The 282,364-nt window shown below is 41.9% G+C and overlaps 6 protein-coding genes and 2 non-coding genes across 21 annotated transcripts; 4 read left to right on the forward strand and 4 right to left on the reverse strand.

The window, feature by feature from the left end:
* Positions 1-434: 434 nt before the first annotated feature.
* LOC101974096 (diazepam-binding inhibitor-like 5) lies at positions 435-5,313 on the reverse strand. Its single transcript, XM_078042608.1, has one exon. The coding sequence runs from the start codon at positions 2,300-2,302 to the stop codon at positions 2,042-2,044; it is 261 nt and encodes an 86-aa protein (XP_077898734.1). The 5' UTR covers positions 2,303-5,313; the 3' UTR covers positions 435-2,041.
* On the forward strand, positions 3,172-10,024 carry Gemin4 (gem nuclear organelle associated protein 4). The gene is made up of 2 exons (XM_005327882.5): positions 3,172-3,311; positions 6,663-10,024. Exons 1-2 carry the CDS (start codon positions 3,302-3,304, stop codon positions 9,833-9,835), a joined length of 3,183 nt encoding a protein of 1,060 aa, XP_005327939.1. The 5' UTR covers positions 3,172-3,301; the 3' UTR covers positions 9,836-10,024.
* On the reverse strand, positions 5,742-37,023 carry Tlcd3a (TLC domain containing 3A). 12 transcript variants are annotated; one of them, XR_013436239.1, is made up of 7 exons: positions 19,030-19,342; positions 18,492-18,575; positions 14,344-14,539; positions 13,052-13,147; positions 11,816-12,555; positions 10,559-10,675; positions 5,742-9,893 (listed from the first exon to the last, which is right to left on the reverse strand). XR_013436239.1 is itself a non-coding variant. In XM_040269265.2 (6 exons), exons 4-6 carry the CDS (start codon positions 14,494-14,496, stop codon positions 12,289-12,291), a joined length of 516 nt encoding a protein of 171 aa, XP_040125199.1. In that variant the 5' UTR covers positions 14,497-14,539; positions 17,993-18,027; positions 18,492-18,575; positions 36,676-37,013; the 3' UTR covers positions 10,932-12,288. The 12 variants fall into 12 exon arrangements, 8 of the variants coding, with proteins under 8 accessions (XP_040125199.1, XP_040125197.1, XP_005327941.1 ...); XR_013436240.1 differs by having other exon boundaries at positions 10,554-10,675; XR_013436242.1 differs by lacking the exon at positions 10,559-10,675 and having other exon boundaries at positions 5,742-8,689.
* Position 37,024: 1 nt separating this feature from the next.
* Positions 37,025-175,184, forward strand: Vps53 (VPS53 subunit of GARP complex). 3 transcript variants are annotated; one of them, XM_005327885.4, is made up of 22 exons: positions 37,027-37,260; positions 40,374-40,454; positions 48,513-48,562; positions 50,854-50,920; positions 69,591-69,677; positions 72,965-73,080; positions 74,762-74,881; positions 88,238-88,316; positions 91,078-91,221; positions 91,914-92,056; positions 94,327-94,468; positions 108,609-108,710; positions 117,071-117,165; positions 125,632-125,874; positions 127,774-127,921; positions 134,423-134,505; positions 135,847-135,925; positions 151,763-151,911; positions 156,905-156,974; positions 171,206-171,343; positions 173,382-173,486; positions 174,168-175,184. In XM_005327885.4, the coding sequence occupies exons 1-22, from the start codon at positions 37,174-37,176 to the stop codon at positions 174,336-174,338; spliced, it is 2,499 nt and encodes an 832-aa protein (XP_005327942.1). In that variant the 5' UTR covers positions 37,027-37,173; the 3' UTR covers positions 174,339-175,184. The 3 variants fall into 3 exon arrangements, with proteins under 3 accessions (XP_021583823.1, XP_021583822.1, XP_005327942.1); XM_021728147.3 differs by lacking the exon at positions 69,591-69,677 and having other exon boundaries at positions 37,026-37,260; XM_021728148.3 differs by lacking the exons at positions 69,591-69,677; positions 171,206-171,343; positions 173,382-173,486; positions 174,168-175,184 and having other exon boundaries at positions 37,025-37,260; positions 156,905-156,983.
* LOC120884716 (U6 spliceosomal RNA) lies at positions 45,661-45,767 on the reverse strand. Its single transcript, XR_005727127.1, has one exon. It is a non-coding gene; the product is annotated as a U6 spliceosomal RNA (small nuclear RNA).
* LOC120884585 (U6 spliceosomal RNA) lies at positions 86,171-86,277 on the forward strand. Its single transcript, XR_005727014.1, has one exon. It is a non-coding gene; the product is annotated as a U6 spliceosomal RNA (small nuclear RNA).
* A 20,957-nt stretch (positions 175,185-196,141) lies between the features above and the next one.
* On the forward strand, positions 196,142-204,732 carry Rflnb (refilin B). The gene is made up of 3 exons (XM_078042609.1): positions 196,142-196,519; positions 199,129-199,238; positions 201,552-204,732. The coding sequence occupies exons 1-3, from the start codon at positions 196,304-196,306 to the stop codon at positions 201,880-201,882; spliced, it is 657 nt and encodes a 218-aa protein (XP_077898735.1). The 5' UTR covers positions 196,142-196,303; the 3' UTR covers positions 201,883-204,732.
* A 14,105-nt stretch (positions 204,733-218,837) lies between these two features.
* Liat1 (ligand of ATE1) lies at positions 218,838-222,549 on the reverse strand. Its single transcript, XM_013359773.4, has 2 exons — positions 222,208-222,549; positions 218,838-219,966 (listed from the first exon to the last, which is right to left on the reverse strand). Exons 1-2 carry the CDS (start codon positions 222,422-222,424, stop codon positions 219,473-219,475), a joined length of 711 nt encoding a protein of 236 aa, XP_013215227.1. The 5' UTR covers positions 222,425-222,549; the 3' UTR covers positions 218,838-219,472.
* Between the last annotated feature and the right edge of the window lie 59,815 nt (positions 222,550-282,364).

The following is a 282,364-nucleotide window of genomic DNA, read 5'->3' on the forward strand; positions in this document are numbered from 1 at the left end:
CTTTTTATTTTGAGACAGGGTTCTGCTAAGTTGCTTAGAGCCTAAATTGCTGAGGCTGGCTATGATCTTCCTTCCTCAGCCTCCCAAGCCTCTGGGATTACAGGCATGAGCCATCACTCTAGGCTGCCTCAGACCTCTTTATAAGGTAACAGAGTCACATGGTTCAAACATCAAAACAATATAAAAAGATCTACAACAAATCCTGGTCCTACCTCTGCCTATCAATCCCATTTCTCCTGCTTCCTATAGATAACCATTTTTTTTTTTTAGTTGTAAATGGACACAATACCTTTATTTATTTTTATGTGGTGCTGAGGATCAAACCAAGCGTCTCATATATGTTAGGCAAGTGCTCTGTCACTGAGCCACAATCCCAGCCCTATAGGTAACCATTTAAGCAAATACAAATATATTCTTATTTTCTCCCTTTCCTCCACAAAATTTAGCACACTGTATACTATGAAACATATACTGTTTCATCTTTTCTTTTTTAAACTTAATCTTCCTTACTGTTGCTTCCTGTAGTCCTAATTATGGCACCTTTTAACCTTTTCAGGTTCTATAATTACAAAATAGGATGGCATACCTGTAACTGCCAAACTACCTCATATTTTGGAGCAAGATATATTATTATTTGTCTATTGTTCATATTTAACACGAATCATGGTCCTCAAGGCATCAAAATGTGTTCATAATATCCTTGAAAGAAGAGAGAGCAGCATTCTATTCTACAGTGTGGTTCTTACCCACTTCATAGTTAAAATAGTTATTTAGTCATTGGGCTGTACTGGATATACTTTATTCTTAAGTAATGTACCTAGCAACTTGTAAATATATGAACAGAATATCTTAAAGAGAACTGGTGAGACTTGGTTTTCTTTGTCCTCTTAAGTCTTTATGGTTGTTACTTCTGTTGTTAAATGGTCCCTCATGGAGCTGACCTGATATCATTGTCTGTGAAAATGTCTTTTTGATTACTGTGGGTTTTTTGTCCCTTTCACCATGAACCCAGGGCTTTGTACTTGTGAGGCAAGTGGTCTTCCATTAAGCTACATCCCTAGCCCCCCAAAATAGTTTTTAAGGAAAAGTACTGGGAAATGCCATGCCACAGCAGACCTATTTCTCTGAAATGTCTTTAAGAATTCAGCATTTCATATCCCTAGCCACTGGAACATGTTAGCATTGATGCCTCTATGGTTTTTTATAAGGAGTAGACACTGGGGCTGGACACTTTGACACTTGCATGGGTCAAGGGGTATATTGAGTGCCTACAACAAATCCCACATATAAATACCTATATATACTGTCCTACACTGGTTCCCAAGCAGGAACCAAGGTTTGCTACTGCGTAGTCCCAAGAAAATTTTGATTGCTAACACCTTAGAAGAGTCTTTCAGAGACTGGAATTTTGAAACCATCTGTTCCATTGTTTCTGAGATGCTATGTTGTGATACATCAGTTACTTCACTGTGTCTCCAAAAGTTTGGCTTCTCTCAAAACATTGACTTCCCCTAAGGGCTTGGACTTGACTTTCGCTTTCTGGAAGACAGAGTCCCTTTCTCCTCCCTAGTGTTAGGTTATTGGTGAGTTGGCATTCCCTGAAAAGATACAGGGTGGGGCCCCAGGGTCCCCAGCCCCCTCAGAGACCAAATCAGTGGAGAATGGTCACTTACCTCCAACCTTGGACATTTTCACAACATGATTCTCCATCCTCTTCCATCCTGTCTGCTGCCAAATATCTATATGCTGTGGGAATAGGAAGACTGGGAATGGCATTCAAAACTACAGAAAAAGCCACTTTGAATTTACCTAGAGGAGGGATGTCTTTCGTACATTTGGATACCTCCCCAGGACTGTCACAGTCACTGAGTTTCTCTTTTCCTAAAGCAGTCACTCACTCTCTTGCAGTTTCAGTAATTTATTGATGTCTCAGCTAACCTAGGTACCCCCTTTCAGGACATTTCAGCCATCAGGGTCTTTTAAGAAGCCCATTCCCTACCAGAGGAGTTATGCTATTTTCCTTTTGTCTGTTCAAGTGTCCTTAACCAGCCTCATTTTTCTTCAGCTCTTCCACTTTGTCAATATAGATCCTCATGGCATCCATCTTGGACATCCCTTTGTTCCCGTTCCATGCCTCCCACTTTGCTTTAGCTTTTGCATCTGAGTCAGGAGGGGCAGCGATGTTGCAGTCACCCTGAGTGGCCTGTTTGTAGTAGCTGTATATCAGCAGTTTATCCTGATCGCTCACAGGACGTTTCAGCTGCTTGATCGCAGCACAGGCGAACTCAAACTCCACTTGCATATTAGAGTACCTGAAGCTGGGTGCTTCTGTCCTTCTAGATGATATCTGGTGCTAAAAGCTGGAGGGTGGAAAGTTGTAAACACATGAGGCTGATGATTAGATCTTGGGAAGAGGGGGGGGGGAAAGGAGACAATGTGGGAAGAACAGAGGACATTTGTGTTTTTTATGAAGTACAGACTGAAAACTAGAAGTCCACTGGATTGGATCTGCCCACAGTTCATTTTCTGGGGAGGACTACCCATCAAAGTTTCAAAGGCCTCTGTGAGCCAAATGTGGTGGCACTTGCCTGTAATCCTGAGGCCCAGGCAGGAGGATTGCATGTTCAAGGCCAGTCTGGACAAATTAGGGAGAATTACTCAAAATAAAAAGGGCTGGGGATATAGGTCAGTGGCAGAGAGCTCCTGTGTTCCATCTTTAGGACCAGAGGGCGAGGTGGGGGAATGTTCTATGATCCCGGAAAATTAAGCAGCGGTGTGCTGCTGTCCTGAGGAGCAGTATGGTATGAAGAACATTGAAGGCGATTGGGTTAGTGTCTGTGAAGCTCAGAATATGAGACCCTGGGACCCACCGCAGGGAGGAAGCCTCTGTGACCTGAGTGTGCTGGTTGGTGGGCAGCCCAGGAAGGGCATTCAGTGTGAATGAACTGTGTGTCGGAGCTACCCAGGGTTCCTGGCTTAGGGTGAATGCCGGGCCAGGAACTAACAGACCTCCTGCACACAGGAAACAGGACTGGGCCAGGGGACTGTGCAGATGGTACCGGCCTGTTGGCTGGGGAGAGGCCTGGGGCCGAGAGGGGGAGCTGTGCGCTTGACAGCCTTGGCGCCGCTAGCTGGTTGGTGAGGAGCGCGCGTGCGCGGGGAACAGCAGGCGGTCAGCGCAGGAGTAGAACTGAGGCCTTGGGCGGGGCCTGTGGCTCCGCCCATTGTGCCGTCGCGTCGGCGCGGAACTCGCTCCTTCGGAGGGGGAGGGGCGGCCCTTGCTGCCACCGGTGTCGCCGCCATGGACTTAGGTGGGTTCCCGGCTCCCCTGTCCCGGTCAGCCCCGGCGGCGCCCCGCAATGCTCCCCTAGGGAGGGGTGTCCTTGTACACTCTTCCCACGGCGCACTCCCGCGCGGCCCGGGCCCAAGAAAACCTCAGGCTGGGGAAGGGTTTGAGGGCCAGGAGGTGTCCTTGGAGACCTGGGGTCGGGAGGCCGAGCTATAGCTGGGGCTCCGCGGCCCTCTTTTCTGTTCTGGCCCTCTTATCATGGGAAAAACCCGAGCGGCTGTGAAGCTGGAGCCCCTGAAAACAGACGGGGTTAGTGCACGTGCTTTGGAAAATGCCGGTGACCTGGCCCCGGGAATCATGGATGTTCTTATAGTCTGATTTACTGAACGTGGACTAAGTTCTTAAGCAAATGTCCCCACCCCAGGTCTCCTCTTCGTTAAAGCGGGGTTGAAGACTCTGTCTTCCTAGAGTTTGGGGGGAGTTTTCATTGCAACCACGTGTATATAGTGTTGGGTACCGTGCTTTGTGCACAGCAGCGCTAACAGTTGTGAGGAGGGGTTACATCCGCTGAGGTGGCACTTTTTGAACCTGCGAGCAATTGATAGTCTTCATAGGCAAGGCCTGGAAAAAGTGGTGAGTTTACAGAGCAGATAGATATCATTTGGCTCCTTGCCAAACCTCCCCACCCCGCCGGTTATATTCTTAAGAAGATAAAGAGGGTATTCTGCGGGAGAGGGGAGGAATGTGAGGTACCCCCAATATGTGCCAATCATAGTCAGCTGTGGAGAAATGTGGACCCTGTCCTCAGCCAGCTTTTCAGTGGTGGAATGGCAGCGGGAAGAGTTTGGAGCAGTGCAACTGTGATGATTTCTGTCTCAGCCCCACTACTGTGGTTGTGACATCCTGAGCAAATTTTGCCTGAGTCTCAATGATCCCATCTCTAAAATAGGAACAGTAATTCTCAAAAGGATGTTTTGAAGATTTAAAGATCTTACACATGTACCACTAGCACAGTGCCTGCCAGAATAAACAAACACTTAGTAAACATAAGTAGTGGACATTCACAAGTACCAGTCACCTATTAGTAATAAAGTACTTGGAGTTCTCCCAGCTAATAACTGCTCCCAAGAGTTAGTGTCTGGAAGGCAGGTGTTGGGACCCAAGCATCTGCTCAACTGTAATGATAGTGCAGTAAAATTTAATTTACAGTTATGAGGGAATGTATTTTGGGGTTCTGAAGGAGCAACCTGAGCCAGAAAGAAGGACCGTAACTCTCAGACACCTTTAGAAGTCTAACTCCCCACTAGGAGCCAGAATGGATTGACTTCACAAGTGAGTTGCATAGGAGTGCTGATCCTTGGCTTTTGTGCTTCCCTAAATTGTTGGTAGGGCAAGATAGCCTTTAGTTTTCTGGAATCAGTATTTTTTAAATTGTATTTTTAGTTGTTAATGGACCTTTATTTATATGTGGTGCTGAGAATCAAACCCAGTGTCTTACACATGCTAGGCAAGTGCTCTACCACTGAGCTACCCTAGAGTCAGTATTTTTTTTTTAATATTTATTTTTTGGTTGGACACAATATCTTTATGTTGTGCTGAGAATCGAACCCAGGGCCTCGCATGTGCTAGGTGAGCGCTCCACCTCTGAGCCACAACCCCAGCCCTAGAGTCAGTATTTTTAATACTGACTCCTAGACTGTGAAAATGGGGAAGATGTGCTACCGGGAGCATGAGAGACTGAGGAAAGAATACATCTCTGGGGCCTGGGAAAGGGAAGAGGAGTTGAGAACACCAGTGAGCTGTGTTTGCACTCTGATTTGGTTTTTAGGCCAAAGAAAACACTTAATAAAGACCTATATTCTTCCATATATATATATTTTTTTTGGTACTGGGGATTAAACCAGGGTTTCTTAACCACTGAAACACACCCCATCTTTTCTATTTTGAGACAAGGTCTCACTAAGTTGCTGAGGCTGATCTTGAACTTTCAATCTTCCTGCCTCAGCCTCCAGAGTCTCTGGGATTACAGGTGTGTGCCACTGTGTCTGGTGTTCTTTCATGTTTTTGAGTTGGGGAAGGCAAAGATTCTGGTCCTACCAACAACAGAAGGGTTTTGGGGAGACCCAACATTTTTGGGGGGTATAACTCAGGGGCACTTGACACAAAGCCACATCTGGAGCCCTATTTTGTATTTTATTTAGAGAAAGAGTCTCACTGAGTTGCTTATGCCTCACTTTTGCTGAGGCTGGTTTTGAACTTGCAGTCCTCCTGCCTCAGCCTCCTGAACCACTGGGATTACTGCACCCGGCCAAGGGAGACGAACATTTATGGCATGTTATTCAGGCTCCCAATAGCCTGATTTTTACTGTATTTTATTTAACCCATACCTTCTCCCATCCTTCAGAGACGGGATCAGGAGAAAATAGCACCAACCCAATGCCCAGGACTCAACTTGTACATTTTCATTTGATCTTTAGTTATATCATGAAGACTATATTGTACAGGGGAAGATCAAAGAAGTTAACTCTTAGGCCACATCGCATTTGAATGTCCAAACTAGTATTTGACCCTTCTATCTACCCACCAGTTTCTGCCACAGAAGTTCTTAGGCCCATGAATAACTTGTCCTCTGACTGGAAAAAGCTCCCGGGTGAACTGTTTCTCTAAAAGGGAGGAGAATGTTTGAAACCTATTGGCAAGGCTGTGAGAAAAAAAAGAGGAAAGGTTGGGCTTGTCTGTTTCTGTGCCAGAAGCTTTGTGGCCTTCTTAGTCTGAATCATCACTGAGAAGTTGTCACGTCCTATAATACACATTTTGTGGCCTCTGTAGTTCACCGCTGTCTCTTATCTATACCCTTCTCCCCAAATATGTAGGCCTGCCTTTTGTGGGAGGGTCTGGCCTCAGTAGTCCAACTTTTCCTTTTCATGCTGTTCCTGAGGGATCTCATTTACTTTGGTTTTTGTTAGCCCTTCTGGGCAGATACCTTTCAGACTCACCTTGAGCTTCAACCTTGCATTGCCATTGCTGGAAGACTTCCTTTATGTTCCATGTTAGACTCCAAGTAACCAAGTCTGACCTTGTCTTCCCTCTAAACCTGTTCTCATTCTCTATTCCTTATTTGCTATAGTATCCATCATCCTTACAGTTCCCAGTGTAGGCAGCTTGGAAGTCATTTTTTTATTCCTCAACTAAGCCCTAATGACTGCAGTGGCTTTTACAACCATCCCTTTTTCCTCCTCTTCCACCAAGGTCACTGAAAGTCCTTATCCCTTCTAACCTTGATAATGACAGCCAGCCTAATAAGTGCTGCCTCTCTCGGCTCTGCTTACTATTTTGAAAACTTTACATTCTTATTTTTCGTCCTTCTGTGCAGGACCCTTGAATATCTGTGAAGAAATGACTATCCTGCATGGGGGCTTCTTGCTGGCTGAGCAGCTCTTTCGCCCCAAAGCATTGGCAGAAATGACAAAGTCTGACTGGGAACATGTTGGACAACCCATTGTGGAGGCCTTGAGGGAAATCTCTTCTGCCTCAGCACATTCTCAGCCTTTTGCCTGGAAGAAGAAAGCTCTGATCATCATCTGGGCCAAGGTCCTTCAGCCCTGTCCTGTTAGCCCTTCTGACACTGAAATTCGGTGGCAGGAAGATGTGTTCTTCTCAGTGGGCAACATGATTCCTACTATTAATCACACAGTCCTTTTTGAGCTGCTCAAGTCCTTAGAAGCTTCTGGGCTCTTCATCCAACTTCTGATGGCCCTGCCCACCACCATCTGTCGCACAGAACTAGAGCACTTTTTGGAGCACATGACTATTGATACTTCTTCCAGGGATGTGTCCTTCTTCCTCGATGTCTGGTGGGAATTGATGAAACACAAGGACAATAAGCAGGACCCCCTCCTCTCCCAATTTAGGACAATGGCCCATAAGTACTTACCTTCTTCAGATGAGTTCTCTCATCCTCCAAAGAGGTTTAAGTCGGACCCAGATGTGTGTCCGACCATGCCCCTATTGGCCATGTTACTTAATGGACTGAAGCAAATTCAAGACAGAATCCTGTCCCTTGGGATGAAGTGTTATGCATTAGCCAACTTAGCTGACATGCTGACTGTGTTTGCACTGATGGAAGATGACCCCCAGGAAGTGTCTGCAGTCATGTATCTGGACAAACTGGCCACAGTGATTTCTGTGTGGAATTCAGACACTCAGAACCCATATCACCAACAGGCTCTGGCAGAGAAAATAAGGGAGGCCGAGCGGGATGTTAGCCTGACCTCACTGGCCAAACTCCCCAGCGAAACCAGTTTTGTGGGGTTTGAGTTCATGCACAGTCTGCTGCAGGAGTGGGGAGAAGAGCTACAGGTCATGCTCAACAGCAGCCAGGGGACAAATTACGATAGCTTCCGGCTATGTGAAAGTCTGACTTCCCTCAGCCAGAATTTGAAGCTCTACCTGGATACCACTAGCTTGTCTAAGGAGGAGAGGCAGGTGGTCTCTGAGCTGGCAGAGTGCGTCAAGGATTTCCTGAGGAAAACCAGCAGGGTACTGAACAAAAAAGGGTTCAAGGACGAGGACATTACTGCCTCTATTGCCATGGCCATTATTGAGCAGAAGATGGACCGACACATGGAAATGTGCTATATTTTTGCTTCTGAGAAGAAGTGGGCCTTCTCAGATGAGTGGGTAGCCTGCCTGGTAAACAACAGGGCTCTCTTCCAAGAGCCAGACTTAGTTTTAAGGCTGTTGGAAACAGTAATGGAAGTCAGCACGACCGAGAGAGTCATCCCCCAGTCTCAGATCAAACAGGTGATCATCTTAATCCTGGAATGCTATGCAGACCTCTCTCTACCAGACAAAAATAAAGTCCTCTCAGGTGTCCTGCATTGCTGGGGGCGAAAAGGCCTCTCTGAAAGGTTGTCGGCTTATTTGGAAGGTTTTCAGGAAGACCTAAATACAACATTTAACCAGCTTACGCAGAGTGCCTCTGAACAGGGCTTGGCTAAAGCTGTTGCCTCTGTGGCCCGCCTGGTAATATTGTACCCAGAAGTCACAGTGAAAAAGATGTGCAGCATGGCTGTGATCAACCTTGGTACCCACAGGTTCCTAGCACAGATTCTCACTGCCTTCCCTGCCCTTAGGTTCACAGAAGAGCAAGGTCCTAATTCACCCACCACTTTTTTGGTATCCTGCCTCAAAGAAACTGTCTGGACAAAGTTCTCTACACCCAAGGAAGAAAAGCAATTTTTGGAGCTCCTGAGCTGCCTGATGAGTCCTGTGAAGCCCCAGGGGATTCCAGTTGCTGCTCTTCTTGAGCCAGATGAGGTGCTGAAGGCATTTGTCCTGCCTTTCCTGATGCTGGATGTTGAAGAGGTGGACCTCAGTCTGAAGATCTTCATCCAAACCCTAGAAGCAAATATGGGCTTAGAGGAATATTGGCTCCAGACCTGTTCCCCATTCCCCCTCATCTTCAGCTTGTGCCAGCTTCTAGATAGCTTCAGCAAATATTGGCAATTCCCCCAAGAGAAACGGTGCCTCTCTCTGGATGGGAAGGATCTGGTGATCCATATCCTAGACCTCCTCTGTGAAACTGTATTAGCCAATGCTGAGACCCTCTCCCCAGATACCTGGATCAAGTCCCTCTCCTGGCTCCACAGGAAAATGGAACAGCTAGACTGGACTATAAGCCTGAGACTGAAGAACTTCTTTGAGGGCCACTTCAAGTGTGAGGTGCCAGCCACACTTTTTGAGATCTGTAAGCTTTCTGAGGCTGAGTGGACCTCCCAGGCCCACCCAGGGTATGGGCCTGGCACAGGGCTTCTTGCTTGGATGGAATGCTGCTACATTTCCAGCAGTGTCTCTGAGCAGATGCTCTCTCTTCTGGTGGTGGACGTGGGCAATCCTGAGGAGGTCAGATTGTTCAGCAAGGGCTTTCTGGTGGCCTTAGTGCAGATCATGCCTTGGTGCAGCCCCAAGGATTGGCAGTACCTTTACCAGTTGACCAGGAGACTATTGGAGAAACAGCTCTTACATGTCCCTTACAGCCTGGAATATATTCAGTTTGTTCCCCTGCTCAACCTGAAGCCCTTTGCCCAAGAGCTCCAACTCTCTGTGCTCTTCCTGAGAGCTTTCCAGTTTCTCTGCAGCCAGAGCTGTCGTAACTGGCTTCCTATAGATGGCTGGAGCCATGTGGTCAAACTCCTCTGTAGCAGTCTGACCAACCTTCTGGACTCAGTTAGGTTGATACAGTCGGTTGGTCCTTGGGCTCAAGGACAAGACCAGGACCTGACCCAGGAAAGCCTGTTTGTTTATACCCAGGTGTTCTGTCATGTTCTACACATCATGGCCATGCTGCACCAAGAGGTCTGTGAACCACTCTACGTGTTAGCCTTGGAAATCCTCACCTGTTATGAAACACTGAGCAAGACCAACCCCTCTGTTAGCTCCTTGCTCCAAAAGGTAAATGAACAGCGCTTCTTATCATCCATTGCTGAGAACATTAGCCCCAAGGAGCGGCGCCAGACCCTGCTGCAGAAGATCAGCAACTTCTGACTTGTGTAGGTCAGAAAAAAAGCTGGGCCACAACATGGTAGTTCTAGAGGGCCTAGAGCTGAGAAACACAAACTATAGTTATGTGAAATTGTACACAAGATAAAAGGTATATGGCAATAACAGTGTAAAGAAAATAGTTTCTTAGGTATTTATAACATACAGACTAATAAAATTCTCTTTTGAGTTTCATCTAAGTGTGTGTATTATTATTATTATTATTATTATTTTTGATATTGAAAGTCTCCTTTTTCAAGAGCCATTTCAACATTTGATATTTTTCATGAGCTATCTTGGAAAGGGTGGCAACTTGGGAAAACTAGCCCTGCCTCTGCCTCTGATTGGCCCTGTGATGTGTGTCCTTAAGAGGCCTGCACTTTTGAAAAATGAAAGGACTGAATAAGAAAAACTTAAGTGTTAAGGGGATAAATCATTGACCATAAACTCATGGATTCTACCCAGAGATCTGTCAGAGTCCTAATTCCCATCATTTAGCATGCTCAGAAGGGACTATGCTAAGGCCAGGTCTGGTGACAGCAGAGATGTGCTTAGATGTTGGGTATAATTACTTTCTGCCTAAAGTAGTGGTATCCTGGTTTTGACGGATGAAATCAGGGAACAGTGTGTGCAGAAGCATAAAACTTAGAATGTAAGATTTATAAGTTATTATTGAAGAATGATAATAACTGGTTGGGGAGATGAGAGAGAAAAGTAGATGTACCTCACCTCCTGCATATCCATACCCTCATTCAAAAGGGGGCACTTAATCAGGTTCTTTCCCCCACCTAGAGTAAACTTTGTGACCAAAAATCAGGCTTCCACTCCGAACGCATTGAGATTCACCTATGTAGAGAAGAAAAGACCTAAAGTTAAATGTCACCACTGGGCTTGACTCAGGCACCTTCAGTGTATTCTTAGGACCAAAAACCAACATGTTAAAAATATGAGCAAAGCCCTCCTGGAGGCTAAAAGCATCAGCACACATTGCTAGTGATGTGAGCATGAATCGCAGGAACAATAGCACACAGCAATCAAGTGAGGTCACAGGACGGTTCTAACAGGAAATCAGTATTGATATATTTCACAAAGGACAATAAAGTGGGAAATTAGTGCAATTTAATCACCATATGGATGACATATTTTGATAGTAAAAAACAAAAACCCATAGCATTTTACATTTTAAATGGCACCTATTCAAGACTGAAACAGTCAAAATTGGAGACATATTCAGTCCTTTAAAGTTCATGGACAATGAATTAAAAGGCACTTTTAAAAAGTCTAGATTTTTACTACCACTTGAAAAAAGTCATGGTAGCAGAGTGAAACCCATCTCAGTTGATAAGGAATGATTAGTGTTGGCACCAGAGAATCCTATTTGCAAATGGGGGTGAAGGGGTCGATCTATAGGTCGTGCTTTGGCCAGGCTGGCTGCCCTCTTACTCGCTAGCCTCTAGAGCTAAATGGCAGTATACTCAAAATGGAAAGAGATTCTGGCTTCTTGGGAGGCTCTGGGAAAAGTACTCTATGGTCTAGGATGAGACATTCCTTGGTTTGGAGTATAGAAGTCCATTTCCACTTTATAGGAAAAGGACTGTCAGATGGAATTACCTAGTAAATAGCTACTGGGACGATCATTTCACTTTGCCCCTCTAGTTTTTATGAAAGCATCCTATACATACAGAAATAGGGAAAGCTGTGCATGAGGGGTCATGCTAAAAGGGGAACAGTACTTGTGACTTCTTGCAACAAGCTCATAAGTATGAGCCTGGTTTTTCTACCAAGTCAGCCTGTAAACGTCCTGCTGACTTCTACTGCCTCCAGACCCACTTAAGTGCTTCACATTCCCAGCCCTGCGTCCTACCCACTGCCAAGTGAAACTTGTGGTTGGAAGTCAGTAAACAAAAGAATTCCTTGTTGACACAAATGAGAGATGAGGCAAAGGACAGTAATGGGCTACGTAGTAAACAATAAAAAACTACATACCCACGATGATTTTCCCAGGCCAACACTGCAAGAATACATTATTTCAAGAACCAAGTCATCCCTTGCTTCTGCTGGCCCAGTACTGTGGATATTACCCTGAGTGGTTGGAAAGGTGGGTGCCCAGGCACTGATTAACCTGGTCCATCAATCTTCACATTCCATGAGTTGACTTCCCAGAACTCTTGAGATAAGAACCAAGGAAGAATCCTCAGGCTTGTAATTAAAGCCACCTTGCTGCCAATGAAGGTCTGACAAGATCCAATAGTTGTGTAACCAAGAAAAAAGTGCTTTTGCAAAAGGGCAGGTTAGAAGGAGGAGGTAATAGGAATATTTTTTAGAAAATCTCAAATCCGTCTGCTTATCAATCCCCAAATGCCAGAGGCCACACAGGGCACAGTTTGGTCCATGGAATACTGCATTGAGGAGGCAGCTAGTGTGATGAGGTGCCCTCATTGCCTGACTTGTGGGAGCAATTAACTATCCTTTTTGGCTCGGGCACCAAAGAGCCGGATTGCCTTCTTGCACAGCAGAGCGAACCAGTAGAGCTGGGGAGCGATGAGGAAGGCATTGGCCACGTTGCAGTAAAAAGGGATATTGAATGGCACCTCGAGTAGGCTTAGTCCCTGGTGTTCACCATAGGACCAGTACATGAACGGAAAAAGAAGGATCCGACAGCAGAAGAAGGTGGCCAACGTCAAGATTCCATTCACCTTGTACAGGAGAGTGTGCTGCTGCTTTAGCTGAAAAAGAAAGAGAAGCAGAATGAAGGGCAACCAAGAGGCGAGGTCTCAGGGAGCCACTAGCCCAAGTCTCCCAGTGGTAAATGAACCATTCAAGACCCAGACTATTAAATTCCTTGACACCCACACATGCATCTAGTTTTTTAACACAGAAAAGATTATTGAGCACTATTGTATTAATACACACATAGAGCCTTATAGTTTTCTCAATAGTGATATTAAATTTGGCCTAAGCCACCCAGCTAATGGGGTCACGGGAAAAGTGGATTAGAACAATCTGATCAAGGAAAACATATAGTGAACTGTCCCAAACTTTGGTCAAATCTACAATTTCATCTCTATAGGCCTGAATGACCAACTGACCTTTAAGTTTGTTAAAGGACATCCTATCCCACTATACTTGGCTTTAACAGATTTCTTCAAACCCAACAATCTCCAAAGGAAAAGCAAAGTCTGTTCCCACCTAAACTATTTTTGTCATTTCACTCATACATGCCTGAATCAGAATTCTGCCCAGTGACACAAAGGGAGTGCTCAGTTCTGCTGTGAAGATACAGCCAACAAAGAAGTCTCCAAGGTTTCCCCGGAGCCTCTGTGGATGAAAGGAAAAAAGGAAATAAGTAGTGGAGGTTAAGAAACCACTGGAAGGAAAATTCTAAGTAGGGCTATTTTTTCAATGAGAGACAATGAAGGGAAAAGAAATGCTAAATAGGCAAGTGTAGATCCAGTTAATATTCTGCTGCTTCCATAGCAATAGCACTTTGATGGCCCAATCTCTGGGATCCAGAGGCAAATTCAGATAGGATGCAATCTTTCTCTGAATGTCAATGACACCTGGAAGAACTCTGTAGCCTACTTTTGTGTATCTAACTTAGTTGTGCAAGGGTACTGAGCCTGTTCATCTCAACAAAGTATGTGCTACATGGTGGGGTCTCAAAGCAATTAAGAGAAGACTCCTTAAAGAAAGTAATGCTCTCAGGTGTGATGGTGCACACCTATAATCCCAGTGTCTCAGGAGGCTGAGGCAGGAAGATCACAAGCTCAAGGCCAGACCCAGCAACTCAGTGAGGCCCTACGCAACTTAATGAGACCTTATCTCAAAAAAATAAAATGGCCTGAGATGTGGCTCAGTGGTTAAGCACCTCTGAGTTCAATCCCTGGTACCAAAAAAAGAAAAGAAAAAAACTTAATGTAATTTATCTTTCTTTTTCAGAATATTCTAACAGTAAAATACCTGCTGTCATTCAGTACCACTGAATGACATAAGTAAACTCAGAGCCCTTGTTTCTTCATTTATGGTATACAGCTTATAGTTTCTAATATTTAGCAAGCTGTAAACTCTTAAATAAGTGTGTGCCACCTGGTAGGCACTTTTGGAATAAAATTTTGAATTTCTCGATGCATTCCCATTTCTGTTCCTTTTTGAATAGATTTTTAATAGAAAGATGGATCTGGATAGCCATTATGAGGTCATTTGCTTTGAATAGTCTGTTTCTGTGACATGAGAACACTGCACACAGTATGCTCTGGTACTATTATTATTAGTTTTATATTTGAATTTTAAATCATTTTTACACTGTATTTAACTAAAAACAGAACCTTTGACAAATGCCAAGGAATCCAGAAAGCTGGAAGACTCCTAAAAGACTCTGTTGGTAAGGAAGATCACAAACACTTCAGATTTAACAGGGCAATCCTCTCTTTTTTCAAAATACCCAGTAATGGTCAAGATACCCAGTTCAACAGGAGAAAATGAGCGACCACAGCTGCTGTCCTCTAAGGCCATACCTGTGCGACAGGCACAAGGACAAACAAAATGACTGCATGGTGTGTGATCATGAGGCGGTTTTGACTCAGGAAGTTTCGAATAGTGGTGGAGTGTCCAAGGTCTCTGGTTCGGTACCACTCACAGAGGTACATGGCGTAGGAGTCATAGACCATGTATGGAATCAAAAACCAGACATATTCTCGGGCAAGCCAGTGCCTGAAAGAAAACATATGGATGGTCTGTGAAATAATTATGGATGTCAATTAGGAAGGCTCTGAGCCAATTCTCTTCCCAAACATGTTCCCTTCAGCTTTGTACTTAATCAGATTATTACTCTAAACACTACAAGGAAGATGTTGAAACTGATAAATGAGAGTGGACAACTTTCTCTAAATTACAGGGCAAATTCATGAGAGTCAAAAGCAAAAAGTAGGAATTCTTTCAGCCTCGTGTGTTCAAGTAACTGCTGTCATCATTTGCTTGATTTAGTTACTCATCTATAATGGATTTCTGGCATTTTGTGATAAAAGCTGACTTTAATATACAAAAATTCACAAATGATTCAATAGCCCCACCAAGAACCCTGTTTAGAAGGTATTCGAAATCACAAATCCAATCTTTCCAGTTTAACTCCTCAGTTGCTCAACAGTTGGGAGTTTTCCAACTTAAAGCCTATGAGTTTCTCTGTCATCTGCATGCAACCCCAGTCTAGGGAGTTTCTGGGAAGAAATCCTGGCCATTTTCTTTACAATTCTATAGCTAATCCCAGTTTCACTGGCTAAGAAAGCATGCCTGGAAATGAGTTTGGAGCCCAAAGACCACATTACAGCAGAAATAAAAGGAGAGGGGCTGGGGTAAGTCAGTGTTCTCATTTGTTTGTCTAATAGGATTGAGTCAATATTTGTGAAATCAAACTGGTAGTTTTATTACTTCTAGAGTATATTAGAAGGAAAAAAATCTCAGCAGTTAATATAAACCTTCTACAGAATTTTTGTGTTTTAAAAAAATTGAAATTGAATTCATATACTATGCTGGGAAGGATTAGATTCACTCAGCAAATTTTTTATTAAACACCCATGTGTTAGGTAGAAGAAAACGAATTTCAAACTACCTGACCATCAGAATCACCTGTAGTGCTTATTAAGGGACCCACTTCCCCAGAGTTTCTAAATTATATGCCTAGGGCTTCAAATCTGTATTTTTAATCTAGTCTCAGGTGAGTTTCTAAGGAGTCAGTCCACTGAATTGCAACCCTGGGAATATACAGAGGGTGTCACATGCACTTCAAATGTTCCTGAATGACTCCACACCACAGCATAACTAATCAATAAACTATGAGTAGATGCAAATTAGTACTAATGAAAAATAAAGTTCATTTGCAGGTGAATTAATTAGCCAGGTTCCATGTGGGCAAAAGGCAAAATACTCATTCTGCCTATTTATGGTCTCAGTTGCTTTCTTGAAGCAATTAGAAGTAAAATGATGACAAGAACTACTAAAAGGTTGACTGAAATTTAACTGGCCTTTCCCCTTGAATGGAACCTGGAGTTTTAATGTTTTGCACCCAGTACCAATTCAAGAAGATCTAAAATTGTGACTCTCCAGTAGAATTCCCTGAAGACTTATTAGCAAGATAGCTAGACTATAATCTTAAATACAACTGGCCTGGGACTTTTCTTTGTAAAATGAAGACAATAATCCTCGTCTTAACTTTCCTGACAATCACTGTGAGGATTAAAAAATGAAAACTAGGGAAGTCCTTTTATTTTTTGCATATTGAGGATCAAACCCAGGGCCGCACCAGTGTGGTGGTTTACACTATAATCCCAGTGGCTTGGGAAGTTGAGGCAGGAGGATTGCACGTTCAAGGCCAGCCTCAGCAACTAAGTGAGGCCTTAACCAACTCAGTGAGACCCTGCCTCAAAAAATAAAAAGGGCTGGGGATGTGGCTCAGTGGCTAAGTGCCCTTGGGTTCAATCTCTAGAACCAAAATAAACAAAAACAAACAAACAAACAAAAAAACAGGGCCTCACACTTGCTAGGCTAGCACTCTACTACTAAGCTACACTGCCAGCCCTATAAGTATTTTTCAGTATAAAAGGTACTATTCAAATATAAGAGCTTCAATGAGGAAAACTGCCTAAAGCTATGGCAGCCCATGTAAGGATCTAGAGCCGTATAAGAAATCTGATTAAATTCTTGGCCTCATACCATACTCTGTACACAATTTTGAGAAATGGATAGATTCTCCCTCCCATCTATAGACATTCTGTATGAAGTATAGATTGGGAAAGCAAGTAATAGAAAAATATTTGGGTGTGTGATCTAAGAATCCTCAATGGTCTTTTTAAAAGATGATTTAAGCCAGATATGGTAATGCACACCTGTTTATCCTAGCAACTCAGGAGGCTGAGGCAAGCAAGAGGATCCCAAGCTCAAGGTCAGCCTTAGCAACTTAGCAAGACCCTGTCTCAAATAAGATAATGAGAGCTGGAGGTGTGGTTCAGTGGTAGAGGGTCTCTGGGTTTAATGTCCAGTACCACAAAAGGAGGGGGAAAAAGAGAGAGATAGATCTAGGTGCCCTTAGCACAAATTGTGCACCCATGCAGAGATAGAGGGAATAGAAATGTGTCACTCTACTTTGCAAACAATCTAAGGCATAAAGATACATAAAATATAGAATCTAAAATCCAAACCCATTTTTGCTACTGAATATGCCTAAGCCCCTAAATTACTCAGATTCTGACAGGGGTAGGGGGGAACCACCATGGTGTTTCAGAACTGTAAGTTAATCATGTGTGAATAGCTTTTCTTGAAACACCTAGTGTTTGCTTGCTGCGCTGCTCCTCATGTTAACTAGTTAACTCAAACTAGAGGCTACCTTTATGTTAGTTTAATCTTTGCAGAGGAGGCAGGTTTCAAGCTGATTTGATAAACTGCAGGCAGGAAGGAACTTGCTGCATGATCAGAAAATGCTAATTTAAAATAAAAACTGAACCAAGTCCAACAAATGCCGTTAGCCTTTGGCATATGCAGTGAAGGTCACTTGGCCCCATCTTCTCTTAGCATCTATAATTCAGTACCAATAATTGGTTTTGATTAAAAAGAGGCATAAGAAGAAAAACATGAAAATCTTCACAGCAGGAGCAAACACAATTAAGATTGCAGGTCATGGTGACAGAGATGCCTTACTCACCCCTTGCATTTCCTGTCTTAACAGGTGAGAAGCAGGAATTGGCATAGTCAGAGAAGAATCAGGAAAGGCTGTCAAACTTTCCCTGCATATCTGATTATCACTCTTCAATTTAACTGGCTGTGTGTGCGTGCATGTGCATGTGCATGTGTGGGCTCTGGGGATTTAACCTAGAGCCTCCCACATGCTAGGCAAGCACCTTACCACCAAGCCACATCCACATTCCCAGCCCTTTCAACTTAACTGGGAGAAAGTGACAATGATTCTAAAACACAGGTGGAAAACAATGGCCTTTTAAAAAGTGCCATCATTGCCCAGATGTAAATAATACTGAAGAAAATAGACCATTCTGGCCTTAATTTATTATTTCTCTCACTGAAGCTGCACATGGACGCACATTCCTGAACTGCCTCTAGATTGAGCTCTAACAGACATACAAGTCAGTATTCTGAAGACACCAGAAACCTCTTCATCACCTTTAGCAAATCCAAAGGAAAGTCAAGAGCAGCATCTGCAGGGAAAGGGGGAGAGGTGGATTTTTTTTTCCCCTGTCAATAGGAGGGACCTTATTAACTGCACTTGCACTTATCTCTGCTAATGCATACTCCAGAGTTAAGAACCCACTGAGATCATTTAAAAGCACTAAAAATCATACTCCTACTTCTAAATAATTTTCACACTTATAAAGAACTTGAATCATACTGTTCTCCAATGCCACCTCCAATCAGACTCAGACTCTGCTGCTCTCTAGCATTTCTTAGTTTAAACTTCAATTTCTTTTCTCCTAAACCCGGGATGCTTAAAGAACAAGGAGAGGGGGAAGGCACTAATTATGGTGCCTGAGATTTCCCACCAGTCATCCACTTAACAGCATGTTTTATAAACAACTGGTGCCTGTGAGCCACTACAATTTGAAAACTGGAAAAAAAGTTCCCCAACCCTGTTATACTTCTTTCACCGGAGAATAGATGTTACCTGTCTCTGATCACGTCGCTACAGGAGCGGATGATGATGATCCCTGACCCCGTGGCCAGCACAGCCTGCACTGAAGAAACCAACCTAAAGTGGGACAGAGAAGAAAAATGAAAGAAAGCGCGCTCCATCTAGTACTGCGGACAGCATAAAGCCAAACTCTTCAACTTTCTCCTGGGCGGAGGAAAATGGTAAGGCGGCCGCTGGGCCCTGCGACCCCCACAAAGCACTGGCAGATGTGAGCAGCAGGCTCCAAAAGATACACACACATTCCCTCCTGACACGCGTGGACAGTCCTCCGCCCTTGTCCCCTCTCTCTTCACGCAAAGGGTCTTCGGGAAACTCTGGCAGGCGCAACACGGAGGGGCAGGAGCAGGGAAGTGAGGGAGGGAGCCCCCTCGCTTCCTGTCGCCCCCCTTTTCCGCCCTCAGTCTAGCGCAGGGGCGGTCGCCGCCGGGCCCGGGAGCCTTGCAGCCGCGCGCGGCCGGGTGGGGAGGGCAGCACCCAAGCCCTGGACTAGCAGCCCGGACGCACCGCGTACCTGGTGCTGATCGTCACGTAGTCGGTGTCGGTCCATTCCAGCCGCGAGCGGCGCAGCGCCCAGGTGCAGAGCGCGAAAAGCCCAGGGAAGAAGAGGGAGCCCCAGGCCAGCGTCAGCAGCATGGGTGCTTCGGGTCCTGCCGCCTCGCTCGGCACCGTTTAGCGTGGCTCAGGTTGGCTCCGCGCGGCTCGACGACTGGAGCGGCCCGCCCGTCCCTATTTCTAACCTCCACCCTCCGCCCCCGCCTTGGCCCGCGGCGACTCCGGCAGCCGCCGGGCGCTGGTCCCCAGCCCGCAGCGCGGCTCTCCGCGTGACCAGCGCGGCGGCCGCGATAGGCGCGGGCCCGCGGGCGGGGCGGGGTCTCGCCGCCGCCGCCCCTGGGCCGGGAGGGTTCCCCGGGTTCCCCCGGCCGGCCGGCGGTGGGCGGCGGCGGCGAGCAGCTGTCCCCACCTGAGCCGCTGTGCGCGTGGCCGAACGGGTTCCAAGTACGCGGACCTGCGCTCTGGACAAGCAACGCGCGAGTGTCCGCCAAGCTGAAGAGTGGCGGGAAGCGCCGAGGCTGTTGGGCTTCTGTTCCGTCACTGCGGACGCCTCCCCCTCCCCCGCGGACCTCCTCTCTTCCCCAGACCCAGGCAAAAGCGGGTGGGTGGGTGGGTGAGGGCAGAAAAAGCCAGGCAGGAACGAGCGTCCGGGCCCGATCCCCTACCATCAAGGCGGGGCGAGCCCTCGGCAGGCGCACTGCCCGACGCCAACAGTGCGGTGGGCAACTCTCTTTGGGGCAAGAAAGGAGTGGGCGGTTGGGATCGTGGTCTGTCGCACACCTTGCCTTATCTATCAAGCAATCTTGCTTTCGAATGGGAATCTTAAAGAAGGGAGTCCTCTGCACGGCAAAGGTGTCTTTCCCACATCCCCTAACTGCTGCAGTTTTTTCCAGAGTGGAGACCTCTCTCATTAAATCTTGCCCCAGAATTCCGCAATTCCTTTCTCTGTTTTGGCTTTGGGTTCAGATACTGTCCAGTCTTGGTAACTTTTGTTGTTGACAACGTGTTCTCCAGCCAGATGCCCTAAACTTGAATGGATTAGAATCAATCTTATTTTCATTTAGCACCAATCACATGGACCAGTACAATAATTTAAGTATTCCTGGCTTCTCTCCTCTAGGGAGAGAAGTTTTAACTTTGGTCTGCATCTTCCTCACTTAACAAAAAGCTCTGGGGGTGGGGGGGCAGGCTGATACAATTAATTAATTCCTACCACAAATGAAAAGTACTGTGGGTCTCTTCAAATCGCCAGCAAGCAAAAGCTCACCGAAGTCCCATTCAAGGGTTTTGCAACAGCTGGGCTCAGCCTCTCTCTGCGCCACTATTTCCTCAGTTATGAAATGAGAAGGAGGCTGGATTACAAGCTCTTCAAGGCTCTTCCAGCTTTAAATTCTTGCGATTCTGTGACCTCTATAAAGTGTCAGACGGTTTCTGCTAGATGCCAATAAATTACTTTTAACATATCAGTTACTAGTACAGAAATATAGAGCATGAACACAGCTTTTGTTTAAATTTGTAGTTAATTATTAATCTGGGAATGTTTCATAGTTTAAAAGATAATTTCCCTTTATTAGTAGTACTATTGTTATTAATTAGGCTGTGATCTTTTGGGGCAAAGACAACTTTTAACTTTTCCAACATGTTGTTACAATGAGGAATTTAGCTGACAATACAGTAGGAGAAAATCCAAAGAAAATCTGAAATTTAATCCACTTGGGGAAACATCTGTAACTCCCACATTCACATATAATATACATGGTGAAATTTGAAAGACACTTTAATTTGGTACCAAGATGTTTGACAAATGAGTCTTCCTGGATTTTCAAATTTACACGTGGACAAAGAATAGCTATCTGAACTTTCCATTCCCTCCAGAAAAACAAATCTCCTGCATTCCACTTTCTATTCCCTACCCATATATCCTGGTCACCTCCAGCCCCAGTTTTTCAGAGTGACAAGTGTTTACAAGTCCTCCCTGCATTCTCTCAGAGGGATCAGCAACATGCCCCAAATATACTAACACTTTCAAGTGGTAGGAACCAATCTATCCTCTAGACAAGAAGCTGTTTGTACACTTTTTAAGGGGACTTTATGAAGTAAAAACAAAGGAGATGCTTCACCTATAGAAATAGCAAGTAAAATCAGTTTCCAACATTATGCCCAATGAAATCACCAGAATGTTTAGGTTTAATCACCATAAAGCCGACAAGTACAAACATGAACCTTGGATTTTCAAGTAATCACACCCTTGTGGGAAAATGATAAAGCCAAATCAAATGCACCAAGCCCTAAGTTAAAAAAAAAAAAAAAACAAGCTTAAGAGTTATAAGGTTTTTCTTTTCTTTTTTGGTGCTACAGATCCAATCCAGGACTTTGTACATACTAAGCACATCCTCTACTACTGAACTACATCCCCATCCCTCTTCAAAAGTCTTGAATCAGCTGGGTGTGGTGGTGCACACCTGTAATCCCAGTGACTCCAGAGGTTGAGGTAGGAGGATCACAAGTTTAAGGCCAGCCTTAGCAACTTTACAAGGCTTTCAGCAACAGTGAGACTCTATCTCAAGATAAAAAAATAAAAGGCTAGGGAAGTAGCTCAGTGGTAAAAACTGGGCTCAATCCCCAGTTTAAAAAATAAAAATAAAAACAGTCTAGGATCAAATATTTCATTCTCCAGATTTCTATGTCTCTTCTAAGCAAATGTATAAATTCATATTCTTATCTGTCTTTGCATTTGAGTAGCAAACATGCTGCTTATTATTTCTATGTATGTTTCCCCACCAGACTTAGCTTTTTGAAACAGAGTTTGTCTTTGCATTTTGTACTTAAAGTTAGGTCCGGCACATTTCAAGGGGTCAATGAATGATACTTTTTAAACCTAATGTTTACTGAGAATTTTTATTGCTATATGGAAGGCACTATATCAAACATTTTGCTTGCATTAGTTCATTAATTCCTCTTAACAATATGCGGCAGGGTGGAGGTGTATGTAGAGAGGACAATATAAGACCCAGTCCTCAATAATTATAAACTTGCCCAAGATCACATTGCTGGTGGCAGAGTTGGAATCTGAACTCAATACTTTCTGCCTTCAAGGTCATGTGTTTAATGACTGACTACACTGCTTTCAAATTTGATAAGCAAAGAGAAGGTAATCATTTTTTAATATTTATTTTTTAGTTTTAGGTGGATACAATATCTTTATTTTATTATTATTATTTTTTTTAAAGAAAGAGAGAGAGAGAAAGAGAGAGAATTTTAATATTTCTTTTTTAGTATTTGGTGGACATAAGATCTTTGTCTGCATGTGGTGCTGAGGATCGAACCCGGGCCACACGCATGCCAGGCGAGCGCGCTACCGCTTCAGCCACATCCCCAGCCCCTATTATTATTTTTTTATATGGTGCTGAGAATCGAACCCAGTGCCTCATGCATGCTAGGCAAGCACGCTACACTTGAGACACATCCCCAGCCCCAAGAAATTAATCATTTTTTACAATATAGTTTTGGATTAATAACCACTATTCCTAATTGCTTGCTCACAAACATAAATGTAGGGTGGCATTTATGGGCTCTGATGCTGCTATTATTAACACCATTTTATATTTATATGAGACTTTTATAATTTTTCTAGGTACTTTCATTTATATTATCTCCATTGGTTCTCAAAGTAAGCCAGTGAGGTAGGCTGAACATATTATTAGTTTCCTCTTACAGATGAAGAAACCAAGGTGTAGAACTGATTTGCCACTCTGTGAAGGGACTAGGTTCCAGAAAGACAATAGGGCTCCTGATTCCTGTTCTAGGGTGATTTTTTAAAATATTTTTTTTAATTGTAGGTGGACCCAATATCTTTATTTTATTTTTATCTGGTGCTGAGGGTTGAGCCCAGTACCTTCCACATGTGAGGCGAGCACTCTACCACTGAGCTACAGCCCCAGCCCTCTAGGGTGATTTTTAAACTATTTTATGCCATAGTATTGGGATTTAAGGAGTTTGTATCATTTTGCTACTTGAGTGGGTTTCAAGAGTGAAGTCTGGGTGACTAGATGCTAAGTGACGACTCATTTACCAACTTTGGAATCTTAATCTTTGAATAGGGAATGTACAAAGCTCCCAGTTTGGGAGGGCTCTGGAGGGATTCTTCTGCCATTTGAGGTACACGATTGTAATTTTTGATCCCTTTTTTCCTTTAGAGTAGGCCATATTCTAGATACCATTATTTAGGATAATGGGGAGAGGATACAGGGACTCTCCCCATGTCTGCTACCTGCTTTCTCCAGTCTTACATTGAAAATATCATACTTACATGTGAAATATTTGGGAAATCTCAAGTGAATATCATAAGATATGTGGGCTATTATTCTGATCAAAGATATTTTTCCCTATCCAGAAAAATGATTCTACAAGAAAAACAATTGAGATTCACACAGGAAACACCTTCATATTGAGCTTCAGAAATAAAAGAGAAACTGGTGGCACATGCCTATAATCTCAGCCAATCGAGGCTGAGGCAGGAGGAGCACAAGTTTAAACTCAGCCTTGGCAAATTAGCAAGGCCCTGTCTCAAAAAAACAAAACAAAAAAAAAAATTAAAAACGGCTGGGGATGTATCTCAGTGACAGAGTGCCCCTACGTGCCCAGTACTGCCAAAAAAGAGAGAGGAAAAAAAGAGTTTGGAGGTCTCCATCATTCATCCACTTTAAAAATCCTAATAGAGAAAACCAAAACCTATTCTAAAATAAAAGTTATTTTGTTTGGGACCACACTTCAGAGAGTGCAAAGGAAGGAGGATAAAAGAGAAATGAAGTGATAGGAAGAGACACAGAGAGAAAGTTATAGCACAGGAAGAAGATACATCAAAAGACACCAAGACAGGGGCTGAGATTGTGGCTCAGTGGTAGTACATTTGCCTAGCATATGTGAGGCACTGGGTTTGATTCTCAGCACCACATATAAACAAACAAATGAATAAACGTCCATCAATAACTAATAAAAAATTGGGGGCTGGGGATGTGGCTCAAGCGGTAGCGCGCTCGCCTGACATGCGTGCGGCCCGGGTTCGATCCTCAGCACCACATACCAACAAAGATGTTGTGTCCACTGAAAACTAAAAAATAAATATTAAAAATTCTCTCTCTCTCTCTCTCTCTCTCTCCTCTCTCTCACTCTATCTTTAAAAAAAAAATAACTAATAAAAAATTTAAAACAAAGAGAGAGACCAAGACAACTTTGGAGGCTGAGATAGGAGGATCATAAGTTGGAGAACAGCCTCAGCAAGTTAGCTCTGATTCAAAAAATAAAAAGGGCTGAGGATGTAGCTCAGTGGTAGGGTCCTTGCCTAGCATGCATGAGGCCCTGGTTAAATATCCTGAAGGGGAAAACAACAACAACAAGATAGACACAATTACAGGAAATAAAAGGGGCAAGATACACCCTAAGTCACAGGAAAACGAACACAGAGATACAAATCCAGAGACTAGTATTCACAATAATAATGGAAGAAGAGGAAATGGATAGAAGACAGAGAAAGACAAAATGAGGCATACAAAGAGAAAGAAAGCAACAGATTTTTAAGGAACATTGTTCCAACAAAAACCATATGGCATTTAAAGACACATGGCACAAATAGGGAGGTGACTTGCTCCCAGGACTGACATGTCACCAGGAAGAAGTTACATACTCTCTTCTTAATTTCTCCTTCATTTTTGTACCCAATAAATGCCTGATAATTATAGCCTTGCACTGATATGGATTTGTGTGTTTCCCCAGATGGAAGGGACTTTCTGGGAGGCAGACAGCAGTGAGGTTGGGATCTGAGAACCTGAGTTCCAGTCCTGCCTCTGCTATCCATAAATTGCCTGACATCCAGCAAACAACTAAACTTTCCATGTAAAAGAGAATTCCTCCACCTGCCTCACAGGGCTGGGAGAGTTAGGTGAGTAATGTTCTTAAAATTACATGTTAAACTATGTGCTGGGTATAGACAAGGTATTATTTTCTTTATCCTGGGTCCCAATAGCCCAACCTCCTGCTATTAAACTTCTCCCTAAGCATCTATTGGATTGAAGATCCTCTTAGCTGGCTTTAGCCACCTCCAGACTGCAGCTTCCTCAGTTTTATTCTGGATTATTTGCAAAGCAAATTGTGGGTCTAAGAGGCACAGTCACACCCCAGGCACATGGTTTCTGCAAACAGTGACCACAGCTGCACACCACAGGGAAGTCTTTGCTCTTGTACACAATGATAATGATCCCTGTCAATAAAACCCATAATTTACACAAAGAACCGATTATATAGTGCTTGCTTTTGTGTATTGCTTTTTATTTTTCAAAGTATTTTCACATATCCATTTCTTTTGTGATAAATGCAGAAATTGGCTTTTTTTACAGAGTCACACCCACCTAAAAGTAGGCATTTCTAAACTCAGGTTTAAACAAGATTCAAGGACATTGAACCATTATGGAAATTACCTTTGAAATAAAGCTAGAGAAACCAGTAAATTCCTGTGAACAAACTCAGCTGCTTTCATAAGTTTTCAGATCAATAATTTTCAATGTCTTCATGTCTCATTGGTAATTTCATAAAAGGTTTATTTTGCTAATTCAAGGCAGGTGACCTTTTTTTTTTAGTTTTTTTTTAATTATAAAAGGAGTATATTAAAAAGTAATACAGGGCTGGGGATGTGGCTCAAGCGGTAGCTCGCTCGCCTGGCATGCGTTCGGCCCGGGTTCGATCCTCAGCACCACATACCAACAAAGATGTTGTGTCTGCCGAGAACTAAAAAATAAATATTAAAAACAATTTTTCTCTCTCTCTCTCCTCTCTCTCTCCTCTCTCACTCTCTCTTTAAAAAAAAAAGTAATACATGCCCACATAATCACAAATATTGCCATCACTGAGAGTTATTATTGTTCATCTTTTGGTAGAATTCTTCCTAGTCCTCCTTATGTGCATTTCTAATATATTTGATTGAGATGTCACTTTAATTTTGAGTATCAATATTTTATTTATAAGCATTTTCAATGTTATTTAAAATAAAATTTCACAAACTTCATCTTCTTTCTTTCTTTTCTTTATTTCTACACCACCACCACCCCCCTGCCCTCAGCAGGGATTAAACCCAGGGACATTCTATCACTGAGTTACATCTCAGTCCTTTTTATTTTTTGAGACAGAGGCTCATCAAGTTGTCCAGGCTGGCCTTGAGCTTGTGATGATCCTCCTGCCTCACACTCCAAAGTGAGTAGGATTATAAATATGTACCCTCATGCCTGGCATACACTTCATTTTTAGTAAGCTAGAAGTAATTTGACATTTGAATTATTATAGTTTACCTTTCAAAGAAGGGAGAGCACGTTTCCACATTTGTTCACAGATCATACAAATGAAACCTTTTTAAAAAATATTTTATTTTTTAGTTGTAGTTGGACACAATACTTTTATTTTATTTTTATGTGGCGCTGAGGATCGAACGCAGGGCCTCGCACGTGCTAGGCGAGCGCTCTGCCTCTGAGCCACAATCCCAGTCCATGAAACCTTCTTTTTTGGTAACTTTAATCTTAAAAATATTCAGCACTTAAAGTTAGCACTCAGTTTCAGTATTGAGAATGAGTATCATAATTTCTATAGAAACCAAGCTCCTATTTAAGTATCTAGTTTTTTCTTTATATAGGCTAAAATTCCTTTTCTCCCAAGCAGAGAAAATTCCCATGTGCCAGGTAATATAACAGAGCTTCCTGGCAGAAGTCTGAGAAGGATTTTATATAATATTAGAGCAAGACAATGGACAGTGAGCACTTGCTAGCTAAGATGTTGTTGCCACCTTCCTTCTTTTATGTATTATAAGTCCGTTGTTTGATTATGCAATATCATCTGTGACATTACTGGTTTGCATTTTATGTTTTCTTTTATTTGGACTATAAGGGCCATGCTCACTCAATCTGCTGCTGTTTAATCCTCTACTATTGGGGTCATGGCCAATATAACAGTCCACTCATAAATTCTCAAGAGAGAAAAACATTGTTTCCAAAGAAACAATTAGAAGATAAAAAGCTCCCTCTTTTCAAACAATACACTAATTTATCAAGAAAAAAATTTAAAAATCAATGGAAATATAGGAGATTAAAATAATTTAAGTGGCTGGATATAAGATCAATATACAATATATAAAAAACTTTTTATAAGCAATAAACATCAATTAGAAATAAAATGGAAAAAGAGGTCCATTTACAATATATTTTTTAATATTTCCTTTTTAGTTGTACAAAATACCTTTATTTTATTTATTTTTATGTGGTGCGGAGGATCGAACCCAGGGCCTTGCACATGCTAGGTGAGCGCTGTACCGCTGAGCCACAACCCAGCCTACAATATATATATTTTTAATTATAAAATGCCTAGTTTTAGACTGAACAAAACTATGCAATATCTATAAGAAGCTACAAAACTTTACTAAAATGCATAAAAGCCTAAGTCAAATGGAGAATGTGGCCCTGCAGGGAAGAGTCAATATTGTAAACATGTTGATTTCCTCCAAATCAATCTATCAACTCAATGCAATCTCAATTTAAAAAAAAAAACAAAAAAACCAGGGCTGAAGATATGGCTCAAGTGGTAGCGTGCTCGCCTGGCATGCACATGGCCCTGGGTTCCAGCCTCAGCACCACGTACAAATAAAGATGTTGTGTCCACCAAAAACTAAAAAATAAATATTAAAATTTCTCTCTCTCTCTCTCAAAAAAAAAAAACATGTTTTTAATGGACTCAATAAGCACTTTCAAAGACTTACCTAAATTAGGGAAAAGTGCAAGAATGGTCAAGAATATTTGAATACAGAACACTGGGGGATTTACTCTATGTCAAAATATCTAATAACTTATTATAATAGTGTAAAAGAAACAAATAGATCAATGAACCCAGAGTCCTGAGCCAGACATACTAAATTTATCCATAGCAACACCCCATGTGAGAAAAGGAAGAGCTGCCTAAGAAAAACCACATTATTCTTTCATCAAGAAAAAAATAAAATAAGAAGTTGAATAGTGTCTCCTTACAATTCATCTCCACTCAGAACTTCAGAATGTGAATTTTTTGGTAATTAAGGTAAGAATTGATATGAGACCATATTGGATTAGGGTGGCACCTAAATTCATGGAGAGTGTCCTTATAAGAGACAGAAAAAGACATACAAAGACACAGAGACGGTGGCAATGTGACGACAGAGTAAGAGATTGCAATGGTAAGTCTGTAAACCAAATGATGCCAAGGATTGCTGCCAGCCACTAGACACTGAGAGAGAGGCATAAGAAGGTTTTACTAGAAACTAACCCTCCAACATGTTGAGTTCAGAATTCTGACCTCCAGACTATGAGAAAATTCCACAAGCTACCCAACCTGTAATAATTTGTTATGACAGCCTTAAGAAACTAATACAATGCTTTAATCACATTTCAAATATAAAAGAAGTTCCAAATTATCAAAGGTTAAATACTGTAAATGTATTTGAAGACAACCTTGAAAAATGTTTTTATAATTCATAGGCTAGATAACTTCCCAAACAAGGAATCAATACCAGATGTCTTTTAGAATTTGTATACATTAAAAATAAAATTTAAAATATGTGGAAGAAAAATAAAATTAAAAAGCCAAATTGTATATCAAAAGGCACTATTAGGTTAAAAGACAAGTAAGTAACTGAAGAAAATATTTGCAGTATGTAGCACATTAAGGGTTAATATCTATACTAGTCAGAGATTATAGAAATTATTAATGAATACAAATGACTCAGAAAAATTATTCAAATTATAAAAAGTGGAAACACTGAAGAAATACAAAAAGGCCAATAAAAACTTTATAATAGGAGCTGGGGTTGTGACTCAGTGGTAGAGTGCTCACCTAGCATGGGTGAGGCACTAGGTATAACCCTCAGCACCACATAAAAATAAAATAAAGATATTGTGTCCACCTCTAACAAAAAAAATCAATATTAAAAAACTTTATAATATACAAATAACTGATAATATCCAGTTTACCTAAGGAAAGAAAGATATACACACTTTTTTTACAGTGCTAGTAGAAGATAAATATGTGTTTAAAGAATATTATATTATTATAACTCTAACCTAGAGATGAAAAAAGAACATAGTATTTTTTATAATAGAAAAAATCAGAAACAGCCTAAATACCTAGCAATGAAGTAATTAAATATGTTGCAGCATGTTCAAAAGGATAATTAGGGCTTAGGATGTAGCTCAGTGGTAGAGTACCTGCCTAGCATACATAAGGCCCTGAATTCAATCCCCAGTACCACACACAAAAAAATAAAAATAAAAACTAGACCAAGATACAAGGAAGAATCTCCAGGATATATTAAGGGAAAAGAACAAATCACTAAATAATAAGTACAGTTTAATATAATTTATTTATCAACGATATATATCTAGATTTCAAACTATATACATAAACTATATAATTGATTTACAAATATTCATATACACAAATTTCAAACTATAAATATGATTGGTACATATAATGTTATCTAATCATGCAAAGAAAGAGTGGGGAAAATACAAAACTGCCAAGCTGCTGTGGAGAAAGGCAGTGTGTATGTGTGATTGGTTTTGAGTGTGTATTTGGGGTTAGGAGAATAAAGAATGACTTTCGTGTTTTCCTCCACATACTTCCAGGTTGTGTGAGCTTTTCAAATAAAAATGATGTATTATAAGTAGAAAGAAAAAAAGACATAACAAGCACATAGAAAGTAATGACACTAATTGTTAAGTGTGTGGACCATTGTTCATTACTATATGCATGTGGATATTTTGAAGGTTTTTTGTTTTTTGTTTTTTGTTTTTTTGGTACTGGGAATTGAATCCTGGGCTTTGTGTATGCTAGGCAAGTGCTCAACCACTGAACTACATTAGAAATTTGATAATGAAGCAAGAACAGTCTTGAAAAATACATGAAAGGTAATATTTTTAAAAACGACATGCACATAACATTCTTTTGGTGTCATCATTTTTTAAAGTGTCAAGGCATCACATGAGTCCTTGGGAAGTAATGCCTTTGATTTTTCAAAGTGATACTGTAATAGGATCTAACTCTGGGACGTTAAGAGTTGTAAGAACAGAGGCTGGGGTTGTGGCTCAGTGGTAGCGCGCTTGCCTAGCATGTGTGACACACTGGGTTCGATTCTCAGCACCACATACAAATTAATAAAATAAAGATCCATCAACAACTAAAAAATATTTTTAAAAAAGAGTTGTAAGAACAAAAGCAGACACTGGAACACAAGAGACATTAATGTCAGTCTCCTCACTCTACTGGCCTGCCGATGGTGAAGACTAAGGAAAAACATGGAAACATTTAGCCATGCACAAAGTACTATGCAAATCCACTGTGTTTTATTAGCCCCTAAAAGCATTCACTATCATGTACTGAGTGGATTACTGTGTTTGTCCACTAAATGCTAAATTCTAAAGATAACACATAGATAGGGCACAGGGGACGGAGGGGAAAGGAGAGAGGATAGGGGTAGGAAAGATGGTAGAATGAGATGGACATCATTACCCTAAGTACATGTATGAAGAACCGAATGGTGTGAATCTACTTTGTGTACAACCAGAGACATGAAAAATTGTGCTGTATATTTGTAATATGAATTAAAATGCATTCTGCTGTAATATATGATAAATTAGAATAAATAAATAAATTTTAAAAATATGCTTAGGTAAGACCAATGAGGGCAAAGAAAGAGAGAAACCAAGAATAAGCAGAGTAAAGATTTTCACAGCGGGCTGGGGCCGGGGCTCAGCGGTAGCACACTTGCCTGGCACATGTGAGGCACTGGATTCGATTCTCTGCACCACATATAAATAAATAAAGGTCTATCAACAACTAAAAAGATATTTAAAAAAAAAAAAGATTTTTCACAGGCAGTTTAAAATATGTAACTGACCCTAAGGAGGAAAGTCCAAATTTAGGGATATTATAGATTTGGAAACGAATGATGGTTGTGAGAGTGGTTTCTTAATGAGTTTCATTAGGGGATGAATTGGAGTGGAGGAAGCTCAGAATCTAAAAAAATAATATATTTTAAAAATAATTTCTAACTGATTTTCGGAGGCAGATATAAAAAAGTTAGGTAAGCAAAATACTCTTGGCTAGAAAGTTATTACGTATTAGTGAGATAAAGATCATTCTTATCAGAATACTGTGTGAGAAGGGTTGTTCACAAGATTTTTATGTTTAGCAGAAGGCATGGGTTAAAAAAAAAAGTTCAGAAAGATTCAATAAAATAATCCCCTCCATGAAAAGTATATGCAAAGTATTATTCAAATGTGTGTGTGTGTGTGTGTGTGTGTGTGTGTGTGTGTTTGGTACTGGGGATGAACCCAGGGGCACTTTACCACTGAGGTACATCCCCAGACCTTTTTAATTTTTTTTTTTTTTTTTGAGACAGAATTTTGCTAAATTGCCGAGGCTGGCTTCAAACTTATTGTCCTTCTGCCTTGGTCTCCCATGTCACTGGGATTACAGGAGTGTGCCACCATGCCCAGCTAAATATGCATTTTTATGAGGAAAGGATCTATATATAGTTCTTCAGCTCCTCCAAGAAGTCTAGACTCAAAAAAAGATTAAGAGCTATGGCTTAGACCAGGAGAAGTGTGGCAGCAAGATCCAGCTCAGAGCACTCATTAAAACTCAGCAGGCAGAAATAGAACCAAGAAACAGGAAAGGAGTGCCAGAAGTGGCCGTAGTATTGTAAAATACTTAAGGGTTTTAGATACAAGGAATTAATCGTAACTGTATTATAATTATTGCTGTTAATATCAGTTTTACAAAACAAGTATTTTTATATTTGTTGTCACATATAAGATTTACACAAACAGTATGCCATTTGATCCTACATAATTATCACTTGATCGACTGGAGAGATTACTGAATATGAAGCCAATGTAGCCAATGGGAAGGGTTTAATTTAAAACTATCTAGGAGCTAGCATAGATGCATGACTGCCAGCCTCAAATGTGACCGTGGGAACAGAGGAGCTGCTGAAGCTAGTTGAGATTATGATCTGCTTAGCAAGAATGGGCATGCACAGAGAACCAGAGTACCAATCAAAACAAAACTGGTGCCTAGGATACAGAAAACATTCAGAACCATCTCAAAGTCAATCAAAACAAATGCCAGTGCTCAGGAAATTCAGGAATAAAGAACAACAAAAAGAACTAGTCATTATGAAGAGTCATTTACTAAAAACAGTCCATACAGAAGCACAAAAACAAACAAACAAACAAACAAACACTGTGAGCAAGATTTTGTGTGGAATTTACACTACAGTATATTTTCCCACTATAAGACAGTCTGGGAGTTTTGTCACCTATACTAACAATAGGATCTAAATGTGATTGTGTTTGAGAGCCTTAGGGGGCATTTTGGAAATTTGTGTATTTTTGGTAATACCAGTGTTGGGAGAAGGTGCTATCTACTGGCATTTAGTGGGTATAGACCAGGTAATTCTGACAGATTGGAATATGTACATACGTATGTATTTTACAGTGTTGGCTATCAAACACAGGGCCTTACGCAGCTGAATGCAGCTACTTCAAAAACAGTAAAACAGGTCACAAATATAACAGGATATTTGAGACTCCTTATAATAGTTAGAAACACTAAATTGACAGAGGCACATGAAATTTAGAAATCTCAGTGGATTTCATTAACAAAGACTGTTTACTTTATATTTCCATCCTGTATCCTTAAAGCAATTCTTTCTTTTTAATTTTAATTTTATTTTTTTAACCACGAGAAATGAGACTTCCTCATTTGGGAATCTCTGTTATTGTCCCATGTCATTCTGATGTTTCCTCACAACTCCCTCAGAGCCTGCTGGATTCCTCCTTTTCCAATTTATCCTCTGCCATTGCCTATTAAAAGGTGTGGTCTCCAGGATTGATTTTGCTTTGTTTTAAAGTATTAGAGATGGAATTTATGCCTTATGTGGTGAGATTTCAAGGTAGAAAATGTTTTCTATAATCCTTTGTCGTCAAAGTATGACATTCCACAGCACAACAGGAAATTCCATTTTTTGGAGGGGGGGCGGGTACTGGGGACTGAACTAAGTGGTGCTTTACCACTGAGCTACATCCCCAGTCCTTTTTAATTTTAATTTTGAAATGGTCTTATTAAGTTGCTGAGGGTCTCGCTAAATTGCTGAGTTTGGCCTCAAATTTGCCTCCTGCCTCGGCCTCCCAAGTAATTGGGATTACAGGCAGCACCACACATTCAGCTAGAAAATTCTTTTTTTTTTTTTCAATTTTTTTTTTTGGTTGTAGATGGACACAATATCTTTATTTTTATTTGTTTATTTTTATGTGGTGCTGAGGATTGAACCGAGGGCCTTACAGGTGCAAGGCAAGTACTCTACCACTGAGCTACAACCCCAGCCCCAGCTAGAAAATTCTTAAAAAACAAAACCTGGCTCATTTATGAGAAGATCACATGTTCCTGATTTTCATACCTGAATTTCTCATATCCATAAACTTCCAAATTTTATTTACCTTAAAAGTATATAACAACCAGTGCATGCCTGCAATTCCAGCAACTCAGGAGCCTGAGGCAGGAGGATTGCAAGTTCGAGGCCAGCCTCAGCAACTCAGTGAGGCCCTAAGCAATTTAGTGGAGACTATGTCTCAAAATAAAAAATAAAAAGGGCTGGAGATGTAGCTTATTGGTAAAGCCCCTGGGTTCAATCCCCACTACCCTCCTCCCCCAAAGTATTTAACATGTTTTTCCAGGTTTTCTCATGTTAAAGGTATTTCCTTCTTTGGCTTATCATATTCAATCTTGTCTGTATTACTTCTCCTAATGTGATTTTTAAAAAACCTAGTGTTCACCTCCACCTCTATTCTTTTAACTATCTACACTTTTGTATTGTGTATATCTCTTAAATTTGAATTTATATTCTCATTATTAGTGTTTCTGCAAATGGAAGGAATATAATGGAATTGGGAGCTTTGGGGAGTTTGGGGTCATAGTGGGAATGCAACTGACAGCTGACAAGGGATACATAAAAGGACAGTCAGCGGAAATCAAAGCATGAATTTGTACTGGACACAGTCACCTGGTTTTAGATTCTCCAGCACAATTCAGGCAGCTCAGAAGTGGAGATACAAAAATGGAGGAACCCTGGCTGATGACAGGCATGGCAAACAGCCACAACATTCCTCTGCTTATAATCCTTCAAAAGCTTTCTGTTCTTTAACCTGACTTTCCGCTATCTGGCACTACCTGTTTCTCTGGCTTCCTTGTGTAACACCCTTTCCTTGGTTTCAAAGCCCTGTCATACTATTTGTCATCTCTTAGCCTTTTTCCTCACCCTTTGCTTCAGCTTAAAAATTCTTTCCTCAAAGAAGCCTTCTCTGACTTTCAAGTCCAACACTCCTCAATAGTCACTCACCGTATACTTTACTTGTCTTTCATTGGACCTCTCATTATTACATATTTATTTGTATGAATACCCTTTCCTGACATGGACATAGCTTGTTGAGGCAGCACTTGGTCTATTTTATTCTTTGCTGAATTCCAAGCACCCAGTCTAGTGCCTGTCACTAAGAGGAACAGGTATTCAATAAGTTTATTGAATGAATGAAAGAAAGAAGGACTTAGCTATAGGACTTTGGGCAAGTTTTTGTTTGTTGGGTTGTATGTTTTAAGCAGATCTCCATTTCCTCATCTGTTAAATCAAGATAATCATAACTACTAAATCTCAGAATTGTTGTGGGGACTAAAAAAGACAATCCAGGTAATATGCTTAGCATGGTGCTTGGTACATGGTAAGGGATAGGAAATGTTAGTTGTTATGGTAATAATTAAAAATAAGCTCTAGGAACAACTGAAACTCTTAAACATTGCTGACAGGAATGTGAAAATAATACAGCCAATTTGGAAATTAGTTTACTACTTTCTTATAGAGTGGACTACCATGCAATCTAGCAATCCCACTTCTAGGTACATACCCAAGTGAAATGAAAGCATATGTTTATACAAAAAAAATCTCGACATAAATGTTTATAGTAGCTTTATTCATAATTGCACTAAACTGGAAACAACCCAAATATTTTTAAACAGAGAGTGGATAAAAAAATTGTGATATATCCATACAATGAAATACCACTCATCAAAAAAAAAAAGAAATAAACTACTGATACATGTAAAAACATGGATGAATTCCAAATGTATTATGCTAAGCAAAAGAAGCCAAACTTAAAATGTGACATATTTTATGATTCTGTTTGTATGGAATTTATATGACATTCTGGAAAAGCCATTTCTCTAGGGACAAAAATAAGCTAATTTATTAACCAAGAATGAGGAAATTAAGGGGAATGATGGAAATGTCCTAGGACTGGATTGTAGTTGTGGTTAAATGACTACATGCATTTACTAAAACTCCTGGCATTGCAACATAAACGGATGAATTTTACTGTATGTAAATTATATCTTAATTTTATGGAAAAATATCCAGGACAAGTAGTTAAAATTGCCTTTTCCTTTTATAAAACAGTAATTATATTTTCTGATTACAAAAATACTAGAAGCTGGGCATGGTTGCGTATACCTATAATCCCAGTGCCTCAGGAGGCTGAGGCAAGAGGATCACAAGTTCAAAGCCAGCTTTAGAAACTTTGTGAGACACTGTCTCAAAATAAAAAATAAAAAGAGCTGGGGCTCAGTGGTTAAGTGTCCCTGGGTTCAATCCCTGGTACCAATAAGCAAATAAATAAGTACTATAGTTTCATTTGGAAAAATGCAAAAAAATAATATATCCTTGTTATTATAGCCACAAAATACACACACACACATACACTGGTTCCATACAGTTTTTGCTTTCTGAAATACCTATTTTGCTTAGTTTGAAAAACACTGTGCATATTTCCCCATGTCATTGATTATGAAAACCATGATTTTATGTTTTATTGCATAGTTAATTTATATCTAAGCATTCCTTTGTTGTTAAGAATTATATTGCTTATATAATTATTTGTCATATTGAAAATAAGAGGGGATAAGGAATTATATTGTTTTCATTTTTTTTTACTATAAGCAATTTTCATTAAAAAAAAAAAAATCTCAGTGGGACCAGGGACTATTCCACAATGTTCAACTGGTAAAACAACCTTTACTTTGGCTGCAATTCTTCACTGTTTAAGTGTGTGCAGAAAAAGTGGTTCCAAAGAGTGATCTGGCTTCTTTATCCTTTCTGGGGCACAGGGGCTAGACACCCTAATATTTCCTGTATTGCTAGTTTAATTTCATAGCTCTTTTAATATTTAATGTTCACCCCATTTAGTGCAAGATAAGCAGGGCAGATGGAAATTTGTTCAAGATCACATAGATATCTGAGATATTCCGTGTCCTGGAAAGTAAACATTTCTCAGGTCTTCTATCTATGTTTACCCCGACCCCAAACCCCATAAAGGAAGGGAGCTTCACTATTTCCCAGAAAACTGTCTAGTGGCCCTACACACGGGGAACTTATCTCTACTAAGTGAACGCGCTATTCCATCCTATCAATGTCTTTGGCAACATCGCCACTTACCAGCTGGGGTCATTTCATCCCCGATGGCAGGTGTCCCTACTGCCACTGACCAAGGGGGCTCATGGAGTGAAAGGGCTTCGCGGCCCGCTGGGGTTGCTGTCCGGAGGTCACAACACAGCTGCCACTCACTGAGGCGTCCGCCTCGGAGGCAAGGCTGTCCCCCACACCGGGGTCCTCAGAGCGAGGACGCGCCTTGGGTGAAGTGACGAGTGCCCCCATCTTAAGGACCCGCCGAGGGCAAGCCCGGGCTGCGCGGCTAACGAGCTGTCCTGGCTGACTCCGGAGAGGTGACAGGAAAGCCTCCAGAGGTCAGTCCTCCGCTATCCCAGAGTGCCTTGGATCCCGGAAGTGCCCGGCTTCCCGGAAGTGCCGGCTGGCTGACAGAGCAGTGGGTGGTTAGAGCGCTGCAACTGGAGGGTTACTCTTCTGGGACCTGGGCGTCCGCTAGAGGTCTGAGGGGGGTTGGGGACGGGGTTCAGAAGGGTGCTGAGAGGCGGAATGATGGAGGAAGAGGAACTGGAGTTCGTGGAGGAACTGGAAGCCGTGCTGCAGCTCACGCCTGAGGTGCAGCTAGCCATCGAGCAGGTGAGCGTCCCGCCCCCTCGCGAGCGGAGTGTGGGAGGTGCCGCAGTTTTGGAAGGTGGGAATTGAGCGGGTATGGTGGGGCGCGAGGAGGCTGGATTGAAAGGTGGGCGTGGACAGGGGAAGCAGAGGTGGCCGCGGGTTTCTGAATCAGGGGAAGGGAAGCGTCCTCTGTAGGCCTTGATTGTCTTTGGAGGCTGGGCGTCTTGGTGGGTTTGGGTAAAAGAACTGTGCCCCCTGAAGGATGTACCTAGAAAAAGGGACTCTGTGAGTGCAACCTCAGATTCTGGGGGTTATTTTGCTTCATTCATGTACCAGGGTAGTGCAGACCCTCTCACTTGTCACTAGCCTCTAGAGGAGCTCAGAATTGGGACCAAAAAACGAGTCCAAAAATGACCCTTTGCTTTCCCTAAAAGGTTGAAAATTCCTGCAGTTTGGATTACATTGGGGGATACTCCCAGGAGGCTTCTTTGCAGCAACTCTTTAGTTGACTAAATTCTCTTTTCAAGGTTATTAAAATTTTATGAGTGATGATATTAGAAGTAGTGATTTAGGCCTTTGTACAGGATTTCTCTCCTATAAAGGGAGAAAACCTCCCTTAAAGGAATTGTCATGGAGGTATTTATTATTTAAGAAGGGTTATGCCTCATTTAACAACTACTGGGAAGTTTTTCTAAGTAAAACATTACTTCTACTAATAATTAACATTGACCATTCATACCATGGATCCACCATTGTATTAAATAATGTTTTTGTATTGTTCCATTTATAGACTTTTGGGTGTGTGTTTATCTAGGAGTGCATGGATTGCTCATGCCAACCACATTTGGTACATCCTGATGATACCAGACCATTGGACAAAACTTTTTTCTGTTCAGGCCACAGTGCTCCACCATCCAGCTCTTTTTCTTAGTAGATGACATACATTTCAGTTGCTCTTGGATTTGTTGGGCTCTAATGAATGAAGCAGAATACAATCAGTTGTTGTTTGACCGGAGTTTCAGAAGATCATATTTTTGTTATTTTAAAAGAATATGTTTGAATTTTAGTTTATCTATTAAGCAGACATCTTGATGTTAAGATGAATTTAGGATTTTTTTCTTACTTTAGTGGTCTGAAGTTTTGAGTAAAATTTTGCAAACAATTATGCAATAGCATACTTTTAAAAAATATACCTTTATTTTATTTATTTATGTTTATGTGATGCTGAGGATCGAACCCAGGTTCTCACACGTGCTAGGCAAGCACTGTACCACTGAGCCACAACCCCAGCCCAACAATAGCATACTTTTAAAGTGTAGTGATACATGAGAAGTTAGGAAGGGTTGATGATGGAATCCCACTTTACCCAGGTATTAAGCTCCAAAGTCATGCATAAAGTGAAAATTCACATATCCACATGTTATCCTTGCAATTCCTTAAGTTGTCCTTGAAGTAAAATGTATAAGCATCTCTTCAATAAGTCTAGTGTTGTTAGTTTACTTCTTCAGCATTGGAGCCAATCTCTTATTTGCTGTTATCACTGGATGAAAAAGTTGACTTGGTTTAAGAGCTTTGTTATATGAAAACACATTAAAACCAAGGATAACAACCAGGAACAGTGAGAGGAATGCAGAGACTGAGGCCACTTGAGGAAATATCATTCTCATAATGGGGCATACACTCATGGCAGGCCTAGTTCCCCACACTCCCTCTGGTAAGGGTATATAATTGAGGTTGTATAAATCGTGCATACGATATATCTCTGCCATAAATGTATATTAGAGAAATGGAAATGTTAAGCATTTAAATTTTTTTTTGTACTGACAATTGAATCGAGGGGCACTTCACCACTGAGATATGCCCTTAGCCCTTTTTCTTTTTTATTTTGAGATAGGGTCTTTTAGGTTGCCTGGGTTGACCTCCAACTTGTGATCCTTCTGCCTCAGCCTCCTGAGTTGCTTGGATTACTGATGTGGGCCACTGTGCTCTACAATGTTAAAAACATTGTAGAATCAATCTCTCTCTCTCTTTTTTTTTTCCCTGTCATCTGCCTCACCTCTGCTTCTATTTTAATTTAAAATATATATATATATATATATATGGAAAGCTTCTTCTCTGAAGAAGTTGCTTCCCAGCATTAAAACTGTCTTGAACTGGTAAAAATCCAGTAAGCAGGAGATCATTTGACTCCTTTTATAATTCCCCTTGTTACATGTTACTCAATTTGTGACTTTTGAGAGGAGTTAGCTGTATTTCTCAGATGGTTTCTTGCTTTCTTTTATGAACCTGGCAGTCCTTAACACTGAAGCATAAAAATTGGACAGGGAGAGTAGCTCAGTGGTAGAGTGCTTGCCTAGCATGGGTGAGGCTCTGGGTTCATTCCCCAGCAACACACACACTCAGAGATTGCTTCAATGCATAGTGAATTCTGCTGTAGAGACATGATTGAGACATGGAACCTAAGTCTATTATTAAGGATTTCTTAATAATAACCATGTCATCAGCTGGTTTACTAATGCTTGCTGAGTTGACATTTCATTTGATATCTGTGGAACTTTTCACATTTGCATATTGTGTTCATTATTTCAAGATGTTAAACTACAGTTGTTGAAAATTAAAGGATATATATATTTTAGTTGTGGATAGACCTTTTATATGCAGTGCTGAGAATCGAACCCAGTGCCTCACACATGCCACAAATGTGCTACATTTATTTAATATACATTGTATTACATGTCATTTCCTTTTTTAAAAAAAATATTTCAGTTGGAGATGGACATAACAACTTTTTTTTTTTAATGTGGTGCTGAGAATCGAACTCAGTGCCTCACACATGCAAGGCAAGTGCTCTGCCACTAAGCCACAACCCCCAGCCCTATTTCCTTAATAGATAATTTATTGAGTATTTGTTGCATGTAAAGCATTTTAAAATGAAAAAGTTTTTTTTTCCTTTTATCTCTAGAGAATTTACCAATTAATAGGAAAGAAAGAATATATAAAACAAGGTAGAAAGATAACAGTTATTTTTAAACCCCTCTATCTTGGAATGTATTTTCTTTTTAATTGACAAATGTTGTATGTATTTATGGTGTCCAATATGATGTTTTAATATATAACCTCCTGTTTTTATATAGGTGTTTCCAAGCCAGGATCCTTTAGATCGAGCAGATTTCAATGCTGTTGAATATATCAATACCCTGTTCCCAACGGAACAAGTAAGTATAGAGTTTTAGGTTTCCTTCATTTCAATGGTTCCTGGCTCATCTGGAGGATTGTGATTGGTCTGTTATACCATGTAATCTCAGGGCCCTTAATAAACAAATGAGAGTTAAATTCAAATTGAATTCTTCTGTGACCAATTGTGTTAGAGTAGAATTCATTGTTTAGAAGCATATTATTAGAAATTGTACCCTTTGGTTGTAAGGACAACCCCCCCCCCCTTTTCCTAGTTCAATTTTGTGTTGTATTTGAATAAGTAGAAAGAATTTTTATAACATGGTAGGGAAAAGTAGCAGTGAGGCAGGCAGGATAAGCCCTGAGTCATAAAGCAGCTTTCACTCCTATTTCAAAATGTAAATTTTTACACTTTCTGTTTTATGTTGTTTTGTTGGCTGATTTGCCTAGGTGGCTGGGTTTTTCTTACAATAGACAAGAATTAGAAGCAGCAGAGTTGGTAGAAGAGCAGCTGGAGTTTTTCTTAGGTTTTCACTTATTCATTCTGCAGCTATTCAGTAGTCACCTGTCATGTGTTATTGAATAAAATACAAAGATGAATAAAACCCAGTCCCTGCCCTTGAGGTGTGCATGATTAAGTAGGGGGAGACAATGTTGAATGCTGTAAGAGGTATGGAGGGAAAGCATAATTCTTCCTAGGGAAATTAAATGATGTGATGAAAAGCAGGTGGCGCAGTGATAGAGCATGAAGGCTTGGGTAGGGGTCCTTTGGATAAAGGAAGATCAAAAGAGCTTAAAGGGAAGCTTCCCTGAGGCAGTTCCATTCAAGCAGAGACCTGATAAATATGAAGGAGCCAGGCTTGTGGCAGTCTGTCAGAACATTGTTGTGGCAGAGAGAACAGCCAAGTAAATCTTCTAGGAATACAAGGGAAAGAAGGTCATTCTAAACATTGGAGGCAGGAAGACCAATTAGGAGGCTAATGCAGTGGGTCCCTTGAGAGTGACACTGAGAGCCTGAGTGAAGGTGATCCGATGGAGAGAACAGGACTTGAGAACTACTCAGGAGACAGAAGTGACATAGTTTGTTGCCTAAAGGGATGAAAGTCAAGGCTCATATAGAATCTAAAATTCATTTTAAAAATATCTACTCTGCCTACCCTTCTAAGAAGGAAAAAATGTAGAGAGCAAGAGTGAGCAAGACAGATGTGGTCCTTACCAACATGGAATTTATAGTCTCTCCTAATAATTACACGGTTTGCAGATTATGAGTGAATTATGAAGTTGCAATGACTTGTTTGTATCATTATTATTGTTACTTGCTCTTAAAAGAGTCCTAACTTCTGCTACAACTATAATAATGGTTAACATTTATTGGGTATTTACTGTGTACCATGTGCTGTTGTAAGCACTTAACAATGATATATTCTCCACATAGTTATTGTTCTCATTATTCAGAGAGAATACCAGGGCAAGGAGTGATAAAGAGCGCTCAGTTTAAAAGTGCCACGAAGGAAGCCCACTAAATATGGTGAAAGCTGCCTGAAGAATCCAAAAAAGCTTTCCCTGAGGAAATGGCATTTTAACTGAGCATTATAGGCAACTCTAAGGATTTTGAGCTTGATTTATAGCCTAATAGACTGAGTAGGTGTTGGCACCTTTACCCAGTATTGAGAGAAAGAGAACAGGTTTCAGTTGTAAGTAGAGTCAGAAGAGAACATGTCATGAGCTCAGTTTTGAACACATTTGGGTCATCTAGGTGGAAATATGTAGTTTTATGTTTGAGTATGGAGTGCATAATCCCCATCATTGTGAATATCTTGACATACATTCTTTTGAATTTTCTCTTTTTGAATTGTTTATGTGTTTGCTGTTCTATTTTTCTTAAAATGCTCTATTTTTATTTGATACCTAGTGATTGTACATATTTATGAGGTGCAGTGTGACATTTCAATACATGTATACAATGTGTAGTGATTAGATCAGGGTGATTGTGTTTCTGTTACCTCAGACGTTTGTCATTTCTTTGTGTTGGGAACATTCAAAATCCTCTTAATACTGTTTTGAAATATGCAGTTAATTGTTAATTATCCTATTGTGCTCTGGATTATTAGAAGTTATTCTTCTAACTGCACCAAACATTCTAATGGACATAATTTTTTTTAAATAAAGTTTTAAAAATAATATATTGTGTGATTGTCTTTTTGGAGATTTCACAAATAATCTTTATAGCTCAACATTTTCTGTGAAATAGGAATTTTAGGAATTAGCTAGAGATAACCATTTGGTAACAATTGGCATCAGGATAGCAATTTTAGCCACATAAATGTTTCACTTATCCTACCTTATCAAGAAGGCTGTCTGAACAAAGTGTTAGATTTGAAAATTACATGGGTTCTTACCTCTTCCTGAAATGATTGTATGTATTTTTTTAACTGCTAAAAGTAGCACAAGACATTTGACACTTGTTGCTCCAGATCAGTTATATGTCTTGTCCCAATTAGGCCTCCATGTGCATGATAATGTATAGTGACATTTCTTAGTGTAACTCAAAGCAAATGACACAAGGTTGCCTTTATTTCCCTGGCCCCAGAATTATATTTAGTAGTTCATCTACCAACCCAGATGCCCATGGACCTTAATGAAAAAGTAACAGAAAGTAGCAGCCTAACATGTCACTTTTTTCAAACTACTGCTAAATTTGGGCAAAAGCCACTTATATACTTCATGGACCTACAGTGTGTACTTGTTAACTATGAGTTTAAATTGTTTTAAAAAATGTTAGTATGTGAACAGTAGATTTAGTGTCACTCCAAGGAAGGGGATCTGTTGAGTGGCAAGTGCTTGCCTGGAGGCTGGAGTGTGGATTGGTCCTTGGAATCTCTATTTCACTAGGTTTGGATCCAGGGGAAGTTCAACCTGTACTTAACAGAGTTTCCTACGTGATTCTGAAGAGTATCTAGGTTTGGTAACAGTGATCTGGAAAACCTTTTTAGTCTCCTAGCAGTAAACTGAAGATAATCATCTATCATGTTGTTGGTTTAATTAAGAGAAAATTAAATTAAATTTATGAAAAACTGGCATATTTTCAGCATTCATGGGAAGTTGAGTAGGAGGATTGCTTGAGTCCAGGAGTTCAAGATCCACCTGGGCAATGTAGTGAGACCCAAAAAAGAATTGAGTCTCAAAAAGAAAAGAAAGAGAAAAACTAATATAATTAGAACTTTGAAAAAACGAGTTACAGGGAGCTGTTTAAAATAACTTTTAATAACTCCCAGAGTGTTCTGAATCTAATATTTTTAAGTGAAAAAACCCAGGGTATCTAAATACTTGTCCCAAATTTTTTGTTTGTTTATTTATTTTTGTTGTCATTTTGTGATGTTGGAAATTGAACCCAGTGGCACTCTATAACTGAGCTATATTCCCAGCCATTTTAATTTTTATTTTGAAACAGGGTCTCACTAAATTGCCTAGGCTGGCCTTGAACTTGTGATTCTCTTGCCTTAGCCTTCTGAGTAGCTGGGATTACAGGCACATGCCACCACGTCTGGCTCAGTTTATTTTTTAAAAATCCATATATTTTCATAGAAGAATAAAATGTAATATACAAAAATACTAATAGTAGCTATACTCTTGGAAACACAGGGTTATATTTCTTGTTCTGCATTTTCTGTAATCAGCATGGATTGTCATTAAAATCAGTGAATGCTTTTCAATAATTCAAACATTAAAAATCTTATACAATTAAAACTGTACAACCTCATTAAGACTAAACCAGATGAGTGATTCTCAGAGAGGTTATACCACCTTCATCAAGGAAAGCCAGTCTGGATTCCTACTGGTTTTCCCCCAACTCCAGAAGGATTCCTACCATAAGGAGGTACTGAAATGATGGGAGGAAGTGTCTCATATCTGTCAGGTATTTGGGGGTGCAGAAAAAGTAGGTCAAGACCCATTGCACAAGTGGTAGCATTATAGAGTAAGAAAGAGCAGAGACCTTAGAAATCAGACAAACTTACTGAATCTCATGTCATCTCCTCCATCTTAGAGCATCTCTCCATTCAGAGCATATTTCCAAATCAATCTATCTTCCTTCTTTCCTTCCTTTCTACTTGGGAATTCAACCCAGGGATGCTTTACCATTGAGCTATATCCTAGCATTTTTTTTTTTTTAAAGACAGGATCTCATTAGGTTGAGAGGATTAAGGGAAATACTTTCTGTAGTGTCTAGAGCAGTGTTGCATAATAAACCCAAATCAAGTGGTAGCACCTTTTCCCTTTTACTTCTCTAGTAGAAAATTCTGGAAAATTTGTCTGGGTACAGCATACATGCCTGTGATCCCAGCACCTCTGGCAGCTAAAGCAGAAGGATTGCAAGTTCAAGGCCAGTTTCAGAAATTTAGTCAGATCCTCAACAACTTAATGAGACCCTGTTGTAAAAATAAAAAGACTAGGAATGTACTTAGTGGTGAAGTGCCCCTGAGTTCTACCCCAGTACAAAGAAAATGAATGAATGAATGAATCAATCAATCAATCAATCTGGAAAAATTAAATATGAAAGTGGTTATCCATGGGTCCATCTAACAGTCAATCAAGTATTCTGTAGTTTCAGGATGTTTCTTTCTAGTTTTTTTGAGGGGAAGGGTTTTGAACCTAAGGGCACTTTACCACTGAGCTACATCCCCTAGCCCCCTTTTTTATTTTGAGACAGGGTGTCACTAAGTTGCTGAGACTGGCCTTGAATTTGGAATTCTCCTCCCTCAGCCTCCCTTGTCACTGGGATTACAGATGTCTGTCACTCTGCCCAGCTTCTATTCTTTTAATGATTATATTCATGGAGTGCCTGGTATTTTAGACATGTTTACCCCTTCTTAGTACAATATCCAAAAGCAGTCTACTTTGTTTTATAATCTCCTTGACTAGTGTCTCCAGGGGTGGCATAAAAGTTAATCAGATAATTTGGCCTAATTTATTTAACTTTTCTTCTAAGAATAGGTCTTTAGGTTGTCTCCAGATCTTCACTATTGTAATGCAGTTGAACAACTGACTACATAAATATTTTTCATTATTATTCTTAGAAAAGTTGCTATGGCTTGACTAAGAGCTTCAGGTCCAAGAATTATTAATTTAGTAAATGGTTCCAGTACCACTAATAGTATTTACTGATATGGAATGACCTCCAAGTTATATTGTTAAATGAAAAAGCATGGTGCAGTACGCTTTAAGGATGTGCTTTTTTTTTTTTTTTTTTTAAATATGGAACGCTTCACGAATTTGCGTGTCATCCTTGCACAGGGGCCATGCTAATCTTATCTGTATCGTTCCAGTTTTAGTATATGTGCTGCCAAAGCGAGCACATGGATGTGCTTTTAACACAGACTAGGTCTGAGAAAGTAGAAAAGAAACTGGCTCAGAGCCACTGCCTCTGAGAAAGAGAACTGGGGGGGGGTCGTACAGCACAGGGTAAGTTTGGAAGCCTTGCATCTCATTATGAACCCTCTTTTACTATCTGAATTTTTGGTCATGTACATGTTTTAACAATTTAAAATATCTTGCAAAATGAAAAAAATATATATATTTTTAGTTGTAGATGGACACAGTACCTTTATTTATCATTATGTGTTGCTGAGGATTGAACCCAGGGCCTCACATATGCCCGGCGAACGCTCTTATCACTGAGCCACAATCCCAGCCCTAGCTTGCAAATATTTTGATGTTCATAATTTAAATTATATATGTATTCAAATTATACAATTTTGGTAGGATTTTCCATTTTCAGAAAAGGTATAAGAGTAGTATAGAGAATTCTTGACTTCCCTTCACCCAGATTTCCCAAATATTAATATTTTAAAAATATTTTTGGGGGGCTAGGACTATAGCTCAGTGGCAGAGCACTTGTCTAACATGTGTAAGGCACTGGGTTCGATCTTCAGCACCACATAAAAAAATAAATAAAATAAAGGTATGCTGTTCATCTACAATTACAAAAAAAATTTTAAAAATAGTTTTTAAAGTACCACAAAAATATTTCTTTTGAAAGAATGGGCTTTAGCAGAGATAGGCCAGGAACTGTTAGGCCCATTTTGCATATGATGAAATAGAAACTCAAGAGAGATTTCTTTTTCCCTGAAGCAAGTTAGTAGCAGTGGTGGAGGTAGGCTAAACCCCAGGTCCTGTGACAACTTGGCTGCTGTTTATATCTGTGATGGTGATGGAAATCATACCCAATCCCAGTTTTTTTTTTTAAAGAGAGAGGGAGAGAGAGAGAGAGAGAGAGAGAGAGAGAGAGAGAAAGAATTTTTAATATTTATTTTTTTAGTTATTGGCGGACACAACATCTTTGTTTGTATGTGGTGCTGAGGATCAAACCCGGGCCGCACTCATGCCAGGGGAGTGCGTTACTCTTGAGCAACATCCCCAGCCCCCAGTTTTGAATTGACAGATTTAACAGAATAGGATTGAAACCAGTTGAACTGGATTTCTCAGTTAAAGAGACTTCTTTTTTCTGAGGTTCATCCTTACCTCAGTCTGTTTTTGGAGTTCTGAAAATTCTGAGTAATGGTTGGCTCAGTCAGAGCAGTGACAAGATGTGAATAGTCCAGTCTTACATCTCAAACATTTGGGACCTGTTTCTCTTACCAGAACTGCTCCTGGAAGCCTCTAGGCCTCCTACAGCCAGAAGAGGTAGCCAGGAGCAATTTATAAGCACAATTCCTGTACTACCTCCAATTCCTTCTGAGGTAAACTATCTGTTGAGGGTTTATAAAGTTTTTAAAACTTTGGAGTTAAAATGGTACTATAAAATTGAACCTTCTTTTTTCCACTAGAGGGCATTATTTCCTCACATTGTTTTCATCTCTAAAAGTCAGAAATGATCCTTTTGTCATTATCTTAAAAGCTTTATTATAATCACAGTAGCAGTACCTGTCAATATAGAGTAATCAAAAATACTCATAAGCAAAAAGAAGAAAAACTAAATATCCCTTCTTTTTATATATTAAAACTATTAATGCAGATTTCAGAGATTACAGCTGCTGTAGTATGTTACAACAGCTAGTGTGTGCCCTTCCAGATTTTTTTCTAATGGCTCTTCATTAAGCTTAAAAAATAAATTTATTTATTTGTTGAAGTGTAACATGATATAGAGGAGGGTACAAATCTTAAGTGAATATTGATGAATTTCACAGAAGGAATATCGCCACCCAGATCAAGAAATAAAGCATTGAGGGGCTGGGGGTGTGGCTCAGTGGTAGAATGCTTACCTAGCACCTGTGAGGCACTGGGTTCGATCCCCAGCACCAGATAAACATAAATAAATAAAATAAAGGTTTATTATGTCCATGTATAACTTAAGTTTTTTTTTTAAAGAAAACATTTAATAAAATATCTTCAAAGACCTTTCTTGCTTCCTCATAGTCACTAGCCCCCTCTAAGATAATCACTATTTTGGCTTCTAACACTTTTTTTTTAAATTGAATAAATGTAATCATTCAGTACATGCTCTTGGTTTTGGCTCCTCCCCCTTCAATATTATGTTAGTTAAGATTTTGTCCATGTTATTGTGTGTTGTAATAGTTATAATTTATTTTCTTTGCTGTATTTTATTATATGAATTTGTTACAATCTTATATGCTAGGGATTATCCAACTTTCTATTAAAGGTTCAGATAGTAAATATTTTAGACTTTGTGAGCAAGGCAGTATCTGTCAGAACTTTCCAACTCCTCCATTGCAGCTCACAAGCAGCTACAGTATGTAAGTGAATGGACATGGCTATGTTCCAGTGAAACTTAATTTACAAAAAATACTTTCTGGGCTAGATTTGGCAATGATTGGCAAGTTCTGCTTTTCTTTTTTTTTCTCTTCTTTTCTTTTCTTTTTCAGTACTGGGGATTGAACCCAGGACCTTGCATATGCTAGGCAAATGTACACTGAGCTACACACCAGCCCCTTATTTTTTTAAATAAAGTAAAAATGGTATCATACTATGAGATTAAGTTTTTGAGATTTTATAAGTAGATGTTATAGCTCATCATTTCTCTGTGAAATAGGAATTCTAGGAAGTGAAATAACAGCTGGACACTCTTTTCTTCTTTATTTTAGTCTCTGGCAAATATAGATGAAGTTGTGAACAAAATTAGACTGAAAATAAGGTAAGTAATATCATACAATTGTCAATTAATGAAAAGTATGTTATTAATTTAGTTAATTACATTCCAAAAGTATACTTTTCTTTGAGAAGACTGAAATTTCAAATTAAAAAAAATAACGATTTTTGTTTTATCTGAATGTCCATGAAAACCCCATTTTTTTTTAAAGAGAGAGAGAGAGAATTTTAATATTTATTTTTTAGTTTTCGGCGGACACAACATCTTTGTTTGTATGTGGTGCTGAGGATCAAACCTGGGCCGCACACATGTCAGGCGAGCGCACTACCTCTTGAGCCACATCCCAGCTCCGAAAACCCCATTCTTGGACTGGGGATATTGCTCAGTTGATAGAGTGCTTGCCTCATCTGTACAAGGCCCTGGGTTTAATCCCCAGTACTACACACACACACACACACACACACAAATTAAAAAAAAAAAACAAAACTCATTCTTAGCCAGTCTTGAATTATTCATAAAAAATTAAGGAAGCTGTAACAGAGTTTGCTTTAAAAAAAAGCATAATAGTTAATAATAAAAGTTAATTACAAAACTTCGTATTTAAATGTTTTATTATTTATTTATTTATTTATTTGTAGTACTGGGATTTGAACCCAGGGGCACTCTAGTTCACCACTGAGCTATACCCTGGCCCTTTATAAATTTTTTTTTTTTTTTTTTTTTTAAATCTTGAGACAGGGTCTTGCTAAGTTCCCAGGCTGGCATTTAACTTGTGATCCTCCTGCCTCAGCCCCCGAGTTGCTGGAATTACAAATATGCATCACAGCTCCTGACTGTTTTTAGTGGTTTTATTTCTCTAGTAGGTTTTCCTTTTTCTGTATTCCCAAGGGTTAGATATGAACCTAGGCTTACATGTGATACACATGGTTGGTTGCCTACTAGCTAATAATGTCAGATTTGCTTGACCTGGGTGGTGGCATAGGATTAAACATTATGATTAACCCAAGATGTGATTGCTCAGAGTGGTCATTAGGTGTCCTTCCTGCTCAATAATCTTGTTCTGGCTTATCCGTGTCTGGGTTTACACATGGCAGGTACTTGATAAATGTGTGCTCATTGTATAAATAGATTGATTTCATTGCCTTAAATATAGTTTGGTTTTTGTGTCTGTTTTCAACTATTGAGGGAAAGGGTTCATCTTGAACCCAGGATATGAAATTTTTCTCTAGGACCTTTGGTATTTATGTGCAGGTCTCTGCCCCATGTGTGTGTTGTTGCATCCATATTTTAGGAATCACAAAGAGCTTCCTATTGTTTTGTTGGGCTTCAGCAGTAACATTCTAGTAGAGACCACTAAGTTGTCCAGGGTTTGCATGGAAAATGAAAATTCTCTGGTGATTCAAAGATCACTTATGGACTAGGTATTTTCTTTCTTCTTCTTCTTCTTCTTCTTCTTTTTTTTTGGTGCCCAGGATTGCACTCAACTACTGAGCCACATCCCCAGCCCTTTTTTGTATTTTATTTAGAGACAGGGTCTCACTGAATTGCTTAGTGCCTCACTAAGTTGCTGAGGCTGGCTTTGAACTTGAGATCCTTCTGCCTCAGCCTGTTGAACTGCAGAGGAAAGAGGAGCAGGAAGCCATCAATCTCTCTCATATACATTGCATGATGGGGTACATAGGGTAAGCACAGATTTCACATATCACCTTGGCTCCTTGACTCTTTGAAGGTCACCGAAGAAAGGATTTTGTGTGTGGTAATTTGTATTTTTCTGGCTTCTTCCTATACAGCTACTGCAACTTTATCATTCCTGATTTATTCCATGAAAAATAAAAAGGTTTTATTGGTTCTTTCAAGCAGCTCTGAAAAGTAAAAGTAGACATTTTTTTTTGTACCAGCGATTGAACCCAGGGGTACTTAACCACTGAGCCACATCCCAAGCCATTTTTTTTTTTTTAAGTTTTTATTTTGAGACAGGCTCTGGCTAAGTCCTCAGGGTCTTTCTACGTTACTGAGGGCTGTCCTTGAACTTGTGATTCCCCTGCCTCAGCCTCTTGAGTCACTGGCATTATAGAGACGCACCACTGTGCCTGGTCTAAAAATTGCCATGTTTTTTAAACAAAAAACTCATCGGTCTATGCTGGGGTTGGCTTTGCAGTATTGTTGCTGCCCCTTAGGTACAAGTCCTCATTTTTATTTCATTCACTCTTGTTTGATGTTCTGGATAAGTAGGTGCAATTTGTAGAAGCTGATGGATAAATTACCAAATTTTTTCTTATAGTTCACCTAAAGTAGAGATTTTTGAGTAATTTATATCCTTTAACTTTTTTTGCTAGGAGACTGGATGACAATATTCGAACAGTTGTAAGAGGTCAGACAAATGTTGGGCAGGATGGAAGGCAAGTAAGTAATTTATTCCTCCATATTAATTATACTCCCTTAGATGGGGTAGAGGGAGGGGAGGGGAGGGGAGGGGAGGGGAGGGGAGGGGAGGGGAGGGGAGGGGAGGGGAGGGGGGATAGGAAGGGCGGCAGAATACAACAGACACTAGTTTGGCAGTATGTATAAACATGGCTGTATAATCAACATGATCCTGCAATCTGTACATGTGGGAATAATAAGAATTCATACCCCATTTGAAACAAATGTATGATATATGATATGTCAAGATCAATGTATTGTTTTGAGCAACCAATAAATTTCTTATGTTTAAAAAAAAGAAAAAGGACAAAAATATATACAGCAAAGTCACAGAAAAATCACAAGTAGCTGATAAACAATTTAAAAAGATGTTCAACTTCATCCATAAAGAAAAAAAATTATACTCCCTTAATTTCTAGAAGACTCAACAATCAAGTGAACAAGATGTTAATCTGTTTGCAGAGCACTTTTTTATTGTTCTGTTCCATATACATCAGGAAATGTGCATGACTTATATGCCTGTTCCCTGCCGCATAGCAGGGGTAGGATGCCCAGATCTGCCTTGAGCTGTCACTCAGTGTCCCTTGGATCAGGATCATGTGTAGTAGCATAGCTCATTCAAGGCCAGGAACATGCAGGCTTAATGAGCAAATTGGTTTCCTTGTCTTTGACCTAGTACCAGATGTCTCTTTTATTTTGTGTTCTATGGCTAAATAAGATGACTGCTTTTGTCTATCAGGTAAGTTGTTGGGGGTTTGTTGCTTCAAAAGATGGTAACCTGACATAGCTACAGTTTCTCATGCCTATTTTTATCAGAAGCAGGTAACTATGGATTCATTTCAGAGTTTTACAGTTCTTTTGGGATCTTAATAAAGAGAGGTATTGAGAGGGGAGAAAGGGAAAAGAAGGGTGTGGGGGAGGTATTCTTCAGTGATTGAGAGGCCAGATGTTATCTATTAGCCATGTTCCTTTTTATTTGGATTCTGTTCTTCTGTATAGGTATCGTATTTCATAAATTACTGTCATAACAGAAATGCTGAGCATGCCTTTCTAGCCTTCCTCTCCACAGCGCCTGGTCCTGCCTCTTCAGTGCTTGTTTAGTTCAGTCAGGAGAGCGCTGTTATGCATAGCCTTGGTCCTTTTATCTCTTCTATTAGACATTTTTTAGTCCAATTAATTTCTGAAAATGTTCGTTATGCTTGCCCAGATTTAGGGTGGGTGAGGGGAGGGTGTAATCTTACTTAGAAATTTCCTGATCTTTGATATTTCTGTTTCCTTTGCTACTGGCTCCACAGGTGTTATGAGTCCTTTCTTCTCCATTTTCAGTTGTATTCATCTTTCTGTTTTCTCACACTTTATGGCTTCTCCCCTCCTCTTAACAATCTTCTTCTGTTGGCCTATTTGTAAGTCATCTGTCTTCCTGTTATCATAATCAGTATTTGCTTGAAGACATGCTAGGTTCTTAAAACCAATCCTATTTCCTGGGCTTTTTTTTTTTTTTTTTTTTGGCAGAGGGGTATCAGGGATTGAACTCAGGGGCACTAGATTACTGAGCCACATCCCCAGCTCTTTTTTGTATTTTATTTAGAGACAGGGTCCCATTGAGTTGTTTAGTGCCTTGCTTTTTGCTGAGGCTGGCTTTGAAATTACGATCCTCCTGCCTCAGCCTCCCAAGCTACTGGGATTACAGGTATGCACCACTGTGCTGGGCTTCCTGGACTTTTGTATGGTCTTAGCCCTTATTGCTTTGTTTCTGCTTACTGAGGTAAGAAGTGCTGCTTCTCTGGCAGAATAGGCCCATGCGCACTGGGCCCTTAGAGATAATGAAGAGGAACAGGGTAACCCACAAACACTCTACACTGATTAACTTTTCTAACGTGTCTAGTCATGTCATTTGCCTCTTCAGAAACCTCAGTGCCTCTAGCTTGCTAAATGAAGTAAATCCAAGTTTCTGTGCTTTATATTCAAGGCTTCAGTCTCCATTTCTGATTTTGTCTGTCCTTATATTCCATACATACTGAAGACTTGGTGCCCTGCAAGTATGCTCTGCGCTTTCTGGGCCTATGCTTTCTTTGAGCCTGAAATGTCTTTTCTTCTCTTTCTTTCTTCCAATAGCTACATTTCAAAATCTTACCCATCTAAAGGCTGGCTTAAATAATCTTTCCTTTATGATATGTTTACCTCATCTGGGTAACATCAAAGGAATCAGAATTTTAGAGCTCAAAGGGACTCTGAATTCATCTGGATTACTCCTCTCATTCTACAGAGGAGAAGATTGATCCCAGTATTCCTCATTCAGATGTGTGTTCTGTCTGTCCCAGAATTCCCACAGTCTTCTGCTTATGCTTTATCTTGGGTTGTGTGGTCTCCCTTGACTTACTGGTAAATATGTTTTGTCCCCTTGATTAGTTTTTAAGTTTCATGAAGGTAAGAACTACATCTTTCTCATCTTCATATTTCAGTCCCCATAGTCCACGTGCAACATTTTATTCAGCTGTAATGAATATTTGGTGTGTGTATGATTGTTGATTACAAATAAAAAAAAGTTCTTGACCATAAAAACATCATTTTAATCAGTTTTTGAGTATTCCTTTATTTTTTTAAAGAGAGAGAGACAGAGAGAGAATTTTTAATATTTATTTTTAGTTTTTGGTGGACACAACATTTTTATTTGTATGTGGTGCTGAGGATCGAACCCAGCGTCGCACGCATGCCAGGCAAACGCACTACCGCCTGAGCCACATCCCCAGCCCTATTGAGTATTCCTTTATAGTGGTTGAAAGCTTGGTTCTTGCATGAGATTTTTATTTCTTTGCCGTGTTGGGATTTGAACCCAAGGCCTTATGTTCTACTGCTGAGCTATACCCCTGCCCAGATTCACGTATGAATAGTCCCAGTATACTACTATTTGGAATAGCACTACTGTTTAGTGTGATTCAACCTTCACTTGGAATAGCTCACTATAAACTTTTAAATACTCAAGAGAGTCACGGGTATTTAAAACTCCAGGAATGTGAAAATAAAGTAGATGATTCATCATGACTTTTGGTGGGTCATGGTATGTGAATATACATCTTTTAGTTATTTACATTTTAAGCTGGGGGGTCACAAACTCACCAATTTGGGGAGTCAGGCCCAGAAGTAGGTGGGCTGCAGGAATGTTGATACTCCCCACCTTCATATGGTAATGGGTTACAAGTTACTACAGCAGAGCAGGTCATATTTCAGAGAGCAAGAGCACATTTTCAAGAATGTTTAGATAGCATTTCAATCTGTGATGGAATTTTGTATTCGTCTCCTTAGAATCCAGACAGAGAGGAAGCCCAGAAGAAATAATTGCTTTTCCTGTCATCCCCTCCATCTGTCTTTTCCAACAGTTTGTAATGCAAGCTGAAGTTGAGACTTTTTTTTCCAAGGAGCTTTTAAGTCCTGTCCTTGTCAACTCCTAGGCATGAAAGCTTTACTCTCCAGCTTTGGCTGGCAGTTGTTTTGCCGAAGGGAGTCTCTATTTGACTGGCACAGGCTTGAGAGAATTATGGATGTTCCAAAATATTGAGTTTTATAGGTCAAGAGGCCCCACGTTCCCCTCTTCCCTGGAACACAGGAAAAGTTCGCTTTCAGAACTCGTTTTCTATGCTTCTGAGGAACATTCAGGAGGAGAGCAGCAGTATGGACAACAACGAGTTTTCCTTTCATAAATTTCATCTCTATCACGTTCAAGTTGAATAGATGTGCTTTCTCAATCTGTGCAAATAAGGGAAAAGTGTTTACTTCACGTTTGTGGTGTCTTAAAATACATTTTTAACACAAGAGTTTTAAAAGAGTTCTTTGTAAAAATTCCTTGGGAGCAAGGGATGTTCTAGAAATTGAAGACACAGTGCGGCCATTTCTTTACTTCCTAACAATTTTCCGGAACCCCAACTTGCATGGTTAGCACTGTGCAAAGCATTTTGGAGAATTCTTTGCTTGTTGACCACCTCCTATGTGGGCCAATTTGAACTAGTCTTGTCTGTGACCTCTTTTAACCAGACGGTGATGCTTTTACAAAGTTAATATGGCATGGAGTCCTCCCCATTTTTATCTGTTGAAATCATCAATCCAAAGCTTTAATTAAATACCCACATGTTTGAAAGTTGGTGGATAAAATGAGTCAATTCAGCAAGTACATGATTTGATATGCTATGAAATTTATGCAGCTTCCCAGTAATTAAAATGGACAGCTTGAATGTAGATGGAAAGGGAGGTGAATAGAAGAGCAGGTTAGAGAAGGAAAAAGCTGGCATGTGAAATTGCAAGAATTGGGGCTGGGGATGTGGCTCAAGCGGTAGCGCGCTCGCCTGGCATGCGTACGGCCCGGGTTCGATCCTCAGCACCACATACCAACAAAGATGTTGTGTCCGCCGAGAACTAAAAAATAAATATTAAAAATTCTCTCTCTCTAAAAAAAAAAAAAAAAAAAGAAATTACAAGAGTAGCCAAACCTTGACCAGTTCCCAGTGTTCTCACTGAGAATCACCAAGACAGATCAGCCACTGGGTTTCTGTATCTTGAATGGAGCTTGGGTGCAATGGGGCTGTTTCTTTGGTCAGAGTAAGGTGTGGGAGGGGAAGAGAATTATTATTGCCCTCTCAAGCTCTGACAACTAAAATTTTGATTTGGAAGAAGCTTCAGATAATTGTAGTGCGAGATGCCACCCAGTTTGGGAATTCTTTATATAACATCTATGACATTGCATCCTTACAGTGATGGGAAGCTCCTGACTTCATTGACCCACACTGAATAGGACAATCTCTTCCAGTTTTGTACAGATTTAAGTATAAGAAACTTTCTTAGACTGAACTGAAATAGTAAAATAGACTTCATTGTAGCTCCTCATTGATTTAATTTTGCCAGCTGGACCAGTGTAAGCCTAATCCCTTTTCCTTATTACAGCTTCTGAAATTTAAAATGGTTATTATATTCCTTTCTTACTGTTTCTTTTCTAGCCCAGCCATTCTAAGTTTCCTGAACCTTATGATGTAATTTCCAGCTCCTTTATCATCCTGATAGCTTTGCTTTGGTTAGAAATTTGTCCACTTGCCTCTTAAAATGTGGTTCCCAGGAATAGACATACCATGGGAACATACAGAGGGACAGTTTGCCTCCTAGTTCTAGACTGGAATCATTCAGGGGCCTGTCAGTTCCCTGAAATTAATTGTAAATATTTGTATGGATAGCCATATTTCTGGAGAGAAGACTCATTGGTTTATTTTTTTTAAAGATTCTCTTAGGAGTCTATAACTGTTCAAAAGTTCAGAGCCACTAATGTATTCTTCCATTATCTTGGATTTGGTGAAGCTTTTGGCAGCTGTATCACACCATGGGCTTCTGAAGAGTTGCAGTCCCCTTAAGCCCCCCAGGTAAAGAATTGCAAATGGATGCCCTCAGAGGAAAAAAGAAAACTAAAATGGCTTAAGCCGCTGCCATACAATCCTTATACCTTCGTCCATGGTGTGAATTCTCTGTCTGAATCGGACAGCCATACGTAAATTCTAACCATTCCTTGTCATGTCTGAATGCAGACCTGGAGTTACCAATTCTATCAGTTTTTCTAGAGAAGCCAAGAAATCTGGACTTTTATGTGCCTCTCCCAATTTTTAAATGTTGGCTTCATGTTTTTCACAAACACTGCAAAAGCCAAACAAAACACATCTGTGAGCCAATGGTTTGCAATACTGCCCCAAGTTTTTTTCATATGAACTTCATTTAAACTTTCTCCTCTTCTATTTGTGCAAGAGATTTTTTTTTTTAATTAAGTGCCAGACTTTATGTGTCTCACCCTTGGTTTTACCTTGCTAATTTTGCTTGATTGCTCCAACCTGTTGAGACCTTTTGAATCTGTGATGACCTCCCCATTTTAGCAGATTTTCCAGACATGCCCTTCAATGTCTTGATTTGACTTCTAGATAAAAAGGTGAAGTGGATGGGTTCAGAGCCATGTGTCATGCTATTAGGGACTTCTTGTTCTCTTCCCCTCATTCTCACTTTAATACAAAATGCCAGGCCCCGAAAACACAGGATTTCCACCTGTCCCCAGTTATTATCCAGAATAATTTTTCTTCATCTTTTTGTCTTACTTTTCTCTAGAAAAGGCAGCTGTTAATATTTGCCTGCTTCATTCTTCATGGAGATATCATAAAGATTTATTAACTAAATCAGCAAAGCATGTTGCCTTTCAAGGAGAAAATATTCCTTGATTTTCCTCATAAAAATTAGCACATCATCTAATTCAAGCATTAGAATGAAAATAGCATTCTCCAAACTCTCAACTAGGTGGGTGATGGTACTTGACAGCATAAGCGTCATCTTCACCACGTGGGATTAGGAATTCATTGTTAATCAGCTGAGTTGCAGGATGGTTTGTATTCTTGCCCTTCATCATTTTAAATGTATCCCTTTTCTCATTCTCTCTTGGGAAGAAAGTGAAGCCCATTGACTGATGAAAATAAAGAAAACAGAGGCATTAGTCCTGAAAGCACCGTAGTTTGGGGAAAAAAAGATTGCCACTTACTTTTTACTCCTAACACATACTGTCTTGAAAATGATTTTTTAAAGCATAAGTTCACATTTTCCCATTAGTGGTTGAAAATGATCAGAGGTTTGTTTGGTTGGTTGTTTCTTTTTTTGGGGGTGCGATGGGATAGGGAATCTGGTCTCCCTGTGTTGCCCAGGCTGGCCTTGAACTCCCTGGTCTCAAGTGATCCTCTTGCCTTAGCCTCCAGAGTAGCTGGAACTATAGGTATGTGTCACCACACCCAGCTTGTTTCTTTCTTTTTTCTTTTCTTTTGTCTTTTTCTCCTTTTTCCCTCCTCCCCTCCTCGTATTATTCCTCTTACCTTCAAACAGTAGTAAACTTCAGAAACTCAGAAATTGCTTCATTCTGGGCATAACCTGGGAGTGCAGAGAGCACTGGGGTAGGTGGAGCAGCCCTTGAGTCAGCCTAGGGCTCAGCCTTCTGCAGGAGCAGTGCCCCTGGTTTTGATTGGGCCCTACTACCATTCCCTAGCCAGGATTCTGGGTGTAGAGGTCTTTATTTGACATGTTGAATTCAAGTGAATGTTCTGTTTTGCCCACTTCTAGAGTGCCACTGACTGTAGTTGAGGCAACAACTGGTAACAGTGCTAAACATTTCACCGTTTAGCACTGCCATGTGACCGGGTTCATCTGACCACCATGCTTCATCCTGCTATTGCATGTGAGCCTTGATAGCGTTTTTTTGGCAGACACACATCTGCTGTTTGTTTGAAACTCTTTACTACTTGGCGCTGCTGTTTTCTGTTTATCTTGGACAAGTGACTTAACTTCTTTGAGCCTCAGATTCTTCACCTATGCCATGGAAGTAATAAGACCTACTCCAGGATGGTGCAAATTAGAATTATTATACTTTAAACATCAGGAACAATAACAGGCTCACTCATACTTAGTAAATAGTAGTAATATTGTTGCTGCTGCTGCTGCTGCTGCTGGTTATGATATAAGCCAATTTTGTGCATCCAGGCATTTGTCATGTCCCTGTGACTTTTCCACCAGTTCCTCTCCTTTGCATCCTGACTGCCCTGCTTTCAAGCACCTCCAGGTTTGCTTGCTCCTACTAATTTGAGCCTCTTTATTGCCTCAGTATGCTGTCCTCTGAGAATGAAAACATGTTTCTGTGATTATAGTTACATCTCCCATTTACTGAATCAATTTTAGTAAGTGTAGATTCTTGAAAATAATTTCACACAGATGTTTAAGTTTAGTCATCCTTTCTAAATATCTGCTTTTATTTTCTTTGCTTCCATAATGTATTTCCTCCTCACCCCTTAGATTAAACTAGCCAGAATTTCTTTAGGCCTTTTCAAGAGACTTGTACCTAGATTTATTTATTTATCATCTCTACTCTTTTCCTCTTCCTGTTCATTATTTTATACTTTTATCCTTAATACTTCTTTCTTCCCTGTATTCTTTGAGTTTCTTTTAATACTTAATCGTACCTTTTGTGTTCCTATTTTCAAATAACATAAGGTACGCTTATCTCTGAAGACTCTGGCTATATAGTTTTTATTTCACCTAAGAACTTTTTACCCAATTTTGTTTACTAAATATGGCATATTTTTTTGCTTATTTGTTTACTAAATATGGCATTTTTTGCCTTAATGCACAAAATTGGTAACGCATTTTTAATTGCTTTATTGAAATGTAACTCACAGCTTAATCTGAATCTAAGTATACTATTCAATGTCTTGTTATACATTATTAAATTTTTAAAAATTGCATAAAATATATGTAGCATAAAATTTACCATTTCAACCATCTTTATATACAGTGGCATTAATTACATTCACAATATAGGACAATTGTCACTGCTTCTGTTTCTGAAATTTTTATCATTCCATACAGAAACTCTGTAACCATTAAGCAACAGCTCTCCCAGCTTCCTGTAACCTCTAATTTACCTTTTATCCCTATGAATTGCCCTGTTTTTCTAGACATTTTGTATAAATGGTGTCCAACAATATTTGACCTTTTGTTTCTAGCATCCTTCCCTTGTTATGTCCTCAAGGTCCATCCATGTTGTAGCGTGTTTTGGAATATTGTTCCTTTTTATGACTGCAGAATATTACGTTGTTTGGGTTTACTGCATTTCATTTTTCCATTCATCTAGGACTTGTGGGTTGTTTGCACCTTTTGGCTATTGTGAACAACATTGGTTACAATGTGATAATTTTTAGTCATTTTAATGTTTAATTTCCTGTGGCTCAGGCCTGTAATCCCTGCAGCTCAGAAGGATTGGGAGTTCAAAGCCTGCTTCAGCAACTTATCAAGGCCGTGAGCAACTTAACAAGACCCTGTCCCTAAAATAAAAATTAAAAAAAAATCAATTATTTTAATGTTAGTTTTTTTAATATTTATTTTTTAGTTGTAGTTGGATATAATATCTTTATTTTTTTATTTATTTTTAAGTGGTGCTGAGGATCGAACCCAGGGCCTCACACATGCTAGGCAAGCATTGTACTGCTGAGCCACAACCCCAGCCCAAAATAAAATATTTCTAAAAAGGGGTCTGGGGATGTGGCTCATTGGTAAAGTGCCCCTGGGTTCAATCCCTGGTACCAAACAACAACAAGAAGAAAAGAAAAATGAAAGAAACAAATTTTTTATAAAAATTTATTCTCTTTGGAAATATTGTTTCTATATTGTTTTAAACTTTAATAAGTTTATCTTTTTCAGTAAACATAGAATACCTTAACATAAGCCTGCTTCCTATTTTATCTTCATTTAATCTGTGTAGACTATGTGTTTCAGCTTCGTTTAATCTGTGCAGACTATGTGTTTCAGATAAGCTAGAGAATCTTTAACTTTAGTGTTCCATGCCTATTAACAGAGATACTCTCCCCATACCAAAATAAAGCTACTTTGAATTTTTCTTTTATTTAGTTGACAATTCCAACAGTTAGACTATTTCCTTCCTGTCCTTAGAAACGTAAGTCCCAATTGTCTGTAACAGGATTATTGAAAATAGCTTTAGGAAAACAGTGTGCCAAGAAGGAACAGTGAAGTTTATTATTCTTCTGAACCATCTCCATATAAATTGGCACTTGTTAGGAGCCAGGAAAGGAAGGTCAAGCATAATTTTTGCCATCTCCTTGTTTCCATGTTAATGGCAGTCACAAGTTTTAACTGGAGTCTCAGCATCTGAAGAGGAAAATGCCATTCATCACTACTGTAACTGCTCTGGCTATTACCCAGGTCACTCTTGCTTTTGATTGCTGGTAGTTAGAGATTTTTGTAAGGAAAATTCTATCCTCAGTTGGAGGTTGTGCATTAGAAAAATTGCAGTATTTCTGCTGACAGGGCAAAGCTTTCCTGGATTTCAAGTCCTTGACACAAGAAGTCATTCAGATATGTGAGAACAGTGGATGGGAATTTAAAACTCTGTCTTCATGTAAGAGGTTGGCCTCCCTTTTCCTCTTCCCTCTTTTAAATCCATGGAAATATAGTATTTTAAACAGCATGAATTCAGTACTGTGGTTGTTCTGTCAGCATTTCCATTAATAACTCCCTGTTTTCAGAAGTCTGTAATAAAGCTATAAAATTTCCTTTGCTCTAATTGGACTCCCAGGTCTCCTCTGGAAGGAGATTAATTTTGCAAAACCAGGGATAATGCTTTTTTAGTCTGGTTTGGTGTTTTGTAGTCATCTAGATTAAAGCTTTAAAGTGCACAAGAAACTTATCATCTTCCATAAGTATTGGATAACAGGCCAGGATTCTAATTTATATTTCCCTATTGTATTGTTGACTGTGAAAAGATGCTGAGTTCATCACTAGATATCATAATATCTAGAACATGGATGTTAGGCAAAATATATTAGTGTCACTTTCATAATAGCTCACGATTAGAAGGGAGACATTTCTTCTGCAGATGTTTCTACTGACAAATTTGATGACCCAGTATTGTCTTTTATAAAGTAGAAGAAGAGGTGAATTGAGTAGTGTTTAATCCAAATCAGACCTAATTACTCACCCTTGTCTCCTTATTATACTTGAACTTTGTTCCCAGTCACACGAAAGGATAGTTTACAATTATTCTTGTTATAACATCATTATAATTAGGCCAAATTCTGCTTCTGTTAAGAAATATATACTTTTTCTTTATTTCATTACATACTTAGAGATTAGGAGATTCTGGTAATTAAATCAGTATCTTGTGCACAGGTTCCAGTACCACTTGTTAGCCTTGGAGTTTCCCAGATCTCTAGAATTAAGAATGTATTGTTGTAAGGTTAACATGTCTCTTGTTGTAGTAGTCATCTTGCCACACTGAGGATTGAATCCAGGGATGTTCTGCCACTGAGCTACACCCCTAGCCTTTTTTTAAAAAAATATTTATTTTTTTAGGTGTGGATGGATATAACACAATGCCTTTATTTTTGTTAACATCTCTCTTGTTGTAGTAGTCATCTTGCCACACTGAGGATTGAATCCAGGGATGTTCTGCCACTGAGCTACACCTCTAGCCTTTTTTAAAAAAAATATTTATTTTTTTAGGTGTGGATGGATATAACACAATGCCTTTATTTTTATGTGGTGCTGAGGATCGAACCTGGGTCCTGCCTGTGCTAGGCGACCGCTCTACCGCTGAGCCACAATCCCAGCCCCACACCCCTAGCCTTTTAAATTTTGAGACAAGGTCTCATTAAGTTGCTGAGGCTGTTCCTCAAAGTTGTGATCCTCCTGCTTCAGCTTCCCAAGTCTCTGGGGTTACAGGCATGTGCCACTGCACATAGCTAAGGCTAATAAGGTTTTTTTGTGATTAATTCACTGTAAGCAAAGATACATTCTGAGTTGTTTTTGCAGAACATACATTTTGAGTTATTTGTCCAGGCTAAAATACTAATGTTTTATTATACTACATTTATATTAATGTATAAATGTTTACCTTACATTCTCCCTAATATTGTTACATATATCATGACTTGATCCTGTGGAGACTTGAATCAGGCCATGTAGACGGCATTCTCCCTACGTTGTAGGTGAAGGAATAGGCTCGGATAATATGTTCTGTGACTTGCCCAAAGTCACACTTAGTGAATCAATCACAATTCACAGGTTTTCTGATTCTCCCAGCATGCCACAAACTTGTCTACACCAAAATCTCTTTTCAGACAGTGACAAATGTTTATAAATAGGTTTGAGAGCCACTTTTTCTCACTGCAGAGCCTGAAAAATTAACTGATTCATAGGGGAATCCAAACAGTCGCAGTGACCCTGGCCTTGCTCACTAGCTGGTCTCTCTCAGCATAATGAAGAAACCAGACTGAGAGAAGCAGCCAAGGGTGAAAAGAGAGCTGTGTCCACTGCATACTTGTGGTGCTGCAAATCCAGGAATGATTGAGATCCTGAAGAGAATGAGTGAAATAGGAAAAGATCAGATCCTTCAGAGAAAGCTGTGAGGGGATCCCATGACCAACAGGACATTGGTACAGAAGGTATCTCTAAAAGTTAACTGAGGAACATTTAGATATCACCACAAAAGAGTGTTTTCTCCTGAATGAAGACCCGTAATATAGATTAGAGTAAGTGACTAAAATTAGAAGTAATAGTAAGATATGGGGAATTAGTATGAAGTAAGTAACCTCAAACTTGGCAGTTGGGAGGCTTAGCTATTTGTGGGAAGTAGTCCTTTGTTAAACTTGGACAAGTTGTTCCTTTAAATGTGCCCCACTTCCCCGTATTGGATTTCTGTGCCTTTTATTCAGCAAAAGCAGCTGAGCCTTTGCTTAAATATTTCCTCCTCTTTTGCCATGTGGAACTGCTGCTTTAAACGCACTCCTCCTCCAGGGTTACATTTCATTAAGGGAGCTGTGCAGGAATGCCTCCACCACTCCCAGCTATTTCAGGGTGAGCATGTTTTAGCTATGGGTGATAACAGATATAAGCAGAACTTTAAAATGTAAATGTTTAGTCTTGTTTGGGCAAGGCTGAATGTGTGTCTCTGCCTCATCTTGTGATTTAAACTTCTGGCTTGTTTCCTAAAAACAATAAAAAATGAGCTTTTTGATTCACATTTTTCAGTGGATGTGGTTTACAGAAATCATAAATAAAAGTAACTTAGGTGGAACAGAGCATTTTAACAAATAAGGTGAGAATTACTCCCTTTGCTCCTTACATTCTTTTGGTTCACAAACTTGGAAAGAAATCTGTGCTTTAAATAAAGCACCTTTATACCCAAGATTTCTGAATGGGCTATGAAAGAGTTAGTGTTAACACCAGTGATTCTCCTCTGATAGGCATCTATTTGGCATCTGACCAAGGCTGCCAGACCCAGAAGGTGTTTGGTGTGTTCTTGGATGCAGGGAAGCATGGTGTTATACATGTGCTGCCATCCATGGCTGAGACTCCTGTAGCCTCTACTACTGTTTGGCATCATTGTGGGAACGGGCTGCATTGATATTGTTGCTGCTCCAGCTACAGGTGCCCTGTTTCCATAACAGCAGCTCACAGTGGTGCCAGGGTGGCCAGCAGCATCAGAAGGGACGTAAAAGATAGGCTACTTAGCCCTAGGTGTCTACCGTTAGTAGATACCATCAGGGCCTCTGATTAGGGCTCATCAGATGTAGTAGCCCTCATCAGTGTTTCTGTTCTCTTGACGATTTTCTGGGTTTACCAAAGGATGCTGAATGATTCTTAATTCATACCTCTTTGTATCATTTTCATCTTAGTTACTTATATTTCTTACATGTTTCCTTATAAGTTCTTTAAAGACAGTTCCCCTATGTAGCAATCTTTTTCTTCAGTATCCAACACAGGTACATTTAGTAGGCATTCACTTTCTATTGTGGGAATGAGCAAAAGATTTAAACTTTCTGGAGCATCTTTGATTTTCAGTGTGGTTTGAGGATGCCATTCTTCCAAACATGGCTGCAGATAGTGAACTTTACCAGCTTATTTATGAACCTCATTTATAAAAAGTTGAGTCAACAACCTCTGAATTTTAGAGCTATGGTCTAATGTGAAATATTACATTCTGTGTGAGAGATCTGGTAATGATATTAATCATTGCCATTTAGCAGTCCCTCCTGTGAACATTGATTGTGCTTTATTTAGTCAAGATTCTCTTGGTTGCAAGGACAAAATCGCAATTTAGATGTCTTTAGCAGTTGGGTGCAGTGGCACATGCCTATAATCCCAGCAGCGTGGGAGGCTGAGATAGGAGGATCACAAGTTCAAGGATAGCCTTAGCAATTCAGTGAGGCCCTAAGCAACTTAGTGGGACCCTGTCTCCAAATAAATAAAAAACAAAAAAAGGCTGGGGATTTGGCTCAGTGGGTTAAATCTCCAGATTTTATACTGTAAATAAACAAGTATCCTAAGCAAAAAGGGATTATTTGAAAAGATATTATTGTGTCTTGATTTGAAGGAAGTTGAACAATCTAGCTGTGGGAAGAGGAATGTCTCAACTGAACTTGTTATGCAGCTGCAGCCCAGGAATGAAGCACTACTTCATATCAGCTAAGTCTGTATCTCTTTATGGGCTGCATTAGCTGGAGACCAGCTTCCTCCTGTTCCTGGGAAACCTCATTGCTATCTAACTCAGATAGATGAACCCTCTTCTACTACCAGATAGATGAACCCTCTTTCCCAATCCAGCTCTGTAAATATCACAGGAAAACTCTGATTGGCCCAGCTTGAGCCTCCTCTGCCCTTTGGACAGTGGACTCTAAAGGAAACATTGAGAAAAGATTGGCTGGGGGAGAAAGAATACTGGGCCAACAATTCCAAAGGTGTTCACTCCCTAGCCCTGTGTTCCTTCCTAAACAAAATGTTTTTGATATAGGTGATGTTATTTTCTGTTCTAGAAATTATGAAACTGTCCCTCTAGAAGGTTAGTGGTTTAACAGAGATCATACTATTTAATGGCAAGGCCAATCATCAAATCCCAGTGCTAAAAAACTCTTGCTTTAACTAATACAGTGCATTGTTTTCCATGCAATAAATAGAAAAGAACTAGCAGGTAGATGGGAAGGTGGAAAATAGAAATGATAACAGAGTGATGAAAAATTTGTAAGTTTTTTCCTAGTAACCTTGGATTTAGCATCTGTTTTTTTTTTTCAAAGAACAGTCTAAAGCCATACCAATTCTTCTGAAAATGAACAACCTTTTCTCCTTCCTGCAGTGAAAACAAATAGGACCTCAGTTTAAAATCTCTAAAAGACTGCCTGTGGACTCACAGAATAAAGGAAATATAATTATCTGATAGAGCAAACTTCAAAATTAGATGCATTTTAAGACTAGAGGCAATGTTGATTTCTTAAAGCATTTCCATTGGTTCAGAGCCCCTTTATCTACACAGGAGGCTAACAACAGGTCTTCAGAAAATAAAAATATGGAGGGGAGAAGAAAGCAGTAGAGCCTGGGCCAGATCCCATACTGCTTATCTTCTTTGAACATGATCTAGTGTGGCTTGGGAGCCTGTTCAGAGGCTCCTTCAGAAGGCAAGGAAAATTAAGAGTAAGGGATACACTTAATGATGCACAGAAAAAACAGCTATTGTTATTGGTTTTGCTGAGACTTGGAAGCTAGCTCAGTGGGTTGTTTTTCATATCCTGAATGTAGACTTTGAGTTAAAGAGGGCCACCATAGAAAGTGCTGCCTAATAACACCCTCAGATGCAGGCTGCAGCCACACATCGGTGCATGATTCAGAAAGTCCACGTAGAGGGAGAAATTCAGAGTAGATTGAAAGTAGATATTTTGGGGCAATTAGTTCTGTTTTTAGTCCACATCTAGTTTGGAATGGAAAGTAGCTACATTTTATTTTAAAGAGTGTCTAGAGACAATGCCAGAATCAATCTTTCAGCACATTTTCTGATTACCCAGGTAGTAAAAGTATTTGAGTATTTTTTAAAAATAAAATCCTTTTATAGTTCTTGTGATTCTTCCAATTACAAAATGTTCTTTTCTGTGTTATTGATTATTAGAGGTTAGATATCAAAATTAGAGTGTCTATGAGAATGGACTTTCTTGATAGAATGAATACTTCAAGGAACTTTTTGACTCTGGAAAATGAATTATATTAAATTTCACCAGGGCTGGGGATGTGGCTCAAGCGGTAGCGCGCTCGCCTGGCATGCGTGCGGCCCGGGTTCGATCCTCAGCACCACATACCAACAAAGATGTTGTGTCCGCCGAGAACTAAAAAATAAATATTAAAAATTCTCTCTCTCTCTCTCTCTCTCTCTTTAAAAAAAAAAATTTCACCAACTTTAGTACATTGTTATAAAAAGCAAAAGTATTCCAGCCTGAAAAAAAAATCTGTAATCTGGAAGACTGTTTATCTTTCATAAAGACTATGAAATGTAAGATTGTGTGAGTCTTATTTGTTTGCTGGAGGAAAAAAGTTCTACTTTCAGTGAAGACAGTTCTGGTACGATGCCAGATTGAGAATAAGAGGGGAATAGAGATAGAACTCTTTCCCTTAGGAAGGATGGTGTGTCCTTGTTTAGACTTAGAAATCTAAGTATAGACCTTAGCCCGTTCTGCCTTCCTGGCTGAATGTCATGTGTTCGGGGTGTTTGGCTATGTCAGCACGTCACTATAACATGACATGCAGTATCACAGAATTTTATGCAAGCCATGCCCAAGAAGGTCAGTCTTTTTTAGTGGTCATTTGCCTGCAAGGTCTCCAAGGTACTTTTTCATATAACCCAACAGTTTTTAGAAGTGTTCAGTGGATTTAGAATTTACTGACCCCCTTGGGGCATCTAGGGCATTAGACTCCATATTAGCCAAATAGATTATATCAGTAGCAAGTGTGATGCTGTGATTTTGAACTAATGCTTATAATTGATCCCGGAAATTAGGGGGAGTGATGGGTGTCAGCCCCCTTCATACAGAGCAATAATCTCAGCATTGCCACTTGTATGATTGGCTCATTTTTTTTTCTCTTTTCAGTTCTGAAGATTGAACCTAGGGTCTTGCTAGGCAAGCACTCTACCATTGAACTACACCACCAGTTCTTTTTAAAATGTATTCTGAAAGAAGTTCTCACTAAATTGACCAGGCTGTCCTCCAACTAGCAATCTTCCTGCCTCAGCCTCCTGAGTAGCTGGAATTACAGGCATGCAACACTGTCCCTGGTGGTATTTTAAATCAGTTGGCAAAAATTTGTGGAATTCCAGCTATGCAGTAGCTTTGGCTGATGCTGTAGGTAAGGTGACCATGTAGCTTATTAACAGCATCACTTTTGACAGTGAGAGGGAGTTGTTAGTAATTATACTGAGTCAGTAGTCATTTACTGTGACTGTCCTGGCTAAACTAGGATGGATGAGTGCTTTAATTATAGGACACATTAGAAAGCTATTCATATCCTTGGTGTATACTCAAAGGATTATATAACTCTTGTTAGACAGCTAATCCTTACACTTTAGACAGTGCAAGAACATTATTAAAAAGTCCTTCTAAAATTATTCCATTGTACCTCCTGCAATGAGTTTCTCTTGTACTGATTTATATAACAGACATTTATAGGCATCTCTTATCTTTAAAAATTACTCCCTTTAGCACTGGGATATAGCTCAGTGGTAGAATACTTGTCTTGCCTGAGTAAGTCCCTGAGTTCAGTACCCAGTTGAAAAAAAAAAAATTCCTTTACTCATCTATTACCCCATTTTCTTGTTTTCTCATAGCAAAAACTTGTTGGAAAAGTAGTTTATAGTAGGCATAATGCAAACTTTTTCTGTTAAAGACCATACAGTAAATGTTTCAGTTTTTGTGGACCGTATGGTCTCTGTGGCGACCATCCTCACTAGGGTGAAAAGTAATCATAGATAATACCTGAATAAGCCATTTCCCCCCCCCCAAAAAAAAACATTATTTACAAAAGCAGATAGCAGACTGTATTTGGCCTACAGGTCATCATTTGCTTGTCCCTGCTCTGTATCACTGTTTCTCTCCATCATGGCACTCTCCGATTCCATCCTCCTGCACTACACTGAAACTGCTCTTGTCAAGGTCATCAGCAGCAACTTCCTTGTTGAGTTCAGTTGCACTTTTCTATCTTAATCTTACATGAATTTTCTACAACATAAGATACAATCACTCCTTTCCTCCTTTAAACACTTTTGTTTGGCTTCTGTGACATCATTGTGCTTGGTTTTCTCTCATGTTGCTCATGATTTTCCTCTTGCATTTTTGTTCTTTTCTTTTGTTCTTTTCTTCTTGACTTCCCAGTGTTAATGCCTGAGGGCTCAATCCCCGGCTTTCTTGTCTTCTCTTCCCTTCCCTGGCATATGGGACATATTCAGTATATACTTGTTGAATGAGTGAAGAAGTAAATGAAATGCTGCCTAGTGTGGCTGGCACTCCAGCTGCCAAGGAACTTAGAGCAGTGTTTCAGCTGTAGGTCACCCTCAGTCAAGGAACAGTGCAGTGCATGTGTTCTACAAGTATGTAGCACTAACACCCTCCCAACTCCCTCCTGTTGCTGTCCTTACTCACAAAAGATACTTTGGGTTGTCTTAGTTTTAATGTGTAGCATCCATATTTATAGGTTTTTATTTCCATAGACACATTTGGCTCACCATTCAAGTGTACCTTTCTAATTTCATTTCATTGGTATTTCAAGTTCAACGCTATAGTTGTCTTCAAGGTTTGCTACAATACTGGAACCCCCATACACAGTGCTGATTTTTTTTTGTAAGACACAGTCTCCTGGAACTTTCCAAATCCAGAGCTCTCCCTATCCCTAACTTAGAGCCACCTCTATCTCTTTACAGGTTTTGAAGGTTATTGTGCGTGTGCGTGCACGAATACACACACACACACAACACAATGTGCATGTCCTGTTTATTTGTTGTCATCAGTAGAATGTAATCACCAAAATAGAGCAAAATGGCTTAGTTTTTAAATTAAAACTTTATGATGCAGATTGGTAAGAGTCCCAAGCATTTGCCTATATCTAAATTCTAGACTCTTATTTCACTACTATTTTGGTACAGTAAAATTGTCAGCATGTGTACAGTGAATCAAGATAGCTTTATGGTAATTTTCTTTTGAGACTGGAATTGATTATGATGCAGTGATTGGTGCTGTCTTGCATTGCTTCTTGTTTTTCATTTATTTCTCTCATCTAGGCACTTGAAGAGGCCCAGAAAGCTATTCAACAACTCTTCGGCAAAATCAAAGATATCAAAGACAAAGCAGAAAAATCAGAACAAATGGTGGGTTTAGGTTTCCTCCTAGCTTTTTGGCATCCGCAGAGGAAGTTAGTTTCTCTCTCAGTCATGGTAATTAATGGACTTTTTCCCCCACTTCCTGCCAGCCACAGTCATCCACATCTCTCAGGCAAGTCCCTGTGAGTGCATTATGGACTGACTCAAGGGGAGCTGCTAGGCAATCCCTCCTGCACTACATTTTCATTCCCATATTTAAATAGGAAAAGTTTTCTTCTTTTCCCCAAAATAGTTTCCTAGTCATTTTGGATGCTTTTTCTCTAGCATTTGTTTATATCACATATTTCTCAATCAAGATACATGATGATTTGTAACTTAGTAGCAAACTAAAACTGGTCCTGGATCTGGGAGATGGGCTGCACCCTGCTCAGTTTACATACATATAGTTTTAATTAAGTTCTTGTTCCTCAAATTTGTGGACCCTTGGGATGTACTCAGATGGCCACTCTGCTGACCAGAGGTCAGCAGTCACCACTGTTATTCCATGGAGACAATGAGATGCAATCTCCTGGATTGAAATTTTAAGTAATATGATGCATCTGGATTTCTGTTTCTTCAACCATAAAATAAGAATGACAGCATCTATGTCAACAGGGTTATTGTGAGGATTAAATATATGAAGAGAACTGAATAGAGTACTAGGGATTTGGATTTATGGTCCTTTCCAAAGAGTGAACTACACTCAGCACCTACCAGGGGCTGTTGAAGTGTGATTATTAGGTGACACGTCAAATGCAACTTTTGCTAGAGTTTATTGTACTCATTTTTTGCTCATAAGTCATCTTCTGATTCTAATTTGCTATTCTGGACTATGCTTCCTCTTCCAGTTGGGGCATGCAATGACCTGTCATTCAAGTAAGCTGCATCTGGCATTATTAGATGTCTTATTTGCTTCCCTGGACAGTGCTTTGCTAAGGGGAAGAGGAGGAAGGAATGAGGAGAGAACTGGTATTTGTTGAGTTCTTTTAATGTGCCAAGCATGGTGCCACTTCCTTTTTTTTGGCACTAGGGGTTGAACCAAGGGGCACTAGACCACTGAGCCACATCCCCTGCCCTTTTTTGTATTTTATTTAGAGACAGGGTCCCATTGAGTTGCTTAGCATCTCGCTTTTTGCTGAGGTTTTGAATTCGAGATCCTTCTGCCTCAGTCTCCTGAGCTACTGGAATTACAAGCAGGTGCCACCGTACCTAGGGTGCCACTTCGTTTTTTCCCCCCCCCCCCAAGAACAAATGAGGTTTATTCCAGAAAAGCAAGGTCAGTGTAACATTCAAAACCCAATATTAACCATGTGAACAAAACAAACAAAATCAGGCTCCACTTATGCTATCCTCCCCTATATTATATCCAAAATTTGACTCCCCATATATACAGAGCAATGAGACTCATTTCATTTACTTCCTTTCTCTCATTCACACTCCTTCATTGCCGAATCAGGGTCTAAAAACTATTGTTCAGTAGTTATCCCATTTATCTATTTTTACTTTAGTTGCCTGTACTTTTGGGTCCATATCCAAAAAATAATTGACCACACTGATATCATAGAGGATTTCTTCTTATTTTCCTCCATCTATTTTACAGTTTGGATCTTATATTGAAGTCTTGATTTCACTTTGAGTTAGTTTCTATGAATGGTGTAAGACACAAGGTCTTATTTCATTCTTCTGTGTGTGAATAACCAGTTATCCCAATGCAGAAATTGTCTTTTCCCATTGTGTCTTCCTGGAATCTTTGTCAAAAATCAATTGATTTGTAATATGTGGACTTATTTCTGGACCCAATGCCACTTCTTTTTTACATGCAATCTAACTTAGCCCTCCTGATGATCTTATGGACTAGGTTTCATTATCATTATTATTTTGATGAATATCATTTTATAGATTAGAAAACCTAGACTTGGTAAGGCTAAGAAGCTTGGCCTGTGACACAAAGTTGAAAAGTGGTAGAGCTGGAATTTAGCCCTAGATAACTCTAAAATCTAGCATATCTTGTTTGGATGCCCATGGACAACAAACAGGGTAAACTAACCATGAGTAATCAGTTCTGCAGAATTGGCTTATGTAAGTTTGACCTGAGCACCCCTTGCTCTACCAATGAGGCTTGTATGCTCAGTTTGTTTAAAGCAGCACAGGACATGTAATGGGAGTAAAGGAGATCCTGGGAATGCAGAAACTGGCCAGCTCTGGTGAGTGCAGTGAGAAAGTAAGGGATAGATTCTTGAGATTAGGCAGAGGAAGAATAGTCAGGATTTAATGGTTGATGAATAGTGCAGAGAATGAGAAGGGACACTAATGACTATGACTTTAAACATAGCAGTTAAAGTCCCTAATGATGTTAGGATTGAAGCTAAAACCATCTACAACTAAAAAAATTTTTTAAAAAGAATGTTTCTCAGTTATCATGGCCTTGGTTTAGTCAAAGAATTCATTTAGGTGTCAGTAAAATTGGAGGACTTCTCCACCTTCTCTGTTGAATCCACTTTTCCCAGTGACTAAAGTACACCTGTTTTCCTAGATAGAGTCTCTTTCTCTCAGGCCTGCTGGAGCAGCACTCTCAGAATTTTATTCCCCAGATTGCCTTCTTGCTCCCTAAAGCCCCTCTTCTCTTACAATGCTCCATGTTAAGCTCATGTTACAGAAGTTAAATTTGAGATTTGAAAGCCTTTTTTTTTTTTTTCTGCAGACCAACCAATAAACCCTAATTCCATTAGTAAAGACCATCTCAGTAAAACTAGCTGCCTCACTCTCCATTTTGTGCTGAACCCAGTAGCTACAGGCAGAAGTCACACTGTTTTGACCTTATTCAAGAGGAGATGTGATGGGCTCGAGTTGTGGCTCAGTGGTAGAATGCTTGCCTCACATGTGTGAGACCCTAGGTTCGATCCTCAGCACCACATAAAAATAAAAATAAAGTTATTGTGTCCATCTGTAACTAAAAACAAACAAAAAAAGGAGATGTGCTGAACTTGGCACCTGCACCCTATAAGCTCTTTGGGTCATTTTGTTGAGGGTGACAAATAAAATTAACTTATTTTTCACCACTGAGGGTTTTGTAACCCTGTTGTATAAAGTCTGAAGAAATGCCAAATTAAATTTAAAGGGGCAGATTAGAAATTATTTTGATTTTGAATTGTGAGGATATTTGTGATTTCTCCAGGGCTATCTGAAGGTTTTTTTCCTTGCTTCATGTGCATTATTTTCTTGTGAAGTTGCTCACAGAAGTGTTAAAAACTTTCTTAACATTCCTCTTTTCTCTTCTGTTGTTTTTCAATATTTAGGTCAAAGAAATCACCCGTGATATCAAGCAATTAGATCATGCCAAACGCCACCTGACCACCTCAATCACGACGCTAAACCACCTGCACATGTTGGCAGGTGGTGTGGATTCCCTCGAGTAAGCAATGTAGACTTCTCTTTGGGGCCCACAAGAAACCCATCACATAAAGAAAATGGCTTCATAGGTTTATTCTCTTCCCACCAAGAAAGGCTCCCTATCCTGCCCACTTTCTGTCCTATTCAGTCACAATTTTTTGCTTCTATTGTTCAAAATTTTACAAAAAAGTGAGGTGCAGTTGAATCTGAGGGGGATCCAGAAAGACGTGAGAATGATTCCAAGAATGGGATTCACACGGTGAGCTATACCATTATGGTAGATAGGGTGATTCAGGTCCAGAATCACTCCCAGTAGCCTCTGTTTTGGAAAGTTTTCCTGCTGGTATTGGACTGAGTTGCACAGTCTGTCACCTGACACCTTTGGAAACAGATCTTTGATGTATCATCAACCCACTTTTTTTTTTTTTTTCTTTTTAAGATTGGGTGTTATTGTGTTGCCCAGGTTGGTCTTAAACTCGTGATCTTCCTACTTCAGCCTCCCACTTTTTAAAAAAATTTTCCAAAGACAGAAGCTTCCTGTTTGGCTGATAGAGGGAATGAGACATGAGTACCTTAAAAATAGGTTTGAAAGTAGGAGCTGATTATTTACTGCAAAGGATCCATCCAAATCCTCCTTCTCTGGCATTTCAGTTTACCTCTATAGTCTGTGTCAGGCTGAGAATTTCCTCTGATCCAGCCTCAGTGTAATTTTTTTAAAGGATAGAAAAAGAGCCTCTTCAAAGAAATGTTGATACAGTATCCAAAATCTTGGGATGATGGGAATAAGGGAATGCATGGAAGGAAAGAAGAGAGCAGACTCCTTTGGAGTGCTCCTGGGTATAGCCTGGACATCAAGGAATCCCTAGTCTTTTCTCGTGCAAGGAGTGATCATCCAGAAAACAAGTCAGCAGGACTGGAAGAACAGTTTGCGATATTCCTTCCCTCAAGTGTCCAGTGGTAGCAGCATAACACCTTGGCTTGAACTTGAGCCTGCCTTTTCAAATGCCTCTGAAGGAAAATAATAAATTATACACTTAGTGTAAAAGAACAACCCTGATGAAAAATTTAGATCTAATAGTTGTACTTCCTTGTGTGTAACTGTTGATTTTATCTGCATCTTTTATTTAAGCTTCATTAACCTTACAGTAGGGAAAGTGGACATCTCTGACACAGAGTTGCTTATATTGGCTTAAAACCTACAGATTTAACCCGTAAATGTATATAGATGTGTATGTATCCTGAAAGATAGTGTGGTTTGTCCATATGCTACAATCCTCAGATAGTAACATCTCTGTTAAAACCCTGCTCATCCAATAATGCCCAATGCAAATCCAGAATCAAGTTGCCAAGATTCTCCTCCCACCACCCAGTGACAATCCATCTACTCACACATTTTTGTACCATTTGTAGCACATGACTTGTATTTCTATTTAATCTAGCAATTATTTTCATGTGTACTTGACTTTCTCCCTTATTGAATGGTGTCACCTTGAGGATTTGGGCCACATCTTTTTTTTTTTTTTTTTTCAAAATCACCCAGAACACAGCGCTATACACATCCAGCATTTGGTAAATATTTATTAAATTGAGTTGATGTATATTTTAGAGCTAGAGCAATTTTGTCTATATCTATATCTCGTGGGGTTTTGTTGTTGTTGTTGTTATTGTTTTTAAAGAACTTTCAACTTCTAATTTCCTTGCAGAGCCATGACCAGGCGCAGACAGTATGGAGAAGTTGCTAATCTTCTTCAGGGTGTAATGAATGTTCTGGAACACTTCCACAAGTATATGGGGATTCCACAGATCCGGCAGCTTTCTGAAAGGTAAAATGTCACTGAAGAAAAGGTCCTCATTTGAGAAAAGATGACATAGGAAGTGCTTAAGTGCTGAGCTCTACATGCTCATGGTTGAATCTTATTGTATGAAGCAACCTCAGTTGTTATCTAATCTAAATCTGTGTGATGTTGGGATCCCCCTATAATGCCACTTATAATGTCTTCTGAGCTACCTATGTCAGATAGCTACTGTAGTATATATGCAAAATTCTTAGTGTCCACATTTGTAAAGGAAACTGTCCCAGTTATTTTCTTGTCACAAATAATCACAAAATCACAAAACTTGTTCTTTTTTTTTTCTTTTTTAAAGAGAGAGAGAGAGAGAATTTTTAATATTTATTTCTTAGTTCTCGGCGGACACAACATCTTTGTTGGTATGTGGTGCTCGGGATCGAACCCGGGCCGCACGCATGCCAGACGAGCGCGCTACCGCCTGAGCCACATTCCCAGCCCAACTTGTTGTCTTGAAACAATTATTTTGGCTCAGTGAGAACTCTGTGCTCCATGCAGTGTCAGCTGAGGCAGCATGAGAGGGAATTGGAAGAACCAAGTTCATGGCTGATACATTGATGCTCATTGTCACTGGGAGCTCACTCAGGTGTGGACTGGGATCCCTGTTTTCCTCTGTGGGCTGCTTGGCCTTCCTCATGGTAAGATGGCTGGGTTCCAAGAATGAGCATCCCAAGAGAACTTGGCCTTGAAAGCCACATAGCATCACTTCTGCTATAGCCACAAGGCTTTCAAGGTTCAAGAGGAAAGAACTCTTCCCTTACCTGCTCAATTGGAGAATTGTCAAAGTCACATTGGTAAAAGAGCATGTAGACTGGGATGTATGGCTGGGCAATTTTTTTTGTGTGTGTGTGTGTGTGTGTGCTTGGGATCAAACCCAGGACCTCACTCATGCCTGGTAAATCTCTACCCCTGAGCAACATCCCCAGCCTACTGTGACAATCTTTAGAAAATATGCCACTAGAACTTCAGATATGATAAAATTATGACTTTCTCTCTAACTTTATTCTTTCCTTCCTACCACTGTTTCCTTTTAATCTCAAATGCAGATCCAATAAGAAGAAAGATAGATGCTTGTAACAAAGAAATATGAGGATTCTAAAGGAGGGTGAGGTGTGGTTAATTCATTGCCTTTTCTCTTAGAAAACACTAAGGAAGAGATAATGGTGACTGACAAATTCTAACCTTCCTTGCAGCAAAGAAGAAATGAAAGGGCAGCAACCATCATGTTCGAATCTCTTTCTTAGTAAGGCCTGACTGCAGCAGATTTTTTTCTTCTTCTTTCTTTTCCTTTTTTATTTTTGTATTGGTGATTGAGCCAGGGGTGTTCTACTGTTGAGCTACATACCCAGCTATTTTTATTTTTTATATAGTCTCTCTCAGTTACGAGGCTAGTCTTGAACTTGCGATCCTCCTACCTCAGCCACCTGAGATGCTGGGATTATAGGTGAGCATCACTGTTCCTGACCAGACTTCCCTTTTTCTAAATTTCTTATTTCTTTCTTTATTTTTTTTTAAAGAGAGAGTGAGAGAGGAGAGAGAGAGACAGAGAGAATTTTTAATATTTATTTTTTAGTTCTCAGCGGACACAACATCTTTGTTGGTATGTGGTGCTGAGGATCGAACCCGGGTCACACGCATGCCAGGCGAGCGTGCTACTGCTTGAGCCACATCCCCAGCCCTCTAAATTTCTTTATATTTAATTATATAAGTAATTCATGGGTACATTCTCCTTCATTTAAAAAAGTCAAAAACACAAATGAGATTTAAGTTTCCTTTAACCGTACTTCAAATCTCATTACTCTTCCTATAGAGAGTGACTGTTAATGCTTATCCCTCTGAAAATTTTTTTTCCTTTTTTGACAGAGTCTCATTATGTGGTCCAGGCTGGCCTCAACTTCCTGGGCTCAAATGATCTTCCTACTTCAGTATCCTAAATTGCTGGGACTATAGGCACACCCCCTCTGCCTGGCCCTCCAGATTTTTATTTGTTCATTTACATGAATCTATAGTTGCATTTTGTGGTTTTGTTTTAAGTAGATGCCTTTATACTACTTACTTTGTTCTGAAACCTGCTTTTCATTTTCAACCTAGCAACATATTTTAGGTCCCCCCCCCCCAACATTAATATGTATAGCTCTAACTCATTCTGTGCATGGAATTCCAGAGTATAACATTCCACAGATTATTTAACCATTTTCATTTCACTAGATTTTTCCTAATTTTTAAAATATACCTCCTTTCATACATATTCAAGTATTTCTTTAGAGTAGTCACAAGATTATATACATTTAAAATTGTGATAATTATTACTTATTCCCCCTGCCTCAAAAAAAAGCTTTATATTTTTATAGTATCACCTGTGAGGACATGACTGCCCGCTTCCCTGTACTTTCAACAACATTTGATACTATCAGTTTTCATTTGTATCAATCTGATTGAAGAAAAATGTATCTAGTTCTGCTGTTTTTCATTTCCTGGGTTACTGTAAGGCTAATCTTTTTTCCTTTTGATGATTGGTCATGTACATTTCCTTGGTGAGGTGTCTGTTTTAATTTTTAGGAATTCCTCTTCCTTTTTTTTTTCTTTTATGATACTGGGGATTGAGAACCCAGGGCTTCACACATACTAAGCAATCACTCCACCCACTAAACTACATCCTCAACTCTCTTTAATTACATTTTATTTTGAGACAGGGTCTTGCTAAGATCCCTAAGTTGCCCTAGGACTTGTGATCCTCTTGCCTCAGCCTCCTAAATAGCTATGATTGTAGGCTTTTACACCGCCATACTTGGTTGATTAATAGGAATTAATTATGTATTGTGGATAGTGTCCCATGATATCTAGGTAGATCATTCCTGTAAAACCATTTGAGTGTATTACATATTTTAGATGCAGATCTTTGTTCTTTTAATTTCTTCTATGATAATTAGATATTTTACTTTTTTAATTTTTAAAATTGTGGTAAATATATATGTCATAAAATTTATCATTTTAACTATTTTTGAGAGTATAATGCAGTGACATTAAATACACTTAAATTATTATCTAAGTATCATCACTATCCATTTGTAGAACTTTTTCATAATTCCAAACAGACTGTGTACCCATTAAATCTTAACTTCCATTTCTTCCTCTCTCTCCTCTGATTCTGTGAATTTGCCTGTTCTTGCTATCTTATATAAGTAGACTCAAACAAGATTTGTCCTTTTGTGTCCAGCTTATTTCATTTAACATAACATTTTCAAGGTTCATCCTAGTTCTAGGATGCATTAATTCTCTTCCTTCTTAAAGTTGATATTCCATTGTATTTGTATACCAGATTTTGTTTATCCATTCACCTGTTGATGGACATTTGGGTTGTTTATGTTTTTTAGCTATTGTATTTTTGGTATTTATCATTACCTGCTAAAATGTGAAGTCAATCTGATTCTTACGCCTTTATAAGGTGATCTGTTTTTGTTGGTTTTTCTTTTGCTTTGGTTGCGTTTCAGATTTAGGGCTAGGAGGATTGGGGAATTTTTTTAATATTTATTTTTTAGTTTTAGTTGGATACAATACCTTTATTTTATTTATTTTTATGTGGTGCTGAGGATCAAACCCAGGGCCTCCCACATGCTAGGCGAGTGCTCTATTGCTGAACTACAATTCCAGCCCAGGATTGGGGAATTTTATTAGGATACAGTCCTTTTTTATTTGTATTGCACTATACTTTTTATATCTTTAATCTAAAGACTTATGTTTCTTTTTAATTTTTTTTTTCCTACTGGGCAACCCACTGCAGTGCCAGCAGCCTAAAGGCAGATTCCAGACAGTGATTCAGGGCCACAGTTTGCTCCGACATGGGACACTATGGGAGGCCCAGGGGAACAGGAGTTTCTTAAGTTCTAAGAAATTATTCTCTTTTATTCTTTTCTTTGAGTAGTCTTTATGATTTGTTCTCTCTATTCTCTCCTTGTAGAATTCCTGTTACATGAATGTTGGAACTTCTAAATTTGCCATATTATTTTTACGTGTGTGTGTATGTGTGTGTGTGTGTGTGTAATATAGTGTATATATACTACTTTCCATCTTTTTACCCTTTGGGACTGATTTCTAAAATAATTCCTCAATTCAGTGTTCTGTTTTAATTTATTCTTCACTTTTGTCTATCCTGCTATTTGGCTCAGCTATTGACTTTTTTATTTAATAATCAAGCTTTTTAATTTCTAGGAAATCTAGCTGTTTTTCCCCCCATGGATGGTAGCCTCTTAAATCTCTCAGAGAATATAAATTACATGTATCTGAAAGGTCTGAATTGCCTGATTTGCATGGTAACTCTCTTTCTTGGTGTTAGCATTCTTCAAATATGTGGTGATTCTTAGCTGAAAGCTTATTTTTTATTTTTGACATTCTCTGTTAGTCTGATCAGGAATGTTGTTTTACTGCCACCTAATAGTGGAGGAGAGGTGGGGTGTGCTGCTCGGTTCAGTTGTACAACAGATGGCTATTGTAAGGTGAGGTGCAGGAGCTGCCAGGTGGTTGTGCCAGGGGCTGATCTTCTGCTCTTGGAGGCTCCCTGTTCTTAGATGTTATCAGCAACTCTGGCTACTGCTGAGTTTCTCAGACCCAAGGGCCCTCACCCAGTGCCTGACTATGCATTCCAGATGAGGATGCAGACGTGGACACTGGCTTAAATGTTTCTATTGCAAGGGTCCAGTGTATCCTGCTGGAGTTTGCCTCAGGATCCCCTGCTGCTTCTGGTATCCACCACCTTTCTGTCTTTCATTTTTAAGAAGCATTGTTAGGCATTAATGTTTGTCTTTAATCTTGTCCCACCAGGAATTCTTCAGAGTGTCTAGTTTACCACCTCTTCTCTTGCTTGGTTCTGGATTTTTATTCAGATATTTTCAAATTTCTAAGGATTTGAGGCAGGAAAGGGAGGTTACAACATGTGCTTATTGTGCCATCTCATAGTGGAAATGCCAAGAAGTTACTAAGGAATGTCGGAATAGAGCTTGGCAGAATACTAGGGAAATCACCACCCTTTCCTTCATCCTTCCTAACCCCTTCACACATAGAGCTGGCTGATTGCCTTATCAGACTAGAAATGTGAAGCAGCCAAGAAAGCCCATGAATAGAACTGTATGAGCTGCAAGAGAGAAGGAAGCTCTGATGGAGAAGGCAGACTTGCTTAGTAGGTGGTGAGGATCATCATCTCTCATGATGATCTACAGTTGATACTTTTTCCCCATTCATTCATTTTTTTCCTTCATCTATCTTTCAGACCTTTACTATCTACCTTGTATATTCTAGGTCCTAGGCTGAGGTAATAAAGGCACCAAGATAAAAAATACAAACTCTCTGCCCTCAAAGAGTTCATCATTTTTGTATGGAGAAGAAGAAAGACACTAATAGAAAATTCTAGTATAGCACAGATGCAACAAAACAAGTATGTGCTGTAGAAAGTATATATGATCTTGGGAGAGGAATTGATAGAGTGAAGCAGGGAGTGAGAGTGGGTTTCACAAAAGAGTTCAATTTTAATATGAATCTTAAAAGGAGGATCTTACCACCAAGATAAGAAGTGGTAGGGGAGGGGGAGGACATCATATCATGGTACTTCTGCTGCATAGGTAGATATGGTCACAGTTTATATGTCTTTCTAAAGACTATATTTTGTGGATAGTAAAAACTTTTTTAAGCAGAAAGGGACATGGTCTCATTTATGTTTTATAAAGTCTGATGGATTATATATACAAGAGGTAGAGATTAGGAGAATGGCATAGCCTGGAAAAGATAAGAACCTTGGAAGAAGGTGTGTTTAGGAGTGAGCTGGTAGTTGGTTGTATGGAAGGAATATGACAGAACCGACATGTATAGCAGCATAGATATTCAATAAGGTTGTCAAGACCATTCAATGAAGAAAAAGCAGTGTTTTCAATAGTGCAGGGGAAGCTGGATATCAACATACCAGAGATTAAAGTTGGATCATAAGCTGGCACCATATATAAAAATTCATTCAAAATATATCTATGATTTAAATGTAAGACATGAAATTATAAAATTCTCAGAACAAAATATAGAGCAAATCTTCACAATATTGGATTTGGTAATGATTTCTTAGATAATGACACAAAAGACATAGGCAGCAAAAGAAAAAGTAAATAAAATGGATTTCATGAAAAATTTTAAAATTCTGTCCATCTAAAGCACTATCAAAAGAGTGAAAAAAGCAACCCACAGAACAGGAGAAAGTATTTACCAATCCTATTATCAGACAGAGCTCTAGAATATATACAAAACTCTTAAAACTCAACAACACAAAAACAGCCTGATTAAAAAATAAGTAAAAGACTAGAATAGACATGTCTCTAAAGAAGATATACAAATGGCCAAAAGCACATGAGATAATTAGTTCAGAATCTCTAATCATTAGAGAAATCCAATCAAATCTCACAATAGTGAGATACCGCCTAATACCCATTAGAAGGCCACTATTAAAAAAAAATCCCAGGGCTGGGATTGTGGCTCAGCAGTAGAACACTTGCCTAGCACGTGCTAGGCACTGAGCACTGGTTCAATCCTCAGCACCACATGAAAATAAATAGGTAAAATAAAGGTACTGTGTCTAACCACAACTAAATAAAAAAATAATAATAAAAAAAAAAAGTTGGGTGTGGTGAAGCACACCTATAATTCCAGGAGCTTGGGAGGCTGAGGCAGGAGGACCAAAAGTTCAAAGCTAGCCTCAGCAACTTATCAAGGCACTTAGCAACTCACAAGACCCTGTCTCTAATTTTATATATATAATATATAGGCTGGGGATGTGGCTCAGTGGTTATGCACCCCTGGGTTCAATCCCCAGTATCATAAAACCCAACACAGGAAATAATGAGTGTTGGCAAGGATGTGGAGAAACTGGAAACTCTTGTGCACTGTTGGTGGGAATGTAAAATGGTATAGTAAGGCAGTTTCTTAAAAGATGCAATGATGCACATTTGTAATTCCAGCTACTCAGGAGGATGAGGCAAAAGGATCAAAAATTTAAAAGACAGCCTGGGCAATTTAATAAGACTCTTTTTCAAAATAAAATAATAAGAAGGGCTAGGGATGTAGCTCATTGTTAGAACACTTTCCTAGCAAGACCCTGAATTCAATCCCTCATACTAGAGGGAAAAAAATATATTAAAATTAGAATTACCATGCTATCCAGCAAATTCATTTGTGGGTATGTTCCTCAAAGAATTGAGAGCCTATCTAAAAATATCTAGGAGATATTAGTGTATCCATGTACTAGAATGCCCTTGGATAAAAATGGCATGTTGTTTACTCATAATTTAGCCCTACACAGATTGAGCATCCCTAACCAAAAACTTTGAAATCAGAAATGCTTTGAAATCTGAAACTTTTTGAATGCTAACATGATACTCAAAAAAAAGTCTATACAGATATTTCAAAATCTGAAAAACTCTGAAATCTGAAACACTTCTGGTCTCAGGGAAACAAATCAGAGTTATTCAAATTGTACTTTAAGCTGGGCATAGTGGAGCATGCCTGTAATCCCAGTGACTCAGGAGGCTGAGGCAGGAGGATCACAAGTTCAGCAATGGCAAGGTGCTAAGCAACTCAGTGAGACCCTGTCTCTAAATAAAATATAAAATGGGGCTGGGGATGTGGCTCAGTGGTCAAGTGCCCCTGAGTTTAATCCCTGGTACCAAAAACAAAAACAAAAAAAAAACCTTTCCTTTAAATCATCTCTAGATTTCTTATAATATGTAATACATTGTAAATTCTATGTAAATAGTTATTACACTGTATCTTTTAGGGAATAATGACTACAAAAGGTACTCATATTTAGTTTGGACACTTTTATTTTTATTTAATTTTGTGTGTGGTGCTGGAGACTTAACCCACAGCACCTGTGAATGTACACACTGTACTATCATTAGCCCCATCAAACACTTTTTTTCCTGCAATATTTTTGATCTGCAGTTGTTTGAATACACTGATGCAGAACCCACAGATACAGAAAACTGTGTTTGACTAAAGATTCCACACATAGGAGAGATCATGCAGTATTTTTCTTTCTGTGTCTGACTAATTTCACTTAACATAATGCCCTCCAGTTTTATCTATGTTGTTGAAAATGGTAGGATCTTCTTTTAAAAAGCTGAATACTATTTCATTATACAGTAGAATACACCACAGTTGTGTTGTGTTATGTTTTTTTTGGCAGTGCTGGGGCTTGAACTCGGGGCCTCACACTTACTAGGCACATATGAGCCACATCCCCAGCCCCACACCACAGTTTTTTTACCCCATTCACCTAACAGTGGACACTTAGGTTGACTTTTCACTTGACTATTGTGAATAGTACTGCTACGTACATAAGAGGATAGATAACTGTAGTATGAGGTGTTGCTTTTATTTTGGGGGGGTTATACACACAGAAGAGGATTACTGGGTCATATGGTAGTTTTATTTTTAATTTTTTGAGGAACCTCAATTTTTATTTTCCTTTGGGCTATACCAATTTGCATCTACCAAGTGTTGTCTGCCCCATATCCTGGCCTTAATGTTTTGTCCTTTTGATAATAGTCATCCCATTGCCTATGAGATGATATCTCACTGGGATTTTGATTTGTATTTCCCTGATGATTAAGTGATGTTGACCATTTTTTCACATACCTGTTGGTCTTTTGTATGTATCCTTTGGAAAAATGTCTTTTGGGGGTCCTTTTCCCAAAATTTATTTAGGTTATTTGATTTTTTGCTATTGAGTTTATAAGCTCCTTTATGTTTTGACTATTAACCCTTTATAGGATATATAGTTCATATTTCGTTTGCTGTGCAGAAGATTTTAAGTTGAATGTAGTTCCATTTGGCTTTTTTACATGTGCTGCCTAAGTTTTTGGTGTGTTCTTTGCTTTTTAACATTTTTCAAAGATATAGTTTTAAATTTAAAGGAACCATATGATCACTGTTAGAATGGGGCTAGAAACATAAAATTTTTATGTTTCTAGACATTCCTTTAAAAAAAGAAAATTCAACATTCTATCAATATCTTTTAGTCCACATTCATTATCATGTAGGATTGCTGCAACACAGGAGGGCCTATGTTTCCTTTAATTTTTTTCACATCCTCTGTTCGAAATAATTTTATGTAAATTAATAGAGTATGTGCTGTTAAGTAGCACTAAAAAGGAACACAGGATGGGCTGGGGTATTGCTCAGTGGTGAAGTGTTTGCCTAGCATGTACAAGGCCCTGAGTTCCATCCCCAGCAACACACACACACACACACACACACACACACACACGAACGGAAGATGAGAAAGCTTCTTGTTTTCAGTGCTCAACTAAAATTGGAGGAAAGTCCAGACTTCTTATTTTTAGCATTATTTCTGGTGAATTTTCCTCCCTTATGTTTACATAGTGATCATAGAACCATCTGGAAATGATAGAAATAGCTGTTTGTTCGGAGGGAGGGGTGACAGCAGGAGAGTTACGCCCTATGCATTGCTTCAGTTTCTCTAATCTAATATCTTGCTGTCTATAAATCATAGAAATCACATAAAAGAATGTGTTCTAAAGTCTTTGCCTGTAGGTTTGAAATATGAAGTTCATGGGCTTTGATTTGCTATTTGTTCCAACTACCCTTCTGGCAAATGCTTAAATATTTAATGTAGCATTGAAGGAAAGATTTTTTTGTCCTTAATATCTTTACATTTCAAATCTTCCTGGCTTAGGCATATCCATGAAAGCAAATGTTTCTAGTCAGTATTCTCCCCCACCCCCCCCAAAAAAATGGAAGATTCTTGCATTCTCTTCAAAACCTTGAAACCAAACTAAAATGTATTTTTCAGAGCTATTTCTAACCTCCTACATGTGAGAGAAGTTTGGCAGGTTGGGAGGTCACATGGTGTAGAAAAAAAAGAACTAAACCAAGGAATGAACAGGCCTGACTAACTGTTTGACAAGTTCTTTCTGGGCTGTTTCTCAGTTTCAAACCATGTGGATTGCCCTTGATGATCCCAAAAGTATCCCACTCAATCAGTCACTCTGTGACTTAGATTGAGATTCTGGTGTGTTTTTTTTCTTTTTTTTTTTTAATTAAAAAAACACATTTATTTATTTATTTATTTATTTATTTTTATGTGGTGCTGAGAATCTAACCCAGTGCCTCAGTCATGGTAGGCAAGTGCTGTACCACTGAGCTACAACCACAACCCCAGGTTGAGATTCTTTCTAGTTCTTACTGGAAAGAGCAAATAGAATTAATCTTTCTGTTCAGCACAGCTGTATTCAGGAGGTTACTCCATTATTTTGGGAACTGTTGAAGGTATTTTCTTTGGAACTGTCACTCACAAGATAACAAGAAGGTCAAGGTTACTTCATCTACAAGTGTCTAAATAATTATCATAATAATTTGTTGTCCCTCTGCCACCACTCATTATGAAAAATTAACCAGACATTTAAGAGAGGGCACATTTGAACAATACCCATATCACATGACATGTTGGATGCTGAAAGCCACTGGTTGATTTTTCTTTCCGGGTAGTTCAGTGAATCTTTCATTTTTGACAAGTAATCAACTTAGTGTTACCACAGCATAACAAGCTGAGCTTATTTGGATGACAGAAGGAATGTCTGTTTATCCTAGTCTCTATTAGTTATAAGCTAACTTTCCTAACAATGACTAGGAAATCTTGGTAGTTCAACTCAGATATTTGCTCTGCTGATGAGTCTCCATTGATCCATCTTTTTATAGTAAGAATTTGCTTTTCATTGTTAGAAGAGGAATGAATCTAAAGGAGTGAATAAAAGTAATGTGTCTGTTGACTTATTTCTAGGATCTTCCCTAGGCAATTGATTATAAAGACTACAATTCACATGTCACCATGAAAATGCTTGAGATCATTGTTTGGGTTTATAGGTACCATCAGTAATGTCTACAAGAGAATATTTGTTCTTTCATATGAGTCACTGGTAGACACTTCAAAAACTATTGAAGCTGGGCACGTGGCACATGCCTGTAATCACAGCGGCTCGGGAGGTTGAGGCAAGAGGATCCTGAGTTCAAAGCCAGCCTCAGCAAAACCGAGGAGCTAAGCATCTCAGTGAGACCCTGTCTCTAAATAAAATAAAAAACTGTGGCTCAGTGATTGAGTGCCTCTGAGTTCAGTCCCCAGTATAAAACAAAACAAAACAAAACAAAAAAAAACTATTGATGGTAACACTTCTAGGCAAAAACTTTTTCTTTTGCTCAGCATTAATTATATATCCAGTGTTCACTTCAGCAGCACTACATATACTAAAATCATGATACAGAGAAGATTAGCATGGCCCCTGCACAAGGACAACACACAAATTCCTGTAGCGTTACATACTAAAAAAAAGTTATAGGGCTGGGGATATGGCTCAGTTGGTAGAATGTTTGCCTCACATGCACAAAGCCTTGGGTTTGATCCCCAGCACCACCACCATAACAACAATAAAAAATATATACATCCAACTTGTAGCCATCTGTAAAGATGAATGCCATTGCTAGGTATAACTATCAGAGAGGTATCGTAGAATAATCAGTACTGGAGAGGACATTGAAAATCATCTCATACAGGTCTCCACCCTCTTATATCACAACTGTTCTTAATTGTGGCTTATGTAGAAGAAGTGACTTATGATTACATGTGGCTCATGTATATCCAAGTCTAACTTGTCTGAAGAGGTAACTTTGAACAAGGATTAGAGATCATTACAAATCAAAGTCTAGTGGTTCCTTCTCTTCTGTGCTCCAGCAGGGCCTAGTCCCATCATAGATTCTATCTTTTCAGCCACCTCAGGGTCAAGTTCAGCAAGAACATGGAGGTTGGGAGTGATGGGGATGATAGAGTCAGAGCTGTGTCATTCAGTATCATTGAAGAGGTCAGTAACCCTGAGAATACAGCCATGAGTACATTTGGCCAAGGTAGGACTTCCCCTATGGGAATGTCCCCATGGCTTAGGAAAGAACTGGGTGCTCTCTGTATACTTCCAAGAAGAGGGTAGGAACAGAGGGGCCTGAGCTTTTGGAAGCTCAGTCTCTTGTGACCTGGCACCATAGGAGGCCATCTGCTGGGTCATTCTGAGGCAGTCACAAGATGCTGTGTGATACAGTTTTATGAAAGCACATTCTTTTCTCTCCTATCATAGTTCACACTCAAGAGCTGTTTCCCATCATCTGTTGGGCCCCATCTAGGTGGGCAGCCCTGACTAATCTGGAGGGCTGTTCCATCTGGGTCATTTGTGGCCCACTTGAAAACTGACTTAAAAGGCTGAAAACCTGCCTATACAAGTGGTTTGAAAAGTTTTGAAGATAGGGGAAAAACCCTGGAAAGTATTTGGAATAGGTATAATTATAACTCTGCCACAGAAAAAGCAGACTGTCTTGGGTCATGCCTAGCCCCTCATTTGAAAAATAAAAAATAAATAAGTACTCCTTAGTGGCCAAAGAAGTTGTGGTTTTGAGTTGCTCACTATTTCTAGAAACTTCATAAAGTTAATCCAGAAGTAACAGGGTGGAGACCAAGAAAGGAAACATGCTATTTTATGGTGCTTTTAGCAAAGATAAAGAATTTGCCTCAGGCTAGGGGCAGTGCAATAGTGGCTTCAGAGCTTTGCTCCACTCAAGCTGTGGGGGCTGGCTGGGGCAAGCAGGCCTCACCAGCATCAGACAGCAAGAGGGCATCCTGGAGGACAGGTCAATTGCAGGCATGCTGATGCACAATTCCTGTCTCATCCTCCCTGTTCTCCTTTCTCCTCTTTATTCAAATTGACAAGTTTCTCTTGAGCTTCTGTTATACATGCAAACCACTGTCAAGTTCCAGCTGCCCCTTTCTAACTGGTTTTCCTTGCAGTTCACTGTCCCTGAATATAAATCTCCATTCATTAGTCTTAACTCTTGTTGAGTACATTTGATCACTTGGCTTTTTCTTTTTACTTTAGAGGAGTGGGAAAGCAGCTATACTAGTAGTGCAAAATGGATTTATGTTTGAATCAAGTACTATTACATTACATGTTTCTGAAGCATAAGTACCAAATGAAATGTTGCAGAGATTAACATATACTATCTCATGACAGGTGAAGAGTAACCTAGAACTTTGGGAATATAGAAAATCCATCCTGAGAATAAATCAGGTGCCTTGATCCTGGTTGTAAACCAGTTACTAATGTGTGATTTTTCTTATATAGACACATAGCCCTCTCTAGAGAATCTCTAAAGATTTCAACAGTTCAGATTCCTGAACTGGTGCATAATTACATACTGGTATTTGAAGATTATGGCATGCAATGATACGTTCTGTCTCCCTCACAGAGTGAAGGCTGCGCAAACGGAGCTAGGACAGCAAATCCTGGCAGATTTCGAAGAGGCATTTCCTTCCCAGGGTACCAAGGTATTCTTTTGCATTTTTCCCTCCAATCTTTAGATATTGTTATCACCCTCCCCTATTATACTCACTACAAATTATTTATTTATCATTCTAAAGTGTTTGTGGGCAATAGCAAATTTGTCTAATGGAAAGTTTAAGGTAATGAGACCATCATTGATTTTAAAGATCCCTAAGTGATATGTCTTTCTGTTGTCAAAAAGTGAGGATATGTTTTGGTTTAATTTAATGTGTGTCAAACCCTATCTTGTCTGCCTGTAAATTCCTTTTTCTCATGGCTGTGTTTTAAAAGAATATTTTCAAGCTACGATGTTTTTTAGAATTGTTACATAACTTATTGGTTTCAGGTTGGTAAAAAGACAACTGGGAGGAATATCCAGGGGCTTATGTAACTCTCAGAGTGACATAGTTAGAAGACTCACTTTTGATGATCATAAGCCTGTTTTTTGAAACTAATGCCCAACATTGCTCGCTGGTAGTGTAGCTGTAAGTGTTGTGTCTGTGAAGCACATGAGATTTCACTTGTGAACAATTGGTTACATTTCTCCTGTACAAGCTTTCCCTCACTTGATTGTCACTGTGCTGGAGTAACTGCTTAGTTCCATCCTTCACATTGTAGCAGATGTCATGTTAATGCTTTGCATGTGTCCGCGAGGGCAGAATCTTCAGAAGCTTTTATTCTCTATTATTTGAGCTATTCTGAGGGGAAAAAATTTGTTCAAGGCAGAAATGAACTGGGCACATGGGCCAGCAGCATTCCTTGCTGTGCTTTGTGGGTGCAGATGGGGATATACATCCACTTACTGAGCCAAGAAGTGTTTCCTGGACCAGCTCTATAATTCAATAACTGGAAATATCTTAATTATTTTTTCTTTGTGCTCCATAAAAGAAATTTAGGAAGTAGGCTGGGAGTAGCTGTCCTTGCTTTGGTAAATTGCTTTCTATAGGAAACCTGCTCCTAATTTTAATAGTTTGTGACCAACTGCTAACAATTGGATACTTATTTGTAAAGCACTTTTCTTTGAGAACCTCATCTTCCTTAGTCACTTGATGTAATTCAAGGAGGGAGTAAATGTTGGAACACCACTATTCCTATTGACCACACAAGGAAACAGAGGTCATAGAGGTAAAAAGTATTTTAAGGATAGTCGCTGATTATGAGCACTAGACTTCCTAGGCCAGTCTGCTTTCCAGCACTGTGGTGCCACATACCAATTTCAGAAGTTTCAGAAGCCCATCTGTATTAGTTAACCACAACCTACTTTATATCTTTTTCTTCCCAGATCATACCAGGCAAATGAATAAAATTATTTTCTTTAACAATTTGCCTTTTCTCTGGCTCAGTGACTTAAAAGTTTTTTGTTTGTTCGTTTGTTTTTTTTTAAAAGCTATTTTTAAAATAGGGTTTGACACAGCTTTTTTATCTTTGGTAACAGGGATTGAACCCAGGGGCACCCTCTACCACTGAGCTACATCCCCAGCCTTTTAAATTTTTTATTTTGTGATGGGGTCTTGCTAAGTTGCCAGGGCTATTCTTGAACTTGCCATCCTTCTGCCTCAAACTCCTGAGTCACTGGGATTTCAGGCCTGTGCCACCGTGCCCAGCAACTTTTCTTAAAGGCTTTGTGCTATTCTTCTCTTCTCGCAAATGGAATCAAGATGTTAAAAAAATTGTCCAAAGTAAACTAGTCAATTTTTCTGAAAAATGAAAAAAAATTAGAACCTGTGAACCTATAGGTTTTGGCCCTTTTGACTTCTCTATCTAGCTTTCATCTGGAAGCTAGAGCAGTTGGTATGTTCAACAGGCCACATAATAGACAATAATTATGGAGCAGGTCACATTTTAACAATTTAGGTCTTAGGCAGTTTATGTGATGCTTTGAAACACTTGAACTTCAGTTGAGATGGATAGAATGGACAGAATTGACAAAAATAAATGATAATGATCTGAAAGAACCTTACTGATCACCTAATTCAAGTCAATTATTTTTCAAATGAGGTTAAATAACTTCTCAGAGCTACATGGCTGTTTAACCAAGCCAAGAGTAGTTTTCATATATTCTTTGTGGTCCACAGTCAACCACATTCATTCAATGATTCACCATACAAAAAGGTGGTGAGACCAAATTGCCTTAGGTAATAACGAAGACCTTCCATTGTAATGTATCATTATTGCCTCCCGATCTTCCACTGTTGTTTTCAGGTCAAAGGACCTACATCACAGTATTTTTACCTTTGGCTGCATATATTAGACTGTCAGTGAAATAAGTCTGGAGGTTTGGAATCTGTTTTTAAGTTTTAAAGAGACCACACAGCTTGGCAAAAGTATGACACTTCAACAAGAATCCCAGAGGTTGGAAGCAGGGAAAAGTGGCACATATGGAGTGACACTGGTGTCATTATGACTTTTAGGCCTCTTCAGTAGTCTCTGACATCAGAGACTGCTGTCATTCTGACTTTTTAGGTTCTTTCAGTTTGAGTATTCAGAAACTAAAATTTTCTATGATCCTTGCTGGCCCTGTTTTCCAAAATATCTCATTGCTGATTCACAGGATAGTTTTTATGTTGGCTACTTCAAGACTAGCTTAATGATTCTTTCATCGAGGAACAAGTAACAAAAATATCTGTCTGCAGTAGAAAGAATCAGTGTCCGGGGAGTGGGAGTAATAACAATAAGAGAGAAACAAGAAGTAGCAGCTGTCAGAAACTATGAGATTTAATGATTGTTTCTAGTATTTGAATTGCTGTATGTTGTTTGTTTTGCCAGAGACCAGGAGGACCCAGTAATGTTCTGCGAGATGCATGTCTGGTTGCTAATATTTTGGACCCCAAAATCAAGCAAGAAATCATTAAGAAGTTTATTAAACAACATCTGTCAGAGTATCTAGTACTTTTTCAAGAAAATCAAGATGTAAGTATTGACCAGATGAGGTCAAAGTTAACACTTGAATTTTATTGAAAAATGAATGCAGCCAAGTGTGTTGATTGATACTTTATTAGTACTATGACCTGTTAAACCTTGAATCCTAGGGACTGACTTTATAGTTCATTGGTTCTTAACCATTTTTGAGGTCATTAACCATTTGGATAAATTAATAAAAGCTGTAGATCTTCTTCCCAGAAAAGTGCACCAGTGTATAAAACTGTATGTACACCAGGGGTGGTGGTGCATGCTTGTATTCCCAGTGGCTAGGGAGGCTGAGGTAGGAGGATCAGGAGTTCAAATCCAGCCTCAGTAAAAGCAAGGCTCTAAGCAACTCAGTGACACCCTGTCTCTAAAATACAAAATAGGGCTGGGGAATGTGGCTCGGTGGTTGAGTACCCCTGAGTTCAGTCCCTGGTACCCTCCCTGAGGCCCCAATCCTTTCCCCCCAAAAAAACTTTATGTACAGTTTCAGGAAATTTGCAAAACCATAAAGCCCAATTACAGACTCCAGGTTAAGAACCTCTGGACCAAGTAAATACGGTAGCATATATTCTTTCAAATGGTGAGGAATACAGAATGACTGTCATTCTCTTTGTTCTACGTTTTTGCTTCTTTCCCTCAAACTGTCAATACTACATCTAAGCACTGGAGTGTTTTTTGTTTCTTCCCTTCATGAGGTTGCCTGGCTAGACAAAATTGATAGACGATACGCCTGGGTAAAACGCCAGCTTGTGGACTATGAAGAGAAATATGGCCGAATGTTTCCACGGGAATGGTATATGACTGAGAGGATTGCAGTAGAATTCTGCCATGTGACAAGGTATATTCCAGCTCTTTACTGGTGCTGTTTCTAATTGAATTTTCAAAATCAGTTTCCCACTTTGGTTTCATATTGTCCTGTGGATTGGGTACCAATTCCAGACTCCACCAGATATAGCAACTCTTAGCTCCCAACTTGGCTGCAAGTTTTCCTGTTGCCTAGTGCTTGCCTCAAACAGCATACCTTCTGTCTTTTACCAACTCTGGACTCATCAACTAAGTTTACCTATACATTTCCCTCTGTTTCTGTATTATGTATAATAGCCTTCAGTGAACATGTTCATCATCATGTAGATTTTCTGACTTGTTAGATAGTTCCATAGAGACAGAAGTAGTGTCACTTTAAGTACATGACAGTCACTCAGGAAATACTTGTTGAATGAATTTCCCTAATACAATGTTTATAGTCTGTGATTGATAATATTGGCATCTGAGTGTTCTAAGCATTTTAAAGCTCTCTCTGCATTACCCATGAGTATAGCCCAGACTACGAAGACCTTTATTTTGAAGAATTAGAGCCCAGCAAGGTTAGATCAGTGTGTCCATGACAAATGTAAAACTAGAACCAAGCTTTCTTATTCTTTGTACATATACAACAACAGTGGTGGTAACTGGTTTTATTAGTTATATATTCCCATCTAACAGTACTAATTACATTGTCTATAGGTTAATAAGAGGGGAAAAAAGCCAGATCTAAACATAACTCAGTGACCTTAGTATAATTTATGGTAGTCTTTTTTCTTAAAATCAGAGAAAGTACAGTCAAAATGGATGCTTTAAACACATTATAGGGGGGAAATGTTTTAAGTCACATTGGCTTTTTTAACCATTTTGGGAGCCATTTTAGAGTCACAGCAAAATTGGGCACATAAGTACAGAGATTTCCCATATACTCCCTGCCTCTCTGCACATGTAACTTTGCCTGTTATCAACATCCCCCACCAAAGTAGTATGTTTGTTACAATGTAGGAACCTACATTGATACATCATCCTCATCCATTGGCCATAGTTTAAACAGGGTTCACTTTTAGTGTTGCTCATTCTGTCTGGCTATTGTTTTAAGAAACACATTTACTACCATAGATTCAGACCATAGTATTTAAAGAAATACAGTATTAATTCAGGGTTGATTGGGGTTGTCACCTCCTAAATCCCAATTAGCAAAGAAAGGGTGAATTCCTTGAAAAATTGTTTATTAATTCTCTTTCACCTACAGTCAGCAGACTTGCAAACTAATTCTGTAAAAGATGAATCCTTATGAGACTGGAAGTGAACTAAAGCCAACAAGTCTCTGTGGGCGTTAGTACCTGCTATTGTTGTCTCAGCTAATGGCAGGGCTTCTGCCAAGCTTTTTTTGTTAGAATTTTGGCTCGAGTCCTACAGATACATCATTCTCAAATAAACTCAGAGGCATTTAGTTGTGTGGGAAGAGGATGACAGTTTAGTACTTACTAAGAACTCTCATGTCACTGTTCCCTAATAACCTACATTCTAAAACAGAATGCCCAAGTGAGTTGCACATAAGCTTCACAGGCAGGAACCACCAAAGCATATACGTTCACCTTTCAAATGGGTGTTCCAGTATCTCATGAGTCCCTGCTGTATGTGCAGAGATGATTATTGAGCTCTCTGGAAGACAGATTTATAATTGAGTAATTCATGAGTTGTTAAATGTATATATGCATTTTAGTAAAATGCCAAATGCCAAAGTACCATGTATATTATTAGCAAGTTATTGAGAGGGTTAAAGATCTAAACATAGTAGTCACCATGTAGACAAAATAGCATCCATAACCCTGTTGTTTTCTCTTTTTTTACTGGTGCATAATTTCACCTTACAATTCTTAGGAGTCCATACACTAGTCTACCCCTAATTTTGGTTTTACTTGCCATGGAAAATTCTGGAAATAAATAATCTAGAAGTTTTAAATAACTTTTCTTACAGCATATTATTATAATTGTTCTGTTTTATTAGGAGTTGTTGTTAATCTCTTACTCTGCCTAATTTATAAATTAAATCTTACTATAGATATGAAAGTATACGAAAAAACAATACATGTAGGGTCCAGTACTATCCACAGTTTTAGGCATCCAAGAAATATATTGGAATGTGAAGGACTATTGAATATCTGTTCCCCAGTCATTAGACTAAGTTGATAATAGACCTCACAGTTTGACATGATAATATACATTTTTTCTGAATATAAGCTGTTTACCTCCTCAATCTTGAATGATCAGTTTGTTTGACATTCTTATCTCTTCATTTTGAAGGGCAGAACTTGCCAAAATCATGCGTGCCAGAGCTAAGGAAATTGAGGTGAAATTACTTCTTTTTGCTATTCAGAGAACGACTAACTTTGAAGGGTTTCTTGCAAAACGCTTCTCCGGCTGCACCCTGACAGATGGAACCCTGGTAAGACTTTCCTGAGGGAGGCTGGACTGGAACATGGGTGGCTGGGGTGGCTGGGCTTCACTTTCATCCTTTGGCTCCTGGGCCCAAGCCATCCTTCTACCTCAGTATCCCAAGAAGCTGGGACTACAGACACACCATCATGTCTGCTTTAATTTTTTTAAATGAGGAAAATGGGCCAGATCAGTGATTTTCAAACCATTCTTCCAACAATATATGATGTGGAATCCAAACACAATAATAGCTACTATTTTTTGAACATCCACTGTGCACCCCATACTGTTCTAGGGGTATTTACCTGCAGCCAATCTCTGCTCCATCTACTGTATGAGGTACATGCTATACTCATTTGTCTCTTATCCATGGTCAGTGGGCTCATATGCAAAACCATAAAAACTTAGCTGCTTTGATCAAAGGCAGAGCAAGGGTAGGGAGCTGGAGCTAGTGTCCTGTTCACTCATTCACCCCTCACCTCCATTAGCTTCTCCAACTCTCAGCCTTTTAGCCCTAAGATTCTGGGACTTCAGTGGACTCCCCTCCTTGTCCCGCAAGACCTACCTCAGAGTAGGTGAATCAGAGGCTGGTCCTCGGGGCGCCAGACTGAAGAGTGGTGGTGGCAACAGCAAGGTTTTCAGGCAAGGCCACAAGGCCCTATCTGCTTGGGCTCACTTATGACTTTGTTGAAGTAAAATACAACTGGAACTGCAAAATATTCTTTCTATACTTGATAAATAGAAGTTATATAATACTCATTTTCATACTAACTTATGTTCAAAATTGACTTATTTTTTAGTATCAAGAGAAAAAATAGTTCACAAATAGGTGAAAATGTTTTCAAAGAAAATTCAAGTCACTGAAGGAATTAGCTAACAGAAACACCCTTTAGGGAAGTGCATGCATCTCTCTTGAAAAGTATGTGGTTAGCCTTAGAACCTGCCTGATTTCCCCGTGCTAGCCACCTTCTCTGTCCTACTCAAGCCAGGCTTCTGTACTGTTTTCAAGCAGAGACTTGGGCAGCGCTGAGTTCAGCTCTACATTGAGCTGCTTGAAGACAGGGAGGTTCAAGCATTTGAGTATAAACACCGGCCACTAGAAGCCCCTGAGCTCCCATGGCCTCTGGGCAGAGTTGGTAGAGCATAAGGATAGGCTCTGTGCACCAGTAATTCAGTTAACTGGACAGGAAATAGGCTCTAACTAAGATGCTTGAATACATTGTTGTGTGCTATTCTTCTCCTCCATTGGCTGGAGGCTTCTGGTGATTTTGTTTTACATTTAGAGGGGCTCTAGGATCACCTGGGAACAATAGCCCTGCGATATTTCATGACCAGGATAGCCTATAAATTTGAGTCTCCTGGGAGATGCTATAGTTTTCACCTATCCAAGGAAATCCCCCAAAGGTCAAAAGTGGTATATAACATGTCAGGGGAGATCTCTTCTAGACAAGCCAAGGCTTGGTGAGCAGGGTAACTAGGCAGAGAAATTGAGTAGGAAAAACCGGCAGGAGCTCTGCTTCAGTTTGCAAAGACAATGCTTTTTTTGTATAACACAGGTATAGCACTGTCAAAGTAGCAGTTGGCTGATTGTCAGCCATGTTCTGTCTCAAGGGGGCAGGGTTGGAGGTGCTTGTTTCTCATACTCAGCCAGGACAAAGCTCCTGGACTAGAGCCATTTCATCTCCTGGCAACTGCTGTGCCCAGGGGCAATGGCCATGATCTACTAGGAACACTTGAACTTTTCCCCCCTAGTCCCTTCCTTTTTTGTCTTCTGTGTTTGAAACTTTCTTGAAGAACTAGTTTGTAAATTTCCCTTCCCAGTTGTTCAGGTGTTGCTTTCCTCTCCCATGAGGTTTTTAAGGGAGTTTCAGGTTATAAATCCTTGGCAAGAAAATCCTTCTCAATACCATGAGTTCTTTGTTTATTATCTACATGAACAGCTGTCTTCTTCACACATTTCTCTGAATCTTTTGACTTATAAAGAAACTCAACTTCTTCCTCTGAACCATTTTTTTTCTTGTCCCAGTTACCATGACCCAGCAACCATTCCAAGTCCTGATGTAGGTGCTCCACAGCATTCAAAGATTTTTTTTTTTTTCCCTTAAAAATGAGTTTCTAGAAAGGCAGCAGAATTTCCCTCGGCCTTTTCAACTAGGCAATCCAGTTCTCCAAGAATTGACTTAACTGTTGCTTGGCTGCTGGGAGATGTAAAAGTTCTTACTGTAAGTGATATTCACACTGAGCCTGGTCCCTGCCATTACCTTGCTCTGGGCCAACTGGGCCATACCTTCTCCATCTGTGTTCTTCAATCCTCAGTGGCAGGGGCCTGGCAAAAGTCATGACTACTGACTCTGCTCCCTACAGAAAGCTCAGGGAAGAAAGAGGACACCCTAAACTCCCAGTTTAGCTGCTTGGCACTCTGCCTAAAAAACTTGATACTCCCTGGTCCTTTGCCTCCTCCCTGTGCTGGTTGGTTGCTTCCATAGTGAACTCTTGCTGCTTTTTTTTTTTTTTTTAATATTGAGTATTGAACCCAGGGATGCGTAACCACTTAGCCACATCCCAGCCCTTTTTATATTTTATTTTGAAGGTCTCACTAAGTTGCTGAGGCTGGCTTTGAAATTATCCTCCTGCCTCAGCCTCTCCTGAATTGCTGGGATTACAGGCATGTGCCACAGTACCTGACCCATTGTAGACTCTTGAAATCCTTCTTGGCTACCAGATTTTTTTCAGGATATTGGAGTAAACTTTGAAATGAACCATGGTGGTATATCTTGATACCCCTTAATATATGCCACATTTCAACGAAAGTTAGTAAGTTCTTTGAAAAGTGTTCAAGGAGCAGGTAGTAAGTCAGCCAAGAATCTTGGCCAGAGATTCTGCCTTGCTGCTTCTTCCCTTGGCCATGCCACACCCTGCCAGTACCTCCATTACCCTCTTCTCTGTGTCATTCAGAACCTTTAAACCCTTGGTGACTTTGACAGTAAGATAATGAGAATGGGCTTGAGAGTGTGTCAGACTCAGCAGAAAGACCTGCCACAGCCCAGCTCCTCCCTACTGACCAGCAGGATGCATCTTTTTTTTTTTTTTTAAGAGAGAATGAGAGAGAGAGAGAGAATTTTAATATTTATTTTTTAGTTCTTGGCGGACACAACTTCTTTGTTTGTATGTGGTGCTGAGGATCAAACCCGGGCCGCACACATGCCAGGCGAGCGCACTACTGCTTGAGCCACATCCCCAGCCCCAGGATGCATCTTTTGCTATTTTTTTTTAGAGCTGTGACTTTGACATTTGATGACAGATGTTAAAGACTAGAAGAGCTTTGAGGACAGGGCTTACTCTGTCTTTCTTGTACTGGCCCTGTCGAGCTTGATCATATCCTATGCTGCAGCTATTATTGGAACAAGGGAGCTGCTGGTGCTTCTTCCAGTTGCCTCAACTTCTGATCCTTTAGGAGGGATTCAAGATAGTCTGTAAATCTAAATGCCTTGAAATTAAAAGCAAATGTCTGAATGTGGTATAACTATATCCATGTGCATTTTTAGTGACTCAATTAGATTGAAGGTGAACAAATTATATTCAACTTTCTGCTTAAAAGCAGAGTAGATGGGGTTAGATTTTTATAACTGTCTGACTGAATTTGGGAGGTTGCTTTTTTAATAAAATAAAAAAAATTCCCATTTTATACAGCTAGATTTCCCTTTCTCTTGGCCTGTGCATAAATTGCCTTTCCAAATAGAATTCTCCTTTAGCTTATAGGGGTCATTTCAAAATACATGTACACTTGCCCAGTTTCAAAAATTATATTACAAATATAGAAGCTGCAGTTGCAAATTTCAACCATACAGTTTAGCATAAGAGCACGTACTTAGGAAAGCTTGTGCAGAGTGCCTCCCCCAATACCTCAGCCTTCCAGCAGCCTAACCCCTGCTTTAGGAATTCTATAAGGAACTGACAGGCAGGGTTACCAGTTCTCCCCCAGTGCCATGGCACATGGAAATAGCTTTCCCTTACCTGATAAGCTCCCTTCAGTGTCAAAAACATTTTGCAAATGGTTTCTTTTTCTGGGTGGGTGGTACTGGGGATTGAACTCAGGGGCACTCTACCACTGAGCCACATCCCCAGCCCTGTTTTGTATTTTATTTAGAGACAGGGTCTCATTGAGTTGCTCAGCTCCTTGGTTTTGCTGAGGCTGGCTTTGAACTCACAATCCTCCTGCCTTAGCCACCTGAGCCACTGGGATTACAGGCATGCACCACTGTGCCTGATGCAAATGGTTTCTTGATGCTAAAGAAATATATTCTTCCATTTGAATTACATTCTTAGGGGAAGTTCATATTTGTTTGTTAATGAGAAGATGGTAATACATGGTCAAGATAGAAAATTTGGAAATTATATGCAAAACAAAAATTATAGGAGAAAATAAAAAGCCATCCATTTTCCTATCAGTCAGAGACAGGAATTTTATGTCCTTTTTTATACATTTGACCTAGTTGAAATTTATTTTTTAAGTATGTTTTTCTCTGCTGCTTTTATTTTTTAAATTAAAATGTAATTCATCTAAAATTTTTCACAAACAAACTCACCTTTTGCCAGGCATGTTGGCACACATTTGTACTCCCAGCAACTCAGGAGACAGTTTGAGAATCTGTCTCAAAATAAAAAAGCAAAAGGTTTGGGGATAAAGCTCAGTGGCAGAGTGACCTGGGTTCAATCCCATATTGGAAGAAAAACAAAAAAGAAACCCACCTTCTTAATAATTCAGATAGGGTCTCATATAGTATTGCCCAGGCTAGCCCCAAACTCCTGTGCCCAAGCGTTCCTCCCATCTTAGCTTCCTGAGTAACTGAAACTACAGATGGCTACTGCTGTACCCCAAAACTCACTATTTAAAATTGGACATTCAGTGAGTTTTAGCAGATTCATCAGGCTATGCCACTATTTCAACTGTTTAATTCCAGGACATTTTAATTACCCCCAAAGGAAATCCCTCTTAGCAGTCACAGTTCTTCTTTCCCCCAACCCTACACAACTGTTATTCTAGTTTTTGCTTTTATGGATGCCTATTCTGGATATTTCACATAAATACAATCATACAGTATGTGATCTTTGTACCTGGTTTCCTTCAGTGAGGACAGTGTTTCTAAGGCTCATGCGTGTTGTAAGGTGTATCAGAACTTCATTCCTTTTTATGCCTTATGTATTTGTCCATGCATTCCATTGCATGGATGCGCCACATATTGTTTATCTCTTCATCAGTTTATGGACATTTGGGTTATTTCCACTGTGAAGAATAATGCTGTGAATATTTGTGTACGCATTTTTGTGTGCACATGTTTTGTGAGAATACACCTAGTAGTAGAAATTGCTGGGTTGTATGGTAACCATATATTTAACTTTTTAAGGAGCTGTCAAACTGTTTTCCATAGCAGCCACACTGTTTTACATTTCCACAAGCAATGTAGAAGAGTTCCAATTTCTCCACATCCTTGCCAACACTTCCTTTTTTCTTTAATTATAGCCATCTTCATGAATGTAAAGTAGTATCTCATTATGGTTTCTATTTTCTTTTTCCCTAATGCCTAATCACATTGAGCATCTTTTCATGTACTTATAGTCTGTGTGTGTGTGTGTGTGTGTGTGTGTGTGTATCTTTTTTTCCAGTTTGGGGATTGAACCCACGGTATGGTGCATACTAGGCAAGTGCTCTACCGCTAAGCTACATCCCCAGCTTTTTTTATTTTTTTATTTTGAGACAGAGTCTCATTGAGTTGCCCAGGCTGGCTTCGAATTTGTGATCCTTGTGCCTCAGCCTCCCAAGTAACTGGGATTACAAGTATACACCAACACAATGGCTAGTATATCTTCTTTAGAGAAAAAAAATTAAGTCCTTAACCCATTTTTGAAATTCAAATTTATTTTTAACTGTCATATGAAAAATAAGAATTGTGCTTATTTATGGGGCTACCGTGTGATGCCTCAGAACATGTATATTTTGCCTAATCTTCAGATCAGGGTAAACATATCTCCTTAAACATTTATTGCCTCTTAAATATTTCTTATAGTGAAAATATTCAAATCCTTTAGTTTAGCCTTTTTGAAATGTATAGTACATTATTATTATCTATAATCACCCTACTTTTAATAGCAATCAATACTTATTATTCCTTACTATAATTTAGTACCCATTAATTTAATTGGATTGTCTTTTATTAGCTGTAGTTTTTTACATATTTTATGATATATACATGTAATTTGCAAATATTTTCTTCCATTTTATAATTTTTTGTTTGTTTGTTTGTTTTTAGTTGTGGATAGACCTTTATTTTATTTATTTATTTATATATGGTGCTGAAAATCAAACCCAGTGCCTCACACATGCCAGGCAAGTGTGCTACCGCTGAGCCCCAGCCCCAGCCCTAGTTGGTTTTTTGGGTTTTTTTTGTTTTGTTTTTTAACCTTTTGGTAGTATCTGTTGACACATAAAAGTTTTTAATTTTGGTGAAGTCAATTTATCTTAGTTTTTTGTTGTTGTTGCTTGTGTTTTGATGTCACATTCAAGAAACTGTTATCCAGAGTCAGATATTTTCTTCTTCTAAGTGTTGTATGGTCCTGGAGTTCCCAAGGGTGCTCTATCACAGAGCTAAATCCCCAGTCCATTTTATTTTTTATTTTGATACACAGTCCTCCTAAGTTTCTTAGGGCCTCCCTAAATTACTGAGGCTGGCCTTAAACTTTCAGTCCTCTTGCCTCAGCCTTCCAAGTTGTTGGGATTACAGGTGTGTGCCACCATGCCTGGTTTAACTCTTATGTTTTGATCTTTGATTCATTTTGAATTAATTTTTGCACATAAGATGCAAATACAATTTTATATTCTATTTTTATTTATATACCTGAAGTCTTTTCTCAATCACTGCATAATGTAGGTATTCCATAATTTCCATAACCATTCTTTTCTTCTTAGGCCTTAAGTGACCTATTTTACTTTTATAAATAATTCCACATGAACAATTCTGTGGACAAATTTTTTATCACAGTTGAGATTATTTTGATACTAATGGAAGTATAAGTATGAGCAAAATGTATGAGCATTTCCAAGTTTCAGGGAGCCTGTGTTAAACTGCTTTCTGAATTCTTACTTATAGGTTTTCATAAATGCAGCAGCTTGGGCTCTCTGAGCACTGACTCTTGATATTAGTAGGGATTTATTAAAATTCAGAAGTGGTCAGTCTTCATTCACTGATGTTTAATATACAGGAGTAACTGCCAAATAAAAAAGGGACAGCAGGGGCTGGAGTGTTAGCTCACTGTTGGAGCATCTGCCTAGCATGTACTAAGTCCTGGGTTTCTTTCCTCGCACCACAAAAGGAAGCAAAGAAAGGAAAAAAGGGCCAAAGGAGCCTGAAATTTCTTTTTAAATTACAAGTTTTCACTTCTAGGTTTATACCCAAGAAAACTGAAAACATTTGTTCACATAAAAACCTCATACATGAATGTTTGTGGCAGCACTAATCCCAGTAGTCAAAAGGTAAAAACAACCCAAAGTCCATTAGTGAACAAATGGATAAAGAAAATGTGGTATAATGCATACAATGGAATATTATTTAGCCATAAAACAAATGAAGTACTGACCAATTATTACAAGATTAATAAACCTTGCAACACAATGCTTAGTAAAGAAACCAGACATAAAAGGTCACATATTTATACAAAATGTCCAGATAAGGCAAACCCATAGAGACAGAACAGATTGGCAAAGGGACAGCAGGATTGCGAACTGACAGTCAATGGATATGTGTTTCTTTTGAGGATGAAAAATGTTCTGGAATTAGTAGTGATAGTTGCATAGCTTTACAAATATAAACCACTGAATTGTAAATTGTGAATTTTTTATTATATGAGTTACAGTTCAATTTTATTTTTTTTAATATTTATATTTTAATTGTAGTTGTACACATACCTTTACTTTATTTATTTATTTATTTTTATGTGGTGCCCTCACACATGCTAGGCGAGCACTCTACTTGCTAAGCCACAACCCCAGTCTCTCAATTTTAAAATACTAAGAGTTTTAGAAAAATTATGTGTTGAGTTGTAAATAATTTTTCCTCTTTAAATAGATGTCCACCAAAAAAAAAAAAAAGAAAGAAAAAAAAGCAATATCTTCTTGTTACAATCTCAGAAGACTAAAATATTTTAAAAGAAAGATCTCTTTCTTCTCTACTATTTTCCTTGGGTTATCCACTATTTAATAGTTTGGGATATACTTCCAAGTCTCCCTTACAAGCCTGCACACACAGCATACACAGGCTTTTTGTTTTTACAGAAATTAGAAAATGTTGCCCTTGTTTCTAAAGAGGATTTTGTTAAGGGCTTCTCCTCTAACCAGCATTTATCACACATGTTTTTCAAGCTCTCTTTGTGCAGGGGCTTGGAAAAAGATGAAAAATTGCAGTAGACAGGTCTAGTAGCAGAAAGAAACCTGTAATAATTGTCACAAAATAAGGTCTGAACATGTGGTAGCAAGGGTGGTCCCTGGGATAGTAAACACCAGGTGTGGGTAGCCCTATGCTTCAGATCTTGGCTATCAACTGAAGCCCTCCGGCCATCTCTTTAAGGACAAATCAGGAATTGGGCTGGAGTAAAGCATTTATGGAACGAGAAATGCAGAAATTGTAGAACTTTCATCTCATAACTGAAAGCTTTCTCCTCCAGGGAAAGGGGGGAAATATGTCTTAAATTTCAGAGTTCCTTCTTTGATAATGTGATGAGGCTAGGACCTCAAAAAGGAATTTGTGCAGACAGATCCAGAGATGGATATGCACCTAACTAAAGCCAAACTCTTCTAAACTTCTAGACAGCTTGGCTGTCTTGTGGCCCTTACTGTTTTAGAGGTGCTGGGAATCTCATGTGATTTAATCAGTGGTAATTAACTTGCTATATGAAGAGGTTTACCTTCCTGTGTGGACTTCAAATCAAATCTCATCATAGCCAAAAGAATGAATTGTTTTAAAAGTGGAAAGTCATCCATTTCTTGGCCAATTTTTTATTTCATCTAGCAGTGCTGGAGTTATTTAAAATATAAATACAAATTAGTAATTTTCTATGGGCCATGACAGCTGCAAAGCAGGAATGAGAAGTATGACCAGGTTGGCTCTGACAACAGGACTCTTGCACAGAAGGCTGTGTTGTGCCAGTGGTTTCTATCTGCAAAGACTCGGTCTCTTGCCATAGCAAATTAATCTAAGCAGTAGCATAGCCCTCCAAATAGCAGGAGGCTATACCTGCACCTCAGATGTTATACCATTTACCAGCAGGGTGATGTGTTTGCAGTTACTGAGGGCTTCTTGTAGATTAAAGAGGAAAAGAACAGTCCATTGTGCCTTTGCACTTGTGAATTCATAGGCCCGTTGCTTTCACTTCCTGGAGAGATCCCAGGGAGGGAGACAGTGGAGACAGGCTGACACTTGTGGTAGTTATAAGACTTTCAGCCTGCACTCTCACTTTTTTCCCTTCTGCAAGTTGCTGCTTTAAGAGGCTTAGCCCTTCTGCTCATGCCTATTAAATGCTAATAAAAACTTCCACATACTCAACTTCCCCCTATGATCTTTCCCCTGTGTGCCAGATGGTGTATTAAACTGCTTTTCTTATGTCTAATGTACATTATCTCATTTAGTCCTCCTGACAGCTCTGTGAGCCAGGTGTCAGTGTCCCTCTGTGTTGCAGAGAAGAGAACTGAGGCAATTTTAAAAGTACTGAAAAGTTCAGTAGTACTTCCAAGTGGTGTAGCCTGGACTTGAGCTCAGGATTGTCAGGTCCAGCATCTGTGCCCTCAGCACTACACAAGTGTTCCCCATCTTAGTTATTGGCAGCACCAGCTTTGCAGTGGCTCAGGCCAAAAAGTGCATGGTCCCTGGTTGCTGTACTCCCCTCACCCTCACTTCCACACTCTCAACAGTTTCTCTTGGCTCACTCTCTCCTGTGTTCTGAATCTGGAGACTTTTCTCTATCCACATCACCAGCTTACTGCAGTCCCTCTCAGTCCCCATGCCTAGAATACTGCAGCAGCCTTGCAAACTGGTCTTCTTGCTTCCAGTAAGGTCCATTCTTTCCATGGCTGTGGAATGATACCATGCAGCTATAGTCCCGGCAACTTGGAAGGCTGAGGAAGGAGGATCATCTGAACCCAGGAGTTCAATTTCGAATTCAAGGCCAGGCAACCTGGCAACAGAACAAGATCCAGTGTCTACTTTAAAAAAAAAAAAAAATGAGATCTTGTCATTTCACTGTGTAAAACCCCCAATGAATGCTTACTTGCAATAAGAAGAAAACCTGATGGCTGACTAAAGGCTATATGATTGGGCTCCTGCTACTTCTCTTACCTCATGCCCAGTGTCATCCTCTATCCTTCAGACTCACTAGCTCTGTCCAGCCTTTGCACCAGATCCCTCTGCTGGGAATATTCATTCTCAATTTTTGTCTGATTAGCTCCTTCTCCTTATTTACATCTCTGCACTACTATTACTTCCCGAAAGGGGCCTTATTTGATCACTCTATATAAAGAAGACTTCCCCATACTCATTCTCAGCCCATCCTAGTTCCTAAACTTTATTTGCATCACAGTGCCTCGCTTCTTTGCCTTTCTTTCTTCTGTTGCATCCCTGGTGCAAGGAAGGATGCCTGGAATAGAGTAGATGCTCAGCATATGATTTTTGAACAAATGACAAACATGCTATTTCCTCTGCCTAAAAAGCTCTTCCCTACCCCATTCTTCTAATCCACCTTACATATTTAGTTCTGGGGCATCCATCAGTTCTGGCCCAAATATCATTTCCTTTGGGAATTTCCTGTGATCTCCTCTGCTTCATACTTTAGTTACAACTTATATTTTTCTTTCAAAGGTCTTACTACATGATTGTGTGGGTATTTGATTGAAGCCTGTTTTTCCCAGCAGACTCTGAACTCCATGAGAACAGAGTAGGTCTATCTTCCTCATTGCTTTCCCCTAAGTACCCAGTACTTCATTTGTTGAGAGATGATATGAAGGAACAAAGCATTTTTCTTACACTGATTTGGTCCCCACTTGGAATGTGTGTGACCTAAATGGGCCAGGAGCACCTGGTGTCTGTGACTCCCTTATCACTCCATTCATCATTACATTAATAGAGACAGGCTGTAGAAGTAGGAAAGAAGCTTTGGAGAACCTCTGGCCCAGGAAAGATAAGTAGTCTGTGCTTATACTATCTAAGACGTTGCTCTGCTTGTTCAGTGCTGCCTTTTTATGTTGTGCCCCTTTCTGCTTTTATCCATTCACTTGACTCTTTCCACCAAAAGAGCCCAGGAACACCCCAGTTTATTTCCCTGACTTCCAATTTTGTCATGATTTTCAGTAACACATTGTGTTTTTTAACTGAGACCCACGTGGCTGGGCACAGTGGCACACACCTATAATCCCAGCAACTTGAGAGGCTGAGGCAGGAAGATTATTATTTAGAATCCAACCTGAGCAACGTAGACCCTGTCTCAAAATTTAAAAAATAAAGATGAAAATGACTGGGGATATGCCAGGCACCGTGGCATATGCCTGTAATCCCAGTGGCTCAGGAGGCTGAGACAGGAGGATTGCAAGTTCAAAGTCAGCCTCAAAAGAGAGATGCTAAGCAACTCAGTGAGATCCTGTCTCTAAATAAAATACAAAATAGGGCTCGGGATGTGGCTCAGTGGTCAAATGCCCCTGAGTTCAATCCCAGTATGCCCCCAGCCAAAAAAAAAAAGATTGAGGATGTAGCTCAGCACTCCTCAGTTCGATTCTCAGGGGAAAAAAAAAAACCTCGACCCACCTGTATATAATTGTGAGATGTTATCAGCCCTAGTGAATTAGCAATAGATGAGGAACAGTCAAGAATTCAAACTCTGTTTCTATCACTGAATGGTTGATCAAAGCTTTAATTTTAGCTAACAGTATGTCTTTCCACATCTACAGAGCATCAAAAAATTCAGAATTATAGTGCCTCAGTTCAATAGTATGATCCCCAAATTAAGCCAGGAAATCAGGAATTTAATGCTATTAACTAATTTAATTTTTTTTGATGGGTCTTACTATATTATCCAGTCATGTCTTCAATTTCTGAGCTTAAGTCAGAAGCTCTGTCCTGCCTCAGCCTCATAAGTAGCAGGGACTATATAGGTGCATGCCATCATGCCTGGCTTAATTAATTCTTTATTATTGTTGAAGCTTAGACATGGTAGATTCCCTTTATCTCTATTTCTCTCTCCTTAAAATACCAGTTCTTGAAATGACAGCTAAAGCTTATAAATATTACTTTCTAAAGTAAACTTTATTTATGCAGATCCCCCCTCTCCCATATCTCAGGTAAAGAAGCCAAAGTTCAGAGGATACAAACATGAAATACTTGCTTAGTTGGATCATACTGTGTCTCACCACGATACTGCAAAACTTATTGTCTTACTAGTGATTACCTTGAGCTAATGCAGTCATCACAAGGCTTTCTTCTTCTTATTTTAATATTTATTTTTTAGTTATTGGTGGACATAGTATCTTTATTTTTTTTTATGTGGTGCTGAGGATGGAACCCAGTGCCTCATAACATGCTGGGTGAGCACTCTACTTCTGAGCCACAACCCTAGCCCAAGGCTTTCTTCTTATGTGAGGTCTATTGTTTCTGTACATAATAGCATCTCCAAGTGTTTTTGACAACTAAGTCATTTAAATGAGTGTAAGCAGAATTATCTTAAAGCCCAAAGCAAATACTGATGCAGTTCTTTTTGTGTGTGTTTAGACTTGTTTTTGTTTTTTGTTTGTAACAAAAATTATCACCTTCAGGTGATAATTATAAGCTTGACAGTAAATCACCACATCATCCGTCTGCTGTCCCTCTTGGCATAGGAATTAGTTCAGTTTGCTCCACTGGTATACGTTAAAGTGACACAAGTACATTCAGAAACTCCCTCTCCCCTTAGCTTCTTGTCTTAAGGATGCCATCCCTTGACCCACCACCTCATCCCTGGTGCCAACCAATCCCTTTTGTCCTGATTGTCCATTTGGCTTCTTTTCTGCTAAAACTCCCCAGCACCTAAGCATAAACAACATCTGTAGGTCAAAATTGTAAAAAAAAAAAAAAAAAAAAAATCAAAAGAGCTGTCTTGATTCTATAGTTGCACTGGAATTAGCATCATCAGTGACCCTTGTATATGTCATGTGGTTTCACACACTTTGTTACATTTGATCCTTCAAACAGTCCTGTGACTATGTCCTCAATTCAGCAGAGGAAGCTCCTGTGGCTAGGTGATTTTGCCAACATAGCAAAATTGGAACAAAAACTCATGTCTCCTGCCCCCGGCTTTCCCATTAGCCCATGGTCCTGCTCAAGTGTTGTATTTTGAAATAGTGATCCTGTTCAGGAGCTGGAAAATAGTTTTTCTGAAGACGATTTCTCTCGTGGTTGTAACGGGACTTATTTGGGAAGGACTTCTTTTTGTAATATAGAACAGACAAAATTAAATTTTTTTAATATTTATTTTTTAGGTGTAGATAGACACAACACAGTGCCTTTATTTTTATGTGGTGCTGAGGATCGAACCCGGATCCCACCTGTGCTAGGCGAGTGCTCTACCGCTGAGCCACAATCCCAGCCCCAACTTCGTAGTTTGTTCTTGAATTCAAATCCATCTGGCATTTGGATTCAATTTTATTTTTTGAGCACCTTTTACATGCCAGACATCAAAGATAGGATGGGCGGGATAGACAGATACGATCTCTCCATGTTGGCATCTAGTGCCAGAAGACAAACGAGCAATTGTAGTATTTTAATAAATAACCCGGGGAGAGGATGTACAGGATGGGATGGGAACACATGCCAGGGACATCTAACCCAAACTTGACAGAAAAAGTCTCCCAGAAGAGGAGACTTCTAAGTTGAGGACTGAATGATGAATGAGAATTTTAGCTAGATTAGAATCAGAGTAGGGTGAACAGTAATGTTTCTAGAAGATGAAAAGACGTGAAGGCCTGGAAGTAAGACTGTGATCCATCCTAACATAGCTATCAGGGAGACTTGGAAAAAGCAGAAGACTGGTGGGAAGTCTGTTGGACATGTTTAGAAGATAACTGTCTCGTGTCTTGTTAATAGAAAAAGCTCGAGTCTCCACCACCATCTACCAACCCCTTCCTGGAAGATGAGTCAGCACCAGAGATGGAGGAGCTGGCAATCGAGAAGGGAGAGTTAGATCAAGTAAGTCTGCTTTGCGTTACCATGTGTAACCTACTCAGTCTTCCTGTCTGAGAATGGATTGGCTAGCTTCATGTATGATCCTTTGGCTGTTACCCACATTCAGAGATGATAGTAGTGGTGGTCTTTATAGAGGGCCTTTATCTGGAATTGTATTCAGAAAACAGAAAAAGCAGCCCTTCCCACCCTTGCTCTTTGCTCCCAAAGAACCTCACCTCCAGCATTCAGCAAGGCTCACAAGCTTAATCAGATGATGCGGCAGGGCACGATTGTACTCTGCCCCATTCATCATCTCCTGAACTTGTCAGCGTCCCTTTCTGATGCACTTTAATGTGATACTGTGATGATGTGAGAGGCTGAAAGATCCTGGGGATAGTTAGCAGCACCCTGGGCTGAGAGAGGCCTCCATGCAGCGTAAGCTGATCACTTTAGGTCTGGAAGCCATTGGGGAGGCCTGGAAATATCAAGGTGACCACTGGCATCTTTGGAGTGTTACTTTTCTAAGCACACTAGAACTTTAATTTCCTTCTGATTTTTCTGTCCAGCTCTAAATTTCCTCTCCCTTCATCCTACAGAATGGTGTTTTTGTTTCCCTGCCATTTTATGACAAGAGAAGTTAGAGCAATAAATCAGAACATTTCCTTTCTGGATAAGTGATCCTTCTTTTTAATTTTCTACACTTGGCTGCTAGAGGATTACTTTATGATATTGTTTTACTCCAGGCACCACCAAAAGGGAGACTGACCAGCTTTGGAAACCCATAGCCACATGCTTTGCTGCTGGCCCTGTGTTGCTAGCATGGAGAGGGTAGGTGTGCAGTCCTGGCAGGAGCCAAGAAAGTGGAATACATGGAGCAGTAAAATGTGTCTGGTTCACTGATTAAATAATTGTGATTACATGGACACCTCACATTTTTGTGGTGCTTTGTAATTAAAAAATCTTTTACAGGCCGTATTTCATTTTGCCTTCACAGTGCCTAGCTCTTTTTTTATAGGTGAAGAAACTGTAGCACAAAGAGCCTAGTGACTTGTCCAAGGTCACATAGTTTAGAAAAAGAAGAGCTAAGACTGGAAGTCATATCTAGAAGTCAGAAACTAGAATTTTTTTCCAAAAGGTTGTTTTTCTTTTTGTTTTGCTTTGTTTTTAAATACCTTCATATCTCATTAAAAAGAAAATAGAAAGCTCATAGATACAAGTGAATGAACAACACTGAAGAGATATCTTGAGGCTGTATCCCAAAGATAAGTGGGAATAGGCATGATTGATTTAAAACCATCATATGATTGGCTAGCGTGGGAGGAAAAAAAATTCTTCTATCTAAAGAAATGCAGTTCCCACATTGTGAGAGCCAGGACTCAGGGTGGAGGTGTCTCCTTCTTCCTCATTTGGCCACCTGTATCCTAAGAACATGCTTTGTGCACTCGTGCCATTTGCAGGGCCCTCGTGTCTCCCAGTACTAGTTGCAGCCATTATCATGTTCAGAATTGTGCAGGCGAGCACTCAGATGCTTTTCATGCTGCCGTGAGAAGATTTCCTTTTAGCTGGTGATCTCTAGATATTATTATGCTGGATTATGATTATCTTATTATTATATTTTCCATTATCTAGGAAATCAGTTTTGCCTGGTAAAATAAGATTTTTCTGTCTCTTGGAACTTTTTTGCATATTATAAAAGCTTGAAGTTTTTGTAAGACTAAGACCTGCCCATCCTAAGGTACAGAACTCTGACATCTGACAAATACATGGTGTAAGGCAGAGCCGTGTGGTAGAGGAGGTACTGGACCCTGGTCTGCCATTAACTGACCATGACCTTAGATAGTTTATTTACTGTCTCTAGACTTTCCTGCTTTCTTTATCTTTAGAGATGGCTAATAGTTTTCAAACTCTATTCCTTGATATCCTGTCACATGTAATGGTGGGGAATTGGGAGAGAGTAGAGACCTGGGTCTGTAGCCAGAGGAATTGTAGTCTTAGTCGCATTGTACTGTGGAATTCTAGGTAAAATTTCTTTTGATCCTGGGGTTTTATGTCTGTTTAAAAAAGAAAAAAGAAAAGAAAAGAAAAACTAAACTAAATGGGAAACTCCTGGTCTTGATGGTCCATCAGGAATTCCTGGACTGTTCCTCATTAGTAATAAAACGTTGACACTAGTGACTAATGCCTCCTCATATGTCATCCCCAGCCTCCCATGCCTCACCAGCACTTGTCTTTGTGTCTGGCAGGTTAGGTGGAGCCCCAGGACCTCCCTTTTCTCAAAAGCCTGTGGGCTTCTAGAGTTGGGTGCACAGAAAGAGCAGGACACCTGTGGGATGTTGGGGAGGGATTCCACAGGATGTCAGCCGAGAACCAGCCAGAGGTGGTTGTGTGGAAAACCCCTCCTGGTTGCCCTGAGTGACCCAATTTATTCCCTTGCTGCAATTAGTAGGTAGCTGGCCCTCAAGGTAAGGGTCACTCCCTGCTCAGTACTGCAGCTAAGCCTGGCTGTTGGGAAGAGAGGGTAAACTTACAAAGCAGTATTCACTTTAAAGGAGGCATGAACAATTTGTTGCCAAGATATTCCCAGTGATAAAAAATGACATATGAAAGGGAACCAAGGGTACTGAAAAAGAAGAAATCAGGAATCTCTGGTTTTAAAATGTACCCTTTTGGTGATCCGAGCAGTTAGATTTAATCTGTTTACATTGGATAGTAATGAAAGGAAATAGGACCAGCTGCAGACCTCCTTACTGTGACAACAGTAACCTTTTATTATTCCATCAAACTCCAGGAGGAAATAGCTTAAACATCTGCAGCTTTTGGACAGAATTCACACACTCAGAAATCCAGCCTGAATGCTACTGCTAAATGACTTAGTGTATTCTTTAAGCCAAGGATCAACCCTTTGGGGAGCTGCATAGTGCAAAGGAAGACACCAGTTTGAGCTGAAATTCCAGCACCTACCATATAAATAGGAGCACATTCATGAAACAGCTATAGGCAGGAGGGGGGAAAGTAAGAAAAAGAAATTTGAGCAGTTTGTGCCCCCTTTCTTCAGCTCACACTAAAAATGCTGGAAGAGGGCCTCCATGTTGTGGTGACAGGACTGAATGACCTCTCCACATTGCCGATGAGCACTGTTAGTGGGCAGAGGCAGGGCAGAGCAGTCACCTGTAGGTGGGTTGGGACACCAGCCCTGTCTGGTTTGTGACTTTTGGAGTGTTCTGGGACCTTATCAAGCGTGACCTGTGAAGACTCATCAAGATGAGTTGGTTGGAATACCAGGAAGTCATTCTATTATATCACTTGGGTCTATATTTAATACCAAATGAATCCTTAGACCTATTCAGGCATAATTTTTTTTCATGTATTGCTTTAATGCATACATTGAAAAAAGAGGAAACTACAAGCAGAATAAATAGATTAAGATATTGCTAAAATTTCTTCACATGCAGGGTCCAGCTCTTTGGAACTATTTGTTAAAAAAGCTTTATGTTGCTGGTTATGGTGTTGCACACCTATTTCTAATGGCCCAGGAGGCTAAGGCAGGAGGATCCCTTCAACCCAGGAATTCCAGGCCAGCTTGGGCAACGTAGCAAGGCTCGCATCTCAAAAAACAAGCAACCAAAACAGCTTTATATTTGCAAATAACTATAGATTCAGAAGTTGCAAACAGTACAGAGCAATGCTGTGTGCTCGTCTCTCAGCCTTCTCCAGTAGTGACAGCAAGCAGAACTAGAGTGATCATCAGAAGTAGAAAATGAGTGCAAACCTCTTTCTCAGGCCTGGATGCCTGTGTTTTTCCACACACTGTTGTTCTCTGAGTTTTGGAATGTGTTGGCAATGGGGTATTTCTTAAGAATGCCCCACTGCTGCCCCGAACAGTGGTACACACTTGTAATCCCAGAGCTTTGGAAGGCTGAGGCAGGAGAAGCAGAAGTTTAAGGCCAGCCTAGGCAATTTAGGGAAACCCTGTCTCAAAATAAAAAGGGCTGGGGGTATAGCTCAGTGGTAGAGCACTCTTGGGTTTAAGTCCCTGTACTGGGGTTGGGGGAAATGTCCTGCTGTTGTATCTGCAGTTTTTTTTTTGCCAGATCAGTGGCACCCATTCTCCAAAATTTTTTTGTTGTTATTCCTTACTTTTAAAAAGCAATTTCAAACTTAGAAAACAGGTGAAAGGGGCTAGGGTTGTGGCTCGGTGGTAGAGCGCTCACCTAGCACGTGTGAGGCCCTGGGTTCAATCCTCAACACCATATAAAAAAATAAATAAATAAAGGTATTGTGTCTAACTACACCTAAATAAATAAATAAATAAATATTTTTTTAAAAATAGGTGAGAGAATTTTATAAGGAACTCTCAAATATCTTTCATCTAGATTCAGCAATTGTTAATATTTTGCTACATTTACTTTATTTTTTCCTCCCTATTCTTTCTCCTTTCCTCATTATTGCAAAACAATTTGGAAGTGTTACAGACATATGCCCTTTACTCCTAAATATTTCAACATATATTTCCCAAAAACATTCACTTAAAATACCACACAGAAAATTGAACACCAGTAGTATATTTTTTTTTTAAAGAGAGAGAGAGAGAGAGAGAGAATTTTTTTAATATTTATTTTTTAGTTTTCGTCAGACACAACATCTTTGTTGGTATGTGGTGCTGAGGATCGAACCCGGGCCGCACGCATGCCAGGCGAGCGCGCTACCGCTTGAGCCACATCCCCAGCCCAAGTATATTTTTCTTTAAAGACTTTTTAAAATTTCATAAGGTAGCCATTTCAGAATGATGCATTAAAACCCTGTCAGCAGTGTTTAATTGGGAAATTGCACATAAATTTGTATGTCAAAAATCCAGATACAATATATACATATAAAAATGAGAATATTCTTTATTATGTAAGCTCATTTATAATTACCAGAACATATCCTGCAGAAGTGTGAATATTTTCTTCCAAGAAAAGGCAAAAAAAATTAATCAAAGGAATAATTATACTTACGATGATTATGTTTTATTCGTAAAAATATAACTGGGTATAGTGACCGTATTTTTCAAGTCTATAGTCAAGATGTAGTCTTACAAAGTCAGACAAATCACATTTTAAAATTTATTTAGTGAATTACCTTTTTTAAAAAATATTTTGTTTTCAGTTGCAATTGGACACAATACATTTATTTTTATGTGGTGCTGAAGATTGAACCCAGCGCCACGCACATGATAGGCAGGCACTCTACTGCTAAGCCACAACCCCAGCCCCTAGTGAATTACCTTATCAAAAAGAGAGGAAGAGGGAATGGGAATGTGGCTCAGTGGTAGAGCTCACGCCTAGCATGTACGAGGCCCTGGGTTCTATCCTCAGAACCATATAATATAAATAAAATAAAGATATTGTGTCCAACTACAACTAAAAAATAAATACTAAAAAAAAAAAGAAAGAAAGAAAGGAATGGAGGGAAGGAGATACTGACTTTCAAAATGTAGAACAAATGGGTGACAGCCTTCCCTCACTACCTGCATTCTTCATTGTGGGTCTTGCATTTCAAACTAATGGAAGCACAAAAAGTTTCCAGGGCATCTCTGGGTATAGCAAATTCAAACTGGATAAACTAGTCTTGTGCATTCTCTGAGGCCCTCTTGCAATCTCCACCTAAGGCCTGACTTTGGCAGTGGCTTCCAGATGATGAGAGCAAACAAGCCAGAGTGTAGTCAAGAAGGACCAGAGTTTCTAGAAATCATGCCAAAAAATTAAAGATAGGGAACTCTTGGAAGGTGAAAAAGGAAGAGAGCTGAGCACAAGATTGAATGGGTCTAAAGTTGACATTAATTTGTGGTAATTATCATCAGTTTTTACAGATGTTTTTAACCATTGCATTGCTTTATAAACAACAGGAGAAATGGCTAGAAAAGGTAACTATTATTTCTGTCTGTCTTTGGGGACTTCTAGTGGCTGTTCCAGTACTTATGAAAAGATAGGGACAGTTTAAAAGGGTAGATCTTAAGTATACTTAATAATAGGAGTGGGAAAAAACTTTGGGAGGTAATGGGTATGGCTCTGATGGTGGTGCCAGTTTCATGAGTGTATACTTAACTAATGTTAAGACGTATGCATTGGGGCTAGGGTTGTGGCTCAGTGGTAGAGCGCTTGCCTAGCACGTGTGAGGCACTGGGTTCAATCCTCAGCACCACATAAAAATAAATGAGTAAAATAAAGGTATTATGTTCATTTCCAACTAAAAAATATTTTTTTAAAAAAGATATATACATTAAGTATTTTAAAACAAATGTATACATATTCCCAAACTCATGAGGATGTATATATTAAATTTGTACAGCTTTTTATGTTATTCATATCTCACTAAAGTGGCTTAACAAAAACAATATGTGTAATTCATTCAACAAATAGGTTATGGCTGCCAACTTATAAACCAAATTTTACTCTAGTATCAACCACAGTAAGATGTCTTTGGCTCCGAGTCCTTTTGTTGGCATTTGACAATGGACAGAATTGACTTTTTTTAGGAATAGAAAGTAATATGTGAAAAGATCCTTACTATTTTTTTTTTAGATGTTTGGAAAGGATTTTTTTTTTTTTGGTAGGGGGATGGTGCTAGGAATTGAACTCAGGAACTGGTGCACGTGAGGCAAGCACTCTACCAACTGAGCTACATCCTCAGTCCTGGAAAGGAATTTTATAGCAAATACAGTTTTTACAATGCTTGCCTGCCAAATGTTTTATTTATCAGTGATTTTCAAGTATTAGTATAAGGACCAGTTACTGGTCTATTTTTCAGTGCTCTATGATAAAAAATATAGACAAGATAGTCTGCCTCCCACCCCCACCCCCTATCCCTACCCCCCAAGCCAGGTTACCAACCATCCTTTCTTGGAAAGAACTGCCTTATTTTTTATTTTTAAATATCTTTTATTTATTTATTTTTATGTGGTGCTGAGGATCGAACCCAGGGCCTCGCCTGTGCTAAGGCAAGCAAGCGCTCTACCACTGAGCCACACACAACCCCAGCCCAGAAAGGACTGCCTTTATGCTGCTATTTTAGTCTTAAAAAATTTGGGCGCCCCACTCCTTGATCTATACCCAAAGGTCTTAAAATCAGCATACTATAGTAACATAGACACATCAATGTTTATAGCAGCTCAGTTCACCATAGTAAACTATGTATCGACTTAGATGCCTTTCAGTAGATGAATGGATAAAGAAACTGTGGTATACGTACATAATGGAACATTACTCAGCATTAAAAGAGAATTTGCAGGTAAATGGATGGAATTGGAGAATATCATGCTAAGCTAAGTAAGCCAATCCCCAAAAACCAAAGGCTGAATATTCTCTCTGATAAGTGGATGCTGATCCATAATGGGGATGGAGGAGGCATGGGAAAAATGGAGGAACTTTGATTGAGCAAAGGGGAGGGAGGGGAGGGAAGGTGCAGGGGGGCAGGAAAGATGGTGGAATGAGATGGACATCATTACTCTAGGTGCATGTATGACTGCACATATGATGTGACACTATATCATGTACAACCAGAGAAATGTAAAGTTGTGCTGCAATTGTGTACAATGAATGAAAATGCATTTTGCTGTTATGTACCTAATTAGAATAAATAAATTAATTAATCTTTTAAAATTTGGGCATATAAAATGTTTTCTTTTATGAATTTGTGATAAGGATAGAAAGTAGCAAAACAAAAAGTTAACAACCCTCTGTACTAACCCTCTCTACCCTTTTATTTCTTATGTTTACTTGTCATTAAAACCCCCAAGTTTAAGAGCTATTGTAGGAAAATATTTATGTGAGAGATAAGAGTCCTAGTTTAGGATATAAAAAGCTTTGTTATGTGTTTTTGGGCAGACTATCAGGACCTCAGAGCCCCCATTTCTTGAGGTGTAGAAGAGTAGTAATGAGACCTACTTGATGGATTATTGTGAGGAATAAAGGAGACATTATTTGTTATTGAAGTACTTGGCCCATAACAATCAGTAAATGGAGGCTCTTAGAATTAGATCATGTGAAAGCACTTCAACACCGTACAAATACAAGGTGGTGCTAGGATTAGCCAGGATTTAAAATTTAAAATATCAATCAGATGATGAATAACTGCCAAAATGAAAATGCATGTGTTATCTAAGTAGCAGTAAATCTTTCATCATACACAGCAAGTAAATAATGCTAACAAAGCTGGTGTCTCATTCACAGACTGGGATGAGTCATAATGTAAGACATATTCCTACTTCATTACATTGAGTATTTGTTTACCTATAATCTAAAAGTATACTTTGAAGTGATGTTTTCTTTGAAATTGCTTGAAAATTTGCAAAGATTACTCAAATTTTGGATTTCTCTTTACTTTTTCTCTCTTTTTTCTTCCAGCCAAAGAAGCCTAAAGTCCCAGACAACCCATTTCATGGCATTGTTTCCAAGTGTTTTGAGCCTCATCTGTATGTGTATATTGAGTCCCAGGATAAGTAAGTGACAGGCACTTTGCTGATTTCAGTCAACATTTCTACACCTTCTGGTCATGTTGAGTCTTACAAGGGCACAACTCCTTTCAGAAGCAGAAGGAGAGACTTGATATACCTGTGACCCCCCCCTGGAGCTCATTAAGGACCTTAGCATGAAAGAGGCCCTGGATTCTATCTCCAATACCACAAAAAAAGAAAAAAAGATATTTTTATATCTTTTGAATATTATCAGTTATTTTGTCTATAATGTCAGAAGTCTGAGGATTTTTTTTAATTAAACCCCACTTATTTATTTATTTGATTTTTTTTTTTTTTTTAGTTGTAGATGGACACAGTATCTTCATTTAGTATTTTTAAAATATGCCTCATCTGTGCTAGGCAAGTGCTCTACCACTGATCCACAACCCAACCCCTATTTTTATTTTTTATTTTAAGATAGGATCTCACTAAGTTGTTGAGGGCCTTGCTGAGTTGCTGAGGCTAGACTTGAACTTGTGATCCTCCTGTCCTAGCCTCCTGCATCACTGTAGTCACTGGGATTATAGGTATGTGTCACTACACCTGGCCAAAAGTCTGAGTTTTGCTATAATACAGCCCTGTATAAATCTCAGAAGCCCCTTGTGGGTACTTAGCTCTCATTGAGTTCTGACATTTGGCAGCTCACAAAACTTTACAATGTCAGGCTTTGGACATTGTAAGAAAGCTTTATCTCTAAAGTATATGTTTTCAAGTATAATTTTACTTTTCATTTGAAGTAATTTTGACTATCAAAAAAATTACAAAAATAGAACAAAAAATTCTCATATACCCTTCCCCAGATAATATTAACATTGTATATAATCACAATTATCAAAATCAGAAAAGTAATATTGTCTTGCAAATGTTCTTCTTCTGGTCCAGGACCTCTAATAATTTTGTGTTTAGCCACCAGGTCTCCTCAGTCTCCCTTAATCTTGAATAGTTTTTTGTTTTTTCTTTATCTTTCATGGCCTAGACTCTTTTAGAGGGTATTGACCAGCTTTTTTTTTTTCAGGAAGGAGGACTGAGTAGGTTATGTTATGGTAACTCCAAATTAAACGGCAGAAGTTTAAGTAGAAGATAGAGTTTAAGAACTCCATTTTCTCTTCTGTCAGAGGAGTCAGATAAATTGATGCCAAAAACAGTGGTTATTAACCTTTTGTGAATTATAGATCCTTTTGAGAATCCATTGAAAACTATAGATTTTGTTGTTTAAGAAAAAAAGAGTCCAATTATACCCACATACTAATTTTGAGTATAATTTCATGGGTTTTTTAGGAAGCCTTTCTGCCACCTCAGTCAAAGAATCCTGAGGCTAGGAAAGGAACTCAGGTGGGACTAATTTCGTGTAGTTACTACTCTACTATAAAAATCAAAGGAGAAAAGTCTTAGATTGTTTACCAGCTCCCAGAGGACACAAAGCACAGTATAGTGGAAGAGTGAGGACCTGAGTGCCAGATAGACCTGGATTTGAATCAGAACTCTGAACTTACTAGTCTGGGATGTGAGCATGCTACTTAGCCTTTCCACCAATATTTTGTTCTCTATACAGTGAAGTTTATAATGCTTATGTCATTGTTTTGTGGTGAGAGTGAAATAAGGTAACAATAGTGGTCCTTGCATACAGTAAATGGTGCTTAGGAACTATTCCTGCCTTGTCCTCCCCTGATCCCTGATTGGTTTCTTTCTCTCTCTCTGTTTTTTTGTGTTTTTTTGGGGGGGGGCGGGGTGGGTTTTGGTGATGCTGGGGATCTAACCCAAGGCCTTGCTCATTGCTGGGGAAGTGTTCTACCACTGAACCACACCCTCAAACCCCTCCCCATGATCTGGTTAGGACTCCTGTGTAGGTAGGCAACATTATCAATGTTGCCAGTCTCCTTCTGGGCCTGGCATGGAGTTCATCTTCTCGCCTCCCCAGCCTCCCACCTACCCAAGGAATATTCTGGCAGCACCTGCCCCAACCAAAAGCCAAGCAATAGTAGGAGACCTGAGGAACCAGTTCTCAGGGAGGAAGCAAGAAGTAAGAGTCCCAGTGGCCACCTCTTACGCAGATTAGGCTAAGCTGTCTTCACATGCTTGAAGTGGTTTTCTCAATTTTTATTTTTGTTCAAGGAAGAAGTTAGTATCTTTACTCAGGAATATATAGTGATTTCCCTTGACTGATTCTGCAGAAGAGAGTTCTACCTAGTCACTGTCTTCACTCCATTCTGTTTTATTTATTAGTCAGAGAAGTTATTGATGATGCCATTTTTGCCCATTTTCCTGAGTTCCTGTAACAGCTTGTTAAAATAGAGCTCCCCATTCCCCTTTCTGACTTTGTCAAGCCTAGAGTTTCTCTGTAACTAATTGTTTGTTGTTTATTTTTAATTAATTCCAACTGACCAAAGAGGTACAAAAATTGTACATAGGGCTCTTTTATGTTCTTCGTGCAGACCCCATAGTTATCAGTTACCCATCCCAGCTTTCTCTCATACACACGTGTGTATATATACACATACATTTTTTTGAACCATTTGAATTCTTTAGTTGCAGTCAGTGTGTCCCATTACTCTTCATGTTTTATTTTAATATATTTTTTAGTTGTAGATGGACACAAATATCTTTATTTTTATGTGGTGCTGAGGATCAAACCCAGTGCCTCACACCTGCAAGACAAGCGCTCTACCACTGAGCTACAGCCCCAGCCCCTCCTTCATGTTTCAATGTATGTTTTCTAAACATAAGGATACAATCTGTATAACTACAGCATAAACATCAAAATCAGGAAATTAACTTGGATACAGCATTATCATGTAACCCATAGACTCCATTCCACTTTACCAGTTGTCCCAATCATGTTTATTTTTAATCCACTCAGGATCCATTCCAGGATCACAGGTTGCATTTATTTGTTCCTTCTTTCTCCTTCAGTCCAGAAATGGAAGTCAGTCCTTTACCTTCCATGACCTTGAAATTTTTGAAGTGTATAGGCCAGTAACTTTGTGGAATGTCCCTCAGTTTGGGTTTCTCTCATCTTTCCTCATGATTTATATATGCAGCAATGGTGCTGTGTTCTTAGTAATTCAGATCAGGAGGCATACATTGTCAGTTTGTTCTCAATGATCTTGAGATGTTCATTTAAAAAAAATTTTTTTTAGTTGTAGGTGGACACAATACCTTTATTTTATTTATTTATTTTTGTGTGGTGCTGAGGATCGAACCTAGTGTCTCACAGGTGCTAGGCAAGCGCTCTACTGCTGAGCTGCAACCCCAGCCCAAGATGTTCATTTTTATTAGTTGGCTTTGATGTTGTCTGCCAGGTTTCTGAATTTATTAACAAGCAATTAACAAGTGTTCAGAGAAACCTTTACTTTTTTTTTTAACCACCCATTGACGATTCTTGCCTGAGTCATTTATGACTATGATGGTTTCCAAATGTTGCTGTTTTACTTCCATCACTTCTTCTACACTCATTAGTTGGCATTCTACTTTAAGAAAAAGCGTTTACTTCTCCCTTACTTATCTATTTTGGCCTGGCTCGTGAATTCCTATTTTATTCAATACATATATTCTTTATTGTCTTTTTCCTCATTTTCTTTATATTGGAATAAATTTATACCTACAAAAAATTTTTAAATTGTATAGATTTTCCATATTTTCTTTACCCTCAACCCCCTAATGTTGACATTTTGCACAATAATAGCAGAGATTAAAACTAACAAGTTATTGTTGGTACAATAGCACTTACTAATCTCCAAACCTTATTTGAATCTTACCAAGTTTTTCATTCATGTCCCTTTTCTTTTTCAGGATCTATTATTACTTAATGATTAAATTGTCCCTAATTTGACCAGAAGGAACCTCTCCAAGCTGGCTTTTTATTTTTTTTAACATATCCCTGTCAGTTTTTTGAGTATTTTCCTTCATTCTGGCACAATTATATATACCAGGCTTATCTTATACATTCATAGCCAACTCTGGGTTATCTGTGTATCCAGTGATCTCTTGTTGTGTTGGTGGAAAGTGATATTTAGGAACCACATTCTGAGTATTCAGTATGCTCATTGCTGTGTGTGTGTGTATCATTGCTTACATGCATTTATATATACATACACATCTTTTTTTATCTACTTATCTATTAAAAATCACAAGCTTATGCTATACCTTTGATTCTAATTTAATACCACAGGAATTACTTTAATCTCCCCACCCCACAATGGTAACTATCTTCGACAACAGTGAGAAACTTTGCTCCCAACATCTTCAATTATTTACTACATTTTCCCTTATGTAAACTGTCTCCCAGCCCTACTCAAGCCAAACCTTGGTTCTCCAACCTCCCTGGCCTCCCCATATCCAAATCCCTAGCCCCCCAAAAAAGAGAAGGGGAATGGGTGTCTATTAGTGTGAGTACCCTTGAATGAACAGTTCTGTAACTTTCTGGGGATTGTAAGCTACTTGACCCTTGCTGACTTCCTGCTTCTCTTGCCACCTTTCTAACTGGCATCTTTGCCCACCTTACTTCCTAATCAGAATATCATTTTTAACAATGCTGACTGCAGATCCACCAGAAGAAATTGGCTTGGTCATTCATGGTTAAGTTCAGTTGGCAGTGAGATGATCCCCCCAGCACACTTGTTTTAATCTATCCCTGTACTGATGCCACTCTGCAATAGTCTTCACTTCTAGGACATTTCATTTGTTAGTAGAGCCCCCAATATAATCTCACATGACCTCAAATACTTACACAGTTCTTGGGCACAAACTGAAGCTGCAGGGATGAGAGTAAAAGAAACCACACATCCATGGTATGTTTCTTCAAGCTGAGGAGAAAGTAAGTAACAGCAGTAATACCATATGTCTGCTAGCACTTTATAGTTCAGAAATCATATCATCACAGAGTGGATAGAGCTTGGAGTCAGACATACCCAAGTTCAGATTCCAACTTCAATAAATTCTGTAACCTTGGACAAATTATTTTCTATTCTCAGGCTTAGTTTATACATGTATAAAATAGGGATAATAAGGCCTTTTACTCAAAGCTATTGGGAAGATTAAATAAAATTATACTTAGAAAACATTTAACACAGTGCAGACTAGGCTTGTAGCCTAGTAAAAGAGACAGACCAAAAAAAAAGATTGTGGTACACAGCAATAAGGGAAAAATGTAAAAATGTATGAGTAGGTTGCTGTGGTAATTCAGAAGAAGAGTATAAAAGTCTGACTGAAGATCAGACTTTTCTCATTTTTGTCTTTGACTTCAACCAACTATTTCTCCCCCTTCCCATCCTCTTCCTCATATACATGTGCTGTGCTCACTTCCCTCTCTGAATCTGCTACAAAACTTATTCTGTAGCCTTCTCTTATTTTCTTTGTCAAAATCAAATTGTCATACTGTCTGTACTGCAAAATTAGCATTTTGTTACTGTCTTGAAAACTAAATATTCTAAGTGCAAAGTTCTTAATTTCTCAAGTCTAATAGCAAGGACTGTCCTAACCCATAAGCACCTGGGTCAGGACTTGACACTTTGTAAACTCTTACTGGGTTGTTGTCTTAGGGTATAAAAAAGACCTCTTTGTGATTCTAGTCAGAAGGTCAGACATTGTGTCAGACATCTTTTTCTCCATGAGTCTTGCATGAAGATCTTGCCAAAACTCAGGGTACGTTTGATGCCTGGAAGAAATGATAACCTTTCTTCTTAAAGTTGAATTCATTTATATCTTCTGACAGTCCTTCAGGCATTCCTCATAGTAAGGGGTTCAATCAGTATTTGGCTGGATAGGATCATATACTCAAAACTAATGATCCTGGGATGGGGTTGTATTGTAGCTCAGGGGTAGAGCGCTTGCCTAGCTGTATGAGGCACTGGGTTCAGTCCCAAGCACCACATAAAACTAAATAAACAAAATAAAGATATTATGTCCATCTACAACTAAAAAAAAAAATACTTAAAACCCTAATGATCCTTACCCATTCACATTAGGGTAGCTTTTACTGCTTATTCTATGAAAAAAGGTCTCTTCAGTTTCTGATGTCTTGCATGGTATCAAAGCATCTAATGCAGAGAGTGAAAGAAGGCAGAGCAGGGAAGATTTCCTTGACTATTTATCATGTATACTAGAAAGCAATGTCAAAAGTTACTCAGTGGACTTTCAGCAAAACAACAATCTTTAGAGGTTTTCATGTATAAATTTTCTTTATGCTATATGATCATAATTAATTATAATCTTATTCATCAGGTTGGCTGTGAAATAGGAAGTAGGTGAGTTAAGTCTCCAGCTTTTAGAGGAACAGATGAGTGATTAAAGTAAAAACACTTAAGAGCTCTGGCCCCTGTTTTGGTTGGTACCATTGAGGGAGAGATTAGAATCTCTCCTAAGCAGACTCAAGTGGAATCTTTTGCTTTCTGTTACAGGTTCTCTTCCACTTTAGCAGCCCTATCCCATGTCCACCTTCCCACCATTTCATCCCTATCTCTTTGGAACAAAATGTGGAAGTTGAGCTACTACATATACATCCTCCCAACTAATAGGGAGCTTATGATAACCGACATGAAATGCAGGATTCTACTACTTTAAAGCAAGCAGCTTTCACTTTTTGTACCAGCTTCAGCTTATGAGAAGTGACTGGCTAAAATGGTGACTCAAGGATTCTAGAATTACACTGTTGATCAGTAAAAATACGACATTGTTAATTAGAATTGCCCACCATGGTCTCAGGGTGGGAGAAACTTGGAGTGTTTTTTGACCATTTGGCATCCTTATACTGGAAACTAAAAGTGTTAAAAAGTTAAGTGGAGGGCATGGGATATGGCTCAGTGGTAGGACATTTGACTGGCATATGTGAGGTCCAGGGTTTGATTCCCAGGATCACAAGAAAAAGAAAGGAAAAAAATCTAATGGCAAATGACAGGAATTCCAGTTCAGAGAGGATTGCTGTGACTTGGAATTGCACAGTGAGGCCTGAGCCAAGCTGAAGTGGAAGGAGTGTGCTTTGGCCAGGGAGGCAATAGGCAGAGGCCCAGTTGACAGGGAAGGAGGTGAAGCAGAGGACCTACAGGGTGACTGGCCAGAGTGGAGGTCAACCATGGAAGAGAGGTGGGAGGATAGATGGAAAAGTAGGGCAAGAAGAGGTTGTGGAGTGGGGTGGTGATTATGGAACTTTCCAAGGTCAATTAATGAGGTTCTTCTCTGCTTTCTGTTACTACAAAGACCTAGCCTAAGCTTGAGTCTCTTTGAGGGCAGAGTAGCCACATCTGGATATAGTAAACTTTGAATAACAAAATCACTTGAGTAAAATGTCAATTTTTTCCTATTCCTGCTAATTGATGCGGTGTGTGGTTCTTGTCTTTTTCTTCCTATTGTATAAATACATTTTAAAAACACAGCTGGATTCCTTTGGCTTTAGACAGCTGCCTAAAAAGGTGCCACATGTCAAAGAGTGGCAGCCTCCCATTATCCACATAGCACAACCTCATAGAGATCAGTGGTTATAGCCCTGCCGGATTCTAGCTAGTGATGACTTGGGGTGATTGGAGCAAATTCAGGGATGCTTGAATGGGAATGGGGAGACAGATTGCAACCACTATCACCACTGTGGCCTGGGGCTGGCCTGAAGCTGCTTCTACCCATTCTTCTCCCAAGAGTTTCATATATCCTTGATTCTAGAAGTTCTAAGAAGAAATTACAAACTGAATGAAGAAGGAAAGCATTAGTTTTTGTTTGTTTATTTTTAAGTTTATCTTTCTTTAGGCATCCATCCTGTGGACCATTTCAGGTTGATGGTGTCTAAATCTCTGCTGACATCATAACCTTTTTTGTGAAATAGAGTCTTGAAAAACATAAGACTTGGAGGCAGACTGCTTGCTTTTGAACTATGGCTTCCCTACTTTCTTGCAAATGACCTTGAACAAGGTGCTTAACTTCTCTTTACCTAACTTTTTTGAAAAGGAAGATAGTACTGTTACCTACTTCAGAAGATTATTATGAAGAATAAATGAAGTTCAGTGAGATGATGCTTATAAATGCTTATGCCATGACATCTGGCACATCATAAGTGTTTAGAAAGTGATCACTATCATTACTCCATGGGGTTTTAATTTGTGGAAAAGGGAATGGTGCTAAATGGTGGTAGGAGTAGTATATTTACTCAAATGGTAGATTTATGAACTCAGTTCTGCCATTGAGTTTGGGATCAAAAGCGATCATGAAATGCTTTGAGAAGTTTGAAGCAGTGCATAGATGCCAAACTCTCTTGCTGCTGTTATTTTAATGGTTATTTAATTTAATCATGATTCCTATTATAGGATGAATGATGGTGGTAAATGATGACTGATAAAAATGAACCCAATTTTAAATTTCAGAAACATCAGTAATGATTAATTAAGGTAGCAATTTATGAACATTTTGTAAACAAGCACATTTGCTATATCTTTTTGGAAGTGAAATAACATTTTAGTTTCTTCTTCCTAGAAACCTTGGAGAGCTGATTGATAGGTTTGTGGCCGATTTCAAAGCCCAGGGGCCACCTAAGCCCAACACTGATGAGGGGGGCGCTGTGCTCCCCAGCTGTGCTGACCTCTTCGTCTACTACAAGAAGTGCATGGTACAGTGCTCACAGCTCAGTACCGGGGAGCCAATGATTGCCCTGACAACCATTTTCCAGAAGTACCTCCGAGAATACGCCTGGAAAATCCTCTCTGGCAACCTGCCCAAGTGAGTCCCGCTCTGCACAGTCAGAACAATAAAGTGAGATTTGGAATATTCCTAAATATGGGAATCTTTAAGGAAATCCATTCTGTAGTTGTTTACTGAACTGCCAAGAGCAGTAAGGCGGAAAACACTCTTACTGAGTCCCCAAGGATCTGATGCTGTTTCCTTTCTGATGACATTCCACAGCTGATCAAGACCATTAGCAGAGATGCCCCCCTGGCTGCCAGTGTAGGTTACATCATACCATGGTGGACTCTAGGGAGTCAGTCCTATTATGTATAAGTATTTAACTTACATAGATTCAACAATAGCTACTCCCCCCACCAAAAAAAAAATGAGGTGATGGAAATAACTATTCAATAGCATAGGTAATTATTTTCAAGCCTCATTCAGTGTGATTATGTCCTACAGTGATAGATGGAAGCATGCATCCAGTTTTTCCCTGTCTTGATTAGGTTCCCAAAATCTCTCTTGTTTGTATATCTTGCTATGCTGGATGTCTGATGTTTAAAGATGTGGTAGGATTTGTGAGGAGGGGGATTACACAGTACAGCTCCTGATTACAGTGACCCCACTATATTCTGAGACTTTAAAAGATTGTTATATTGTTTGTTACTTAAAACATGTGGATCATTGAACTACCATTTTAGAGATGTTTTGATTATGTACTCATTTCTACTGCAACATGATCTAATATAATGCTTCTGAACTTAGTATTTATAAACTATCCCCATGGGTAAATCAACAATTTGAGAATTAGTTTCTATCATTGTTACTCAAATGTGTCACAAATGAGAGTTTTATATTATTTGGAAGAAAGAGAATAGAATCCTGTGCTACACAGGATATTTTAAGTGTTGAGTATAGTTTAGTAATGAGAAGGTTTTTTTCTTTATCTATGACAAAAATTATTTGTAAAATTTAATAACTTTTGTCCTGATTATCAAGATAATACAAGTTCATTATAGCATAGAAAGCACAGAAAAGCACAAGAAAGAAAATGAAAATCACCTATAATCTCACCACCCAAAGAAACACTGTTTGACTTTTTGTATATTTTTTCCATTCTTTATTCGTGTGTGTGTGTGTGTGTGTGTGTATATATATAAATATGTGTGAGATGTGTGCTTTGGTTTGTTAGTGTAATAGAATTGGGACTCTGTCACTGATAGTCTTATACCCTGCAGCTTTCACTTAATATCCTGTGAGCATGTTCCCATATGTCTTAGTTAGTGTCCCAGCAAGAAACAAATGGTACACTCAGCTGGAATTTTGTTAGTTTATAAAGACACACTGTTCACAGAAATGGGGCAGGGCAAAAAGAACCAGCAGAGGATTCTGAAAGATCCACATAAGAGTGGGTAATTATTGTTACCTTAGATCTTATATGGACGAGGGACTGCCCCTCAAAAACTGTAATCACAGAGGATGGGAGCTGCCTTTTGATCTCTTGAGTAAGGGCTTCAGGAAGGAACAGTGTCTTATTTACTTTTGTACTCCTCCCTCTACATAACTTTTATTAAATTCCAGTGCAGAATTTTCTTAGTTGAAACAGTTGGGTAGCAACTTTTGTGCTATCAATGATTCCAAATGAGTTCTATGAATTAGGAAATTCAAAGCTAAAGTGATAGGCAGCCCAGCAAGTGTCAGCTTGTCATAGTTAATACGACTGATTACTGACTCACTCTTGGCATTGTCTCTTCCTACTCCTAATGGTGCAGAGTGTCTAAACAGATGATAGTCAAGGTAAGGTCAGTAGGAAAAGGACTCATTAGATGTGGATTTGTTTGGGCCACAGCCAGCCTTTCTTTCCCGTTTTTTCTTTGTCTTAAAATGTGTAGTTTCCATTCAAGAAACAAATTAGAAGTTCAAGCCTGACAAGTGTCTGTTCCCTTTCTTCAGAACCACAACCAGCAGTGGAGGGTTGACCATCAGCAGTCTTCTCAAGGAAAAGGAGGGCTCAGAAGTGGCCAAATTCACTCTCGAGGAGCTCTGCCTCATCTGCAGCATACTGAGCACAGCAGAATACTGTTTGGCCACCACCCAGCAGGTGAGCCAACCATCCCTGCTGCCCATGTACCACCTCCTTTTCCTGGACTCCCTGGACTCATAGCTGAGAATGAAGAGCATGAGCCCCAAAAGGTCGCATTCAATCTTGGGTAGAGCGGTTGGCCTCCCACAGGGGAAAACTTACTATCCAGCCAGGAGACTGCTGAGAGAGCCATCTTACAGAAAGCCTTGTTAAAAGGAGACTGTGCAAGAAAGTATGACTGGTCTCCCTTAAGTAGTTGAGCCACTCAGCAAGCATGAACTCTTAAAAGTAGGTCAGTAGCACTGTCTCCCATATGAGAAAAACAGTAACAAACTTAATGGTACTGGGCCCCACATTTGGTGGCAATGAGTCACAACCAGTTATTCCATTCTCAGAAGCTTTATTAAACTAAGTGAACTCCCTTGGGCTTTTGAGAGTCTCCTGAAGTTTACATAGCATTCTGCATCTGCTAAAACAAAAAACCATTGTTTGGATGCTGACGTTCAGGAACTGTGAAGCAGGAAGGGGTGATGCCTCTACTGGAACCCCCCAAGTGGCAGAAGTTCAGCAACTGATTTTGCAGAAGACCCAGAGAAAATTTCCATTCAGTCTTAGACATGGGATGATTAGAAGTTATTTTTTTCATTTATTCTTGGAGCCACCTAAGTCTAAAAGAAAGAAAATAATATGGAAAGGTTCTGCTCTTCCATTCTTGTGTATATCATTTACTCATGTCTAGATCATGGGAAGATAGTCATAGATGATAGTTCAGACATTACAGCTAAATGTTATGTAATCCAGGGCACAGAAGGCCAAATAGGAAATGTTTCTATGAGGACTGCAGAGTTGAAGTCAGCCAGCCAGCAATAGAGGCAGAGGCAGTAACATATTCTGCTTGGAGAATGGTCACATTGAGTTGCATAGAAATGACCTGCAAAAGTTTGGTCTTGAAGCCAGAGTCAGCAATACATTTAGTGCCCAGGACCCCAGAGCAGGATGTCATTATCTACCAGGACCTCCAAGGGAGGGGTCCCAGAGTTTTGATGAAGAAACACTATTTAAGTATTTTGCATATGTGCAAAAGAGAAAGCCTACACATACAGAATGACATTATTTTTAAAATAAAATAACCAAGCTGAGTACAATGGTGCATGCCTATAATCCCAGTTCCTCTGGAGGCTGAGGCAGGAGGATCAGTGTTTGAGACTAGCCTTGGCAACTTAGTGAAATCCTGCTTCAAAATAAAAAACAAAAAGGGCTATACATCACTGGCTATTGACATCACAAAAAGACAGGGCTCAGGGTGTGCTCACTGGTAAAGCACCTTTGGGTTCAATCCTCAGTTCAAAAAAAAAAAAAGATAAAATCACCATAATAAAAAAGAAAAAACATAGTATAAAAATTATTACTTATAGTCCCATACCCTCAAATAATCATATCAGCAACTTGGGTTATTTTCTTTCAATCATTTTTATAAACAGTTTTGAATATTATAATCTTAATTCAGTTTTTACATTCTTTTATTGTTGCTGTCATAGCATTAGCATTTGTCTTGTTACTAAAATGTCTTTGTTACTAGCATCTTTTAACATTCCATTAAGGGGCTATAACATGAATTATTTAACAGTATCCTTAATAATTGTTTTTACTACATCAAATTATAAATAATCCTAAGAATATCTTTTAGAATACAGTATTTTAAATGTTTCACATTATTTTTCTAGAATAATCTTTAAAATTCTAGAAGTATTAGTAGATCAGAGACCATTTTGATGACTCATGGTATGTGTAGCTTTTTTTTTTTTTAATAATTTAGTGAAAATTGATTATACTGTTTATAAAAATAAATACATTCTTAGCCGCCTGGATCTCTAAATACCATTTTCCACTAAAAGAAATGAGAGATTTATGGATAAATGACTAATTCCATGTCTGGAGCAAGAAATGTGTAAGATGAGCAGATGAACCTGAGATAGCATGTCATTTAAAAAAAAAGCAGGAAGTTGAGTCTGGTGGTGCTTGCCTGTAATCCCAACAGTCTGGGAGTCTGAGGCAGGAGGATTGCAAGTTCAAAGCCAGCCTTGACAATTTTTTGAGGCCTTAAGCAACTCTGTCTCAAAATTAAAAAGTAAAAAAGAGCTCAGTGGTTAAGAGCCCCTGGGTTCAATCCTTGGTACAAAAAAATAAAAAAGCAGGAGAAGTATCAAGAACTAGTATTAAAAGTCCTAACCTCTCCCTTACCTAGAAATGTGGTCTTATTTGGAAATTATGGTCTTTGCAAATGTAATTAAGTACCTCAAGATGAGATCATCTTGGATTTAGGGTAGGCCTAATGTCCATAATGTGGGAAAATGGGTATGTGGTATATGGGAACTCTCTGAACTATTTTTCCAATTGCTCTATAAATCTAAAACTATCCTAAAAAGGATAATTTATTTATTTATTTATATTTTTTTAAAGAAAGAGAGAATTTTTAAATATATATATATATTTTTTTAGTTTTCAGAGGACACAACATCTTTGTTTGTATGTGGTGCTGAGGATCGAACCCGGGCCACATGCATGCCAGGCGAGTGCGCTACAGCTTGAGCCACATCCCCAGTCCAGGATAATTTATTTTTAAAAATGGTACTTACAATAGCCACTTAAAATATCAGATACCTAGGGAATATAGCTTAGCACAGTTCCCTATCAAAATCCCAGGAGGCTGGGTTGTGGTTGTGGCTCAGGGGTAGAGCCTTGCCTACCACATGCAAGGCGCTGGGTTCAATCTTAAGCACCACGTAAAAATAAATAAATAAAATAAAGGTATTGTGCCCAACTACAACTAAATATATATATATATATATATATATATATATATATATTTAAAGAATATATGTTTTTTAAAAAATTTCAGGAAGCTATTTTAAAGATATGGTCAATAAAAGTTTATAGAGAACTAGACAATATTGAAAAAGAAGAAAATAATTGGATGATATTATTATGTGATTTCAAGATTTACTATATATTGCTGTGGGTGTAGTTCAGGGGAATGGAGAATCCTTACCAAGTAAGTATGAGGCCCTTGGTTCAATCCTCAGCATCTAGCACCAAACTTACTACAAAGCTATAGTAATCAAGGCAGTGTCAGAGTGGTATAAGTATAGACAAATAAATTGGTGGAACAGAATGAGTTTAGAAATGGACCTACATGTATATGACCAAATGATTTTCTACAAAGGTGCCAAGTCAATTAAATAGAGAAAAAAAACTCTTTCTAAAAATCATGACTATTCAGGCATGCATCACCATGCCCATCTTGGTTAGCAGATTTTAAATATGTACAACAGCCTGAACTCCTTCCTCATACCATGCACAAAACTTAATTCAAGATGGATAAGAGGGGCTGGGACTGTGGCTCAATGGTAGAGTACTTGCCTAGTACATGTGAGTCACTGGGTTCGATCCTCAGCACCACATATAAATAAATAAGTTAAATAAAGATATTGTCCATCTACAACTAAAAAATATATTAAAAAGAAAAGATGGATCATAGATCAGGTCAATGGTGTGTGTCTGTAATCTCAGCAATGCAGGAGACTGAGGGAGGAGGATCACAAATTGGAAGCTAACCTGGACAACTGAGCGAGCTCCTGTCTCAAAATAAAAATAGAAAGAAAAAATTAAAAGTAAAACAAAATTAAAATAAAAAGGGCTAGGGAATGTATCAGTTGAGATTACCCTTGAGTTCAATTCCAAGAAACAAACACACACACACATCATAGACTTAAATATAAAGCTCAGAATCACAAAGCTTCTACAAGAAAAACAGGAAAAGATCTTCACAACCTTGGGTATACAAAGATTGTTTGGTCAGGATACTAACCAGAAAAAGGAATTTTTTTTATACATTGGCCTTCATCAAAATTAAAATTTTCTGCTTATCAAAGGACTCCATTAAGAAAATAGACGAGCCACAGACTTGGAAAAATATAGGATACACAAAGAGCACCTAATATCACCAATAAAAAGGCAAACAACCCATTTAAATGGGCAAAACATTTCATAAAAGAAGATATAAAAATGTAAAATAAGCAAAGAGAAAGTGTTCAGCATCATTAATTAGTAGGAAAGGGCAAAATAGCTATTAGAATGGCTAAAAGTCAAAAAGACAATGTCAAATATTGGCAACAAATGGAACAGCTGGAATTCTCATTATCAGAATATAAAATAATATGTATTGCCATTTGATTTTTTTCCTAAGGTCCCAGATTGAAAACTTACGGTCATGCACTATCACACCTTGCCTGCCATTCCTCAAACAAGTTCTTTTGGATACTAGTCAGTTGTGAACCTTTCACTCTCCAAAATACACACTGACAAAATCCCTAATCATCAGGTGCTCCACTATCCCATACACACGACTTAATGTGCTGGGGAAGAAAACATTGGCCACAGGGAGATATAGCCATTTTAGAAAACAGTTTGACAATGTCTTATAAAGCATTATGACTCAGTGTTGCCATTCCCAGGTATTTACCCAATGTAAATGAGTTGGGAAGTGAGAGTGTAGCAAAGCAATGGAGCCGGTTAGGAGACATGAACAGGAAGCACTTCTGGGAGAAGTAGAACTGTGGAGTACAAAGGTCCTGAAGGAGAATCCCCAGTGTATGGGGCTGGGGTTGTGACTCAGTGGTAGAGCGCTTGCATCGCATATGAGAGACCCTGGGTTCTATCCTCAGCACCACATAAAAATAAATAAACAAAATAAAAATAAATAAAACAATGTGTCAATGTATAACTAAAAAAATATTTTAAAAAAAGAATCCCCAGTGTGTCCTACAGACCTCAAAGGCCAGTGCTCTGGAGGCTAACAGGCAAGTCGGGGCCAGAGAGCTAGACTCGATGCAAATCATTGTTGGAAGGTTGAATTTTATTTTCAGAGTAATAGGAAGGGATATTGAAGATTTTAAGCATGATAAGCCTGTGCCCTCATTTGTTTCATCAGCCCTTTGTATATGTAAATGATTTCCACATTTGCCAACTGTAGAATGTCAGCTTTACAAGAACAGGATCTTACCTGTTTTGTTCACTGAATAACTCTCTTGCTCTGTTAGTCTGGCACAAAATAGGCTTTTGATAACTGTTGGTTGAGTTAATAAATTCTGCAAGGAGTACTTGCATATCTCTGTACATTATTTTCATTATTCCATTAAACTACATTTCTAAATGGGAAATTACCAGATTAAGGACTTCATGTATTTAAAGTTTTGCTTTTTAAATAAATGGCCTTTCAAAAAGATTATACTAGCTGGGTACAGTAGTGCACACCTGTAATCCCAGTGGCTAGGGAAGCTGAGACAGGAGGATCACAAGTTTAAAGCCAGCCTCAGCAATTAAGCAAAGCTTTGCCTAAGCAACTTAAGTGAGACCCTGTCTCAAAATTAAAAATAAAAAAAAGGGCTTGGGATGTAGCTCAATGGTTAATTACCCTTGGGTTCAAGCCCTGGTACCCACCCAACCCCCCCAAAAAAATTACACTAATTTACACATCTCCAGGAGAATTTTTTTAAATTTATCTAATATTTATTTATTTAGGTACTGGGAATTGAACCCAGGGTGTTTTACCACTGAGCTACATCCCCAGTTCTTTCAGGGCCTCCGTAACTTGCTGAGGCTGTCCTTGAACCTGTGATCCTCCTGCCTCATCCTCCTGAGCCAATGAGATTATAGGCATGTGCCATTGTGCCTGGATTATAAGAACATTTTAAAATTTAACACAAGGGCTGGGGTTGTGGCTCAGTGGTAGAGCACTTGCCTAGCGTCTGTGAGGCACCAGGTTCAATCCTCAGCACCCCATAAAAATAAATAAATTAAGGTATTTTGTCCCATCTACAACTAAAAAAAAATTTCTTTTTAATTGAACACAAAACATTCATTCTTAGACTGGTAGGACTAGGATTGCTAGATGAATCAATTCCCAGGGATATTTACAGTTCCTGGTCAATCATTTGTTTCTTTGAGGCTGCAGGAGCATGTGTTTCTGTCTTAGGCCATAGGCTAAAGTGTTTCTTTGGTTTACCACTGTGTCTCCAATATCTCAGCAAGCTGGTTGACTCATAGTAATGCTCAATAAATAATATAACTGATTAACTCATTTTACTACCACTCATCAGCAAAGGTTTCCAGTGTTGGTGGGCAAGTCTGAAGTTCTTGAGGCAGAGAATATCTTAAAAATCAGGGTCTTTTCAAGATTAACTATAAATGTTTGGTGTGTCATAAGAAAAAGTACAACACTGGTTATGAAGAAGTTCATTTTCTGGCCCTACTGCTTACTGTCTGGGATAAGCTAATCTTAATTTCTCACCTGGAAGATGAGGATAATAATAGAATCTTCCTTACAGGGTTGAGAGAATTAAATAAGGATCATTGAAAGTGTCTAGAATTGTATCTGATCCATCAAACTTAGTAAACATTATTATTATTGTACTCCTTCGATAATCATTAAACATATTTCTGTTTCTCTTTTTCTAACAGTTAGAAGAAAAACTCAAAGAAAAAGTTGATGTAAGTCTGACTGAACGAATCAATCTCACGGGAGAAATGGACACATTCAGCACGTATGTACCTCACACAAGTTTGCTTGGGGCTTGTCCTTTCTCCTTCATGGGGCAGCATGTGTCAGGATGTTGGCTATAGTCACTTCAGAACCTAAAAGGTTTCCAGGGCCTTCTGCTGGATAGGGATTATTTCCATTTTGTTCTCCATTAGCCATCAAGAAGAAGCATTAAAATTGGCAGCTGCCTCCTGTTCTGCCTCCTCAGATGCAGTTGTTCTTTTAGCTAACTGTTCTTTATCATTGCACTGTCTAGAATAACCCAAGAGAAGAAATCCTCCCTTGGCTATCCCTATAGGAAGTTCTAGTTCTAGGCTTTTCCTCTTTTCCCTCTGTCCCCACCTGCATCCTCCTGTGTTTTAGGGAGTTTTTATCTGTTTGTTTATTTTCTGGTTTTGAGACAAAGTTTTGCTCTGTTGCCCAAGCCAGGCTCAAATCATCTTCTTCCTCAGCCTCCCTAGCACTCTGGGACATAAGCATGTACCACTATGGGCATGGGCATGAGCCTCTATGCCTGACCGTCTTTTTTGCTTTCTTATTTTGCAGTGCAGGGCTTCACACATGCTGGGCAAGTGCTATACTCTGAGCTACAACCCCAGACTGTGTTTTATATTACAAAGCATAAACTGCCAGCTTTTAGCCATCGGGAGTGCCGGGGGAGAGGGGAGAGAGAGAGAGAGGGAGAGTGTGTGTGTGTGTGTGTGTGTGTGTGTGTGTGTGTGTGTGTGTGTGTGTGTGTTCGAGGGGGCCAAGGGTGGACTCTGTCCAAGAAGTTCTGCAAACCCTTCTTAGGATATTTCTCTCCTTGTTATGACTTTGCAATATTTTTGTTATTATCAGTTCCTGTTCCACTGCCTTTAACTAGAACAAGTATGGACCAAACTTTAGCTTTCACTCAACCATTTATTGAGGAAAAAAATCAAAATTCTCCTTTTTTCCCTGACCTTACAAGCTTTATAAAACAGTTACTTTTGGAAGAGAACTCAAAGAAGGTTTTGGAGATGACAGTTCAGGGGCCTACCTGTAGAAGTTTAGGTCTTGACTGGGTGGGGACCCACCCAAATAAGAGCAGTCTGAGAGTTTGCCTCTGTGTGTGTGTGTGTGTGTGTGTGTGTGTGTGTGTGTGTGTGTGTGTATGTGTATGTGTTGAAGACGGAGTTGAGGGTGGACTCCAAGAGTCCAAGCCAAGAACAGCTAACTGCTCCTTCATGGTCATTCATTAAAACTTTAGTTTGGGAAAATGAAAATAAATTTTACACAGGTGACTAAAATATTTGGAAGGGCCTGTGTCAGTCTTTCAAACAGTGGTTTTTAAAAATATTGACCACAGTGATTTGATTTGCAGTGTCATCTCCAGCAGTATTCAGTTGCTGGTTCAGGATCTAGATGCAGCCTGTGATCCTGCCTTGACTGCCATGAGCAAGGTAAGGTTTTAAGAACTGGCTTATTACTAGACTTCCAAGAGTGACCAAGGTGGTTTCTGCTGGCCTTTGCCTGCAGCTCCTTTCAGACACTTCAGTGCTTAAAGTATCAGCAGAGAGGAAAATGGAAAGACCTCTCAGGTTCCCAAAAGTGCTCACTTCATCTTGTATCTTAGGCCATTGCTTGTCCTTTGAGGATGAGACAGGGAGCTAAAGTGCTTGGTGAGACAAAAATCAGTATTGTCTTTCATTAGCATCTGACTTGTGCTGAAAACCTTAATGTGGTCTCACCAGAATGGGTATTTTTTAAGTGCTTAAAGCAGTAACTTCTGACTTATTCTTCATTCTTGCCCACTAAGAGGGACTCTTTCTGCAAGATTATTCAATCCAGTTGTGAACTCTTCATTTCCTAGTATCCTCCTGATCTATCAGTCAGCCCTTGGTCCTCCTTTGGCACTTACCACATGCTATCTCATGTTCTTATTTTTGGCTTTTCTCTGTCAAAAGGCTGTACATTCCTTAAGTGTATGGATCATGTCTTATACCATCCTTTGTCTCTCATATTGTCGAGTGTAGAAAAGTCTCATGCTTCTTGAATAAATTAAAAGTTTATTGATTTTAAGCCCAAATAATTATTCAACATTAACCTTGTAGAGCAGAGGTTGGCAAACTGTAGCCTGTAGGCCAAATCTGGTCTGCTACCTGTTTTAGTAAATGAAGTTTTATTGGAATATAGCCATACCATTCACTTATAAACTATATATGGCTGCTGTTGTACTACTACTATAGAATTGAGTAATTGCAATGGAGACCATAAAACCCACAAAGCTGAAATATTTACTATTAAGTCACTTGGTAAAAGTTTACCAATGCCTATTCTAGAATCACGGGCTCTTGTAGCATCTTTGCAAATTCTGAAGGAAGAACTTCCCTGGCTCATATTATCCTGTAGTTGTGGCAGAGAGCAATAGAAGGAACCTGACTTTGGTGTCAGACAAATCTAACTCTTCCAGTTTTTTCTTTGAGGCTCCTGAGTGAAAGACTTACCCTGTCTGGACCCGCTAACTGCTCTGTATGTGAAATGTGGCTGTCTGCCTCCTAGAGTTGTTGTAAGGAAGAAATAAGAAGAGGGTGCCAGGCCTGGTGCCTATTATATGGCAAGTGCTCAATAAGTGTTAGTTCCTTCTGTCTTGTCAGAAGTAGTGGCCATGTCACAAGGTTCTGGAAGCAGACATTTGGCCTGAATCTGGCTTTGCAGTAATTATCAATATTTAACAGCCAAAAATGTTCACTGGAGAAAAGATGGCCTATTCAACAAATGGTTCTAGCAAAACTGAAAATCTAAATGTAGCAAAATGAAATTAAACCTTTATCTCTCACCCTGCACAAAAATCAACTCTAAAGTGGATCAAAGACTTAGGCACTAGAACAGAGACCCTGCACCTAATAGAAGAAAAAATAGGCCCAAACCTTCACCGTGTCAGCCTAGGATCTGACTTCCTTAACAAGACTCCTAAGCAGAAGAAGTAAAACAAGAATTAATAAATGGGATGGATTCAAATTAAAAAGCTTTTTCTCAGCAAAGGAAACAATTAGTAGAGTGAAGAGAGAGCCTACAGATTGGGAGAAAATCTTTACCACATGCACCTCGAAAAAGCATTAATCTCTAGGATCTATAAAGGAAAAAAACTTAACACCAAAAAACAAATAACTTAATCAATAAATGGGCTAAAGAACCGGACACTTCACAGAAGAAATACAATTGATCAACAAATATATAAAAAAATGTTCAACATCTCTAGCAATTAGAAAAATGCAAATCAAAACTGCTGTAAGATTTCATATGACTACTGTTAGAATGGCAATCATCAAGAATACAGGCTACAATAAATGTTGGCGAGGATGTGGTGAAAAAGATATGCTCATACGTTGCTGGTGGGACTGCAAATTGGTGCAACCACTATGGAAATTAGTATGGAGATTCCTCAGAAAATTGGGAATGGACCCACCATTTGACCTATCCCACTTTTTGGTTTATACCCAAAGGACTTAAAATCAGCATACTATAGTAATGCAGCCACATCATTGTTTATAGCAGCTCAATTCACAATAGCTAGACTATGGAACCAACCTAGGTGTCCCTGAATAGATGAATAGATAAAGAAAATGTGGTATATATACTCAATGGAATATTACTCAGCTTTAAAGAAGAGTAAAATTATGGCATTTTTCAGTAAATGGTTGGAGTTGGAGAGTATCATGCTAAGCAAAATAAGCCAATCCCACAAAACCAAAGGCCAAATGTTTTCTCTAATATGCAGATACTAATTCACAATAAGGTGGGGGGGCACTAGGGAAGAATAGCATTACCATAGATTAGATACAGGAAAATGATGGGAGGGAAGAGGAGAGGATGTGGGAATAGGAAAGATAGTAGAATGAAACAGACATTATTACTGGATGTTTATATGTGACTACATGATCAATATGATTCTGCAACATGTGCATTCAGAAAAATGAGAAATTATATCCCATCTATGTATGATATATCAAAGTGCATAAATGCATTCTACTGTCATGTATAACTAATTAAAACAAAATTTTTTTAAAAAAAAATTTAACAATAATAGAACTAAAAGCAAAACTTGGTCTTTAGAAAAGTTTTAAAGAGTGGGGGCTTGGGTGATATCTCAGTGGTAGAGCGCTTCCCTGGCATGTGTGAGGCACTGGGTTTGATCCTCAGCATCATGAATAAATGAAAAGGTAAATTCTAGCTCTCTGTTAAAAAAAAAAAAAAAAAAGGATGAATGGGAAGTTGTGAAAAAGCTGATGTCACAGAGTTTCTGTTTGAAAAGCTGATCCTTTCACCAATCAGATGCTGATAAGTATTTTCAGTATCCTCAGTGTTTACAAGTAGAGCACTTTGAGCAGGCAGATTGAGGCTAATCCATTTCCTTACAGGAATATGGCTATGAGGATTCATTTTGTAGGCTCCAGTTATCCCCTGGCTGCTAGTATAGCTGCTGGTGAGTGTCACTACATCCTGAATGAGATCTTTTCCAGCTGCCATCACTCCTGAACTGCCACACACTTCAGCCTGGAATGCAGCTGGTGGAAGAATTTTTACATTTACCAAAGGAAGAGTGTGTGTGGGGGGGGGGTGTTGTTTGGGGTGGGTGTTGTTTGGGGTATTTTTGTAAAATAACACTTGGAGGGATTTAACACTCCAGGTGTTGCTTATATGAACTGTCAGTTCATTAGGTGGATTTCCCTCCAGCTGCCTCCTACCCCACCATCCATTTCTCCCCCAGACCCACACTGGCAAATATTAACAGAGACTATACCTCCAGAACCTTTTGTTTATATCATAGAAAACCTCAGACTTGGGAACACAGCAGCTGCAAGATCATTACCTTTTGTCTGATCTTCTGGAGTTGTAGCAAAATGAAATCCATGTGATGAAAATAAACACACAAAGTGGTCACAAATTGATTCAAAATACACACTCCATTATTTGTGCCTGCATCCTATTTCGTGTAGTTTCCTCTAAGATTTTTAAACACTTTTGTGACCATGATTATTTCTGTCTCTCCTTTCATCATTCCTCTTTCAGGTTGAACAGTTTAGCTTAGACTGTACCTAGCACAGTGCTGGGAGTTGCAAGGAAATCAGGAAAGGCATAGACATTATTTCAAGGTGTATAGGTTCTGGTACGCAAGGAGTAATGCTTGTGTTGAGAGTAATGTCCAAAAAACTGCAGTACAAGGCCTGGTGGAATCAGTACTGTAAGAAAAGTACAGAATTTCAAAAAGGGGAGAGTTTATACCCAGGTGGGTAAGCAAGAAAAGCCTTTGCAAGCAAGTGGCATTGGAATAAAAGAGGGCAAGGATTTGAATGAATTTGGTTTGGCAGGCATTCCAATAGAGTGGCCATGTGAATAATGGTTTGTGAAGTCAGGAAACTTAGTTTTATTAAAATTGCCAGTCTCATGAAACATCTTAGTAATTCCACAGAGTACTGTGTTCCTGGACCTGCATGATCAAGGTTGGAAGCAATCTGCCCTCTAGGCGTGTGTACTCTGCTGGGGAGCAAACTCACAATGATATAAATAGATGTGTTTTATAAGTGGTGAGAAAATGAGAGTGGGGCTTCAAAATGGAGTAGTTGCTAGATGATTCTGAGTTGATGAAAGAAGGCTTTCTTGACAAGATGGAATGAGTCCGGCAATGCAGTTAGGTCTTTGTCCTGAGAGGAGACCAAGGTATCCCATGGTCTCCTCCTTCACTGGTATATAGGGCTTTTTTATTTGTTCCATCTCTACCTAGTTAGCTTTGTTTTTGCCCCTCCTCTCTGTGTTCCCTGTGCTCCGGTCTTGGAGTCATTCTCCCTTTACCGAAGGTACATTGCTTTATTGCGGCATTCATCTTTTTTCTCATTCCATTCTTTCTGCCTAAAATTCTCTTCCCACTGTTATCTATCCAACAAGCATACTCTTTATGATGCAGTTTTAATATCTTTCCTCTTGTTAAATTGAAACATAATTCACGTAACACAGGACTCACTCCCTTTCAAGTATGAAATTTTAGTACATTTACAAAATCAAGCAGCCTCTACCACTAATTCCAGAACATCTTCATCTCTCCAAGATGAAACCTTGTACTCAATACCAGTCACTCCTCACTCCCCTGACAACCATTAATCGACTTTGTCTCTATAGATTTGCCTATCTGAACATTTTTATGTAAATAGGATCATACAGTATGCAGCTTTTTGTGCTTGGCTTACTTCACTTTGCATAGTGTGGTATGTGACATATCATGCATCAGTACTACATTTTTTTTTTTTTTTTAAATCCTGGTGATTAAACCCAGGGCCTTGCACATGGTAAGCACACTCTGTATCACCGTGCTACCGCAGTCCCTACTTCATTCCTTATTATGACTAAATAATATTCTACCATGTGAATATGCCACATTTTATTTGTTCATCAGTTGATGGACATTGGAATTATTTTCACTTTTTTAATGTTTACAAATAATGATATCAACTTTAGATGAACATGTTTTCAGTTTTCTTAAGTATATGCCTAGGTGTGGAACTGCTGAGTCATGCGATAACTTTATATTTAACATTTTGAGGAACTGCCAAATTGTTTTCCAAAGTGACTGGGCTATCCACCAGTAAAGTATGGGGGGATTCTGATTTTTCCACATCTTTGGCAACATTTATTTCCCCCTTTTTTTTTTTTTTTAAATTTTGGTCATTCTTTGTGAGTGTGATAGACACCTCATTTTGTTTTCAGTTGGCGGTTCCCTGGTAACTAAAACATTAAACATCTTTACATGTACTTATTGGCAATTTGCATATCCTCTTTCAATTAAATCTTTTTCTCATTGTAAAACTGAGTTTTATTTCTATTGTTGAGTTGTAAAATTTCTTTTTATAGTCTGGCTATTGGATCCTTTAGCAGATATCTGATTTGTAAATATTTCCTCCTATTCTGTGTGTTGTCTTTGTTGTTAATGTCCTTTAATGTTGCTGAATATTTTATTTATTAATTTTTTTTGAGGTGTTGGGAATTCAACCCAGGGCCTTGTGCATGCTAGGCAAGTGCTTTACCACTGTCCTATAGCATCACCCCTTTTATTTTTTTTTTTTAATTTTGAGACAGTGTTTCAATTGACTGGTCTCAAACTTGTGATCATCCTGCCTTAGCTTCCTGAGTAGCTTGTGTTGCCAGTGTGCACCACCTGGTGTTTGTGTGTGTTTGGAGGTGGGGGACTTAAACACCATTAACCTAATCCAAAATCACAAATATTTACCTGGTGTTTTCTTTTTTTTTTTTTTTTATTTTCTTTATTTCTATGGAATTTCTCTTTTTTTTTTTTTTTTTTTTTTTGAGAGAGAGAGAGTTCAGTTCTCGGCGGACACAACATCTTTGTTGGTATGTGGTGCTGAGGATCGAACCTGGGTCGCACGCATGCCAGGCGAGCGCGCTACCGCTTGAGCCACATCCCCAGCCCTTACCTGGTGTTTTCTTCTAAGAATTTTATAGTCTTAGCTCTTACATTTAGGTTTTCTATCTGTTTTGAGTTAATTTTTGTATATGGTGTGAGGTAAGGGTTCGACTTTTTTGTTTTACATGTGGATATCCAGCTTTCTCAGTACCATTTGCTCAAAAGATTATACTTCCCCCATTGGATGGACTTGACACCCTAAATCAGTTAAAAATTAGCTAACCATAGTTGTAGGGGTTTCTCTCTGGACTCTCAGTTCTATTCATTTATTGATATGTTTGTGTTTATGCCAGTACCGTATTGTTTTGATTATTATTGCCTTGTAGTAATCTTTGAAATCAAGAATAAGTCCTCCAACTTTGTTCTTTTTCAATATTGTTTTGGTAACTCTGAGTCTCTTGCAATGTCACCATTTCTTGTCCCATCAAGGTCATTCCTGTTTCACTCTCAAGATATCACAACCCTTACACTATCTCTCTGTTAATACAATTATTTTCATATCTCTGTCTTTGCTATTAAACTTTGAATAACTTGAGGATTGTGTTTTATTCCTTTTGGATGTCTGTGGCATAGCACAGTATTTGCTTTATAGCAACACTCTCTGAATGACTTCTTCCTGAAGACAGGAAGAAGAAAGAACTAAGGACCGTGGACACCCATTTGACAAAAATAGTGACAAAGTGAAACAGGTAACTACTGAGCAGATGGAGATGGATAGAGCCAGTAAAATGGACATCTGTAGGTATGGCTTTGTCATAAACTCCTTGAAATCTTTAGGCACATATCAAGTGAAGGTGGTGTGATATTCCTCAGTATACTTAAGTAGCATCTTCAGCAAGTGGCTTCCTAGAGCTGAATGAAGAAAGGTCAGAATTAGGGATGCTAATTAACTCCTATAGGTGAGGGCTGGAGCCCTGCTGCTAGACAAGGAGAGAAAATTTCAGGGTGGGCAAGTTTGGCTGAAACCACATGGAGGAGCAACCTTAAACTGGCCAAGATCAAGTGGAGGAATCAAGATACGGTAATAGTTTGGTGGTCCCTCTAAAACTAACTTTGAGGTCACAGTAGTCACTGATAAGTTATGAAAATTACCTTTCAGACAACTTGTTTTCCCCATATTATTTCCTTAGATGAGCTTTATGAGATGATAAGTTGCTATTTGTTGAGCACTTACCAGGAAGCAGACACCCAAGTGCCTATGTTATTTAATTCTATCGATAAACTTAGAAGGTAGCCGTGTTACTTCTCCCTTTCACAGAGTGCACTGAAACACAGAGGAGTTAAGTCATTTATCCAAGATTTCTTAGCTAGCAAATCCAGGATTCAATCTCATGTCTGTCCATTCAGACTCCTGTCTGTCCCATGCCTCGCATACAGAGAGAGAACAAGTCCTTCTGGCAAATGTGGCAACCTTCACAAAATCAGCTTTCATAACTTGCCTAAAGTAGAAGAATGGTAAGACAGCCTGGGCCTAGTGCTGCTAGCTTCACATGAGAATTCATGCATCCTTGATTTTGAGCTCTCTAGGTGTTCACAGTGATCATGTTAGGTATCAGTCTTCAGCTTTTCTTGATATTCCATGGATATGTATTTTTCTTGTATACATGACTTTCCTATGGGGGAGAAAATGTGTTGAGTAACCAATGCAAGTATTCCTGCCAACTTTGTGTATTGCCTCTGAAAATTAATGAACTGTCCTTCTGATACATTTGTCTGTTTCTTTCTTCTTTCTCTCTGTCTCTTTCTCATATTATGCCAAATATAGTAGTGAAGCCAGAAATAAAGCCAAGTGTCATGATTCTTGAGAAAGTGGTTGTTTGGAGTGTTGTATTGGAAATATAAAGAGTTTGGTTCCTTAGACATAAATTCTGCAAATTCTTAGGAGTTAATATATTCAGATATAGCCTTAAAAAGTAGGATTTTTTTTTTTTTAATCTATGACCTCCTTAAAAGGGACCATTGTTCCCATGGTCCTCTCCTTACTGTGTCCTTTTTACGAGGGCTTCTTACTAGGTTGAAAGAATCTAAATCTCTGTCCAAAATCAAACCCACTTAGCTTTTTCTCATTAATTATAATTTTAGAAAACAACAATAACAACAGAAAGAAACAGAATAAATTAAATTTCCTTGCAGTCTGGCATGTAATTTCTATTAGGTTTCAGGATTGTGAACATGTACTAATTTAGGGAGCTGTGTTACTATCCCCCACAGACATTTTGAAATAGCTAGAACAGTCCTCAAATCTGTTCTCATTTTCTGTCATTAAAATGCAGGTCTATTTCAGAAGGCCCACAGAACACCATGGATAAGGAGTCTTTACGTTCACTTTCCATGTAATCAGAATACATCTTTCTTATTTCATAAAAAATATTTTTACTATGATAAAAGCAAATCACCTTCATTCTAGAAAGCACAGGTATTTTGAAAAAGAAGAATATTTAAACCTCCTGTAATTCCAATTGACATATATTTTTCAGTCTTTTGTTTTATGCAGACACATTTAAAAATAAAAATAAGCTAATATGGGCTGGGGATGTGGCTCAAGCGGTAGCGCACTCGCCTAGCATGTGTGCGGCCCAGGTTCGATCCTCAGCACCACATACAAACAAAGATGTTGTGTCCGCCAAAAACTGAAAAATAAATGTTAATTCTCTCTTAAAAAAAAAAGTTCATTATTTTCATTTTTTATACCTGTTTTTCTCTGCTAATGGTTTTAATAGCTCTCTATATCATTTAATCCAGAGTTATATTTTCAGTGGTTGCATAGTATTCCATAGTACAAAATATTTACTGTGAAAATCATAACAATAGCTAACATTTATCAAGGAATTAATATGTGTGAGGCACTGTATTAAAGCATTCTATGGATTATTTTTTAATATTATCATCATTGCAATTTTATAGATGAGAAAGCTGAGACAGAGAGATTAGGTAACTTGCTCATGTCACACACTTAGAAGTGTCATACACATAGTCAAGTCTGCATTTCTTCATCCCAAATACTGCTGTTTCCCTTAAAATGTGTTTGATCTGGGGCCACTAGCATGCATGAGGCATTGAGTTCCATCCCCTGAGGCCCATTATGCAAAAAAATAAAAACAAAAATGTATTTAATCTATTTGCTCTTCATGGCTATTTATTTCCAGGTTTTCACATTTATAGTCTGATGGTGATCAGTCTTGTGCATATGTAATTTTCTTTTCTGAATATTCATAACTATTAACTTCAAATCCATTGCCCTAGAGGGAATTGCAGAAATCAAAGCTTATGTGATGAATGCTAAGATTTTTTTATAGATATTTTCAAGTTGTTTTAAGAAAGGTTGTATGAAATCACCTTCCCATTGGCCCAGCAGTGGATAGAAATGTATACAGACAAAACACATATGTATCTTCTTACACCCATGGTTACTTCAATTTCTCTTTGGGATCATCTTAATTTTTCCCCCTGGGAGTTAGGGAACATGTATCCCTGAGCAAAGAGGGGAAACAAATCATTCCTTCTTGCCGAAGTCTGGCTTGGCACAAATCAGGAGCCTCTTGTCAAAAAGAAACTAACTTTATTTTTAGAACTACAAACACCAAACAAAACAGCTCCAGGGAAAAACCCTCAGAGCCCAACTGCCCCCACCGGCTTCCACAAGCCTCTCTCCCCCACACCAGCCTCTCAACCTCCCACAATCCTCCTGCTCTTGAGGCCGATTGGCTGGGTTGCGTGGGCAGAGCCAAAGAAGTCACCCAATGAGCAGCTCCGTGGAGGAGCCAATCAGCTAGATGTTGCTGGGGCCGCTGTGAGCCAATCATCAGCTGGCAGTCTGAAGGGCAGGGAAACAGCCCAATGAACATCACCGCAGAGGAGCCAATCAGCTAGATGTTGCTGGGGCCGCTGTGAGCCAATCATCAGCTGGCAGTCTGAAGGGCAGGGAAACAGCCCAATGAACATCACCGCAGAGGAGCCAATCAGCTAGATGTTGCTGGGGCCACTGTGAGCCAATCATCAGCCGGCAACTGGAAGTTTGCTGGCAGCTGGATCATCAGCCGGCAGCTGGAAGTTTGCTGGGGCCCCTTTGGCTGTGGCTCTCAACACCTTCTTCCTCCTCTGCATGATCATCATCCCCATTATTCTCACCTGTAATCCTACACTATTGTTCCTCACCCTCATTCTGCATGCAGATTTTGCTTGTCCCAGTTCCCCCAGCTAATGTCAGGTTCATGTAGGGTGGTAGCTGTTCTTTTGAAGAGTAATAACATAAAATGGAAAGAACATGGACTTTGGGGTTCGACAAACCAGTATCCTGACCTCAGTCTTACTAACTTGCTTCATTAGACAAGTCCCCGAAGTCTGCCATTCTGTTTTACCGTCTGTACAGCAGGAGTAAAAATACCCCCTTCACTGCATCATTGTAAGTAGTAAGTTCATGTGAAAATGTCAGCCTCTGTATCTGGTACATAGTTGGTGGTCATAAATATTCCTTCTCTTCTTTGTTTCCCACACAGTGCTTGGTCCAGTGCTGTGTATGCAGAAGGTACCTATAACTATCACAAATGTTTACTGTCAGAGTAAAAGTAGTCCAAACAAGAGTTAAAAAGAGTGTGTGTGCACGTGTGCCTGAGTAAAGTCCCTGGCTTGGGACCCACAGCTCACTCAGCAGCCTAAACCACAGCACTAGACCCCAGTTGCCTGAAATGTTCCCAAGTCCAAATGTCTTGAGACTGTGCTCTGTATCTCTCTAATTCAATGATCAAAATTAATAGGTGGGAATTTAAATTTTCATTTGAAGGAAATTCATTTCTCAGGAAATCTCTTTACAAGCTTTATATAGCAATAGAAAAAAAACAAGATCCATAGTAAGCTAATTGTGTTGTCTGATCCATGGATTAATCAGAGTTCTCTGCTGCAGTGGGCTCTCTGGGGAATAGTGATTAACTCCCAGGCTTCCCTGGGAAGTGTCAGCATGGACCACACACTAAAGGCAGCAGAAGTAGATCCCTGGAGATGCTCTGGGCTCCACTTCTCTCCCTGTGGTTAAATATGAGGTTCTGAAAGCTTCCACTGATACTATCTTGGTTTCCTTGCATCTTTGGTACTACTTTTTTATAAACTGTTTCTGATTGTTTTTATAGTACCAGTTGAACACAATGTGGTATTCAACCCCATTCCTTCCCACCACCACCCTCTAAACAAAAAGCACAAATGGAAAATTTTTAAATTGTAGAGGGGTAACTTTTAAATGTCCGAAATCTTAATTATTCTTGTAGCTTTTCATGATGTTTGTTCTCCAACACAAGCTGCAAAATAAATAAATAAAATTTAAAATCATGAATCCACTTGACTTTTGCTAATAGATCTTTTGGATGAAATCTTTGCTTGATGTCTGTATATTTCTTTAGCTTCTCCTTGAGAAACAGAGCTTACCCTGAACTAAGTCCCAGTTAAATGCTTTTGTTTGTTGTTTGTTTAGTTAATAGTTTTTGACAATTGTTTAGAAAGAATCCTAACATAGTGCTTGGGCTTTAGACAGACCTGGTTGTTTCAACTCTTTTACTAGCTACATGACTTTGATGAAGTTACTTAATCTCTTTGAGTTTTTTTTTTTTATTATTTCCTCATCTATGAGATTATTGTGAGAACTGAGCGAGACCATGAGTGAATGGTAAGTGAACTGATGTATATACAGTGCCTGGCAAGACATATGCATAGTGATAGATCCTAACATGGGTTTCTTTGTCGATTTGAGTTAGAACTCAACCCTTAAGTCATCTGGGATGACTGAGGGCAAACATCAACCTTTGAAGTAATGGCTGGACAGAATCACTACTAATTGTATTTTGCACATTTCTAAAAATAAAGGTAATATCAACTTTCATTGTTTGTTAGCACATTAAATCATTTTCTTACTTCACTAACCTAGCTTAAATTTAAAATCATGAGGGGCTGGAGTTGTGGCTCAGTAGTAGAGCACTTGCCTGGCATGTATCAGGCACTGGGTTCAATCATTAGTACCACATAAAAATAAATAAATAAAACTTAAAATCATGAATCCACTTGACTTTTGCTAATACTTTTTTAAAAATATATTTATTTTTTAGTTGTAGTTGGACACAATACTTTCATTTTATTCATTCATTTTTATGTGGTTCTGAGGATCGAATTCAGGGCTGCACACGTGCAAGGCAAGTGCTGTACTGCTGAGCCACAATCCCAGCCCCTAATACTTTTTTTAACTTGACCAATGGAGCTAGATATCTTCACATATATTCCGAATGTGGCTATGTACTGTCTTCACCAGTGGTTATCAAGAGGAATTAAATGGGGTACAGGCAAACTAATCAGTGGGAACATGAAGAAATCCCACATCCCATGCTTTGTCCTGCTTCAGAGCTGCTTTGTAGCCAACAACAGAGTATGTCTCCACCTCCTTTTATGGTCTTCTTCTATGAGTGGAAAACAGTAATGTTTAGATAATTATTTATAAGCTATTTTGAGATAAAAATATGCAGTGGTGCCAACATGGAATGCAGTAGTCATTGCTGTGGAAGAGCTTCATGTTGACTGGGGACATCAAGCCCTGTTCAGTTCTGTGTTTACCCAGTACATTCTACTCCAAGTCTTGCTGCAAAGCTTGGGAAAAGAACATGAAGTATAGACTTAATAGCACCTGTCCTGGCCTCACCCTATGAGCTCATTGACAGTCACCTAGGATGCTCATTGTTTAGAAGGATCAAATCTTTAATATCAAAAGGAAAAAGAACCTCTCAGGGTAAAAGATAATGAGGAAAACATAACTAGAGCAGTCAAATATAAGGGCAGTTCATATTAGAGCTTTCTACTGCTTTTCCATTGTTTATTTCTATTTTTCCCCCCAGTAAAAATTCTTCCTTTTCCTGCAGGGTATGGTGGCAGACACTTGTATTCCCAGCTACTTAGGAGGCTGAGACAGGAAAATCACTTGTTCCAAGAAGTCCAAGGTTAGCCGAGGCAACATAACAAGACCTGACTTAAAAGAAAACAAAAAGAGAGAATTTCCTTTTCCAGTCTGGAGCTGGCTGTGAAGCCTTGCATAGGCTCTTGGTGTCTCTGGGCTTTTTTTTTTTCCTTGCCCTACTTCCACAAAGGTTTTGGGGATTGAACCCAGGGCCTCACCACTAAGCTACACCCCAGCTCCAGGTCTTGTTTTCTCGTCTGTGAAATGAAGATGGAGCTCCTTTCCTTCTTTTCTATGGTTCTGTGCTTACACATATCCAAAGGTCTTAGAATCTCAGTAACTGCTGACCTGAAGAAACATTAGGACAGAACAGAGTCCTTTGAGCTTCCCAGGGCTGGGGAATCATCCACATACAATAGGATTCTTTTAAATAAGTTCTCTCGGTATTGAATTTTTCCTTTCCCCAAGAGCTCTATAAAAATAGTGTTTTCTTGCCAGAGACATCAAGGCTCAGAACTACTGGCCTCCTCCTGTGAACAGTCTATGGTTTGTTTTTGGCTTGGGATCTTTTTTTAACAGACAGTCCAGCTCCACTGAGAGGCTGACTCAGCAGTACTTCTCCAGCACGTTCCTGCTCTTGTCAGGATCCCAGTGCCCAGTCCCTGCCAGCTGGGGCAGGCTGGGAACCAATGATACCCTATTCCCCCCCCCCCAACCCGTGTGTCCCAAGGGAAAAGAGACACTGCAGTGGTGCTTCTGTTTTCCAGACATGTCTCCTAATTCTCCTTAGGGTGTCATAACTTGAGCTCATTTTTGTTCATGGCCAAAGACTATCTCTCTCATGATACTCATCTCCCCAAAACCTATCAACCACATAGTCCCCGAGGCTCTTTCCTTCCTTGTTCCGCATATCACTGACTTATCCTCTGATCTGCCTTTAGTGTTTGCCAGAGATCCTCTTTCCCTTTATTGAAATCCCATCATAATCCCAAAGGCTTTAGGAATGTAAGATTCTGTATGCATACCTTTAAAATGTTTTTATTGTGGAAAATTTCAGATGTATTCAAAAGTAAAGAAAACAATATAGTGAACCCCGTGTACCTGTCACCCAGCTTCACTAATCATGTTTCATCTGCACCTGCAGCCCCCTCCCCTGGCCCCAGATTGCTTTGTGTGTTTTATTTTTATTTAGTTTTTAGGACATGGATATCTTTGAGGGCCATTGTTCAGCTGGCCATGGCATGTGGTGGAGGAGCCAGAGAACAGAGTCCTCAATCAAGTGGTTTTTATCTTTGTGATCTAGGACCATGTTAGTTCAACAACAACCAGAACTGAGTTTGAGTCCCCTAGGCCAGTCTTTTGACTGGGCTACACTCAAGGGTCAGGTGGGTGGGACAGCCATTGGAGGGAGAAAAAGAAGCTTTATGTCTAGAAATGTCAGGCTAAATTCCTAAATTTTATCAGGGCATGGTGACATATACCTGTAATCTCAGAAACCTGGAAGACTGAAGCAGGAGAATCATAAATTCAATCATAAATTAAAATCATAAATTTTACTAATTTGGCAACTTAGTAAGACCCTCTCTCAAAATAAAAAAGAAAAAGGGCTGAGGATGTAACTGAGTGGCAAAGTGTCCCTGATTTAAATCCGTACCACCCCAGCCCCCCCCCCATACACAGTAAAAAAATTCCTAAATTTTTAAAATAAGCTTATAGCATACACCATCCCTTTCTTCCTATTACCAAAGATATGGTTAAGAGGAAATTAACTTTTTTGGAAGGCGGTCACATTCAGTTACTAGACTTGTCTCACCCTGAGGAGGTGAGGGAGGTTGAGCTGATTTTGGAGGAGACTCCTCCAGTGCTTGACAATCGGATGACACAACCATAGTGAATGTGGAATGTCCACTGAATACCTTGACTGTTGAACCATTGTTAGGTGGCCTTTGCAACAAAAGACACACTGATGTTAGGCTGCAGAGGGTCTGGAAAGCCTAAAATGGTACAGGTGGTTCCAGAGCCAGAGGATGTGGCCTGAGTCTGAAGATTGGACTGGAATAGGGACACAATAACCTGAAGAAATATAGTCAGAGGTGAGGCACTGTCATAGTCAGCTTTTCATTGCTGTATCAGAATACCTGAGAAAATCAAGTTAAAGGAGGGAAGATTTATTTTGGCTCCTGGTTTCAGTTCATGATTGACCAGCTCCATTGTTTCTGGGCCTGTGTGAGGCACAACATCATGGTACAAGCAGCTGGTGGAGCAAAGCTGCTCACCTCATTGTGGCCAGGAAGCAAAGAGAGAGCAACCCCAGGTTATTTTGAAGTAAATATCACATGTTGTAGCAACTTTAGTGTTCTTTTTAAAGAATCCCAAACTCCTCCCAATTTACTCATGGGAAAGAAGTTAATCCTCTTTCAGATTTGACTGCATTAGCACTGCCACCTATGATACCTCATGCCACATCTACTTGGAAGTAGATGTCTCTCCCCTTTTTTCCCACAGTCCTGATTGGTGGAACAGTTGACAGAGAACAGGTTACTGTGTCCCTGTTCCAGTCCAATCGGCTCTCCTAATGAGGCTCCTCTTACAAGATAGCAGTTTAGATGGGAAAGGAAGGCTATTTGAAGCATGCTGGGGACCACTAGAAGAAAAGTGCCTGAGTCCCATTTCCCTATCAAGGATAAGGTGGACCTGCTTGTCTTTACTCATGATTAGTCTCTACGTGATAGACTGAGAAAAAAATTTCCCAAGACAAAGGGGGCCAATTCCTGTGAAAATAATGACCGAATTTCCACTCTGTCTCTTCCTTTTCCTATTAACAGGTAACACTCTTTTTTTTTTTTTTTTTTCTCTCTGAAGGTTCTAAAGCCTGGTCTTGTCCTGTCTCTATTTCAGATGCAGTGGCAGAATGTGGAACATGTTGGTGACCAGAGCCCCTATGTCACTTCTGTCATTCTTCACATTAAGCAGAATGTCCCCATCATCCGTGACAACCTGGCTTCCACACGGAAATACTTCACTCAATTCTGCATCAAATTTGCAAAGTAAGTCCTGGAGCATTCTCATCACTGAGTTGTTCTTATTGTTTTGCTTTGGTTTTTTTTTTATTTTTTAAATAAAATTTTAAAAATTTTAAATAGACTTTACATTTCAGAGCAGTTTTAGGTTCATAGCACAATTGAGCAGATTTCCCATGTACCCCTTGGCCCACACGCATACTGTCCTCCGATATCAACATCCCCTCAGAGGGATACATTTGCTGGGGCTGATGAACCTACACTGATGCATTATCACCCAAAATATATGGTTTCCTTGGGTTCATTCTTGGTGTTTGTACTGTCTATGGGTCTGGACAGATATCTGATGACGTGTACCCACTGCTATAGTATGATACTCAGTGGGGTTCTTTTAGTGCCATACAAACCACCCAACATGCTCACAATCCTAGTGTCCCTACCATCCAACTGTGATTCATTCTGGTACCTGCAGGCAAATTGATATTAATCTGTATCCACAGGGATCATAATAATAAAACCAAGTCTGCTACTTAAGTTTATATATACAGTAGCAGTAATACAGTCATCAGCCACATCAAGGCAAACAAAAATGAGTTGGGAGACCCTGTTATTTTGAACTGTGTGGACATAACCACCCCTTGTCCAAATTGAGATAATTAAACTTAGTCTCAGTGATCACATGTGCTTTTTGTCTCATATAAATTTTTTAAGGGTAGGAACTACCAGTTCTGTTTCTTTTGAGCCTTCTCTTTCTTCTCCCCCATAGTATTTATTACTGTAGCTGCTAAGACTTATCCACTTTTGGATGTCCTTGTGTCCAAGGAAGGTACTAGAAATTGGGAAGAGCAAGTCAGGGAACTCCTTAGCCAAGGTAGATGGAATGAACAGTAAGCTACATGTGTTCCTGTCACATCCCTGTGTGTGGCCATTTCTGGCTTGAGTTTTGAAGCAAGAAAATAGTTTGGTCCTTTGCCAATCAGCATCTGGCTGTAGCACTGTCTCCTGTGAGATCAGACAGTGCACAGGGCCAGTGTCTCCTCTGACCAAATATCAAACAAATATTCTGGCAAATTTCTCAGGGAAGGGCTTCAGAAAGGTCAGCCCTGTCCAAGCTACTGTATTTGGATTGTTCTCATCTAGGTCCCAACTGGTGGTTCAGGACTCCAAGTTTATGTCTTCCCCAGATCTCTCCCAGTGTGTATTCAATTAAGGCTTTCCCTCTCTGACACAAATAAATCCCTAAGGAGCAACAATAATGGAGTGGCTTGTAGAGTCAACTTTAATTTCTACCTTGTCAAGAAAGGATCGAGTGGACTCTCCAGGGACGCATTAATGTTTGCAGTATGGCAGATGGACTAGGAGTTGACGTTCCCTTCACTCTCTTGATGCTCATTAATGTGCATTAAAAGTATTGCTGATTTATCACATTGTGACACTCCCCATAAGTACTGGTAGAAGTTTCTCTGTAAAAATTTATTGCAACTAGAAATCTCCTTCATGAGGTCTGATTGAGCTTACATTAGATAAATAAGGAGTCAGTTGCTTAGCTAGCCCAAGCAGAGGCCTCACATTCTCTCAAAGCCCTCAAGAGCCCTTTAGTGTTATTACTAAGCTCATATTGAGTGAACTGGGAATAGATGCCCATCTCACACATCTGGAAAAGCTCAGCCTGTGATCTAGGCTATATTTCTGTTTTAATCCATGGTACCTTCCATTCTGGTAAACCCTAACCTTACTGTAGAAACCTCAGTTTTAGGATTGTGAAGGGACCTTTCCCCAGCCAAAGGCAATAGCCACCATCATCTGTATGGCATGGAGAAGCAATTAAACTTGGAGTCCTGAACCACCAGTTGGGACCTAGATGAGAACAATACAAATACAATTACCCATCACATTGCTGGGACCTCTTCCCCAAAGACATATGTTGAGTCCCTGTTTCCCCAGTCCAAGCCCTGTAGACTAGTGCATAGAGCCAGTTCAAGGACACAGCCACAACTTACTCTAGTGGGAAGTAACAAGTTATACACTGTATATACGGTTGTGATTAGTCATAAATTCAACCTCATGTTGCTTGTTTGGCTCTGGTTTACAGCACTTCCAATTCCTTCTAAATAGTTCTTGTTCATACCCATCCTGACCTGTTAGGCCTTTCCCCAGGTCTGACCCCTGGACTTCAAATTTCTTTCCCCTAACTCCCTTTGCTACCCACCAATGCAAAACCATCAATAGATCCTTTGTCTCCATTTGGTATCCATAGGGACAGTCATTCCTGTTTAGACATCATAGTCACTCCCTAGTTGAAACCACAGTTTGAATCACAGGTGACTTTCCTTCTCCTAAGCTGATTCTCCTCTATTCAGTATTGGAGATAAAAAGACAAATCCCTTTTTAAAAATTTTTTACTTGTTCTTTTTAGTTAAACATGACAATAGAATGTATTTTGACATATTATAAATACAGGAGTATAACTTCCCATTCTTGTGAAAACAAATCTTTTAATAGTGGTTGGGTACAGTTTTGATCAGTCATGAATTCAACCTCACATTAACTTGTTTGACTCTAGTTTATAACACTTCCAGTCCCTCCGGAATAGTCCCCAGTAAACTTCCTGGCAAAGTGCTGGTACCGAGCTGACATTCAAAAAGTGGTCGCTGCTGGGCTGGGATTGTGGCTCAGTGGTAAAGCACTTGCCTAGCGCAGCCAGGACCCGGGTTCGATCCTCAGCACCACATAAAAATAAAGGCCTTGAGTTGTGTCCATCTACACCTAAAAAAAAAAAAGTCAAGTCATTGCTACCATTATTAAAACATTTATTATTTATTCAGTGTGCATTTACTTGAGCATTTCCTTTGTCCTAGATACTGGGTTAAGTGATCTGACTTAACAGACACTACCCCTGCCTCCACTTGCCTTAACAGTCAAGGGAATAGACATATAAACAAATAAGTGTAATAAAGTAGGTGAGATATTAGAGGCCTGAGGACTCTGAGAATATGGTGGAGCTGACTGAGAAAAGGCTCCATAGAAGAGACATCTTTGAGCAAGGTCAGAGGGTTGTGTGAGTGCTGACCTCAAGGTTCACAAAGAGCATTCCAGGCAGAGGGGACAGTGTAAGCAAAGGCACAAAGGCATTAGCGGCCCCAGGAATTGTAAGATCTGCAAATAGCTCAACCAGGTTGAAGCATGAGGTGCCAGGGTTCAGCATGATGTGGCTGGGGACAGAAAATCCAGAATTAAGGTTGTGACTAGGCACTGTGGTAGTGCCTGTAGTCCTAGCTACTCAAGGCATTGAGGCAAGAGGATCAGTTAAGCCCAGGAATTGGAGTCTGGCCTAGGCAACATGGAAAGACCCTGTCTCAAAAAAAAAAAAAAAAAAAAAAACCTGAATCAAGGAATGTCTTGTTTGCAGCCATTGTAAGAGTTTTGGTAACAGGTGACTTAAAAAGATGAGGATGAAGGCAGGGAGACCAGGTGGGAAATAATTGGAAGAGCTCGGGACTCAGGAGGTTGAGGTAGGAAGGTGGCAAGTTTGAGGCCAGCCTCAGCAACTTAGTGAGACTCTATCTCAAAATAAAAAATATAATAATAATAATAATAATAATAAAGTCTGGGGACATAACTCAGAGGTAAAGTTCCCTTGGGTTCAATCCCCAGCACCAAAAAAGAAAGAGAAAGAAGGAAGGAAGGATGGAAGGAAGAGCTCCGTTGCTCAGATGACAGGACAGTTGGGAAGGAGATCAGCAGGGGTGAATCTGGGAGTTCAGGGGAAGAATCGGTAACTGATTGGATGTTGGGGTTGAGGTGGGAAATAGTTTGGGGAACTCTCAGTTCCTGACTTGGCAACCAGGTGGAGTCGCCAACTCAATGCAGTCACTGAGCCTGGAGGCCAGTGTGAGGCTAGTCTGGAGGAGGCTAGTCATCGCATTAAGATGTCCAGGAAGTCATTAGCTGTTAGACTGAGTACAGTGTAAGGAAAAGATGCAGAGAGACTGAAGACAAAGGAGGGCACAGGCCTGGGAGCAGCTTTGGAAGAATGAGGAGATAGGTACTAGCCAGCCTTTATCTTTACCTACAAATCCTGCTTCATTTCCAGCCTTCCTTTTGTGGTCCAGAGTCCTATGACACTTCCTGGTTACCTCACTTTGGATCTTGTCTTGATTATAGGCATGTATATTCTATTCTTAAATCTATTAGGTATACCTGGCCTGGGATTCTGGGAAAACTACATTGGTGGATTTTTTGTTTTTTGTTTTTGTTTGTTGTGTGTGTGTGTGTGTGTGTGTGTGTGTGTGTGTGTGTGTGTGTGTGTTTTGCTGGGGGTGGAACCCAGGTCCTTGCACATGCTGGCAAGCACTTTACAGTGAGTTACATTCTATCCCTCACATATGTTCCATTCTTAAATCTGTTAGGGTGTTTATACCTACTAGTTACAGAAGCCCTAATTCAAACTGGTTTAAATGGTAGGTGAGTTTTTTATTTCATTTAACTACAAGTCCCTGAGGTAGGACAGATCTGAGAGGTGGTTTATTCTGCTGTCTTTGGATCTGGCATCATCTTCAGAATGGTGGTAGACTGAAAGCTATAGACATCACATCCAAATGCAACAGTGCCCCTCCACCTTGCAGTAAGGTCCTTCACCCTCCCAGGACACATATCAATCACCAAGAGAATGCCATGCTCTGACTGGCTGAGGCCAATTAGAATCCTCCATAAGAGGATTTATGGGGTATAGCTTAGTAGTTTTCAGCATATACGAGGACCTGGATTTCATCCCCAGCACCACACACATACACACAAAAATCACCAATATAGTTTAAGATCAAATTTTTGTAGACCCTAAATAAAACCAGGGTCTAGGTGAGAAATAAAAGGAAGGCAGGGGATGCTGATAGGTAGCAATAGTATCTACCTTGATTCTCAGTTTTCTTATGGAAGGGTAAAGCCTTTGAAGAAAGTTTCTTGCATTTCTTTACTGGAGAGAGCATATGCCTAATTTATTACTTCTTTTTTTCTTCCACAGCTCCTTCATTCCTAAATTCATCACCCACCTCTTCAAGTGCAAGCCAATTAGCATGGTGGGAGCAGAACAGGTGAGGTGAACTTTATATTGGACTGTTGCCTTAGAGCTTTTGTCATGGATCCAGCACATATCTTAGGACAGATCTACTCTGGAGAAATAAAATGACTGAAAGTGTTTTTGGAGTGTGAAAGGGTCATGGCTCTAGATTAAATAGTCAGAGAAGGTTTCTCCAAGGACTGATGCTTGAGAAAACACTTCAAGCAGAGGGAGCAGCAAAGCCTCTGATTGGTTTGAACCCATAGTGACTGGACTAAGACCCTTATGAGAGAGAGGCTTATCTGTTTGATACTGAGCAACTCAGATCACCTCCCCTAAGAAACTTCATGATTAGCTTCCCCCTGCTTGCTTGAATTTTATACAAACTAAGGCTCCTCTTAGTTTGTCCCCTTGGCACTGATGGATTGGCTTATGTGCTACAGCACAGCTACCTCTTTTCAGCTGCTACCTAGTCAGACCATCTGAAATAGGCAATTTGAGTTCAATAAGCAGTTTAAGCTGCTTTTAAAAGAAAAACCAAAAAATCAGAAAGAGCTGGGGATGGGCTAGGGATATGGTTCAATCGTAGAGGCATATGTGTAGCCGTAGGCTCCTCCCCAGCACCACAAAGGGTGGTAAAGCATTCCTGGGTTTAATCTCCAACACTACAAAAAGAAATGAAAAGAAAAACAATAATATTCGTATTCAATCCCTACTTTGTTTTTGGGTTTTGTTTTGTTTTGTTTTGTTTTTTGGTACTGAAGATCAGACTCAGAGGTGCTTTACACCTGAGCTACATCCCTAGCTCTTTTTATTTTTATTTCAAAATGGGGTCTTGCTAAATTACTGAGGCTGACCTCGAACTTGAGATCCTCCTGCTTCAGACTCCTGAGTCAATTATGGGTGTGTTCCACTGTGCCTGGCTTCTACCCCTAATTCTTTCAAAATACTACTTAAATGCAAAGTTTGCAGGTGCTAATCAAAAATGATTCACATATTCAATAAAATAAATCCTCTCTAGACATTTTATCTGTAAACTCTTAAGAAAACATGTAAGAAGATTGTGTAATTCAAGATACTTTTGTAAACCCTGTCCTTCCACCAAATTCATCAAGAGTGGCAGAGGATCCATCTCTCACAGCTCACTGCTGTGTTGGTCCCAGTCATGCCTCTCAGTTAGAGGGCAGATTAACATGTGCCATTGGGCATCGTGTTCTCTCATGAGATTCAAAGCCAGGTGTAAGATCTATGTATGACAAGATCTCTTGAATCAGATAAGTGCGGAGTGAGCTAGCATCAGTCCAGGTTATAAAGTGGCAATATGGTATGAGCATTCACGTTGGTAGTGCTAGAATCACAAAGGTCAGAAGCTGAAACTTGTTTCTGCAACACAGCAACCATTAGTCCTTAGGCAGATATTTAACCTGGCATCACTTCACTTTCCTCAACTATAAAATAGATGTAACCAGTGCCACCTGTTATGAGGATTCACCAACACGGTGCACATGGCATGCTTGGGACCAGTTCTGGCACATGGTCAGGCCACACTAAATGCCAGCTCTTCGTGAGGTTAAGCTTCCTCAGACCAGGGACATGACCTTGTCTCTGTTTTTATTGCCCATCTTCCCTAATAACTCTTCCACATGCAGCCTATGTAGAAATATTCATTGCTTGCCACAGGCACTCTGTCTGACCAGCTTTAGCCAGAGTCAAAAGTGTTGTCTCAGAAAGCTTCCTGGGAGGTTGTGCAGATTCAGACACTGGCTGGGCCTGACTTATGCAGTTCAGCACTCTGAAATTCTTGACCCCTGCGTGTCTTAAGCACAGAGCTCATTCTCTCTGTCGGAAGCAGCAAGCAGCGGGATGATGCCCTGACATGCTGTCTACAGTTTCTTCTTCTTTTTTTTTTTTTTTAATATTTAAGTCATTTTTTAAATTTTTGTTTTAATTTCTTGATTTAAACTATATTTATTTATTTTTTTATTTGTTTTAATTAGTTACACATGACAGTACAATATTCAAATGTATGATATGTCAAGGTCATTATACTATCATGTCTGCAGTTTCATTAGCATGTGTTTACCAGCAATTCATTCTTTTCACCTTGTCATTGTATGTGATCAGAGAGGATACAGAGTGATTAAGATCTGTGTGTCTGGGAGAAGCTATAGAGTTCTGGGTGCCTGTGTTTCTGTCTACAGACTTGGTGAAGCCCCTAGACACAGAACTGATCAGAGGAAAGGTGTTCTCCTGAGTTTATAGCTTTGCTCAGGCCTTGCAGCTGGGTTAATGTCTCATAACCATGATATTTTCACATTATCACATAAATTCAATATTGTATCAATTTTTCTTAGACTTTTTCTTCTTTAAAAGAATATTAGAATAATCAGCTCAGATCCAAAGCTAGTGTCTACAGAAAAGTATCATTTTGGCCAGTGTTTACTTCTTTCTGCTCTGAGATATGGATGAGAAAACCATCTGCTGAAACTAGAGTTTTACTTCAGTAGACCCCAGGCAAATACAAAGTAGAATCTTCACAGGTCTAGCCTGAGAGACTACAAGAGCAGTGAAGCCCTTGAAGGATTCCCATGTGAAGTTCAGATTTTACTGGGTATATGCCTGCCCTGAGTATCGGGCTTTAAAGGCCAAGCTGTCATGTTGGTGGAGCCTGGTTCACTGGGGCAGCAGGATCATAGGAATCTAGAAGTGAACAAAGAGATGTTCATGGAACGAAACAGTTTCTGCCTCAAGTCGTGGAGTGGCTGAAATCCAAGCTTTAACAAAAGCTGTAAGATTCAAAGCTAAGATTTAGCCTAATCTCAGCTGTGTCTGCTTTGCCACATAGGTACTAGCTCCTAAATTTAGGTTATCCTTCATTATTAATACCAAAAATGGAGAAGGAAATGTTTTTTTGTTTTTTATTCATGTCCTGAGTACTACATAAAGTGAATTATTTATTTTTGGGCCCCAGAGTTCTCTTGAGCAAAATTGAAAGGGCACATGGAATTGAACCATACTGGTATTTATAATGCCTCTTTCTAGTTTGTAATTTTCAGAGAATCTTGTGGGATTTGCAGGGTCATTAATTAGTTTTACGACCATGGCCATCTATAACTGAACACACAGCAGAAATGGAATGCCTGAGCTAGGATAGAGAAAGCACCAAGTATGATATAGGGGGAAAAAGACAGGGAGTCCAGTCCTCTCTCTCTTGTTAAAGGTCCCTGTGGTCTCAAACAGTTGCTTTCCTGCTCTGAGCTCTGTTTCTTCCTGTTTAAATAAGAACACTGAACCAGGTGCTCTCAAAAGCCCCTTCTAGATCTATCATATTGTGTAGTCTAAAATACTCCGAGCAGTATACTTTGTGTCTATAAAATTATTTTTTCCTTTGTATTATCTTTAGATACCATATTGACTTTTTAAAATTCTTGATATGTAACATAAAATTTACCATTTGGGCCTGGGATTGTGGCTCAGTGGTAAAGTGCTCACCTAGCACATGTGAGGCCCTGGGTTCGATCCTCAGCACCACATAAAAGTAAAATAAAGATATTGTGTCCAACTTAAAAAAAAAAAAGAAGAAGAATTAAAAAATTTACCACCAAGCTATTCCCCAGCCTTTTTTTATTTTTATTTTTTATTTTTAAGACAGGGTCTCATTCAGTGGCTTAGGGCCTCTCTAAATTGATCCTCTTGCCTCAGCATCCTGAGTCACTGGGATTACAGTCATGGGCCACCTGCCCAACTCATGTTAACCATTTTTAAGTACCTGCTTAATGTCTAGAAGTTTATATATGTTGCTGTGCATCGATCTCCACCATCACCTCTGGACCTTTTTCCTCTTTCCCAGATGAATCTCTGTACCCATTCACTATCTAGTCCCCATTCTCTCCTGTCTCCAGCCCTGGAGTCACATCCTACTTTCTGTCTCTATAAATTGACTACTTTAAGTATTTCATATAGGTGGAATCATACAGTATTTGTCTTTTTCTGTCTGGCTGGTTTTAATTTCTTCCCAGTTCTTCTACATGTGTCAAAAATTTCTTCCTTAAGGCCAAGTAATATTTCATTACATGTATATGCCATATTTTGACCATATTGACTTTTTAAACTCACCTAATTCAAAGCCATCCAAACAAAAAAAAATGTGTAAAGCAAATATAAAGATTTTTTTTAAAGTACAAGCATCACAGAGAGGGAAAAAGAAAGTCAGATTTATATTTAGCATAGCATTTGGAAAAATGAGAAAGTAGGATAGTTATTCTCAGGCACACTTCTTCTAGGTAAATCCCGAAAAGGTGGCTGGGTGTTTTTAAGTAATCCTTAAAAACAAAATGGAGCTGGGTACTATGGCACATGCCTATAATCCCAGAATTTTGGGAGGCTGAGACTGGAGAATTGCAAGTTCAAGGCCAGCTTTAGCAACTCAGGAAGGCCTTAAGCAACTTAGTGAGACCCTGTCTCAAAATAAAAAAACAAAAAAAGCTGGGGGTGTACCTCAGTGGTAAAGTACCCTTGGGTTCAATCCCTAGTACCAAAAAAGACCCAACCAAAAAAAAAAAAGTGGATTGATAAAATTTAATATCTATTTAATAATAAAAATTCTACATCATAGTGAAATTGAAGGGAAATTATTGAATCTGATAATGGATATAAATAAAAATTTAGGAGTGTGTATATAGATTTTATGGGACATTTGTCAGAATTACAGAGTTAAGAATTACACATTTCACCTTGCTCAGTGGCACACACCTATGAACCCAGAGGCTCCAGAGGCTGAAACAGGAGGATTGCAGATTCAAAGCCAGCCTCAGCACAAGCAAGGTGCAAAGCAACTCAGTGAGACCCTGACTCTAAATAAAATACAAAATAGGGCTGGGGATGGGGCTCAATGTTCAAGTGCCCCAAGTTCAATCCTTGGTATGTCCCCCCACCCAAAAAAAATTATACATTTCAATGTGTATATATTTTACCTCAAAAAAAATTGAGCAAGTGGTAGAGGGTGAATATAGCAGGATTTCTCAGCCTCTGCAATGACAATTTAGATATTTTTTTTGTGGGGCATGTTAAGCAGAATCTCTTACTCTCCCCACTAGATGCCAGTGACATTCTTAGGTATGACAACCAAAAATGTCTCCAGATGTTGCCAGCTGGGGTGGGGGGTTGTGAGAAGAAGAATCAGCCCAAGTTGAATGCCACTGAATTGGCCGCTTCAATGAAATAAGAATGACAGAATAGTTTTGGTTGTTGAAGCTGTGTACTGGGTGTATAAGGCCTCAAGATACCACTCCATTTTCTTCACATATATTTGAAATTCTCCATAATAGAAAGGTTTAAAAAAAAAAACAGTGTTTCACCCCACATATTTCCACTCAAGTTATCCAAAGTAAGATTTTAGTTTAGGAATCAATACAAAATTTCTGAAATTAAACTAGCTTCCTTCCACCTCTTCTCCCTTTCTTTCCTTTCTTTTTTTTAAAAATTATTATTATTTTTTCATGTGGTGCTGGGAATCTAACGCAGGGCCTGGTGCAAGCTAGGCAAGTCTTTCACCACCAAGTTGTGGCTCCAGCCCCTTCCTTGCAGGTTTTTTGACTTTAGAACTTATGTTCAGAAAAACTGAGCTGTCTCCTTCATCTCGTGTGTGTGTGTGTGTGTGTGTGTGTGTGTGTGTGTGTGTTTGTGTGTGTGTGCGCGCTCCCCTTTTACACAGCACTTTTTCTTTCTAAAATGCCTTCTGAAGGAAGCTTTTACCTATTTCCAAAGTCCTTCATTTCCTCTGTCCCACTAAGCTTTAACCCATCTTGTTATCTCTGAGATGGTCCTTCCCACTGAGAGCTTCACTTCTCTCCTGTCATGTGGTCAAAAGGGCCCTCCCATTGTGCCACACACAGCTAGAAGGCCCAGCCACCCCAGAAGAGTTCACAACCTTGGAAGTGGAAGGACCAACCAGCACTGAAGAAGAATGTGAAATAAATGAACCAATAACTGGAAAAGGATACAATAAACATCACACTTAATGACCAGATATAGAAAGCTTTTCTCTTTCTTGAGATGGAGTGTCTGCTCCATCCCAAATTACTTCTGAAGTCCTAGCTAGGACAATAAAGTGAAAAAATAAAACAAAATGAAATGAAAAAGAAAAAAATTATCAGTATTGAGAATTGAAACCAGAAATACTCTACCACTAAACTACATCACCAGCCTTTAATTTTATTTTATCTTATTTTTAATTTTTAGACAGAGTCTGGCTAAGTTGCCCAAGCTGGCCTCCAATTTGTTATCCTCCTGCCTCAGCCTCCCAAGTATCTGGGATCATAGTAGGTGCTGCCACACCTGGCTAAAATGAATTTTTTTTTTAAAGAAACAGAAGTATACAGATTATAAAAAAGAAACAAAACTTTTCATTTTTTGCAGAGAATATGATTGTGAATGTAATATCTAAAAGAATTACAAATGAAGTATTAGAATGTAAAATTAGCAAGGTTGCTGGCCAGTATTAAAAATATACATCTGTATATCAGCCACAATTTAGAAAGTGAAATTTTTAAATGAAACCATTTGTAGCTGGATACAGCGGCATGTACCTATAACCTCAGCTCTTGGGAAGGTAAGGAAAGAGAATCAAGTTCAAGACCAATAAAAAAGAAAAACAATGACAAAAATATTTCAATAGTATCAGAAAGCATTAAATATCTTAGAATAACTCAATCACGATATTATAAAACATTAAAGAATACCCTTAAGATAAAAGAATGGAACAGCTCATGTTCATCAATTAAAAGACTTAATGTGAAAAGAAATCAGTACTTCCAAAATTAATCTACAGATACAACACAATCTTAATTAGAATCCCATCAGCATTATACATATATGTGTTTGTATTTTGGGGTGTGGTGTGTAAATTGATAAACTGATTCTAAAAGTTAAACAACCAAAAGCAAATAAAATAATCTTAACAAAAAAGAACAGATAACTTACACCTCAGGATACACAAATTTATTTTAATGCTATTGTAATTAGGGCAGTGTGGTCCTGACGCCAGGAATAATTGGGCCAACAGAACAGACTTGAGTTCAGAAATAGGCCCACACATTTATAGATACTAAATTCATGACAAAACTGGCATAATTCAGTTTAGAAGGGAAGTAATTGGATATTCATATTAGAAAAAAATTTATCTTGACCTTTCTCACGCACCATACTCAGAAATCAATTTTAGTGAGGCTTGTAAAATTAGAACTCTGTACAGCCATTTTGGGAAACAGTTTGGCAGTTTCTCAAAAAGGTGAGCATAGGGTTGGGATTGTGGCTCAGCGGTAGAGCGCTCGCCTAGCTCAGGGGGGGACCCAGGTTCAATTGTCAGCACCACATTAAAAAAAAAAATAAAGGCATTGTATTGTGTCCATCTATAAAAAAGATTCTTTCTTTCTCTTTCTGTCTCTCTCTCTCTCTCTCTCTCTCTCTCTCTCTCTCTCTCTCTCTCTTTAAAAAAAAAAAAAAAGGTGAGCATAGAGTTGCCATATGACCAGTAATTCCATTCCTAGGCATTTACACAAAAGAATTAAAAAAATATGTTCACACAGAAACTTGTGCATAAAGGTTCATAGCAGCATTACTCATGCATTATTCATAATAACCAAAAAGTAGAAACACTCAAATGTCCATCAACTGATGAATGGATAAACAAAATATGATATAATTATATGATGGAAAATTTCTCAACCATTAAAAAGAATAAAGAACTCATTTAATCTGCAACATGATGAACCTTAAAATATTACATTAATTGAAGAGAGATACAAAAGTCCATGTATACATGATTTCTTTTATCTGAAATGCCCAAAATAGGGAAATCCATAAAATGAAAAGTAGATTAATGATTGGCAAGAGCTAAGGGAGACAAAAAAATAAGGAGTGGCTCCTAATTTCTTTGTGGGGCAATGAAATGTTCTGGAACTAGGAAATGGTGATGATTGTGTTACCTTGTGAATATATTTTTAGAAACACTAACTTATAAACTTTAATGGGGTAAATCTTACGACACATTAATTATTATATCTCAATTCTTGAAAAATAAATTCCAGTTTGGTTGTGGCTCTGAAAGTAAAAGGTAAGATAACAAAGCTTCTGGAAGAAGACATAAAAGAATACCTTTATAACCTTGAGTTAGGCAAAGATTCCTTGGGCAAAAATTAAAAGAAAAAAATTGGGGCTGGGGTAAAAAATTGAGTGCTCAGCGGTAGAGCACTCGCCTAGCACATGCAAGGCCCCTGGGTTCGATCCTCATCACCACATTAAAAAAATAAATAAAATAAAGCTATTGTGTCCAACTGCAACTAAAAAATAAATATTTTTTAAAAAGATTAAAGAAAATATACTGGTTACATGAAATACTTAACTCCTTTTTTATCAAAAGGTACCATTAAGAGAGTTGAACAGTAAGTAACAGAGAAAATATTCATATTCTAAATATTTATTTTTAAAAACCTCTAGCAAATCAATTAGAAAAAGATAATCAGGGCTGATGATGTAACTCAGTGGTGAAAAACTTGCCTAGGAAGTGTGAGTTTTATCCCCAGCATTGCCAAAAAAGCGGGGCAGGGGTGATAATCTACCAGTAGAAAAGTGACAAAAGACCTTGAATTGACACTTCAAAAGAGAGAAAAAAAGATATCCAGAAAGCACCTTAATCATCAGGGAAATGCAAATTAAAATCACAATGACATCTGAATGGCTAAATTTTTAAAAAGATTGACAAAACCAAGTGTTGATTAAGATGTAAAGCAGTTGGAACTTGGATGTGTGCAGGCAGGAATGACAACTGGCATAACCACATTGGAACACTAGCTGGCAGTCTCTGCTGTAGCTAACATGCCTGCCCATGATCCAGCAATTCTCTCGAGTACTTTCCATGCTGGAGAAATGAGGGCTTGTGACCACCAAAAATACATACAAGAATGTGCATAGTAGGTTGATGGGTCATAAACTAATCTATGGTGATTGAGGGCAAAAGAGTGGTTCCCTTTGTTGGGAGCAAAGAGACCATTGACCAAAAAAAGAATGAAGGAGGCTTCAGGGAGGCCAGAAATGTCCTGTGTCTTCCAACAGGCAATAGGGTATGGTACACATGTAAAAGCTTCCTGAGCTGTATGCTTGGTATTTGTGTACTTAAAGTTTAATTAAGAAAGATGACTGGCCAGGCGCAGTGGCACATGCCTGTAATCCCAGCCACTCGAGAGGCTGAGGCAGAAGGATCACGAGTTCAAAGCCAGCCTCAGCAACAGTGAGGTGTTAAACAACTCAGTGAGACCCTGTCTCTAATAAAATACAAAATAGGGCTGGGGATGTGGCTGGTTGAGTGCCTCTGAGTTCAATCCCCAGTACCTCCCCCCCAAAAAAAAAGAATGTGGTGGGAGGGACTGGTGATGTAGCTCCTGGCCCAGGGGTTTGATCAAACCCAGCACTGCAAAAGAAAACAGGAAAAAAAAAAAAAACAGTGACAAAGATGAAAGAGCTAAGAAGCAAGATATATTGCCCCCACCTTGGTCCATTCATAATATCTTGACCTAGTCTCCCTATGCCACCTCACTGAAGAATTTTGCAGCACATATATGGTTCCTCGCCTTCTAGGAATGTGCCTTTAGCTTCTCTACTTAAGACTTTTCATCCCTACCAGTAGCTATAGTGTCCCCCAAAATTGCAGGAGGTAGTTTAAGAAGTGAGGCTCACTGGGCAAGGTGATGCACATCTGTAATCCCAGCGACTCAGGAGGCTAAGGCAAGAGGATCACAAGTGGGAGGCTAGCATCAGCAACTTAGAGAAGCCCTAAAGAACTTGGCGAGACCCTGTCTCAAAATAAAATATAAAATGACTCGGGGTGTTGCTCAATGGTTAAGTGTCCCTCGATTCGATCCCCAGTACCAAAAAACAAAACAAGAAGTAAGGCTCTTTGCAGAGCTGGGGATCAAACCCTGGGGCCCTCAGTGACTTCACTTTTGCAGACACAGCACTCTGGCCAACATTGCACCTCAGCAGCTCACCAACAGCACCCAGGAGCACCACCCCAAACACCTCTGAGGCACAAACAAATTTGGCAATGGCCTTCTTGCTCAGTGCCTCGGGCCTAAAGAGATGAACTATTGGCTGTTTTCATTTTCAAAGGTGAAACTTGGGGCAGATTTTCATGATAAATGGAACCTTTTATCTTCACTTCCCCCAGACAGCTGCTAGTTCCTTTTTTTTGTCTACATCACTTACCTAAAGCCTGAGGTCAAGGTTTTCATCTCTTCATCTGTCTGGTAAAGTCATAATTTTATTGTCACTGGCCAGGGATGTCTTATGCCAGATGTGGTGGTGGACATGTGAATCCTAGTGACTTGGAAGGCTGAGGCAGGAGGATCACAAGTTTGAGGCCAGCCTCATCAACTTAGACTCTGTCTCAAGATAAATAAATATATAAGTAAATAAATAAGGGTGGGTATATATCTCAGTGGTAAAGTGCCCCCAGGTTTAATCCCCAGTCCATCTCTCCTAACAACAGAATTATTTCTGGTTCATTCAAAACTCATCTTGTCACTTAAAACTATACAATTATTTATATATAATGTATATAAATTGGAAATTTATATATTATATATAAATATTATATATTAAATATTATATATAAATATTATATATTTTATAAAGTAAAAAAATAGAAAAGTAGGGCTGAGGTTGTGGCTTAGTGGCAGAGTGCTTGCCTAGCATGTGTGAGGCACTGGGTTTGATTCTCAGCACCATATATCAATAAATAAAATAAAGGTCCATTGAAAACTAAAAAATATTTTTAAAAAATAGAAAAGTACAAAGTATCCCCATGTTTTAAAATATAATCATTAGGTATTTTTTTTCCTGCCATCAAATAAATGCCAAGACATGACTTTGATTTTGACAAGGCTCTTAAAATTTGCTATATCGAAGACAAAGTTGCCAGGCCTCAAATGGCGTACTTTAAGAAAAAAAAGATATTTCCTGTTAATAAAAGTATAGGAAATAATGTAAAGAACATCAGCTCACCACTTAGTAAAATCTGTGACATGGTCCCACTTTTTCTGTAGGTTTTTTTTTTTAAATGTAAAGTAAATCGTTAACAGTTATTGCTGAAGCCTCCTGTGGATTCCACTCTGCCATTATCCTCTGTCCGTGCCCAGAGGTAAACACCACTCTTATTTTGATTTTTCCATTCCCCTAAGTGTTTTGGTATGTTATACGAGTATATATATTCCCAAATGATACATGATTTTGTTTTGCTTATTTCTAAGCTTTATATAAATCATACCATACGTGTCATTTCCCCTCTTGCTTATTTTCCCCAATTCAGTGTTTTTTGAGATTAATTCATGTTGATGTGTGTCATTTGTGTTCACTCATTTTAACTTCAGCATCATATTCCATTGCATAAATATGCCACCATTTGTTTATTCATTCTCTTTTTTATGGACACTTAAATTGTTTCCAATATTTTGCAAACAGTGGGTGCAGAGAACATTTTTTTACATGGTCAAGTTCTCTAAAGGATGTAAGTAAAAATGCTCTGTTAGGTTATAAGTATCTTCAAGCAAGATGATATTACTGTTTCCATGCTTGAATCAATTTATAGTCACTATAAGTTTGAATTTCAATGCCACATCCATTTCAAGTTTGTTTGTTTGTTTGTTTGTTTGTTTTAATAGTCCTGGGCATCAAACCCAACGCCTTATGCATGCTAGGCAAGCCCTCTACCAGTGAGCTACACCCCAAACCCAGTCTTTTTCTTTATCAAACTTTAAAAATTTTGACTGTCTGATAGATATGAATGACATGTATTTATAGGATTTTTTAATATTTATTTTTTAGTTTTAGGTGGACACAATATCTTTGGGTTTTTTTATTTTATTTTTTTATATGATACTGAGAATCAAACCCAGTGCCTCACTCATGCTAGGCAAGCACAGTACCACTTGAACCACATCCCCAGCCCCTGTATTTATAGTTTTAATTGGCATTTACCAATTACTAATAATGCAATGCCTTTTGGTCATTTGAGTTTCCTCTTATGTGAATTACCTATTTGTATTCTTTGTCTCATTGATTTTTTTTTTTTTTTGTGCTGGAGATTGAATTTTTAGGGTCTCATTCATGAGGAGCATGCACTCTTAACACTGAGCTACACCCCCAACCCCAGTCTTTTTCTTCTTGATCTGTAGGAATTTTTATGTTTCTGCAAATCATTCCTTGGTCAATATTATACTTAGCCTCTTCTGGTTTCTGGGATTTTTTTGGTTTTGTTTTTGTTTTTTCTTTTTTGAGTCAGTGTCACTAAATTGCCAAGACTGGTCTAGAAATTTCAGTCCTCCTGCCTCAAGCTCCCAAGTAGCTTGGATTACAGGTGTGCACCTCTGTGCCATCTAGATAAAACACTGATGTCTTCCCAGAACCTTTTTTCCATTGTCAAAATTATAATCACCATAGCCTTACATTAATAGTGTCTCTTGTTCATTAGTTTGTCTTGGCAAGTTATTAAAAACATATGGATCATTGATGTTCTCATCTATAAAATAGAAATAACTACCTTCATAAGGACAGGGCCTCATGAAAACTGAATGTGATAAGCAGCTGGGCACAGTGGTTTACACCTGTAATCACAGCTACTTGCAAGGCTAAGGCAAGAGGATCAAAAGTCCAAGACCAGCCTCTGCCACTTAGACCATGTCTCAAAATAAAATTTTAAAAATGGCTTGTGATGTAGATCAGTGGTACAGCACTGGCCTGCCATGCTGAAGACCCTGGGTTCAGTTCCCTATACCAAAACAAACAAGATGAAGACTAAATGCTAAATGTCATAAAACATTCCTAGCATCATTCCTAGCCATTGGTGGTCAGACAGAAAAGTTGATAGCCTTCCAAATAATTAGCATCCAGAACAAATAGGAAAAGTTGGATTGTTGCCAAGACTTATTTAAATTTGGTTAACTCTCCTACATTCTCACTAGCATCCAGGAAAAAAAAAAAAACACTAAAAACTGCAATAGCAAATTACCATTTTTTGCCTAATGAATAAGCAATATATTTATGAAAGTTTTCATTGCTGATGAGAGTGAGCCTGGGCTGCTAGAAAGTGTGTATGTATTCTTCATTTGTAAAGAGGTTCAGATGTGAGGCTGGGGCTAGGGCTCAGTGATAATGTGCTCACTTGGCATACATGAGGCACTGGGTTCGATCCTCAGCACCACATAAAAAAATAAAAAATAGGGATATTGTGCATATATATATTATATATATATATAAAATATCTGTCGGTATATAAAAAGAGGTTCATATGTGTCAGGAACCCTAAAAATGTACTGCTTTGGCCTCTCCCAAAGACTGCCATTCGTGCACCTAGAATATGTGTACAGGGCTGTCCCACTACCTCACCGTTTGTTTTTGTTTTTTTTAAATACATCTTCATTTTATTTATTTATGTGGTGCTGAGGATTGAACCCAGTGCCTCATACATGCAAGGCAACCACTGTACCACTGAGCCACAACCCCAGTCCATCATTTATTATTAATAATAAAAATCTAGGAACAAACTAAATAAATTGTTAATATCTTAAACACACATACACATACACATACACACACACACACACACACACACACACACACACACACGCTACAGAATATTGTATAGCCATTAAAAATCATGATTTTTTTCCAATACTGGATATTGAGCCCAGGGCCTCACACATGTTAGGCAAGCACTCTACAATTGAGCTACATCCCCAGCCCTTTTTTATTTTGAGGCAGGGTCTCACTAGGTTGCTGAGGCTGGCTTCAATCTTGAGATCCTCCTGCTTCAGCCTCCCAAGTAGCTGAGATTCCAGGCATGCACCACTAGCCCAGCTTCATGATTTTTTCCAGACTGCCAAGATGGGAAAATAGAATACAAAAACTTTATATGTTAAAGTGGAAAACCCAGGTTATAAAACTGAATACATACATATATACACATGCACAGAATATTGATTCTGATTTAGTTTTAAGTGCACAAACTGAACAGCAGGAATTATACCACATTTAACTGTAGTTTCTTATTTTCCCAGAATAAAGAAATTAAAAGTATTTTTTGTTGTTTATTTTCCAAATTTTCTGCAATGAGAGTATATTATGTATATAATTAGGAAAATGTGATTAATCTGATGGATTCATTTGGTGTCATGTCCCTGTGAAGTGGCTGGTAACACACTGCTTTCCCCACAGCTGCTACTGGACACCCACTCCCTGAAGATGGTCCTGCTCGACCTCCCTTCCATTGGCTCACAGGTGGTGAGGAAGGCACCTGCCAGTTACACTAAGATTGTCGTGAAAGGCATGACCCGGGCTGAGATGATCCTCAAGGTAATGACTGTGTCTTCCTCAAGGATCCTGTTCTAATCCCATATCCAGGGAGTTCTGATTTTGAAAGCCCAGCATAAGGCCTATCCCCACCAGTCCTAAGGATCATCTGCATCCTTTGTTTAAACTAAATGTTGGCCTCATTAGATATTATTTGAAGTCAGTGGACAATTACTTGGGGACCAGTAATTCTTTCAGACAAAGGAATTCTTTGTTGTCATGAGATTTTCTTGTAATAAGATTTGGCCAAGACTGAGAGTTAGAAGGAGTTGCCACTGTGAATCAAGTTGTATAAGTTAGGAACTTTGCCTCTCAGCAGGAACATCAGTTATCCTCCCCTTCCACATAAGCCTTTTTGGCTTTCTGTGCTTTACATCTTTAAATGAACTCAACAATGTTGTGGTAACAGAATCTAATCAGCAAATGGGTTTTTTGTTTGTTTCTTTGTTTTGATTTTAGCATCACTTAACAAGATATTGTACTTCAGCTGGTGCTGTCAGGAATGTCTTGAACACCTACCATGATTTCCAAGGATAACATGAGAAGAGGGGCAGAAGCTAGAGAACAAATAGTACTACCTGATAAGGCCTGAAAGTCCAGGGCCTGTAGGCTCTTCAGGCTCTCTTCCCAAACAATAACTCAAATGATGACAGGAGAAAAAAGTAGCTGCAGCCCACAGACACCATGGGACCAGGCAAAGGCCCCACATAAGCCTTGAGCCATGGCCTGAGAAAATTGGAAGTAGCCTGATGGATTCTTCTCCAGCTGGTGTCCTCTCTGCAGAGAGAGCATACAGTTTGGGAGTGATCTGCCAAGGACTTTTGAAGGAGATACTCCTCACTGCTCCCGTACATTCTCAGGAATTCAAAATAAAATTATTTTGCTGAGGGAAGAAAAATCAGATTCTGCCTTCCAAAACCAAATGGAAATGAATCTGAGGGTTGCAGTGCCATCTGTTTGTATATTAATTGGTAGTTTAAGTAAATGTAGTTAAATGAAGTTCCAGATTTTAGGTCTTCAAAAGAGTAAGGAAGCTTTGGGATTTTTGTTTTTGAGAAGATCCACTCACATCAATTCCTTTTGTTGCCCGATTGTCAAGAATAGACAGAAGGAGTTGGGTATGGCACACACCTGTAATCCCAGTGACTCAGGAAGCTTAGGCAGGAGAATCACAAGTTCAAGGCCAGCCTCAGAAATTTAGGCCTTAAGCCTCTTAATGAGACCCTGTCTCAAAAAATAAAAAGGGCTGGGGCTATAGCTCAATGGTAAAACTCTCCTGGGTTCACTCCCCAGTACCAAAATAACAAAACAACAACAAAATGACAGAAGGAGCAGGCACCAGGTACCCATGAAAGGTCCAACCGGAGACCTTTGACACTGTGTTTCCCAAATGGTCCCTATTTTTTAAAAACATCTCCTGCCCAGACCCACTGAATTAGAATACACAGAAAAGAGACCCAGAAATCTGCACATTAAAAAGCAATCCTCCAGAGGGTTACAATGGCACACGCCTGTAATCCCAGTGGATTGGGAGGCTGAGGCAGGAGGATCGTAAGTTCAAAGCCAGCCTCAGCAACAGCGAGGCACTAAGCAACTCAGTGAGACCCTGTCTCTAAATAAAATACAAATAGGGCTGGGGATGTGGCTCAGTGGTTGAGTGCCCCTGAGTTCAATCCTTGGTACCAAAAAAAAAAAAAAAGGGGCGGGGGCGCTGGGGCTATAGCTCAGTTGGTAGAGTGCTTGCCTCGCATGCACAAGACCCTGAATTCATTCTCCAGCACCACCAAAAAAACAAAAACAAAAAAATGGCAATCCTCCAAGTACACTGGTGCACCCTGTAATCCCAATAGCTTGGGAGCTGAGGCAGGAGAATTGTGAGTTCAAAGCAAGCCTCAGCAATGGCAAGGTGCTAAGCAACTCAGTGAGACCCTATCTCTAAATAAAATATTAAATAAGGCTTAGGGGCTGGGAGTGTGGCTCAGAGGTAGAGCGCTTGCCTAGAACGAGCCTTAAGGGCCTACTGTGTTCCTTCCCTTGGTAGGTAGTGATGGCCCCCCATGAGCCATTGGTGGTGTTTGTGGACAACTACATCAAACTCCTTACGGACTGTAACACAGAAACCTTCCAGAAGATACTGGACATGAAGGTGAGCTCAGTATCTTTTCTTGTCAACTCCTACTCATCCTTCTTATTCTAGGTGGTGGGATATGGGTTATGGAGGGGCTGCCTCAAAAATGCAGGTTGTGGACCTAGAGTGGTGGGTTGAAATCCCAGCAACTCAGGAGGCTGAGGTAGGAGGATCACAAATTTAAGGCCAGCCTCAGCAATTTAGTGAGACACTGTCTTTAAAAAATAAAAAGGGGCTGGGGATGTAGATAAGTGGTAGAGCATTTCTGGATTCCATCTCCAGTACCAAAAAAAAAAAAAAAATCCATGTTGCTAGTCCTCTCTGCAACCTGGATTCCAGGAGGGTAGTCCTGGGCATGTTAGCTTCAGGGTTCTGGACCACCCTGCATGCCTGGAAGCTACTGCTCAGGAGAGGACAGAATGGAAGGAGCAGGAAGATCATTCTTCCATCTTTACCTGTCCTCCTCTCCAACCTTTCTTTCTCTCCTACCCAATTCCTTCGTTATTTCCTTCCTCCACTTTCTCCCAGGCTACTACTGAAGGCTGATAATTTATCTGAAGAAAGCTTTTGTCCTTAGCCTGAAATAATTGTGCTGATGGTAGAGGCCATGCCAACAGCAGACCCAGAGGTGCACTCTCTCTTTGGGCTATTGCAGAGCCACCTCCTGACCACTAACTCTCCTCTCTCTTCCACCCTCAGGGGCTGAAGAGAAGTGAGCAGAGCAACATGCTGGAACTCCTGCGCCAGAGACTTCCCACCCCGCCCTCAGGGGCAGATGGCTCCAGCTCTCTGTCCCTGATGGCTCCTACACCAGAGCAGGAATCATCTCGCATCCGCAAACTTGAGAAACTAATTAAGAAGAGACTTTAGGAGCACATGAGGGACACCGAATCCAGTTCTTGGAAGCCCCAAGTACCCCTGTACCCCTCCCCTACTCAGTGACTCTTATATCCTCAGTCATGAGTTTTGGGGACATTGAGGTTGCTACTGTGTCTCTCCCATGCCCTGTCTGAACTCCTGTCCCAGTGGGAGAAGCTGAGTAACGGCTGGGTTATATAAAGGCAGTTTAGATTATCTCTCATTGCTGCCAAGGAGGCAGCATTGGGTGAAAGGCCCCTGTGGTTCAGTTGCTGTTTCCAGGCTGCCCTTGAAGGTCAAGTTGTCATTGGCTCTTGTAGCCTCACCGTGGCAGCCATACCCTCCAACACCTGGGCCCTACTCCCTGCCACATGCCTGTCCAGCAACTTGGATGAGGAAGCCTGGATCTTGCTCCTTCCCCCTTCTGCAACTATTGGAGGTCACCTCTGCAGCCAGAACGCTGAGAATGTTCCTGGAATTGGTTGAGTGAATGGACTGCCAGATCACAGGGTTTAGTACTACCCTTTATGAAGACAGTGGAAGCATGTGCACTTTTCCATGTAAATCACAGTTTCCTGGTACCTTCTAATTGACATGGCCAAGTTTCCTGTGCTCTCATTTCTTTTTACTCTCCAAAGGAGAAAGGCCCTCTGTGTCTGTCACTCTGGAGGACTGTATGAACCAAGCCTTGGAAGCAGACCAGGCTGGGGCTGCTGACCTGGCGAGGAGACAGTCCCAGATCTGACAGAGGGTTCTGGGGCTTGGGGTGTTGCTCAGTGGTAGAACGCTTGCCTGGCATGTGCAAGATCTGGGGCACCGAACCCTGTAAAAAATAACAAGTGGGTCTTGCTTGGCACAGTCACTGTGTTATGTGAGATTATTTTCTCCATTTCTTTATTCTCACTCTGTTCCTAACTTCTTGGGAAGCAGTTGACTTCTGTATAGGAAAACCAGGAAGTTCTCTTGGAAAACCTTTCCTAGTTTTTTCCTGCAGATGAACTACGGGAGGGAATAGATAGCCTGTACTATCTGATGTCCTTCCTGCTCATTCACTTTCAAATCCAGAGAACTCTCCAGAGTCACCTGAAACAACAAAGGTGATGTACAGTGCATACATCACAGTATTAATGAGAGAGAACCTGGGTCCTTGGATACCAGGAACACAAGATTGACCTTACTCGCCAAGCTCAGAACTGGCCTGGCCCAGAACACAGCCTGGGCCCAGACTGCCCTTCATGTCCACCCACTGGCTCTAAGCAGCAGAACTTTGCAGAAAATTGCTCTATAGAGCCACTTCAGTCCCCTGCATCATCCTACACACAGAGGACAGGGACCATACCAGGTAGTTTCCCTAATTCTCTTATACTATTCCACACTGTTTCCCTCCCTCCCTCCTCCCCTCTGACCCTGTCCATTAGTTCCAGGTTTGAAACCCCACCTCCGCCCTGTGCTGGAGATGGAACCCAAGGCCTCAGGCATGCTGGGTGAGGCATGTTCTATCACTAAGCCACACCCCCAGCTACAGAGCTTCATTTCTTCATTAGCTTCCAGCCTGTCCTTGCTAATTAGTAGAAGTATTGAAAACACTAAGAAGAAAATCAGTAGTGAAGAGATATGGCCTTTAGTTGAGCTCTGTTAGGAGAAGATTCAAGATTAGAGAAGGGCAGGAGGAGTGGGGAGGGGGTTGGGAGGCTCAGTCTAAGAGGGATTCCTCTGTGCTATCGTGTTGCTTTGGTAAGGTTATATGCACTAATTGAAAGAAGGGGTGGTGGGCCAGTCTCCAAACAGCACAGCCAATTCAGCCATCTGTCATTGACCTAGGGAGGCTGGGAAAGCCAGTGGACTCCTGCACCTGGTTCTTGTCACTCTTCAGTGTTTACAGATCCACACTTCTCTTTTTAGTTCATTCATGAGGAGTCATTTTTCTGGACATCTCTATAATGGCATTGAGATGTCAGACTGCTGTTTTTCCCAGTTGGTGGTCACCGCCAGGGAAGTTGCTTTCCTGATTTATTACATTGTCAGTAATCCCCAAGGAGCCAACAGATGTCAGTTGGAGTTATGTTCAGTGTCTCATTGATGGGGACTGAATACCGGGTGTGCATCCTGGAGAGACAGCATGTTTCTCACCTGGGGGTATGCATCAGAATCATCTGGGGCCCTTTTAAAAAATTGTAGATGCCTGGAGATTTTGACTCAGTAAGTCTGCAGTGGGGCCTGGCGTGTAGGCTTAAAAGCTCCATAGGTGATTACATTTGTCTGTCAGTATCCACGGAGGATTGGTTCCAGAACCCCCTCCCTGTACTCCAGTGGATATCAAAATCTGCAGATGCTTGAGTCCCCTCATATAACTGGCATAGCATTTGCCTACACTTTAAACACATCTTCCTGTATAATTTAAATCATCTCTTGGACCTCTTATAATACCTAACTTGGTAGAAATACTACACAAATAGTTGTTGTACTGTGTTATTTAAAGATCTGTACTTATTCCATGTAGGCACAGTTTAAGTGTTGTTTTTTGTTTGTTTGTTTTCCAAATACTTTTGATTGAATCCACGGTTGTGTATCCACAGATATAGATGACTGACTGTGTGAGGTTTATTCTTTGCTAAGAACCATTGCAATACAGAGAAATTTACTTTATTAGAGGGTTCCTGTAGCCCGTTTTCATAAATGTATATTTTTCTGGTTCTCTGAGTGTAACTACAGTACAGTGGTCTTTGCTTACAGCTAGCAGCTTTAGTTTCAAACTCATTTAGGACATGCCATGAGTTTCACTCTCATTCAGTACTGATGAATAATCTTCCTCTTTTGATGACCAAACGTCAAATAGAAGCTTTATTTATTATTGCCACTTCAAAATAACATACATAGCCAGGTGCAGTGGTACACACCTGTAACACCAGTGACTCAGGAGGCTTGGGCAAGAGGATCACAAGTTCAAGGCCAATCTCAAAAACTTAAGCCCTAATAAGCATCTTAGTGAGACCCTGTCTCAAAAAATAAAAAGGGCTGGGGGTATAGCTCAGTGGTAAAACTCCCCTGGGTTCAATTCCCAGTACAAAAAAAAAAAAATTAAAAATGACAGAAGGAACAGGCACTGGGTGCCCATTAAATGCTTCCAACAGGAGACCTTTGACACTGTGTTTCCTAAATGGTTCCTATTTTTTAAAAACAAATCCTGCCCAGGCCCACTGGATTAGAATATACAGAGAAAAGATCCAGAAACCTGCACATTAAAACACAATCTTCCAGCTGGGCTTAGTGTCACACCTGTGATCCCAATGGCTTGGGAGGCTGAGGCAGGAGAATCCTGAGTTCAAAGCCAGCCTCAGCAACAGTGAGGCACTAAGCAACTCAGTGAGACCCTGTCTCTATATAACATATAAATAGGGCTAGGGATGTGGCTCAGTGGCTGAGGGCTCCTGAGTTCAAACCCCGATACCTCCCAAAAATGATGGCAATGTACATAAGGAGTAGCGATTGATTAAAGCAGCATCTGATAACTAGTTCAACTAACCTTGAATATTATTTCCATTCCTCCCCTACTTTCTCTAGCCTATTTAATTTTTTTTTTTTTTTATGATGATACCCGAGATTGAACTCACAGGCGCTTAACCACTGAGCCCCATCCCTGGATGTTTTTTATTTTTTATGTTGAGATAGGGCCTCACTAAATTGCTGAGGCTGGCTTTGAACTTTTAATCCTCCTGCATCCGCCTCCCGGGTTGCTAGGATTACAGGCGTGCGCCATTGCACACAGCTCTCTAGCCTCTTTAAAAACAAAAACAACTTTGAAGTCTCCTCATGGTTAAAATAAATATTGATAAATTATAAATCGCTAAAGAATTCAGTGTTGCTCTTATTATGGAGAGGCTTCCTGGAGAGCTGGCTTAGAGGTGCCAGGGTGGAGAAGTCCTGTTTGGACTATACCCGTAGAGCGGGAGCTACAATAGACAGGGAAGTTTACATCTCCAAGTTGGGTTCTGAAACTGAAGCTAATGCTGCTCCTTCCTCTCTGGTGGTGCCTAGTGTGTGAGGCCCTGGGTTCAATCCCCAGTGCTGAAAAGCAAAAATAAAAACCTTCCTCTCTGGCAGAACAAAGAGCCAGTACCCAAGTCTCTGTCCAGCACCTACAGAAGGTGCCTATTTTCTCATGTCTAGGTAGTGCCTTGGTGTGGATCAAACAGATGTAACAGTGACAGGGCAGACAGGGTGGGAGAGCAGGCCCAAGGCTGCTGCCCGATGTGGGGGATGTTCCACGGGCTCCTCCTGAATTGCTGTTGAACAAGGAAGCTTGGTTCCCTGTTTACAGAATACTAGGGGAAATGCCAGAAGTGAACAGCTGGAAATGTAATTCCTCTCCTTAGGAAGAAAAGTCTCAAAATAACTAACTTGCTTGAAGGTGAAGGCAAGTGTTCCACACTTTTTTGTCTACTCCAAGTCAGACATTCCTAAAAATAAAATGTTTAGAACTGACTGCATTGGGCCATTTAAGCACTAGCCTTGGAAACATGGACTCATGAAAATCCATGCAGATGTAAGGAATACCATTGCATTTTATATATTAAATAAAATTTTCCAGTCCCATCCTAGCATTCATCAAAATAGCCTCTTGGACCCTCAGAGTTATACACCTTTGGGAGATCTAAATTGCTTTAAAATAAAGGAATTACTTTTTTGTGTAAATATCTTTCATTTTGCCCATCTGGAAGTGATTTCTTGGTGCATATTGGAGCACAAAATACTGCAGTTAATTAAAGCATTACTGGATGTCATTTGCTAGAATGTCTTTCCCTACTGCTGACAGAAAACAGAAGGGACTATAGGAAAGAATTAGCAAGCCCATGAACCTTAGGCTCCCCTCCCAGCGACTGCCTGCTTCCTGGTGAAGAAGCAGGTAGAGACCCTTTCCCTGGTGATCTAAGGAAGCAATGCACAAGAGGACATCGAGGCAGCTCACGAGCCAGGTGTTGGTCTGTCCATCGGTGGGGCAGCCTCTCTGAGTATGTATAAAGGGTTCTGCTTCTCGTTTGGTATCTCCTTGTATTCTGAGTTTCTACTCCATTACCTTTCCCTTCCCTACACTTCCTGTCCCAGTCACATCCTGCTTTCCCATGTGACCAACGAGCAATTCCTCTCCTGTATACAGTAAGTTAATCTTGTTTTCTTCATTACAGGGTGGGCATTTTGCAACGAAAACTTTTTTGAGAAGTCTGATATCTCTTTCAACAGTGGAAGGTCTATGGCACCACTTCCGTTAGATTGGCCTCAACATCGTTGCCCAGTTTTCATTGTTTGTCATCACCAGCTCCCCCACTTCAGTAGGGCAGCCAGGGATCAGTCCAATAGGCAAAGAAACACTTCCTCATTTCCCACCCTGGAAGGCTGTGATAGATGATTTACCTACCACTTCTCTGCCTTCTCACCTACACAGTCAGGCTTGGGAGAAGTGGCCTATAAAGAATGTGTCCATTTGAAAGCACACAGGGGGGCTGGGGATGTGGCTCAAGCGGTAGCACGCTCGCCTGGCATGCATGCGGCCCAGGTTCGATCCTCAGCACCACATACAAACAAAGATGTTGTGTCTGCTGAGGACTGAAAAATAAGTATTAGGAAAAAAAAAAAAAAGAAAAGAAAAGAAAGCACACAGGGTAGGCAAACTTCCACGGAAGTCCTGCTGTCGGGTCTGGTTCTGGCACCTTGGCATTGCGCGAGTCATTGATCCTCTTGAGTCTCAGCTTTCAGTATCTGTGAGAGGGGGTTATAATTAATAGGGCTGTGAAGGTCACATGAGACCAGTCATGTGTATGGCTCTGTAAGCCACATGGCGGTGGGGAATGTGAAGTGTTCATTATCATTTTCTGGAGCCAGAGTCTGTGGCTAGCAGGCCCGGGGGGGTTGCTGTGTCACCCGACGTGGGCTGACTAATGAAATGGCCAAGTGGCAACATATCCTGCTGTGTGTGCAAGCTGCATCCGCAGCAAGCATCAGAATATCTAGTCTTTGCCTTTTTAGGTCATGATTGTGATATCCATCTTACTCAAGAGTTTGAAAAGACTGTACTCTGTATTTTCCTTACTCTGGCAGCTGCTATTTCCGCAGCATTTAGGGATAAACCTGCAGATACAGAAGAGAGTTTCCTCCTGGTGCTGTTGGCTGGGCCACCTGTGGTGAAAAATGGGGCCCATTTCCTCTGCCAGCAAGTTAGAACGGTTGCCAAAGCTTCCTTCCAAACAGATTATTTGGGTATGGTGTCTCATGTCCGAAACTAGACTCTTGGCAGGGACAGAATTCTTGCCTGCACCCCCTCACCCACCCTTTTAACCTATAATGTCCAAAAAAACAAGCAAAATTATCTTAAGATAGCCAGTCTGTGGACTGAGGATGTAGCTCAGTAGTAGAGTGCTTGCCCAGCAGGCACTAGGCACTGAGTCTCATCCTCCTTTTGACAACTGGGCATGGGTGGCACATGCCTGTAATCCCAGCAGCTCAGAAGACTGAGGCAGGAGGATCGAGAGCTCAAAGCCAGCCTCAGTAACTTAGTGAAGCCCTAAGCAACTCAGTGAGAACCTGCCTCTAAATAAAATACAAAAAAGGGCTGGGGATGTGGCCCAGTAGTTTCAATTGCTGGTACTAACAAATAGGCATTGAGGATCACAGATGGTTTGGATTACTTTACAGCTGCCTTTCAAAGTTTAGACCTTTCCCAAGGTGAACTGAATCCCTGTATTCAGCAACAAAGTTCCTGCCTGGCTCTTTCAGTCCCCTTTGAGGACTACTGATTCAGAGAATGGGGGATGATAAGAGTGACCTTAAAATGAAAATAGTGTTGAGCTGGAGATATAGCTCAGTGGTAGAGCCCTTGCCTAGTATGCATGAGATCCTGGGTATGATCCCCAGCACCACAAAATAAATAAAAATAGTATTAAAAACTTTGTCCCCTAGGAATGTTTCTCACTTGGTCTGAGGGCTCTGGTAGCTTCTGCTCAGTAATGCAATGGAATTTGCACAGTTTCCGTGCCTCCTTCTGTTTGGGGTAATTTTCCAGCAAGTGAGAAATTAAAAACAGCTTCTTCACAAACTTCCTTCCACTTCCGGGGCCAAGAAAAGTATTTGTAAAGCATTTCACCAGTTATAGGAGTACCAGGTGAGATGGTGACAGGAAACACCAGTTTCTGGTGTCTGTCTGCTTTGTGCTGATGGAAAAGGAAGGCGCTTCTCAGGGAGGGGGAAATACCAGCTGCCAGAGAGCCTGCATTCCACAGGCTTCTTCACCAAAGAAGCTTGAGCCTGGGCCCACTGGAGCAACCACTGAAGAGCTTTCGCAGGCGAGTGGAAAAATTACCAAGGGCTGTGTGAAGAAAATGTCAGCTCACACTGAGACACCCCCACAATCTCCTACCCAGGCTTAGGGCACCCCAGGCACAGTGTTTAATTTCCCTGGTACTGGGGAGCCTACCCAGGGGTGCTCTTCCACTGATCTACAACCCCAGTCCTTTTTATTTTTTATTTTGAGAGGAGGGTCTTGCTAAATTTCCCAGGCTGGTCTCAAACTTTCCATTCTCCTGCCTCAGCTTCCTGAGGTGCTGGGCTTACAGGCGTACAATCTCTGTGCCCAGCTGTGCTTAACTCTTAAGGATCCCAAGTGTTGTCTCTGTAGGAAGTGAGCTGGATTGCAGAGGAGGGTGCCGGCCAGAGTTAAGGCCCCTATTGGTTCAGCCCTGGGCCTTGGCTGCAGGGCCCAGCTGTGTACAGCCTGCATATCCTCTTTAATCATGATTAGGTCTAGATGATTCGATGCTATCTGTATATATTTGGGGAATGAAGGTATAAGAAAGAGGGGATGGGAGATAAAAGGGTTGAATCTCATCCATAATCTCACAGGCTCAAAATCACCCATTAAAGACTGGGGTTGTGGCTCAGCAGTAGAGCGCTTGCCTAGCACATGTGAGGCACTGGGTTCGATCCTCAGCACCACATAAAGATAAATAAACAAAATAAAGATGTGTCCATCTGTAACTAAATTTTTTTTTAAATCCCCTATTAAGTAGGAGTGATTAATTCCATTTTGTGGATGAGACCTGGAGGCTCAGAGAGGGAAAGTGGCATTCCCAAGGCTGTGTGGCCAGGAAGGAACAGAGACAGGATTTATCTCCAGTGTCATTCCATCATCCTGGCACCTTGTACTAAACCCCTAGTTTTCAAGTTTATGAAACCAAATTTCCCATGGAACCCTCATTATACACAATAGATATAAAAATATTAGTATATTTATGAGCTTAAATAGTTTTTAAAGAAAATCAGTAAGAATATTGAAACTATTTCAATAAATAGAAAGCATTTAAAATCTAAGGTTATGGGGGCTGGGGTTGTGGCTCAGCGGTAAAGTGCTCGCCTCGCACGTGCAAGGCACTAGGTTCGATCCTCAGCACCACATATAAATAAATAAAATAAAGTTATTGTGTCCAACTAAAACTACAAAAAAATAAATATTTTTTTTAAAAATCTAAGCTTATGAATGACAGTTTACATGCATCAATCCCAGCATCCAATTTATTTCTGTTTGCTTTGGTTGCACAGAACAGAGAAATATTGATTTGGTCCAGTTAACAACTTAGAAATAGTATCATTTTTCTTCAGTTTTTAAACAGCCCTGCTTCCAAGGAATCAAGAGACCTCCAAAAGTCTGTGAAGACTAACAGCCCTGGCAGCAGAAGGAGGTCACACTGAGGGTCTTCAACAGCTGATCCACCCTGTGACACATTGGAGGATGCATGCTATGTTGTTAACAATTGTTAATGTCTATTTTTTAGGGCAGATTTTAAATAGTTTTTTTTTTAATATTTTTTTTAGTTGTGGACAGACACAATACCTTTATTTTATTTATTTGTTTTTATATGGTGCTGAGGATCGAACCCAGTGCCTCACACATGCATGGCAAATGCTCTACCACTGAGCTACATTCCCAACCTCTAAATAGGTTTTTTTGTTTGGTTGGTTGGTTGGGTTTTGTTTTTTGGGTGGTTTTTTTTTTTTTTTGGTGGTAGGGGAGGGTACTGAGAATTGAACCCAGAAGCACTCTACTGCTGAGCTACCTCCCCAACCTTATTTATTTACTTATTTACATTTGAGACAGGATCTTGCCAGGTTGTTCAGGCTGGCCTCAGATTTGGCGATTCTCCTGTCTGCCTTAGCCTCCTGAGTTGCTGGGATTATAGGCGTGAGCCTGAGCCCTGTATTCAGCAAAATATGCATTTGAAAAAGTGAAGCTAGAATCAAACTTTTGTAGAGGCTCTTCCCCCCCATCAAATGATCCTGAAGAATTCTAGAGTTTTCCCCTCTGTCAGTTTGAAAGCTGCTACTCTTTAAAACAATGTTACTGTTTGTTTTTCTGACCCCATAGGGGAAGAGGAGGTTTGGCATGATCCCCTCAGTACCCAAAGGAGTACCATTTCATTTGAAGTGCACCACCCATTTAACAACAGCACCTGAATTGTCACCTAAATGCTGTGTGAACAGCCCTGGAAGCCACCTCCCTTTGGGAAAGGACAAGAAGAGCTCTGAGGAGTCTAAGAACAAAATGGTGAAACCAGAATTGAAGGAAGGGGCTCAGGTGAAGGGGCTCGGGTAATCTTTGAAAGGAAGCAGACTCTTGTTCCAAAACCTCCACAGGCCCCAAATATTGTACCTAAGGCCTTGAATGTCTGCATATGCAGTGCTTCTCAGCCTTTTCAGAACTGAAACATAGACATGACAGTATATATCCTGTTGCCTAGAAGGAACTGCCTGCCCCAGGTGATGGACCTGGGAACCGAGGCTGCTTCAAAGACCCCTTCCTCTCTCTGCAGCCCCAAGGGCTTTTAGGGGCTCAGTAGCTGGGCACTTGTTACACTCCAAAGCACTGGTTCTAGCTGTCCATTTGGAAAGTTCTAAATTGGAGCATCAGGGTTGGGTGATATGTTGCTTTCTTTGTTTGGGGGTCTTTGGTCAAAGTCCCTCCTTTTGCAGATGAAATACTAAGGCCCCAAGACTTTCATTCCCTTGCCATGAAAGAAGACTTGATGGCAAAGCCTAAGTCACCTTTGTAGAGCCCACTTCTGGGTCCCAGTTCCCTTCTCCCTAGCTGGGCTGCCCTGGGGTCTCTGTTCTGCCCTCACGGTCCTTAGGCCCGCTCTCCTTTCCTCTGCTGCCTGCTGAAGTAAACAGGAGTCTCCATTCTCCCTCTGTCCTGTTTTCCTCTCAGCCACCTCTACTTTTCTGCTAGCTTTGGTTAGCATTTCAAACAAGACGTCCACAGCCTCCATCCCACCTACATTCTCCTGGGCATTCGGCTTCCATCTCAGCAAATCCTGAAGGTCATCGATGCTCTTCTTATCAGCTCGCATGCACCCCAGAATTCTCCCTTCACTCCTTTCATGCCTTCCTTTCCTGCCCCAGAACTACATGGCCTCCTTCCCCAGCCCTCCTTTCCTTCAGAGCCTTCACCATGGCCAGGCCTCTAAGTCTGCAGCCTCCAGCTGCTTCCAATCCAGCCTCCTTCAGAAAACATACTGGCTGTCCAGCAAAATATGACTTCTGAGGTCAGTCCACCTTGTAGGTCCCATCATTGGCGCACATGTGCCATCTCAACTCCCTTCCTGAGTTCCTTACTTCTAAATGTTACCCGCTTCCTTCCCTAGTTCCTCAATCTTGAAACCTTAGTCAGTTACCCTGGACCACTCTTGTCAGCCAATATGATGAGTTTATCATAAAATTGTTAATGATGGTTCATTATGGATTATATCAACACCACTCACAAAGATCAAAAGAAAACCTAAGCCAGGTATAGTGGCACAGGCCTGTAATCCCAGGGACTCAGGAGGCTGAGGCAGGAGGATGGAAGGTTCAAGGCCAGCCTCATTAACTTAGCAAGGCCCTGTTTCAAAATAAAAATTTTAAAAAGGGGTCTGGGGTTGTAGCTTAGTGGTAGAGCACTCAACTAGCACATGTAAGGTGCTGGGTTCGATTCTCAGCACCACCTAAAAATAAATAAAATAAAGGCGTTGTGTCCAACTACTGTCCAACTACAACTGAAAAAATTAAAATAAATTAATCAATTAATAAATATTAAAAAGGAATAGGGGTGTAGCTCATTTGGTAGAGTATCCCTGGGTTCCTCCGCCAGTACTGCAAATTAATTAATTAATTAAAAAAGAATAAAAGAAAAAGGGCTGGGGATGTATACTCAGTGGTAAAGTGCCCTGTTCAATCCCTAGTACTAAAAAAAAAATGCAGTAATAATGTTTGCTTGTTCTTTGAAGTACAATAAAGCTGAGTGTGGTGGCTCATACCTATAATCCCAGGAACATGGGAGGCTGAGACAAAAATAGAATGAAGTACAATATTAGTATTCAAGTTTAAAACAACATACCAAAAGTCCTACTTTTTTTTCCTTTCTGAACTTTCTGTGTCTATATTGGGGAAGGGAAAGAGGGGTTCTTTTAAAAAAATCAATATTAATATATTTTTCTACAGTTTAACAATATATCTTGAGCATATAATCCCTCAACATATATAAAACTCATATGTATGTGTGTGTGTGTGTGTGAGAGAGAGAGAGAGAGAGAGAGAGAGATACTGGAGTTTGTCCTTCTCTCTCTCCCCCCCACCCTTTTTGTACTGGGATGCTCTACCACTGAACTACATTTGCAGCTCTTTTTATTTTATTTTGTTATTATTATTTTTTTTAGTACTGAGGGTTTAACCAAGGGGTGCTTAACCACTGAGCCACATCCCCAGCCCTTGTTTTGTATTTTATTTAAAGACAGAGTCTCACTGAATTACTAAGTGCCTCGCTAAGTTGCTGAGGCTGGCTTTGAACTCACCATCCCCCTGCCTCAGCCTCCCTAGCTGCTGGTATTACAGGCGTGCACCACCACACCCAGCTTTTAATTTTTTATTTTGAGACAGGCTCTTGCTAGGTTGCTCAGGGTGGCCTCCAACTTATGATCCTCCTGCCTGAACCTCCTGTTGCTGGGTTTACAGGTGTGTGCTAACCCTCATTTTTTTTTTTTTTTTTTACTGGCTGTGTCAGTTTCATTTCTTTCTTTCTTTCTTTTTTAATTTGTTTTTTAGGTGTAGATGGACACAACACAATGCCTTTATTTTTTATGTGGTGCTGAGGCTCAAACCTGGGTCCCACCCATGCTAGGCGGGCGCTCCACCGCTGAGCCTAGCCCCAGGCTGTGTCGGTTTCATAGTTCAGATATACCACTCTTTATTTCTCCAATGCTATTGTTTGATGGTGTATATCCCTCCAAAATTCATATGTTGAAAATTAATTGTTAATGGGATAGTGTTAAGAGTGAACTTTAAGAGATGATTAAGTCATGAGGCCAGAGCACTCATGAATGGGACTAATGATTTTATAATGAAGTGCAATGGGAGTGTGAGATCTCTTCATCCCAATTTGCCCTTCTGCCTTCTGCCATGTAGCAAGTTAACAACAAGTCTCCCTCTCAGAGCAGAGAGCAACCCTCGTCAGACAGTCTACCACCAACTTGATCTTGGATTTCTCAGCCCCTAGAACTGTGAAAAATAAATTTCTATCACTTGTGAATTACCCAGTCTGTGGTATTTTGTTATAGCAGCATGAACAGACTGAGACAGCCAGTCTCCTATCAATCAATACACAATAGGCTGTTCTATTTTTTGGCTCTTAAAAATATATCATCAGTGAAAATCTTTCTGTAAATTCTATGCTTACTTTTGCTCACATTTTTACAGAATACTTACCTAAAATTGTTATGTTTCCACTTAAGAAGATGAAAGGACATGCACATTTAAAATGTTGCCAGCTCTTGCCTAAATACCCTCTGTAAAGTGGTTTTTGCACACTCTCACTGACAGTGTGTGGGTACCTACTTCTCCACATCCTCACTCACCCTAGATGTTTTTTCCTGCTTCTTGAGATGGAGGACATAATTGCAGATTTAGCTTTAGAAACTCAGTAAGCAGAAGTTCTCCTTTGGTTTTCATTGCTCAAGAACAAATGTGACCCAGCCTGTACCGTGTCTTGCAGGACAGCTTCTGCATTCAAGGTCTATTGAGAAAAAGACCCATGGCTTCCCTCCCATCAGGGCTCTCAGATGACATGCTCTCTTGTTTCACTCATGAGATCAATGGTCATTCTTTTATATGTAGTAAGATAACAATTAGATATTACAATGTGTATTTTTCTGGGGTAGAGATGTAGCTCAGTAGTAGAGCATTTGCCTAAAATGTGCAAGCTCCTGGTTTCATTCCCAGCATTGCAAAAATAAGTAAATAAATAAATGGGTATTTTCCTCATTCTTTCTTACCTCTAGTCTTTCTCCCATTACTGCAGCAGCGGGCACATGGTCTTACATCCCTGTCCCGAGGTACAGATGGTAAAGACAGAATTGTTTGAATTCTTTGCATTTGAACTCATGTATAGACTTTTAAAATTCTTTAGCAGAAATGTGAGTCTTGAAAGCCATGGCTGTTCATGCAAAAGTGTTAGAATGCTGTTTAGTTATGCTTCTTATTATAAGTGTGCCTTTATATTCTAAGTATCAAAATCCTGGAGGACTTTGCGTACAGTACCCTCCATCATCATAAAGATAGTACATCTTGATATTAACTTTTTTTTCCCATCAAAAAGAAAAAATGCCAGGTGTGGTAGTACTACATACCTATAATCCCAGCTACTTGGAAGGCTAGGGCAGGAGGATCACAAGTTCAAGGACAGCCTGGGCAACTTAGCAAGACACTGTCTCAAAATTCTAAAAAGCAATGGGAGTGGGATGGGGATGGGATGGGGGCGCTAAAGGTGTCACTTAGTGGTAGAGTGCTCTTTTGTTCAATCCTCAGTAACAAAAAACAAAAACACTGATTTGTGACTAGCTGTTAAAAAAAGAAACACCGAGAAACACCGAGAAGAAATACAGAGCCTTACCAGCCTGGGCTGATCCCCAGTGTAAGAGAAATCTCCATCAGTTTGAGAACAATCCTTATCCCTGGTTTTCAACAATTAGCCTGGAAGACCACAGCCCTGTAGAGAAGTCCTGTGTTCAACCAGGCAGGAGGAAGGGAACAAGGGTCTGAGGGAATTGTCCAGGCAAATAGACCTAAGGGAGTGTGGATTGCAGAATCCCCACTCTCCATCATGAGCAGGGTTAGTTACTGAGAGTTCCCATGCCCCCTGAACTCCCAGAAGTAGTGAAAGGACCAATACATTGGGAAAGACCTTGAATTGGGACACCTAGAGTTCAGAAGAGGTGACATACAGACATCAAAAGAGATGGCGTGCCAGCAGAACAAATTATACCTTAGTAGAGGCCAGAGAAGTAGAAAGACATCCGTGGACCTGGCACTGCCAACCACCCCTTGCTGCCAGGATGTTATTTAAGCCTTACCAGACACCACCTGAACAGAAAGAGACAGATAGGAGCAGTAATTTCCCAGAAGCCACTGGGTCATCATCCAGAAGATAAAAACCTACTCTGACCTAGCAAGACAGTTTTCTAATGTTGAAAGAACCTGGGGGCCTATGAACTAAATCGAATTTAGTTAAAAATAAATAAATGTAAGAATCATTAACCTTTTATATGCTAGAATATATAGTCACAGAACCAAACTCTTTACAGATACCAAAGGAGTCCTAATAGCTCATCACTGTGCACTTGACCTGGCATTTCCAGCCAGAAGCACAGTGGTACTGAGCAAGCCACCCTCACTCTCTTTCCCCTGGTCACCAATGCACAGCTTTTGCAGAGTGCCTCTCCAGGAGTGGAGCCAATCGGCTCCACAAGGATTAAACCTAGGGCTCTCTGCAGGTCTGCAGTGTTCCCTACCTAAGGAAGCTAAGCCAGAGGAGAAAGATGACCACCAAAACTCTGCCATGAAGCTTCATTTCAGATCTGGTCCAACAATGTATTATGGTTTGGATCTTAAATATCCCCCAAGGGCCTGTATGCTAAAGGCTTTGTCACCAGCCAGCTGGCACTATTGAGAGGTAGGACCTTTAGGAGGTGGAGACTAACGGAAGGAGGTTTGGGGTTTGTCTTTTGAACAGATATTGGGACTCTAGCCCCGTCTCCCTCTCTCTCCCTCCCTCGACTTTTTCTCTCTCTCTTCCCCTCCCTCTTTCTTGCTTCCTGGCAGCCATAAGGTAAACAGACCTCCTCCACCATGCACGCTCCCACCATGGTGTACTGTACCACCCAGGCCGAAGGCAGCAAGGCCAAGTGACCGTGGACTGAAACTTCTGCAACCACAAATTAAAATAAATCCTTCCTCCTTTTACATTATCTCAGGTATTGTCACAGTGACAGAAAGCTGACTAACAGAGTTAGATGAACTCCAGGAACTATGACTGGATTCCAACACAGCCTTTATTCCCATAGATCAAACAGCCAAAGTATTTCTGTGTGCAGCCACCAAAGAACTCCCGAGATTGGCTGTGAAGCCATGTTTGGTGCAAATGATGCCTTTGGTCCACTACTCAGTGATAAGCAAAGGGGCCCCTAGAGCTCCCAACCCTTGCTATGCTATTGTTCCTGCCTGGATTGAGTCCCCACTTCCTTCTTTGATTGTCTGTTTCTTATAGGGAAACTCAGGCTCCACGGCCTCCAAGAGTCTCCCCCAGACATCACCTCCCTCCCTTTACCAGGCTGGGTAGAGCCCTCTCTGTGCTCCCACTCTGCCTGGCACACTCCAGACACTTGATGATCAGAATTAAAAAACTGAGCCCACACCATCTACAGAAGCCAGAATATTGGTAAGTGTGTGTGTGTGTGTGTGTGTGTGTGTGTGTGTGTGTGTGTGTTGCTGGGGCTCAGACTCAGGCCCTTGCACAAGCTAAACCCATGCTCTACCATTAAGGTACACCCCAGTCCTGCAACATTCCAATAAGGACCCAGAACTCAGGTTCCCTAAAGTCAGTGTGTAATGATGGGAGGCCAGGATGGGTTCCTGTTAGACTGCTCTTTCAGTACAATGTATAAAAAGAACAGTCCTGTGTTGAGTCCTCAATGTCCCTCTGCATATCCATCCTGTTTCAAGACTGAAGTCCTATCTTGGGGTATGGATTGTTTCTGATATTCTAGAAAGTTTGATTTCTAACAGCTGCTAACAAGTATGCTCTTTCCCTTTCGCTCTTCCCAGCAGTTCTGGTCCCACAAGGCTGCCAGGCAATCAAGCTGGATGCTAAGGAAGTCAGCTGTCATCCTTGTAAATGGAAGAGGCCATCTTTCAGTCTTTAAAAAGCAAGGTGCTAGGATGGGATTTGGGTGCTATTTAATGAAGGTTGGGGGTCCCAGCTGGAGGTGAAGGTGAACACCCCATCATCCCCAGGTTCAGACAGCTTCTTCTCTCCTTCTTTCTTTCTTTTTTCTTTTTTTTTTTTTTTGAGATAGAGTCTCACTAAGTTGCTGACACCAGCCTCAAACTTGCCATCCTCCTGCCTCAGTCTCCCAAATCACTAGGATTACAGACATGAGCCACCACACCAGGCTCTCAGACAGTTTGTTTGTGTGCAGGGATCTAGAACCCTTTTAGAGAAATCTTAAGAAAAAGAGTCAAATGGATAGATCTGGCTTAGGAGATGGGAAGAGGGATTTGGAATTTAAAGAGGTATTTATTTTACTAATATTTGTCTCTTGATCTAGCCCTGCAGCGTTCAAGTTTGAATCTTAGAGCAGGAGGCAGGCATGAAGGAAGCTACCTACAAGTGCAACCAGAAGGGGTGAGGGCCACTCTGCGACAAGCAGGCCTCATAAACCTTGCACCTGGGAATCATAGTGCCCTCTGGCCTCCAGCAGCATTGGAAGCAGTACCTGGTAAATGGCAGAGGAGTGGTGCCCACAGTGTCACAAGCATAGCCTCTTCTAGGTGACCAGCAGAGCTGGTGGCTGCCTCAGCAAGGGCAGCCCACCAGAGGGTCATGGGGATGGACCCTCACGCAGCCAGAGGCCAAGACAGTAGAAGCTAGAAAAAAAGAAGAAAATTCTTAGCAGGCATCCTATAGGTGTGACCAGATTTACTCATGAATAAGAAAGGAGAGACACCTTCACAGGTTTCCAGAAATACTGGGAAATACTTGGGGGGGGTCCCACAGAAGGGTGGGATAAGAGGCAATACAATTCCAGTTGATGCCCTGGCCATGTGGACTGGGAAGAGATGGGACATGTGAGATCTTTCTTCCTTCTCACACCAAGTTCTTCCTCAACCCCAGCTAATTTTTGATAAAGACTCAAAAGTGAAAAACATTTCTTCAAAGGCATGTGAATATCTTTAAGTATCAGCAGCTCTAAGCGGTGTGTGGCTGCAAACCACACCACCTCCAGCCTGCACATATTCTGCTTTGAATTGGGGGTAGAAGAAGAATGCCCTAAGGGACTGTAGTTCCTGGGAAGGACAGAGCAAGTCAACTGTCATTATGAGTCCCCAAGAACTCCCATTCTTCATTTCTTCCCAGGAACTACAGCCCCCACAGAACCTCATTTTCAGGTAGTCTTAAAGTGAAGACCTGAATCTATGAATCTAAGGGTGGTCCTAAAGCACCTTGGAGACCTTCAAGGCTGCCTTTGACTGTGGCCACACAAATCAGCCATGTGTTACTTAGGGATAATGACAGCATACCCTTCTATCGTGCCTTTCAAGCTGAGGAGCCAAGGGTCTGAACTTCAATTGCTCAACCAAGGGCTTTTTTTTTTTTTTTCCTGGCTTGCAAGTTCTTGTCCAGTTTGAATATGCAGAACGGAGCCAAGAGTACAAGTGTATTGATGCAGTTCCAGAGAAGCCATGTGCCCCAGCTTTTTCAAAAACCCCATCTGGTTTCATTTTGCAGAGGCCAAGCAAGGCCCTTTTCGGTGTAACCAGGGAGCATTTGGGAGAATCATCTCTTAGCTCAAAATAGGAAGACTCCAGAGTAAAGCCATATCTGACTGACATTGTGAGACTCCCCACACAGGGCACACTGGCCTGACCCTACACCAGCAGCACTTGATATCTGCCAACTGAGCTTCACCTCAGACCCCATCTCTTCAACCAAACTGGTGACTTCCCAGTTGAGAGGGCAGGAAAGAAGCCAGCCTGTTTCCTCAAGCCTCCTGAATTCTGAAATTGCCATGCCAGAACTTTGGTTCCCCTTTGATTCTATGCCACCTTTGAGCGTCCCAGGGCTTCAGGGTTATTCCTGGACCTCACCAACACAAGTGCATACATACACTCTGGGAATTGTGCTAGGTTAAGGCATGTCTGTGACAGGTCCCTTTCAACATTGTTTGCAAAAAGTAACTAATTAAATTCTATTTTTTTAAAGCATTTGGTTGACACGGGTGCATATAAAGTGAAGAGGAGACTCGATTCAACAGTAAGGTAAATCCTCTACATCAAGGACAACAGAACAACCCAGATCCCAGGGGGTCTGGGAGCTGCCACGTGCCATCGGCACGGCATGGGCAAGCAAGCTGGCATGGGAGTGCTTTTAATCCTGTCTGGCTGAGTTCACAGAAGACAGGCCATTCCCCCAAAATAAGCAGCAGTCATGAAGGGTCCTGCCCTGTTCTTGTCTTGAGTTAACACCCATTTGGGTATCAGTTTAATTTAGTGCGGAAAAACCCAAAAATGTAGGATTGGCATCCATCCTTAGGTAGCTTTTGTTCCTCTGGGAGAAGGCCTCAGGCCAGAAGTCAAGTCCTTCGAGGACATGGTGTCTCTGTGATCCAGGTCTATGGATGAGGCCCTGCTCTGAAAAGACAGCTTTGAGAAGAGGCCAGTCTTATGCAGGCTCTGTGGTCTCTCTGGGCCATGCTTGTTTGGCACAACTCACCCTTGGTTTCTAGGGGCACCCCAGCTATTCCTCAAAAGAATGCCTGTCTCCAAAACCAGACCAGGACGGGGAAGACCACAACTGATTACCTCTCCCAAGCTTTGATTGGAATTTTTTAAGGTAATGTCCTTTGGGAAAATCTGGAATAAAATGTAGGATGAATCCAGGTAGCAAGGCTCTTCAAAAGGCCTTTATAGATTTGCAAGTTGAAATCACCAGAAACAAAGCCAACTTCAAGATCTGAGCTAGGAAGTTTGTATGTGGTTACAAAGGAAATCCCCCTTTTCTCCCACCCACAAGGACTGCTGGGCAGGTTGAAATTGGCTACTTCCTATTGCAAGAAAACCTCTGCTCATCCCCACCAGGAATACCATGAGTTCCAGAAGATGCCTGACTAGGCAGGATGTCTTGGATGCTTATTGCTTGAGGGGACATATGAATGACTGCAGGGAATCTGTATGGGACCTTTGTTCTTCTCCACCTCTATTTCTCCATCAGTGACAGTTCTGGGCTGGATTTTTCTGCAAGCCACTCTGATTTTTTTTTTTTTTTTGCACGCATCAGTGTTGAACATATGTCTATAAGAAAGGAGGCCATGGTGGCTGATCAACTTGTGCTTCGGAGTTCCTTGGCAGTTGTCCTGAGGCTAAAGGATGTCTCTGGGTTCAGGAAGCCCTGCCAGGTTTCCATTTAAAGGAGTTAGGGATCCGACAGAACACTTGGAGGAAGGAGGTCATCATTTGGATGCTTTCTGAGTCCAGTTTGATGGTCATTGCTCCCCAGGCCCAGAAGTCCCTGTGAAATCCTGGGCTAGCTGCTAAATGACCCTGGTGCCAGAGAGGAAGGATTATCACATGTGTCCTTTTGATCTAACTGGTCCCCAAAGTTGACAGCATTATACTTCCTTTATTATGTCAAGGGAGTTTTGATGTCTCCATGGATTTTCTGTCAAAATGTGGATAATCTAAGCTTTTCAGAAATTAATGCTGGCTCTTCCCAGGCTCAGTGTTTCAGCAGGTGCAGGTGGAGATACCTTTCAATACCTCTGCAACAACCCACACTTTGTTGTTGGGTAGAGAGTGGCTTCACTGGTCTAGCACACTGAACTTCCTCAATCTCATCCCACATCTCTTCCAGGCTGATGATCTTGCAGGCGAGCACCCCCTTGGAGAAACTGCCTCTTCCTGGACACCTTTCCCAATCTAACCAGGTTCAGAGAATAGTTTTCAGCATCTACTCAGAAACATCTGGTGGGCAAATTCCCTCCATAGAGTCAAGTTCTCCCACTTATTGACAAACCACTTAAAAAAATTATATATATATATATATATATATATATATATATATATATATATATATGTTGTAGATGGACACAATACCTTTATTTATTGTGGTGCTGGGGATCGAACCCAGTGCTTCACACATGCTAGGCAAGCACTCTACCATTGAGCCACAACCCCAGTGACAAACCACTTTTTATAACCCCATAAAGCATTTAAATTCCTCCTCTGATGCCTCGGGGTAGGGCACAGCCTGGGATATGCAGATGATGAGATCAACAGGAGTAGGGAGGTGTAGCAGCACAGACTGTCCTTGTAACTAGCCATTGTCCAGGACTGTACCACCATGGATTTTGTCATCTTCTCCCACATCCTCTGAATGAATAAATGAATGAATGATTGACCTCCCAGCACATGGGCATTCACCAAGTTTTATTCTCCATGAAGGAGATGATCTGGGTTTCCAGTTCATAGTAAGTTGCCTTGTACCAGTTGTGTGACATGGGGCAAGTCTATTCCCTTTCTGTTTCCTTACTTAAAGGTGACAGAGGAGAACTGAACTTGGCTAACAGATCTACCCACTTCAAATTTCTGCACTTAACAGGTCTGCCTCAAGCAAGACAAATACGTCTTGGTTTTGCAAGGATGTGGATAGGGCTCTCATTGTGGGACATGCACAGAGCCTATCTCTTGTCTAGCCAGGGAAATAATCCCCTGGCCCAGCGTACACCCCTCTTCAGAGCTGGCGCTGCTGTGTAGGTATGGCAAAAACTTCAATTCCAGGTCCTTAACTGAGCATCTATCAGAAGCCCCTGGGCACTTTCTCTGCTTGCTGCTGATCATGGACATCAGTGTGAGAAAAGACACTGGATTTGGGAACAGCCAAGCCCTACAACCAGCATCTATCTAAAGGAGTCCCCACTCAGGAAGATCTTCTCTGTCAAATCAAAAGGGAGAGATGTATGCAGTCTGGTTTTTAGAAGCAATCCCATCAGGAGGGGTGCAGGGCCAAACATTCCTGTGAGTGAAAAGCTGTGGCCCCCCACTGGAGGGCTACAGGCCCCTGAGAAAACCTGTGGGCGGCCTACTGGGCTGGTTCATTTTACTGGAGGTTCGAGTTTGAACCCACAGACCTTCCCAGTTTGGCGTGGTCACAGACTATGCGGCGGAGCACCCCCGGGGAGTCCCGAGGAGTAACAAGTAGGCCGGCTTTCCTCTGGGGCAGACGTGAGAGCCAGAGTCCACCCTGCTGAGCCAACAGGCGGCTGGAGCCATACGAAGCGCATTAACTATTAATAATTTCCAGTTGTTTGCTCGTTCTCCCAGGCCTCTGCAGGCTGACACTCTGCTCTGGCTCCCCTGGACCGCCAGGTCTGGAGATATTAGCGCCTCCGGGGCTCCACTGGGACAGGGCAAGGGGGGTCGACGCGACCCCAGGGCCCCAGCTCGAGCCGGATTCCCGCGCCCATCCGTGATAGAGTGAGGGGCCCGGAGGGGCCGGGGTGCCTAGTCCTCCCGCCTCAACGCTTGCTCCGCGCTCCAGGAGCGCAGCAGTCGGCGCCTGGGGCGGGCTCAGCCGCGGGGCATAAAGCAGCGCGGGCGGCGCACGGAGGGAGCGCAGCGGCCCCTGGCGCCGGGCCTCGCGGCGCGGCCAGTGCGGGCTGGGCCCGGCCGGGGCGGGGCTGAGGGCGGGGCCCGGAGCGCGGCCGCCGGCGAGACCCGGACGGCGCGCGGGCGGCCGGGCAGGGAGGGCGGCCCTGAGGGCAGCAGCCCCCGCCCGCGTGTGCGCCCCTCTAGGCCCTCTCTCATCCGCGACCCCCACGCCGGGTGTCCCCGAGCCCGCCACGCACACAGCCATGGTGGGTCGGCTGAGCCTGCAGGATGTGCCCGAGCTCGTGGACACGAAGAAGAAGGGCGACGGCGTCCTGGACAGCCCGGACTCGGGGCTGCCCCCCAGCCCCAGCCCCAGCCACTGGGGGCTGGCGGCGGCCGGGGGTGGCGCCGGCGGCGGGGAGCGCACGCCGGCCCCGGGGACGCTGGAGCCCGATGCGGTGGTGACCCCAGCAGCCCCGGTGAGTGGCCCCGCGCGGACTCCTTCCCTCCCCAGCCCACTCGCGACAGGCCCTGGGGGTTACCAGCGGTGGTGCCGCCCCGCCCGGGGCGCGCTGTCAATGCCACCACCCGCTCGTCGGGACGGCGTGGCCGTCCCTGGGAGCCCGGGGCGGGAGCGCAGCGAGAGCCTGGCCAGCTGGAGCCGGTGGCTGGAAAATTGTCATCGCCTGGGAGGCGCGGGAGCCCCGGGAGAGGCAAGCCGCCTCTCCTCCCTTCGAGGTGGCGGCTCCTGGGGCTGCCAGGCTGCGGTTTAGCCACATTCCTGCTTGGGCGGGGCGGTTGGGGCTCCTGGGATACCGACAGGGAAATCCAGCCTTTCCCCGACCGTGGGCCCAACACCCCGCGGGCTTTGCCCATCTCAGGCGGCCCCAAGACCTGCCTCCTCTTGGCAGCTCCAGGGCAGGGGTGTGCCCTGGGCTTCTCCATTCAGAGAGAAATCTGGGCCAGCCTTGGGGACCTTTTAAGAAGACTCAACTCCGTGAACCTCCAGCTTCCTTGGTGGCCCCCCGTTGTCCTGAACACCTAACCCAGCTGGTGTCTTGTACTTAGTAGATGGGGAGCCTTCAGGTGGCAGGAACTTTTACTCCTTTTAATTTAAAACTTTTAATTTTAAAAGTAACGAAACTCCACCAAGTCTATTTTGCCTTAGGAATCGCTCAGACGTGGAAGTGTGTTGCTTTTACCGTCAGCTTGGAGGCCACATCCTGTCTACAGTTGAAGCTCAAAGTGGGGCTTGGAGATAGGTGTTTTCCACCCTGTCCCCTGGGGTGAAGTAGTTAGTGGCAGCATTGTTCTTAAGGTCCCATGTTAGAGCTTTGATGGTGCTGTACTAGAACCCTCAGAGGCCTCAGTGCATTCCCTCATTTCCATTTCAAGGCAGTACTTCATTCAACTTAGCCTTGGGAGCGTTCCCTATCTGGCTGTTTCTAGCCTATCTTCCACCTGCCTGACCACAGGCTAGACACACAGTGGTGCCTCTGAGACCCTCCGCCTGGCATGCACAAGGCCTCTTACCTCTCTCAAAATTCTACTGTCACCTTTTCTGGGAAGCCTTCCTGGATGCTTCCCAGAGCCTTGCTAAAGCCTCTGGTATAGTCTTCATTCTCTAGTGGCACCAAGTACATGGGTCTGTCATAACCTCTGCCACCCTGCCCCTAACCCCGTCCTACACAGGGAGCAGGGTGGAGCCCAGGCAGTATGTGTGGTGTGGGCAGGCTTGAAAACAGAGAAGGCAGAGTCAAGAGAAGGGCATGGTCGGGTGGATGCCCTGTGAGTGCTGGAGAGCACCCAACTCCTCCTGGTGGCTTTGTCATCCCCCACTCCCCAGGACTGCCTGGGAGGTGCCCCTACTATTGGGGGCAGAGAGCTAGGGGCAGAGCAGGGCTCACTGTCACTATCTGGAGGCTGTTTTCAGAAGGTCTGCAGCAGCCAGTGTACACCTCACGCACCCCTTCCCATCCACTGACCTTGTTTCAAACTCACATCCCTCCCTCAGTCTGGGCCCCACCCATACCCAGGAGCTAGACCCTCAGGACCCAGTGCCTCTCTCTATCTTGGTCTCCTTAAGCTTTTGTATTTCCATTTGACTTGACACTTTGTCCTGGTAATATAATAAGGGTCTCAGGGCCAGCCTGAGAAATGATTACCTCCTTCTATCATGGAGGACCTGGGGGCAGGACTGCCACCTCCACACCCTGGCACAAGTGTAGATCCTTCTCTCAAATTAGGCCAAGAAAATGGCAGATCTCAAGACACCAGGGAATACAGAAGGCTGCCGAGGTCAAACTCTGCCCTGTGCTTATCTTTGCACGTAGACCACAAAAGCCCTCATTCCAGCAAATTGGGTGACTAGGGAGGAACTGTCTCCTGATGAGTCAGAGTGCCAGTGCCTTGACCAGGTGGAGATGCCTACCCTCCAGGAAGGCTGTGCTCTGGGGCGTGCAATGTTCTGGGTGGTGGAGGTGATGTGGAGAACTGTTGGTGACCCTTTAACAGATGAGGCTCCCAGTTAGCCAGAGCAGACCGTTGGGTGGTGTGAATGTGATGGCCCTGATGCAAAAGACGGGGGTGGCGGGGGGGGGGGGGGGAGTCGGAAGGAGTCTTCAGTTTTAAAAAGAATCCCTGCTTCAGTCTTTCTGGAGTGTTGCGGAGACAATGATAGAGGGGGTGCCACATAATTGAGGGTTCTGAAGAGTTAAGCTCCAGTTCATGGAGGCTTCCTCACCACACGGCTCCTGGGTCTGGCCAGCATCCTGTTGCTGAGCTTCTGTCTCTTTTCTGCCTTTCACAAAACTGCAGTGGTAGAAGGGGTGCAGATAAGGTAACGGGGTGTGTGGCATGATTCTTCTGAGGGCACAGAATACTTCCAGGATCGACCTGGGATTTGAATTTGAGCCTCCTGGCTCCAGTGCTCTTCCTAGGCTGTGGGTCAACCCTTCCCTGGTGTACCCAGGATGAGGGACACAGATCACAGTGGGGTCATCAGCTAGAGGCTCAGAGGCAAGGCCTTCCGTGGGATGCGTCCATTGGCCTGTGGTAGCTCTAACGACCTTCTTTTCTGTTCTGGAAGAACCCAGCCTCTCTCCCCAACACCCTGGCTGTCAGCTGCTCACCAAGGCTGTGCCCCCTGTCCTTTGGCGAAGGTGTGGAGTTTGACCCCCTACCACCAACGGAAGTCAGGTAAATATAGCAATCCCTGAGTTTATTTCCTTTTTTTTTTTTTCCTTTTTCCTATTACTGGGGATTGAATCCATAGATGTTTTACCACTAAGCTACATCCTCAGTCCTTTTTATTTTTTATTTTGAGACAGGGTCTTGCTAAATTACTAAGGGTCTTGCCAACTTGCTGAGTCTGGCCTTAAACGTGCAGTCCTCCTGCCTCAATCTCCTGAGTCACTGGGATTACAGGCCTGTGCCTCTGTGTCTGCTTGATCCTTTGATTTTATTTCTTAAATTTTCATTTTTTATTCAGACATAATTTCCTGTTATTTAAAAATTTATTAATTATGCAAATATGACAAATACTATTGATAGTTTGATGGGTACTCTTTTTTAAAATATTTTTTAATTGTCATTGGATCTTTTTAATTTTATTTACTTAATATGTGGTGCTGAGGATCGAACCCAGAGCCTCATACACGCTAGGCAAGCGCTCTACCACTGAGCCACAACTCCAGCCCCATTGGTGGGTACTCTTTAGGAATTTTTTTTAACGTTCTAATCAATTAAATAGATATTCTTTTTACAATAAAAATTAGATCATATGATACATAAAGTTCTGCAGCTTGCTTTATATCTCAAGGCTATTGGATGTTAAAAATTTTGCTGAGCATTAATTCAACTTTCCTGAAGCTGCCTCTCCACCTGCACCCCATGCTCTGACCCCTCTTCAAGGTGCTGTAACCTTGTCTCATGTTACAATGTCACCGGACAAATGCCAGCCTTCCTCCAGAATGATCTCATCCAGGATTATCTGGGGGCAAAGATTCATGGGGAGACTCCTTTAAAGATATATCATTTTTTAGAGAAAGGAATCTTACTTTTGGTGACTAGTGGTTTTATAGTTGGAGTTTCAGTTGCATTACACAAAGGGCCCTTTGATGTGGAACAAAGAGGGGTTCATCAGTTTTGAGGTGAGCAGTTTAGCCTTTTATTCCTGTGGAGCTTGTATTTCCAACAAAACAAGGACGTGGCTTCATGATACTAGCTTCCACCAGCATCTTAGCTACTTGCCCAAAGAACAGACCTTTACATCCAACTCACAGAAAAGAATTCTGGTTCTCAGTCACCCCATGGGCATAAAAGCTGTTTGATGCATCTGTGTTAACTTTTAAATTACCAAAGGACTTAAAAAATAATAAAGTACCTGAGGAATGTAAATGGTAACTTATTTATGGAAATTGAGATTGCAGTTGGTTTTTACTGATAAGGTCAGGTCCTTAGGTCCTCAGGTTTCTAAACCAAAGGCTAAGGTAGACCACATACTAGGTCTGGTAAAGCCAAGCTTCCAGAATCAGCATTCAGGAGTTCTGGGTTTTTTCCTTTTCTCATTAAAGAACCAGATCCCTGGAGGGGACAGAAGCTGCTTATAAATAGAAGAGTAGAATCTACTTTGTTCTATAAGATAGTCACGTACCATTAATCGACAGAAATTCATTCAGAGAAAGGTCCCATTAGGTAATTTTTTAAAATATTTTTTAAGTTGTAGATGGACACAATACCTTTATTTTTATTTATTTTTATGTGGTGCTAGGGATTGAACACGGTGCCTCACACATGCTAGGCAAGCGCTCTGCCTCTGAGCTACAACTCAGTCCTCCGTCAGGCAATTTTGTCTTTGTGTGAACATCATAGAATGTATTCCCACAAACTAAGAAGGCTATGTTGTCTCAGGCCATGCAATCTCAGGGGGTCCACTGTCATATGTGGGGCCATTGTTGACCGAAATGTCGTTAAATGGTACATGACTGTGATTACACTGACAGCACTTGCTCAGTGTTGACACCCTGCCCCTTTATTGAGGACCCTTTACGAAAAGAGGAAACCAAGGTTTGGACAGGTTAAGTATCCTGACTGAGGGTTCCAGGCCTAAGTTAATGGGAACAGAATCCAGGGGCTCTGGCCTGCAATGGGAAACATTGAGCACAGGGAATACTTTGGAACCTTGCACATCTATCTACCTTCCAGTCCCCATAATCCAGTCAATCAATCCATCAATCCCAGCTCCTCCACTCAGTGGCACCGTGACCTTCATCTCTGGAGCTCACTTTCCGATCCCAGGGTTGTAGAGATTAAATTAGATCCTATGAATTCAAGTGCTTGGAATGCTAGTACCTGGCACAGAATAAGTACTTCATAAACTGTGCTGCTTCTTATTGACGTTGGCAGGTCTCAGACTGGTATCCCACAAGAGATTCAGAGTCACAATTGGGACCCTGTCCCCCTGGCTCAGAGGAACAACCTCATGCTGCCTGATTTGTCCCCCCTCCCCAGGTACACTTCCTCAGTCAAGTATGACTCAGAGCGACACTTCATTGATGATGTGCAGCTGCCACTGGGCCTGGCAGTGGCCTCCTGCAGCCAGACAGTCACCTGCATCCCCAATTGCACATGGCGCAACTACAAGGCTGAGGTGCGCTTTGAGCCCCGCCACAAGCCCACACGCTTCCTCAGCACCACCATTGTCTACCCGAAGTACCCCAAGACCGTCTACACCACCACCCTGGATTACAACTGCCACAAGAAGCTGAGGAGATTCCTGTCCAGCGTGGAGCTGGAGGCCACAGAGTTCCTGGGCAGCGATTGCCTCTCGGATGAATGCTGACTCAGAAGGATGGCTTGGGGTTGAGCCAGCTTCTCCGCTGCCTTGGTCCCCAGACCACCCTGGGCAAGTTGGGCGATGTTGCCCTTGCATATCATTCCAGCCCCAGAGTCGGACCTGGGGATACCTCTAAGCCCAGCCTGGGGGAAAAAAAAATCACTGCATCTTGCAATTATTGAGATACTTGGTTTTGTTTTTTTTTAATTTTCAAATTATCTTTAAAAGGAATATATTTCCTGGTTTGCTGCTTTAAAAGGAGTATATTTCCAGAGTTTTCCGAAAGTCTCGATTTGATGAGGAAAAAAAAAAAAAAAACGAGAGCAAAAGAAAATGGCAAGAGTTTGAACCAGGGAGGTTGGAGGACTGCTCTTCCTCCACTGTCAGTGTGTCTGAAAAAAGAGCTTGGAAAAGTCCCTGGGATGGAAAAAGTGAGCTTTAAGACCTTCCAGCCATAGGTGTCTTCCCTGCTACTAAAGTGTAGCTGTTTCAGTAGGTCGTGGTGCCCATATGTGTTCAATCTGGGGAGAGCTGAGTTTCATTCCATTCTTTATTTCCACTTCCATTTTTATTTCCTGTTAACCCAAACTTTTGGAATTCTCTCCATCTTTTTTTTTAATGATATGGAAAAACCCCAAACCAAAATAAGAGATGCCTTAAAAATAAAACCCACTTCTCTGCCTTCTCTCCTGTTTCAGAAGGTCAGGTGGAAAGATGGCCCAGTTTGGGGGCAGTGGTTTCCGTCGGTTCCCTGCAGGTGGGTTGCGGGCACAGGCTCTGGCGACATCCTTGCACACTTGGCATCTGGTTCACATCTTGTGTAACTCTCCGGATAGGTACTGTGGGGTTTCAAAACGACTTTCCCGTTTTTTCATAAAGGAAAATATAGCAGAGGGCTCTTCTGAGAGAGATGGCATTTTAAAAGAATGCTTTGGAAAACATTTTGGGGACTCCAGGAGGGAGGTTTCCACTCAGGACTGACATGCCTAAGACCCACTGCCACCAGGAAGAGACAGATGTAGATGTTTCTGGTGATCCAGTTCATCATGACTATCTCAATGGACTCAAGCTGAGGACTTTGGTGGTGTCAAAGTCGCAGAGAAAGTGGGTCTAATGAAAAAAAAAAACAAGGAATCTTGCTTAACATCCTCTGAGGTTATGCTTTGGTGGATTTAGTGTAAGGAATCATGTCACAACTCTGACTTTACTGCCCGGCTACTGTAGCCAAAGTGGACATTTCTTTCCTGCCACTGTATAAAGGGAAGTGACTACCGTGGGGTTAAGTGTGAACTGAAGATGTTCCAAAGGCAACCTCAAGAGCTCAGCGGAGCCGCTGCAGCAGGGATGGTGCTGGGTGGGGCAGAGGTGGCACCAGGCTGCCCTTCCTCACTGGGCTCTCACCACCACCCCACCACTCCCAGCTCCAGCCCCAGCCCCAGATTCTTAGAATCTCCTGCCAGTCTCTGCAGGGCTGGATTGTAGAAAGTGGCAGATGGACTTTCTTCCCCTAATATTGGAAAAAACAAACCATACATATTTCCTTTGAATACATCCAAATTATGTCAAGTGCCCCAGGGTTACAGCGCTCTGTGGTTTCTGCCTCCTACTGTATCTCCAGGTTTTTATAAATGGCATCCTTGTGTCCTAAAAGCAAAAATTGAGAACTCTCTGGGAACCCTGGAGCCCCAGCAGGGAGTTTTGTTATGATGAAAGCAGGTGCCATGATAATTGCTCTCATTTAAAGGACAGGAGCCCTCTTGGAGCCATTGCATCTGGCGTCCTCTGCAGAGACAATGTCTGGTCTCTTATGCTCCTAACAAATGGGACACAACCCCAGATGGAACTTCAGTCAGCTTCATGGTCCCAAGTTTGCCAGGGAGCACCCCAGCTGGGATCCAGTGAGGAGTGTCACTCTGAGACCCCCATGGTCTCTTCCACTGTGTACAGAGCAACAAATTACCACCTGCCTTGGAAGAGCAAATTCCACCAATTTATTGGTAAAAATGGATTTTCTATTTGATTTCTTAGTGTTGATAAATAGTAAGTGTGATTTTTGAATTATGCTAGGAAAATTCCCAGAGCTTTGGGAGACACTTGGATGAGCTCTGAGGAACGCTGTGGGCAGGGCGACAGGGGACAGAATGTAGAAGAATGTGGCCTCTGAGGTTTTTTGAGGGGTGCCCTCCTGAGATTTTTTTTTTCATCTTAGGGGATCGTGTGGAGTTCAGGCAAGTCACTCTAGGTGTGGAAAGAACCTGAACCTTACCAGTCAAGTAAGTCGAAGTGAGCGATGGTGGACGTGTAAGGCGCGTGGGCAGGCGGGGTTTATTTTGTTAAGTTATTCACCAGGGAACCAGCTGGGGTTCTTTCTAAACCCTTTTCTCCCCCTTCCAAACCTGCTTTGCTGACTGTTGCAGAAACGGAAGCATAAGGAGACACCCTGGAACTCTCCTGTGCGGATGAAATGCCACCAGCCCGTGGTGGAGTCATATTAGTTTTCAGGGCGGAAGTGGTGATTTTTAAACTCAGTGATTAAAAGCAAACATTCCTAAGTGTGCCTGAGAGATACGGTTTGTTAATTAAAAAAGCTTTTCGCTCAGTCTCCTAAATTAGGGCTTTCATGTAATAGGATGATTTGTATTTTCAGAGGAAACTAGTTTTGCTTTCAAAGTACAGACTTTTAGAAAGACTGAACTTGAACAAGTATCTTCCCACTTGACATTTTTCCTATTTCTAACCTTAGGAAATCCAGAACAGTGTTGAACAAAACTGTGTTTTAGATTTATGTCACCTCTGTCCCGTTCCATTTTGCTTTGTGATTTCTCCATTCAACAATAAATTATCTAAAAAATAAAACCGAGGGATGCTTCTCTTTCTTTAAAAAAAAAAAAGTGGGGGCTGGAGATGTGGCTCAAGTAGTAGTGCGCTCGCCTGGCATGCATGCGGCCCGGGTTCGATTCTCAGCACCACATACAAACAAAGATGTTGTGTCTGCCGAGAACTAAAAAAGAAATAAATATTAAAATCAATCTCTCTCTCTCTCTCAAAAAAATTTTTAAAAAGTAAAATTATAATATTTGGTTCATCAGAATGAGGAAGATAGCTCCTTGTCTTGAGCAATGTTAAGATCATTGTATGTTTAACAGTATACATCTGCGGACATGAGACAATTTTCTAGGGGGGCAGCTAGATACAGATAGTTTTAAGGGAATTTGTTTCTGGATTTGATGTGTACTCTTTCCCAAAATTTCCTTTTTCTTTTCTGCAGTGCTGGGGATGGAGCCCAGGGCTTCATGCGTGCCAGGCAAGTGCTCTACCACTAAGCCCCAGCCCCAGCCCAATTCTTTCCTAAAATTGAAATTTTAGGAGATGCAGCCATGACTGGAGATGTCAGGCCATTTCTCTTTTTTCCATCTCCCCTTCCAAATTGTTCTTGTTTTCATTTTATAGAAGAAATCCATTCTTCATACTGCAGGAGTATACAGGGGACAGCAGAGAGGACCTGCTCTAGGAGCTCACAATTGGGGTTTCCTGTCTGTGTGAATCCTGAACGTAATTCCTTTAAGGATGACCAAGGATGAGGAGCCAAAAATAGCTTGAGTTGGGCTGGGGCTGGGGCTCAGTGGTAGAGCACTTGCCTGGCATGTGTGAGGCACTGGGTTGGATTCTCAGCACCACATATTAATAAATAAAATAAAGGTCTGTCAACAACTAAAAACTTACTTAAAAATAGCTTAAAAATTGGGATGTTCTCCTTTCCAGGGTCTCACAAAGCAAGACAGGGGACTGACTTTCACTGAGTGCTCACATCTCTTCAATCTCAGCCTATCATCTTCCCTGTGGGAAAGTCCTATAGGGAAGGAGAAGTAATATCTTTTCCTTACCTGTGGCAAGGTGCATGGCTGAGAACCCTCTAACAAAAGACAGACTGATTTAATGGCAGCTTCACATGACACAGGAGCCTTTGGAAAGAGACCTGTGTGTTTTCATGGAGAGTTGTGCAGAAGTTAGGTTGGAGAGAAAAGGGTCTGATCTGATGGCAATAAACCAGGGAGGGAATGTTCCTTGCCAGGCCTGTTTGTTCTGTTTCCTTTTGGCATCTCTATGTGACATTCTTTCCCTGGGTGGGGCAAAAGGCAGGACACCTGTCACAGGAGGGTCTTCAGGGCAGAGAGAGAAGGTTAGAGAGTGACTCTCTGTGGTTTTATTGCCTGCCTCTGGGGAGAAGGAGAAAGGAAAGGAATTCTAGTTTCATGGCCTGCCTCAGGGTAGGAAGTGGGGAGGGAAGATCAGAGAGACCTTTCTACTTTGTGTTTTCTTGCAGCTTAAATTATGCAGCATGCCTATAAGTTTTTTGTGTTTTTTTTGGTAGTTGGACACAATACCTTTATTTTTTTTAAATATTTATTTTTTAGTTTTAGGTGGACACAATATCATTATTTTATTTTTATGTGGTGCTGAGAATCGAACCCAGTTCCTCATGCATGCTAGGCGAGCACTCTACCACTTGAGCCACATCCCCAGCCCGCAATACCTTTATTTTATTTATTTATTTTTATGTGGTGCTGAGGATGAACCCAGTGCCTCATGCATGCTAGGCGGGTGCTCTACTGCTGAGCCACAACCTCAGCCTCAAGGTTCTGTATTTTGAGATAGAATTTTCTTCACCCCATCAGTATCTTTGGGCAAAGCAAAGAGAGGCCCCCAACTGGGAGCATGGAGCACACCTGTAATCCCAGCTGCTAGGAGACTGAGGCAGGAGGATCCCAAGTTTAAGGCCAGCCTTGGCAACTCAAAATAGAAACAAAAATATACAGGGCTGAGGATGTAGCTTAGTCATAGAGAGCTTGCCTAGCATGTGAGAAGTTTTGGATTTCAGCCCCAGTACTGGGGAGAGAAAAAGGAAGAAAGAAGAAAAATGGAGGCCCTTTATTTCATTATTTCATTTAAGCATCAAGTGAAGGCTCTAAGCTCTATTTGCTTATCTTTTGAGTTACGAATCAAAAATAAATATGCCCTAAGAATACATAGTATCATTTTTTTTTTTAAAGTCAGGGCTGGGGCATAGTTCAGGGATAGAGCTCTTACCTAGCATGCACAAGGACCCATGTTCCATCACCAGCTTGGCAAAAAAATAAATAAATAATAAAAATAAGTTTAAAAACCAGCCTCTTCCAAATAGAAATTAAGTCTTATTTGGTTGATTGGGATGACAATGAGGACTAATTTTGCCAATTAGTTTATATGGTGTAATACATGGCCAAAATGAATTGGCTCATCAAGCAGCTCCAAAATTGCACAGGAACTCCCTCCCACCCGCTGCTCCCTTGCACTGGGTGCTCTACCACAGAGCCTCAGCCCTGGCCCTGACCTTTAACTCAGTATGCATAAAAGGAGTCACAAAACAAATAAGCCTACTGTGGAAAACTGTGTTTGCTTTTTTTTTTTTTTTTTTTTGGTGGTATAGGACACACATACCACTGAGCTATATCCCAGCCCTTTTAATTTTTTTTGTTTTGAAACAGCGTCTCCCTAAGTTGCTGAAGCTGGCCTTGAACTTGTGATTCTCCTGTTTAGTATAGTGGCTGGGTTTACAGAAGCATGCACCTGGCTAAGAAAACTAACCTGCATAAGATTAAAGCTAGAAGTATGTGTGTGTGTGTGTGTGTGTGTGTGTGTGTGTGTAACCAGGAGTGGGTTGAAACTAATAATGTTTCAAATCCCCTGAACTCTTCTAAGCATATCACAAAGCTGGTGCCCCCAGGAGAAAGATATAATAGGTATAATTAACAACATTATGATAAATCTTAGATAGCCTTTGTGGTTAAACTCAGAAATTTAAGAAATGCATAACTCTGTAGATTGAGTAGCAGTTCCTAGTGCAAGGAATACCTCTTTTCAAAATGAAATTCTGATAATTTTATTTTTAAATAATCACTGTCATGTGCTTTGTTTTGTCACTATTTCCCAACGTGTTTTCTGAGGAATACAAATAAGGTTTTACAGTGAGAGAACTTTAAGGAAATGAAAAAACCAAACAAGGGGCTGGAGTTGTGGCTCATTGGTAGCACACTCGTCTGGCATGTGTAAAGTACTGGGTTCGATCCTCCGCACCACATAAAAATAGATAAAATAAAGGTATTGTTTCCATCTACAACTAAAAACAAAAATTAAAAAAAAAAAAAGAAAAAACAAACAATACTAAATACATTACATGAAGGGCTCCTTGAAACCATGTAAAAGGCCAGTATCTTCTAAATAGAAGAAATTAAATCTTATTTGGGATAATAATGAGGACTAATCTTGCCAATTGGTTTATGTGGTGAAACTGTCATGAAATGAATTGGCTAATCAGCTGTTCCGGATAGTTTTTTGTTTACTTGTTGTTTGTTTGTTTTGAGGCAGGATCTCCCTAAGTTGCTGAGGCTAGCCTAGAAATTGCAGTCCTTCTGCCTCAGCCTCCTAAGTCCCTAGGATTGCAAGTATACCCCACTGTACCCAGCAGCAGTTCCAAAATTTTAAAGGAAAACTTTTTTTTTCCTCCCCAGTACTGGGCAACCACCGACAAAGTTACAGTGGCAGAGAGCAGTGAACATCTATTTCTTGCTTAAAATATATATATAGGTCTGGAAGGGCAGTTCTGCCCCCAGGGGAGATGTTGAGTTCAGGTCTGTTCCATTTGACTTTGAGGTAAGCTAGAGAACTGGCTTAGGTCATATCCTTCTACAGGCAAAAGTCCAAAGCTCACCGAGAAGCAAGTAGAAATATCCAACCCCACTTAAGGCCTGCACCAGAAACTACACCCTGAAACCTTCACCCATATTCTATTGGCCAAAGCACGTTACATGGCCAAACAGCATCAATGAGTCAGAGAACCATACTTCTCCCATGTTTGTGGGAGAAGCAGCTTATTTCCTGTATAATAAGCTACACCCAATTGGGTGTAGTGGCACACACCTGTTACTTGGGAGGCTGAGGCAGGAGGATTGCAAGTTCAAAGCCAGCTTCAAAGCCCAATTTAGCAAGGCCCTCAGCAATTTAGGGAGACTCTGTATCTAAATAAAATATAAAAAGGGCTGGGGATGTGGCTCAGGGGTTGAGTGTCCTTGGGTTCAATCCCAGGTACCTGAAAATAATAATAAAATAAAAAGGGTGGAGGTAGCTCAGTGGCAGAATGCCCTTGGGATCAATCCCAATACCAAAAAAAATAGGGGGATGCAGTTACAAAATCCAAACCCATACCAGATATTTAATACAGAGAACTGCTTATAGAGATTGGAGAGATAAACTGGGACACTGAATCAGAGCCCAGGTTATTAGTAACCGTGAGAAACAACTCCTGTGCCCATTGCCTCTTATGGCCATTTCCACCTATTTAGAAAAACAAGAAAAAGATGAGGAAATGAAACCCACAGTAAGAGGAAGGAAGGAAATAATAAAGATAGGAGTAGAAATCCACAAAATAGAAGCAGACAAACAAGGCTGGGTGGGGGTGCAGCTCAGTGGTTCAGCACTTGCCTAGGTTCAGTCCCCAGCACTGCAAGAGAAAAAAAGAAATAGACAAATTATTATGAAAAATTCAGAAGCAGAAATTTGATTGTTTGAAAAGATTGAAAAAAACTGATAAGTTTCAGCTTGATGGATCAAGAAATAGAAAACACAAATTACCAACATGATGAAAGGCATAGAGTCTCAAGCTGGATGTGGTGTATGCCTGGAGCCCCAGCTCCTGGGAAGGCTGAGGTAGCCTCCCAGAAGTTAAGTCTGACCTTGGCAGCATAGCATGACCCTGTCACAGAGAGAGTGATCTTATGGATGTTGAAAATGTATAATTTTATAAACAACTTTATTAACTATATTTAATTTTATAAACAATTTTTTAAACATTTTTTTAGTTATATTTCGACACAATACCTTTATTTCACTTATTTATTCTTATGTGGTACCGAGAATCGAACCCAGGGTCTTGCACGTGCGAGGCGAGCATTCTACCGCTGAGCCACAACCCCAGCCCCAAATTTTATAAACAATTTTATTAGACAACTTAGATAAAATAGAAAAATTCCTTGCAAAAAAACTTCCCATCAGACTGATACAAGACAAAATTTTAAAAATCTGAAAAAAAAAAAAAAAAACAACCATGAACTCATACCACACAAACCAGGTACAAAAATATACATATCACAACTCAGGATCACAAGTTCAAGGCCAGCCTCAGCAACTTAGGCCCGAAGCCACTTTGCATGACCCTGTCTCAAAATTGAAAAAAAAAAAAAAAAAATCTAGCAAGAGACACTTTTTTGTGTCCTGTTTTCTATCTATATACACTTCATGAAGTGTCTGTTTCAAATCTTTGGCCACAGTGTTATTTGGAAATTTAATGTTGACTTCAAGGAGCTCTTTACTTATTCAGGACATAAGTCTTTTGTCATGAGTGAATGCTATTGTCCACTCCAGGCTTCCTCTTTTCTTTTTCTCTGTGGTGTCTGAGGTCCAACACGGGACATCAGTATGTGAGGCAAGCACTATCATTAGTCATTAGCTCCAGGTCCGGCACTTCTTATTTTCTTAATGAAGTCTTAATTTGATGAGCAAACTTATTATTTTTCTTTTATGATTATTCTATTATACAATTGTTATATGCTCCTAAAAATTAGAAAATACATATCAGCAAAAATAGAAATCACTCACATTCTCCCCAGAGATAAACTGTCATTAATTTTAGGGGGAGAACTGGATCTTTTGATGGTATATGGTTGCACTAGTTTATAGGAAAATATCGCTTTTAGATGGTGGCACTGTAAATATTGTTTTCAGCCTCCCAGTAGTGTAGCCATGGAATCAGCCATCTGGTTCTGAGCCGACATTGTTTTTTTCTTTAAGTGAGAGTTTTATGTTCTTTTTATTAATATTTATTTTTTAGTTTTAAGTGGACACAATATCTTTATTTTTTATTTTTCAAAAATATGTCAATATTTTATTTCTATGTAGTGCTGAGGATAGAACCCAGTGCCTCATGCATGCTAGGTGATCATTCTATCACTGAGCCACCTCCCCAGCCCTGCTGGCTTCTTTTTCAGAATAAGAATGGGGGGGGGGAGCTGGGTATGTGGCTCAAGAGGTAGCACGCTGCTCTCCTGGCATGCGTCCGGCCCGGGTTCGTCCGGCCCGGGTTCGATCCTCAGCACCACATACAAACAAAGATGTCGTGTCCGCCGAGAACTAAAAAATAAATATTAAAAAATTCTCTCTCCCTCTCTCTCTCTTTAAAAAAAAAAAAAGAATTCGGGGGTTTTGGTGTGTCCAACCAATTGCTGCTAATTACAAATTACCGTCCTCCTGTGTTTAGCTCATTAAGCTAAAGAAGTACAATTAACAGGATGTTCCCAGAGCCAGCTCAATGCCCCTCCACCCACCTACAGGAGTTCTAACAGGGGCTCCAAAACAGGTAATCTATTTTTTCTTAGGCTTTGTTTGTTTGTTTGTTTCTGTGGTGCTGGGGATCAAACCCAGGGTGCTATACCACTGAGCCACATTCCCAGCCCATTTAATTTTTTATTTTGAGGCAGGGTCTCACTAAGTTGCGCAGGCTGGCCTTGAATTTGTTATCCTCCTGCCTTAGCAGCCCGAGTCACTGAGATTACAGGAGTAAACCACCACACTGCTGCTGCTTCTTCTTCTTCTTCTTCTTCTTAATATTTTTGTTTTAGTTGTAGTTGGACACAATACCTTTTTTTTTTTAATGTGGTGCTGAGGATGGAACCCAGCACCCTGCACATGCCAGGCAAGCGCTCTACGGATGAGCCACAACTCCAGCCCTATCTGCCCTGCTTCTTGAAAAAGTAGTTTAAATGAATTTTTTTTTTTTTTTTTTTTTTTTTGTGTGTGTGTGTGTGTGTGTGGTCCTGGGGATTGAACCCAGGGCCTTGTGCAGGCAAAAGCAAGCACTCTACCAACTGTACTATATCTCCAGCTCCTGAATGAATTTTTTTCACTCATTTTTGGAGTTTACTTGCATCTACTTAGTTTCAAGATGGGGCAGGGGTGACTACAGTAAAATATACCACAGTAAAAGGACAAAGGCCAGGAGGGAAGGGGACACACTGCCAGAACCCGGGCTAAGATGAGCAGCTATTACTGAGAACAAACTTAGTCCTGAGCTTCCTTATGAGCAAGACCAAAATGACAAGCAGCCTGTGTAACAATAACTAGCATAAGGACATGAACTTCCAAAGAAAGGAGCTTACTCCTGGCACTAAGCTCCGAGAGGACTCTACCCCTGCCTGCAGCTATATTAGGGGCATGAAATTCAAGATCCACAAATTCTCCCTGTGTTGTTTCCTGTCTGGCCCTCAGGAAAGCCAGGAGGGCAGTTAGTAATCCAGTGGGATGGGAACATGCAGTATCTGAGTCCAAATGCCTGGGTTCAAATCCCAGCTTCACCATTTTTAGCTGTGTGAACTTGGGCAAGTCACCTACACTCTCTATAAAATGGGGATAATAAGAGTTTTGTCCTAGGGATGTTGTTAGGCTTAAATAAATTGATGTGTGCAAAGCTTAGAACAATACCTGGCATGAGTTAAAAGTTATACAAGTGTTTATTGTTTTAATTATCTTTTGGCTTGTAATTTCACTCCCAAGAATGTATCCAAAGCACTGGAAAATTGCACTCAGATGGGCATATAAGGCTATTCACTGCAGAATTGTTTAGAAGAGTCAAAAAAAAAAATGTAGGCTGGGCAATATGATCCCAGCAATTTGGGAGACTGAAGCAGAAGGATTGCAAGTTCAAGGCCAGACTCCGCAATTTAGCAAGGCCTTCAGCAACATAGCAATTCCCTGTCTCAAAAAATAAAAAAGGCTGGGGATGTAGCTCAATGCTAAAGTGCCCCTGGGTTTAATTGCCAGTACATTAAATGAAAAAAAAATCCAATAGGAAACCAATTAAATGTCCACAAATAGGAGATTGAATAAATAGTCCATATACAATGCAATACAGGCAAGCAGCAAGCATCTCAAAGTGTGATATGGATGTCAATTTAGTGATATGGAAAAATGTCCATGCCATATTTTTAACAGAATTGTTAAAAAATAATGTATTTATTAATGTCCCATAAATTTTGTTTTCCTATGTGTAGATGTAATAACAGAAAAGGACTGAAAGAATGGACACCAAAGCAATGAGGCTATTGGTCTCCAAATGGTGGGACTATCAGGTGTCTTAAAAACTTCTTTTCCTTACCTTTATTTTCTAATTTGCCTGAAACAGTCATGTATTTCTGATGTAGTCTGAAAAGTAAAACCTGAGTGTAGAATTTCACACAGGTTCTGGTGATCTGATTTAAGTGTAGAGAAATTAAAGTGAAGTGGTCTGTCTTTTAGACCAGGTTGGAGAACTGGAAAGTGTCTTGAGTTGAAAACCTGCCACAATTTCATGGATGATGGTAAAGACACGAGACTCTTGGGTCTGAGATAAAGGATGATTTATTAGTCACAGCAATAGCAGTAGGCAGAATACTAGCATTTGCACTGGGTTCTGCAGTTTCATTTCCCATGGGGTGAAATAGAGAGGTTCTTAGGTTATAGGAGGGGAACGCTAAGTTTAAGAACCAGAACCTTCTAGAATAGGTAGTAAGCAAATCTGGGAACACTAAGTTTAAGAACCAGAACCTTCTTGAATAGGTAGTAAGCAAATCTGCTCTTTGCTCTGGAGGAAGACACTATCTTTGTCTTCCAAAGCTGTTTATCATACAAACATCCTTCAAAAGATAGTTTGGAACAAAAGTAACCAGTTATTATCCTCACAACACTTGCAGAAACATGAGAAACATGAGAATTCCCTTTGGGGAATTGTTTCCTAACAATCAGAGCTTCTCAAATTTAATGTGCATACAAATCAGCCAGGGATCTTGTTCAATGACAGGTTCTGATTCAGTAGGTCTAGTTGGGTGGGGGACCTAAGAGTTTGCTGACAAGAGCGTTTCTACCTAGCTCCCAGGTCATGCTGGTGCTGCTGGTTCCAGAAGTATACTTTGAGCAGCAAAGACACCCATCCTCAAAGGCAAGGCATAGGCAGTAGCTGCAGGCTGAGGTTGCTGGGCAGAGCCCGGAGTGCTGGTCTGGGGTCTTGTGACTGAATGGGAATGGCTGAATGAGGTAGGATCCTTTCCAGTGGTGACCAGAGGGGACCATGTCAATGGTTTCAAAGGCTGGATTTGACCATGAACAAGTACACAGTATGGCCGGGATGGCTGAGGGAGTTTTCCTGTCACCCCAGGGTCTGTCTAGGCCAGTTGGTGGGTATTCCTACTTCCCCAGGAAGCTTCTCTGCCAGCCACAGTTCCGGGACTGACTCTGTCCTTCCGACTCACCCACCCAGCACCAGCAACCAACCCTATCGACAAGCCCTGTTCAGCTGCTTTGATCTCTTTTTTTGCCATTGTTCTGAGCTCTGGCAATATGTGGGCGCCCGCCTAGGCTGCCTGTCTTAGGCACTGGCACAGTAACGAAGAGCAGGATCTCTGCAATCAGCGGACCGGGTTGAACATCCCAGGTTCTCCTCTTAGTCCCTGTGTGACCTTGAACAAGTCCCTTTCCCACTCTGTGCTGATTTCCTTGTGTGCAACTGGGAATCTAACATCCTTGTACCTGGATGATTATTATGTGGATGAAGTGAAATCATGTATGATATTCTCTAGCTTCATTCATTTACCAGCAAATGCCATAATTTCCTTCTTCTTTAAGGTTGAATAAAATTCCATTGTGTATATATACCACAATTTCTTTATCCATCCATCTGCTGAAGGACACCTAGGTTGGTGTGAGTTGAGCTGCTATAAACATAGACCAACAGTATAGAATAGAAGAAGCCTATTCAACAAATGGTGCTAGGAAAACTGGAAGTCCACATGTAACAAGTTGAAATTAAGCCCATGTCTGTCACCCTGCACAAAACTCAGCTCAAAGTGGACCAAAGACTTAGGCACTAGAACAGAGACCCTGCACCCACTCCAGAAAAAGTAGGCCCAAATCTTCACTGTGTCAACCTAAGGATCTGAATTCCTTGTGCAAGAGGTGAAAGAACTTATAAACAATAAAATTCCATAAAAATATTACACTTACAATTGGGAGATGAGATACAAAACACACGCCAGGAAAACACAGTACAAATAGGTAGGTGTAGCTCCTGGGATGTGCACAGTGAGGAGAAGTCATGAGGCTTTTTCTCTTCCCCAGCTTTACTGGGAAGGGAATAAGGAAGCTGAAGAGGCCCATTCAGTCCAACCCAGCTCTGAACTGGCCCCACAGTGATCTCAACCCTATAGGACACAGCATCACTTCTAGAAATAAATTTTAAGGTCCTCCAAACACCAGGAGTGGGTGTCTGTGGTACTTGTTTAAAATATGGCTTTTTTTTTTTTTATTTGGTACTGGGGATTGAACCCAGGGGGACTTCATCCCCAGCACTTTTAATTTTTTAATTTTGAGACAGGATCTCAATAAATTATTGAGACTGGCTTCATACTTGTGATCCTCCTGCCTCAACCTCTCAAGTTGCTGAAATTATAGGTGTGCACCACTGTGCCTGGCAAAATGTGGCTTCCTATGACAAGCTTGGGGTCTGGATTTTCCAGCCCTCAGATGAGGGTTGAGGCAGCTTGCTGAGAGCATGGCTGGTGGTGAGGGAAGAGGCCAACTGTTTCAACTGGACATTTTAGCTGTGTAAAAAGAAAGAAAGAAAAGAAAAAAATGATCCCCAAATTTAGTGACTTAAAACCACTTTATTAAACTGGGTGTGGTGTTGCATGTTTGTAATCCCAGCTCCTCAAAGGCTGAGGCGGGAGTAAGTGCACAGTTTGCCTTGGGGTTAACTCTTGGTGTATATTCTACGGTTTTGGATAAATGCAAGATGACATGTGTCCACCGTTGTAGTAGCCTACAGAATAGTTTCACAGCTCCCTCAAACACTCATTCATTCCCTCCCCACCCCCTAAACACGGTATTTTTTTATAAACCTCTTCTTGCAAAGAGCATCCCATCATTTTTACCGTGTTTTCTTCATTAGAGTCAATAGGTTCAGCCCACATTAAAGAGAAGGGTGTGAATAGACAAGCAGAGATCATTGGGGGTCTCACCCGGCAGTCTGTCCTGCAGTGGTGCTGGCTCTTGAGGCTCACACAAGACTGCTTGTTCCCAGGTCTCCAACCCCTGCTGATGTGCATATGAAGTGCCAATGTCTACCTCTCTGCTCACGCTGAGGGTCTCATAGTGAGAGGGTGCACATCCTGGCTGTGCTGGGATGTCTTAAGGGCTCAAGCCCAGCTCCAGGCTTCACCAAATTCAGTACAAACCATCAACCCAATTATTATTACTAACCAGGGCCTTCTGCTCCCAAGCGACTCATGGACCTGAGGTTTAGACATTATTTATTTTCAGTTAGTAGATTTCCTGGCATTGGCCAAGGGTCAGTGGTTCCGGAGATAAGCATGCAGTCAATCCAGATCACTTAACTCCTGTCATACAGGCCACTCCTATGACCTTTGATCAGGCCTTTAGAAAAATGAATCAGAGGCAGGGGTTGTGGCTCAGCAGTAGAGCACTTGCCTAGCACATGAGAGGCCCTGGGTTCGATCCTCAGCACTATATAAAAATAAATAAATAAAGGTATTGTGTCCACCTACAACTAAAAAATAAATATTTTTTTTAAAAAAGAAAAATGAATCAGTTTTAGGGAAGGTGTGATGGTGCACACCTATGATTTTCAGCCATGTGGGAGGCTGAGGCAGGAGGATCACAAGCTCCAAGTCAGCCTCAGCAATTTAACGAGGCCCTAAGCAACTTAGTGAGAACTTGGTTCAAAATAAAACATTTTTTTAAAAAGGCTGGGGTATTGCTCAGTGGTAAAGTGCCTCTGGGTTCAATCCCCAGTACTGCTAAAAAAAAAAAAAAAATCATTCTTCATCTGGAGGGCAATGGACCAGTCTCTGTCTACTTTGGCCTCTACGGAGTCACACTGCATAGGTTCTACTTAGATTCAGTCTGTTCAGCTCATGCAGCCAGTGGGCGTGGACCTCGGACTTCCCCATCACACTGGAGGTCTGTCTGTCTGTCAGCCATCACAGTCTCCATTTCCCTGGCTGTTGTGATTAGCCCACTGATGAGCACGCAATCCTCACCAGGCCAGAGACCTTCTCTAGGGTTGATATGGACACTGGTTAGGAACACAGGAGTAAATCTTTTCTTTGTAGGACTATAAGGATGTGGCCACCTTTGACATTTGAAGATGAAGGAAGAGGCCGCAAGCTAAGGAATGCAAGATATGTGGCTCTACAAGCTAAAAAAATGCAAGGAAATGAAGTATCCTATGGAGTCCCCAACAGGCTGCAGCAGTGCCAAGACCTTGGCTCTGGCCCATTGAAATCTAGTGTGGGCTTCTGACCCCCAGAACTGTAGAACTGCTTCATGTTCTTTTAAGCCACTGAGTCTGTGGTCATTTGTTACAGCAACAACAGAAAATCACGATCTAACATTCTGACTCCCCCACTCAAAAAAAAAAAAAAAAAAGAGAGAGAGCTTATAACCTTAGCCACTATCCCAGAATGATGCCCTATCTCATGGCAGGAAGACCACCACAGGCCACCTCTCCCGCCCCTCACCACCCTCAGAAGATTCTGCTAAGATGCCTGGGTCCTCTTCAGGTCTGTCGGGCCCTCCAACTCCACCATGCAGCACATCCCCAGCCACCACTCGGAGGTGGATCTGGAGGGCACATGAGATGACAGCCCAGCTGCTCCCCGCTGGCCATCTTTACCCAGATACCTGGGACTTCAGCAGGGTCACGTGGCTGGGCATGTGCTCACTTCCTGTTCCCCTACTCTCCATGGACAGTGGAGAGGACAGGCCCGGTCTCAGCACAGGGAAGGCCATTCCTGTTTGCTTCAGGGTCCCTGCCAGGCCTGGCTACTCACCATTTTCCAGGGCAGGAGAGGACTCTTCTAAAAGTTCCTTCAGAATATTTTGCCAAATGACAAAAACATGGAAACTCTGTAACTGGACTTTTAAGGCAGGGTGAGAAGAGGGCTGCTGGGAGCCAAAGGCCAATGGGATCAAGACGGGAGCTTCGCTCAGCTTTCAAATAAGCGCCCTGTGGGGCTTAGCATTGGTTTCAGCCTGGCTCGTGTACACTGTATGCTCAACTATCCCAGAACATTCAAACCCTTTGGAAGGCAGAACCTTTTCTTAGACCTCCACTCTGCCCCTCGCAGGGAGCTGATGCCAACCCAGAGATCACCCCTAACCTTTGGACCCATCCATTTGCCTCTTGTGCCTGAAAGCAACTTCTCCCCATAACTTAGGCAGGCTTCCAGGCGCACACAGTGCGGCAGGCTAGAAATGCCAGGGAATTGGCACTCCTTGTCCAGGACCAGCCCTCAGCCAGTGCCTTCAGGGAGAATAATACCCGAGCTCCCACGCTCAAATGCGATACTTCTGAGATCTGGGTTTTGAATGGTTTCCCAGTGCCTCCCCATGGGACTAAGCTCCAGGTGCTGAGGGTGAAAGGTAGCTTAATGCTGATCCCTGGACTGGCTGCCTCCCTTCCCCACCATTCTTCTCTTCCACACACCAATTATTTGGGAAGTCTCCCAAATAATCTCCTTGCATTTGAATTAGGGCCTGCTTCTGGAAGGATGCACATAGCCCTCACTCAATAAATATTTGTGAAAGGGAGGAATATAAATTTAGGATAAGGATAAGCAGCATTGTGAGGGTTGGTTTTTTTTTTTTTTTTTTTTTTGGTACTGGAAATTGAACCTAAGGGTGCTCTACTACTGGGCTACATCCCCATCATTTTTATTTTTATTTTGAGAGAGGGTCTTGCTAAATTGCTGAGGCTGGCCTCCAACCTTGTGATCCTCCTGCCCTCCTGAGCTGCTGGGATTACAGATGTGCATCACCATACCTGCAGTAAGGTATATTTAATGCTCCAGAACTTTGCTTAAAATGTTATTTGGGGGGTTTAATTCCCAGGACTCCCAAAAATGTTATTTGGGGGATTAGGGAAGGACTGTATTTATAAAAGCAGCAATCGTCCTCTGGAGACCTCCCACTGTAACCTCCCAAGGACAAAGTTCTAGAATCCACTGATTCTGAAGGTCATGTAAGTTTAAGTAGTGTGTTTAATTCAAAGTCTCCAGGATATTCAGGGCATTTTCTTGGGTCGACAGATGCATGCACTATATGAGTTTTATCCATGAACTTAGTTTGAGACTGAGAATTTACATAATCCACAGTTTCTTTTCCTTTTGGGGGCAGATTATAGACAGCTAACTGTGATGAGAAATTACACAACAAAGAGAGATGCCAGTTTAAGAAAAAGGCAATTCTGGAGAGCACCGAGTCTGCTGAGTTGCCTGGGTTCTTCAGGAATGTGACTTTCCCAGGCACTTCGGAGCCTCGGGGTGAAGGAGAGGCTGGTCTTCTCCGTACTCCCTACTTTTACTGCATTCCCATACCAGTCTGATTTTCTTTTATTATGGTTCTTTTTAAAAACATAAATTTGTGGTAAGGAGACACTCCTCATTGTTGAGGGTAGACTTCACTCTGGCACAGTAGTGCCTATATCAGAGGGTAGGAGCTTCGCAGAGAGATTTCCTTCTAAGAAGTGATGAGAGCAGTCGGTTTTCGCCGCTGGTGGCCTGCTGCTGGCCCTGCAGTCCTTGTCTGAGAGGTAGGGTAAGTTCTCAGGGCTGTCCTCAGCAGAGGGATCCTCGTGGAAGCTCTTGAGAGCCAAAATCCGGTACCGCTTCCTCCGGTTCACTTTATATACGCGAATCCTTTCTTTTTCTGCCTCTGGATCAGCGAGAATTCCATCCCAACGCAGGCTCTCGTTGATTTGGTTGGAAAGGTTCTCTTCCACTTCGGCAAAGGGGGGCAGGCTCACCACAGTGCAGGAGTAGGAAGGGCTGTGCTTGTTTACCTCTTTGTCCGGTTTGGGCTCTGACTTGGCGCCATGGTCTTTGCTGGGATTTAAGATGTCATGGAAGGATGAAGAAAGTGGCTGACTCTTCAGGCCTCGACTCTGATGTTTATCTGCTGAGCAGATGAAGAGGTTAGTGTTTGCGGCCATGTCTGCCCTGAGCCTGCCTGGGAGGATGCCTGAATCACCAAAGATGGAAGGGGCGTGGGGACCACTCTTCACCCAAGGCTCAGACTGCCAAGCCCACCAGTCTCTTATGCTTTGGGTTAAATCATCTGGGGGCAAGAGGAGCCATTATTTATTTACTTACTTACTTATTTTGTGGTATTGGGGAAGGAACCAGGGCCTTGTGTGTACCAACCACACACCCTGCCAACAAGCTACACCCCAGCCCCGGGAACCATTGTTTGAGCACCTACTGGAAAGCAGGCCCTCCAGATAGAAGCTATCAGTCCTGTTCTCCAGGTCAGGAAACTGAGGACCCAAGAGTTTCATTAACTGCCAATGTCACACAGCAAATGGCAGAGTCGGATTCAAAGGTAGGAACTGGCTCTGGCTGCCCTGCTGCCCGCACTGAACCTTACCCCAGGTTTACCAAGGTACTTTCCAGTCTGTGTCTGTGATTCGACTGCCAGTCTAGACACTTGATGGTGGAAGAAATGGAGACAAGAAAAAAGCTTCCTAAATTTGACTGATGCAGTCGGCTTCATGCCAAACCCGGAAATACTTCTGCTGTGTGGCTTGTACTATTTCTTTCTTTGTTCCTTTTTTTTTTTTTTAAAGTAGCTTTTCAGAATTATATGACATTCCTATAAAGTACTAAAAGTTATGGTTCTTTTATCAGTTCATCCTTCTAGTTTTTAGGAGACAGAAATACCTCCCTCAGCCAAAAAGGAGGGGAGAGAGCAAAGAAAAGAAGGGGAAAATTCATGTCTTGATATTTCTTTATCTTCTACACCCCCAAAACTATCTGGTGTCCCCTGCTGACAGTATGAGGTACATACCACCATAATTTGAACAGTGAAAAGTTATACACCAAAAAGACAGTACACTTCCTGATTTTGCTTTGTGGATACACACAAGATCTTTGCCTTATACTCCAGAATTGTTTTTTCCCCCTCTGTCTTTTTATTACAATTCCACCTGAAGAAGCCATTATACCCTTGTCCTTGCTTCCTTCCCCAGACTACAAGGCCGAACGGGGCTGCCTGCCATTCCTCTGCCTCCTGCACACAGACAGCCAGAAACCAGAAACTTGAGCCAGGAGCCAGTCTCACTGGAGGTCAGGGCCATTTCCCTGACGGTCAAATCCACTGAGCTGGACCACACAGGTGACAATGGAATCACTGTGCTCATGGACGGATGCATTCTACATCATTGCCGCACTCTCTCCTTGAAGTGGGCATTCAGGGCCTTTGTGGAGAAGAAATCTGGGGGTCCTATGAGAAGAGCTTAGTGTGGTGTGGGGACTCTGCAGTTGTCATTGAGGCTGGGGTACCTGCGACGGTATGCTGGGAAGCACACAGGGTTGTCTATGCATGTGAATGTCTAACAGTATCTGTGTGTGTGCCGCCTGTGAATTATGTGCATGACAGGGTAGCTGTGCTTTAGTGTCATCGGATGGTGTCACTGACATGAGGATGTGTTGGGAAGGGATAAGAGGATGGGGCAGTGACAGGTATGCAGTGGGGCTGCCCCTTGGTGGATGGAGGTGGGGTCCACCCAGGGAGGATTCTTCCTAAGCATTTACCTGGGTGTTGGTGTCCACACAGCATCCAGAGGCAGGTGCCCCTTGATGCGTGAGGACGTGAGGACCACCTCTTGTGGGGAAGGCAGGAGTCTGTGTTTCTGTATATGATTGTCTATCTGTCAGTGTCTTCAGGTCAAGAGAAGTCTCTCTGTGAGTGGTCTCTGTAGAGGGCTTGAGATTTCTTCAGGGAGGTGTGGGTATTAGGGAAAGAAGTTGGGCTGAGGGACTGGGAAGTTGAGAGGGTATCTGTGGGGCTGGGGGGGGGGCTCTTGGGAATGCGGTATCTGTGGGGGTTGCCGGTGAGGAGGTGAGGAATTATTGCATATTGGGAACTCTCGGTGCAACCGTGTGGGATCTCTGCAAAGTTGGTGGAACTTCTGTGGCCTCGAAGGGGTCTCCTGGAAGGACAATCTCTGTGGACACCATGGTCTTAAGGCGTAGGGCGGGGCATCACTGGGCCAACCTAAGTAGAATGTGGAGACCAGGGGGCTCTGGATTGGAGCGTCTCTGTCTGGTTCCCAGCTCTCTCTGGGTGGAAGGGCACCTCTGGGAGGAGGTGGGTGTCCGGGGGTAGCGGAGGTGGCCACGCTAGCTCTCCTCTTACCGTCCCCCTTGCCCGACCCCTTGGTCTTCTTCTTCTTCTTCTTCTTTTTCTTCTTCACCTTCCGTTTGACCGGTTCTGAGGTGCTGCCCGCGATGGGAGGTAGCTTGGACCCCGGAGAGCCCACCGCGCCGACCTCCGGCGCCTCCTCTTCCTCATCGTCCTCCTCGCACTCCTCGCTGAACCCCGCCGCCGCCCCGACCCCACCGCGGCGGCTCATTAGCCCGCGGGTTCACCACTGGGCCCCGCGGCTGGGCTGCCGGGCGGGACGAATCGGGCGCCGACTGCCGGGCGGGGGCCACGCGTCTCCCACGGCGACCGGCCGACCTCGCGCGTGCGCATTCGGAAAGCCGCCCCCCCCCAGGACATCGTGTGCGCATGCGTGTTTCAAGATGTTGAAGATCTAGGACCGAGGAAAAAGGGTGGGAGAGGTTCTAAATCCTCGGGCTGACTTACTTCTCCACTCTGTGCCGTGTTTTCTCCCTTTGGTGCTGGGGTCTGAACCCAGGGGCACTTTACCACTGAGCCACATCCCCAGCCCCTTTTAGTTCTTATTTTGAGACAGAGTCTCTCTAAATCTGCTTAGGGCCTCGCTAAATTGTCGAGGCTGGCCTTGAACTTTCCAGCCTCTTGCCTCAGGCTCCCGGGATTACAGGCATGCGCCCCTGTACCCGGGCCCACTCCTATGCCTTCTAAAATACTATTTATTCTTACCTAAATTTTTATTGTGCGGGTTCCAGTCTTGTTTGGCCCTGATCTGTGGAAGCCAATATGTCCAAATCAAACTTCACTGTTTCCCTTCTCAGTGAAGAAAGCAGCTGGATAGGCCAGCCCTAGGCAGCTTTCCTGTCTCCCACTCCCGCGCTTTTGCCCTAACCTAGGCTAGGCTGACCGCCACGGCTGTCACTTGGAATTGGCTCTCATCTTTCAAGCCCTCCCCTCAAGATCTTTTTTTGGGGGGGTGGCATGTGCCTCTAGTCCCAGCCTCTCAGGAGGTTGAGCCCAGGAATTTGGGGCCAGCCTGGGCAGCCTATCTTTATTCTGTTTATTTATTTTCATGCGATGGTGAGGATCAAACCCAGCACCTCACATGTGCTAGGCAGCGCTGTTCCACTGAGCCCAGCCCCAGCCCCTCATCACAGTTCTTGTCAATACTGTTGGATTGCTGTGGCTCACAGGGCCGGGATGATCTGCCGCCTGCTTTTCTTTTCAGGTGAACCCACCACAGATTGAATCATCCAAGCACAGCTGCGATAATATTTCTCATTCCACAAGCTCAGCTAGACTTTGGCCGTTCCCACAAGAGGCAGAGCCTACATCTACCCTCCCACACCGCCCCTTTTTAATTTGGACAAGTTTGTTGACTAACTTGTAACCCAAAGAACACAGCGGGAGTGGCATTGTGTGGAGGACTTTTTAGGCTTGGTTGCAAAAAGATGGTACAGCATCCATCCACCTTGTTAGCCTATGACTTGAGTCTCCCAGTAAGATCCCCGAGGGCCCTGAGGCTGGCATGATTCCAGGAAGCCTCAACTATACACATGAAGAGACCTGACATTAAGTGAAGAGAGAGGTGCCCCTGTTACTCCAGCCCCTACTTTTCCACACTGAATAGCGGAACTGGGCACGCACCTGTAATACCAGCAATCTGAGACGCTAAGGCAGGTGGGTCACAAGTTCGAGGCCAGCCTGGACAACTTAGTGAAACCCTGTCTCAAAATAAAATATATAAAGAGCTGGGGATGTGGCTCAGGGGTCGACCACCTCTGGGTTTAATCCCCCTACCAAAATAAATAAATAAATAATATAAAATAAATAAAAAGAGTTGGGGGTGTAGCTCAGTGGGAGGAATCCTTGGGTTCAACCCCCCAAGGGGGATCTGTTCAGCAGGAAAGACACGCCCCCCCAGGCCAGACCCCACCCAACCATTCTTTCCTAATTCCTGACTCAAGGAAACAGTGAGACAAAGTAGTGATTGTTAATTGTTTAAGTTACTAAGTTTCGGAGTGATAGAGTTTTGCAACAATAGATAACAGGGACAATACATAATATCAATCTTAGACTTTTGCCATTCTGACATATAAGAAGTTGTGTTTCTCTGTGGGTTTTTTTTTTTTTTGGTCTTGTTTTGCTTGGTTTTTGTTTTATTTTGTGTCTTCTTGCCGAGCTAGAAATCAAATCCAGAGCCTTGATCATGCTAGGTGAATACTATGCCACTAATCTGTGTCCCTGTGCCTCCCTGTGGTTTTTAAGTTCCATTCCCTGATGACGAATGATATTGAGCAATTTTGTTTTGTTTTTGTGGTAGGGGGTGGGGGGGTGGAACCCAGAGCCTTGCACATGGGAAGCAAGCCCTCTACCGCTGGGCCACTTTACTATTGAGGTACATCCCCAGCCCTTTTGTTGTTGTTACTGGGGATTGAACCCAGCAACACTTAACCACTGAGCCACATTCCCAGCTTTTTTTTATTTTGAGGCAGGATCTTGTTAAGTTGTTTAGGGTCTCCCTAGGTTGCAGAGGCTGGCTTCAAACGTGCAATCATCTTGAGTTGCTGGGATTCTAGGCATGTGCCATCACATCCTTTTTATTTTTTATTTTGTGACTGGATCTTGCTTAAGTGTGCCATCGTACCCAGTTATTTATTTTATTTTATGTGTTTAATATTTGTTTAGCTGTAGAGGACACAATACTTTTGTTTTATTTATTTATTTTTTATACGGTGCTGAGGTTTGAACCCAGTGCCTCACACATACATGCTAGACAGCACTCTACCACTGAGCTACAACTCTAGCCCCACGTTATTTATTTTCTTAATGGTTTTAAATGATGACATTTAAAATTCTGATGAAACAATTTTATCCATATTTTCTTTTTTATATCTTGCCCAAGAAATCTTTGCTGACCCCTAAATTGCAAAGATGGTATATTTTGTTTTCTTCTAGAAGTTTTATGATTTGTGAATTTTAACGTTAGGTCTGTGACCTATCTCAAATTAATTTTGTGAATAAAGTCAAGTAGGGACCAACATTCATTTTTCCCCAAATGAATACCCAGTTGTTCCAGGAATTTCCATTGAGAAGACATCCAGCACCTCTTGACTTGATTCAGCACTCATGTAGAAAATCAGTTAACTATATATGTATGGACTTTTATATATATATATATATATATATATATATATATATATATATATATATACACACACACACACACACGCACACACACACACACACACACACACATACATACTGGGGATTGAACCCAGGTCTCCTTTTTTAAAATTATTTTTTAAATATTTATTTTTTAGTTGTAGTCGAATACAATACCTTTCTTTTTATTTATTTATTTTTATGTGGTGCTAAGGATTGAACCCAGGGCCTCGCACATGCTAGGCCAGTGCTCTACCACTGAGCCACAACCCAAGCCCACTTAAAATATTTTTTTTAAAATAACAATAAATTTGTATCAACAACTAAAAAAAATAAATTAAAATTTAAAAAAATATATTTTTATTTTTTTGAGCTTTTTTATTATTATTATTAGTTGTTCAAAACATTACAAAGCTCTTGACATATCATATTTCATACATTTGATTCAAGTGGATTATGAACTCCCATTTTTACCCCATATACAGATTGCAGAATCACATGGGTTACACATCCACGTTTTACATACTGCCTTACTAGTGTATGTTGTATTCTGCTGCCCTTCCTATCCTCTACTATTTCCCACTATCCCCCCTCCCCTCCCCCCAAAAAATATATATTTTTAATTGTGGTTATTTTATTTATTTATTTATTTTTATGTGGTACTGTGGATCGAATCCAGGACCTCACATGTGCTAGGCGAGTGCTCTACCACTGAGTCACAACCCCAGCTCCAGAATCCAGGGCTCTTTACCACTGAGCTACATCCTCAGTCTTTTTTATTTTTTATTTTTATTTTTTTTGAGCTAGGGTCTCACTGAGTTGCTTAGGGCCTCATTGAGTTGCTGAGGCTAGCTTTGAACTTGAGATCCTCCTGCCTCAGGCTCCCCAGTTGCTGGGATTACAGGATGCACCACCACGTCCTTTCCAGTTTTCTATTTGTCTGTCCTTCCACGATACCACCTTGTTTTGCTTAATTGCCTTAATAGTAAGTGTTGATGTCATAAGTCTGTTTCCCAATTGAGTTCTTTTCAAATATTATTTTGGCTGTGCCGGAAGCTTTGCTCTTCAATATACATTTTCAAATCTTCTTACCTATTTCAAAATAGCCTGTTGAGATTTTGATGAAGACTGCATTAAATCTATAAATTTTGACACTGTTAGTATTCAGTAAATGACTGTCATTAGTATTGATCCACAGACTGCCATGTGTGGCTGGTCTGTACTCCACAGGGCCTTTCTATTAGTTTATGTGTGTGTCCTCAGTCCTTCCACCCATTGTCAAGCTCCTTAATGTGTCCAACACAGTTGTGCTTTCGTAAGTGTTCACTATCTGCCTCTTGCCTGTCTGCTTTTGTCCTTAGGAGCAAAGTGAAATATAAATGACAGATCTCCTTTGTGCAATTGACTGGCTGCTAGTTGAGATGTCTGGGGCTTGCTTTTCAGATGTCCTTCTGTACTCACTCTCGCAGACAGGTGCTTGGAAGGGCTGGCTGCACTCCCGCCTGTCTTCCCTCTCAGCGGCTGGTCCTCCTTGCCTGAATGCTTGGCTGACTGGAGACAGCTTGGCCATTTCTCTTCCAATTTTCGTGAAGGTTGCGTTGAGGTTCTGTAGAGCTAGCCAGTGGGCTATGAAAGAGAAAAGTCACCTCCAGCAAATGGATATGTTTTATGATCAATCGTAAAATGCTTTGTAAGGAAGGCTGTTTTAAATGTTTTTGCATTTCAATTGTTGGTCTCTTCATCTGGTTCCCATTTGCTGTCTCCGTCTTCTCCTTGTCCTCTTCAACCCACTGCGACTAGAGATCTAGCTCCATCGATTTACCAAAACACATCCCAAGGTCACCTACTGGTATTCTTCCATGTCACTGAATCCAAGAGGCAACCTCTGTTCTTGTTGTCCTTGACTCGTCAGCAACACTGGACACTGCTGATCTTTCCTTCTTTTTTGAAATAGTATATTTGCCTGGTTTGAGGGATACCATGTGCTAGTTAGTTAGCTTCCTATTATTCTCATGATGAACTGAGATGAATTAACTTTCAAAGAGAAAAGTTTCCTTTGGGCTCATAGGTGTTTTTTGTTTGTTGTCTTTTTGTACCAGGGATTGAACCCCAGGGCACTTAACCACTGTTGGCTGATACCTTTGAAGGTTTTAGTCCTTCATTGATGGGCCCATTGCTTGGGGCCCGTGTGAGGCCCTGTTTGATGGTGGAAGTGCCTAGTTGCCGCAGTCTGGCTGGGCACAAATAACCGGGGTCATGAGCCACTTGTAGGTTCAAACAGGAACTACTTTATTGCCAGAACCCAACAGGAACTCTCCAGAACTCCACAGGAACCCCGCGAGAACCAATGGGAACTCCACGAGAACTCAAAAGTAGCGGGCACCCAAAGTAGCAGGAGCCGCCTTATTGCCGGACAGCAGAAGTTTATATACACAACTGAATACACAGGTTGTTTCAATTTAGCATCATCCAGTTACAGCAATCAGTCATTATCTTAATAATTATATATACACAGCTTAACTTAATTATCATCATCTTAATGGATCGCTGGCCTTATTTCTCAACCACTCCTTCTGGCAAAATGCCAGGCGCCATCTTGACTTGGTCGTGGCTCTCAACACCTAGTAGAGCAACACCACTGACCTCATGGCCCAAGAACAAGAGAGAGAAAGAGGAGACTGGGGCCCCACAACTGCCTTTGAGGGCTCACCTCCAACATCCCAGAAACCTCCCGATAGGCACCCCCTTTAAAGTTTTTACTACCTTCCTATAGTGACCCTTAGGGAAGCAAGTCTTTACCATGGGGACCTTAGGGAGACACATAAGACCCAAACTATAGCAGCACATGTGGGCCCCTGGGTCACTCAGTCTCTGCAGGTTAATCTTCCCTTCTCAGCCATTGAATATTGGGCTTCTTCGGATCTGGACTCAGTTCATGAAGCTCTGCCTATATATTTTCTTTTCTTTTTGTGGCGGGGGCAATTAAACCCAGGGGCACTTAACCACTGAGCCACATTCTCAGCCATTTTTTTATTTTTTGTTTTGAGATGGGGTTTCACTAAGTTGTCAGGCCCTCCTAAATTGCTGAGCCTGGCTTTGAACTTGTGATCTTCCTGCCTCAGCCTTCTGAGTCATTGGGATCATAAGCATGTGCCGTTGCGCCTGCCCTATATATTTTCTTAAGGCGGTGTGATCTACACTTCTCCCATCAACCACTTCCTACATGCTGATCAGTTTTAATTTTCTATCTTTAGCCTGGAACCACATATCCAATATCCAACATCCAATGTAACCTCCATCTTGCTCAGACATACCTGGGCAGACACCATTGACTGCAGGAATGGATGGTTCAGGTTCTCTCCAAAACAAACTCTAGGACAAGAAATGGAGTGCAATTGGGTGTGGTGCCATACACCTGTAATCCCAATGACTCAGGCAGGAGAATTGCAAGTTGGAAGCCAGCCTCAGCAACTTAGATCCTGTCTCAAAATAAAAAATAAAAAGGGCTGTGGATATATGTAGCTCAGTGATAAAGTACCCCAGGTTTTAATCCCCAGCACCCCAAAATAAAAAAAAAAACAAAGGAAGAAAGATCCCAGCTGAGAGGTGATAGAGATGGTGATTATTCACTACCACTCAAAAGAGTTTCCTTTTGGGGACATTGAGAGTCTCCAGTGCTTCTGGATGGCTCTGCATAGCCCAACATCCTCCCACAGCCAGAGAAAAGCCTTCAGGTAGAATTGAAGGTGTTGGGAGGAAAAACCCTTTGGCATATGGAGGTGAATGGCAGAGCTGGGGGTGGAGCAGATGTTCCTACAGATGCCACCAACCTTGACAACCCCCAGGCCTTGCCTGCAGAGCTGTGGTATAGTTCTGATGGCTGCACTGTGAATATACCCTGCCCCATGACTTCAGGGGAGAGTCCTGAGACCTCTAAGCCCTTGTGGTAATCCTAGCCTCACAGGTACCTGGTTGAGGGCATTTGTAAGAGGGAACCTATAACCTTATCCTGGCAACTGAGACTTGAAGGACATCTACTGGAGGCTGCTGGGAAAGTGCTCCTCTTCTGCACTGTTTGTGTATCTGATGACTGGGACTCTGACAGATATCTTGAAATAGTGATCAGAGCTAATCTGAGGACAAAGTCTATGTGCCAAGGATGGGAGAATCTCTGGGAACTCCAGACCTTGAGATGCATCCAAGCAAAATGCTTGCATGCGGTCTTCGGGAGCTGCCAAGAGGTTCATATTAGCAATGTTTAAAGCAGTAAAAAAACTTGAAGCAACTCAGTGGCATAATCACACATGGACTATCACACACCAGTGTAAGAATGAACTATACCTATACCTGCAACATGAATGAATCTTGGAAATATGTTTTTCCCCCCCCCCAGTGTTGGGGATTAACCTAGGGCTTCACTAGGCAAGCACTCTACTAGAGCCACACCCCCAGCAGAAATATAATGCTAAATGAAAAAAAAATTACAGAGTGTTGAAGCCCCAGCCAGTATTGAAGATGAGTGATCTAGGAACCAGATCCAGAGCCAAGAAGGACTGGAAGACCTTTCAGTGACCAAATGAAGTGTGGGCTAGAAAGGGTGACACTCCCTCAAAAGTGAACAAAAGGGGCTGGGGTTGTGGCTCAGTGATAGAGCACTCACCTAGCGAGTGTGAGGCCCTGGGTTCAGTCCTCAGCACCTCATAAAAATAAATAAATAAATAAACATCTACAAAAAAAGAACAAAAAATGCACATTCTTAGAGAGGTCATATGTACCACTTGAGAGAGTCACAGGCATGGTCAAGGGTAACACCTCTAATTCTGCCAGTGTTGGAAGCAATTGTTCAAGACTTAGAAATGGAAAAGCTGGGGGCAGTGGTGCACACCTGTAATCCCAGCAGCTCGGGAAGTTAAGGCAGGAGGATTGCAAGTTCAAAGCCAGCCTCAGTAACTTTGTGAGTTCCTCAGTAACTTAGTGAGACCCTTCTCTAAATAAAATATTAAAAAGACTGGGGGTGAGGTTCAGTGGTAAAGTGACCCTTGATTTAATCCCCAGTACCAAAATAAAAAAAAAGAAAAAAAGAAAGAAAGAAGAAAATGGGACGAAAGAGAATGCCAGATGTCTTCTCCATGGAATGCTGAGCATTGTCCTGCTGACTGTTAAGGATTACCTGATTCCATGCAGGTAGACCTTTGATTGTCTAATAATTAGGCTATTTTCTAATTCCTATGGGTAGCAGTTAAGCTGTAAAAACTCACAACAATGTAAATGAATTTTGTCAGGTAAAGATACAAATGAATTAACACCTTATGGAAAAGGTGATCTTAAGATCACATTACCTTTTTTAAAATATTTATTTTCTAGTTGTAGTTGGACACAAAACCTTTTTAAATTTATTTATTTTTTTATGCGCTGCTGAGGATTGAACCCAGGGCCTCATCCATGCTAGGCAAGTGCTCTACTGCTGAACCCCAGCCCCAGCCCACAAACATTACATTTTATTGCCTTGTAGGATATTAAAAAAATTTACAAGCTTTACAGTTATTATTAGCAACTTCATTTCAGCATTTTTGAAGTGTGTGTATATACTGTTCTTCAAATTCTTTGAACCAGTTTTATCTTGTTTCTTCATCAATAAAGGTTTGAGTAAAATTTTACCTCAGTCTTGATTTGATCTTTTTTTAAAAAAATATTTATAGTTGTAGATGAACACACTATCTTCATTTTTATTTATGTTTATGTGGTGCTGAGGATCAAACCCAGGGCCTCACACTTGTGAGGCAAGCACTCTACCACTGAGCTACAGCCCCAGCCCATGATTTGATCTTTTTGAAAACGATAATTTAGCACAGAAATAAGATATTTTTTTTCTTTTACTTAAAAAATAAACAAACAGGAGGCTGGGGTTGTGGCTCAGTGGTAGAGCACTTGCCTAGCATGTGTGAGGCACTGGGTTTGATTCTCAGCACTGCATATAAATAAATGAATAAAATAAAGGTCTATCTACATCTAAAAAAATTAAACAAGCAAACAACTGGGCATGCACACCTGTAATCCCAGCAAATGGGGAGGCTGAGGCAGTGGCTGGTAAATTCAAGACCAGCTTCAGCAACTTAGCAAGGCTCTAAGCAATTTAGAGAGAACCTGTCTCAAAATAAAAAGGACTGGAGATAGGCTGGGGTTGTGGCTCAGCGGTAGAAAGCTCGCCTAGAATGTGCGAGGCACTGGGTTCAATCCTCAGCACCACATAAAAATAAAGAAATAAGGGCTGGGGATGTGGCTCCAGCGGTGGCGCGCTCGCCTGGCATGCATGCAGCCTGGGTTCGGTCCTCAGCACCACATACAAACAGGGATGTTGTGTCCGCTGAAAACTAAGAAATAAATATTAAAAAATTCTCTCTCTCTCTCTCTCTCTCTCTCTCTCTCTCTCTTAAAAAAATTAAAAAAAATAAAGAAATAAAAAATAAAGAAATAAAATAAAGGTATTGTCTCTCTCCTCTCTCTCTCTCTCTCTCTCTCTCTCTATATATATATATATATATATATATGTGCCACAACTAAATGTATATATAAAAGGACTGGGTTTATAACTTAGTGGTTAAACATTAAGCACCCCTGGCTTCATTTCCCAGTATAATAAACAAACAAAAACCACTTTTACTGCTGGGTACAGTAGCACACGCCCATAGTCCCAGCTACCGAGGAGGCAGAGGTGGAAGGATAATTAGAGCCCAGGAGTTTGAGACAAGCCTGGGCAACACAGTGAGACCTCAACTCAAAACAAACAAAACACTGTATCTTAACCTCTATTTATTCATCTAGAAAATACATCTGACCCCGAAGAAGTGTAACAGGAAACTGGCTACTTTTAGAGAGCATCTATCTGTCCGTCATTCTGCCAGAGCAAGTTCTTTGAGATCAGAGTGTGGCATGTTTATCTCCGTCTTGACAGCCCCAATTCAGCTCCTGGCATGGAGCTGATGTGCTGTAAGTGAATGAATGAACAAAGCAGGGATCAGGGAACTCACTTTCACAACTCTGAGAAAGGTCACATGAGTGTATTCCTACTTGGTAGATAAGGAAACTGAGACATGGAAACATGAAGAAACTGGCTCAGCCTCTCAGGGCTCATTAGTCTCTACATGGGGCTTGGATCCCACATTCTCAGTTCTACTTTATTTGGGGGGATGCAGGGGGTACTGGGGATTGAACTCAGGGGCACTAGACCACTGAGCCACATCCCCAGCCCTATTTTGTATTTAATTTAGAGACAAGGTCTCACTGAGTTGCTTAGCACCTTGCTTTTGCTGAGGCTGGCTTTGAACTCATGATCCTCCTGCCTCAGCCTCCTAAGCCACTGGGATTACAGGTGTGTGCCACCATGCCCAGCTCAGTTCTACTTTTTTGCTCCCAATGTTGGAATCCAGCTCTTCTTGCCTGCACTGTACCACTGAGCTTCACCCCAGCCTCAATTCTGCATATCTTGCAAAAAAGCAGCAGACTTTCCAATGATGTTTACTGACCAACAGGAGAGATACAGCATTTTCATTATCCTGCTGTTACCTTGTTTATTCTTCCTCCTGTGGCTTCAGGGGCCGCAGTTGCTATGAGTAGGGGAAAGGGGAGGGTCACTGGAGCACAGTTTGATCCTGGCCAACATGGGCTTCTCATGAGGGTTGGGCTTCCCCCTTTGGCTGGAGCTGCTGTGGACACACCTTGAGTAGAGCTTGTGGCTCTGTGCCCTCCTGGGCCCATGCGGCCTGGGTTCCTCCACCTGGCTGGCCTGCTGGCTCCACCTCCAGCTTGTCCTGCCCACGCTGTCAATGGACGTCCACTCTTCAAGCAGCTCCAGCCTTAGATTTGGTCCCTGCCCTGGGGCTTGTGCCTCACAGGGTCCTGCCCCTCCTCTACTCCAGCTGTGTCTCTCCCAAGGGACAGAAATTCTATTGCATCAAGGGGTTGTGCCCACCCAGGGCCCTTCCTCTTCTCTCTCCTTCTAGCCCACAATCTGAGAGCCTGGGACCTTGAGATTTCTTGCTCAAGTGGCCCCAGCTGCTTGGAGTGCCCATGTGGGTCTACCCTCCTCGGTACCGCCCCACGGGCAGCAGGGATGGAACCTGACCAGGCAGGCTGAGGTGCCTCAAGAGACCATCTCAGGATGGAGCTGGGAGTGCAGAGCCCCACAGAGTCTGAAATCCAAAATGGAAATCAGGCCTTTCTGGTTGTAAGGAAGGCACGTTTGTCAAGGTAGGAGAGTAGTACATGTTTGGCTTAACAGTTTGTCAATTGAATTTATAACATTTAATAGTTACACATATGGTACGTGGGTCTCCACGTCTGCTTTTGCCCCAGGGCTTTGCAACTGTTAGCAACAAGGCTGTTCTTTTTTTCTTTTCTTTTTAAATATTTATTTTTTTAGTTATACATGGTCACGATATCTTTATTTTTACGTGGTGTTGAGGATGGAACTTAGTGCCTCCCGAATGCTAGGTGAGCATTCTACCACTGAGCCACAACCCCAGCCCTGTTCTTTCTTTTTCCTCCTTTTATACTCAGTCCCACTGCTTCCATATTTTCACTTCATACCTAAAGGCACCTTGAAAAAAATAAAGGAAGAAAAGATAAAGATGAACCCCACAGCCAGTCAGATACATGGCACCATTTCCAATGGTGGAGACTACCCGGCAGCTTCTAAGAGAGAACAAGGCAGCTCAATTTAGGCTGATGTGGGACAAAGGCCAAGAGAGTGTCCTGGGAAAAGGAGTGAAGTGGGGTGCACATCAGGGTTGCCAGTACCTGCTAGCTGTCACCTCGGTCCCCATCCCTTCACGGCCTCCCCAACATGCTGAGCACCGCTCCTCAGGTCCTGGCATTGCTGATCCCTCCCTGCTGGGACTTTCTTATTTTTTTGGTACCAGGGATTGAACCCAGAGGCGCTTAATCACGGAGCCACATCCCCAGCCTTTTTCATTTTTTATTTAGAGTCAGAGCCTTGCTAAGTTGCTGAGGCTGGTTTTGAACTCATGATCCTCCTGCCTTAGCCTCCCAAGCTGCTGGGATTACAGGGGAGTGCCAGTGCACTCAGCTGAAGTTTTTTGTTGGTTTGTTTTTTTCTTTTTGGGGGTGCTGGGGATGGAACTCAGTCCTCATCCATGTTAGGCAAGCGCTTTACTCCCGAGCTATATCCACAGACTTACTGGAACTTTCTTGCCCTACCTATTCTCCCTCCATTCTAAGGTCATCTTATCAGAGAGACCCATCCTGTCTCTGTCCACTCTGTGCCTCTTTGCTGTCCTTATTTTCCTCCATAGTACTTACTAATATTTTTTATTGGTGCATTATAATTCTGCATGATAGTGGGCTTCATTGTGACATATTCATACATGCGTGTAACAGAATTTGCTTAGTGTTGGTTTCCAGTCTCTTCCGTTTCCCTCCCCTTGCTTATCCTCATTTGACATCCACACTTAGTTGTTTATTTCTATGTTATCTGTCTTTACTTGAGTCTAAGTGGGAAACTTTGTTTTGTTTCCTGAGGTCAGGAAAGTAGAAGGGCAAAGACTTATGCAAAGGCAGTGGCTGCCATAGAATAAGCACTCCATAAATATTTATCCAATAAACATATGGGTAAAAAATGTATATACTGAATTTTCATATATGTATATGCCTGGAATACTGCTAAAAGGATATATGCAAAAGGGGCAAAATTATTATTTCTTTGGAAGGAGAGGAAAAGACACGTGACTTCACTCTATCTTCTTTTGTGATGTTTGACTTTGTTATTATATGCATATAAAACTTATTTTGAAATCAAAATTTTTAACATCCCATAAATTTATTAACAGAAAGAATTTTGAAAAGCTGGTTGAGCCCCCATGATGGAATATTATATGATAATGAAAAACAAACTGTAGTCAAATGTGACCACAGAGATCTATCTTTTAAATGCTGAGCAAAAAAAAAAAAAAAAGAAAAGAAATTGGAAAAAGTATAAAATGTCAAATCCGTAGAGACAGAAAGCAGATTAATGATTACCAGAGGGGTCATTGGCAATGATTCTTTAAAGGATCTGGAGCCAGGCTGGCATGCCCGGAGCGCTGGGTTCGATCCTCAGCACCACATAAAAATAAAATGAAGATGTTGTGTCCACTGAAAAACTAAAAAGATAAAATAAATAAATAAATAAAAAGGATCTGGAGCCGGTTGCTTTGGTGCTTGCTATTTGGAAGGGTGAGGCAGGAGGATCCCAAGTTCAAGGCTAGCCTGGTCGATTTCAAAATAAAAAGGGCTGGGAAGTGGCTCAGTGGTAGAGCACTCCTGGGTTCCATCTCCACTACTGCAAAATAAATCAATAGATAAAGAATATAAAGCATCATATCATCATCATTATTATTGTTATTATTTTATTGTATTAGGGATTGAACCCAGGGCACTATATCACTGAGCTATTTTTTATCCCCAGCCCTTTTTATTTTTTTATTTTGAGACAGGGTTTCGCGAAGTTGAACAGGCTGACCTAAAACTAGGAATCCTCCTGCCTTAGCCTCCAGAATCACTGGAATTATAGGCATGTGCCACCATGCCCAGCAGAAATGCTTTGTTTTTTAAGCTGGGCAGTGGGTATATTGTTATGTTTTATCTTATTCTTTGGTATGTTTAAAATGTTTTCTAGCAGCAATTTGAAGCCTCAAAACTCCAGCCTTAGGGTCCTATTATAGGTTGAGTTGTGCCCCTACTCCTTCGTATGTTGACAGCTGGGGATGTAGCTCAGTGGCAGAGTGCTTGTCTATTTGTGAAGCACAGGGTTTGAGTCTCAGCACCATATATAAATGAATAAATAAAATAAAAAGTTCATCGACAACTAAAAAATATTATTTAAAAAAATCATATGTTGATGTCTTGACCCTCAGAACCTTAGACAGTGGCCATACTTAGAGAAGGAAACTTTAAATTATAAGTTAATACGAGATCATCAGAATGGCCTGAATCCAACATGACTGATGTCCTTATAAGAAGAGAAGATTTAGCAGGGCACAATGGCGCATGCCTGTAATCCCAGCGGCTTGGAGGCTTGAGGCAGGAGAATCACAAGTTCAAAGCCAGTCTCAGCAATTTAGCAAGGCTCTAAGCAACTTTGCAAAACCCTGTCTCAAAATAAAAAGGGCTGGGGATGTGGCTCAGTGGTTAAGCACCCCTGAGTTCCATCGCTAGTACAAAAAAGAAAAAAAAAATTCATGCACAGAGATGCACAGGAGAAGACACAGTGAGAAGATGCCACCAAAAGCCAAAGAGACAAATCTCAGAAGAAACCAACATGTGGAACTGTTATAGTTAAAGCTTTGTCCCAGGGTTTCATAAACTGACTTCCAGACCACTCACGTATAATCGAATCAAGCCTTTATTGAAGCACACCGGTGGCGGCTGACCAGAACATAAAGCTGTTCCCCTGATCAGCCCCGAACATTTGCAAGGGCGCTCCTTATAAGCCTGAAAACTGCAAAAGAGATGTTCAGGGGGTCTAGCCAATGCAAGCAAGCCAGGTTACAGAAGCGGGACAGTGCAGTCAAGCGGAGGGAAGCCTAACCAATCACAGTTAGCCCAGTCACCCCAGTTACAGAAACAATACCCCATTAGGTAGTTCCATGTTCTTAAAGGTTTCTATAGCAAAAGGAAAAGAACATCTTGCCCCAGTCATGACTCTTCTACTTGGCACGGTGGTTTTACAGGATGAAGTCATGCAACAAAATGGAGTCACATTTGCTCTTACTATCACAGAACCCTTGATCTCAGACTGCCTGCCTTCACAACTGGAGTCAGTGACATTGTTGTTTAAGCCACTAGGTCTGTGGGCTGTGGTGCAGCAGCCTAGAGAATGATAGAGTTTCCTTTTGTCCTCTACCTTCTCCAGTCCCCCAACTTCAGACCCATGGCTTGACTTTTCTCACTTCCTGTTTTCGACAATGTTCTACCTGGCTTACCATGTGACTTTCTGGTGTGTTTAGTCATCGGAGCTGAGAAATACGGCATAGGAACAGGGTGGAAGGGCCCAGAGATCTGTCATTTGCTGAAGGACTCATGGTCGATGCCGCCCTCCTACTCCAGCTCCCATTTTTGGCATTTTTAAAACTCCTCTTTCAAGACCGAGGCCTGGAGGACCATGCAGGAGCTGGGGGCTTCAGAAGAAGAACTTGACAGTGAAAATGCCAGGGGCCTAGGGAATGTCTCCAATTTTCTCATCACTTAAATAGTCATGATGATAGGAGTACTTACACCCTAGGGTTGTTGAGAGGATTAAATGAGTTCTTATTTGAAAAACATTTAGCCGTTTAGCGATGTCCCTGGTGCACGTGTACAGTTGTAGTTTGCCTTGCTTCGTGTCAAGCCTCCCGACCGCATCCATTTCTTTAAGCAGAATGGCCTGCATGTGGATCAGTGAGGAGACATTCTCAACTCTTCAGTGTTCCTCAGGGATGGCAGTTGTGGCTCGAAAATGCAAATTTTAAGTACACTTTGTGCAATTTGCCCAGAGCCACTGATAGTGACAGCCCGTGTCAAGGCCAGGGCTTCAGCTCCCAGCACTGAGATGTTTTCTTCAGGACTTCACCTTGCAAATGCCTTGACCTGATGACTCTTTCAGCCCCACCCAGAGGCGGGTGCCTCCCACCCTGTATGTATGGGAAATGATACCTGTCACAGTCCAGGTAGCCCGAGCAAACAACCTATCCCCAGGACCTTGGGCTTCACCTAGCTCCCCACAGCCTGGGTGTCGGGAAAGGAGGCTTGGCCTGTGGAACCCAGGAAAGTGGCACCATGGTGAGCAGAAGGGTCTGCAATGAATGGATTCCCTGCTCCTAGACCAGCAGAGGAGGCTGGTGTCTTTTCAGGGCAGCTTGGTACCCTGGACCTACCACTTATGAGCTCTGTGACCTTGAGTAAGTCATCTTACTTGTCCCAAGTCTTGCTTCTCTTACTCTAAAGTGGGAACAATAATAATTCTGGTTCAGAAGATGACTTTGTGGAGTTGAAATGAGATAATGCACAGAAAGTGATCGCTCGGGGCCTGAGAGTATCACACAAGTGCTTCCTCATGTTGCTCCCTGGGCCATTTCTGCTCATCTGTGCCATATTGCAAGTCCCAGGAAGCATGTCTGTCTGCACAGCCTCTGCCATGCGCCATATATATTTATGAGGAAGCTGGGATTCCTCTTTGAATTTTAGTTGCCTTTAAAATGTTAATTGCTGTGTCTACCCGGCCACCCCCAGGCTGTTTCTTCAGCTATCCTGTGTTAGTTGGTGTTGATTTATGCTCCTGTCCTTATAGGAAGCCTCTCGGGAACTCTCACAGCTGAGCAGGGGAAAGCTGAGTGGTGTCAGGTGCTTTTTGTGCAACTAGATCTAGGCCTCGGAGGCTGCTGATTCTGAGGCAGAGAGGGAACCGCAAGGGTCCATCTTTCCAGCACAATCATAGAAAGTGTTAAAGCAAAGCAAATCTGGTCAGGCATGGTGGCTCTGTCCTATAATCCCAGCTATTTGGGAGATTGTGGTAAGAGGATAGTAAGTTTGAGGCCAGCTTTGGCAATTTAGAGACCCTGTGTTGAACAGAACAGAACAGGTTGGGGATGTAGCTCAGTGGTAGAGAACTTGCCTAGCATGCTGTGGAGATCTTGGGTTCGATCACCAGCACGGACAGGGGTGGGTGGAGAGGTGGACACTAATTAAAGGAGTCAAGGCAGATTTTATTAACTGCTAATGCAGCGAGGAAAGAGATTTCAGTATATAACTGAGCTCAGTTTTGATCTGTATGGAGGCGACCTGGCCTTTGAAAGGGAGACTGTCTGGGAGTGAGCAGAGTCAGGGAACCGAAAAATTACAGAGTGGGTGAGTGGTCAGTGTCCTTGTGATTAGGCCATCTATTCTGATAACTGGCACTTACTGAAGTTAGACTCCTGCCCTCCTACCCAGGTTGGGAGGCAGGGTTCTATGCTTCCTGACTGCATTTCAAAGAAATAGCTCTCAGGCCCTAGAGAAAGACAGTCCTGGCCTCTAGGGGACACAATGACATCTCAGAGGACAGAGAAAGAATTTAACATTTTTTAAAAAAAATTTAAGTTTTAAAAAAGGGAGGCCTAATATCTATTCCAGGTGTTTTTTTTGGTAGCCTTGAGCTTCTCCAGAAGGGAACTTAAGGAGACTGGGTCATCCCAGCAGCATGGCTTTAGGCTTCTGGAAACCATGACAGATTTTTTCCTTTGTATATGGAGGAGGGAAGTGGATGAAATCTTTTGTGCTGAAAGTTGCTATTCTTCCCCTAGAAACCCTCCCCACACCCAATCCTGCTACTAAGGATGGAAACCTGGGTGCTCTACAACTGAGCTACATCCCCTTTTTATTTTTTATTTTGAGATAGGGTCTTGTTAAGTTGTCCAGGCTGGCCTCAAACTGGCAATGCTCCTGCCTCAGGCTCCTGAGGAACTGTTATTACAGAGCTGCCATGGCACCCAGCAGGTTGGCAGTTCTTATAAGCCAAGGTTGAGACCTAGTCAAGAAGAGGGCTCAGGGCTCACCTAGCATGTGCGAGGCGCTGGGTTCAATCCTCAGCACCACGTAAAAATAAGTAAATAAAATAAAGGTTTTGTGTCCAACAACAACAACAACAATAATAATAATAAGAGGGCTCAGGGGCTGGAGATGTGGTACAGTGTTAGAATGCTTGCTAGCATGCACAAGGCTCTGGATTCAGTCCCCAGCACAGGAGAAAAAAAGGCAGGAGATGCTCAGGGCTCAGAAGAATCCGGCTGATGTTTGGTCCAAGACAGTGTTTGTAAAGAGGAAAGGAGAAGCCAGTGAGGTTGCCCCTACTGATATTGTTAGAGGCTCAAAAATGGGCAATATGTTTGTTCCAATGTTCTGCACAGGGCCAAAAAAGAACCAGGGAACATCGGATCCAGTTGGCACCAATAGAATCTTTTACATGGTAACTGAACTCTGGATTTCCAGCCTTTCTGCAGAGTTAACCTGACTGTACATCAGAATGCTTAGGAAAACTAATCAAAATGCAGATTGCAAACCCCACCTCCAGATCTACTACCTGGGCCTGGGAATCTGCATACCACAAGCCCTCACCAGTGATTCTGACCCCAAGTGATCCCCAGGCCACATTTGCAAAGCAGGTTTAAATGTCTCAAGTAGATACTCGTGTGTGGCCAGAAGCTGTGGTCCACTAGGCACCCATGGTAATGAACCCTTGCCTCAGGAGCTCTGAAATCCCTGTGCCTGCTGGGACCCCCTCAGGCTGCTCTTTGCTTTTCCAGGGATCACTTACCTCTAGGCTGTATCCTTGCATCCTGGCTGGCTGTTCATTATCCAGTTGACCCTGTGACATCCTCCGGAAATGCACCTCGGCCTGCAGGCTACTCTGAGGCTTCCCAGTGTCCTGGGGGATTGAGACCCCCTCCTCACTGCTCACCTCCTTTCCACAGCCTAGAGTCCAGGGCCTGTCATTGAAGCCAGGGTCCTAAGCCCTCAGGGAATAAGCAGATGGGTAGGGAGGTTTAACTTTCCTTGGCCTGCTTAGTATACTATGATAAAAAAGCAAAGGGTAGCTCAGTGGCAGATAGAGCATGTGTTTAGCATGTGTGAGGTCCTGGGTTTGAATCCCAGCACTAAAAAGAAAAAAAGAAAAGAAAAACTGGGTGTGCAGTGGTGTACATCCATAATCCCAGCAGTTCAGGAGGCTGAGGCAGGAGGATCTCAAGTTCAAAGCCAGTCTTAGCAATTTAGCAAGGTCCTAAGCAAATCCATAAGACTCTGTCTCTAAATAAAATACAAAGAAAGGGCTGGGGATGTGGCTCTGTGGTTAAGCGCCCCTGATTTCAATCTCTGGTACCAAAAAAAAAAAAAAAAAAGTCAAAAGGTCCACTAGCAAAGAGCATACCCACATTATATTATTTTCTAATAAAAGCAATCACAGCTCCTCAGAGAAAAGGATCAGGGCAGAGAAATATACAAAATGAGCCTTAACTATCTTGTAATGACAGAAAGCAAGGGAGTAACTATATCTCCTCATCCTAAAAGACCCCAAACCCCAAACCCCACATTGATAGGGACAAGTCAAAGGTGCCTGGAGCCAACTGAAAGCAGAATGATAGCAATGAATAAATAAATGAATGAAGTCGAATTGGATTATAACCCCCCCCAAATAAGTAAATATAAAATAAATATCCACGGATGAAAATTAGACATACATCAGTAATTGGATAAATTGATAAATGGGGAGGGACAGACAAATCATGCAGTAGTTAATTCTGGAAGCCCCGCCCTAGAGGAGGAAGGACACACTGCCCACTACTTCAGCGCAGTGAGGAAAGGGGGGGGAGAAAGCAACCTTGACATGGAGAAGCCTGGCAAACACCACCTCTGCCAGGTGTGTAAGGTCATATTTGACAGTGACGTCACATGGATAAAATGGACTCTTGACCTGATACGATAAAAATGGTTCTTCTATTATCCTCCTTCCCAAACCAGTCTAATCATGGGAAAAACCACACAGATTTCCCATAGAGGGGCATCCTATGCTTGACAAGGACTCCTCCAAACTGTCCAGGTCTTAGAAAACGAGGAAGTCGGAGAAACCATCACAACCAAGAAGAGACGAAGGACACACGTCAGCTAACAGTAAGGTGGTATCTTAGATGGAATCCTGGAGCAGAAAAAGGGCATAGCCACAAAGGAAGGAGCTGTAATAATGTATCAGTTCATCAATTGTAACAAGTGTCACCTTCAAATATCTGCTCTGTTTGTGTTGTGTTTTTGTCTTACTGGGGATTGAATCCGGGGATGCTGTACCACTGAGTTACATTGACATCCCTTTTATTTTTCACTTTGGAACAGGGTCTCATTAAGTTGCTAAGGCTGGCCTCCAGGTTACCATCCTCTTGCCTCAGCCTCCAGAGCCGTTGGGATTACAGGCGTGCGCCATGGTGCCTGGCTAAAGTCTATTTTTTTTTTTAAAGAAGAAAGAATGGCAAAGTGGGGGAGGAAAAAGAGCAGTGAGAAGCTCTAGCTGTGCTCCTGGGGTCTCAGGGAAGGAAGGTGAGGGTCAGTCCCCCTCCATGTAATCAACAACAGCTCCATAGGAAACTAGAGTACTTGCCAAAATGTCCCCGGCGGCCTATATCTCTGTTGCTCCAAACCAACTGGCCAAGATGCATTTTGGGAGGCCAGGAAAGAGGGTTTTTGGGTTTCCATATGATAATGTGGTGAGGGGTGCTAGCAGGTGTGGTCCTGGACTGGTGAGTACTCCCAGAGAATACTGGACCATTGGAACACACGGTCAGTTTATACCAATGTGTCTGCCCTGCTTTCCCTGCCTCTCCACTCTTCTGTAGAGGACAACCCGAGCCCAACTCCATTAGGCAATTAAAGAGCCCTCTGATTCCTCTTTGTATATCATTCCTCCAACCTGGCTTGCTCCCACAGAGTGGAAACCGAGGCCTCAAATCTGCCCCCAGGATGCTTTCACTACAAGAAGAACCTTGAATGGGTGAGTCCTGTCCACAAAGCCTGCTGCCCAATCTGCTGCAGGGTGGGGTTGCTAGGGTTGTAGCGTGAATGCAGCTCCTCTATAGCAAATTCTATATTGTTCATAAAGGCCCTTCTGCTTGTTTTATTGTTCATCTACTACGCCAGGGTCCTCAGAGACAGGTACTGTCCCTTCTTTTTTATGTTGTTAGTGGCTGGCACAGGCATGATCCATAAAAAATGCTCCAGAAACATTGCTGAATGGTCAGTTATAGGCAGGCTTCTCATCGACACAGGATAGTACCCAGAATCATCCACCTGAGACAAAACCATTCCGGCTCCAAACAGACACTTGAGGTGTGAGCCTTTGGGGTTAAAAGTATATAAATACATGGTTCTATCTGACTCCCCCGCCCCTTTTTGCAGTGCCGGGGATTGAACCCAAGGTCTTGCATGTGCCAGGTGAGCACTCTACCACTGAGCTATATCCCCAGCCCACCATCTGACTTGTATGAAAAATAGAACTCAAATTTTACTCCTTCACTGTCCCATTGTGTGTGTAAAATATATCATAGGCCAGAAGGAGCCGTGGTTTATTGGATCAAAAGCATGCGAAGTTCATTGAAGTAAAAGAGTGAGTTTGAGGCATAATCACTAATTTCTACCAGTCTATCTTTGGGCCCATAAATGAGCACATCTACAACCTAAGGCATGAATATCTATGGTGTGGATTATGTATTACATAAATCAGTGGCACTTAAAAGCACAAAAAAACTCTATAATGAAGACACATTCCACATGCATATTCATAAAGTCTTCAGTTAGTGAGAGTCCCACCTGTGGGAGTTATCTATGTAATCCAGTATCTATTTATCCTTGCTTCATAGATTCAACAGAAAAGAGACACCTACACACACACACACACACACACACACACACACACACACACACACAAATAGACTGATTGCTGATTCTCTTCTTGATGGAGTGTCAGATTTCAAGGATCTGGACTGGAAACAATTATCTCTCTAAACTCCACACGGTTGTCAGGGCCCTTGTCTGGCCTCCTCTTCTACTCTTCCCCACCCCCACCCCCATTTGCTAAAGACCAACTTTTCAGTATTCTATCGCCAGCCTTCCCTGTCTTTGGACCTGCTGTTCCTTCTTATCTACCATGTCCTTCCCCGTGTGGCCCACCTGGCAAACTCCTACTCATCCTTCAAGTCTCCCCAAAGAGGGCCTCTCTGCATCCTGACCTGTGCTTTTGTGTCCTATTCATGGCACAGGGGTAGGATAGCACAGTGGTTAAGGATGGGCTCTGGCGTCAGAGAGCCCAGGCTGAAACCCTGATTCTGCCATTCCTTGTCTCTATGACCTTGGGCAAATCATTAAGGTCATTATGTCTTCCTTTCCATAGCAGTAAAATAGGAATAAACAAGGTCCTTCCTCCTGTAGTACCTGTGTGATCAGAACACCGCAGCCATCGTCTCACAGCGAGCATGACATTGAACAGAAGTTCCTGTATGTTTCTCTTCCCTCCTGTTCACTATGAGGGTCTGGAAAAGCAGGCATTTTACCATCTTCCTGGTGTCATGGGTCTCAGTGCCTGTCTGAGCCACATGCTTGCTGCCCTCTCAGGAATGCTGTGCCTTTTTGGTGGATTTGGGAAAGAACTAAATACCCAGACATCAGCTGGGGCTTCTGCAATTCTTGAAATCAGAGCAGGATCCATCTCTAACTTGAGGCTCAGGTTCTTGCCTTGGGACCCACCCCTGCTGTCTTGCACTCTTGAAACTCGACCCTTCTTTGAGTTCTTCACCAAAATCTATCACCAAAAAAAAAAAAAAAAAAAAAAAAAAGAAGTCACAGAGAAATAGACTTTACTGAAGATTTTCTCCACTGAGATCAAAACTAGTTTTCTATTCTACCAGTTTCTCAGGCTGCCCTAACAAATTATCACAAGCTGGGTTTAAACATAATAGGAGTATTCTGTCACTGTAGAAGTATTCTGGCAACCAGAAGACTGAAATCAGGGCTGGGGCTGGGGCTCAATGGTAGAGTGCTTGCCTGGCATGTGTGAGGCACTGGGTTGATTTTTCAGCACCACATATAAATAAATAAAATAAAAGCCCATCTAACAATTAAAAAAGAAGAAAAAGAAGTCTGAAATCAAGATGTGAGCAGTGCAGGGTTCCCTCTGAGGCTCTAGTGGGGAACCCTTCTTTCTTCTTCCAGCTTTGTGGGGGCTCCAAGTGTTCCGTGGCTTGTGGCTACACCACTTCCATGTCCGTCTCCATCTTCACACGGCCTTCTTCTCTGTGTATCTGTTTCCCTTCCCTCCCTTCCTGTGCTGGGGATAGAACCCAGCACCTTGCCCTCCATCCCCAGCTCTCTGTGTGTCTCTTAGGAGGACACCAGTCATTTCCTTTAGGGCCCAATAGATATCCAGAATGTCTTATTGAGAGATCCTTAATTTAATGACCCATCAGCAAAGACCCTTTTCCAAATAAGGTCACAGTCACAGGTTCTGGAGCTTAGGATGTGAATATATCTATTTTAGGCCATCATTCAATCCACTAGATCTGTAAATCTAAACTCTATCCTCTCTTCCAGCTCCACACCTCCCCGTTTCCTGCAGCACTGGGCTGGCAAAGGGGAGGGAGGCCTCTCTTCTCCTCCTCCCTCATCCTTCTGCTTCTATCTCTTCCGATTTGGGCACTTAGGGGTTTCTCCAGAGGCCCCTTTGTGATTGTGTGACACTCACAGGCTGGCTCCTCACCCCCCACCCCCCTTATTTTGGTATGGGGGATTGAACCCATGGACACTTAACCACTGAACCACATCCCCAGCCCCCCCCCCTTTAAAATATATTTTTTAGTTTTAGATGGACACAATAAGTTTATTTTATTTTTTATTTATATGTGGTGCTGAGGATCACACCCAGTGCCTCGCACGTGCTAGGCAAGAGCTCTACCACTGAGCCACAACCCCAGCCACCCCAGCCCTTTTTATATTTTATTTAGAGACAGGGTCTCACTGAGTTGCTTAGAGCCTTGCTAAGTTGCTGAGGCTGGCTTTGAACACATCATCTGATTGTCAGGCTGGCCTCTTGATCCTCTTTGAGCACTTGCCTCCAAAGGGACATCCCTCAGTCTCTGGCAGCTCAGTCCCCTTGGACCCAGGCTGCCTTTTTGGGGTGGGGCTCCTTCAAGGCTGCTTGACTCCAATTTTCTCTCAGTTTCCTCTCAGTCTTTGGGCAAACCCTCTGGTGGAGCGATAGAAATGCAGGCCTCCTGCTGCCCCCTGCTCTGTTCTAGTGCTGTAAGCCTGGGGCAGCTGCTCCCCCTGCCCTTCCATAATCCTCTAAGCTAGAAATAGGCAGCAGGCTGTGAGTGCATGGTTCCCACCATGAGGTGAGATGACAGGGGAGGGTGACCCCCAGGGAATATTTGACAATGTCTGAAAACATTTTTTCTTTCTCTTTTTTTTTGGGGGGGGGAGGGGTTTAAACTCAGGGGGCTCCATCATTGAGCTACATCCCCAGCTCTTTTTAGGTTTTGTTTCAAGACAGGGTCTGGCTAGGTTGCCCAGGCTGGCTTCAAATTTGTGATCTTCCTGCCTCAGCTTCCAGAGTCTACAGGGGACTACAGGTATGTGCCACCCTGCTGGGCTGGAGACACTTTTTATTGTCTCAACTGAAGGGTGGGCAGGTACTATTACTGTTTAGTGAGCAGAGAGACCAGCGATGTCACTAAACCTCCCACAATACAGGGGAAGGCCCCTGCAATAAAAGATGACTCAGTTCAAAATGTCAACAGTGCTGTGGTTGAGTGACCCTGCTCTGGCTCTGTCGCTGCTGCCAGACTCCAGGAGACCAGTCTCCAGGAGACTGCCCCCCACCCCACCCCCATTTCTTCTCTTACTATACTCTGCTACTAGAGCCATGGAGGGGCAAGAGTTCAGTTAACATTCTGCAGCGGGCAGCTGGGCATGGTGGTTCACGCCTGTAATCCCAGTAACTTGGGAGGCAAGAGGATCTCGAGTTCAAAGCCAGCCTCAGCAATTTAGTGAGGTCCTTAGCAATTCAGCAAGACTATGTCTCTAATAAAATATAAAAAAGTGCTGGGGACGTGGCTCAGTGGTTAAGCGCCCCTGGGTCAATCCCTGATACCACAAATAAACAAATAAATAAGTAAACAACAACAACAACAAAATATTCTGCTGCAGGGATGCCCACCTTGCAGGCATCCTCAATTTCTTGGCAGGTCTTCTGGGCAGGTTACTGTCGAAAGAGGAAGCATGGGTGGAGTTAGGGATGAGCATGTCTTCACATAACCCCTGGTTACACCCTGGGAGCTCCCTCCCACGGTACTCTATCTACTGCTTTTAGCAAGGATGGGATGAGGGTCCCAGGACCAGGCAGGTCTCTTCCTAGGAAGTCTTAGCAAGGTTCCTTATCACCTGCCCATCTGAGTTGGAGTCTCATTCTCCAGTAGGAAATTCTGAGACAACAGAAAATGTCCCACCCAATGCCCACTGAGGTTCATTTATTTGTTTGCTCCCCTCTCCAGCCTGTAAACTCCTTGGAGGCAGAAGCATGTCCAAGTCTTTGGAGTGAGAGACTGTGCAGTTTGGTGGCTGGCCCAGGGTGGTGTGTAGGTGTGCGCACATATGCACATATGCATGTGGAAGTGTGGGTTCCCTCAGCAGTGAGCCCCAAGTGAGTGAGAATGAGGTCAACTCACAGTGGGGGAGAAGAAAAGGAAAGAACTTGTGGAGTTAGCTTGGAGGCCAGGTTAGCTTTCACACACACAGGAGATGCCCCCAGGGCATAGCCAGATAAAGGCTGTTTTGTTACTGTCAGGGAACACCTGGGGAAAGAAGGGTTAAGGGAAAACTCGTGAGTCCCCATTCTGGCCAGAGCACATAGCAGAGGAGCAAAGCAAAGCTTTCTTAGTGCAGGAACAAAAGCCTTAGCTTTTAACAGCTCCAAAGGAGCACAGCTGTGGGCAGGGGAGGTGCTGCAGGAGTGTGTCTTTTCCTGTGGTCAATGGTCCAAAGAGAGGCCCTGTTACTCCATAGACTGTGAATGCTCTGTCACAAGGTTGTGTCCTGTGCAAACAGTGGTTCAATGAACTGTTGGAGGGAGAGGTTGTGGGTAGGTAGGTAGTCCTTGCACCCTCAAGATTTGGGGGTTAGTGAGGTGATGAAGGTGGTAATGATGACATTAATACTCCTGAGGGGATGGAGCCGTTACAGTGACCCAGGCCTTGTGTTAGGGGCTTCCCCTACAAGTTCTCATTTGATCCTCAAAGAAGGATTATTATCTGCATTTTGCCTATGAAAAACCCGAGGTTTAGGCTGCACTAATATACAGCCATTAGCTACACTGGCAATTTAAACTTGAGTAAAAGTAAATGAAATTAAAAATTCAATGCCTCATAGCTAGTGGTCAGTGGCCAACACATCTAACAATCTTTCTATAATGCAGAAAGTCCAAGGGACAGTGCTGGCTCACACAGATTTGCTCTACTGTCTGAGAGCACATTTCTCATGGGGAAGATCTGGTACCCAAATGGTCATCATGAACCAGGTCCTGGTGGAGGTTGCTGGGTGAATCTAGTAACCAGGACTCTCAGATTTGGTTTTCACTGATTCCTCAGAAGCTATTTTATAAAAGTGTTTGATATTGTCATTTCCCATGTAAAGAATGGAGAGTTAACAGGGCTTGATACTACTCTCACCCTACCTGAATACCAAGCCAGTCATGGAGGCTTAAAACGGGTGGAAATGGAGTTCACAGCATAGTAGTTTAGAGTCGGTGGAGCCAAGACAAAGCTGATGAGGACTTTAGCTTTTTGAGGTTCCTCCCTTTAGGGACTGCAGCAAGTTGCCTCTGCCTCACATCAATGGATCACTCCTTCATTCAACAAAGAGATGTTGAGCTCCAGCAAGTGCCAGGCGCTGTTCCAGGTCCCAGAAACCTTTCTTTTGTCTCCTGGGGTTGTTAGAATGGGTAATTTCTATAAATACAGGCGACAGATTTTGGTTTAGGGACATGAAGCTGCTCAGAGAAAAAACAGTGCTATTAGTTATCCATTAATAAGAAGGAGCCCTCAACACCCGTTCTGGGTGGACAACAGTCATCCAGAGGGGCTCTTGTCTACCAGGTGACCGGCAGCAACAGGTACCAGGTCGCAGAGGGGCGGAGCGGGGCGGGGCGGGGTAGGGCGCGCGCCCAGTACTCCTTGCCGCCGCCAGAGGGCAGCCAGGGAGCGCGCCGGGCGGCTGGGCCGAGCCCCCAGGTAAGTGTGGCGAAAGTGGGGCCGCCCCCCTTTCGGGTCCCAGCCTCTGATCGCCTAGGAGTGCGTTGGGCTTCGCTGCGGGGGCCGAAGAGGGGCGCGCGGGGAGGTGCCCGAGCAGCGGCTGGGACCTGAGAGTTCTGTAGGTGGGGTAGGGGCGAGCCTTAGGGGCCGGCGGGGCGCGGGCAGGGCCGGGAGCCCAGCTGCCCTTCCCGGCCGCACCCGCCGATGGCCTTGCTCGAGTCTGGGGCTGCACCCGAGTTGCCCGGGACAGCCCCTGGGCCAGGCTTTCTGCACACTGGGCTTGTGCATTCGCCTGCAACCTGGCCAGGGTCCTTGGTGGAGCAGATCGAGCGCCCCCAGCTCAGGGCGGCGGGCATGGCGGGGGCGACCGAATGGGGGAGGGCGCAGAGGGCTGCGGACACCAGGCGGCGCTAGGGTGAGCGCTGCGGGAGAGCGAGTCAACAAGTGCTGTGTTTACCCAGCGCCGGGCCGGCGCGCACGTGCGGCGGGAGGGGCCTCGGGGTGGCCGCGGCGGCCTGCGGGAACCTGCGTGGGGGTGGCACGCCCTCGCCCATCTGCACTTGGCCTGGCACAGGGTGGCGATCGATCGAACTCTCCAAATGATTGGCGTAGGGCTCCTTGGCGGTTCTGGGCGCTGGACTTTGCTGCCGCCCGTGATTAGGTGGTTAGGAGTGGGATTCCGAGGGCATATTGGCACCCAGGAGAGTGTGAGTGCGCGATGGAAGTGTTTCCTCCCTGGTGAGGCATGATCCCGCCGTGCGCCTTGCCCACCTCTTTCATCCCGACAGCCCTACCCCTAGCTTGTTTTTTCCACTCCAGAAACCTATTCCCAACAATGAGGCAGAGGTTGGGGGAAAGTGTTTCAGTCCTTGCTCAGGCGACGGCCCTGGGTTCGCAGTGAGACTAGGCCACCTGAGCAGTGGTGCAGAAGTCTCCTTCCTTGGACTGCAGAGAGCGCTCTGTTGGGAGGCCCGGGATTCTAGACTCCTGCCTGTCTGCTCAGATGCCAGAGAGGCCTGATTATCTACGTGGGTGGTCTGTCACACCCCAGGAGTTGCCCTGGGGAGAGGTATGTGCTGAAGGTGGAAATCTGCCCTCATGGAGATCAAAGCTAGGGAGTTCAGGTGAACCGTGTGTCACCCTCCATCTGCGCAGCAAGGAACCAGTGATCCTCCTTGCAGTCTCAGGGGAGGAGGAGTGAAAAGATATCCCTGGAGACCCTGGTGAGAGCAGCGGACCTGCCAGCACTGCGGTCCAGGCTCTGCCCCGCCCCGCCCCCACATCTGGAGCGAGTGCACCCTCACCTGGGTCTCCCAGATCCTCCGACTCCCTGCCTCTGACATCCACTTGGCTTATAGCAAAAAAGAAAACCAGTCGCCTGAGCAATAAGCTCTGCTTCCTCTTTTCTCTCACTGTCACATCCCCCCCCCCACACACAAGTGCCGTGCACCTGCACCTCCTTCCCTCCACCCTCCCCTTAATCCTCTGCAGCCTGGCTGCTGGCCCTGCCACTTTGCTGAAACTGCTAAACCGCTTTCCTGAAAGTCATCTTCTTTCCAAACACTGCTCTTGGGTGGGCCCTCCATCCTCCTGTCCCCTGGGAGGCTGACCCCTGTATGCCCGTGTCCTCTTTGCAGCCTTGTCTGCTGTCATTTCTGGGTAGTCTCTCTCCTGGCATGGTTCCTCATTCTTGATTGTTCCTTTTCCTTTTCTGAACCTCTTCCCTCTTTTCTGGGACGGTTTTCCAGGCCCTGTGTCTGGGGCTGTCTGCAGGAGTCCTCCAGGAGCACTGTCTCTGCTGTCCACCTCTGTCCTGTTGTGCTCCACTGGGTGCCCTAGGGTCACCACAAACTCAGCACATCCAAGTCTGGACTCTTCTTCCCAGGCAGTGCCCTCTCTCTCGCTTGTCATCTGTGGGTTTCCCCGACTCTGTCATGCCACACTTGTCTCTGAAGTGTCTCTGCCTCTCCCCTCTCCTTTGTGACCCACTCTTCTAGGCCTGGGACATCCTAGGCCAGAGTACCCAGGTTTCTTAGCTGGCTTCTCTGCTGCCAGACCCATGCAGCATCCATCCAGCGTGTCACCTCTAAAATGAGTGTCCCTTTTAACTTGTCACTTATCTCCTAGATTCCTTCTCTTGTAGAGCTCAGCTCCTCCCCTGCCTGTGAAGGGTCTCAGTCATGTGGCCTCACTCTCAAACCTTGTCCAGTCCTGCACCTTCTGGCCTCTCTACCTGTTGTCGCCTTCTTGCCCCTACCCTGTGCTACTTGGCTTAGATGCTATTTCCTTGCAAAGCTTGGTTCTCCCTCCCTCCCTCCTGCTGCCCCTTTCCTAGCCCTGTGTCTGCAGCTGCTGCTGCTTCACAGCCCCTCCTGTCTCTGATGGAAGTCTGTTCCCTTTCTCCCTGAACCCCTAGGTCCAGGCACCCTATGGGTGATTAATAAAGGCCTTCTCACCCGCAGACCTCCAAGAACACTTCCCAACATCCTTCAGAGTCCAGTTCAAGCTCCTTCTTCCTCCAAGACTGTTCTGTTTTCCCAGATTCTGCTCAGCCTGTTCTTCTGGGCTCACTGATGGGTTGGTTACAGGTTGCCCCACACAATTCAACACTTTGTTCTCTGCTGTCAGCCTCCCATTGCATTGGGTACAAGACATTGAGACCTGCCTTTCCTGCTCTTAGCCATAGCAGCTGTTTATCGAGTGGGTCGTTCTGTGGCCCGTGTTGAGCAGTGTGCTAATCAGTCTGGACAGTCCCTCTTTTTGTGTTGTCCTTGCACCACTCAGAGACATTAGGATTCTGAAGGCTTAATCTGATTTTGTCTCTCTCTCTTCTTCTTTCTTATGGGACTGGGAACTGAACCCAGGGCTTTGCACATGCTACGCAAGAGCTCTGCCTTGAGCTCCAGCCCCAGCCCTTTAGGCCTTAGGGTTATTGTGCTCATCTTGTCCATGAGGATGCAGATGCAGAGAGGACCAGGGGCCTGCCAGAGTCACACAGTTGGCAGGTGTACAGAGTGGAGGTTGAAACTTGATGCTGTCTGACTCTAGAGACTGTTTGTCCAGAAAGCATAGATGGTCTGCATCTTCAGTGTCCCCTTGGCACCTGGCCCCCGTTGTGCAGGACATACTGGCCGCTTGGTTTGTTGGTTGATTGGGACTCCCCTGGACTCCAGGAAAGGACTTTGTAACAGACAGATGGTCAGGTGGGACTAGTGACTCAGGGAGACTGAGGTCTTGGAAAGGGCTCTTTTCTGGTGTGGTTTTCAGTAAGAATTATGGATTAAATGAAGAAGAGAACTTTGCAAGGGCCCTGGATCATTTCTTCCCCCCAAGCCCCTTTTAAATGCCTTTTTTTTTTTGTAAACAAAACTAACCCTCCACCCCAGAAGGCCTTCAACTAAGTTTCTTTAGGAGAACGTCCTTCCCTTCTCCCACAGGTCACTGTCATATGAAAATGAGCTCCTGCTGTGAAATCCCGTTACCATGACAACCAGTAGTGTGAGGCCCAAGTCTCTTGCTCTTAGGTCTCTGCACTGTATGCTTCAAGGGGCTTTTTCAATCTTTGTCGCTTAAAAAAAAAAAAAAATTCTCCTCTTTACTTCTTTTGCATAGACACTAAAACAAAAGAAAAAAATTGTTGTTGTTTTCCCAGGCAGCAATTTCGGGATATTGTTGGTGTCCAGCAGGTTGTCACCAGGCTGTTGGCCCACTATTAATAGTGCCCCTGAAATGATGGCCCTGGTTTAGGTGACATTTGGAGTGACTCACAGCATGCCATGGATAAAAGGACAGCATTTGGGATGCTGGAGAGGAAGAAGGACCAGGAGGAGTCGGTGTGGTGCAGCCCTGCTCTGGAGAGAGGTGTTGTAGGTGCCTGTCTTCAGCTGCTGTCTCCTCTTCTCTGAGGTCTTTGCTCATAGACATCCTGGCAGGAACCACCCAGAGCAGGGTACCCTGGAGGTGTTAAGGAGGACAGGGTGCCTTTGGCAGTGGTCAGAGCTACTCACCCTGACCAAGTACTCAGGGTGCTGACACTTACCTTATTTAATCCTCCATGAAGTAGAATTGAAAGTACTGTTATTGTTGGGCTGGGGTTGTAGCTCAGTTTCTAGAGAGCTCACCTTGCATGTAAAGCCCTGGGCCTGTAATTTCTGTAATCTCAAAGACTTGGGGGACTGAGGATCCCAAGTTTGAGGCCAGCCACAGCAATTTAGTGAGACCCTCAGTAACTTAGCAAGACTTCATCTCAAAAATTTTAAAAAATAGGTATAAAGGACTGGAATGGAGCTCAGTGGTAAAACACCCCTGTGTTCAATCTTCAGAATCAAAAGAAAAGAAGTACTATATTGTTCCCATTTTATAGGCAAGGAAAATGAGGCATAGAGAGGTCGAGTGTTTTTCAAAAGACACAGGACGTGAAGGAATTAGGCTTTAGTCCTAGAACATCTGACCCCTGTGGTCAGTATTCTACCTGGCACTGTACGGACAATGGAAGAACTTTGTTTCAAGAATGAATGGGTGAGCTGGGGTGGTGGCACATGCTTGTGATCCCAGGGACTTGGGAGGCTGAGGAAGGAGGATTGCAAGTTCAAGGCCAACCTGGTCAGTTTAGCCTGGGCTGGCCCTGAACTCCTAAGCTCAAGTCATCCTCTGGGCTCAACCATCCTCCGGGCTCAGCTTCCCCAATACCTGGAACTTCAGGCCGATGCCACCCTTGGCTTATTATTATTTTTTTTTAATCTAGATGTTGGTCACATAGATGTGTTCACATTGTCAGAATTCGTCAGTTTTTATGTGTCCTTCTTTATATGCGTTATATTTTACATCGAAAGAGGAAGCAATGACTCTTAAACCCAGGATGTAAATATGAGAGTAAATAAGAGTCCACACCTTTGACTTCACTGTACCTGGAAGCTTCGACTTCTCATGACAGGTGGGAGGTAAGGGTGTGCACGCAGGTTCTGGAGTGGGTCTGCTTGGGCTGTGATTAGAGCCAGGGTCAACTCTGGTTTCTTCCTGTCCCTTCTATCCCCCTGGCTTTGTGAGGGAGCCTGCTTAGCTCGCAGGTGACTGCTGGGCTGGGTCCAGTCTCTAAAGCAGCCCAGGCCTGATCCCTGGATGCCCTCCCTGGGGGGTAAGTGAGTCAGGATGGCCTGGGGGAACTGCAGAATATGGTGGAGCAGCCTGAGCACAGACATCCTCAGCCCTGCAGCCTCCGCCAGTGGCCTGCAAACACCAGCATCTCAAGGACTGAGCAGCCTATAAAGTAGCGGCCCTGGCGATGAGAGTGGCCCCACCATTCACACAGCAGTTATGTGCTGCTAAAAATACCCAGGCGCCTTATGTAAGCCCGCAGTTCTGTGGTTGGCACCTTACGTAAAAGCACTTCTTCCACCCTGGACAATTAATCAGTTGCATGCTGCTGTGTCCGCCGTGGGCAGCACGGAGTTGATGGTGGGTTTTCCTGGACATGAGGTACACACCCTCTGAGGGCCAGCCCTGCTGGACTCCTGCTGCCGCTGCGCTCCTGCCTCATTTACATGTTGGTGCCTTCTCATCTTTGGGTCTGGTCCATCCACATGGTTAAGCTGATGCCAGGGTTTGTAAAGTTTCCCCTTGCATAGCCCCCTCCCCTATTCACTGCCAAGATTCAAGAATTTTGGAGTTGGAAGGATTTCCTGCCCCATTCAAGGGTCCTCTCCATCAGAGGCCAGGATAGGTGTTCATGAACCGTTTGGCTTGAGCCCTTTTTTTTTTTTTTCCCTGGGGGGGGGGATGGTGCTGGGGATTGAACCCAGGGCCTTTTGTCTGCAAGGCAAGCACTCTACCAACTGAGCTATATTCCCAGCCCTTGGCTTGAGCTTGGATGCTGCCAGTGATGGGGACAGCCTCTCTCATTGTTAGATGGCAACTTGAATAGTGAGGAAGAATGATGGGATTAAAACCAAGGCACAGGGGCTGGGGCTCAGGCTCAGTCATAGAGCACTTGCCTGGCATGTGTGAGGCACTGGATTCATTTCTCAGCATTGCATATAAATGCATAAAATAAAGGTCTGCAAACAATATATACATATATTATATATTATATATATTTATATATATATATATTAACAACAACAACAACAAACGAAAAACAAGGCACAGAATAAGTCAGGTAGGCCAAATGTTGGGCCAAAACCAAAAAAAAATTTCATAGTGATCAGATGGATAATCCATGGGCTATGAGGTGTGGAAAGGAGCATCACAGGGGACTCAACCGGGACCGGGCCTGTTAAAATAAAAAGGGAGGCAGCCTTCCAGCATAGCGATTCTACCCCTCAGGATCTACCGGAAAGAAACTGGCACATGAAAGAGGGGTTAGCTCAGTTATAGAACATGTGCTTAGCATGCTTGAGGCTCTGGGTTCAATCTTTAGCACAAATACCACCCTCCCCCCCCAAAAAACACAACAACAACACCACTCTGGTCCCTATGCATAGGTGACAGATTCTGGAACAGGCTGTGTGCAGTTTGCAGTGGTGAAAATGGTACAGTTTTCACATCTGCTGGTGGTGTGGAGGGATAACTGCATGAACTCATATTTTCAAATGTTAGAATACTATGCAACTTTGAAAAAGATAGATCTTTATAGAACAACATGGATAAATCTCTAAGATTGAAAAGTGAAAAGAGCCAGTTTCAAAGTGATAAATGCAGAATGATGTCTTTTATAAAAATATACACCGGGGGGCTGGAGTTGTAGCTCAGCGGTAGAGCGCTTGCCTTATACATGTGAAGCACTGCATTCGATTCCCAGCATCACATATAAATAAGCAAAATAAAATAAAGATATTAAAAAATTAAATACACACACACACACACACACACACACACACACACACACAGGAGCTGGGGAGATGGCTCAATGATACAGCTTTTGAGTCTGTCCCTTTAGCGTCATTACAAATAAACCTTTCCCTTTTCCACAAGGCAAGAGTTTCTCTGATTCCAGCTCCCCATCATGCCCTCCTCCCCTGGACTTCTTTCAGAGGTTTCTTGCTGGATCTTTGGTAACATGGGTCACACATCAAGTATGAGGCTGTGCCAGGCTCCCCCTCCTTCTGAGTGTTGTGAGGTGGGCGGGCTGTAGCTCAGTGGCAGAGCACTTGCCTAACATGTGTGAGGTCCTGGGTTAGTTCCCCAGCACCATTTAAAAAAAATTTTTTTTGCGGGGGGCTGGGGCTGTAGCTCAGTGATAGAGCACTTGTCTCGCAGGTGTGAGGCCCTGGGTTTGATCCTCAGCACCACATAAAAGTAAATAAATAATAAATAAAGATATTAAAAAAAAATTTTTTTTAGAACACATTATCTGGAGAATTTTATAACCTGTATTTTATTTAATGTTACTTATCTATGAAAGTATTGACTGACATATGTCACAAATATTTCCCCCTCAGTTTGGTCTTTTTCTTTTATGGTTATTATATAGAGAAGTTTTAAATGTTTATGGATTGAATGTTTGTGTTCCCCCAAATTCATAGGCTGAAGCCCTAGAGTAAGGAAGTAATTAGGGTTGAAAGAGGTCAGAAGGCTAGGGCCCTGATCAGTAGGATTAGTGCCCTTTTGAGAAGAGGCCGCAGACAGCTCTCTTCTTATCCCCTCACATGCCCCAAGGAAAGGCCACGTGAGGACACCCGGGAGAAGGCAGCAGTCTGCCAGCCAGGAAAGAGCCTCACCAGGAACCGAATCAACTGGCTCCCTAACCTTGGACTTAGCAGCCTACAGATGGAGGAGAAATAAATATCTTTGGAGGAAGTCACCAATCTACGGTGCTTCGTGATAGCCTCCTGAGCTGACCAACATGTGTGACTCAGTCTCTCAGTTCTTTCATTTTATAATTTCTTCCTTTGCTTTTGGGTTTGAAAGGTCTTCCCCCACCCCGAGGTCAGATATATACTCACCAATATTTTCTTTTTGGGTTTCAGTCTTTCCATTTTCTGCTCTATGTTCAATTCTAACCCAGTTGAAATTTATTTTGGTTTACGATGCCAGTTATGCCCCTGGTTTGTACACACCATCGACCAGTTCTTTGGGTTCACTTTCTTTCCCCAATAACTATATATTGAATTTGATTTTTTGAATTTAATTTAATTTTTTGAATGTACATTACAGATTGAGTATCCATTATCCTAAATGCATGGAACAAGAAGCGTTTGGAGTTTGGGATGCTTTTGGATTATGAAATTTATTTGCAAATACATAATGAAGCATCTTGGGGAATGGGACCCAGGTCTAAATATGAAATTTAGAAATTTATTTCTGTTTCATATACATCTTATACCCATACCCGAAGGTAATTTATGTGATATTTGAAATAATTTTATGGACAAAGCAAGTTTTATAGTGAGGAATTTTCTGCTTGTGGCATCGTATTAGCACTCAAAAAGTTTTGGATTTTGGAGCATTTCAGATTGTGGCTTTTTTGATTCGGAATGTTCAGTTCATTCTGTCGTGTGGTTCAAAAGCCAGAAAGTACAGAAGAGAAGCAGAGAGAACCTCTCTCCTCCCCGGTCCCTCAGCCTCCCAGCTCGGGGAGGGGATTTTTAGGGATCTTTCTTCTTTACTCCAACTGACTTGAAATGTCAGCTTTATTAGAGTGTGCAAACAGGTTGGCTTCTAGCTTTCTGTTTTTTCACGAGTCTGTCTCCTTTCCTTTCACTGTTATATTTTTTTTGTTACAGGTTTGTATATTTTGATGTCCGGCCATGCAAATTCCCTTTCCAGCTTTCCCTAGTGATGCATCCCTCTTCTGCATGAAATTTTAGTCATTATATATATATATATATATAATCAAAACCTCATTAAACTTATAAAATAATAAATATACTGAGTTTTCCTGTTCAGAAGTATGGTCCGTCTCGTTTTCATTCCTTCATGTCTTGTTTTCTGTCATCCTTTTTTTTTTTTGGTACTAAAAATTGAACCCAGGGGAACTCACCCACTGAGCCACATCCCCAGCCCTTTTTTATATTTTATTTAGAGACAGGGTTGCTTAGAGCCTGGCTAAGTTGCTGAGGCTGGCTTTGAACTTGTGATCCTCCTGCCTGAGCCTCCTGAGCTGCTTGGGATTAAGAGGGGCCTGGCGCATCTTTCCTTTTATAGCGCCCAGTAGCATTTCCTGGTTTTCTTTATGGAAGACGTGCATTTTTGTTGTTTGTTGTTGTTGTTGCAGGCACTCTAACACTGAGCTACAATCCCAGCCCTGTTTTGTGTTTTATTATTGCTGTTGGAAATACAATCTGTTTCCTCTCATTTTCTCTTTCTTCTTTTTTCTTTTCTTCTTTCTTGTTTTGGTGCTGGGAATTGAACCCAGGGCTTCAAGGATGCTACGCAAGTGCTCTACCATTGAGCTGTACCACCAACCCCTCATTTTCTTTGTAACTGAATATTGTCGGAATGTAAGAATGTTTCATATATATCTATCTTTATTTATTTGTTTGCAACAGGGTCTCACTATGTTGCCCAGGCCAGTCTCAAACTCTTGGACTCAATCCTCCCACCTCAACCTCCCAAATAGCTATGCTCTACTGTCTTAGCTGAAGGTTATTGTTAAATTTTTAATTTTGAAATATACATATTAAAAGCAATAGAACAGCCAGTTGTGGTGGCGCACACCTGTAATGCCAGCGATTCGAGAGACTGAGGCAGGAGGATTGCAAGTTCAAAGGCAGTTTCAACAATTTAGCGAGGCCCTGTCTCAAAAGGATGGGCTCGGGTTGTGGCTCAGTGATAGACTGCTTGCGTAGCATGTATGAGGCACTGAGTTCAATTCTCAGCACCACATATAAATAAATAAAATAAAGTCCGTTGGCAACTAAAAAAATATTTTTTATAAAGTAGGGGACTGGGGATGTGGCTCAGTGGTTAAACATCCCTGGGTTCAATCTCTGGTCAAAAAAAAGAGCATATAAAACATATATGTATTGTTTAAAAAAACTAATAAAGCAGACATCTGCCCAGCTAACTTAAGAGAGCCCCACTAACCCTTTAAAAATTGCTTTTAAGCTTCTCCTTAAAGGGATCTTCTCCCCTTCCTATCCCTAGAGGGAATGCTCACATCAATTTCACTATAATCCTTCATGTGCTGTTCTTTAGAGCCTTACAACACAGATTTATATCCTTAATTGATTGTTTGATTTTTGCATGCATTTGAACTTTTACAAATGGAATTGTGTTCTATCCCCACTTTTTAATAGCTACATTGGTAAGTGAGTGTGTTCTTGAGACTCATCCTCTTGTTAAATGTCACCGTAGTTCATTCCCTTTTTACTGCCTTGTGCAAAGATGCCTGATTTACCCCTTCCACTTGTTGATGGACATGGGGGTTGTTTCTGCTTTTCTCTCTTGTTACCAACATCCTTTCCAGGTGTAGGCATCTCCAGAATGTATACCTAGGAGTGGAATTATAGGGGACAGGTTGTGTGCATCTTCATCTCCTGTCCCTCTCAGAAGTCTAGAGCACTGTGTGTCCCCTCCAGTCATGGGTCTCAGTACCTGTTACCCCACATCCTCGCTGGTTCTTAGTATCATCCAGATGTCTAATTTATGCCAACCTGGCCTGTGTGAACCGAGGGTTCACTGTGAGTTAAATTGGCATGTCACTGATTATTATTGAGGCCGAGTGGGTTTATGAGCTATTTGTGTTTTCTCGTTTGCACATCTTGTACTTTTCTTTACTGGTTTTTCCCCTTATTAGATTGTTATCGATTCCTAGGAGATCTTCATGCATTCACGATGTGGTACTAATCCGGCCCCTATTATGTGTTGCAAATACTTCTCGCAGTATGTGGCTTGCCTTTTCACCATCTTAATAGCATCTTTTGATGAACAAAACAGTCAGATACTTCAGCAAGCTTGCCATTAACTAAAATTCAATATTTGTTTATGATCCTTTTGTGGTAAAATTCGCATACAATGAAATGCACAAATCTTACATGTTCTCTCCAATGAACTGAGATAAATGCAGAGACCTGGGTGATCCAGACCCCTATGAAGATAGAGAACATAACCATGAGCCCAGAAAATTCCTTCATGACCCTTCCTGGTCAATCCCCATCCACTCCCCCAGAATCAGCCTCTAATTTATTATTCCTTTTCCATTGTAGATTAATTTTGCCTGAGCTAGAACTTCATTTAGATGGAATCATATAATATGTGCCCTTTCGTGAAAGACTTCTCACTTGACTAAAGGTTTTTGAGAGTCTTCCCGATGCTCTATCAGTGTTTGCCTTCCTTCTTACTGCTTTATGGTATTTCTTTGTAGGAATATGTACAGCTTGCTCATCCAAATGGCTTGCTGATGGATACCTGAGTTGTTTTTAGCTTTTGATTGTTAAAAATGGAGTGGCTATAAATCTTCATGTTGACATATTTTTCATTCCTTTTATAGATATCATTTCTTTTACACGATTTACTTCTCTTAGCAGAAGAATGGCTAGGTCCTAGGCTAAGTGTAAATTGATCTTTTCAACTGAAGCACAACATCCATTCGGAGAGTTGCACACATAAGTGAACTACCTGTGTCACTTCGATAAAGCGAACGTACCTGTGCATCTAGCTATCATCCAGGGCAGGGGTGGGACTGGGCTACCTCCCTGGGCGCTCCATTCTGGGATCTGAACCTGGAGCAACTGAAGCAAGGATAGAAAAGGACAATTGGAGCCACTTATTCCCATCCTGGCAGCTGATGAGACTTTGAGGCTCAGTTTCTTACCATTACCAGAATTCCTGTTTTCTTCCACATCAGAATCTTCAGCCTTCCTATTGATTCTCAGCTACAAGATATTCCTCCAGTGAATTCCTTTCTGCTTCAGTCAGCCAGACTTGACTTCTGTTGCTTATAATAACCAAAGAACCCACATAGATACCGTGTCTCTCATCAATGACTAGAATAAAAAATTAGGTGGAGAGTGCCTCTCACATTGCTAAAGCTGAGAGTAAATAAGTGGCCTTTAAACAGTACTGAGTTTTTACATGACCCATTAATTTTTCATTTAGTTTTGTACTGGTGCTGGGACTCATGCCCAGGGCTTCATGCATGCTAAGCATGCACTCTATCCCCTGAGCTACAGCCACAGCCCCATGACCCCATTCAAACAGATGGATTCCTGGGCTGACAAAACGAACTCTCAAACAGGCAGTCGCTTTAGATCACATTAGAGCTAATTTAAAAAGCTAGCAGCAGGCTGGGAGTGTGGCGTAGTGGTAGAAAGAGCAGTTGCCTAACTTTTTACCAGGCCCTGAGTTCAAGCAAACTACTTCCAACATCTGGGCTTGGTGAGTTGCTTTTTTTTTTTTTTTTTTTTCCCTCTTTCCCTCTCCTTACTTTAAATTCAGTTCTCAGTTTTGAAACAATTCTCTCCTAGTCCCCAGCAGAAAGCTAATGGAGAACACTGGCTTAATTTGGAAATGTGAAATGCAGGAGAGTGTGTTATTTTCTGGACTTAATTTCTGGAACCCGGGTTCACCCCTCTTGCTCCTTGAGAGAGCGCATAGAGGGATTAGGTGAGGGGGTGTTTGGTGCAGTGAGAAGAAAACAAGGGTTCAATCTAAAGTTCTTTCATGCCATTTCTCAGGGATGTGTTTGCTTAAGACTCACAGTTAGGGCTGGGGTTGTGGCTCAGTGGTAGAGCGCTCGCCTAGCACGTGTGAGGCACTGGGTTCCATCCTTAGCACCACATTAAAAAAAAAAAAAAACAGTATTGAGTGCATCTTCAATGACAACAACAACAAAAAGACTCACATCTAAGTTGTTCTGCCCCCAAGTGGGGGCCTCCTCTGAAATTGACAAGGGAAATGAGTTCCCTTTTGGTTTCTTTTTAAAATGTTATCGAATCGTACAGATTCGTGACAGAAAAAGACCCAATTTCAACTGGTCTCTGAATTGTCACAGTGCTTGTCCTTGTTAATGTCAGCATCTGGGAGTGCATTTGATCAAGAGGAAGGTGCTACCGGTGAAGCTGGCTAAGAAAAGGTCAGAGATGAATGTGAAATCATTTCCAACCCCACATGGTAAGAATCGGTCCTGGCTGTGGCCGGAGCCAGGAGGTGGCCCGCGTTTGCCCATGTCTTGCTTCTTCCCTCCCCACCATGGTGGCCCTTTCTGAGAGCAGATGCCCATGACTTTTTTTCCACCCGCCATTTCCAATTCTGCTGCAGGGTTTCTTAATTTCCAGAAGCCACTTCTCTGCAGTACCATGACCTTGACTTAGACAAAAAGACCTCCCACTCTTCTGGGTTTATTCTGACCTTGCACTTTAAACTTGAGCTAAGTAGGGACAAGACACGGTGCAGGGTGCAGTGGTGCACACCTAGGATCCTAAGTGGCTCAGGAGGCTGAGATGAGTGGATGGCTAGTTCAAGTTAGCCTGGGCAACTTAGCAAGCAAGCCCTAAGTAATTTTTTTTTAATTGTTCTCATTAGTTATACATGACAGTAGGATGCACTTTGACACATGGTACACAAATGGAGCACAATGTCTCCTTTCTCAGGCTGAACACATGCAGAGTCACACTGGTAGTGTAATCATCTATAGGGTTACAATGTATGGCCCTATTAAGATTTCAAAAAATTGGGGGGGGGGACCCAAACATTCAGATCCTGGCAGTCTCCCTTTCTCGAGCTCTGCTGAGTGGGTAACTGTTTTGAGTTTCTCATTTGATTTGTGCATAGGCTGAGGGTGCCCAGGTCACTTTTGTAGGTGGAGCACTATCTGAGGACACCATGTGGATAAGAGTTGTGTATGTCTCCTTACGACTATTTTCTAACTAATGGGTGTGAAATGTCCTGTTTTCACCTTATCAGTTTATCAGCCTTTCTAAGTGCTCCCACAAAGGGGGACCTCTTCTGATTTCACAAAGGATTCCCAGAGGCTGACCTGGCCTCAGGTTGCCCACAGACCCATTGTCGGGTTCTGGCCCCACAGGGAGAACTGGGTCACCCTTGACAGGGAGATTGGGAACTAATTTAGCAAAGGGGGAAATTGAGGAGTGAATGACCCTATAGGAAGGAGAAGTTGCTTTTGTAAGTTGAATTTCCATCCAGGTCATGCTCTGAGGTTAGGGTAGAGAGGACAGGCCAAGGGGGTATCTGGTATGCAACCACTTTTTCTGATGTCCGGAGTGTGGATTCATGGGGCAGCTCAGCTAGGGGTAAAGGTCTGCACCTTGGGGGTCATTGCCTTGATGAGGTTTGCTGTATGGTACTCTCCCATGATGAGCTCTGCTAACAGATATAGAATATGGACCCTTCGGGTGCTGGTGTTGGGCACTGGGACAGGCCTGGGGGATGGATGGCAAGTGGAGCCAAGTTGGGAGGAGCTAGAAGTTTGTCACTGAGAGGAGGGCTAGGCGGGCAGGGGGCATGTGTAGGGAGGGCAGGTTCAATTGTGGGGAGGAGGGTAAGAACCATCTCTACAGGTTGGCAGCGAATACAGGCAAGCACTCTGCAGAGGCCTCACCAGGAGGCAAGGAGGTGATGGGTAGTCCTCAGGGAAGGCCTTGAGAAGTGTGGGAATGAGGCCTCAGCAGGGAAAAGGGCCTGCCCAGACCCAGAGGCCACACTCAGGGTAGAAGGATGTGCTGGGTCCCGAAAGAGCAGGCTGAATGCTTACAGGTTAAGGGCTGAGGCTCTGGCTTCTCTCTCTCTCTCTCTCTCTCTCTCTCTCTCTCTGTCTCTCTCAGTCTGTCTGTCTGTCTCTCTCCTCTCTCTTTGGTACTGGAGAATGAGCCCAGGGCCTCCAGCATGCTGGGCAAACACCCTACCCCTGAGCTACATGCTCACCCCTTTCAAAAAATCTTTTTATTTAAGAGACAAGGCCTTGCTAAGTTGCCCAGACTGGGCTCAAATGTCTGATTCTCCAGCCTCAGCCTCAAGTAGCTGAGATGATAGGTGTATGCCACCGCAGCTGGCAGTGTTAGGACATTCCTGTGAAGGTGTTTTTTATTAGTTACAGTTATTTATTTTCTGGTGCTGGGGATTGGACCCAGGGCCTCGAGTGTTCTAGGCAAGTGCTGAGCCTCTGAGTCGGACCCCCAGCCCTGGAATCGGTTTTCATCCTGGTTCTACCTGTTCCCCATTTTGTGACCTTGAGACATTGCTGTGACCTTGGGCCCCCCAGTGTCCTCATCTGTAGAGTAAGAGTCATGAGAGTGTCTGAGGCATTATCATGAGCATTAAATGCGAAGTCACATACGAAACATAAAAGCTTATGGCCCATGTTGGTGGCTGTTATTGAGAGTGTTGGGGTCTCCCTAGTTTGCCCCGAGGAGTATCCCTGGGGGCTGGGAGCTCTTTGAGTGGGGCTCCCTCTCATGGCTGCTGCTGTCTTTAGGCTGGTGTTGAGGTCCACAGCCCCTCCACTGCCTTGTCTCTGGCTGCTAGAGAGCTTGTAGCAAGATGTGTTGCTCAGTCTAAATCATCAGATTGCTGGTGACATTTTTTTTCCTTTCTGCTTGGCCTCTGTTCTCTTTGATCCTTAAGTTGTTTATTTTTATTACATTTAGCTCCTAAACTGCCTGAAGCCCTCCTTGAAATAGACAGCGATACATTTGGAATGAACAAATAAAATTTTAGATCAGGCACTGAGCAGAGTTGCCATAGAAAGACGCGTGCTGTGCCCGCCCCTGTCTTGTCCCCTCCTCGTCATAGTCTGAAGTATCCATCAAGGAAGTAAGACAGCTCAGCCTCTGAGATAGATGAAGGCGTATCCCCCTCCCAGCCCCACAGCAGAGAAGGAACCACAGGTTTTCTGCTGTGAAGATGAACTCTCTCAGGCAAAGGGGTGGAATTGGTAGGGGGACAGAGTGGGGAGGACATAGCCTAACTCTAAGCAAGCACCTCTCGCGTGTGCCTTGCACTGTGCTAGGTGCTTAGTACACTCTGGGCTGCTCCAGGAGGTGGTGCTGGAGATGAGTATCTCAGTTATGGGATTGTCAACTTCTGGGAAGTTGATTGTGTGAGCTCTGCTGAAACATGGACTCATGGACCCTTAGGGGTTATGTTGGGCTCTGGGACAGACCTGAGGATGGACAGCAAATGGAGGCCAGTCTAGAGGAGCTAGAAGTAGACTTGGGGAGGGCCGGGAGTGCAGGCTTGAGGGAGGAAGGTAAGACACATCTCTAAAGATTGAGAAGCAGGGAAGTGGAACCACCCAGAGAATCCATCTGGACCCAATTGTGGGCCATATGAAGGACCACATGGAAGACCTTCCCCAGGACTTCCTCCCAGTCTTCAGATTTCCCAGTGCATATGTCTTAGGCATCGATTGCCACAATACTGTAGCGTAACACACCATCGGAAACCCGCTGGCATATGGCAGTAAGTATTTATTTCTCTCTTACAGAACTGTGGGTTGGGTGAGGTTTCGCCGATCTAGGCTGTTCTCAGTGGGACTTGGTTGGCTTCATGCTGTGAGTTGGTTCTGGGTTTGTTCCGTGTGTCTCTGATCCCACGTGGACCGGTGACACCCAAGGCGTGTATATTTCAGGGGACAGGCAGGAGTCGGAGAGAGAGTTCAGTCGCACAAGCCTTTTCTCACAAGATATCATGAACAGCCCATTGGGCAAAGCCAGTCACAGGCCAACCCCAAGCCAAGGGGCAGGGAAGTACCTTCCCACCAGCAGGCCACTGTGGGGTGTGGCTATTTAATACTAAGACAGGGAGTGAAAAGTTTGACCGGTCATTCAGCTTCCTTTAGGATGAGTTCCATTCATTCGCTCAGTAAGTATTTATTGAAAGTCGATAGCAGGCCAGGCACTGTGCTGCTTCTGGGGAGCAGGCCTGGTTTTTGTCTTATGGAACTTATGAGCACATATTAAAGAGCTATTTTTATCATTAATGATTCGATTACATTGGCAATAATCACTACAAAGGACAATTCAAAGTGAAAGAGTATAGGGACAGCCGGGCGCAGTGGCGCACACCTGTAATCCCAGCAGCTCAGGAGGCTGAGGCAGGAGGATCTCGAGTTCAAAGCTAGGGAGGTGCTAAACAACTCAGTGAGACCCTGTCTCTAAATAAAACACAAAATGGGGCTGGGGATGTGGCTCAGTGGTTGAGTGCCCCTGAGTTCAATCCCCGGTATTCCCTGCTCTAAGAAAGAGTATGGGTTCCAAATAGACCGACCTAATCCAGGGAGGAGATGTCTGAGATCAGAACTGAACCTTAGTCCTTAGGGATCCTTAACAAGGTCAACTTCACTGCTGATGTCTCATCAGAAGCCATGGGAGCCAGAAGGCAGTGGAATGACATGGTCAAAAATGCTGAAAGAAGCCGTTAGACAGGAACTCTATGTTCAGAAAAACTATCCTTCAGAAATGAAGGAGAGGGGCTGGGATTGTGGCTCAGCGGTAGAGCACTCGCCTAGCACGTGCGAGGCCCTGGGTTCGATCCTCAGCACCACATAAAAAAATAAATAAATAAAATAAAGGTATTGTAAAAAGAAGGAGAAATCAAGGCTTTGGAGATCAATAAAAACTGAGAAAAATCTATTGTTAGCAGACATGCCCTATAAAAAAATACTCAAGGGAGTCCTTCAGGCAGATTTGAAAAGATTAGAGAGTGACTCAAATCTGTGACTTGAGGAAATAAAGAGCACTTTTAAAGGTCTAAGTGTATTTTGTTTGTAATTCTTTTCTTCTCCTGATTAAAAAGACAACGAAATAAAGCAATAATTACAAAACTCTACTGACAGGCTTATCATGTGCAAAGATAATGTGTATGACAATAGGAGCACAAAGGAAGGGGGAGGGAAAAGAAGAGTCACACGTCACTTAATGACAGGGACATGTTCTGAGAAACACATCACTAGGCAATTTTGTTATCTGCAAATATCTTAAGAGTTCTTACAGGAGATGGCTACCACGCCACCAAGTGATGTAATCTTACGGGGCCACTGTTGTCATATACTCTGCCATTGACTGAAATATCATGCAGCATGTGGTGGAATGGTAGAGCAACATTTAATCTATTGAAATTAAGTCAGTATTTATCCAAAATAGATTGTTTTAAATTAAAATATTAATTGTATGAACTGGAGATATGGCTCTATGGTACAGTCCTTGCCCAACATGTATGAGGCCCTGTGTTCAATTATCAGCACTGGGGGGAAAAATAATTGTAATCGCCAAGGCAACTGCTAAGAAAATAACTTTAAAATGTGATAAAAGATAATTAGAAGGTATGCTAGAAAATGCCAACTTAACACAAAAGAAGACAGAAATTTAAGACAAGAAGGACATAAGACATATAGAAAATAAATAACAAAATATCATAAATCCTGTCTCACTAGGAATTATATTAAATTTAGATGGACTGGACACTCCAATAAAAAGCAATTGCAGAATGAACTTAAAAACAATAAAAAATTATGATCAAAGTATCTACAAGAGATACCAATAGAAAGTCAAAGGATAGAAAAAAATACCTACTATGTAAGCAGGAACTAAGAGAAAATTGAAGTAACTAAAATGTCAGACTGAATCAACTTTAATATAAAAACTCTTACTGAAGACTAATAAGGATATTTTGTAATGATCAGAAGAGAAAATCTATCAAGATAACATAACCATTATAAACATATGCACCTAATAACAGGTTCTCAAAATACACTAAGCAAAACTAATACAAGAAGGGAGAAATAGTTCAACAATAAAAGCCAGAGACTTCAAGGTCTGACTTTAATGAATAGAACAAGGAGGAAGAGGATGAACAAGGAAATAAAAGATTGGAATAACACTATAAAGCAACCAGGCTTAACATCTGTAGACCACTCACTCTGCAGTGCATTTAAAGCGTCCTACAGAAGAGATCACGCATTAAGCTGTAATACAAGTTTCAATACATAGAAAAGGACTGAAGTCCTCCAAAGTATGTTCTCTGATAAAGGGGAATGAAAATTAGAAATCAGAAATGAAAAGAAATTTGAGGAATTCACAAATGTGGAAAGTAAATGCACTCCTAAATAATCAAGGGGTCAAAGAAGAAATTTCAAAAGAAATTAGAAAGTACTTTGAGATGAGTCAGGTATGATGGTGCACACCTATCATCCCAGCTACCAGGGAGATTGAAGCAGGAAGATCAAAAGTTTGAGGCCAGCCTCTGCCACTTATCGAGACCCTGTCTCAAAAGAAAAACTAAAAAAAAAAAAAAAGGGCTAGGGATGTAAGTCAGTGGTAGAGCACCCCAGGTTCAATCCCCAGGACCATAAGAAAATTAAAAAATAAAATAAAAACCTTAAGATAAATGAAAATGAAAACATACCCAAACTTGCAAAACTTATAACCATAGACAGGCCTAAATTAAGAAAGAAGAAAGACTTCAAATTAATAATCTTCCACTTTAAGAAAATGGAAAAAGAACAGTGAGTTTAACCCAAAGCCAAGAGAAGGGATAAAAACAACAAAGATTAAAACAGGAAAAAAAAAATGAAGTCGTGAATAAGAAAGGTCACATATCTTGTGATTCCATTTATATTCAATGCCCAGAATATGCAAATCCATAAGACAGAAAGTAGATCCGTGGTTTCCAGGGGCCGTGCAGAAGAGAGGCATTGGAAAGACTGCTAATGGTTTCTTTCTGGAGTGAGGAAAATGTTCTGGAATTTGATAGTAGTGGGGATTGCACAACTCTGAATCGACTGAAACCCACCCAACTGCAAACTTCAAAAGTGCCAGTTTTATGGTTTGTGAATTATATCTCAATGATGGGACTAATAAAAAAAACTTTTTTTTTTTTTTTTTTTTTTTTTTTAAAGATGGAGTTCATTAGGCAAAAGAGATTGTGGAGAGAGGGTTGGGGAAAGACTTCCATGTAGTAGTATTGTAGTGCTTGCAGAAAGGAGCCTGGTGGTGAGGGGAATACAGAGGCCCCAGGTGGGTAAAGATTTTGGTTTTATTCTCAGTGCACTGGGGAGATTTTAAGTAGGGTAGTTCCATGACAGGGCTGGCATTTTGAAGAGCTCACTGTGACAACAGCGAGGGCAGATTGGAGAGGGCCAGGAGAGGATCTGGGATGTAGCTGCAGAGGCCAAGGTACAAAGAACCTGCATTTCAGGGAGGCTTGTTATTCCAGGTCGCCCTGCTAGAAGGAGATACACCCTGGAGCCTCTACCACTGAAATCTCTCTCTCCCTAGCCACTGATTTGAATACCCCCAGGTTGGTTGGTTTTTGTGGTACTGTTGATAGAACTCAGGGGTGTTCTAGCACTGAGCTACATCCCCAGTTCTTTTTATTTCCTTTGTAAACTGGCCAGTCTGGCCTCCAATCTGTGATCCTCCAGCCTCAGCCTCCTGAGTTAACTGGCATTACAGGCATGTGCCACCAGAACAAGATGAAAATATTCTGGAATTTGACAGTGGCCTAGCTGCCCACAGGTATTTTCGTTCTTTCTTTCTCTCTCTCTCTCTCTCTCTCTCTCTCTCTCTCTTTAAAATTTATTGTGTTTTCAATGGAGAAATACATCATCTGTTTGCAAAATAGCTCTTGAAAAACACAAGGAGTGCAGATACTATAGAACAAAGCAAACTCCAGTCACGAGTCACTACATACACCAAGCAAAAGCAACAGTCTGATCTCCAGGTTGTGAAAACGAAAATGAAAAATCACTACACAGAGAAGGTCCAAGTTTCCAGCCTGGCAAAGTTTGGACGCAGTGACGTGAAATGTTTAATAAACTGATTTTTTCCCCCCAACGTGTGAACACAATGACAAGACTAAATCTGTGCCCGTCATTATCAATCTAACTCTGAAGCTACACAAAACACACAGACATCTTGTGCACTTCACCTGTTAGTTGACTCTTTTTTTCCTGAGGTGGTGGGAGGAAGGGCAAGGTGACTGGGCAGAGCAAAGACGTGGGCGGTGGAACTATTATAAACCAGACGTTATAAAGTCATGAAAATAAAGCCTCCATGGATACATAGTGTAAGGGGCAAAGACCACACGCTAACTTTGGAAAATTAATTAGAAGGATGGGAAGAGCTTAAGTAATCGTGGTTTAGGACGAGCACAGTGGCCCACGCCAGTAATCCCAGCAGCCTACGAGGCTGAGGCAGGAGGATCTCAAGTTCAAAGCCAGCCTCAGCAAAAGGGAGGCACTAAGCAACTCAGTGAGACCCTGTCTCTACATAAAATATAAAAAAGAGGTGAGGATGTGGCTTAGTGGTTAAGGCCCCTGGATTCGGGCCCTACTACCACACACCCCCAAAAATAGTTTAACATGAAAAATGCACTTGTGATAGAATGGAGTAGGATGGAGGGTTCAGGAGTCAGGCTCACCAGAAAAATCGGGTAGGACTGCTCCCACAGGTATTCCCAATCAGCTCAGAGAATGGCCGGGGAGGTAAGCAAGTAGGTGTCTGTCCTGTTGGTCAGACTATGAGAACAATGTGCTGATGAGGGTTGGTTTCAAACAGTAGAGAAGGAGGAGAAAGGGAGTTCGTTGCCAAGGACCAGAGTGCATCAGAGAAGCAGAAGGGGAGCCGCACACCCAGGGCTCAGGAGGCTGGGTCAGTGCATGCACTGGGGGAAGCCCGGAGCCCCTTCTGCCTGTGTCTGCCCCAGTCTTTGTATAGGCCCCCCTTCTTTCTTACACTGCAGTTAGCCTTTCTGTGTCTCTTAGTTGGTCATTTCACATGGGGAGAATGGCGCCTCCGGCAGTTGATAAGTTTGCATCCTGCTGTCTTAGAGAGCAGTGAGCTCAGTCCCGCAGCTCCTCCCACCCCCGCAGCTCCTCCCACCCATAGCTCCTCCCATTCAGTAGCTCCTCCCACTATGTAGCTCCTCCCACCCCATTTTCTTTCTTCTTCTTTTTGGTGGTGCTGGGGGTGGAACCCAGGGCCTCACCTGCAGTCGGCAGGTGCTCTACTACTGAGTTATGGCCTCCTTTCATTAAAAAAATAATAATAAATAAATAAATTTTTTGAGACAGTATCTCCCTAAGTTGCTAAGGCTGCCTCAAACTTCTGATTCTCCTGCCTTAGTCTCCCAAATCATTTCCTAGAATTTTTTTTTTGTGGTACTGAGAACTGAATCCAGTGCCTTTACCAGGGCTCAATCAGTGAGCTACACCCCCAAGTCATTTCCCAGATTCTTTTTTTTTTTGCGGGGTTTGGGGTATACTAGGGATTGAACTCAGGGGCACTCAACCACTGACCACATCCCCAGCCCTATTTTGTATTTTACTTAGAGACAGGGTTTCCCTGAGTTGCTTAGCGCTTCACTAAATTGCTGAGGCTGGCCTTGAACTCGAAATCCTCCTGCCTGGTGGCTGGGCAGCTACAGCAAGGCTGGGGAGCAGAATGCCCAGCTACCTTATTTCAAAAGTGGTCCCCATTCCTACTTTGGATAGCTTAGCGCCCCATCAGTCGGCCCCTAGGGATGAACTACACAAGACTTTGTCACTTGAATTAGTTTGCAGACAGCTGTCTGTCACCCCTCCTTTTTTTGCCCTTCACTCTCAGCCTTTCACTGGGCAGGGAACATTCCAGAGTTTAGACACAGTCTAACTATCTGTGTGAATTCTGTCAGTTCCCCCAGAAAAGAAATGCCTGACTATTGCCCTCCTGAAAAACTTGTTGAAAAGGACCCCAGTTACTGTCATTGTCTCATTTTCACCTGCTGTTTGGCGCGCAGTGGTGCTGATTCAGGCAGCTGGAGCCCTGGTGACTGTGGAATAAATGGGCCTGTGATTGGGGACAGGAGGGGACGTGATGTGTCTGTGAAGTCCAGCGGGAGGCGAGTGCGAGGGTTCACCGCCCACACGACCCACTGTTGGCAGCTCGCCCTCTCATCCCTTTTCAACTGGCGCAGGTGATATGCGTGGTGCCACCCTTTCTGCGGGGACTCTGTGGTCAGGAGACTGCAGGGCCATGGGGACCAGGCTCCTGGCACTGGGGCAGCCGCCTCCAGTCTCAAGGAGCACTATTGATCTTGGCTGGGGCTTTCTCTCTTGCTGGGAGAAGCAAGGAGTCGAAGTCCTTCAGTCAGCCACTGCCCTCAGACATCAGAGGAGGGGACAAGGACACTTTGAATGCAGATGCAGCTTCTAACGGCTCCTTTCTCTTTGAATTCCTACCGCATTTGTAAGGAGGGCGTGCAGTTGGGTGCCTTATTATTTATGGCTGAATGCTGTTGCCTCAAATGTTGCTCCTAATACTAATTGCGGTGGTGTGCATAGACTTGGCTGCATAGAGCAGTGCCAGCCTCTGCAGTTCATTTGCTACCACTGGGTGAAGGAAGTAGGGCAGGTTGTGGGGTGGGCATTTAGTAGTTGATAAAAATCTTAGGTTGGAGGTTGGGGTGTGTGTGTGTGTGAGAGAGAGAGAGAGTTTGTGTATGAGTGTGCAGTTCTTTCCCTTCACAGTCACATAGATGATCAGAGCTGAAACTAAAAGCCTGGCTTCTGAAGTCTAATTCCCGTCTCTGACCATCACAGAGGGCAAGTGAATTCAGATTCTTTCAGGCAAAGACTCTGCCTTATTCTTTCGTGTTTTCTTCCCAATCTGTTATCTTTCCATCCATCCATTCCTTCCTCCATCATGTTCCATAAAGAAATTGAGGGTGGCGGTAGCGAACGCCTGTAATCCCAGCCGTTTGGGAGGCTGAGGCAGGAAGGTCGCAAGTTCAAGGTCAGCCTCAGCATCTTAGTGAGGCCCTGAGCAACTGAGCAAGACCCTGTCTCTAAATAAAACAAAAAAGGCCCCAGAGATGTGGCTTAGTGGTTAAGCACCCCTGAGTTCAATCCCTGGTGCCAAAAAAAAAAAAAGAAAGAAAGAAAAGAAATTGAGGATGTGCCAGGCACAGTGGTGCACGCCCAAAGTTCCAGCTACTCAAGATGCTGAGGCAGGAGGACTGCAAGTTCAACATCAGCCTCAGCAACGTAGTAAGACCCTGTTCCAAAATTAAAAAGGGATGGGGGTGTAGCTCAGTGTTAGAATGTCCCTGAGTTCAACCCCCAATATCAAAAAACAAACAAACGAAAGAAAGAAAGAAATTGCCTACACAAGGATGCCTATGAGAATACATATTTGTCTGTGTATGTATAAGGAAGACAGGGCTGAGAGGGTGGCTGGGTGGTAGAGGGCCTACTTAGTGTGTGTGAGGCCAGGGATGTGATCCCCAGCACTAAAAACAAGAAATATAAAAACATGTATTTATAATAAAAAGGTAAAAAAAAAAAGTAGGTGCTATATACCAGGCCTTTGTGTAGATTGATTCATGTATGTGTGCATATATGTATATATACTTAGGTATATTTATACCATATGCATGTATATATAAGTATATGTAATTAAATAGAAACCCATAAAAATAAGATCGGGAAAAATGAAGGTCATCTAGAAGGTCAAAACCAGGGGGAGAATTAGAATACATCTCAGGCCCCCGATGTGTACACAGTTTACTATACTTGAACTAGACTTCTGAGCCGGTGAGCAGTCAAGGCAGGAAAAAAATATGAGTGGCGTGGTTCCTGTCGTCCGAAGTGGGTACCAGAGGCCGAATGCTCTTCCAGGCCATTAGAGCTGAAGGAAATTTCTTGCCTGGATAGTCCTTTATGGGACCCCATGTGGCAAGGAAAATGTGTGGCCTGCGTGCTGCTGCTATTTCTGCTTCGTGGTAGACGTCACTAATCAATCATGGCACCTTCCCACTGGGACCAGGGGTAGCCTTTCTGCCCTTCTGAGTGTTATGTTCCAGGCCGCCATGCTCAGTGCTTGGGAATCTGCACGCAAGATGAAACCCATTTGTTCTTCTAGCACAAGTGGTGGTGGCACCATCTGTAGTGATGGGGGGATTCTGAGAGCCACCTTAAAATTGTGGCAAGTGCCTTGCAGGGTGACGCAGGTGGAAATGTCCTGTTGTCTGTTGGGATGTGTTGGCTGTAAAACTCCCCTAGGTTTAGTGGGAGTGTGGCAAGACAGTAAGAGGTGGGAGGGGGAGGCCTGTTGCTTGCGCTTCCCGCATCACCACACGATGCTGGTTTGACAGATGCTAACGGCTGTGTGCTTCCCACATGTGAGCGTGGAGGGTTCTCATGTCCGTTCTCATGGAAGACCAGAGACGGCCAGAGGTGGATGACAGCGCCTCATCCTGGATCCTGGGAAATGGGCTAAGGTCTGGGATGACTGGGGACAGCTTCAGTCATCTTCTCCCTTCCCATCCTGGGGCATGGACCAGTGGGTAAATGCTGGGTGAGCAGATGGGATGTGGTCACAGAAGGGACTGCTATATTAGCAGGTGGAAGTAGCTCAGAGGGAAGGGGTTCCCTTTGGACCATGAGCCTGCTGCAGAGGAGCCAAATTCTAGGAATGGACATTGGTGTTTGGGGGAAAGCAGCCTCTGGCTCTGGAATCTTGTTGCTGGGCCTCCAAAGGACAGTTGGGAACAGGAACAGAAAGCTCACTTCCAGGGCTCATGTCGTATCCATAAGATATCTGGGTAACTTCCTCGGGGCTCTTGATTATAAATGACAAGAACTCAGCTCATAACAGCTTAAGCAAAAAGAGAAATCTGTGGCCCTGGCCACTTGGAAACCCAAACAGTGGTTCAGGCATGGCTGGATCCAGCCACGGATAATACCATTGGGACTATTTACTTCTGTCTTACAGCCCCCCCTGAGCTTCATCTGTGGACAGGCTGTGTCTTGGCCATCCCAAGTCAATACTGTGTTCACAGATGTCACAGACAAAGGGAAGACTTTGTATGTCTGGGCCTGGGTCACATCCCCAGCCCTGAGCCAATCACTGCCCAGAGAATGGGGCTGTGCTCATGGGTCAGCCCCAGTCATATTCACCCCTGAGGAATTGGCAGAAGGACCAGGCACGATCACTTTAGCCTGGAGAAGGAATCTCCTCAAAGAAGGGAATGCTGGGTAGGCAAAATGTATGGGCATCCCACAGGCCCGCAGAGGCCGCTGGACTTTTCTCTGCTAAAGACAGAACTGACTCCCCAGCCCACTGGAGCATAGTCACCTGGGGCCTGGAAGCACAGTGTCCAGCTGCCCCTGATGCTGCAGTTCTCAGGTGTGCAGAGTACCACGCTCAGGTCCCTCCCCACATTCCTGTCTGGTGGGTCCTGACCCCATGGAGCTGGCCTTTCCACGCGCAGGCACTCTGTGAGCAGGTCATCCAAGACTGCCTCTGGTCACTGGCACCACTTGGCCTCTGGTCACTGCTGGGGTTGGAGTCACTTCTTAATGCTTGACTTAGCTCAAGACTTGACTTGATTTCACTGTCACCTATAGTTTCTGAACTGGTCCATCCAGCAGGGGAAGGACAAAGTGGCCAAGCTGGACCCTGACAAAAGAGGCCCCTCTCTTGCACTGCTTCTGAACTCAGAGCACCTGCAGCTCAAAGGTGGTTCCGAGCGCACCTGGCGGCTTGCCTCTTGCAAACTCTACCCCTGTCAATGGCGGCTTTAGGGAGTTTTGAAATGCTGACTTGCTGTGCAGAGCTACTGCCTGTGATGAGTGTTTTAGAGAACTTTCTAGAAAATGTGCCCTTCCAAACCACTGCCCCCCCCAAAAAAAAAACTTGAATTTCATAAAATCGTATTAGAGTGATAAAAGAAACGACCCCACACACCAAAAAGGATGTAAAGATTCCCCAAGAAGACCTTGGACATGTCATGCATCTTTTGTTTTACAGACTGTGTGGTGGCAGGGAACGGCTCTGGGGTAACCTTGGCCAGGCTACCATCCACCCAGGAGAATCCAGGCCTTGGTTTGGCTCCAGCTGGGCCTTCCTGGTGGCCGCCACTTATTGACTTAAGTGTGAGTGATTCAGATCTGCATCTGGAGCACCTGGGTCGCCCCTGACAACCGTGTGGGAGGGAGTGCGCCCTTGTCCTGTCTGGGGCTCAGCAGGGCCTTGCCCAGCGGCTGTGGCTTCCTGGTAGGTATTTTTCTGGATCTCATGGCTCTGAGGACCTGGCAAGATGGCTTTGTGTTTTCCGGAGCCCAGGGCCTAGTTCCTGCAGAGGTTCTTCCAGAACTTTCCTCCTCCCAAAGGGAGAGGGTGTGGGTCTGTGCTGGGGAGTGTCTGGTTAATGGTTGACTAGAAACTTGCTTTTCTGGGTGCCCCAGGCCTTGCGGTGACAGGAAGTGATCTCTACACTCTGCCCCATCCTTCAAATTACCGCAGGAGGGGACGGGTGGATTTGCATTTGGGGTGCAGGTGAAGGGCTCCCGTGTTTTGGTCAAAGTTTAGCAGCAGATGGGCCTGGGCTGAGGATGGAAATGGGAGCCTACAACTGAGCAAATTGAAATTTCTTATCTGACGATTACCTTGTTGCATGCCATGCCGGGTGTAGGGCTGTAAAAGGGGAAGCAGGATGTGTGTGTCCCAGTACTTAAGACTGTGACAATTCCCCCATGTAGCCATGAGACAAGGCTAAGCCCAAGGACCACAGAGGAGGCAAAAATAAACAGGCAAGGTAGCGTTCCTTAGAATGTGTGAGGAATTGAAGGGATGCAGACAAGCGTTTAAAATATTTTTTAAAAAATATGTTTTTAGTTGTAGATGGACACAATACCTTTATTTTTTTATTTGTTTATATTTATGTGGTGCTGCGGATCGAACCCAGGGCCTCACACCTGCTAGGCAAGCGCTCTGCCACTGAGCCACAACCCTGCCCCCCCACCCCCGTTTAAAATATATTAATGATTATTTTCATAGGTATTAGAACATAACTTGTTTTTTTTAATTTGCTTATTTAAAGGAAAATATTAAGTGAAGAATAGTACAGGAGCCATGTGATGGTGGCAGGTGGCATATAGATGCCTGAGATTCGGGAACAACATACTAGAAGATTCAGAGATGGGTAAAGCAAAGGTCTCTTGGAAGGTCCACTGAGGTGGGGAGGAATAGGACCCACGAGGCTGAGAGAGGAGGGGAGTCCGAATGTCCAGGTCCAGAAATATGGGTGTGAGTTTTGGCGCGATCCACCATGGTTGTGACAGATGAGTTATGTCAGGACAGTAGGGTGGGTTTGGACGACAGTGTTGAGGACCATCCATCTCAGGACTGGGCTCTGAATTTAATTCAGGAGGCATCGAGAGCCAGTGCAGGTGTTTGAGGAGGCGAGTGAGTCTTGCGTGTCCCGAGGGAGGCTTGTTTATCTGCGGTGGGTACCAATGTCACCAGCTCCGTGGATTCTTGTGCTCCAATAGGAGAATCAGATAAAGGCACAACTGTGACAGGAACAAAATCTTTTATGGGGACCTCTTGCTTGAGCAGAAGGGAGACACAGCATTGACTGAAAGGGTGTCAAACAGAGTGCCTGGACAAGGGGCAGAGCTGGTTTTATTTGTGCAAAAGGGCCACTTGCAGAGAGTCTGGGTGTTTGAACTGGCTTGGGGGGGGCGCGTTTTCTAAAGTGTTTTCATTGCGAGTCCCGTGCAGGCACCTCAGCTTTGAAAGAAGGGTGGTCAGTCTCAGATGTCACAACTGACACTGTGTGATCATCTTTGCCTTGGGATAGGGATGGATTGGTGCCTCTTTAAGAGAACACACAGGTGGGGAGTGGAAGAAAACACAAATTGTGAGAGTAACAGATTAAGGGTGTAGGGAATTTGCTGTTGGTGTGCCTCCTGAATGGTTTTATCTTTTCTCCTGGTATTTGAGGCCACTAAATCTGTCAGAGCATGCGTGAGCGAGAGGGTAGGAAAAGGCACACACCCTGCTCTTCATCACTAACGAGCTGTGAGTGAAGGCCCCTGGGGGTGGCACTTCCCCTTTTCAGAGATGGCCTGACTGTCTCATTAGGATTGGAGGCCGGATGACCCATTGGGGACCCAAGTAAGAAAGAGTATTAAGAGGTCAGACTAGGACCATGCCCACCTGGCCTGTCTCCTTCCTGCTGGCTCTGGCCTGCAGCCCAGACACATTGCAGAGAGACAGGTCTGAGGTAGATGAGCCAAGTCTTGGTCTGTCTGGGAGACAATGGAAGCTGGACAGGGCTATAAGTCAGGGGTTGTGGATAGAGGCCTGGGACAGGGGGTTGGAAGGAGGTGGGAGGAGTGGCCCAGTGACCTGTTCCTGGTGCCTCCTGGCCTAGCACAGAATGTTCTGGAATGTTCTGCGGGAAGCGGGTGGAGTCAGCTAGAGGAAACTCCTCTCTGGGCCAGAATTCTTGTAGGATCAGGAAGCGTGCCGTTTCCTGCCTTGGCCGACAGCCCTGGGCCAGGTTTCATTCATCAGCAGGGCCTGGAGTCATCTGGGTCACTTTTTTTTTTTTTTTTTTACTCTCCCATTTCTCATAGAGCAGAGAAGCCCATCAATCATTCAGACACCAACTTGGCTTAAAATATAGGGGTTATTCATTTTTTTTTTCCCCTTTGAGAGCCTACTATGTGCTGGATACTATGTGTTCAGAGCTTTACTTTCTTCTCCCCGTTCATCCTGGACAAACCTGGACAGGGTGGGGACATATCACTAGTCCTAGATGACACCGTTGGTGAGTCGCAGCCTCTGACTCCAGACTCACCCCTGCCTGTTGTCTGTGGTAGCCAGACTGTGGACAGGATGTCTCCCTTGGACAAAATACATTACTGTTCATGCTTCCTCTGTGTGGGTAGGAGGCTGCCCTGCAAAACGGGGTGCTGGCAGCGCCCCCTCAGCATTCTGGTGGGATGACCTGAGTCATGCTGTCGGTAAGGTTACTCTGCTGCTCCCAGAGTTACATAAGACCAGAGGCTTATATAAATCCGTTTTACCTGAAGACACTTCTGGGAACATGTCGCTTAGGGCAGGAGAGAAGCATTCTTTGAATTTTAAAATAATAACTCTCATTGGGGGTAGAATGTGAAAACTTGACCTTGGAGGCATTTCCTTTTTGGATTGGCTGTTTCTGGCCATACCCCTGGGCCTGGGGGATGGGGGATGGGGGATGTTGTGGGTAGTGGGTGAGGGGTGTTCCTGCTCACTTTCTCTCTTACTTTGGTCTTACTTTGGGGAAGATTTGAAAATCCGTGTGCAGAGTTCCCTGAGCATCTCAGCTCTGTCCAAAGTTGGTGCCAGGGGCTGTGACCTCCCTGCAGTGATTAACCTGCCCCAGGGCTTTCCCTTCCTGATTAGCTGAGTTCCTGGAGTCATTTCCCTTCTAAAATTTGGAGAAGAGAAGGGGTCTGGGGGGGCCTCTTTCTTTGGCACTTCCTTCTGGCATTCCTGTCCCTGGGACGCCTGACCTCTGCCTGCCAGGATCCTACCTCTATCCTGAAGTCCCAGATACCAGACTCCTCCTCTTTGAAGCCCCTGTTCTTTGGCCAGCCCTGGCTTTTATTAGCACGATTATCAGGTTCATTCGGGATTCTTTCCCCCCTGAAGCATGTACTGGGTGTTCAGAGCAAGCAAAATAGAGGTGACCCCTCTCCCCGAGAGTCTCAGAGATGAACAGATAAACAAAGAAATAAATGCACAGATTCAGATTATGATCCATGTCATGTAGAAAAAGAATTGGGAGTTTATGCTGGTGACCTTTCTATCTTCTGCATTAGGCTGTGTCCCCAGTGAGGGCCACAAACTGGGACCAAGTGGATGTTAGAGAAATAAAGGCGAAAACAGCGTGCACATGCCCCGGCTAGCCCGATGCGGTTGTGGATGGACACAGAGCCTTTGGGAGGAGTGACCCAGTGTGCAGATGCAACGCTAGCTGCGAGGCGAGGGCCTTTCCCACCCGTGAAGGCCGTAGTGGGGTTTTTATTGTTCCGTGGAGAAGAAAATTTAAAAATTAGAAACAAATTTCCGCTGGGCCTGGTGGCGCACACCTGCACACCTGGTGGCACACACCTGGGAGACTGAGGCAGGAGGATCCCAAGTCCAAGGCCAGCCTGGGCAAGTTAGCAAGACCCCGTCTCAAAATAAAATAAATATTGGTGGGTGGTGGCACAGGGGTGGAGCACCTGCCTGGCATGCACAGGGCCCTGGGGTTAATCCCCAGTAACATACATACACAAAAGTTCCATTGATGTACATTGGAGTACAGAGTTCCTCCAAAACCCGCTAGTTCCCCCAATTACCCATTGTTAACATTTTACCTGGGTATGATACTTTTATTACAACTGATGGGTCAATAGTGATTCATTATTATTATTCAAATCCATAGTTTACCTTGGTTTTGCTCTTGGGTGTTGTACATTCTGTGGGTTTTAGCAGGTGTGGTGTTATAGAGAGACATGGTTTCCGTGCCCTAAAACCCTGGGCTCCACAGACTCCTTCCCTCTGTCTCCAGATCTCTGAATTTCTTAGTCTCCATGTTTGTTTGTTTGTTTGTTTTTCAGAATGCCACACAGTTGGGATCACACAGTATGAAGTTTTTTCAGATGCTTCTTTCATTTAACAGTATGTTTAAGGGTGTGGTTTTTTTTTTTCTTTGTGGGGTGGGGTGGGGTGGCTTTGTTCCATTTAATTTTGTTTTCTTTTGTTTCTTGACTTGTAACTTATATATCTATTATATCACCAAAATTTCATAGGCAGGTATTACTTATTGGTTCCGAGCTCCTAATTGCTGAAATTGTGAATTAAGGTTTAAGCGTAATTGGGTCGTTACTGTGGCACATGCCAAAACAGGCATATCCAGTGGAATTGCTAGGCTTGCTAGGCATGGTGGCACATGCCTGCAATCCCAGTGATTTGGGAGGCTGAGACAGGAGGATTATAAGTTTGAGGCCAGTCAGGGCAACTTATTGAGACCTGGTCTCAAAAAGAAAATAAAAGGGGTTGTACTGAAGATATAACTCAGTGTAGAGGTACCTGGGTTTAATCTGGGGTGGGGTGTGGGAAACTGTGGAACCTGCTTTCCTAATGTCACCTGTGGGATGAACTTTCTAGAAACGCTTTACTAAAGGAAGACTTAAACATACAATCTTATCCAGTGACAAAGCCCCAGTCCTCACAGAGAAAATGAGTCCTCATATAAATTGGTACCTATGCCTCGGAAATATTCCTTGTCTATCTCCATGAACAAAGGAGCCAATCCTGGAGAAAGGACCATAAATGAAAGGAAGACAAGCCATTTCATTACTGCTCTCTAAGATGCTGGTAGGATGAAGGCTTATTTTGGTATTTTTCCAGCTAAAGAGTAAAAGTCTAAAAAAAAAAAAAAAGTCAGGAAAAAATATATTCCCTCTGGGCTTTAAGATTCTATTCATGAAGCCAGGTGCAGTGGCACACACCTGTGATTTCAGCTACTCGGGAAGCTGAGGCAGGAGGATCACAAGTTCAAGGGCAGTCTTAGCAATTCAATCTCAAAATAAAACAAAAGGGGGCGCTGGGGGTCGTGGCTAGTGGTAGAGATGGCTTAGCATGCACAAGACCCTGGGTTCAGTCCCCAGCACTGAATAAAAGAAAAGATTCTAGTTCCCTGCAGGTGGTATTCAGAATGATGAAGGGAGTCAATGATTTAGCATGAGAGTTAAATACCAGGGAAGACAGGGACAGAGTGACGGTGGCAACAGGAGACCGGGTCAGGTAGCTGGTAACCAGTGTTTGGGGGTTTATATGAAGCATACCCTGGAGATATTTGAAAATATTTGGAAGGGAATTTGAAATGACAAGAAGCCCATGTATCCAAATGACTTCTGCTCTTAATAGATTCTGTTCCTTCAAGATGAGGGAAATAAAAACTGGTGCTACACACAGATGGAAAAACATAGGGTGATTGTATTTTGGGTTTTAAAAAATTGTTGTTGGTTGCTTTGTTCATTTGTCTATTTGTTTTTATTGTTGGTTTAAATTTTTGCAATGCTAAGGACCCAACCCAGGGCTTCACACATGTTATTTAAGTGTTTTGCCACTGAGCTACATTCCCAGCCCAGGAAGATTGTATTTTAAACGAAAAAAAAAAAAATTTTTTTTTAAAAACATTCCTTATAATATAGCTGATCATATAGGCTTTTACATAAAAGAGCTAATTTGTAATTAAACATCTGCCTTGGTGTTTACCACTATGATTTCTCAAATGAGAGAAGGAAGCCAGAGTTCTGTAATTCTCAAAAGACAACTGCACACCCGTAAGCCCAGCAACTGCAGAGGCTGAGGCAGGAGGATCACACGTTGGAGATCAGCCTCCACGGCTTAGACCCTGTCCCTGTATCAAAATGAAAAATAAAAAGGGCTGGAGTGTCGCTT

This window comes from Ictidomys tridecemlineatus, chromosome 3 (genome assembly GCF_052094955.1).
Source record: "Ictidomys tridecemlineatus isolate mIctTri1 chromosome 3, mIctTri1.hap1, whole genome shotgun sequence".
Classification (NCBI taxonomy): Eukaryota; Metazoa; Chordata; class Mammalia; order Rodentia; family Sciuridae; genus Ictidomys; species Ictidomys tridecemlineatus.

Bases quoted from the DNA above. Each gene is read 5' to 3' on its own strand.
- LOC101974096 (XM_078042608.1), bottom strand. From the start codon at position 2,302: ATGCAAGTGGAGTTTGAGTTCGCCTGTGCTGCGATCAAGCAGCTGAAA.
- Rflnb (XM_078042609.1), top strand. From the start codon at position 196,304: ATGGTGGGTCGGCTGAGCCTGCAGGATGTGCCCGAGCTCGTGGACACG. The intron at 196,520-199,128 runs GTGAGTGGCCCC...CTGTTCTGGAAG, and splicing joins TGGTGACCCCAGCAGCCCCG to AACCCAGCCTCTCTCCCCAA. The intron at 199,239-201,551 runs GTAAATATAGCA...CCCCCTCCCCAG, and splicing joins CTACCACCAACGGAAGTCAG to GTACACTTCCTCAGTCAAGT.
- Vps53 (XM_005327885.4), top strand. From the start codon at position 37,174: ATGATGGAGGAAGAGGAACTGGAGTTCGTGGAGGAACTGGAAGCCGTG. The intron at 88,317-91,077 runs GTATTCTTTTGC...TTGTTTTGCCAG, and splicing joins TTCCTTCCCAGGGTACCAAG to AGACCAGGAGGACCCAGTAA. The intron at 108,711-117,070 runs GTAAGTCTGCTT...TTTTTCTTCCAG, and splicing joins AGAAGGGAGAGTTAGATCAA to CCAAAGAAGCCTAAAGTCCC.
- Liat1 (XM_013359773.4), bottom strand. From the start codon at position 222,424: ATGAGCCGCCGCGGTGGGGTCGGGGCGGCGGCGGGGTTCAGCGAGGAG. The intron at 219,967-222,207 runs GTAAGAGGAGAG...TCTGCTCAGCAG, and splicing joins GGGGTCGGGCAAGGGGGACG to ATAAACATCAGAGTCGAGGC.
- Tlcd3a (XM_005327884.5), bottom strand. From the start codon at position 19,151: ATGCTGCTGACGCTGGCCTGGGGCTCCCTCTTCTTCCCTGGGCTTTTC. The intron at 14,540-18,491 runs GTAACATCTATT...GTTTTCTTTCAG, and splicing joins AGCGACGTGATCAGAGACAG to GCACTGGCTTGCCCGAGAAT. The intron at 13,148-14,343 runs GTATGGCCTTAG...TTTCATCCACAG, and splicing joins TCCTTGTGCCTGTCGCACAG to AGGCTCCGGGGAAACCTTGG.